General features: G+C 45.0%; 7 protein-coding genes, 2 long non-coding RNA genes and 9 other non-coding genes across 31 annotated transcripts; 12 read left to right on the forward strand and 6 right to left on the reverse strand.

The window, feature by feature from the left end:
- Positions 1-377: 377 nt before the first annotated feature.
- On the forward strand, positions 378-81,256 carry Phactr4 (phosphatase and actin regulator 4). Of its 4 annotated transcripts, none has more exons than XM_087904533.1 (14): positions 378-532; positions 10,339-10,391; positions 40,282-40,455; positions 43,001-43,081; positions 47,126-47,290; positions 51,904-52,281; positions 59,107-59,698; positions 60,545-60,732; positions 63,556-63,709; positions 69,551-69,606; positions 71,878-71,939; positions 74,712-74,849; positions 76,619-76,695; positions 78,794-81,256. In XM_087904533.1, exons 2-14 carry the CDS (start codon positions 10,376-10,378, stop codon positions 78,807-78,809), a joined length of 2,097 nt encoding a protein of 698 aa, XP_087760659.1. In that variant the 5' UTR covers positions 378-532; positions 10,339-10,375; the 3' UTR covers positions 78,810-81,256. The 4 variants fall into 4 exon arrangements, with proteins under 4 accessions (XP_087760659.1, XP_087760660.1, XP_087760658.1 ...); XM_087904534.1 differs by having other exon boundaries at positions 404-478; XM_087904532.1 differs by lacking the exons at positions 378-532; positions 10,339-10,391 and adding an exon at positions 26,040-26,295.
- LOC125400529 (U6 spliceosomal RNA) lies at positions 67,235-67,341 on the forward strand. Its single transcript, XR_007231971.2, has one exon. It is a non-coding gene; the product is annotated as a U6 spliceosomal RNA (small nuclear RNA).
- Positions 81,257-97,449: 16,193 nt separating the features above from the next.
- LOC148122674 (uncharacterized) lies at positions 97,450-99,995 on the forward strand. The gene is made up of 4 exons (XR_015737487.1): positions 97,450-97,560; positions 98,553-98,588; positions 99,075-99,103; positions 99,673-99,995. It is a non-coding gene; the product is annotated as an uncharacterized LOC148122674 (long non-coding RNA).
- On the forward strand, positions 98,262-98,465 carry LOC125400535 (small nucleolar RNA SNORA73 family). Its single transcript, XR_007231976.3, has one exon. It is a non-coding gene; the product is annotated as a small nucleolar RNA SNORA73 family (small nucleolar RNA).
- Positions 98,789-98,992, forward strand: LOC148122675 (small nucleolar RNA SNORA73 family). Its single transcript, XR_015737602.1, has one exon. It is a non-coding gene; the product is annotated as a small nucleolar RNA SNORA73 family (small nucleolar RNA).
- On the forward strand, positions 99,274-99,477 carry LOC125400533 (small nucleolar RNA SNORA73 family). The gene has a single exon (XR_007231974.3). It is a non-coding gene; the product is annotated as a small nucleolar RNA SNORA73 family (small nucleolar RNA).
- A 2,277-nt stretch (positions 99,996-102,272) lies between the features above and the next one.
- Positions 102,273-119,012, forward strand: Rcc1 (regulator of chromosome condensation 1). 4 transcript variants are annotated; one of them, XM_085686712.2, is made up of 11 exons: positions 102,273-102,394; positions 109,758-109,839; positions 110,523-110,561; positions 111,561-111,748; positions 111,887-112,066; positions 114,060-114,156; positions 114,250-114,372; positions 115,708-115,863; positions 116,059-116,178; positions 116,479-116,631; positions 117,987-119,012. In XM_085686712.2, exons 2-11 carry the CDS (start codon positions 109,767-109,769, stop codon positions 118,160-118,162), a joined length of 1,305 nt encoding a protein of 434 aa, XP_085542838.1. In that variant the 5' UTR covers positions 102,273-102,394; positions 109,758-109,766; the 3' UTR covers positions 118,163-119,012. The 4 variants fall into 4 exon arrangements, with proteins under 4 accessions (XP_085542838.1, XP_085542840.1, XP_085542837.1 ...); XM_085686711.2 differs by lacking the exon at positions 102,273-102,394 and adding an exon at positions 104,079-104,179; XM_085686714.2 differs by lacking the exon at positions 110,523-110,561 and having other exon boundaries at positions 102,275-102,394.
- A 2,121-nt stretch (positions 119,013-121,133) lies between these two features.
- Positions 121,134-138,741, forward strand: Trnau1ap (tRNA selenocysteine 1 associated protein 1). 5 transcript variants are annotated; one of them, XM_048434166.3, is made up of 9 exons: positions 121,136-121,297; positions 122,052-122,149; positions 123,569-123,668; positions 124,359-124,411; positions 130,018-130,149; positions 132,387-132,506; positions 136,540-136,702; positions 136,886-136,919; positions 138,490-138,741. In XM_048434166.3, the coding sequence occupies exons 1-9, from the start codon at positions 121,271-121,273 to the stop codon at positions 138,624-138,626; spliced, it is 864 nt and encodes a 287-aa protein (XP_048290123.2). In that variant the 5' UTR covers positions 121,136-121,270; the 3' UTR covers positions 138,627-138,741. The 5 variants fall into 5 exon arrangements, with proteins under 5 accessions (XP_085542834.1, XP_048290125.2, XP_048290123.2 ...); XM_085686710.2 differs by lacking the exons at positions 121,136-121,297; positions 122,052-122,149 and adding exons at positions 122,223-122,368; positions 124,124-124,270; XM_048434168.3 differs by lacking the exon at positions 130,018-130,149 and having other exon boundaries at positions 121,135-121,297.
- Positions 138,742-139,654: 913 nt separating this feature from the next.
- Positions 139,655-142,099, reverse strand: LOC125400291 (uncharacterized). The gene is made up of 5 exons (XR_015737488.1): positions 141,851-142,099; positions 140,846-140,909; positions 140,540-140,606; positions 140,231-140,286; positions 139,655-139,829 (listed from the first exon to the last, which is right to left on the reverse strand). It is a non-coding gene; the product is annotated as an uncharacterized LOC125400291 (long non-coding RNA).
- LOC125400557 (small nucleolar RNA SNORD99) lies at positions 139,902-139,975 on the reverse strand. Its single transcript, XR_007231995.1, has one exon. It is a non-coding gene; the product is annotated as a small nucleolar RNA SNORD99 (small nucleolar RNA).
- Positions 140,387-140,515, reverse strand: LOC125400544 (small nucleolar RNA SNORA61). The gene has a single exon (XR_007231983.1). It is a non-coding gene; the product is annotated as a small nucleolar RNA SNORA61 (small nucleolar RNA).
- Positions 140,680-140,809, reverse strand: LOC125400543 (small nucleolar RNA SNORA44). The gene has a single exon (XR_007231982.3). It is a non-coding gene; the product is annotated as a small nucleolar RNA SNORA44 (small nucleolar RNA).
- On the reverse strand, positions 141,197-141,332 carry LOC125400541 (small nucleolar RNA SNORA16B/SNORA16A family). Its single transcript, XR_007231980.3, has one exon. It is a non-coding gene; the product is annotated as a small nucleolar RNA SNORA16B/SNORA16A family (small nucleolar RNA).
- A 4,932-nt stretch (positions 142,100-147,031) lies between the features above and the next one.
- Positions 147,032-151,225, forward strand: Rab42 (RAB42, member RAS oncogene family). The gene is made up of 2 exons (XM_048434169.3): positions 147,032-147,799; positions 148,354-151,225. The coding sequence occupies exons 1-2, from the start codon at positions 147,519-147,521 to the stop codon at positions 148,772-148,774; spliced, it is 702 nt and encodes a 233-aa protein (XP_048290126.1). The 5' UTR covers positions 147,032-147,518; the 3' UTR covers positions 148,775-151,225.
- A 6,757-nt stretch (positions 151,226-157,982) lies between these two features.
- On the reverse strand, positions 157,983-173,551 carry Taf12 (TATA-box binding protein associated factor 12). 3 transcript variants are annotated; one of them, XM_087904536.1, is made up of 7 exons: positions 173,412-173,522; positions 167,571-167,655; positions 166,589-166,844; positions 164,250-164,323; positions 161,154-161,268; positions 159,402-159,490; positions 157,983-158,680 (listed from the first exon to the last, which is right to left on the reverse strand). In XM_087904536.1, the coding sequence occupies exons 2-7, from the start codon at positions 167,640-167,642 to the stop codon at positions 158,645-158,647; spliced, it is 642 nt and encodes a 213-aa protein (XP_087760662.1). In that variant the 5' UTR covers positions 167,643-167,655; positions 173,412-173,522; the 3' UTR covers positions 157,983-158,644. The 3 variants fall into 3 exon arrangements, with proteins under 3 accessions (XP_087760662.1, XP_087760663.1, XP_087760664.1); XM_087904537.1 differs by lacking the exon at positions 167,571-167,655 and having other exon boundaries at positions 173,412-173,551; XM_087904538.1 differs by lacking the exon at positions 167,571-167,655 and having other exon boundaries at positions 173,342-173,499.
- Positions 173,552-177,691: 4,140 nt separating this feature from the next.
- On the forward strand, positions 177,692-177,825 carry LOC125400552 (U11 spliceosomal RNA). The gene has a single exon (XR_007231991.3). It is a non-coding gene; the product is annotated as a U11 spliceosomal RNA (small nuclear RNA).
- Positions 177,826-187,481: 9,656 nt separating this feature from the next.
- On the forward strand, positions 187,482-227,352 carry Gmeb1 (glucocorticoid modulatory element binding protein 1). Of its 2 annotated transcripts, none has more exons than XM_087904539.1 (10): positions 187,482-187,575; positions 196,098-196,255; positions 203,886-203,968; positions 206,779-206,903; positions 210,013-210,116; positions 212,682-212,839; positions 216,299-216,430; positions 217,233-217,370; positions 222,328-222,450; positions 223,895-227,352. In XM_087904539.1, exons 2-10 carry the CDS (start codon positions 196,128-196,130, stop codon positions 224,590-224,592), a joined length of 1,689 nt encoding a protein of 562 aa, XP_087760665.1. In that variant the 5' UTR covers positions 187,482-187,575; positions 196,098-196,127; the 3' UTR covers positions 224,593-227,352. The 2 variants fall into 2 exon arrangements, with proteins under 2 accessions (XP_087760665.1, XP_087760666.1); XM_087904540.1 differs by having other exon boundaries at positions 196,101-196,255.
- Positions 227,353-239,177: 11,825 nt separating this feature from the next.
- Positions 239,178-247,040, forward strand: Ythdf2 (YTH N6-methyladenosine RNA binding protein F2). The gene is given in 5 exon segments (XM_048434177.3): positions 239,178-239,401; positions 239,859-239,883; positions 240,501-240,580; positions 245,461-247,015; positions 247,018-247,040. Coding segments are annotated over 5 exon segments (1,710 nt in total). The 5' UTR covers positions 239,178-239,374.
- The last annotated feature ends 36,344 nt before the right edge of the window (positions 247,041-283,384 follow it).

Here is a 283,384-nt window from a genome sequence, read left to right on the forward strand (position 1 = left end):
GTCTGTGCATAATGGTCTGGGTTTCTTATTTTCGCACAACACAGAGGGTAAATTGTAACTTTTTGACACTTTAAATTGACTCTCGATAGTTGGAGACACAGACTGTAGAACACCGCACATCCATCAGCTCCTTTCTTGGGCATCGCCGGGCGTCTGTTACTGAACGTGTCCTCCCAAGTCAGAGACCTTCGCTTTGCTCAGAACTAGGCAAGCTGCCCAAATCCATTTATGTTCAGTGCACCGGCCGCGGGCGGCGCATGCCCAGACGGGCAGAGTGGGGGGCCAGGCCCCGCGGGGCGGAGGGCTGGCAGTTCCCGCCATTTTGTCCCGATCGCCACTCAGCTGGCCACGGCTGGCGACTACAAGTCCCGTGAGCCTCCGCGGCGGCACTTCCTACCCTCACTGTCCAGCCTGCTCCCTCCGCCCCCCCTCCCCGGGGGCCGAAGGCTCCGGCTAGAGCCAGGCGGCTAGAGACCAGGTAGGATTTCCGGGAGAAAGTGCTGTGGAGCCCGCGGAGGCAGCGGCGACCTGGGTGAGTTCTCCAAACTCAGGAAAGTGAGCGACTCGCGCGCTCCGCAGCCGCGGTCTCGGCTGAGCGGAGGGTCGCGGGCCGGGTCGGGGTCGGGGGTAACGGCGCGGGCGGCGGTCAGTGCAGCCAGGGCGTGGCGGGCCGTAGCCTCCTCCCTCGGCCCTCCCACAACGGTCCCGCTGCGGTGTCCCCGCCTGTGGCCGGGCTGGCGCAGACTCGCGCTCTCCGCCCCCCAGCACCGCGGGGCCCTTTTGTCTGCGCCGCTTTTTCCCCCTTTGTGACTGACTGTGCCTGGAGTCTCGGTCTCCGGGGGAGCCCGCACGTCCTGCCGGGGACCGCTCCCTGGGGATCCGGTTACTGTAACTGGATCGGGTCAAAGTCCATCTTTCAAAAGTGACCTCCCTCAGCCCTCTGCTTCCCGGCCGAGCAGAACGGACGGAGGCTTTGGAGCCTGGCGTAGTTTCTGTGGAAACCTCGAGGTTATTGTCCAGTTCCTAAGTGTCAGCCTCCGGCAGCTAGGGATCAAAGATCTAAGAAAAAGAAGTGAGACTTGGAGCCCCAACCCCGGAAACTGAGGAAGAGTGGAATTTACTGCGATACGCGTGGCAGCTCTGTGTGTGTGTGTGTGTGTGTGTGTGTGTGTGTGTGTATGTGTGTATGTGTGTGTGTGTATGGGGCGGGCAAACAACTCAAGCGAATCATTGCTTTAGAAACCTGAAAATCGGAGCGGAGAGATTTCTAGGACATCATTCATTTCCTGCAAATAGTCTTTTGGCACTTTCATTCGCCCACGCACCTCCTCGATTCCCTAGAAAAGCTCCAAAGAAAAAGTCCGCTCATTGAAGAACCTGCTTTGTAGAAAACTCAGTATATTCTAGAAAGCAGGTTTGGTTTGTTTTTACCAGATGAAAAGAATGAAAGCGGTTTAGGGGAAGAGTGATAAAATGTATTCTTTCTGGCCACCACTGGATTCGTGGATCTGATCCAATTTGGTTAGATCTCGGTAGCTGCACGTCCCGTCAAAGACCCCATCGCGAGACTTAGCGTAGGGCTGACGCTTCATAGAGGCAAAGGTAGAAACCCCTTTGAAAACTGATTAGTATTTCAAATTCCTGAGGGAGGGCAACTGGGACTTCTTTACATGAATCAGGAAAGGTGTTTTGAGGCTAAATTCCCACCCTAGCCATGCAGGCAAATAAAGTCTTCATTATTCTGCCTGGCATTTTGTAATGGAAATGACTTTGAGACGCTTAGATTGTGTTAATGTTGTATGGAGATGAAAGGTCCTTAACACAGGCTCATACCTTGATACTGGTTGTATCTTTCCTAGCAAGTTGTGGTGGCACATCTCTCTAATCCCGATACTTATGTGGCTAGGGAAGATCATGGGTTCAAGACGAGCCAGAACCTTGTCTCAAGGGGAAAGAAATGTTTTCTTAAATGTGTGTGGGAGAGAGGGGAGTGGAGTCCGTGCAGGTGTGACATTAGAGACCGACTCTGTGGAGTTGGTTTTCTCCTGCTTCACTTGGTTTCCTGGACAGGCTTGCGCAGGAAGAGCCTTTACCATCTGGACCATCTTGCTAGCTCACATTATTTTTTCTTTTTTGTTGTGCTAGGACTGGAATCCAATACCCGCTCTGCTGTGGTGCTTACACCTTTGGCCCCAGCTATTCTTCAATTATTGGACATAGAGATTTATTTATTTGAGATTGGGTCTACAATTATCTAGTCTGGTCTTGAACTCTCCTATCCTGCCATTGTCTCTCCAAGTGCACCAGCACACCTAGCTCTGAAATTCTGAATTTATAGCAGGCTTGCTACTTTCTGGCTTGTTTCCTCAAACATGATAGTGCTATTCATGTTATTTTTTGACAACTTGTATACATTGTATAAGTTGCGGTAACATACGTTGTATATCCTCACCACTTGTATATCCTCACCACGGTTCTGTGAGGTATTGGTTCTCACTTTGCAGCTGATGCAACCTTGCCTAATTTGTAAAGTGACTAGCCCAAAGCCAGACACTTAGCCCAGGAAGGAAAGCTGAACCAAATATAAAGAGCAAGCCTAGCACTTTCTGTTACCTCAGATTAAATGTAGCTGCTAGTCATATTTCCACAAACTGCTTTCATTTGCTTAGATCTGAATATTAGAGAAAAATTATGGAATTATTTTCCAGCCCAAACAAATTCCTCAGGAACTGCAGTGTATAGGACCATGATGTCTTTTCCATCAGCTGTTCTGAAGCTCGCTGCTTCCCTCCAGTGTGCTTACCCTGTCTGTAGGCAGAATGGCAGTTTTATAGGGCCTTGGAGACACAAGGGTGATGAGTTACTAAGTTGTGGTTTTAATCATTTATTAAAAGGTGATTATGTGTGGGGCTAGTCTGGTCTTCATAACAAGTTTCAGGTCAACCAAAGCTGCCCATTAAGACCATGTTTCAGGGGAAAAAAAAGTCTGTCTGAGCCGAGCGGTGGTGGTACATGCCTTTAATCCCAACACAGAGGTAGGTGGATCTTTGTGAGTTCGAGGCCTGCCTGGTCCACAAGCGCTAGTTCCAGGACAGGCTCCAAAGCTACAGCGAAACCCTGTCTCAAAAAACAAAAAAACAAAACAAAAAAAAGTCTGTAAGAGAAGATGGGTAAGGCTGCTTTGGCTCCTGAAGCCTAACATTGAAGACAGAACTCAAATGCATGTACTTTTTTTTTTTTTAAGAGCATTAAGACTTAGGGAAATGCTTTCTTAATTTTTTTTGCTTAGTAAAAAAGTAAAAAAGTTTTGATCAGACTAAACCTGCAGTTTAGTCTTGGTTTTCTGTCAGTACATGCCATGAATGTGACATCAGAATAGCAACCTACTTCAACTCTCGTACTTAAATTGTTAAGTGAAATGCATAGCATTCCAGTGGAATTCAGTCAGTGTAATTAGTTCAGGTTCTTTGTCTTATTTTCTTATTCTTATTCTTCTTTTTTTTTTTTTTTTTTTTTTTTTTTTGGTTTTTCGAGACAGGGTTTCGCTGTGACTTTGGATCTTGTCCTGGAACTAGCTCTTGTAGACCAGGCTGGCCTCAAACTCACAGAGATCCACCTGCCTCTGCCTCCCAAGTGCTGGGATTAAAGGTCTGCGCCACCGCCCGACCTATTTTCTTCTTTTTAAGATATATTGCTATGTAGCCTAGGCTAGCCTCAGATTTTCATTGCTGCCTCAGTCTCAGTGCTGGATTACAGACTAATTTAGCCTTTTAAAGTAATTGATGCCTGCTTTGTTTTGATGCTGTAGTGAGAATGATTCTCTCTCTCTCTCTCTCTCTCACTTATTAATGATGGTGTACTTTATTTCCAAATCCATCCTTTTACTCATTCAGCCTTGAATGAAAGTTAAGGCTCTAGGTCCTGAGGACAAAGCAGTGACAGTGTTTTCTCCTCTTTGCAGACTGGTACCGATTAGGGGAGGAAAAAAGACAGACAGTCAGCAGGCAGTGGTGGCGCATGCCTTTAATCCTAGTACTCGGCAGGCAGAGGCAGGTGGATCTCTGTGAGTTTCAGGCCAGCCTGGTCTACAGAGGGAGTGCCAGGACAGGCTCCAAAGCTACACAGAGAAACCCTGTCTCGAAAAACAAATAAACAAAAAAAGACAGACAGTGACTACACAGTAAATAAAGGTCTCAATCATTATACAGCCAGCTCAGATAATGTCTTTTATTTTTAAAATGAACTTGTTTTGTTAGAGACAGGGTCTTACTATATATGACAGCCCACACTGGTCTGAAGCTCACTCTGAACCTGAAATGATCCTCCTGCCTCAGTTTTAGAAGTACTAAGATTAGGCCTGTGCCACATGACAAGGTTATGTCTTTCATCTTGAACATAGGGATAATGGCATCTTGCTTTATCTAATGGAGTGTTTCCAGGCAAGTGACCTGAGTATCTTTTGTTGTAAGCTGCAGATGCTGCTGCTGCTAGAAAAGGAAAGGGAGCGAGTGGACACTGAGCCAAGAATCTGTCTCATTGTGAAACTTGGAGGTCTTTTTTTGGGGGAGATGGAGGAGGCTGCCATGCCAGGCCTATATATGATGGGCAAATTCTGTATTCCCACTCCTTCTCTGTATCTTTTGTTTGTGTTTGTCTTGAGACAGGGTTTCTCCGTGTATTCCTGGCCATCCTGGAACTCATGCTGTAGAGTAGGCTGGAAGTCATTCTGTAGACCAGGCTGATCTCTAACTCACAGAGATCCACCTGCCTCTGCTTCCCGAGTCCTAGGATTAAAGGCATGCACCACCACTATGTTTCTTAATAGGAACTACCTTCCCCCCCACAAAGTATTCTCCATTAAAGAAAGTTTTTATATTCTTTTATAATTTATTTTTATTTTATTATATTGGTGTTTTGTCTGCATGTATGTCTGTGTGAGGGTCAGATCCTCTGGAACTTGTTGCAAAAGGAGTGGTGGGCTGTGTTCCTGCCGGGATCCCGGCTACCCGGCTAGTTTACACTCGAAATAATTACACGGAAACTGTATTCATTTAAACACTGCCTGGCCCATTAGTTCTAGCCTCTTATTATCTTGACTAACCCATATCTAATAATCTGTATGCCACCACGAGGTCATGGCTTACCGGCATGAGTCTAGCCAGCGTCCATCTCGGGAAGGGGAATCATGGCGACTGCCTGAATCTGTTTTTTTCTCCCAGCATTCTGTTCAGTCTACTCCACCTATCTGAATTCTGCCCTATCAAAAAGCCAAGGCAATCTCTTTATTAACCAGTGAAAGTAACACATAGACAGAAGCCCCACCTACTCCAGGAACTGAAGTTACTGACAGTTTTGAGTTGCCATGTACATGCTGGGAATTGTACCTGTGTCCTCTGGAAGAGCTATCAATGCTCTTAACTGCTGAGCTAACTTTCCAGCCCCCTGGTTTTTACATTTTTACAGTTAATTATGACAGTTATGACTACCTCTGGGCTACATCTTCAGCACAGAATAAAGCCTTAATCTTTATGTGAATTGCTTAGCACACAGTTCTTGGTGTTTCTTCTCTTATTTAAGATTTATTTTTTAATTTTATATGTGTGTACTTGAGTGTACACACATATGCGTCATGTGCATACAAGAGCTGTGGAAAAGGCACTGGATCCCCTGGATCTGGAGTGATAGGCAGCTGTGAGCCACCTGATGAGGGTGCTGGGAATCAAACCTGAGTCCTCTGGAAGAGTAGCCAATGCTCTTACCACTGAGTCTGCTTTCCAGTCCCAGCTCTGGGTGTTTCATTGGAATGCTGTCCACTCATTGCTCAGCGACTGAATGAATAAAAGTGGGCAGGTACAGTTTTAGAGAGTGTCAGAACCAAAATGGATATTTTATCCAGCAGATACTTTTGTTTTCTGTTGTATGCTTTTTTTTGTTTGTTTTGTTTTGTTTTGTTTTTCGAGACAGGGTTTCTCTGTCGCTTTGGAGCCTGTCCTGGAACTAGCTCTTGTAGACCAGGCTGGCCTCGAACTCATAGAGATCTGCCTGCTGGGATTAAAGGCATGCGCCACCACTGCCCAGCTGAGGCTGCATGTTTTATGAGCATAGTGATGCAATGGTATATAGGCCTGTCTCCAAAAACTTAAGGTATTACAAAATTGTAACAGTGTAATGGTGCTAAATGTGCTGGATGGAGATATGGCTCAGTGGTTAAGAGCCCTGCTTGCTCTTGCAAAGATCCTGAATTCAATTCCCAGCAACCACATGGTGGCTCACAACCATCTATAATGCGATCTGGTGCCCTTTTGAGGAAGAGACCTGGTCAGTCTTCCTCATCAACAGACCATGAAACCTAATATGGACAAGTTCAACAGAACCACCATATACGGGCTGCCCGTGCGTACTTCAGTATTGCCAGGGCATAAATTTTTATTTTCATTTTTTCAATGGTGCTAAATAGAGATACATTTAAAGAATAGAAGGTACCAAGTCAGATTAAACCTGAGTTTAATCACTGGAACCCAGATAGTAGAAGAAGAGAATCAACTTTCGTATGCTGACCTCCATATGCATGCTATGGGAAAGTGGGGAGGAGAGAGACAGAGACAGAGAGACAGACACACACAGACATGAATAAATACATTGGAGTTGTAGCGATAGCCTAACAGGAGCACTGTGTGTGTTTTTGCATAGGATCCAGGTTTGGTTCCTATCACCCACATGGTAGCTCACAACCATCTGTAGATCTAGGGGATCAAATGACCTCTTCTGGCCTCTAAGGGTCCCAAGCTCACATGTGGTGCACATGCATAATTTTTATTTTATTTTATTGGTGTTTTAGCCTATATGTATATCTGTGTGAGGGTCCTGGATCTTGGAGTTACAGACAGTTGTAAACTGCCATGTGGGTGCTGGGAATTGAACCTGGGTCCTCTAGAAGAGCAATCAGTGCTCTTAACCACTGAGCTATCTCTCCAGCCCTACACAAAATTTTTAAATGAAAATAAAATTTAGATAGGGACTAAATGATTTTGTTTTGTTTGAGACTAGGGTCTTGCTTTGTAGCCCTTGTGAGCCTGGAAGTCACTGTGTAGATCAGACCTGGCCTTGAAAGTTCAGTGATCCTCCTGAGTCCTGGGATTAAAAGCCAGCACCAATATGTCTGGTTTAAGATGCTGTTTTGGGCTCAGCAGTGGTGACTCATTCGTTTAATCCCAGTGCCGGGGAGGCAAAGGCAGACAGATCTCTGAGTTAGAGACCAGCATGGTCTATAGAGTGAGTTCCAGGACAGCCAGAGCTGCACAGAAAAACTCTGTCTCAAAAAACAAAGCAAAAATTCTGTTTTGGTAAACAGTGCAGGAAGGCATTACAGAAGGTGCGGTTTTAGGGCAAGCAGGAATTCAGGCGGACTTGTCGCTCCAAGTTCTCTGCTTCCTCTTCCACCTCCATTTAAGGTGTGTGCACACGAGTGAGTGCATGACCACATGTGGAGGCTAGAGACCAATCTTGGATTTCCTTCCTCGGTTGTGCATACTGGTTTTGGGATGGGGAGGGGGTCTTCTGTTTTAGCTTGTACCAGGCCTTTTTTTTTTTTTTTTTTTTTTTAAATATAAGTAAACTTGTCTTTTCTGGTGATCAGACTCAGACAGCACCTTTTAGACTGATCTGTCTCCCCAGCTCTAAGGTTACTCTAGGCAGAGGGAGTAGTTCTGAGCTCAAGAATGGAGTGAGTATAAAATGTTAGCTCTATGTCTAGGGGAGATGAGTGATCTGGAATGCTGAGAGTGTGTCACACTTGGGTGTTAACGTTGTGATTCAGACAGCCCTTCTAGATAGCTTGAACAAAGCTATGGTCCACCATAGATGACTGTGCATAGCAAACGTACACGTGGACTATCAGTCCCTTAGAGACTACTGCACTGGTGTGGCGGCTCACACTTGTGATCCTGGCATCAGGAGGCTAATTGCAGGAGGCTTGCTGTGAGTTTGAGGCCATACTGAGGCACAAAGTTCTAGGCCAATCTGGGCTACAGAATAAGACCATGTTATTGAAAAACAAGCAAAAAATAATAATAATAAAAAAGAAAAAGAACATTTATTAGTTAGACATAATTTTTTTTTTAGCTTTTTTGTGATGTCAGAGACCAAATCCTGTGCAGTGAGCTTCCCGTTGAGCTCCTTGTAGCCCTTCTTTGATTCTTTGCAAGTATATTTTGATAGTGTATTTCGAATCTTTTAAGTTTTACAGTTAGAATTTCTTGATTCAGCTTTTATTTCCTTTGGTTTTTTGAGACAGGGTTTCTTTGTGTATTCTTGTCTGTCATAGAACTAGCTCTGTAGTCTAGGCTGGCCTCGAACTCACAGAGATCTGCCTGCCTTTGTCTCCAGAGTACTGGGATCAAAGGTGTCCCCCTTTAAAACAAAACAAAACAAAACAGCATTTTACCAGGTAGCCCTGGCTGTCCTGGAACTTGCTATGTAGATCAGGCTGGCCTCTAACTCCCAGAGTTCAGATTGCCTCTGCCTTCTGACTGCTGGGATTAAAGCACCTGGCCCAGTTCAGTTTTCTTGGCTGCTTTTCTCCCACCTGATTACAAGCCATACTTTCTTATTTATTTGTTTTTCTTTCTCAATTTTTAAAATCCCCCCCCTTTTTTGGTTTTATGTATATAGTGTATGTGTGGAAAATAAAAGAAAAGGGGGGTTAAAAAATCGAGAAAGAGACAGCAGATAAATAGTGTGCAAGGATATGTGTATTGAACATGCTATAATGTGGCAGCCCTGAAAATAAACTTCTCTTTTCTTTGTTTGGTGACTCTCCTGGACTAAACCTGTAAATGTAAAGTGTGTGTGTGTTATTTGTTCTATGTACCCACTGTAGTCTGCACGTGTTTGCTTAGTGACTAACTAATGATTAGACAGAGATTTTTGTATGTGCTGTGGACCAGTAAGTTTTCCAGCTTTTCTGAAGGCTTCTCATGAGGACCTTACTACAGTGGCGGGGAGGGGGAAAAGGTCAGGCTCAGGCCTTCATAATAGCGTCCCTCTCATAAACTTGACAGTTCCTTCAAGTTCCCTGAGTCCCCTTCATTAGGCCCTACATCTTAAAGGTTCCGTTTCCGGTACCAGCAACCTGGGGACAAGGTTCCTAACACATCTGAAGCATAGCAGGCATCAACTCTGCTGTCTTTATTCCACACGCCAACATCTCATTCTTTCCTCCTCTGGGCCCTTCTGTTGGTACACCATAGTATGCTGTAGTATATTGTGCCATAGTTTCTGGGGTGAACTACCCACCTTTAGAGCTGGGTGCCTTGATGATCGACTTGTAGGAGTTTGTTTGTTTGATTTTTGTTTTCAGTAATTTATTTAACTTTATTTTAGTGCATTGTTGTGAAGGTATCAGATTCCCTGGAACTGGAGCTACAGACAGTTGTGAGCTGTCATGTGGGTGCTGGGAATTGAACCCAGATCCTCTGGAAGAGCAGCCAATGCTCTTAACCACTGATCGTCTCTCCAGCCTCTTGTTTTTGTTTGTCTGAGACAGGGTTTCTCTGTGTAGCCCTGACTGACCTGGAACTCACTCTGTAGACCAGGCTGGCCTCAAACTTAGAGATCCACCACCTGCCTCTGCCTCCCAAATGCTGGTTTTAAAGGCGTGTGGAGCCGGGTGGTGGTGGTACATGCCTTTAATCCCAACATTTAGGAGGCAGAGGCAGAGGCAGAGGCAGAGGCAGAGGCAGAGGCAGAGGCAGAGGCAGAGGCAGAGGCAGAGGCAGAGGCAGAGGCAGAGGCAGACTGATCTCTGTGAGTTTGAGGCCAGCCTGGTCTATAGAGCAAGTTCTAGGACAGGCTCCAAAGTTACACAGAGAAACCCTATTTCAAAAAACCAAAATGAAGGAAGGCAGGCAGGCAGGCAGGCAGGCAGGCATGCATTTGGAACTACTGCCTGGCCTTCCTTCCACCTTGTTGAAGAATAGTCTCTTTTGTTTCTGCTGTGCTATGTACTCCAGGAGAGCTGGCCCAGGAGTGCCCAGGTGAGTCTCTGTCTCCCATTTCACCTTAGGAATGCAGAGGTTATAGATGCATGCCTCTGCCTCTGCCATTTTCCCTGGGTTCTAGGAGTGGAGCTCAGGTCATCAAGCTTGTACAGTAGATGCTTTCATTTGCTGAACCTTCTCACCAGCCTCCAGATAGCAATGTTCTCATTTAATAAGTTGTATTTTTCAATAATGTTTAAGCTATAATAAGTGTTAGTGAATAGAGCTTATTTAAAAGACACAAGCAAGATGATAAATTTGACATTTTCAATATCACATGCATGTACCTTTTCTTTTTTAGACACTGTTCCCCGCCTCCCTACTCTGGTTATAGTGGCATGGAAGATCCATTTGGTGAGTACAGCCTGCGTTCTTATTGGTGCTTGTGCTTTGCCCTTACCCGTTACAGCTTTGAGTGAATTATCTCCTGCTTAATATGCTGATGTCAAACAGTGGCTCTCAGACTTCTCACTCTCAGTATCCATTTATACTCTTATTAGTTTATTTTGTTTGTTTGCTTTTGAGACAGGGTATCTCTACACAATGCTAGCTGTCCTGGATCTCATGTAGACCAGGCTGCCTCGCTCCCAGAGATCCTCCTGTCTCTGTCACTATCCCCAGCCCTAATGTTTTTGTTGTTGTTGTTTTGTTTTGTTTTTTTGAGACAGGGTTTCTCTGTAGCTTTGGAGCCTGTCCTGACACCCAATCTGTAGACCAGACTGGTCTCAAACTCACAGAAATCCACCTGCCTCTGCCTCCTGAGTGCTGGGATTAAAGGCGTGCGCCACCCCCATCTGTTTGTTGTTTGAGACTAGGTCTCCCTGTGGAGCTCCAGCCAGCCTGGAACTCACTATGTAGACCAAGTTAATCTTGAACTCCCAGAGCTCCTCTGCTTGTCTTCTGGTTGTAATATAATACTGGTCTCCATTCCTACTCTTAATGTAATTGAAGGTCCTAAAAAGCTTTTATTTGTTGACATTTTCTGTATTATAAATTAGACCTGAGAGGCTGGAAAGATGATTGATTCAGCATCTAAGAAAAGCAGATACCTAATTATATATATGAAGGAATTGTGACCTTACCACAAGCTCTGTCCTCAGGCTTAGGAAGTATATTTGAGATGTTCATTTAGTTTATTTTCTTCTGTCTTGCCCAGTTGCCATTGATGTAACTGAGCCAAGCTGTCTGCATTCCCTGACCTGATAACCGTCATCGGGAAGTTGAGGTTGCAGTTTTTGCCTCATGTTGAGGAGATTTTTGTTTAAGATCTTGCAAGATGAGCATTTTTTCCCCCTAATTTTAATGAGGCTAGGTGTGAGCTCCTTGGAGTTTTTATGAAGTATAGCTAGTTCATTGGGAGATCTTTAGTTTGAACACTAGAGGGCAGTCAGCACCTGTTAATAGGCCTAGTTTTGTCATCAAGTAAAATTATTTGTGAGGATTTGGGAAACTGAACTTATTTTCATAGCACAGTGACTGTTCCTAAATATGGGTCCGTATAATAAAAAAGTGGGGTGTGATAACACTAGCCTGTACTCCTTGCATTGGGGGTGTAGTCTGGAAGTCGTCCTCCAGCACCTATGAGAACATTCCTAAGCTACATGAGATCCTTCGGAAGACAAGGAAAGGAAGAAAAGCAGTCACAGGGAGACAAATGAAGCAGTGACTGCAAACTGGGCTGGTTGGTGTGTGATGTTGTTGAAGATTTTACTGAACTTAAGTTTTTTTTCAGACTGATTTCCTTACTTAGCTCTACTATAGTTAGGATTTAGGTTTAAATGTCCCTGATCTAAAATCTGTACTGGGGGTGCTGAGAGACAGCTCAGAGGTTCAGAGTACTGGCTGCTCCTCCAGAGGACCTCAGTTTGATTCCCAGTCAGTTACAACCCTCTGTAAGTCTAGGTCCAGAGGATCTGGCACCCTCTTCTGGTCTTTGAGAGCATTGTACAATGTTATGCATAGCTTACAAGTAGGAAAACACCGATATACATAAAATAAAATCTGTAAATCATACAAAGCCTGAAAATTTTTAATGCTACTGTAATTGGAAAATTGTACTTGACTGAGTGAGAATGGAATGGGTCACAATCCCAAAGCAAATACAAAAATGTATAAAATTACCTTTAGCAGGTATATAGGATATGTAAATGAATTTCATGTTTAACTTAATTTTTAAAAATTTATTATAATTATTTTTATGTATGCATGTTCAACACAGCAGTGGAGAGGTCACAGGACAACTCTCAAGAGTCAGTTCTTCCACCATGTGTGGTCTGGAGACCAAACTCTGATAGTCATGCTTGGCATCCAGAGTCTACCCACTGAACTATCTAGATCCAAATCCCCCAACTCCTTTCTGGGATAGGATCTCACTGTGTATCCCTGGATAGCCTGGAACTCACTATGTAGACCAGGATGGCCTAGAATACTATTATGTCTGGCTTGGTGGCCCTTTAAAAATAGTTTTTGGGACAGGATCACCTGCACCTGAGGCTGGCTGGCCTTAAACTCACTATAAAGTGAGTTCAGATGAGTTTGGGGATTGCAGGTGTGTGCCACATTGGGTTTTATACAATGCTGGGGATTGAGCCCACATCCTTGTGCATGTTAGGCAAACACCCCCTGACCTGAGCTACATCCTTTTGTGTCTTTTTTGAAGTGCTAGAGATTGAATTCATGGCTTGGCATATGTTAAGCAAGCCCTTCACCACTGAACCACTTCCCTAATCCCATATGCCAGTGTGTGTTGTTGTTGTTGCTGTTTGTTTTTTGAAACAAGGGCTCACTTTGTAGCTCTGACTGTCCTAGAACTCACTGGCCTTAAATTCACAGAGATCTGCCTGCTTTGGCCTCCCAAGTGCTGGGATTAAAGACATGCGCTACTATGGCTGGCTTGTGTTTTCTTTTTTGAGGTAGAGTTTTATGTGGACCAGGCATTAGCCAAAGCTGCCCAAGAATTTCTTTTCCTCTTTCCTGCATTTGATATATATATGTGACTTTTGACAGGAAGACCCTTCTATATATCCTTCAATATACACACAATACAATTTTCAGGAACTTTGTTATAATCAAGATCGCTAACTTTGGTGGCAGGGGGGAAAGGTAGGGTTTTGCTGTGTTACCAAGACTGCTTCCAACTCTTGGTGGTACCTATATTCATTCCCTGATTGTTGGATTAGAAGTGTATGCCACCATACCACACTGTGATATCAATAATTATGAAAGCGTCTTTAGGAACAATTATTTGTAGTGTTCTGAAATGAAGAGCAGTGAGAGTTAGCAATTGTTTTTGTTTGTTTTGCTGTGCTAAGACTCATACCCAGGGTTTTGTGCATCCTAGGCAGCATTCTGTCACTGAACTATCTTTGTTCCTGTTGAGAGACGTTTGCTCTCTAACTCCTATGGGGAAGACCTAAAGCTCCAAGCTCCTACATAGATGTCTGTGCAGTATGTGTGCAGTGCCTATGGAGGCCAGAAGAGGGCACCGGATCTCCTGGAACTGGAGTTTAGAGTTAGTTGTGAGCTACCATGTAGGTACTGGGACTTGAATTCTGGTCTTCTAGAAGTGCAATAAATATTCTTAACTTCTAAGCCACCTCTGAAGCCCCATTATTTAAAAATTATGCTATTAAGGCCAGGTGTGGTGAAACATCTCTTTAAACCCAGTACTCAGGAGGCAGAGGCAACTGTATGAGTTGGAAGCAAGATTAGCCTACTTATCAAGTTCTAGACCAACCAAGGCTATCTAGTGAGACCCTGTCTCAAAAAACTAAAAGCCAAAGCCAAACAAAACAACAAAAGTCATTAGTATTACTATTGGTCTCTGATGAAAATTAACAAAAAAACATGTATTAAAGGCTTGAGAATTATGAAAAGCAATAGTCCATTATTATTGTTGTTGCGTGGTGATGTGTGGGTTTACATGGTATGGCACACCTGTGGAGATCCAAGGACAACTTTCAAAAGTTGGTTCTCTCTACCATGGGTTCCTGGGATCACACCTTTATCTGCTGAATGAACCACCTTGAGAGCCAAAAACTAATACTTCTAAAAAGTTCTTTTTCATTATTTGATGGTTTCATAATTTATATAATGGATTTTAATAATTTTCATCTCTTCCCCCCAAACTAATAATTTTTTTGTTTGTTTTTCGAGAAAGGGTTTCTCTGTAGCTTTAGAGCCTGTCCTGGGACTAGCTCTTATAGCCCAGGCTGGCCTCGAACTCACAGAGATCCACCTGCCTCTGCCTCCCAAGTGCTGGGATTAGAGGCGTGCGCCACCACTGCCTGGCCCCAAACTAATAATTTTTACAGCTTCATAAGGACATCAGTTAAACTTGCCATTGCTCTTGCACTGTTATTGTAAGTGTGAGCACAGTGAAAATAGGCACGGTGGCTGCTAGTGCAGTCTCAGCGTTCTAGAGGCCACAGGCAGGTAGGCCATCATGAATTCAAGGCTAGCCTGGAATACGGAGTTAAAACTCTGCCACAGATATGGTCATACATCTCATAAATGTGCCTTGGTCAGTGACAGACCACATATACAGAGATGGCCCTATAAGATTATATTAGCTAGAGGTGGGCTTGGTGACCCATGCCTGTAAACCCACCACTCTTCTGAGGCCAGCCTAGACTATGAGAGTTGCAGGCCAACCCAGGCTACTATATTGAGATTCTGTCTGAAAGAAAAGTAAACAAATTACCTAGAGACATTGTAGCCTTCTTAGTCATTATCTTCATATTTGTCCAATAAAGAAATTACCTAGCCTATATCTGAGAATATGTCCCATCATTAAACAATTTGATCTGAAAAGGGATGATTCTCCTTGTTCTAGTCCTCTGCCTTCATCCACTTGCACAGGGACTTGGAGATAATACATTGCAGGTGTCACTTGCCAGCTTGTGTGGTGTGCAGTTACAAAGAGCAGAAATGGCTGCAGGGTAAGTGGAGTGCTGGGTGAAGACAGTAGAGAGAGTGCACATACACAGCTATGCTTGTGGACCTTCACACTCCAGTCCTTTTAAAATGACTCCTACTTCTATTTCATTCTTCTCCATTCTCTGTGAATTAATCCCAGACTCCCTACAGAATATCAGAACTGAAAACTTATTGAAATTGGAACTTTATTAGTTGTTAAAATGTACTGAATTGTAAGGACTGGTGATGTAGCTCAGTTGGTAAAGTACTTGCCTAACATGTATGAGGGAGGTCCTATAAGCTGGGTGTGGTTGCACGTGGCTTTAATCCCTGCACTTGGAAGACAGAGTCAGGAGGGTCAAGGATTCCAGGGTCATCCTTAACTACCTAATGAGTTTCAGGTCAGCCTGGGATACATGAGATTCCCCCTGTCTCCCCATAAAACTGCTGAGTTGTCACTTCCAAAGATTTGAGAGCTCTAAAATTTATATAATTGCCTTTCTCAGATATTTTGTTTATTTGTTTATTGGAAACAGGGTTTCTCTGTGAAACAGTTCTGTGTTGGTGGAAGCTGCTTATTCATTTCCCAGCCTCCCAGACCCAAAATAATTACACAAACAATATTATTTGCAATACTATTTGGCCAATAACTTAAGCATATTTCTAGCTAGCTCTTATAGCTTAAATTAACCCATTTCTATTATTTTATAATTTACCATGAGGCTTGTGGTTTACTGGCAAGGTTCTAGCATGTCTGTCTCCTATAGCAACTATATGGCTTCTCCCTGACTCCACCTTCTTTTTCCCAGCATTCAGTTTAATTTTCCTGCCTAGCTCTATTCTGCCCTGTAATAGGCCCAAGCAGCTTCTTTATTAGCCAGTGGCATTCACAGCATGCAGAGGGGAATCCCACATCAGTTCTGGCTGTCCTAAAACTTGCCCTGAGACCAGCCTGGCCTCAAACTCACAGTGATACTCCTGCTTCTGCCTCCTGAGCACTGGGATTGAATGTGTATGCTGCTGTGCCTGGCTTTTCTTATATCTGAATTTATAAGCACCTACTAGGTTGCAAGGGTTTGGTGTTTGCTATTTTCTTTCCTCTATTTCAGTGGTTCTCAACCTGTGGGTCTTGACCGCTTTCCTTTGGGGTGAGGGAGTCAAGGACCTTTTTACATGTGTCCCATATCAGATATCCTGAATATCAAATATTTACATTATGATTTATAACAGTAGCAAAATTATAGGTTTGAAGTAACAATGAAAATAATTTTATGGTCGGGGGTCACTGCAGCATGAGGAACTGCATTAACGGGTCACAGCATTAGGAAGGTTGAGAACCTTTGTTCTATCTGGTCAAGAATATTTATTAACTAGCCATGCTCCTAGCAAGTGTGCCTTATTTCAGAGTTAATGTGAAATTTTTCATCATGTTATCTTAACATTGGAAACTAAAAGGGTGTCAACAACATAGCCCTTCCCTTCTATTAAAAAGGAGGAGGAAACCTTAACTCTAATTAGTTGCAATCCTTCAGGCGTAGGAGATAAATTCCTTTAAGATTAAATGTAATGTTACTTCATCTTTCTTTTGTAGTAAAGGTCTCTCTCTCTCTCTCTCTCTCTCTCTCTCCCCCTCCCTCCCTCCCTCCCTTCCTCCCCTTTCTTCCTCCCTCCCTTCTCCCTCTCTTTCTTTCTTATTGTTTGTTTGATTTTGGTTTGAGACAAAGTATCTCAAGTTGACTGCAAACACACAGCATCCCTCCTCCTCAGTCCCCCAGTTCTGGATGAGGACTAAAGGCGTTCTGTAGTTTATCTAGAAATGTAATATGGCACCTTTACAAATATCTAGTAAGCATTGTCTGCTATCTTTTTCCCTGATAAGAGCATAAACAGAGAGGATGGGAGTTTTTTTATTTTTATATTCCACTGCTTGGAAGTGAACATGAATTTTTTTCTTTTTTTTGTATATATTTCTTCAGGGAGATTTAATTTCTCTTTGTGAAATTAAATGTGGTGGCCATACAAGCCAGAAGTGGTCAAGAATACCTAGAATACTGACCTCTGGAGACAAAGGCAGAAGGATCAAGAATTCAAGGCTAGGCAAACATTGTGCCATTGAGTTTATAACCCTGGTCCTCTAGAAGACATTTTTAATCTTTTTTTAAAAACTCGATTTTTGTTTCTTGTGTATAAGTGCTTGTCTGCATGTAAGTATGTGTACTATATGCATGCAATGCCCTCAGAGGCCAGAAGAGTGTGTTAGATTCCCTAGAACTGGAGTTATGGATGATTGTGAGCCACCATGTGAGTGCTGGAATCTGTATCTGTGTCCTCTAGAAGAGCAGTCGGGGCTTTTAACAACTGAGCCATCTCTCCAGGCCCAATCTACTAGTTTTATTTTTTGAGACAAAATCTACTGTGGCTTGGGTTAATCTGAAACCCTATTTCTAAAAAAGAAAACTTGAAAACTAAGTACTGAAATCATAAGCTTTAAGAACAGTGTCTGCCTGGCCTGGTGGCTCACACCTGTAATCCCAGCATTCTGGAGACTGAGGCAGGAGGAGTACCACTAGTTTGATGTCAGCTTGAGATAAATAATGGATTCCTGTACATCCTAGGCTACAGATTGGTTCTCCATTTCAAAAAACAAGATGGGTGGGTAGGTGGATGATGGATGGATGAATGGATTGGTAGGTAAGGTAGGATTGCGGGATGGTTTAGTGGGTAAAGCATTCCTGGAACCTGTTTGAAAATCCTGGGCATAGTGATGAGTGTGTGTTTTCCCAGTGCTGGGAAGGCAGAGACAGGATGATCCTTGGGGATTCCCTGGCTAGCCAGTCTAGCCTAATTGATGAGCTGTAAGTCAGTGAGAGACCCTGTGTTCAGTATGATGTCCTTGGGTCTTCACACCAATCTGCACAAACATGCACCCATGGAGGCATGCACACCTAGACACAAATGCACAGAGTAGTGATGAGAAACTATGCTAATAAAGAATGTATTAATGTAAAAAAAAAGTAAAGCTTTTTTGTTGTTTGGGTTTTGGAGGGTTTGTTTTAGTTTGGGGGCTAAGGATTTATTTTATGTGTATAGCTGTTTTGTCTGCATGTGTGTGTCTACACCACATGCATGGATGGTGCTTTCAAAGGCCAGAAGGGAGTGTCAGAGCCCCCAGGACTGGAGTTACAGATGGTTGTGAGCTGCCATATGGGTGCTGGGAATTTAATTCCAGCCCTCTGTGAGAACACCCAGTGCTCTTAACTGCTGAGCCATCATCTCTCTAGCCCTGAAGATTTATTCTTAAAAAGATAAGTGGTTTGCTGGGCGGTGGTGGTGCACACCTTTAATCCCAGCACTTGGGAGGGAGGCAGAGGCAGGCAGATCTCTGTGAGTTCAAGGTCAGCCTAGTCTACAAGAGCTAGTTTCATGACAGGCTCCAAAGCTACAGAGAAACCCGGTCTCGGGGCCAGGGAGTAGGGAGATGTTTGACTTAGTATAGAACATACAAAGGTATGTGCCACAAGCTGCTTATAATTTCATTATGCTTCCACAGTGTGTGCTTTAATAACATTGCAATGAAAGCTAGTTAGTTTCCTAACCTCAATCAAAAGATAATGGTGGGTTGATGCTTAGCTGACAGGATTTATTAATTCTTTCAACAAATTTCAGTTGGCACTCTGCCCTAGCTGCCATGAAGGGAAACAGGAAAAGAACAGGGTAGTGTTTCAGTGCCTGGGAATGACTCAGTGGGCAGAGTGCTCGCTCTGCAAGTGGAAGGGCATGAGTTCACATTTCCACACCATCTAAAAGCCGAGTTCAGTGGCCTGTGTAATCCCGGTGCTGACCAGATGGAGACAGGCTGGTCTCCTGGGCTTGCTAGCTAGTCAGTACAGCTGACTCATCGAGTTCCAGCTTCAGTGAGAGACCCTGCCTTGAAAGATAAATTGCACATTTGTCTACATGCACTTGGATGCAGAATGCATTCACAGAAAGAAAAGATAAAATTTAAGGTCTTAAGAGATTTGGATCTTTTTTTTTTAAATTTGAAATGGGGTTTCTTGGTATAGCCTTGGCTATCCTGGAACTCACTCTGTAGAGTAGGCTGGCCTCTGAAGTCACAGAGATCCACCTGCCTCTACCTCCTGAGTGTGCTACCTCTGCCTGGCTAAAGTGAGTTTTTTATATAAATAAACATAGTTTTGAAGCTAGGGAGTTTGCTCAGTTGGTAAAGAATTGAGTTCACCCCCTGAATCCATGCAAGAATGTTAGGTGTCATGGCTTGTGGTTCTGACCCTGGGGAGGTAGGGCCAGGCAGATCCCTGGGGCTCTCTGTCCAGCCAGCCTAGCTTCATTGGGGAGCTCCAGGTCTTGGTGAGAGACCTGTCTCAAAACACAAGGTGGAGAGAGAGTAATGACAGAATGCACGCAGCATCAGCCCCTGGCTTCCACATACCTGCAAGCAGATGCACACACACAAATCAGTTGCCTTGAGCCTCTGTGAAAGCTAATTTATAATAATGTATACTTATGGGGGCTGGAGAGATGGCTCAGAGGTTAAGAGCATTGCCTGTTCTTCCAAAGGTCCTGAGTTCAATTCCCAGCAACCACATGGTGGCTCACAACCATCTGTAATGGAGTCTGGTGCCCTCTTCTGGCCACCAGGCATACACACAGACAGAATATTGTATACATAATAAATAAAATAAATATTTAAAAAAAATAATGTATACTTATGGAAACTAATTTATAATAACATGTTTCATGTGGAAGCTAGTTTATAACATTTAATCCACACATAGCAATATAATCTCAATTATGCCTTTTTTCATGTCTTTTTGTAGCAACTGATCTGTGATTTATTATGTATTCATAGCTTCTAGGCCTGTTCCCATTTCAAAACTAACTCAGAGGAGCCTGGCGCTGATTCTCTCCTTTTCATGTGGGTCCTGGGGATCAAAGTCCTGTCCTTAGGCTTCTGAAGCAAGCCCTTTACCCACTAAGCCATCTCATAGCCCCCAAGTGGTTCTCGCATGCTCTATTGTGCTGTGTACTGTGCTATTTTTTAAGACTCTCAAGACAATTTCTACTTTTTTTTTTGTCTCAAAAAATGAGGTGGGTGTGGTCAAGGAAGACACTGAGCATCCAGCTCTGACCTCCACATGCCTGCGTGCTCAGTGTCTCACACTACAGCCTCGGCTGCTCTTGAGCAGACAGCCGTCTTCCTGTCTCCACTTGGACTTAAACAGGACCCACCACTCCCAGCCACACTCTCTACTGTCAAGGAAGTGGTGAATAAATAGATGATCACTGCAAAGGCTGCGTCTACTGTAGGTAGAGGTTTGTTCAGGATAACTGATTACATAAGATGAGTGGCCAGTGCCGACTCAGGGATGAGAGGCTTCAAGGAATTCAACTTGAGGAAGTCACGTGTGAACTGGATATTGAAGAGTGTCCGTGGCAGACTTAGGAAGGAAAGATGGAGAGAACAACGTATGGCAAGTGAGTTAGACCAGGGAGAACAGGTGTCATAGCTTAGGAGTCCCAAGAGTCAACAGGTCTAAAGATGAGGGTAGATGTGGGAGAGTTGTGAGAGTAGGTACAAGGTCAGAGCCTCTGGGCATGAACACTTGATGGTCCTGCCTCAGCCTCCCAAGTGCCTGGGTTATACGCACGTGCTGCCAGGACTGCGTACTTGGAGTCTAAGGGTCACCGTGACCTATGTTAAAGATAAGTAAAAAGATCTGAACCCTGTGAAAGAGTTGTTTAACTCTCCCCACCCCACCCCACTTGCTAAAAGGGGTCAAGACCCAGAGGTTGAGAAGCGCTGGACTAGGCAATGGTCTTGATGTATGCACCACCCTGAATTGTATTATTAATAAACCTCACTGGTCACCAATTTTTTTCTACTCTATTATTTTTCATGAGCAGAATGTAGTTGTTTTTTATAGTTACAATAAATAAAGAAGATCAAAAAGCCTTAGTCTTCTAATGAAGAAGAGCACCCTATAAAGCCAAATAGACTGCCAGCTAAGCTCTGTTAAGGAACCAAGGCATCAATGAGGCAAAGGAACAGGCGGACAGAAGTCAGGCCACTGTAGGGTCTGAAATGTGCTCAGCGCTTCCTAGCAAGTAGCATTTGCTGCTGTGACTCAGAGATGACGACTAACACAGCTGCTCCGTCCTCCCCCTCTCTTTCATGACTCCTTACGACTCAGCACGCTCACAAACTGCCTCTGAGTAAAGGAGACAGGACTGGGCAGAATCAGCCCTCAGTCTCGTATCTGTGGGAGTGCAGTAACTGTTTGAGGCTAGCCATGGCACCTGAAAGTTATTCAGGAACTTCTAGCAAGGATTCAGGTTAAGGGGCATTCCTTTCTGGCTCATGTACAGAAGAATCCAGCCTTTATCCTCTCCTAAATAAAAAGTCTGAGTAATAAACACCTGGTGCCACCGTGAGTCAATAGGAATTCCTGCAAAATAACTAAGGATGACTATGTAAATGTTGTTTCTATCAAACTCACTCCAGCTAGTAATTAAAATGCACTTTCATGTTTTCACCCTTCAATTTTTTAGAACCACAGGAAGTATGGGGGGGCGTAAATAATTTTTTTCACAGTACATTTTGTTTTGTTTTTGTTTTGTTTTGTTTTGTTTTTCAAGACAGGGTTTCTTTGTATAACAGCCCTGGCTGTCCTGAAACTCACTTTGAAGACCAAGCTGGCCTCCTGCCTCTGCCTCCTGAGTGTGGGACCACTGCCCAGCCTTTTCATAGAACTTTTATGTTTTGCATCACATATACCTTTGCTTCTAAATTCAGTTTAAAACCAGAGCCAAATGTACTGGTGTCTTAGGAAAACAGTCTAGTGAGATGAGAGGAAGTCGTCCAACTCGCACTTAGGCTTCTCCGTCTAGGCTAAAGCAGCCAGGGCTGGCAGTACTACCTTTCTAAAAGCTTTACAAGTATTTTAAATAAAATGTGTCCTGAAAACAGAACCTTCCAAAAAATAAGCTTGGTGATTGTCATTTCAACTAAGAGCTGTTTCTGCTCATGAAGAAGCCTTAAGAGAATCGTGATCCCACAGGGGTGCTAACTTAAGCTGTAAATCCTTGCATTTGGAGGCTGAGACAAGAGACTGACTACTTTGAGTCTGAAGCTAGCGGAAGCCACAGAGTGAGGCTGTCTCAAAATTAATAAAGATAAGAACACTCACACCCCCTATTCCCTGGCTTAGGCACCAAGACCTTCAAGAGTACTCTAGAATCTGAAGAAAGAGTCCTGTAATGTCTAATCTTCACTGTGAACTTGACTAGACAGTGAAGCACCATGGAAACCCACCTCAGGCTTTACTTAGAAGGGTATTTCCAGAAAGGTTTAACTAAGGCAGGTAAAATGGCTTGCCATGCAAACCTAGAGACCCGATTTTGACCCCTGGAATTCACATAAAAGTGTAGAAGAAAAACCAACTCCACAAAATTGTCCCCTGACCTCCACATGGGTGCTGTGACATGCATTTCCACACTATCCTAAGTTAATAAATAAGTAAGTTTATTACAAAGAAAGTTTACCTTAGGAGGGAAGACTTACCCTCCACATGGGCAGCATCCTCCCATGGGCTAGCGTGACTGAATGGACTGAATGAAAAGAAGAAAGTGGACTGCTGAGACGGCTCAGCTGGTAAAGGCTTTGCTGCTAAGCCTGGAACCTGCATTCTTGTTAATTGAGAAGTAATCTCCTACTGACCCCGAAGGGTCCCCCTTTCAGCTATGCTGGCTGGTTGGTGAGCTGTAGGCGTTTCTCTTGATGTAATCCTCATAACTTTATGAGTAATTATGTCCATTCACTGTATGCCTTCTTTCTATTTTTTCTTATTTAATTGTGAAACAAAGTGATCCCTGATTGATTCCTCACTACTGTCACATGAAGGGCTTGACATTTATATTCTTTTACTTTTTACAGTTCTCTTGTGCAAAATAATGGGACATGGACTATATGGAAATATATATATATATATTTCCATATAAATAATGGAAATGTATATATATTTCCTCTACCTCCAACCGCCAGATAGGATTTTTTTGTTTTTGACATAGGATCTCTCTATGTAACTCTGGCTGTCCTGGAACTCACTATGTATATCAGGATGGCCTCAAATTTGCAGAAATTTGCCTGCCTCTGCCTCCTGAGTGCTGAGATTTTAATTGTACACCATCATGCCTGACTAGGATTAAAATTTCAAAATTCATTATGAACATAACATTTTTTTCCCCACCAAAGTGAGTTTCTTAAAAACTTATGTGATCATTTGGAATGATAGAATCCTCTGTGGTCTGCACATTTTTCCCTTGTCTCCATTGCTTATGCTCTTTGCCCTGATGGCCTTGTTTCATTAGAAACGGTCTTGTATAATGCTGCTGCCTTTAATTTCTCATTCCTCCCACACCAACATCCTGAATGTTTGAGTTTCAGGCATGTACATTTTCCTTTGCTTCTGGGTTCCATAAGCAAAGCTTCAGATTAATTCTGTTTCTTGTGGGAGCTGTAGCTCAATGCTTACCTAGCATGCATGAAGCATGTTTGTGTGGTGGGAGGTTCAAGTTGTTAAAGACTTGCTACATGCACACTGTGCACCAGGCTGCTTATGTCAAGCATTGGTAGTTTAAGGATAAAAACATCATTGTCCTGACCATGAGGAGCTGCTAGAGTGTCAGGGAAGTGTGAAGATTATTGCAGTTCAAGGTGTTGCATACATCAAGACCATTGCCTAGTTCAGAGCTTCTCAACCTGTGGGTCTTGACCCCTTTTGGAAGGTGGGGTGGGGTGGGGTGGGGAGAGTTGAACGACTCTTTCACGGGGTTCACTTAAGATCATCTGAAAACACAGATATTTACATTATAGTTCATAACAGTAGCATAATTAAAATTATGATGTAGCAATGAAAATGATATTATGGTTGGGGATCACCACAACACAAGGAACTATATTAAAGGGTCACAGAATTAGGAAAGTTGAGAACCATTGGTTTTGTCCATTCTTTTTGTTTGATTGTTTTCTTTGAGTTTTTTGAGATAGTTTTACCACGTAGTTCAAGTTAGCCTGGAACTTCTGCCTCTACTTCCAAGTGCTGGTTTGTACCAGTGTCGCAGACAATCAGTTCTTTGTCTTTTCAATAACTGTCTCTTGATACTTGTTCATTTTTCTCACCTTGATTGTACATTCTCTGGCTTCCTCTAGACACACACACCCACACATGCATACACACACACTCATGTATATATTTGCATGTTGCCTATGTGCTCATTATATTCCGTTGTAGTTCCTATTACTATAAGCACTTAGGGAAAAACCTTTTTTTGATGCCAACACAGTGTTAGGCACATAATCAGTATTTAGTAAATTTTTATTAGAATTCTGTTAATGTGGCTAAGAAAAGACTTTGGTGAAGGAAGGAACGTTTGAGCCTGTTCTTAAAGGGTGGGCAGATCCTCCCCACTTGGTTTTGAAAAAGAAATTCCAGGCTAAAGGAACAGTTTACACAAATGAAAAACACAGTGAAGAATATGCACCAATGAGTAGAAAAGCCTTCTACCAGGGGTGTGAGATAGTCACTAACAGGTGCCACTACTACAGTTATCTCAAGCCTGGCAACCAGACTGTTACTGTATTATATTGCCTGAGTGTTTCTTTGTTTTTTCTTTATACTTACCCCTTAGCATTTTAGTTATTTTCTTGTTATTATTGTGATTTTTCTGTTGTTTATTTCCTATATCAAAACTGATAATAAGACCCTGGGGAGATGGTTCAGTGCTTGCTCTCATGCCCAGAGATTGTTGATGCTACTGAGAAAGACAGACCAATATCAATCAACCTCTGGTTCCATTCGAGTCTCTGCATACATGCACACATGCACATATTTACACCATGCAAGCACGTGTGTGTGTGTGTGCGTACACACACACAAAGTAGATAATAGGGTTAGGGGACCAGTGAGATGGCTCAGCAGGGAAAGATGCTGGCCACCAAGCCTTTTAACCTGAGTTCCATCTCCAGGATCCACATGGTGAAAAATGTCTTTTCTGACGTCTACAGGTATATGCATGTGCAGCACACACACAAATAAATGTCATTAAAATGTTTTAAAATAGGAACTTGGAATGTAGCTTAGTTGCTGGACTAGTGCCTAGACTACACAAAAGCTCTGACTCCATCCCAGCATCGTATAACTACATATAGTAGCACGAGCCTGCAGTGCCACCCTAAATCCCAGCATTTGGGAAATGGAGGCAGGGGGATCAGTGCAAGACTACTTAGTCCAAATTGAGACCAGCCTAGACTACATGAAGCTGTCTCAAAAAGTGGGGAAGGTGCTAAATAATCATACATTTTTACTTCAGAGATTCCAAAGAATTTAGGATATATATGTATATATGCTTTTGAGGGCTTATTTTATGTACATTTTGCCTGCATGTATGTATCTGGTCCATGTACCTGGTGCCTACAGGGGTCAAAAGAGGGTGTTAGATCCCTTGAAACTGGAATTATGTGTGGTGGGTGGTGGTGGTAAGCTGCCATGTATGTGCTAGGAATGGAACCCAGGTTCTCTATAAGAGCAACAAATGCTCTTAGCTGCTGAACCATCCCTTCAGCCCCAACACACACACACACACACACACACACACACACACACACACACACACACACAGGAAAGGTGTTCTACAGTGTGGGTGGATGGGGAGGTAACAAATAATCAGTCCATATACAACACAGAAATTCTAGAATAACTGGATGATTTATAAATAAGCTCATATCTAAAATATGCCTCTGAAACTCACATGAGACAGTTATTTGAGCCCTGCTGACGATGTGGGATGTCTTGTTGTGATTAAATGTCTAGGGTCTCTGCTGTACTTTGGGGCAGGCTCCCTATCTTCTGTGTCTAGTGGCTTCCAACCAAGCTCAAAGTCAGGAAGAGGAGGTGTGGGCTTTTGGGCTGTGCCGCCCGGCAGCCCGATTGTGGTTGGCTGTCTCCTCCCCTTCCGCACCGGAGCTCTACACACTGTGCACTCTGGAATGACAGGCATTCCTGTGTGAAGAAAGTCGGTGTGAAGACATTTGTGAGAGCCGCGAGTGGCCGGGAGCCCAGGAGACAGGAAAGCAGAAACTCCAGCTCTCATGCCGTTTCCTGGCCGTTGGCAGTAACACAGGATTGCTGGTCCCTGTGTGGATTTGTCTTTTAAGAGAAGTTTGCTTTTGTCCGGGATAGTTTGCTGTCGTGGGATACATCTAAGACAATTATAATCATGGGGCAAGCTGATGTCTCCAGACCGGTAAATCCAGATGCAGTTGGTGAGTAATACGAACAGAGAAATAGACATCTTGGCAGGAACGAGTCAGGTTTACAGCCGAAGTCGCTGTCTCTTAGAAATTGGAATGCAAGACTTTGGCACATTTCTAAAAGTTTGGGAGAAATGAATGAAACCTTTTAAGTTGTTTCCACTCAAGTTTGTTTGCCCCTCACAGTCTTGTTTACCTGCTCTCTGGAGCCCTGTGTTTTAGATTATATTGTTAAGAGTTTCCATACTTGTTGATTCCCTGTCTATGTAGAAAATAAAAGTTACAGGAGCTGTTCCGTAGAGGTCAGAGGTACCTGCTGATATTTTGCAGGTTCGGGCAGTTGTTAAGTGTGTGATCTAGAAATAAAACTGCCAAATTATAAAAGCAAGAGCGTTTTAATACTGAGTTTGAGTTTTAGACTTGTTATATCTTTCCCAAGCCAGTCATAGGCTTTTTCTATTGTATCAGAGTTGCTCCTCAGAAGGCACTGTGCTGTGTGAACTACTGAAGTGTTACTGTCTGGGGCTAGCTCAGACCGGGCAGCTGGGATCTGTGAGTAGTGTGAGGTGCTGAGCTTGACCGTCATCCTGGCGGCACATTCTGCTACCTTTGTAGGGCTTTGTATTTGATGACGAGAGTAAATGGTTTAACAAAGAAGATTGGAAAAAGTCGAGTGGGAGAAAGCATTTAGGTTATTTCTGGACAAATGTGCTGTTTAGGAAAACAGGTTTATAGGTTAACTGGTTTAGGAAGCATCAGGAAGCCTCTTTAATCTGTTTTTCTGTTTTGGTTTGGTATTGGCTTTATTTTGTTTTCTCTTTGCTAAGAAATAAAAAGTCTAAGATGGACATGATGCATACTTTTAATCCCTGTATCAAGAAGGCAGAGGCAGATGATCTGTACAGTGAGTTCCAGGCTAGCCAGGGCTACTCAGTTGAGACCCTGTCTCAAGAACAAAACAAAATAAAACAAAACAAAATCTCAATAACATAAAGTGAAATGTGGCGGGGACTAAAGAAAAGCGTAGCAGTCTGGGGAAGCAGGTGCTGCTTCTCCCTTGTTGCAATTTAGTTTCTGATTTCCAGGGAAAGTTTTTCAGGGTTTCCTGAACCTGTGCACACGGATGACAAAGCGCGTACCCAGTCACAGACTGGAGTACTCCAGTTAGCTGATCCAGTTTCTTGCTTTATTTTGACCACTAGGCTGAGTCTTTATCAGTTCAGTACTTTATTGTTTAAGAAAGTGAAAGGCTTTATAGAAAAGGGTATACAGAAAAATGTAAGAAACCCTCTAGAACTACTTTGCAGCTTGGGAAAATAAGTTAAAACATAGGGGCTGCTGGATGGGGTATACGTTAGTAACCCCAGTACTTGGAGGCAGAAGCCAGAGGATCAGGAGCTCAAGTTTTAGGCCAGCCTAGGTTTTAAGAAACCCTGTCTCCCACACACAAAAATTTAATTAAGTAATTCTTAAAAATCAAAAAAACAAAGTAGAGATACCCTGTCTTAGAGTTTCCTCTTGCTATGAAGAGACGCCATGATCAGGGCAGCTCATGAGGAAATCATTCATTGGGGGTGTCAGCTTACTCTTTCAGAAGTGTAGTCCATTATCAGCATGACGGGGATCATGGCGGTGTGCAGGCAGACGTGGTGCTGAAACCGAGAATGCTACTACATCTCGCAGGCAACAGGAATTGGACTGATTGTCAGATTGAGGGAAGCTTGAGCAAAGGAGCCCTCAGAGCTCACCCCCACAGTGACACATTTCTTCCAACAAGGCCACACCTCCTAGTAGTGCCATTCCCTTTGGGGGCCATATTTTTTCAAACCACAACCCCTGCCTCCTTACCCTTCCAATGTTGCTTTTTTGCTCCTAGAATCAACCTTCTCCTATATGTGATAATTACCCACTTTTGCAGGGTCCACTTTTCCTATGATTGCTGCTCCATTGTTCTTCTCTAACAAATATAGTATGGTCTCAAGTAATGGCAGGCTTTTATCTATACTATGGAAGTGGAAAAAAGGGGGGGAACTGAGTTCTACCCAAGGTGCTCAAGAGCATACTCTAGATGGAGGGTGTTCATCTTAGCTGCACAAAACTCTGGGTTCAATCCCCAGCACCACATAAACTTGGGTGCAGCACACAGCTGTAATCCTAACATTCTGATGGAAGCAGGAGGATCAGGTCAAGGCTATTCTTAGCTACATACTGAGTGCCAGGCTTACCTGGGCAGCCTGAAACACTGTCTCAGGAACAAGAAGAAATCAGTTTTGCCACTATAACAAAAACAAAAAAATTTGGGGAGAATGGAAATGTAGTTTGGCATAAAGTACTTTCTAGTATGCATGAAACCCTGGATTAGATTTGATACTAATCGTGGCAAAAAAATTATTACATGGGGCTGGAGAGATGGCTCAGCAGTTAAGAGCACTGTTCTTTCTTCCCGAGGTCCTGAGTTCAATTCCCAGAACCACATGGTGGCTCACAACCATATGTAATGAGATCTGGTGCCCTCTTCTGGCCTGCAGGCAGACATACAGACATAATAAATAAATCTTTAAAAATATTACATATATAATAATAATCATAAATAAAATGTTTTAATTAAAAAATTAGCCAGGTGGTAGTGGCACATGCCTTTAATACCAGAAGAGACAGGCAGATCTCTGAGAGTTCGAGGCCAGCCTGGTCTACAGAGTAAGTTCCAGGATAGTTAGGGCTATGTAGATAGACTCTATCTGAAAACCAAACAAACAGAAATTTAAATTTTACTTGTATGGGTGTTTTGCCCTGCATGTCTATGCACCACATGTGCTTGGTGTCCACTGGGGCCAGAAGAGAGCACTGGGTCTCCCAAATCTGGAGATGCAGGTAGGTGGGAGCAGGAGTCAGACTTAGTCTTAGCTGCTGAGCTATCTCTCCAGTGTTTAGGAAATGTTTCAGTAGGCAACTGTTTAGAAGGCCACGCAAGATTCTTTAGAAGGATAAATATACTAAGATATGTAGACTGGTCTCAAACTCACAGAGATCCTCCTGCCTTTGCCTCCCAGTTGCTGAGATTAAAAGCATGCGCTACTACCGCCTGGATTTCTTTTTTCTTTAAAAAAGAAGCTCTGTGTGTGTGTGTGTGTGTGTGGTGTTGTGCATATGCATATATTCATGAATGCATGCTGGTGAGGCCTGAGGTAAATGTCGCTTACCTTCTCAGTCACTCTTCTGTTTTCATGTGTGTACATATATGTGTGTGTGTACATGTGTAGGCCATGTACTTTTGTGGAAGTCTGAGGACAACCCACCAGAGTCTGTTCTTTACTTCTACCCTGTGCCACCCATGAAGTAGACCTTCTACTTTGGTGACTAGAGTCTGAGCCCCACCCCACCCATTTTCCTTTTTTTTTTTTTTAAGAAAAGGTTTTATGTTGGGGTCTTAGTGGTACATGCTTTAAAACCTAGTAGTTAAGAGGCTGAAACAGGCAGATTTCTGTGAGTTCCATATCATAGGATCTGCATACTATTGGAGGCCAGTCAGAGGAACACAGTGACACTGTGGTGATTTGAATATTAATGACCCTTGTTGACTCATGTGTTTGAATACTTGCTCCTTAGGGACTGGCACTATTAAGAGGTGTGGTCTTGTTGGAGTAAGTGTGCCTTTCTTGGAGGAAGTATGTCACTAGGGGTGTGTTTGAGGTCTCAGAAGCTCAAGCCAGGCCTGGTGAGTCCCAGTCTCTTTATCCTGCCTTCTGATCTGGATATAGAACTCTCAACTACCTCTCCAGCACCATGTCTGCCTGTGTGCCACCACGCTTCCTACCATGATGACAGTGGACTATACCTCTGAACTGTAAGCCAGCCCAATTAAATGTTTTCCTTTATAAGAGCTGTCATGGTAGCCAGGCAGTGGTGGCACACACCTTTATCCCAGCCCCAGTGCTCAGGAAGCAGAGGCAGGTGAATCTCTGTGAGTTCAAGGCCAACCTGGCCTACAGACTGAGTTCCAAGACAGTCAAGGCTACACAGAGAAACCTGTCTCAACCAGAAAAACAAACAAACAGAGTTGCCATGCTCTTCTCAGCAATAGAAACTCTAAGTCAGAGAGACACCTTGTCTCAAAACAGACAAAAGACAAGGTCTCACTTTTGTAGCCCTGACTGGCTTTGAAATCCCAGCCTGACCTCAGAAAGCAGATGCCATCATACTGGTCTCCCCTGTACCCTTTAATAAAACATGTTTGAAAATGTGAGCTTGTGTATGTTTGTGTTTTGTGTGAATGCGATACATGCATGCCACAGTGCATGTGTGGTCAGAGGACAACTTTCAGGAGTCATTTCTTTTGCACTGAGGGTTCTGGGGGTTGAACTCAGGTTATTATGGCTGTCTGACAAATGCTTTTACATTATGAGCAGTTTCGCTGGCTATTCTATCTTATTTATTGAGACGGGATCTCTTCCTGAACCTGAGTAGACTATCTGGCTAATGGGCTCCAGGGTCCTATTGACTCCACCCCTGTTCCCTCAGTGCTGGGTTATAGATACAAGTTACCATGCTGTCTTTTACATGGGTGCTGGGAATCCAAACACAAACAGCCCCGCGCCCCCCCCCCCCCCCGTCAGCAGTCAGATGCCATTAAGTCTACTTGTCATGTTGCTGAGCTGTGACACAGTTGTCATTTTCTGTTTGGTGTGGGGCTTGTACCAGGCTAAGCAAGCACTCTGCCACTCAGCTGCACCCCAGCCTGCATCCTTCTTGCTGCAGTTGTGACTGAAAATACATTTTCCTGAGGCAGACTCAGGTCTGCCTGTACTTAAAAATGCAGAGACCTTATCTGTCTGTCCCTCCGTCCAGTGCATTCTAATTCCCGTGGGTCAAGGCTGTGTGAGATCTCCAGAAGTTGAAGACTTTCTCTGCACAAAGGCTACTTTGTTCATTAGTGAAACATTTTGTTTTCTCTAATTTTGTTGCACTTTTCTGAACTACTCCGTAAATCCCAAAATAAGCCTCTTTTACAGAACAAAAAATGTGTTAAGTACTGTGCAAAGTAACATAAATTATGCTGTTTACAAAGTTCTGAAGGCTGAGACAGGAGGATCATATTAAATTTCAGGCCAATCAGGGCTGGGGAGTGAGGCCCTATCTTAAAAAAAATAAAATAAAACAAAAAATCCAAAAAGGACCAAAAACATTGCCAAGCTAGCAAAGGTACTTGTTGCCCAAATCTGATGACCTGAGTTTGATCCTGGAACTCACTGGTAAGAGAGAACAAGCCAGCACTGGTGGCATACGCCTTTAATTCCAACATTCAGGAGGCAGAGGTAGGCGTATCTCTGTGAGTTCAGGGCCAGCCTGGTCTACAAAGTGAGTTCCAGGACTGCCAGAAGCCCTATTTTAGAAAACCAAAAAGTAAAAAAAAAATAAAAGTAGTAAAAAAAAGGCAGAGAGCAAACTCTTTCAGGTTTTCCTCTGACCTCCACACACGCCCTGGCATGTGCACATGCACGTAAGTTCATATCCAGTGAGTGTGGGGGGATGGATGACACGATCACTTACAACAAAAATACCCAAAAATTAACAATTAATAATTTTTGAAATTGATAAGGTACAAATGATAGACGTGAAATTAAAATAAACCCGGTAATTAGTTACTTATTACAAATCTAGTGAAGGAGTGTCGGAGACTTGCGTTCTGTTTTTTTCTGTTGCCTGACTATATTTAGCCTCCGTCATAGGTGAGTTAGAGCTGGTTGTAGGCCAGGTGTGATGCTACACATCTGTAAGACCAGGTACTTTGGAAGCTGAGATGAGAGTGAGCTCGAGGCCAGTCTGGGCAAGTGAAGCCTCTTCTCAAAATAAATGGAAAGAACGCTAGGGGTAGAGTTTACTGGTAGAGTGCTTCCCTGCCATGCAGGGGGCCTTGGTTTCAATCACTGGTACTACCAAATAGAAATATATAAAATTATACAGTCTTTGATCTAGGGTGTATTGTTTAATCCTATTATTTTCTTTATTTAGTTATGCATAGGTATAACTTACAAATAGTTAATGAATACCTGTAGATATAAAGTTTTAAAATGTATGGCTTGGTTTTGTTGTTTTGAGACAAGGTTTCTGCTATGAAGTCCAGGCTAGCCTTGGACTATGTACCTTAGGCTATTCCTCAAAGATACAGCTAACGGTGGACAGAAGTTTCTATCCTACCCAGTTCTGCAGCCGTTCAGTCCCAAAGAAACACACAGAGGCTTATATTAATTATAAACTGTTTGACCTATTGCTCAGGCTTTTTACTAACTAGCTCTTACAACTTAAATTAACCCATAATTCTTATCTGTGTTTAGCCTCGTGGCTTGGTACCTTTTCTCACTAAGGCACTCTTACCTTTCTTCTTCTGTGTCTGGCTTGTGACTGACTCTCTGCCCTTCTTCCCAGAATTCTTAGTCTGGTTGTCCCACCTATACTTCCTACCTGGCTACTGGTCAATCATCATTTTATTAAATCAATATGAGTGACAAATCTTTACAGTGTACAAGAGCATTATCCCACAGCAGCTAACCTCCTTCTTCAGTCTTTGAAGTGTTTGAATTATAAGCATGTATCATCATGGCCAACTTCTATTGTGTGGGTTTTTTTTTAAATTATTTTATGTGCATTTATGCCATGGGTGTCGAGTCCCCTGGAACTGGAATTGCAGATAGTTGTGAGCTGCCATGTGGTTGCTGGGAATTGAACCTGGGTCCTCTGGAAGAGCAACTAGTGCTCTTAACTGATAACCCAGCTCTTCAGCCCCTCTAGTGTTTTTTTTATTTAATTTATTACTTTATTTTAGGTATTTAGTTATTTTGGGGCAGGGAGCATCCTTTATGCCATGGCATGTGTGTGGAGGTCAGTTTGAAGGAGTAGGCTCTCTTCCCACCACAGGTTCCGAGAATGAATTCATCCCTTAAGGCTTGCACAGCCAATTCCTTCTTCTGCTGACTATCCTGACAGCCTGTCTTTGCTTAAAAATAAATGTGTGTATGTGTGTGTGCTCACACATGCGAATGCACACCTTCAGTCCCTGCACTCAGGAAGCAGAGGCAGGTTGATCTCTGAGTTGAGTTCAAGGCCTGCCTGGTCTACAAAGCAAGTTTTAGGACAGCCAAGAGCTACACAGAGAAATCCTGTCTTCCAAAACAAAACAAATAAACAAACAAACAAACAAACAAAAAACACCGCTGGTCATTGGTGGCACATACTTTTAATCCCAGCACTTGGGAGGCAGAGGCAGATGAATCTCTGTGAGTTCCAGACCAACCTGCTCTACATAGCAAGTTCCAGGGCAGGTAGGGCTGCATGTGTGACCTTGTCTACAGGAAAAAAGAAAAGAAAAGGGACCAGAGAAATGGTTAAGGGCACTTGCTGCTCTTCCTGAGGACCCAGGTTTGATTCCCAGCACCCATATTGTAGCTACTAGTCATCTATGAGTCTAGTTCCAGGAGAATCCAATGCCGTCTTTTGGCTTCTTCAGGTACAGAGCATGCATATCATGTACAGATAAATATACAGGCAAAACATTCATACACATCAACTAAAATAAAAGTAATAAAAAAGGGGGCTGGAGAGATGGCTCAGAGGTTAAGAGCATTGCCTGCTCTTCCGAAGGTTCTGAGTTCAATTCCCAGCAACCACATGGTGGCTCACAACCATCTGTAATGGAGTCTGGTGCCCTCTTCTGGCCTGCAGGCATACATGTAGACAGAATATTGTATACATAATAAATAAATAAATAAAATTTTTTTAAGAAAGTAAAAAATAAAGTGAATGGCTTCTGGGCAATGATTCTCCGGCCTCCATGCATACCTACATAAACAAATAACAAAATAAACCTTCTTTAGATACATGAATAAAGACATGTTAAAGTATCACTGGCCATTTGAATGACTTATAACTGGATGACAAATTAGTTTGTAAAAAGAATTTAATTTGAATCTAACTTCATAATTTAGACCTTTTAAATTGAAAATTTAATTTAGACCTTTTAAATTAAAAACTTATTTATTTATGTGTGTCTATGTGCACATGTACATTGTGCCTGTGACGGTCAGAAGACAACTTACCGAAGTCTATGATCTCCTACCATGTGGGTCTCAGGGATCAAACTCAGGTCGTCAGCCTTATCAGCAAGTGCCTATACCTGCTAAACAATCTTTTCCTCCCCTTTATAAAATTTGATATTATATAGAACTTGAGATTAATAACCTATGTAGGTAGTTGTGAAAACAAGAATTATATAATGTTATATATATTACATTTTGGTGTGTGTTTTGTTGTTGCTGTTTAGTTTTTGTTTTTTGAGATATGGTTTCATATACCCCAGGTGACCTTGGATGTTTGGTCTTACTTTGGCCTCTCAAATGCTGGGATTACAGATGTGTATTACCTTGCCCTCTGTCAACTGTATGCTGCAAGCCTTTGTTATTAAATGAAACAGATGTAAGAAGTTATAATAAGATACAATAAGATTACAGATTTAAAATTAAAATAAAAAGTAGATCTGGGGGAGAGGGAGGAACTGGGAGGAATGGAGGAAGGCAAAACTGCAGTTAGCATGTAATGTTTGTGAAAAGAATAAATATAAAAAATGAAAATAAAAAGCAGCATGATCAAAAAAAGGGCCACAGACTTTGAAGTTAGAGAGATTTCAATGTATATCCCCATTTTGTCACAAATTAGAATTTTTTAATTTTTATATGTATGGGTGTTTCTGTTTTGTTTTAAAGATTTATTTATTTCTTACGTATCCCTGCTGGCCAGAAGAGGGCGCCAGATCATGGTTGTGAGCCATCATGTGGTTGCTGGGAATTGAAATCAGGACCTCTGGAAGAGCACACAGTACTCTTAACCCCTGAGCCATCTCTCTAGTCCATGTATGGTTGTTTTGTCTGCATGTACCTTGTGTGTGTCTGGTACCCAAGCCAAGGAGAGGGCATCAGAGCCCCTGGGACTAGAGATACAGAGAGTTGTGAGCCACCATGTGGGTGCTGGGAATCAAACCTGGGTCCTCTGGAGGAACAGCCAGTGCTCTTAACCTCTGAGCCAACTCTCTAGCCCTGTCACACATTTGTAAAATGCTAAAATTAAACAAAGTAAGGCATAGGTGTAGCTTAGTGATAGGCCACTTAACTAGCAAGCTCAGAGCCCTAGGTTTATTCAATACAACAGAAGAAAAAAGAAAGAACTAAAAGGTAGTATATGCCTGTAATCCTGCTACTTGGAAGGTTGAGGCAAAAGATTCAGGAGTTCAAGGTCAATATCAGCCACTTGAGACCCTGTCTCCAAAAGCCATTTGAATGAAAAAACAAAACCAAAAACGTACAACTGAAAATATCTTCAGAAACAAATTTCTCCTTGATGAAAACAGAATTGCAGAAAGAAAGAGTTCATAAATGATATATAGAAAATACAACAGTATTGTTTGTTAAAACAATAAAATATTTTCTATGGTTTATTGTTACTTGTATTTAGAAGTGAAATATGTGACACTAGCCCAGAAGTTAAAGTTAAATAAGAGTCTTTCATTGTTCAGGAAGCAATAAAGGTCTAAATCCACGTAGATTAATAAGTCAGGGATGTAGAAGACAAGACAAATACAAACAACAGAAATAAAGCCATACTGACAGTGGAAATCTCAAATGTAGGTGGACTAAGTACTCCAGCTAGAGACGGCTGACTAGGTATGGCACTGTGCCCCTGTGATACCAGTGCTTGAGAAGTTGAGCAGAGGAACACGAGTTTGAAGCCAGCCTAGACCTTGTTTTGAGGGAGCAAAAAGTCAGTTATCAAATGAAATAGGAAACTAAAATTGAGGTAAAAGTATTTCTACAATGTATAGGAATTTTCTTCTTAATAAAAATGGGTCCATTCAGGAGGAAATCATCTCGGCTAGAGAGATGGCTTCATGTTAAGTAAGTGCACTGCTCTGCAGAAGATCCAAATTTGGTTCTAAGCATTCACAGGGAGTGGCTCACAACCTCCTATTACTCCAGCTCCAGGGGATCTGATACCTTCCTCTGGGCTCTACAGGTACCTACATAAGCACATATGCACACACACATACACATAATTTTTATTTATTTATTTATTTATTTATTATGTATACAGTGTTCTGTCTAAGTGCTTGCTGGCCAGAAGAGGGCACCAGATCTCATTACAGATGGCTGTGAGCCACCATGTGGTTGCTGGGAATTGAACTCAGGACCTCTGGAAGAGCAGCCAGTGCTCTTAACCTCTGAGCCATCTCTCCAGCCCCACATACACATAATTTTAAAATCTATTAAAGGGGTGAAAAATAGCTCAGTGGTAAAGAGGACCAGGATTAGATCCCAGCTCCCACACAAGAGCTCACAACTGTTGCCACTTCAGTCACCTGGGAGCCAACTCTTTCTAGGCCCCCCAGGCACCAGGCAAACCATGATGCAAACATTTACGAAGACAAAATACCCTTCCATTCCTTTAAATCTAAGGTAATATTAATTTCTTTAAAACATTTGTTTTTTGAGACACCTTTAATCCCAGCACTTGGAAGTAGAGGCAGGTGGATCTCTATGAGTTCAAAGCCAGCCTGGGTTACAGGAGTTCCAGGACAGCCAGAACTGTTACACAGAAACCCTGTCTCAAAAAACCAAAAAGAAAAAAACATTAAAGAAGAAAACATAACTAAATTTACAATTATCCAACGGACCTTGTCACACAGAAAAGCAACCAATTAATTTCATAGCTGAAGATGTCACAGTGCCTCTCCCAACAGTTGTTGGAAAAAGCAGACAGCACACCAGTCAGGGTGTTAATGATTGTGTAACACAGTGAACCAACTTGACCTGATTGGCATATTTGGAACACTGCACTACACCCAACCACGTCACAATGTACATCGTTCTAGGTTTGTCTGTTTTGAGACAAGGCTTGCATATACATAGCCCATGCTGTCCTTAAATTTGTAATCCTCTAGCCTCAATCCCCATAGTGACAGTACTGGGATCATAAGTGTGAGCCACTGGGTCCTGCTCATGATGCACTTGTTTATCACTTTAATTTTTTTAATATTTATTTATTTATTATGTATACAATATTCTGTCTACATGTATGCCTGCAGGCCAGAAGAGGGTACCCGACCTCATTACAGATGGTTGTGAGCCACCATGTAGTTGCTGGGAATTGAACTCAGGACCTTTGGAAAAGCAGGCAATGCTCTTAACCGCTGAGCCATCTCTCTCGCTGCTTATTACTTGGTTTATTGTTAAGTGTGCGGTATATTTTGGGAGGCAGTTAGTCCGTTCTCTCTTCTGTGAGAGAACTCAGGTCATCAGGCTTGCTCAGTAGGCTTTTACCCATAGAACCATCTCTCTGGCTTTTTTACTTTTGAGTTAGGATCTCACTATAGTTCTGTGTCCTGGAGCTCACTCTGTGGCCCAGGCTGGTCTTGAACTTCAAGTAATCCTCCTGTCCAAACCTCCCAAATGCTGAGGTTGCAGGTATGCACCAAGTGTTTGGTATAGTAATATATACTGCTGTGTATCTGAAACGTAGTGTAAGTGTGGTTAGAAGCAGCAGAAGCAGGCAGATCTCTGAGTTTCAGATAAGCTTGATCTACGTCAGTGGTTCTCAACCTTCCTAATGCTTTGGTCCTTTAGTACAGTTCCTCCTGTTGTGGTGACCCCGGCTATAAAATTATTTCTGTTGTTACTTCATGGCTGTAATTTTGGTACTGTTATGAATTGTAATGGAGATACCAGTGTTTTCCAATAGTCTTAGATGGACCCTGTGCAAGAGTTGTTTGACCAACCCCTCTAAAGGGATTGAGACCCATAGGTTGAGAACCACTGGTTCACATAGGTCCTCAACTACAGGGCAATCAGCCCTACACAGAGAGACCCTGTTTCAAAAAACAAGCAAAACCGCCAAACGAACAAGCCTATGCTTCCTTTTGATTTGAACTGTATGTGAGTGAGATGGGACACAGAGGCAGGGGGATCTCACTACCCCACGGGACAGGCTTGGTGAGCAGAGCACTGTGACATGGGATCTTCAGCTTCCTCAACAAAGGCGTCAAGTTTGAGTCAGAACATGTCTGCCTCTGTCTCTTATAACATATGTGAGATTTCCAGATAAGAATCTGGGGCTGGGGTAACAAACTGGGTGGACCTGAGACCCCTGAATATTTGCAGTTTTTCTTTTCTCAGCTGTATGCAGGGCCTAGGGCCAGTGCCACACTCACCTAAGAGCTTGAGACAGCCCTGCCCTTGTTTTTGAGACAGCCCTGCTCATTGAGCTGTCCTGGAACTTTTGATCCTCCTGCTTTTGCCTCTTGGGTGCTAAGATTATAGGCGGATACCATCACACCTAGCTGGAGAGTTTTTGAAAGGATTTATGGTGCCACTTCCTGGGGATCCTGTATATTATAAAAGCAGTTGGACTGATTCTAAATATTTGGACAGATGTGAGTCACTGAAATAATATGCAGTTTGTCACTGAGAGTAGGGAGGGGAGAGGGGAAGAGGAAGAATAGAAATAGGAGGGAAGCCGGGTGTGGCTTGCACCTGTAATCCTGCATTTGAAGGGAAGACCATGGAGGACCAGTTCATGATCATCCTTAGCTACAAATGAATTCAAAGCCAGCCTGGGTAACTTAAGACCCTGTCACATAAAACAAGCAAAAATAAGAATACAAAGATAGACAGATGAGTAGGTAAATATTAATATGGATGAATTGGAAAACTTAAAGTGCAGGAATGGGTGTGACCTTGCCCACTGTATGAAGCAAGGTTCTGGTCTCCTAAAACATTTGACAAAACTCGGTACATATGAAGAGAAAAGCAAAGAAAACACTTTCTACTGGGCGGTGGTGGCGCAGAAGCAGGTGGATCTCTGTGAGTTAAAGACCAGCCTGGTCTACAGAGTGAATTCCAGGGCAGTCAGGACTACACAGAGAAACCCTGTCTTGGGGAGGGAAGGTGGGTGTAATTGAAAAATAACAATAACACAAACATTCACTGTTAAAAAGGAGATCATTTTTTTCTAGTAAATGTGTTAAACTCTTCCTGCCCCCAAACATTGTTTGCTTCCAATATGAAATATTTTACAAATGTGTGGATTGATGCATTCTGTGAAGTAGCGACTGCACCTTAATCCCAGGAGTGAGTCCACAGAGCTTTTTCTTTCCTCTAGACTTCTCCCGAGAACTCTGGGACAGGAGGTGGAGTGCAAGGCTGCATTGTGTTGCTTTCCTGCTTTTTCTGTTGCCTTCCTGCCCCGCCCCTTGGCTGCTACTCTCTTTACCATTAAAGCCCTGCATGTGTTGTCATCACGAGGCCCTCAGGACCTTTGATCTCAGTCCTGAACTTGTAGCGTGTTTTCTGTGTTTTGTGTCAATGCCTTTAATATCAGGACTTTCTCTAAATAATAAGATGATGGCAGAGCAGAATCTCCCCTCTACTCTCCTCTAATTCCCTCCATTTCAAAGCATCTTCTCTCTATTGTCCCTTCCCCACCTCAGTCTCCACCCAGTCTTCCAGTTATTCAGAGCCCTTTTTGTGAGGGGAGAAAATCTGATAAACAGATCCAAGGTGTCAATTCTTGATGAAGTGCCCTTCCCCGAACTGCTTAAATCCTGAAAACTGCTGGGAGGGGGTAATAAATTATTTAACAGTGACTCGTTAGTAGTGGAATTCCCTGCTTCAGGAACACAGAACTCAGAGGATGACTGCATTGTGTGTGCTAAAGATGTAGACCTAGGGGTCCTCATCATCATACTGAATTTTTCTCTTAAATGAAAAATGATTTCTATGGGGATCTAAGTTTTGAGTTTGGGCTTTTGCTGTCCATGTGGTGTCCAGAGTGTGGACTGTCTGCATGATTGTTTATCATTGCTCCATCCTTTCCAATGGGCACAGGAAGAGAGGGGACATTTTTAGAGGTTATACAGGAATAATAAATTGGTTCTTTCTTCCCGTCCTCCTCCATGTACAGAAGAAGCAGAGCAGCCCTCTGGAGACCCAGACATGGTCATGGGCAATGTGGAAGCAGGAGACACAACACCTCCCACCAAAAGAAAAAGCAAGTTCTCAGGTTTTGGCAAGATCTTCAAGCCATGGAAATGGAGGAAAAAAAAAAGTAGTGATAAATTTAAAGAGACGTCAGAAGGTGAGTGCTAAGATTTAGATGTGTGTTCTAACGAGTGAGGGCGGAGTTCTTGCCTGGGCTCTTCTCTGTTAGTACAGAGGACCTGATGTACTTTTGTTCTCCTGAAGTCCCTGCAGAGGAGAGGATCAGAAATCCAAGGACCAGAGCCCAAGGTCATTCTTAGTCATAAACTGAATTTCAGGCCAACTTTGGCACTAACCATGGTTTCAAGACCTTGTCTCAAAAAATAAAAATAAATATGACTTCTAACTTAAGAGTTCCCTGTTTGTACTGAGGATGTAACTGAGCAAGTAAAGAAAACGCTTGATGCAAACATGAGGGCCTGAGTTAGATAAAGCCAGATTCATCACACATGCTATTGTAAGCCAGTGCTTCTGTGGGGAGATGAAAGGCCGAGACAGAGAGTTGCCAGGAACCCGAGGCCAGCTGGCATGCAGTGGGAAAAGAGCAAGCAAACCCAAGAGGCCATCTCAGTCAACCAAAGTAGTGAGAACTGATGCTGGAGGTTGACCTCTGACATTCACACGCATATCATGTCATGCTTATGCCCAAGTGTGCTTGCACACATATATATACAAATTGTACACACACATAAAAAAAGAATAATTGTCTGATTTAGCTGGGTTTGTGGTACAGGCTGTAATCCCAGCACTTGGAAGGTGGAGGCAGGAGGATCAAGAATTTAAGGTTATCCTTGGCCAGGCAGAAAATTCAAAGTCAGTCTGGGTTATCTGAGGCAAACAATTAACAACAAAAGGAGGGGAAGTTCTATTATATAATTAATAGTTGATTAATTTCGCAGACAGTCTCGTGTATCAGGGTGTCCTTGTACCCTTTATAGAGCAAGGGTTATCTTGGAATTGTGTTCTCCTGTCTCTACCTCCTGAGCACTAGGACTACAGGTATGTGCTATACATCTAATTTATAGGATGCTGGAGATGAACCCAGGGCTCTGGGCTTGAAGGCACATATGTCACCAGCTGAGTTTCCTGTTTCAGAAATACCAGGCTTTTTCATCTTTCCCTAAACTTACATAACCTCCTACTCGGAGAATTCATTCTTTTAGATTTAGACCGATGAGTGTTCCTCACTGAGCCTTTGCTTTCATTTGCATTGTGTATTGAGGATTAAATCTATGAACCTAAGGAATGGTACATACGAGACTAGGCAAGTGTGCTACACTGACCTACAACCCCAGCCATCTTTATTTTTTCTTTTTTAATGCAGGGTCTCGTCTGACCTGCTATTTTCTTTCTTGCCTAGGATGGCCTCATTTGTAGCACTCACCCTGCCTCGGCCTCCCAAGTGCTATGGTGGGCCATGGTGTCCAGTTGTTTTAGCCTTCAGTGTGTTTGTTGGGTCAGATCACAGCTCAAGGGGAGGTCTAATACAATTTGCCAAGTCTGTTCTCTCCTTCCACCCTGTGGGTTCCACGAATCAAACTCCATCCATCAGGCTTGGCAACGAGTACCTTTACCCACTGAGCCCTCTTGCCATTTTTTATTTTGATGCAGGTTCTTACTAGATTGCACAGACTGCCTTAAATTAACCATGATAATCCTCCTGCCTCAGCCTTTGGAATAACTGAAATTTACAGGTCTGTTTCATCAAGCCTGGCTTACACTTATATTCTGTAGCCTCCTTCCAAGGTTTGTATTTTGATGGGATTGATTCTGTTCAGTAAAGACAGACTTCATGTTGCACACCTGTTATCTTAGTATGTGAGAGGCAGGAACATGAGGGTTGCCATGAGTAGGGGACTAGCCTGGGCTACATAGTGAGTTCTAGGCCAGTCAGAGCTGCATTGTAAGACCCCCCAAAAAAAATAAATGTGAAAATAAAAGGGCCGGATGGGAATATGCAGACTGGCGCACCTGTACTGTAGCAGATCTAAGGTGCTTCTTTCGCTTAGCGCGTGTCTCAGCAGCATGACTTATCTGTAAACCTTATTATTGAAGCCCTGATTAAGCCAAAGACATGTGAATATGACTTCTTTGGAGAATGACACTGTCCCAGTGCAAATAATAAATAAATTTAGATGCTTTGTTGTTTGGTTTTGTATCTAGTTCTAAGTGTGGAACCCAGGGCCTTGAACATGCTAGGCAATCACTGCTTTTGCTCTCTCAACCCTGCAATTTTGCTTTGTTTTGGTCAGAATCTTGCCATGTCCTAGCTGGCCAAGTACTGTGTAGCATAGACTGGCCTCAAACTCAGCAGTATTCATCATCATGTTCCTCTCAAGTGATGATTTTTGTTTTGTTTGAAGCAGTCTTGTGTAGCCCATGCTAGTCTAGAACTTGCTATGTATCTGAGGCTATCCTAGAACTGATCCTCCTGCTCCCACCTCCCAAGTGCTAGGATTACAGACATATGGTACCATTCTCAGCTACGTTTTTTTAATGTAAAGGTAGTTTTCCTGTCCTCTTTTCCCTTAAGAATACAAAGAAATGTGAACCACTTTATTCTTTTATACTTATAATGCTAAGAGTTATGTTGACCTTCCAACTGCCACATTTCTGAGTTGTGTTTTCCAATTTAATGTTAGTTTTAGAGCGAAAAATATCTATGCGAAAACCAAGAGAAGAGCTGGTTAAAAGAGGGGTTCTGTTGGAAGACCCTGAGCAGGGTGAGTTCCAGACAATCAGCATATGCCTGTCTCTGTACATGTGGTCTTTGGCTGGGTCTCACTAGGGATTGGAATTCTCTGCTTTGCTTTATTCTTTCTGTAGATATGGTGGAGGAACACTTGAAAAAATGATTGCCTATTTCTTCCCAGGTGTCTGCTTCACTCTTAAGCTGAGACATAGGATGATTGGTGAAGGGTCCTGGGAGCAAAAATTCCATGTGTCTTCCTCCAACTTGTCACCTACCATGGTGACAATTACTTCAGATTGCCTGTTGGTGTTTTGACCAAATTGCTTCCAAGCTCATCTTACGGTGATCACTCACTGAGGTTTCCATGCCCACTGCTCGTTAGTGATGCTGAGGCGGTCTTGTATGGCTGTTCTGCAGCAATGGATTATAAATAGTACTGTACCTTGATTTATTCAATTTCTCTTCAGTTTCATATGCGGAACAATCACTACTTTTGCAGAATTCCCATCTTGCTCCCTTCCTCTCTTAAAAATAAGGAAATGGCTCAGTGGTTAAGAGTACTTGCTGCTCTTACAGAGGACCTGGGTTCAATTCTAAGCACCCACATAGTATCTCACAGCCATCCGTAACTCCAGTTCCAGGTGATCTAGCACCCTCTTCTGGCTTCCCCTGGCACCAGGCAAGCATGTGGTGCATATACATGCATATATACAAACAAAACACTAGTACACATAAAAACCAAAAACAAAAGATTTTTAAAAAATTAGCTAGACAGTTGTGGAGCACGCCTTTAATTCCAGCAGAGTAGGTGAAGGCAGAGGCAGGTGGATCTCTGAGTTTGAGGCCAGCCTGGTCTACAGAGTGAGTTCCAGGATATCTAGGGCTACACAGAGAAACTCTGTCTCAAAAAACAAAACAAAAATTTTAAATAATAAAATTAAAAATACATTGCTAGAGAGATGGCTCAGCAAGTAAAGGTACCTACAGAGAACTGTTGTCTTCTGATCTCAGAATGTGTTCTGTGACATATGATCCATGACACATATATGCACATGCATACACCCATAAAAGAATGTAATAATTTTTAAAAATAAATAAAAAGCCAAACATGGTGGCTCACACCTTTAGTCCCAGCACGTGGAAGTCAGAAGCAGGCAGATCTCTGTGGGTTCCAGACTAGCCTGATCTAAGAGTGACTAGACCAACCAGGAATACACAGTGATACCTTGTCTCAAAAAACAAAAGGAAATAAAAACTAAAGTCTACAACTGTACATAGTGATACATACCTATAATCTCAGGAGATGGAGAAAGGAGGATTACTAAATTAAAAGCCAGCCTGGTATTTAGAGAGAACTCTAGGCCAGCCACAGACTCTTTCTGGAAAAGCTAGTTTAATAATTAACCAATTAATTAATTTAATAAAAGTAGACCAAAGTGTGGTATGTCACACCTATAATCCAACACTAGGAGACAGAACCAGCTTGATCCAGTTCAAGGCTAGTCTAGGCTGAGTATGAGCCCTTGCATCAAAACAAATAAGTAGGTAAAAATGCTTTATGATTTCTCTACTTATTGTCTTTTCTTCAATGCTTCTAGTCTAAACTCCACTGCTTACTGGGCACGCTTGAAGGCCGCTGTCTAATCTCTTAGTGGAGGTGATGCATTGGGTGAGAGGAGCTGTGAGAGGTCTGTGAGAACTTACTGGACTAATGCTAAAGATATCAAGAGATGAGCATACATGTGTGTGCACACACAAAAATAAAGCAGATTTTAAATGATGTTACTCTAAGCATTACTGTGGAAGCAAGAAAGGACACTAATACCACCCTGTGACCTGTCTGTCTGTCTTCCTCCCTCCCTCCCTCCCTCCCTCCCTCCCTCCCTCCCTCCCTCCCTCCCTCCCTCCTTCTTTCTTTCTTTCTTTCTTTCTTTCTTTCTTTCTTTCTTTCTTTCTTTCTTTCTTTCTGCCTGTCTTCCTTTCTTTCTGTCTCCTTCCTTCCTTCCTTCCTTCCTTCCTTCCTTCCTTCCTTCCTTTTTCTCTCTTTCTTTTCAATACAGATATATCTATTTACTTATTTACTCATTTATTATACAGTGTTCTGCCTGTATGTATGCCTACATGCCAAAAAAGGGTACTGGATCTCATTAATAGAGGGTTGTGAGCCACTGTGTGGTTGCTGGAAATTGAACTCAGAACCTCTGGAAGAACAGACAGTGTTCTTAACTTCTGAGCAATCTCTCCACCCCTGAGCCATCTCTCCAGCCTCCTCCTCCCTTTTTAAATATAGTTATATTTTTTTGTATATGGGTGTTTTGTTTAATTGTATGTCTGTGCCCTTGGATAACAGAGAAGTACATTGGATCACCTGCAGCTGGAGTAACAGATAGCTGTGAGCTGCCAAGTGGGTGCTTGGTATTGAACTCAGGCCCTCTGGAAGAGCAGCAAGTGTTCTTAACCACTGAGCCAGCTCTCCAGCCCCCGACCTCACTATTTTCAGCTTTGTCTTGTAAATAAGTCTAGGAAAATTTGGGGAGCTGAGGATGTTTGTCTAATTGCTCCTTGAGAGAATTTCACTTTCCTGTAGCAGTGTGTGATAATTGCAGGGCTTCTCGCCACCTCCAGGCTAGTGGCCTTCCTTGGAGTTTAGTGTGTAGGGAATCACTGTGTGTATTGTGTTGTCACGCCCTCAGGCTCCCACTACTACTGCCCTCAGTCACCCCTGCTATTTTTTCATGTGCATCAAAGCAATAGTTTCTCTTGCTCTTCCTGTTCAGTCACTGCCTGTCTATAACCCTCCTAACAGCTTTCAGAGCCAGCCTTCCACAAGGTAATCAACATTATACCTCCCTGGTCCTTCTAGTCCTTGGGCTTTTGGTTTCATCCAGGATTTATTTCTAGCTCCTTTTTGTGTCTTAAATAGTCTTTATAGCCTGGCTCCTAGCTGTCTTTACAGTCCTACCGGTAACCATTACAGTCTACTCATAACTGTGTATACCAAGTCACTACCGTACTGCACTCATTGCCAGTCCCTGATCATAATTTTACCCTTTATATATACTTTATATATACTAGTGCTATTTTTTTGAAGCTTTTTTTTTTTTTTTTTTTTTGGTTTTTCAAAACAGAGTTTCACTGTGTAACAGCCCTGGCTGTTCTGGAACTCACTCTGTAGACCAGACTGGCCTTGAACACACAGAGATCCGCCTGCTTCTGCCTCCCAAGTACTGGGATTAAAGACCTGCACCACCATGACTCAACTAAAATACTTATTTTTTAAATTACATATCTGTGTTTGGTGTATCTGTGTTGTGGAGTGTGCATATAGGAGTGTATAGGTCAGAAGCAAAAGATCCTGGAGCGGAACTGGACAGATGGCTCAGAGGTTAAGAGCACTGGCTGCTCTTCCAGAGGTCCTGAGTTCAATTCCCAGCAACCACATGGTGGCTCACAACTGTCTATCATAGGATCTGGTGTTCTCTTCTGGCCTGCAGGCATACTTGGAGGCAGAATGTTGTATACATAATAAATAAATCTTTCAAAAAAAAAAGTCCACTGGAGCTGTAGTTCCGGGTTGTTGTGAACTGCCTGGCATGGATGCTGGGACCTGAACTGAGGTCCTCTGCTAGAACAGAATGTGCTCTTTAACCACTGAGCCATTTTTCCAACTACCCCTCCCCCATTTTCTTAATTTAAACAGACTATCTTTCATCCACCTGGTAGACTTCTGGAGCCTTTCTATCACAGTGTGCTTTTCTTCCTCAGTGCTGGTGTCAGTCACAGGGCTTTACATATGCTAGGCGAGTATTCTGCCACTGAGCTGTGCCCCCACCTTAACATCGTGATATGTACATATGATAGACTATTTATGTAGCAAGTTACTTGATGTACTTGGTAATAAGTTACCTTTTGGAAGAAGAACTCTATTTCTGTTAATACTGCGAGGCTCCAGATAACAGACTTCACAAGAAGCCTATCTATTAGAGAGTGAGGTAAGAGAGATTAGAAACCACCAGCTCTTCCCATCTGACCATGCCAGGTTTATCATGTAGTGTTTTTCTCATTCTTCCTGCAGGTTATGAGGATGCAGGAAAACTGAGCCATGCCACATTAAAGAATGGCCACACCACCCCCATAGGGAGTGCCAGGTCATCTAGCCCAGTCCTAGTGGAGGAAGAGCCAGTGAGAGCATCAAGTCTTTGGAATCTTACTCCAGAAGAGGATTCAAAGAAGAGACTAGGTAAGAGTGGGTTTTTGAGTCTGAAAGCCATAGAATGTTCTCATTTACCTCAGAGGACTGTGGGAGAGAGAAGTCAGATAGGGGAGAGGGATTCATGTTCTTGAGAAACTGCAGTTTTCTGCCCTTGTGAATGCCCAGCCATTCCCCCAAATTCCTAAATTTGTGATTCTTTCCCTGTCCCCCCCCCCTTTTTTTTTCTCTACTTGTTTGTTTCAAGACAGTGTGTCTATGTGTGGACCAGGCTGGCCTTGAACTCACAGAGATCTTCCTGCCTCTGCCTCCCAAGTGCCAGGATTAAGGTTGTGTGCCACCGTGCCCACCTCTCCACCTTCATTCTTTAACACAGAGTCTCACTCTGTAGCTCAAGTTGGTCTCCATCTCATGGTGGTCTCGCTGTCTTAGCCTCCCAGACGCTGGGTTTCGGATGGGAGCCATCACTCTTAGCCTTTCTGTAGGATTTTGTCAAGTTCCACATATGTGTTCTTCCCAAGGAATTTTGCGTGTGCACTTTTATGTGCAGGTCTATACACATGTGGGCACTAGAAGTTGGCATTGTTATTTGCTCTTCACCTTTTTTGGGGGGGGCAGCTAAAATTTAGTTTTATTTGTTGTTTTGTTTTTTTTTTAATTTTGGTTTTCGTTGCGGGGCGCCATCCTGTCCAGCAGGAATGAACCCCACCAAAAACGAGAATTCCTTCTCTGGTCACATCTTTATTTGGAGCATTCCCTTGAGGAAAATTGGGGGAAGGGACGATAGAGCAGGGACGAGAGAAAGCTTAGAGAGAGAGCGTTGGGCCCCGAGGCAGCTGCTTTTAAACGGTGGAGCGGCTTGAACGCTGTCCTGATTGGTTAATGCCATTCTGCTGTTCTGAGCATGTGCAGGCAAGGGTGCAGGCAGGGTTGCTCAGCCCCACGTGGCTACCTCCAAACTGCAGGACCACCTGTGCCTCCAGGTGGCTCCCAACATCTCCCCCTAATTATTGTCTTTAAGAGCAATAAGGCAAAACTATTCTTCAATCTGGTCCCCACCTCACTTGGGCTAGCAGGTAGCACACCAATCAAAGACATACAGCACTTCCACCTAGACACAGCATGCCAAGAATCTTTGCTCCCACCCATTCCTAAGGAGGGAGAAAGGCAGAGTAGAGTCAGTCAGAAAATTGTTAAGAGATAAGAGGTTGCACAGGGTGTTGCTCAAGGCGATAACGTGAGACAGCTGCTCTTGGCACCGCCCAGAAGGTCATCTCTGCTGTCTCCGTACGAATCTTCCACAGCAGGACATTCAGCATCCATTGGGTCATCTTCTTTATCTCTCTGGTCGGTCTCGCTGGCATCCAGATGTATGTCAGCATTCCTAGAAAAACATAAACAAAACTCTCCTCCCAAATTAACATTTAAGAGTATTAAAAACTCTCAGTGTAAAAATTCAGCACAATCAGTACTGGAAGTAGGCTGGTTTTGAACTTAGAGACTTGCATGTCTCCGTTTCAAAGAGCAAATCTTGTTTGCCTGTACCAGCAAAATTTTGAATTAAAATTAAGTGTAAAGAATGCAAGAGAAATCCTTTCTCTGGGGGAAGCTGTCACTGGTAATGTAGTCCCCCTCTATTGTTTAAAAACCAAAGCAGTTGTCACTGGGAATTGAACTTAGGACCTTTGGAAGAGCAGTCAGTGCTCCTAACCTCTGAGCCATCTCTCCAGCTCCCCTATTCAGATGAAAAAACCTCTAGGTAACATTGTTTATTTCATCCGTTGCCAGGGGCAATAGGTAATGATAACCAGGTTGACGCGCCTTTATTATGATAATTAGGACCAGTTCTTTGAGGGAGAATGGACGTCGATCATCTGGCTACTTCCTGCTGACAAAGGGACGTTGTTTAGGGGATAAATGTTTTTATCTGACTAAATTTTTGGCGACAAATGTTTTTATCTGACTAAATTCTTGGCGACCTTGGCTGAGGGCGGCGGCAGCAGCGGACAGCGGCGGCTGCCACAGCTCCGCCTCTGAAGCCCATAATGGCGCGCTCCGCATGGCCCAAAGGCATGGCTCCGCCCCGGGCCGTGGGCGGGCTCGCCGGTTATCCCGTAACTGCGAACTGTACCTCAGCCTCACCTCAGGCATTGAATTCGCACCGCCAAGCTCCGGCGAGGGGGGGCATCCGCCCACCCGTGGGGGGGCTTCTCCTGCCCGGTCCGCCTGCGCGCAGAGCCCCGTTCTCTGGGAACTCACCTCCCCGCTCGCCCATGTTGCTATGGAAACACAGTTTTTCCGCAGAGCCGATTCAGCTCCTCTCTGCTTTCTATGGCGCCGCTGCTCACCACGCAGCTTCCGCCTCAGTCAGGCGAGTCCGCTCAGGTGCTGAAAAAGTCCTCCAAAAACCATAGCCCCGCCAGAAGGCCTCTGATGTCACACGGACTTTAGCCCGCCCGCGACCTGGCTATTCGCAGGCCTCTGCGGACTCCAGCAAATTTCCCGCCAGCAACTGGTTAGCATGGCCACGCCTCCCGAACGAGCTAGCACTGGAGAGTGCAATTTTGCGTCTCCCTCCTGAGTAGCTGGGATTACAGGTGTGCACCACCGTGCCTGGCCCACTTCCGTGTTTCTAATCAGGCATTACCGCTCAAAGGCGGGCCGGCTGCCGCCAGCACTCTCAGCACGATCAAGCAGCTTGTCTTTCTCAGTCAAAAATTAAAGTTTTTTGTACGTGAGAGCCAGAGACTGAGCTCTCTTAACAAAATTAGGCGAAAATCACCTCCAAAAGCTCTGTGGCTCTTTAAGAACAGGGAAGGCAGTGATCAAGTTTGCCTCCCTACGAGACTGTTGCCTCCAGTCTCTATCAGCGAGTACGCAGGTGGACGGAGAGGGAGCGGAAGCCGCGGTCTCCCGTACCCCATCGTCCTCAAAGTCCCGCCTTAGTTACCTCGCCTTTTTTGCTGCTGTTTACATTCCTCCTGCACTGAACTTAAGGGATTTTTCTTCCCCGTTGCTTTCTGTACCTTCTTTCAGATACCTTAACTTTGATTTTTTTTTTTTTTTTTTTTGTATTTTCTTTTCTATTTAGGCCTATCCTTTGAAATTCCTTTTTACATTTCTTTTCCTCCCCTTTCTGGGGATTTCAACCGACGTCACTCACCGCTCCATGTTCTCAGAGTTCTGAAATTCAAGGCTCTCTGTGCTGGTGTCTGATCTTGGCTTTTTCTCCCGGGCTTTCTCAGGGTCCCCCGGCGTAGTTGTCAGGGTCCCTCAGCGTCCGGAGTTTCGAGCACCAGTTGCGGGGCGCCATCCTGTCCAGCAGGAATGAACCCCACCAAAAACGAGAATTCCTTCTCTGGTCACATCTTTATTTGGAGCATTCCCTTGAGGAAAATTGGGGGAAGGGACGATAGAGCAGGGACGAGAGAAAGCTTAGAGAGAGAGCGTTGGGCCCCGAGGCAGCTGCTTTTAAACGGTGGAGCGGCTTGAACGCTGTCCTGATTGGTTAATGCCATTCTGCTGTTCTGAGCATGTGCAGGCAAGGGTGCAGGCAGGGTTGCTCAGCCCCACGTGGCTACCTCCAAACTGCAGGACCACCTGTGCCTCCAGGTGGCTCCCAACATTTCAAGACAGGGTTTTTCTGTTTAACTGTTGTGGGCTGTCCTGAAACTCACTGTATAGAGCACACTGGTCTCAAACTCACAGAGATCTGCCCGCCTCTGCTTCCCGAGTGCTGGGGCTTTTGCCACCACCACGCAGTTTATTTATTTATTTTGAGACAGCATCTCTTACTGAACCCAGAGCTCACTGCTTGGCTAGAATGGATGGCCAGTAAACTCCAGTGGTCTTGTCTCTAACTCCACCTCCAGCACAGCACTAGGGTTAGAGCCTAGCTTTTATGTAAATGTGATTATCTAATTATTCTTTATTAGTAAGAATTCTGGGTAAGAACCTGCATGATTAGAGAAGCATTGGAGAAGCAACCAGTGACTTCCTATCTTTTTTTTTTTTAAAGATTTATTTATTTATTATGTATACAACATTCCTTCCATGTATGCTTGCATGACAGAAGAGGGCGCCAGATCTCATTATAGATGGCTGTGAGCCACCATGTGGTTGCTGGAATTGAACTCAGGACCTCTGGAAGAGCAGTCAGTGCTCTTAACCTCTGAGCCATCTCTTCAGCCCGACTTCCTATCTTTTTCGTTCCTCCATCCAAAAGGGCTGAGACCCTCTCCAAGCCCTGCCTACTACTTTCTGTGTCTATCTTTCCTCCATCCTCTAAAACCTCTATGGTTAAATTTGGTCAGCCCCGCCCTCTAATTCAAAACAAACTTTATTGTCAATCTTGGGAGTGTCAGAATGCAATCAAGGCATCACACAGTAGTGGAGATCTGAACTCCGTCCTCATGCTTGCATGGCAGGCACTTAGCTGAGATGTCTTTGGTAGGAGGCTCTTTAGTGATGTATGAAGCATCACTACCCTTACTGACCTCTCTTATGGACACTCCCTAAGCATGTTGAAGGCATCTGGAACGTGATCTATACACTAATCTGTAAATTCATTGATGACGTTGGTTGTAAATGTGTTCACATTTTCAGTCTCTCTTCCTTTTTAAATCATGTCTTTTGTTACATAGGCTCAACCGGAAGCCAGCCCAACTCTGAAGCCGAGTCTGCCCCTGAGCATGCACCTAAGCAGCCTTTGGTCCCTCCAAGCAGATCCTCGTCCTCTTCTTCCGAAGCAAGTGAAGGGCAAGCAAAGGATGCCATGTCTGGCAGTGCAGCGAGGTCCCTGTCCTCCATTTCTGGCTCTACCACCACCACACCTGCTGTCACCACTGCTGCCACAAACGTGACAAAGACTGCTAATTCCTTTGTCACCCCTACCCCAGCCCCCAGGACTCTGCCTGCTGCTCCTGCCAGCATTAACACTACTGTCACTCATACAGCCCCTGCCAAGCAACCCCCCATCCCACCCCCTAAACCAGCTCACAGAAACAGCAACCCTGTCATTGGTAAGTCTTCAGATTTTGTGTTTGGTTTAGTTTTGAACAGTTATTTTATTGAATAACTACTAGATTCTGATTTGATCTGTGGAAGAGTTTTCTTTTTTTTTTTTTTTTTTTTTTTAAAGATTTATTTATTTATTATGTATACCATGTTCTGTCTGCATGTATGCCCGCACGCCAGAGGAGGGCACCAGATCTCATTACAGATGGTTGTGAGCCACTATATGGTTGCTGGGAATTGAACTCAGGACCTCTGAAAAAGCAGCCAGTGCTCTTAACCACTGAGCCATCTCTCCAGCCCTGTGGAAGAGTTTTCTAATTCATCTCTTTGAATATTCTCAATATAGAAAAGTTTTAGAGCCAGGTGGTGGTGGTGCACACCTTTAATCTTAGCACTTGGGAGGCAAATCTGTGAGTTTGAGGTCAGCCTGGACTACAAAATGAGTTCCAGGACAGCCAGGGCTACACAGAGAAAACCTGTCTCAAGAAGAGAGGAAGAGAGAGAGAAAAGTTTGTTTTGTTTTGTTTTTTAATTTCAAATATATTGTTTTGCCTGCATATGTGTCTATCTGAATATGGGGGTTTATTATATAAGTATTACAAAACTAACTTAAGCACTGCTTGTTCTCTTTACTTGATCATTACAATTTTGAAAATTTAAGAAGAATATCCCCTAGAACTGGGCATTGGGGACACTTGGGAAGTATTCATCTTTGGATATGTGAGTTTGAGGCTAGCCTGGGCCACATGAAACTATCTCAACTCCTCTCTTTCTGATAAAAACAAAAACAGCAATAATGAAAATACATTAAATATAGTAGATGTACTGGATATTGAAGGCAAAACCAAACTTGACCACCATGGAATTGCTTTTGGTTTCACTGAGAAAATGAGAACAGTGGCACAGTGTACAAAGGGCAAGGCAAATGTCTCATCTACTTTAAACTATCAATACTACCTTTAAACATAAGTCTGGTAGCTAAAATGATGGTTTTGTCAGTGTCTTGACTTGTGATTCAGTGTTCAGCATAGTATCTTCATGGGAACTACAGAGGTATTTAAGTTGTACGGATAACATCGTATTTTATCTTGGACAGAGTTAAAGTGCTGCTCTTGCTGGGTGCGGCGGCACACTGTAAACTTGAGCACTCAGGAAGTGGAGACAGGGGAGTTTGCCAAAATTGAGGTTGTCCTGGTCTGCATAGCAAGTTCCAGCTTGGGGGCTGTAGATCCTGCCTCAAAAATAGATGGACAGACAGACAGACTGATAGGTTGATAGATTGATACATTGATTGACTTTTTTTAAAAAATGGTGATAAAGGAAGCCAGACCTGCTAGAACATGCCTATGATCTCAGCTACTCAGGATTGCAAATTCAAGGCCTTCATGGCCAGTCTTGAACTTAGTGAGACCCTATCTTAAAATGTTAAAGAACAGTGAGGGCTAAGGATACAACTGGTGTGCACGCGTGTATCCGTGCGTCCAATGTGTAGTGCTGGACTATCACATGATAGGCCTGGCTTCGCTACTCAGGAGCACTACAAAACGAAAGCAGGGAAGTGTACAGTGCGTGTTTATAGGCTTAGGAAATTACTTTGACTTTTCCTAAAGTCTTGTTTTGGTCTATTTTCCTATCATAATTGCACTTTGTACAAGAATTTTCCAGAAAGGGAGGAAAAAGGAAAAAGCTGTCATTGATAAGAATTTCAGAGATAATGAAATGGTAATTTTTCAGGAAAAATAATATTAGGTTTAACCTGCTTAAAGTTCTTGTTAATGATTTCCCAACTAATGAATAAAAAGTATACTCATTAAGACTCCGATGTCACTCAGCTGGGTGGAGTGACTAGAACCTTAATGAGGCTTCAGGATCGACAGGTTGGTGTAGGAAGAGGATGAAACTCATTGTGATATTGTGGCCTCAATGGACGTTGTCCTGACTTAGCTCTGAGGAGCCTGAGGAGCAGCTTTCACATGGACTCTCAAACCCTCCATGGGTTGCGGTGAACGATGGTGTCCCTTTGCAGAGGCAGTGAGGAGTGCGGACGATGTGACTCACGAGGTGGGACAGAAGCCCACCTCTGATCACCACGCTGTTGGTTGAGTTCACCCTGAAGGATGTGGGGTGGATGAGGGGGCATTGATTCCAGAGGCTGTGATGTCAGCAAGCCCAGCCTAGGGCCTGTGAGCATGTATTTCTGATAGATTCGCAGGGGCTGCTAGTCCAGCATGTTACACACTGCTACTCAGTTATGGCAGCACAAAGAATCACTAGCTGGCTGTGGTACTGCACACCTATCATCTCAGCACTGGGGAAGGAGGAGTTTAGGGTCATCCTCAGCTACATAGTAAGTTCGAGAATTGATAGCCCGGAGCAGTAGGCCCTAAGAATCAACATTGTTCTATGACATGTCTTCACAGAAGAAAAATGGTTAAGTCACAGAGTTTTTATTAAAATTAAATAGGTATGACTTAAAGGTTAGACTTTATTCTAAAATTAGTGACCTTCCTAATGCTTTGATCCTAAAATACCATTTTTGTCACAAAAGGATTATGATCGCAGATGGTTTATTATCAGCTGTTACTTGGAAATCCTTAGGAATGATAGGTTGGGTTGGGGGTGTCTTGGAGAGATGACTCAGCAGTTAAGGTCACCTCCTCTTCTTTGAGACTAGTTGGTTTGATGTCCTGTAATTTTAGCTCCCAGGCATTCAATGCCCTTTCCTGGCCTCTGTAGGCACCCACACATAAACATACATAAAAATAAAATAAAGTTCTAAAAGTAGAAAAAGAAAGATCACTTAGGGCCCAGGAAAGGGCTCAGTCTGTAAAGCACAGCCTGTGTAATCATAAGGACCCGTGTTCGACCCCTAGAATACACATTTTAAAAAAAGTGTGTGTGGTGGTGCACTGTGAGTGCTAGGGAAACAGAGGCAGGTGGATTCTCGGGGTCATAGGTCAGTCAGGCAAGTCTCAGATCTCAGTGAAAGAATATCTTAAAAATCAAGATTAAGACCATGCCAACCTGGTCTACATAGTGAGTTTAGGTCAACCTAGAAGCTACTTAGTGAGACTCTCTTTCAAGAAAAATAAAGCGGGGCTGGAAAGATGGCTCAGTAGTTAAGAGCATTGCCAGCTCTTCCAAAGGTCCTGAGTTCAATTCCTTGACAACCACATGGTGGCTCACAACCATCTGTAATGAGGTCTGGTGCCCTCTTCTGGCTTGTAGGCATACACACAGACAGAATATTGTATACATAATAAATAAATAAATATTTAAAAAAAATAAAGCAATTTACTTCATCAATTAAAAATCAAAATGGTCCGGGTGATGGTGGCGCACGCCTTTAATCCTAGCACTCAGGAGGCAGAGGCGGGCAGATCTCTGTGAGTTCGAGGCCAGCCTGGTCTACAAGAGCCAACTCCAGCATAGGCCTCAAAACTACAGAGAAACCCCATCTCGGGAAAAATAAATTAAAAGTTAAAATTTTCGCCTGGGTGGTGGTGGTGCACACCTTTGATCCCACCTCTCAAGAGGCAGAGGCAGGCAGATCTCTGTGAGTTCAAAGCTAGTTTGGTCTACAGAGCAAGTTGCAGGACAGCCAGAACTGTCATTACAAAGAGAAACTCTGTCTCCAAAAACAAAATCAAAGTGCTCAAATATGGTTCTTGTTGTGATGGTGGACACCTTTAATCCCAGCACTCGGGAGGCAGAGACCAGTGGATCTCTGTGAGTTCGAGGCCAGCCTGATCAACAGAGTAAGTTCCAACACAGCCAGGGCTACACAGAGAAGCCCTATTTTGAAGTCTGTCTAGAGACAGTTTTATTGTAGATGGAGCAGCTAACTGCTGTTCTTACCTTTGCATATCAGGTGCAGTGTTTTCCTAAGCTGTTCTTTTTATTTATTTGTTTGGGGTGAGGTTTATTTGTTAGTTTCTTAATTGATTTTATTTTGTTTTTCTGACTTGGTCTCATCTGTAGTCCAGTCCTTGAGATCACTTTGTAGCAAGGATGATCTTGAACTTCTCATGCTCCTCTCGCTGCTGAGATTGTAGCACGTACTACAGTGCCAACATAAAATGCCCTCTGTGAAGACTGGTTAGGATAAGTGATATGGCAGCCAAGACCAGCTCACTCTTTGAATTTATACATGGAATGAAATTAAGGGCAAATAACATTTTATTTGGGGAAATTTATAGATTTTTTTAAAAAAATATTTATTTATTTATTATATATACAATATTCTGTCTGTGTGTATGCCTGCAGGCCAGAAGAGGGCACCAGACCTCATTACAGATGGTTGGGAGCCACCATGTGGTTGCTGGGAATTGAACTCAGGACCTTTGAAAGAGCAGGCAATGCTCTTAACCACTGAGCCATCTCTTCAGCCCAAATTTAAAGATTCTTTGAGAACATTGGAGAAACAAAAATAAAAGATTCAGATAGATGATTAGAGGTTGCTCATCAAAAGAACGCCTCTTTAATTGGTTCACAGGTTAGCTTCCATATGATGTGCTTCTTACATAGATTAATGCCTGAGTCATGTGGGCTCTGGGAAGATCAATAGGGATATATGCCATCATGCTATGGAGTAAGAACGTCTCATAAACATATATTGAGAGCACCTATGTGTATCCCTGTGAACATGCTACGGATGGAGGCAAGAGTTGTTCTGCCATCAAACCCAGAGTGCAACGCAAAGTGAACATGGTGCACAAAGCATTAAGAGGTGTGCTCACTAATCAGGGTTAGTAGGAAACGGAGGAGCCACAGTCTAACAACATGGGTACCCTGGGTATCAGCTAAAGGCCATGCTTGTTTGTAGTGTGATCTTAGGCAAGCTATCTAGTGTTTAACTTCTAGTTTTCTTTCTGGAAGAAGAAAAAATAAGATGAGACCTTGTTTTCCCTAGTCACCTCAGGTGGTGCTGGTGAGGAAGGCATGGAGATAGGTCTGCTGAAGTGGCCCAGTGTTAAAGGTCCTTATCACCAAGCTTGACAACTCAGTTTGATCCTCATGATTTACTTGGCATAAAAAAAGAACCAGTTACCCCCAAGTTGCTTGGGTTTTTTTTTTTTTTTTTTAGATAGGTTTTTTTTGGTAGCCTTGGCTGTCCTAAAACAAGCTCTGTAGACCAGGCTGACCTCAAACTCACAATGATCTGCCTACCTCTGCCTCCTGAGTGCTGGGATTAAAGGTGTGCGTCACCACTGCCCAGCAGTTTTTTAAAAAAAACATTAAAAAAAAAGTTTAACCAGGCGGTGGGTGGCGCACGCCTTTAATCCCAGCACTCGGGAGGCAGAGGCAGGTGGATCTCTGTGAGTTCGAGGCCAGCCTGATCTACAAGAGCTAGTTCCCGGACAGGCTCCAAAGCCACAGAGAAACCCTGTCTCGAAAAACCAAAAAAAAAAAAAAAAAAAAAAAAAAAAATTTAGTTTCTTTGAAGGGATTTGTATTTGCCATATAAGTCAAGACTTACTAAATAACTTTGTTGAATTTTATTGAACAATATATAATACAAAGCTGAGATATTAAGGTCTCATCATTTAACAGGATAATGTAAGAATGCCCAAGAAATTGGGGTGCTTTTGGTTTTATTTAATTATTAGGGTGTGTGTATACATGCTATGTGTGAGTGTCAATACACACACACCACAGTGTACTGTGAAGGTCAAAAGACAGCTTTCAGGAATTGCTTCTCACCTTCCACTGTGAGTTAAGGATCAAACTCAGGTCATCAGGCTTGGAGGTATGTGCCCTTACCTACTGAGCCATCCTGTCCCACCCAGGTTGGGTTTTTAAGATCAAATTTTGTTAAGCGTTGTTCTACCCTCCCCATCCCCAGCTCCACAGAGAAGACAGTCTTGCCATTTAGCCCTGATTGACCTGGAGCTATGTGTGCAGAGAAGTCTGGTCATGACCTTGTGCTGCTGTTCCTGAGTGCTGGGGTCACGGCGCTGGAGAGATGACACAGCAGTTAAGAGCACTGACTGCTCTTCCAGGGCCTACATTCGGTTCCCAGCACCCGCGTGGCAGCTCACAACTGTCTGTTACTCTAGTTTCAGGGGATCCACTGCCCTCTCTCTGGCCTCTGGAGGCACTGGTCCAGATACATTATGAGGGGCACAGACATACATGTAGGCACAACACTCATACACATAAAATAAAAAAATAAAAAAAGACATTTTTTTTTAGACATGGTTTTTCTATGTAGGCCTGGCTGTCTCTGTAAACCAGGCTAGCCTTGAACTCACAGAGATTCAACTGTTTCTGCTTCCTGGGCACTGGGATCAAAGGCATTTATTACCAATGCCCAGTTACAAACAACTTTTTAGTAAGTTTTTTTTTCTGGATCTATTCTGTTTATTCTTTCAGCTCAGAGAGTTGTCATATGTATCATCATAGTAATTAAATGTTAGTCATCAGATTAACATTCTTACAGCTCTACTACTCATTAGATCTCCTACCTGGATAAATACCAAGTTTCTTTCAGGTATTTAAGAAATTATAAATTTCGGGGCTGGAGAGATGCCTCAGTGATTAAGAGCATTGCCTGCTCTTCCAAAGGTCCTGAGTTCAATTCCCAGCAACCACATGGTGACTCACAACCATCTGTAATGAGATCTGGTGCCCTCTTCTGGCCTGCAGGCATACATGCAGGCAGAATATTGTATACGTAATAAATAAATATTTTTAAAAAATAAATTATAAATTTCAAAGCCATGAAATTATATAATTTGCCTGAAAGCTTAGTTCTGACCTCAACTCTGACCTGGGTGTTCTGTGCCTTGTAAGGCTGTATTAACAATGTGTTGCTCTCTTCTTCCCAGCTGAACTGTCCCAAGCAATAAGCAGTGGTACACTGTTGCCGAAACCGTCCCCACCCTTACCACCCAAAAGAGGCATTCCGTCAGCCTTGGGATCCACCTCAGAGCCTGCTGCTTCACCCACAACAAAAACAGCAAGTGATCAAAGAGAAAAAACTGTCTCTGTGTGGGAACCACCGCTGATGATCCCGCCGTCCTCCCCATCGCCCCCGCTGCCTACCCACATACCTCCAGAGCCACCACGCTCCCCATCGTTCCCTGCTAAGACTTTTCAAATTGTGCCAGAAGTTGAGTTTTCCCCTCCTTTAGATCTATCCCAGGACCTCTCCCAGCAGGAAGATCAGAAAAAGGAAGTCCCCAAGAAGATACAGGACCAGAGTTTTGGGGAGCCCCATATACCCTCCAGGCTGCCCCCACTCCCACTGCATATCCGAATTCAGCAGGCCCTTACTAGCCCCCTTCCCATGACTCCTCCCTTGGAAGGCGCTCACAGAGCTCATTCCCTGCTGTTTGAGAGCAGTGACAGCTTCTCTGAGGACAGTGGTACCCTGGGGCGGACCAGGTCACTTCCCATCACGATTGAAATGCTTAAAGTGTGAGTGTTCATTGCCTGCCTCCTGTTCCTGTGCTTAGTGTACATAGCCTCACATGGGAAACAGCCTCAGAAAATGTGGGCAAATTAAAGTTCAAGAAATGCTCTGCCAGGAGTGTCAGTTCTAGAAACGGCTTTTTTTTACCCTGCTGACTTCTCTCAACTTGTGTTTTTGTAAATGGATTTTTATGATGATTTCTGTGTCAACACCAAAAGTGCCTGTTTGTAGATGTGAATATTAACACTATAAGTTTTACTTGATAGACATGTAATACATGGTGCTTCAAACTTTTGCTGATAATGAAGAAGCCCTGGGTTATCACATCTCTCCAAATCCTAGCTTGTCACTCAGCCTCTCTCTTGTTTAGTATCTCAAACCTAAATAAGGGGAATGTCTACTCTAAAGACTTCTGTGAATGAAATTAGGCAAATTCTGAAATGTATCAGTATCTACTAAGAAACAGCGAAGGATTTGAACCCAGTGCTTTTTAGATTCATGAATACTAAAAAGCTTCTGGGGAAGAATGTTAATGTTTTGTTTGTTTGGTTTTTTTATAACTACTTTTATTTGTATCCTTTAATGTGTATGGGTATTTTGTCTGAGGGCATCCATTACCTATTACAGATGGTTGTGAGCCACCATGTGGTTGCTGGGAATTGAACTCAGGACCTCTGGAAGAGCAGCCAGTGCTCTTAACCTCTGAGTCATTCCTCTAGCCCCGAAGAGTTTTAATGTTAAAACAGGGATTTATGTGTCTTCTACTAATGGACTTTTCGTATATGTTTCTGTCCTTTTGAAAAGCCTCATTGTTTCTGAAAAGGCAAAACCATATTATGTTCATTTGTTAGTCCAGATGATGATGAAGAAGAGCAGACCTGCCCATTGGCATTTGCTGAAGATATGACACCTACCTCGGGCACTCCTAAACTACCACCGTGTCTGCAAGAGGAAGGGAAGGAGAGTGACTCCGATTCAGAGGGCCCCATTCAGTATCGAGACGAAGAAGATGAAGATGATGAAGATGAAAGCCATCAGAGTAAGAAACGGAGGGAAAGTGTGAAAGTTCTTTTGTTTGTCATGCTGGGGGCTGGGCACCACACATGCCAGGCAAACTCTCTGTCCATGAGCTGGATCCCCAGCAAGTGTGGAAAACAGGTATCCTGTTCCGTGGAGTCCTCTGGCTGTTGGAGGCTGGTTGTGAAGGACTCTGTCTCCCTTTTAGCGTGCCTCTGTTGAAGGAAGCCATGAGAGGGAGCCACATTGACAGAATCATTTGGATTTATTTTATTTAATTTGAGATAAACTGTGTAGCCTGGAATTCACTGTATAGACCAGGGTGGCCTTGAACTCACAGACATCTATCTGCCTCTACCTCCTTAGTGCTAGGACTAAAGGTGTGTGCCATCATCATTCAGATTCTTGGTTTATATTTTAGATCTGCTTCCTCAGAGACCAGTGGTATAGTTTAGTTGTGAAGCTTGTGCTAAGCACAGAGCCTGGATTCAGTGCTCAGTACTAAAGCTAAGAATAATAGAGAAAAACTGGAACAGAGATTACACTGAAGAGTGAGGTAAGATGCTGGAGAACAACGGGCTCAGCAGTTAAGAATGGATACTACTCTTGCAGAGGACCTGGGTTTGCTTCCCAACACCCATGTTGGGTAGCTCACAACCACCTGTAACTCCCAACTCGAGGGGATCCAATACCTCTGGCCTCTGAAGGAACCTACACTCAATGTGCACATACCTCCACACAGATATAAACATACATACGTCATTAAAAAAATCTTAAAGGAAAGACTTAAATAAAAGAGATAAATGATGATTTTTCTTATTATAATGAACTTTTTGATAAACTAAACTAAAAAGTGTGTTTTCCTGGATGTGGTAGCTCATACCTATAACCATAGCATTTGAGAGTCTAAAGCAAAAGGATTACATTAGTTGGAGCATAGCCCAAACTGCCAAATTAGCTCAGAAACCAAAAATGGGTTCTGGAGAAATGGGGGCAGGGAAGGGGAGTGTGGGAGTGCCAGCTACATAAAACCCGTCTCCAAACAGCAAAGAAAGCAAGAGTAGGAGGAAAATGACAACCACATTGAACCTGATAGAATAGAAAATGGGAAGTAGTCTACAAGGCATAGGCACAGGAGAGCACTTCCTAGGTAGAGCCCTAGTAGCACAGACAATAAGAGCAACAATGAATAAGTGGGACCTCCTGAAACTGAGAAGCTTCTGTAAAGCAAAGGACACAGTCATTAAGACCAAAAGGCAACCTACTGATTGGGAGAAGATCTTCACCAACCCCTCATCAGACAAAGATCTGATCTCCAAAATATACAAAGAACTCAAGAAACTAGACACTAAAACTCTAATTAACCCAATTAAAAATTGGGGTACTGAATTGAACAGAGAATTCTCAACAGAAGAACTTCGAATGGCCAAAAGACACTTAAGGTCATGCTCAACCTCCTTAGCGATCAGGAAAATGCAAATCAAAACAACTTTGAGATACCATCTTACACCTGTCAGAATAGCTAAACTCAAAAATACCAATGATAGCCTATGCTGGAGAGGATGTGGAGTGAGGGGAACACTCGTCCGTTGGTGGGAATGCAAACTTGTGCAGCCACTGTGGAAATCAGTGTGGCAGTTTCTCAGGAAACTGGGAGTCAACCTACCTCAGGACCCAGCAATTCCACTCTTGGGAATATACCCAAGAGATGCCCTATCATACCACAATAGCATTTGTTCAACTATGTTCATAGCAGCACTATTTGTAATAGCCAGAACCTGGAAACAACCTAGGTGCCCCTCAATAGAAGAATGGTTAAAGAATGTGTGGAACATATACACATTGGAGTTTTACTCAGCAGTAAAAAACAATGACATCTTGAATTTTGCATCCAGTCCACTTTCTAAGGGGCAGCGGTAAGAGATTAAGTGACCCCGGGAGTTTGAGAGCAGCCTGGCAACATAGCAAGACTCTCTCAAAACAGTGATGAAGAGATGACAAGATCTACTAATATAAAAGCTTTCGTGTTTTAAGTCAGAGGACTGTCCCAGAGCAGACTAGATTCCGTCTTTAGAAACTCTCACTGTCAGGGCGGTGATGCACACACCTTTATTTCCAGCATTCAGGATGCAGAGACAGGAAGATCTCTGTAAGTTCAAGACCAGCCTGGTGTAGAATGCAAGTTCCAGGACAGTCAGGACTGTTACACAGAGAAACCCTGTCTTGAAAAACAAACAAAATAAAATAAAATAAAACAAAATAATAAGGGAACTAGAAAAATGGCTCAGTTAAGAGTACTGGCTGCTCTTACAGAGGACCCGGGTTCGTTTCCCAGCACCTACCTGGCAGCTCACAACTGTCTGTAACTCTAGTTCCAGAGAATCTGATACCCTGACTAATGTGCACATAAAATAAAAAAATAAATAAAACTGGGCAGTCATGGTGCACACTTTTAATCTCAGCACTCAGAAGGCAGAGGCAGGTGGATCTCTGTGAGTTCGAGGCCAGTCTGGTCTACAATAGCTAGTTCCAGGACAGGCTCCAAAGCTTCAGAGAAACCCTGTCTCTAGAAACAAGCAAACAAACAAATAAATAAATAAAAATTAAAATAAAAAATTAATTCTCACTAAATGAGGAAAGTGTAGAGTGATTTATATCCTTTATCTGACTCATTCTATTTTGCTGAAAATTATCTTTAAATGCCTTACTGTCTTATGTTGTTCTTTCCTCTGAGTTTGGCTGGATCATTTGAAGCCAGCTGGGCGAATGGGAGTTGTGTTCTCATGCTCTTGCCTGGTTCACATGAGCCTTTGTGCCTTAGCATTTTTTTTTTTCCTGTGTAAAGGTGCTCTGGCCAACAGAGTGAAGAGGAAAGACACGCTGGCAATGAAGCTGAGCAGCAGACCCAGTGAACCAGAGTTGAACCTGAATTCCTGGCCTCGTAAAAGCAAGGAGGAGTGGAATGAAATACGGCACCAGATTGGGAACACGCTGATCCGGTACGCCTTTGCATTTGGGTTTGTGTGTGTCAGACCCTTGGACGTGAAGCATTCATCTGTCTTTTAAAAGAATAATTTTTAACAGTGTGTGTTTGACAGGTGGAGTTACTCTAAGCTTTAGGAGATGGGGAACATCAGAGATGGCACTGGGAGCTTTCAGCCATCACATAACACAGGAGGCTTAGTAAGGGTTGCTAAAGGAGTCAGTCTGGTTTCTAGGACGTGTGACTTATCCAATTGCTGAACCATGAAATGCCAATCTAACTCATCATACCTGTATTTTTTTTAATAAGTACCATGTAGCTGCTTCTTTTCAAAAAGTTAGTATATTTTTTCAAGTCACCTGGAGTCAAAAAGGAGGGAAGTGGAATGCAGGCCAACCTCTTGTTTATGCAGTGAGCATATTTGTGTATGGACAGATGTTTGCATGGCATAGATACTTCTCCTGTCTAAACGGGATAAAAGGAAGAAAAAGCTCTTGGCCTTCTCCCTACAAGAAAAGTTAACTGAGGGCGTCCATCAATTAAGGCCCAGCCTTCTTTCCTACCATAGACATCTAGTTTTTCTTTCTTTCTTTTTTTTTTTTTAATTTAAATTTATTTTATGTGTGTTGGTGTAAAGGTGTCAAATCCCCTGGAACTGGGGTTACAGTTGTGAGCTGCCATGAGGGTGCTGGGAATGGAACCCAAGTCCTCTGGAAGAGCAGCCATCTCTCCAGCTCCACTTTCCTTGTACACAGACTGTGTATTCATTCTGCATCTAGAAACAAGGCAGGCCCTTTGTATACTCTGGCATTTGGGGTACTGAAGCCATTATCTCATACTGTGTTTCAGTTACTTTAGAGGGGGATAGACCCATTTCAAACAAAAAAAAAGTTGTGAGAAAATACACCATTTACCTAGATGTATTAGTGTGCACTGTGCCTTACTGACTATTGTGTACAGTGCCGGTATGCACGCACTTTGGGTTTTTGGGTTTGTTTGTTTCCCCGAGACAGGGTTTCTCTGTGTAGCTCTGGCTGTCCTGGAACTTGCTCTGTAGACCAAGCTGGCCTCAAACTCACAGAGATCCACCTACCTCTATCTCTCAAGTGCTGGGATTAAAGGTGTACACTACCACCTCCTGGCCTAACCCATAATATTTTTAATAGCAGGGTTTTGTGTTCTAAAGTCTAAGTTCCAGTCTGAGCTAATACGTGAAATCTAGTTGCCCTGTCTCTTTGGTTTGCTTTAATCTGAAAGTTATTTTTCGCCATTTTATTCTAAAGGTTTAATAATTGTGTGTGCATGTGTGTGTATATGTTTGTATACATGCATGTGCTTGCATGAGTGAAATGCCCTCAGAGACTAGAAGGGTATAGGATCCCCTGGAACTGGAGTTACAGTTGTGAGCCGCTTTATGTGTGTTTTGAAAATCAGACTTGGGTCCCCTAGAAGAGTATTGTGCTTTTAACCGCTGAGTCATCTCTCTAGGCTCCCCGCCTTGTCATCTCCCCCCCCACCCAAGAACATATTCACCATCAAGAGGCAGAAGTAGTCAGATCTCAGTGAGTTCAAGGCCATCCTGGTTTACATAGTAAGATCAGGACAGCCAAGGCTGCGTAGAAGGAGGCAGTCTTAACAGCAACAAACAAAAAAGAACATGGTTACTTATTTTGTAGAATGCAACTAAATTTGAATTTGTCTGGTTTTCTCATGATGAAATTTCGGTTACTCATCATCTGTTTTTCTTTTCTACTTGTGTCTTAGTGTGCATAGTAGTGTGTGTGCAGTTAGTGTACATAGTGTGTGTGCACACATGAGCATACATCTGGGTATATGCAGAGTGTTTGGATATGTGTGTGTACATCTTTGCATGCATCTGTGTATATACAGAGTGTTTGAATATATGTGTGCACAATTTGTATGAGAAACAATGTGTGTATGTGTTTGTGGCAGAGAGTATGTATGCAGGAAAGTGGAAGGGGAGAAGTGTGCTTCACTCATGTGTGCACATAGAGAGGCCAAAGAGAAGTCATTCAGTGTCTTCCTCTGTCATTCTCAACCTTATAATTTGAGGCAGAGTCTCTCATTGAGCGTGCCAATTTGACTAATGGCTGACCAGAGAGCCTCCAGACCCACCTCTCTCCTTCTCTCAGTGAAGGGCTCGCAGCCCCTTGCTAGCATACCCATGGGTACTAGACTTAGGTCCTTACGCTTACATCGCAAGCACTTTACCCACTGAGTCAGCCTCCTGGCTCTGCCTCCCAAGTGTTAGGATTAAAGGTGTGTGCCACTAGGGCATTATTTTTTGAGTCAGGGACTCACTATGTAGCCCCGGTTGACCTGAAACTTGTTATGTAGATCAAGCTAGCTTTGAACTCACAGACATCCACTTGCCTTTGTATTCCTAATGCTAGGATTAAAGACATGTGCCACCATGACTGACTCAACTGTCTATCAAATTATGATTTGCAAAGATTTTTTTCTCTCCCTATAGTATAAAAATAAGCACGTGTTTATTATAGTCATAATTAGAAAATTACAGGAAAAAGAAAACCTAAGGGCTAACAAGATGGTTTAGTGTGTAAAAGTGCTTGCCACCAAACTCTGCAACTTGAATTAATTCCTGGCACCCATGTAAGAGAAGGAGAGAATCCATTCCCATGAGTTTTCAATGACCCCACCTATATGTTCTGGTTACAGATGTTCCTCCTTCCTCCTAGCACACGTCCAGATGCACAAACACACACAAAAATAAATGTGATTAACATTTTAAAAGAAAAAGCCTGGTACACACCTTTAACCCCCGCTCAGAAGGCAGAGGCAGGTGGACATCTACAGTCCCAGCCAGGGCTACGCAGAGAAACCCCATCTCAAAAGAAAGAAAGAAGAGAAAAAAGAAGAAAATGTTAATTGCTCATAATCTTATGCCTTATAAAATAGGCTTGACAAACTTCTCTAAAGGACTGAAAACAAGTATTTCAGTTGGGTGTGGTAGCACCTGCCATCCCAGAAACAGTGAGATAGCGTTCCAGACCACCTGCAGGCACATAATGAGTTTGAGGGTAATCTAGGACTACCTGAGGCCCCTCTTCCAAAAAATGAGAGAAAACTTTTATGATTTCAAGCCACATACATTCTCTTTTCTGAATTTTGGTTTATAGTTTGTTGGCTTTTTGAGATCAGGTTTCATGGCACTGAGGATGAGGTTACAGGTACATGGCACCATGCCTGGCTACAGGCCCTTTGCCTATATGTATGTATGTATGTATGTATGGTGCTGGAGATAGAGCACAGGTCCTCATGCAGCTAGGCGAATGCCCCATCACTGAACTGTATTGTTTTATATATGTATCTCTGTGTGTGTGTGTATTAAACAATTTTTTTTTAAATCTCAGATGTGCTCTTTCACATCTTTCTTGAATTTGGTCCTCAGCATCCACATCAGGCAGTTTACAGCTGCCTGTAACTCCCACTCCAAGGGACTTAACACCGCTGGTCCCCAGAACACGCACACACACACACAATTAAAAATAATAAAATCGTGCTCGCTTCGGCAGCACATATACTAAAATTGGAATGATACAGAGAAGATTAGCATGGCCCCTGCGCAAGGATGACACGCAAATTCGTGAAGCGTTCCATATTAAAAAATAAAATTTAAAAAAAAATAGAAAAAAATAAAAATAATAAAATCTTTTTTTTTCCCCTTTGGTTATTTGTGTAGCCCTGGCTATTATGGAACTCCTCTGTAGACCAGGCTGGCCTTGAACTCAGAGATCTACTTGCCTCTGCCTCTGTTTTGAAGTAGAGTCTTACTATGTAGCCCTGGCTCTCCTGGAACTTGCTGTGTAGACCAGGCTGACCTCAAACTTTCAGGAGTCCACTTGCCTCTGCTTCCCCAGTGCTAGGATGAAAGACTCAGACAACCACCAGCGACCAAATATATAGTCTTTGTCCTTGTTTCCAATGTGTGTCACTCCACTGAACTGATATAATTAATTGAGTCAGAGCCCTGTTGGTTAGTGTTTACTTCTGATTTTTTTGTTCCTCTAATTAATTCTAGTCAGTGGTTCTCATACTTAAGCATTCATTTGGCAGACTTAACCTACCTGGCAGGCTTGTTTAAAAGCAAATTGTTGAGTTCCACCCAGAGTTTTTGCTTCAGGGCGGTGCCTGGTTTGTATTTCTTGTTTGTTCATACTACTGATCCTGGGGCCACTTTGAAAGTCAGGATTCTATGAGTTCCCACCAGTGCTCACTCACTGCAAAAGTTTTGAGGTTATAGTGTAAACTCTTTTGTGGTTGTTTTGTGAAAGTCTCATGCTGTGGCCTAAGCTGCCCTGAAACTCACTCTGTAGCTGAAGCTGGCCTTGCACTTATGGCAACCTTTCTGCCTCAGCCTCCCATGTGCTGGGACTTGAAATCTTAGTGACTCTGCTCAGCAATGCAGATCCTTCCTAACCTCTGCCTCTGCTCTTGTCAATACATGTAAAATAGCTGGGTGGTGGTGGTACATGCCTTTCATCCCAGCACTCGGGAGGCAGAGGCAGGCAGATCTCTGTGAGTTTGAGGCCAGTGTGGTCTATAAGAGCTAGTTCCAGGACAGGCTCCAAAGCTATAGAGAAACCATGTCTCGAAACCCCCCCACCAAAAAAAATTTTTTTAAATAAATAAATAAAGGTAAGAGCTAGTTAGTAATAAGCCTGAGCTCTTCGGCCAAGCATTTTATAATTAATATTAACCTCTGAGTGATCATTTAGTAGCAACTGTGAGATGGGTCAGAGCAGAGAAACCACGTTTACAAATTAGTGTGTTCATAGTCACAGATGTAACCTTTCCTCTTAAATAACTGCCCTTCCTGAGAGAGTCATCTCTCCCTGTGTCTGTTCATGTAAAGGACATTATTGTTGCCTTACTCTTAATGTTGCAACCAGATGGGATAATGAGTACCTGGAATCCCAACACTCAGGAGACTGATGCAAGAATATTACTTCAAGTTTCAGACCACCTTGATTTACAGTGGGAAACCCTGTTTCCAAAAAGTAAAATAACATATATATATGGCCATCAGGCATATTTTAAAGCACTCAGCATAACCAGGTGTGTGCACCTTTAATCCTATTACTTGGAAGGCAGAGGCAGGTGAATCTTTAAGTTTGATACTATCCTGGTCTACACAGTAAATTCTAGGTCAGTCAGGGCTACACAGTCTCAAAACAAAATATGTTCAGCATCACTAAACCAGAGACATCTTTTCACACAAGATTTATGAGATAGTGAACACCTGTTTTTGAGACAGAGTTTCTCTGTGTTGCCCTGGCTGTCCTGGAAACTCACTATGAAGACCAGACTGGGGTTAAAGGTGTGCACCACCATCACGTCCTGTAAGGGTTCTTTTTGTTAATTGTTTTAAATGTGTGTGAGTGTTCTGACTGTGTGTGTGCAGTGCCCTGGAACTAGAGTTCTAGTTGGTTTTGAGCTGCTACTTGGGTGCTTGGAACCAAAGCCAGGTTCTCTGGTAGAACAACGAGTGCTCTTAACTGCCAAGCTACCTCCACACTTAACTACCTTTCTGTTCTGAAGCAGGATCTTTTACATCTCTCAAGTGCTGGCCTCACACATTCAGCATAATATTTTGTGTGTATGTGTTAGCACTTTCAGTATCAAATTGGTTTCATAATAAAAAAAAATCAGCTACTGAAGTATATGTTAGAAATTTTACTGATTTCTTTGTATTTTATAGGTCAATATAAATCTTTGCCAAAGCAAACAAAAAAGCAAACAAACCCAAAATCCTTAGAAACAGTGGTTGGAGGTTTGCTGTGGACAGTTAAATACCTGTCTCTCTCTCTTGTAGGCGACTGAGTCAAAGACCGACCGCAGAGGAGCTGGAACAACGGAACATACTACAGCGTAAGCCCAGCCTTTGTGCACCATGAGTGTAATATCAGTAGGACAGAAGTATTTGCTGAAAGGACCAAGGAGAGTTAGTTCCTGCTCAGGAAGCCCAGCTTCCCAGGAAGCTGTCACCATGGTCTTGTTTAGTGTACTGTGATAATGTTTCCATAGCTCCTGGGTCTGTGGTGACGTTTGTGACAGTATGTGCAGGCTTGGGCCATGCGTTCTTTGTTCAGGAATCTCAGGTTGTGCTGAGCTGATGTACAGAACATTCCTCTTTCTGGTGGATTCTAAGGATAAGGCCCAGAATATTCCTTCTGCTTTTATTGCTTGACTTGTATTTCTGTAGCCACCAAAGAGGAATGTGTATCTAACTTCCCGCCCATGTGCATAGTTAACTCCCCAGAACAATGTTCTGATCTAAGACTGACTTTGTTTTACCAGTGTTTTGACGTAGAACCTGTGCTCTGTAGCTCCTCCCCTTCCCCTCCCGGGATCTGTAGCTCCTGAGGACAGGTGGCAGTCCTGCCTCCCACTCCATCTCATCGCTGCTTGTCTCCATCCCAGTTACAACCACTAGAAATAGTCCCAGCCAGGTCTTTCCACTGCAGCTCCCTTCGGTCTTCTCACCCCAAGCCATGTTAGTTCCTTCTCACAGCAGGGATTCTCACCCTTTACTCTCAGCACACCCCTGAACTCTGGAGATTAAGCTCTTCCCTTAAGGTCTCTCTGTCTTTGTGCCTTGGAAGTACCCACCTCAGTGAGGAACCTGAGCTGAGCCCCTAGGACAAGGACCAGTCGTATTCTGGAATACCCTGTGTCCTTGTGTCCCAAGTCCCATCCCTCTGGCTGCACCTGCAGTCCTGTTTGCCCCCTCAGAGAGTGATCTCTTCTAGACAGCTTTTATTTATTTCATCCCTGTGGACATGGATGCAGAGGGAAACAGGAGTGAGGAGGAAAGGAAACAAAAGGAAAAGGGGGTAAAGAGATGAAGGATGGGGGTGCCTGTGATAGAGTGGAAAGACCTAGGTTCTCTTGAGAGCCTGTAGGATGAATGAAAGTGTTAATAGCAGAGAAATGGGAGGATCTCCTAGAGCTGCTTCCGAGCATGCTGTCTGACCGTTCCATCGCCTGTTTTCTCGGTGCTTTCTGGATCTACATTCCCAGCCTAGGTACACAGTGAATCTATAATTGAGAACTTTATAGGTGCTACCCTCGACAGGACGCGGTGTCAGTCGCCTATTTTTAGGGATTACTCTGGAAACTTTTTCTTCCCTTTGTTAAGAAAGATTTATGTATTTCATTTGTATATATTTGTGAACATGCATATGAGTGCAGGGGCCCACTGTGACCAGAGGCATCAGATCCCCCCAGAGCCAGAGTCACAGGCACTTGTGTGCCACCCAGTACGGGTGCAGGGAGCTAAACTTGGGTCTTCTGCAAGAGCAGTATGCATTCTTTTTTATGTGTAATTTATTATTTTATTTGTATGTGTTTTGCTTGCATGTATGTCTGTGCAGTACATGAAGAGGGGGCATCAGATCCTCTGGAACTGGAGTTACTCTTCAGCCCCTAGAAACTTTTTTCCCCCAAGAAAAGTTTGTGTTTATTCTACTCATGTGTGTATGTGTGTGTTGTGAGTGTGTGCCATATTTGAGGTGGGGTGATGGTAGGCCAGAAGAGGTAGTGAAATTCCCACACTCAGCTGGAGTTATAGGCAGTCGTGAGCCTCCACTATGGTTTCTAGGAATTGGACTCAGGTCCTCTAGTACAGCAAGTACACTGAACTATCCCCTGCAAATGTCTTCTTCAAGAGCACTGTAGTCAATATTAACAATATGTCCAGCTCTGTAAATCTTTAAACACAGGGAAACCTTTAAGTGCTTCTAAGGTGTTTAAAAATGTGAAAAACTGCTGGGTGGTGGTGGTGGACACCTTTAATCCCAGCACTCAGGAGACAGAGGCAGGCGGATCTCTGTGAGTTTGAGGCCGCCTGGTCTACAGAGCTAGTTCTAGGACTGTTACGCAGAGAAAGCATGTCCCAAATAAAGTGAAAAACATCCTTGGCTCAAGCCTGATGCAATGTCCTGTCTTGCTCTTAAGTATTTTGACTATACAGTGGACAGGAAGGCTGTCCTGCTAGGAAAAGCTTCTTGATTAGCCATGCATAAGTGCAGTATTTCATTCTAGCTTTGACCACTAAGAAGTGTATGTATTGTAAGTACCTAAATGTTTGCTGTGTAAATTGTCATTTGAAGTAATATCCTTTGTTTCTGTCAATTGAAGCTAAAAATGAAGCTGATCGGCAAGCAGAGAAGCGGGAGATTAAGCGTCGGCTCACTAGAAAGGTACGGTGTCCTTGTGTCTGGATGGCCTGTGTGATTAGAATGAAGGAGATGGCTTGTGCCTTAGGTCAGTATGAAAATAGCACGTATACATAGAAAACCGCACCACATTAGCAGGAGTGGCATCTGTTGGTTTATTTTTAATATTTGAGAGGTTGGCACATTTAAACCAAAAGCTTTGAACATGGTGAGATTGTTTGCTTGGTTGTTTTGTGAGACTAGAGAGCAAAAAAAGGTCTTTGTGCATTCTAAACAAGTGTTCTGCTAGTGAGCCCTCTTAGACTAAAATTTTTATTTATATGTAAGTATATATAAATAAATATATATATGAGCAATAATAGGAGAATTTGTAGCATTCCGTTTTGCAAGGCAAACTGGTTGTTTTCAAATCAAGAAAACAATTGAAATAATCCTGAGTCCTAAAAAAATAAGAAAAGACATAATTTTCTCGATCAGTCAGGATAGAACCTTTTCTACACAGGGTCCATGTTGGCGCTGGAGTCGTCTCTTCTCTCTTCCATTGTCCACGACTTCTGTGATGGCTTCCTGCAGATTCAGATGTGCTCTTAGCTCTCTAGATACTTCTTAAAAATCGTCAGAATTGCCGGGCAGTAGTGGCACACACCTTTGATCCCAGCACTCAAGAGGGATTTCTGAGAGGCAGGCGGATCTCTGTGAGTTCGAAGCCAGCCTGATCTACAGAACGAGTTCCAGGACAGGCTCCAAAACTACACAGAGAAGCCCTGTCTTAGGAAAAAAAAAATCATAAGAATTGCCACATCACCCTTACTCACAGCACTGAGGAGGCAGAGGCAGGTGGATCTTTCAGTTCCAGACCAAACTGATCTACACAGGGAGTTCCAGGACAGCCAGAGCTACACAGACAAATCCTATCTTGAAAAACAAAATGAGGGGCTGGAGAGATGGCTCAGAGGTTAAGAGCATTGCCTGTTCTTCCAGAGGTCCTGAGTTCAATTCCCAGCAACCACTTGATGGTTTTGATGGTGGTTTTGATGGTGGCTCAAACCATCTGTAAAGGGGTCTGGTGCCCTCTTCTGGCCTGCAGGCATACACACAGGCAGAATATTGTACACATAATAAAGAAAGAAAGAAAGGAAGGAAGGAAGGAAGGAAGGAAGGAAGGAAGGAAGGATGGAAGGAAGGAAGGAAAGAAAAGAAAAGAAAAGAAAAGAAAAGAAAAGAAAAGAAAGAAAAGAAAAAACAAAATGAGACCAAAAAAATTCCAGTGCAAGTGTGGATATTCTTCCTGGAATTTTTCTATTCCTCTCTAGGAATGGAGGAATTATCCTTGCTTAGTAGAGACTGATTAGTGGTCCTATTGCCTTTTAACATTTAAGGTTACCTAATTGTATAACCTTAAATCTAATTTCTCAGAGCTGGAGAGATGGCTCATAGGTTAAGAGTACTGGCTGCTCCCTCAGAGGTCCTGAGTTCAAACCGAGCAACCACATGATGGTTCACAACCATCTATAATGGGATCTGATGATGTCCTCTTCTGGTGTGCAGGCATACGTGCAGATAAAACACTGAATATATAATAAATAAATAAATAAGTCTTTAGGGAAAAAATCATACTACTTCACAGAATCTGCTATTTTGGTAATATTGACCACGTATTTCCTAGGACATCTCAGAGCTATGTAACTTCAGGTTCTATTCTAGATCCATTTATAATCAGAATCTGTTTTTTCTTAGGGCAGGGCAGTGGGAGGGGGCCAGTGTAGTGGGTGGACTAAGGGTGTCACAGATGCTAACCTGGTGCTTTGCACTGAGTTCTGTCATCAGACAGCATCTACATTGTAACCAGGTCTTCAGGCACTAAGGGTACATATTAAAGTTTGAAGAACATAGGGCATGGCTACGATTCTATACAGAAAACCAAACTCTCACAATTTTTCATACATTTTTATTTATTTTGTGTGAATGGAGTGTTGCATGTTATGGTATGCATGGTGAGGTCAGAGGACAACTTGTGGGTGTCGGCTCTCTCCCCACTGAGTTCCAGGGATTAATTGCAGTTCATTAGTCTTGGTGACAAGTGCTCTTCCCCTCTAAACCACCTTGCCAGCCCAAAAGGAAATTCCCGATACCCCAAGTCCTTGGGGAGCTTTGGGGAGGATGTGACCCAGGGTGGTATAGTTAAAGCTTCTCAGGTTCTCTGGAGGTGGCAGTTCATGCCTGTAATTCTGGCATGCAGGCGACTGAATCAGCAGGAAGATTACCTGCAAGTTTCAGGCTAGCCTGAGCTACAGTGTAAGGCCCTATCTGAAAAGAAAAAGTGTCAATGGTGGTGGCGCACCTTTAATCCCAGCACTTGGGAGGCAAAGGCAGACAGATCTCTGTGAGTTCAAGGCCAACCTGATCTACAGAGTGAGTTCCAGGATGGCCAGAGCTACACAGAGAAACCCTGTCTCAAGAAAATCAAATAAATAAATAAATGAATAATTGGATAGATAGACAGACAGACAGACAAGAGAGGGCTGGAGAGATGACTTAGAGATTAAGAGCACTGGCTGCTCTTCCAGAGGTTCTGAGTTCAATTTCCAACAACTACATGGTGGCTCCCAACCATCTAGAATGAGATTTGGTGCCCTCTTCTGGCATGCAGGCAGGACATGGTATATATAATAAATAAATAAATCTTCAAAATAAATAAATAAATAAATAACAAAAGAAAGAAAGCTTCCCATGTAACTCCATTGTTCAATGAATGATAAAGGCAACTTAATGCATGCTTGGCTCTGTGTGTTTCAGCTCAGTCAAAGACCGACTGTGGCTGAACTACTCGCCAGGAAGATCCTGCGGTTTAATGAGTATGTGGAGGTTACAGATGCTCAAGATTATGACCGGCGAGCAGATAAGCCATGGACCAAACTGACTCCTGCTGATAAGGTAACTCTGAGGATCTCCCTCTTCTCTTCTCTTTCTGTTATTATTGTGAAGCACACTTAGGGTTTATTAAGAGCACTTTGAAACATAGATTTTAAGCATAGAGGTAACAGAAAGGGAGGCATTTGGCAAAGTACAGCCACAGCCCAGTGGAGGGTCTTCAGAATCCGTGTTCTGTTCTTCTTTCTCTGAAGGACACGGTACTGATGAGAAGAGTAAGCCGGCAGCAGAGCTTCTAGTTTTGATAGGATGTTACATTTCAAAGCAAGATACAAAATGCCAAGATGTAAACCGAAGTTTTCTATTAAACATTAAGAAAACAGCTGTTTTGCCAGGCAGTAATAGCACACACCTTTAGTGTTATTTTACTTATGTATTATTAATAAATAAAGCTTTCCTAAAGATCAGAAGCAAAGCTAAGCCACTAGAGGGCAGGCAGTGGTAGCACACACTTTTAATCCCAGGATTTGGAAAACCAAGCCTGAAGGATCTTTGTGAGTTCAAGGCTACCTTGCAAGATCGCTGCAGAAACAGCTGCAGGTGGTGGTGGCTCACACCTTGAATCCCGGTACTAGGAAGTCACATGCCTTTACTCCCAGCACTAGAGAGAATACAAAATGGGAGGAGAGAGAGGCTTAGTCTACTTCCTCTGTGGTCGCCCAGCCTTGGAAAAGGTAAGACTTCTCTAGTGGCTTGGCTGCTTTGCTTTTCTGGTTTTCAGGTTGAACCCCAATATCTGTTTCCGGGTTTTTATTATTTTTGCTACTCACACTTTTAATCCTAACACTAGGGAGGCAGAGGCAGACAGATCGCTAAGTTCGAGGCCAGCTTGGTCTACAGAGTGAGTTCCAGGACAGCCAGGGCTGTTACACAGAGAAACCCTGTCTCAGAAAAAGGGAAAAACAAAAAAGAAGAGGAAGGAAGGGAAGGAGGAAGGGAACAGCTGCATAAGGGTGAGGAAGAAAAAAATAAGCTGTATCATAGAACAAAAATTTGAGATTAAAATTAAATACCCTTCTTTTTTTCTAATTTATGTTTATGGATGCTTTTCTGGCATATATGTCTATTCAGAGAGTCCAGAAGAGGGCATCAAATCCCTTGGAACTGAGTTACAGACAGTTGTGGGCCACTATGTGGTTGCTGGGAATTGAACCCGGGTCACCTGGAAGAGCAGCCAGTGCTCTTAACTACGACCAAGCTATCTCTCCAGTCCCAATAAAACAGATTTTGGGGACTGAAGAGATGGCTCAGTGGTTAAGAGCTGCTGTTCTAAGTACCCAGATTCAATCAATTCACAGCACCCACATGGTGGCTCACAGCTGTCTGTAACTCCAGTTCCAGAGGATCTGGCACCCCCACAGAGATATACATGCAGGCAAAAAAAAAAAAATTGCACATAAAATAAATAAATCTTAAAAAAAAAATCCCCACTTTTTTACCAGCAGCAATTGGAAAAGATTTGGTACTGTGTCTGAGTAATTTTCTCACTTCTATGCCCTGCTTAATGTGCTGTGGAGACGACAAAGGCTATCTTTTTAACGCTTTGATTTAAATAGAGACTTTCGGGTTTACATGAAACTTAGTAGTATCAAGGAGAGTACTCTGTGTCTGGCTCAGCTTGGCTGGATCTCTTAGCCTGACTTTTCTTCCCTCTGGGCTGCACCCAAGATGTGTGGTTCCTCCTAATGATAAGCCCATTAGAGATACATGGCAAGTCACAAGGCTGCCCTTCAAGAGAGAAAAGATGCTTAAATCTTATTTCTATCTTACAGGCTGCCATAAGAAAAGAATTAAATGAATTTAAAAGCTCAGAGATGGAGGTTCATGAAGACAGCAAACATTTTACACGGTAAGACCCAAAGATCCAAATATTTGTAGCTGAGTAAAGTTTCCCCAGCAAACAAACATAACAAAGTCGTTCAGATAGGAGGAACTCTACTGATCTAGAAAGCCAGGCATGGTGCTATAAATCTGTAATTGTAGTCTTGGAAGGTGGGGGCAGAAAGATCAGGAGTTCAAGGCCTACCTAGACTCTACAAGACCTTGTATCAAAAAACAAAGCCAGTGGGGCCGGGGTGATTGCTCTGTGGATGAGTACTGCTGGGGACTGTATAGATGAGTGTGGATCTCAGCACCATGGAAAACAGGGGCAGCTGTGAGTGTCTGACATCCCAGTGCACATGGTGAGATGGAAGGCAGAGATGGGCCAGTCCTCAGCTAGCCTGGTGTCTGTCCACAGCGGTGAACAAGAGACCTTCACTCAAACAAGTGGAAGACAGATACTGACACCCTAAGATGTCATCTGACTCCCGCGTGTCCATTGTAATGTATGTGGGCCTGCACTCACATGCTACACACATATTACAAATGGCATAATACACCAGGCAGTGGTGGAGCACGCCTTTAAACCCAGTACTCAGGAGGCAGAGACAGGCGGATCTCTGAGTTCAAGGCCAACCTGGTCTATAGAGTGAGTTCCAGGACAGTTAGGGCTACACAGGGAAACCCTGCCTTAAGAAACCAACACACCCCCCCCCCGCAAGAAAAGAAAAGGATAATAAATAAATAGGACTGAGGATGTAGCTCAGTTGGTAGAGTGTGTGTCTTGCATGCCCAAAGCCCTGGGTGCCATCCCCGGCACTGCATAACTGCGTGTGGTGGTGTATGCCTGTCATCCCAGCACAGGGAGATCAGGAGTTCAGGATCATCTTCTGCTACATAACAAGTTCCGGAGCCACCTCAGGTAAATCAAACCCATACCAAAGCAACATCAGCAACAGAAGAGAATGAGAACTAAGCCATTCTGAGTTTTGCCATTTTGTGTAGCCCAGACCTAGAATTTATATATAACCAGGGCTGACCTGAAACTCACAGCTGTCTAGCCTCTACCCTTTAAGTATTGGGATTACAGACTTGAGCTATTAAACTCCCAGCTACTACTTCTGATGTTGGTGATTTTGAGACAGGGTCTTGCTGTGTAGTTGTGGCTGTACTGGCTGGATTTTGGCCTGTGCCATCACGCCCAGCTTAGCCTGGGGTTCTTGATAGTCCTATCAGCCTCCTAAGAGCAGAGACTACAGGTGGGAGCCCCACACCTGAGTTCGTCTAATGACGTTTGTGAGGTCTATGAGAGCATAGGCTATAGAGACAGCTTCGTTTAGTTAACAAGTATCTACTGAGCACCTACAACAAGTACATACAATTCTGGGTCTTTAGGTTGCAACAGGGAATCAGGCAGAGCCTCGGGTTTCTGCAAACTCTGTTCTACAGCTGACGGGTGACTGGGAAATGAAGTGCAGCTATTTTAAGACTGACAGCACCTGTGGCATACTGAGGTGGAGCTGCTGGAGTCTCGAGAACAAGCATCCTCAGTCTCGGGCTCTCCTCCTCAGCCTACAATGGAACTGCCACCACGTCAACACCAGATAGTAGATCCTTCAGGGGAAAGCCCATGTTTACTGTTCTGTTTTGATTTGTTTTTGTTCTAGGAGACAAAATCAGGGGATCTTGTTCTTGTTTACTTGGTTTCTAACAAACAGCTGTTTTGCTGCTTGTCTGGAGTGACAAGCACACAGGTCTGACCCATTCCTCCTTTGGGGAGCTTGTCGCCCCCCACTTTGTGTGTTTGTGTGTTTTGAGATAGGATCTCACAGTGTAGCTCAAGCTAGCCTGGAACTCAAAGCAGTCCTCCTGCCTCAAACTCCCAAGTGCTGGAAGTACCGCCCCTCCAACTACAACATAATAGTACTGATACAGCAAAGCCAGACCTGGAATTTACTTACCTTAGTGGCAGAGCATGCACAAGGCCTGGGTTCAGCCCTCAGTACCACTTGAAGTGTATATATTTCTGTAATCAATAAAAGTCCTTTTGACTTTCTGAAACAAATTTCAAGAATAGGAAAGCAGTCTCCATTGTCTAGTAACTTGTCTCTTTCCGACCCTTCTAGCTACCATCGCCCGTGATGCTGATGTGAGAAAGGGACTAAAGGACCATGGGAAAGCAGAGCTGGTGTGTTGCTTATCTCCAGAGCAACCATAGCACTTCCCACAGCACAGCCAGAGCTGCTCTGGGGTCTGGTTCAGAGGTGAACAGCACTTCTGTGAATGTAGCCTTCCACTGTAACGGATTCTCCTGGGCTGCCGATGGAGAGAAATGAGACACCTGACACTTTTGAACCTCCTCACAACACTGCAGCGGGCTTGAGGGCTTTCCTCTCGCCAGCCACCTGAGCTCGGGCACTTGAAGGCTCCAAGTTTTACTGGCGGCAGCACACCCTGTCCCAAGACAACTGCCTGTGCCGAGGCAGTTTGTGCCATTAGCCTTAACCGCCTCCTCATTTGTGTGACCCACTCATGTAGGCGTTAATCCTCTTGTCAGAACAGCCCTGGAGGCTCGACCGTTCTAGCAAAGGGGCCCGCACTCCGGAATGCTTAGACCTCCCTGGCATGGCAGTCGAAAGATCGCGCTGTTTCTCCTGGATGCTTGGCATCTGAGCTGCCCCTGCTTTGACACCTGTCGTCCCAGCTCCTTCCCTTGTTTAGAGGCAAGATCTGAAACCGGCTCAGGCTAGCCTGTACCTTGCTGTGTAGGCCAGACTGACCTCAAACACTGTCTCAGCCTCCCAAGTGATGGGATTACAAGCATGAACCGTGATGCTTGTCTTTCATCCTGGTCCTTATTTTAAAGTTATCTTAATGATGGAAATCTATTCATTAAACAGTCTGAACTGTAATCAGGCTGTTCAATGAGAGTGTCAAGTATAGTTTCCATACAAACCAAGAAAAAGGCCTTAATATTAATGCCGGTTTGGCAGAGCCTGACTCATGTTAGACTCCTTAGACTAATTATACATTCCTTGTACCAAATGATATTGTAAGTCACTTGAGCCAGCGGATGGGGGCACTGTGTGCTGTTGGCCCTCCGTAGCCTGCTGCTTCTCTCCGGCAGCCTTCACCTCACTTGCCTTTTTGAGTCCATGCTGTAGCCAGTGTGGTTAGTGCCTCAGTTTTTAGATCAGGCCTCCCCGTTTGTATTTGTGACGTAAATGTGATTTCCCAAAGCAAATCTGGTCTGTGCCTCAGTTTTCTCTTGAAGCCCATACAGCCTCACTGCTCCCTCCCAATTGCTCTCATGTCCTAGATGGAAAAGAAATACATCCCAGTTTTTCTTTTTTCTTCTTCTTTTAGTCTGCAACTCAGTTTGTAGCTCAGCCAGCCTTTGACTTGAGGTCTCCCTCCCGGCTTCTCGCCTGGGATCGTTGGATCGTAGGCGTCCACAAGCAGCGCCGGCTCCTACTTACCCACCATTTAGTAAATTGTGAGTTTCGAGTGCTTCCTCTCCGTTCCTCGGTCCTGTTTGTGTTCCTTCAGCAGTGTTCTCCTTAACACCACACTTGCGGAAGATTTAGAATATAGGACAAACAAAAAAGCTAAAGTGACCTTAAAATAGGACTTCCTTCTCTGCGGAGGAAAAGGGGGTTTTGTTTTTCCTGTTACTACCAGGTAGTTTCTGGTTATGGAAACAGGACTGTCTCCCCACTTCCCCACCTCCCCACCACCTCACCCTCCACCTCCTCACCACCTCCCCAGCTCCCCTCCTCCCTACTTCTCTACCTTCCCATTTCCCCTCCTCCCCACCTTCTCAAAGCTTGTTAACACTTGGGTTAAGGAAGAGACCAACGACGTTGTTGGAAATCTGGACACAAGGCTGCCGTAATTGCTGACCTGATCGTTCAGCATCCTCTGTTGTGATTGTGTTTTCTTCAGTGTGCTCAGGATGGAATCCAAGTTCTCACAAGCTAGGCCAGTTCTCTCTGCCACTGAGCTGTCCCCAGCCCTGACCCCAACCACATTTGCTTTCTTGTTGGTTTTAGAGACTGCGTATGCCTTCACTGTCTGTGGCTGAGGTGATATTTTCTCTTCTGTTTTATTAGCTATGGTCTCATGTAGCCCAGGCTGGCCTCAAACTCATTATATAGCCAAAGAAGACCTCAACCTTCTGATGGTCCTGCCTCTGCCTCCCAAGTACAGGGATTACACCATGCCCCACCATGCCTGTCAGCAAAACAACCTTTCAGTCGTCTTCCACCACTGCTCCCCCTCACTGTGCCAAGCCTGAGCTACCACCCGTCTGCTCCTGTGCTACCAGGGCTCGGATTCACTCTTCATCTCGGAAACACGTTAGGGCAGTATCTAGTCAGTGGTTCTGTTTCAGTGTATATAAGAGCTGACTTTGTGTTTTCTCTCTGTAATTTGAAGTCACAGTCGTAACGTAAAGGAGCAAAAGCCTAGCATATTGTACGTCAGAATGTCCCCTAATGTACAGAATCATGTAAAATAAATAATTACATTGTATATCAGTCTTCCCACCAGTCTTAATTATTAAAGTATTTTAGAATATCGAAAAAAAACTGGATTTGTTTATTCTTATTTTTTTTTTAGTACTGGAGATTGAGTCTCATTACTCAACCACTAAGCCGAATCCCTGATTTGTGTTTTGTTTTACTTGTTCGTTTGTTTATTGTTTTTGTTTTTCAAGACAGGGTTTCTCTGTGTAGCCCTGGCTATCCTAGAACTCACTCTGTAGACCAGGCTGGCCTCGAACTCACAGAGATTCACCTGCCTCTGCCACCCGAGTGCTAGAATTAAAGGCGTTCGCCACTACCACCCAGTCTTTTTATTTTTATTTTTATTGGTGTTTTACCTGTATGTATGTCTTTGTGAGGGGTGTTGGATCCTGGAGTTACAAACAGTTTTGAGCTGACAGGTGGGTGCTAGGATTTGAACCTGGGTCCTCTTGAGTCAGTCAGTGCTCTTAACTGCTGCACCATCTCTCCAGCCCCTGTTTTGTTTTACTTTATTTGAGAAAATTAAACATCTTAAAAATGATACCCAGATCCCAGCACTTGGAAGGCAGAGGCAGGTAGATCTCTGAGTTCGAGGACAGCCTGGTCTATAAAGTGAGTTCCAGAACAGCCAGAGATATACAGAGAAATCTTGTCTGAGAAAAGAGAGAGAGAGAGAGAAATGATACCCAAAATATTGCTAATGACTCCAAATGAAAAAGAAGATAAATGATTATGTTAAATGTAGCCAGAAGTGAGAATCTGTTATGTTTGTATATTTCTCTGCATAAACAAAAGTCACAGGACTGGGATATAGCTCAGTTGGTAGAGTGCTTGCGTCATGTGCACCAACCCCTGAGTTCAGTCCCACATCATAAAGTAAGGCACACTATATCCCAGAACCTCTGAGGCTGAGACAGAAGGATGAGAAGTTAAAGGTCATCCTGAGTGTAAGCCACTTGAGTCACACAAGTGGCCAGGTCCTTCCCTGATGACCTCTAATGCCAGGCTCCACCCACAGAACACACACTCTTAACTGCCCTAACAGCTAGGCCCCCAGCCTACAGAGTAAAAAGCTGAGTCTCTGGACTTGGAATTCCACCAATCTCCAACCTAAGAAGTTGAAACCTTCACCCTAAGAAGTTCATCCCCCTCCCCAAAAAACTATCTAAGCCCTGCCTTCTGCTCAGTTCTCCACTGTTTCTTGCCCAAGCAGAGGCAGCCACCCTCCTGGTTTTGTTCCTTCCCAGTAAGTCTCTTTTGTGAGGCTTGTTGTGAGGTGTAACTTTGTGGTATTTCTTGGCTCCCTACTGCCTGGATACATTTCCATCCAAATTATAACACTTACATTTATGTCAGAACCCAGGATAGGCTCTCTCCCTGTGCCTGCGGTTCCCCTCGGGTGCCTAAGGTGCACAGACCCTATCCCTTCCTCCCATGCCCTTGCCACAGACTCGCCTTCCTCTCAGCAATCACTCTGCCCCATCCTTCTGCAGCAGTTAGCTAAGTTTTCTCTTTGGTCAGTGTCAACGTTTCCCTGAGTCTGACAAAGTGACCACTGAGTGTCCAGCACCCCTCTGGTACTCTTGGAGGCAGAGGTACCCTCAGCCATGGTCTTTAAGGCCACAGACAGCTGGCCCTTTTGACCTGACCCCATCACCCCACCCTTACAGTTGCAATTCTGCAGTTTCCTTAGGCTGCTGCGTCCCTTGCTGTCCCCTTCTCCGTGGAGTTACCTGTAACCCCACAGCTCCTCTAGGCCCTCATGGCTTTCGTGACCCCATTCCCGACCCTTTCCTGTGGAAGAGAACTTCCTGCTAGAGCTTGGTTTCCTCTCACCTCTCACCTCTACAGAAGCCCTGGTACAGGCACTGAGACTCTCCTCTGGCTTATGACGACCCACTGAATGGCTTGGTCCTTGTTGGTCCTCCCTGAGTCCTAGGTTTGCCCAGGACTACGGGCTACAGTGACATTTTCCTTCCCCTCTCGACCATGGGAACGTGTCTTCCACACCCTCTCATTCCCCCTTGGGATGCCTCTTAGAAAACCTCCAGCTTCTCCACCTGACACCCAACTGAAGGGCTCAAATTTATTCACTTTTGCAATCAAATTTGGCCTCAATACCCCTTAGATAATCAATCCAAAGAATCACCTAAGAGTGCCCTAGATCCTAATATTACTCAGGACCTTTACAAATACTGTGAGCGATCAGGGAAATGGAAAGATTCTCCATTCCCTATTTCTCTTTTCTCTGCTCCAAGCCCTGTTTATTTTTATCTAGTCACACACACACATACACACACGTGTGCGCACACGCACAAAGTATAAATGTCCTGTCTTTTAAGTTACCATAAATAGACCTGTAGAGTGAAAAGGGCCAAGAATAAACACCCTGACCCTGACTTGGGTACACGGATTGAAATCCCACCAATCTCTGAAGTCCCTAAGCACGGTATCTCACTAATCCCAAGTCAACCTGGAAAACTCAACCCACCCCACCACCACCAAGGAACCTTTTATATAAGATCTGTACCCTGTTCAGTTTGCTGCCACCCTACCCTGAAGGTAGTTACCTTCCTGGATTCTTTCCTTTTTTTTTTTTTTTTTTCTTCTTTATTTTTTCTTTTTTTTTTTTTTTTTTTTGGTTTTTTTCTTTTCTTTTATTTTTGGTTTTTCGAGACAGGGTTTCCCTGTGTAACAGTCCAAACTGTCCTGGAACTAGCTCTTGTAGACCAGGCTGGCCTCAAACTCACAGGGATTCACCTGCCTCTGCCTCCTGAGTGCTGGAATTAAAGGCTTACGCCACCACAGCCCGGCCCCCAATAAATTTCTTGAGTGAGGTTTATTGTAGGGTGTGACATTTTCACCAGAGTGAAGCCCAGCTGTAACAATTTTCCCGAGATCAGAGCTCAGCAGAACTATAACATTTTCAAGAGGGAAACCGGCTAGTCCTCTATCCGAGAAGAGTTGTTACACTCTGGGGTATCTGAGCAGAGCTGTAACACTTTTGCTGGGGAATCTTTTCCTTAAGAGGAGCAGAGTTATAACAACTTTGCTGGGGAAGCCCTCCCCTGCCAAAGCAGAATTGTTACACTGGGGAAATCTTTCCCCAGATCACAGTTATAAGCTGCTACACTTACAGTGACTTTGTGGTGTTCCTTGGCTCCAGACTGTGAGGATACCTTTCCATCAGAGTTACAATGCTTGCAGGATCTGTAGGTTTGTTACAAAGTGGGAGCCAGAAGTGAAACCTAGCAGAAGGGGGAGAAAGCAAAGGAGTAGGTCAGTCACAATAGCTGCTCTGTGCACACACCCTGCACACACTCTTCACAACCTGGTGCTTCTCTCAGCTCCCTCCTGCAGCGCCCTCTGTCTATACCCAAGACTCAAAAATTTCCTTTCTCTAAGCCTTTTTTGTTCTCATCCTTTTTTAAAAAAATATTTATTTATTTACTTATTATGTATACAATATTCTGTCTGCAGACCAAAAGAGGACACCAGACCTCATTACAGATGGTTGTGAGCCACCATGTGGTTGCCAGGAATTGAACTCAGGACCTTTGGAAGAGCAGGCAATGCTCTTAACCATCTCTCCAGCCATCTCTTAGCCATCTCTCCAGCCCTTTTGTTCTCATCTTGCTAGATTTAGTATGACAGGGATTCCGATGTCTTTTAGCAGTGAGGGGCTTGAGACTGCTGTTTTATGCTGTTCCACTTGAATTAAAATCTGACTCTGGAATTGGGGTATGGCTCCTTCTCCGCCAGACCCAAGCATGTTTGTTTAAAGGTTTCTTCCAAAATCTCTGTTCCATACCAGGTGATCCACCTGACTATGTGACAGAGAAAAGAGAGTGAAACAAAATTAATGGACAGACCATTCCCAATAGGGACTATTGCTGTTCATCTCATACTATTTTGACTTTGGTTTAAAAACAAAAACAAAAAGCAACTTTTGCTAAGGTATACATCTTCTCTCAAGATTTGTAAAACTATTGTGTAAACTTCCATTACCTCGAGATCTGTATGCATATTGGTTCTGAGTAAAACCCTGTGAAATCTGCGACTGCTGCAGAACAGCCTTTGTAGACTGTAAAGATGTATCACTCTCAGTGTTAATAAAGAGCTGATGGGCAGGAGGCTGGGCAGGGTAAGGTTAGGCAGGAGAAGCAGACTAAGAAAATACTGGGAGGAAGGAGGAGTCTGAGAAGAGACACAGAGCGAGCAGGATCAGAAGTGCGTATATGAGGTAAACAAGCCTCAGGGCAGCACATAGGTTAATAGAAATGGGTTAGTTTAAGTTATAATAGCTAGCTAAAAACAAGTGTAAGTTATTGGCCAAGTATTTATAATTAAGACTTTGTGTGATTATTTGGTTGGACAGAAAAATCTACCTATAAATGGTATTCTAGTATGGGGCCCAAATTTCCACATAAGGCCTGATAAAGCTGAAAAAAAAAGGTAAACAAAAAAGTTAAATTCAAAGATCTCTTTCTAAAGGAAGAAACGGGGAGGGATATGGAGCCTGGAGAGATGGCTAAGAGGTTAAGAGCACTGACTGCCCTTCCAGAGGTCCTGAGTTCAATTCCCAGCAACCACATGGTGGCTCACAACCATCTGTAATGAGATCTGGTGCCCTCTTTTGGCCTGCAGGCATACAGACAGAATATTGTATACATAATAAATAAATAAATCTTTAGAAAAAAAGAAAAATAAATAAATAAAAATGTAATGCATAATTAAGAAATATAGGTGAATATTTAGTCATCTATAATAATCAAACTTGTAGTCATATTAGGTATATTTTCAAGGTTAAACATATATACTTACATAAATAGATGATCTTCAAATACTTCAAAGACTATAGAATTTGGCATTTAGTATGTTTAACAACCTAAGACTTTTCATGATGGTGAGACACGTCTGCTCCTGACAGCACCAATTTACTTCAAAAGATGATGGGCATCAAAGAAACTCTGTGTGGAGATGGAGTTTATTTCTTTCTTTTCTTTCTTTCTTTTTTTGTTTTATTTTGTTTTTGTTTTTCGAGACAGGGTTTCTCTGTGTAACCTGTCCTGGAACTCGCTCTGTAGACCAGGCTGGCCTTGAGCTCACAGTGATCCACCTGCCTCTGCTTCCCCAAGTGCTGGGATTAAAGGTGTGAGTCACCAACATGCCGCGGAATTACATGTAACAAAAGGGCTAATTTAAAACTCATGACACAAGAATTAAAAATCTAAAGCTGGGCAGTGGTGGCCACTCCCAGTCCCCACCACCAAAGACAGAATCCTGTCTTTCCTAGGGATGGCCGGCTTCCTAGCCTCTTGGATTCCTTCTTTCCCTCTCCTTGCCTGTCTGCTGTTTGTGCAGTCTTGGCCAGTCACATGAACCACTTCTTGTACCCATTACTAAGCCATTCATAAGCTTCAACAGGCCCTCCTCCAGCCTCTGGCTCTCTATTTTCTAGATTTAACTCACCCCTTCTTTCTCCAGGTTACAGGAAAGGGGGGGATCTGCCCTCGGGTTCCTGGATCACCGGGGCCTTCCTTTGCACCCCTTGCATATATATATATAAAAAAATCAGAACCTATGGTCCGAGGATGGGCGCCTTGCCTGTGTGCTCTGAGTGCAGCTGAACTTCTGACATTCGAATAAAAAAGGTTAACCTTTGGGTCATCCACCACTGTCTTCTCTTTTCAGCACCTGTCCCATCTCCTAATATACAAGGGTCCCCAAACATTACCGCTTTCCAGAGTTCTCTCTCTTCAGGAAGGAGCTACACTTACCTCTCAGCCACGCCTAGAACTCCACATTTCACACGGACTCAAGCTGCTGGTCTGACTCTCCTAAGCTTTGTACGGATGGATCATTTGCTTCTGCTGCCTTTCACCACCCACCTAACCTGACTCCAGAGTCCGCACTGCTGGCTGCTGCTTCTCTCCACCTTAGCTAACCATCCATCCCTCCTCACTTACTCAGGAAGTGTTCTCTCTCCCTACTACGCCCAAGGGCCGTCTGCCATGGGCATCTCCTTACTGTGACCCTTGGACTGCCTGCCACATGGGCATCCTCCCTGCCATCCCCTTCAGGGCCCCACCACATGGGCATCCTCCCTACCACCGCCTTCAGGGCCCCACCACATGTGCGACTCTACTTTCTAAGACACTTGGGCTTCTCCAGCTGCTTTCTCTTGTGCCCGCTCTAACCCCACCTCTCCCTGTCTACTGGGTAAGTATCACTATGGAGCTCCCTGCTTGGTTACTTTTACACAAAAGCCACCAAGCTGGTGTGCCAGGAAGTTTCCTCTCACCCATCTTATGGAAGGGGCACCTCTGCTCTGTGATTTGGGACATTTCAACCTGACAAGTCTTTCGATCCTCTCGGGGATGGCCTGGATTGAAATTCCTTTTACCACAACACTTAACCCCACCGCTCACCCCCTTGCTCTTATTTCTCCTCTCATCTCCTTCCAGAACTTCCTCACAAGCTCCAGGTTCTGCGATCTTTCCTTGCACCCTTTCCTTAAGAGCTACCTGTCTCTCCTAGAGCCCTCCTGGGCCTCTGTGTTGCGACTTTCCTTGCCTCTCCAAAGGAGCAGCCTGCCGAGTCCTTCTGGGCCTCCGTGACCTTGTCCCTCCGTGACCTTGTCCCTCCTGTCTCTCCGCTCCCTCCTGGAAGTCTGGCAGCTTCTCCATGCCCGTCTGCTTCTCAGCTCACACTTGGAACTTATAGAAACTTTCTCTTCAGAGTTCACTTTGCGACCCTTTCTCCAATCCTCCACTGTCTTGGATCTTATTAAAGCCTCACCCTGCTACAAACAGCTTGTCCTCAGTACACCTCGATGGCCTAAATTGGCATGCTCGATTTTCAGTGGTGCCAACTTCTGCCACTGCACAAACGACCTAAAACTCTTTTATAGCTAAACTTGCTTTCTCCTCCTCTATTTCTTTCTAGTTACACCTGTGCAGGGTAGCTCTTCCATATGGAGACCCACCACCTCTGACCAATAGCCCATAATAGTAGAGTAGGGAGTGCTCTATATCAGGCTGACAACAGCTGGGTCAGTTCCCAGTCACTCACTCCCTTAACCATCTCTCCTCACTGGGGCTTACCCCATGTCCGTTTTCTCTATTTTTCTATGATAATTCCCATCCTGAAATTTAAGATCATAAAAACAGGGTTTATGATAAGATTTTAAAAAGCAATGCTGTCATTAGTGTTTTTGATCTTGGCCATTCTTACCGGTGTAAGATGGCATCTCAGAGTTGTTTCAATTTGAATTTCTCTGATGGCTAAGAATGTTGCGCATTTCCTTAAGCCTTAATGTCTTTCAGCCATTTGAGATTTGTCTGTTGAGAGTTCTCCGTTTAGGTCTGTACCCCATTTTTTTTGTTGGATTATTTGTTCTTTTGATGCCAAGTTTCTTGAATTCTTTGTATGCTTTGGAGATTAGTCCTCTGTCCGATGTGAAGCTCTTTTCCCAATCTGTAGATTGTAGGCTGTCATTTTCTCTTTCAGGAGGTCTTTTCTTTTTTCTTTTTCCTTTTCTTCTTTTTCTTTCTTTCTTTTTTTCCAAGACAAGGTTTCTCTGTAGCTTTGGAGCCTGTCCTAGAACTAGCTCTTGTAAACCAGGCTGGCTTCAGACTCACAGAGATCCTCCTGCCTCTGCCTCCCGAGTGCTGGGATTAAAAGTGTGCACACCACCGCCCAGTTTGAGGTTCCATTTATTAATTGCTGCTCTCAGTGTCTGTGCTACTGTTGCTATATTTAGGAAGTGTCTCCTGTGCCAATGCATTCAAGTGTACTTCCCATTTTCTCTTCTATATAATAAGAAATTTACTCATAAGTGGCTTTTAGACATAATGCAAAGAAAAACCAGCCTACAGGCCACAACCCCAGAGAACCTAGACAACAAAGAAGACCCTAAGAGAGACAGACATGGATCTACATAGGAAGGTGAAAAAGACAAGATCTCCTGAGTGAGTAAATTGGGAGTGTGGGGGTCATGGGAGAGGGTAGAAAGAGAGAGGGGAGGAAGGAAGGGAAGTGCAGAAAAATGTATAGCTCAATAAAAGCAAAAAAGTAACAAAATTAAAAAAAAAATGCTTGCTCAGTAAGGTATTAAAGCTGAGCCTCCACGCATTCATACAAGAATGGACCTCATGCTGGTAGCCAAATTTTGTAATGTCAGGGTCACCTGGGTGGTATGAGTTTTAAAAGGACATGAAGGGGTCATGGAGAGAAACTGAGACTGGGCACTGTGTGGCAGGACTGAGAGACTACAGCGAGCCCAGGGGAGGCCATTGGAAAGCTTCAGTACGTTCTGAGGGCCTGAGAAAGTGTATAAAGGTCTGAGGATACGAAAGCTTATGAACGTTCTGAAGGTATAAGAAAGTTAGCGGGTGGGGGGGGGGGGAGCTGGAGAGATGGCTCAGCGGTTAAGAGCACTGCCTGCTCTTCCAAAGGTCCTGAGTTCAATTCCCAGCAACCACGTGGTGGCTCACAACTATCTGTAATGAGATCTGGTGCCCTCTTCTGGCCTGCAGGCATACATGCAGACAGAATACTGAGAATACTGTACATATAATAAATAAATAAATCTTTAAAAAATATAAAAAAAAGAAAAGAAAAAGAAAGTTAGCCAGGTGGTGGTGACACTAGCATTTAATCTCAGCACTCAGGAGGCAGAGGCAGTTGGATCTCTGTGAGTTTGAGGCCAGCTTAGTCTACAGAGCAAGTTCTAGGACAGCCAGGGTTACACAGAAAAACCCTGCCTGGTAAAAACAACAAAAACAAAACAAAAAACAAAAATGGAAGGAGGAAAAAGAGAGAGAGGGAGATTTAAGATGATGAAAATATTCAGATTTTTTTCCCTCTCTATGTTATTGTTATATTAAGATTTCAAAGTTTCGGGAAACCTATGTTTAATGGTTCTACCCGACCCCTGCCACGGTTGGGTCTAGAGACTGCTCACCAGCATGTTGCCAAGCAGAGATAATTCTCTATATCACCTAAATTGACTTCTAAAACACCTGTCCATGATGCTTGCTTTCTCTGTGATCAAACTAGAGATTACTGGGGGCTGGAGAGATGACTCAGCAGTTAAGAGCACTGGCTATTCCTCCAGAGGTCCTGAGTTCATGTCCCAGGAACCATATGATGGCTCATAACCATCTGTGGTGGGCTCTGATGCCCTCTTCTGGCAACGTCATGCATGCAGTCAGAGTACTTGAATACATAATTAATAATAATAAAAAACCTAGAGATTACTGTCAACATTGGCCAGAGACTTATGGAGGCTGTCCTTATTGGTCCTGTAGGAGACATGATTGCCTATTCAGGATGGCATTCTACCTTTTTATACAAAATGAACCATTTGTATATTCGAATTAAAGACCCATAGCACTTAATCCCAGCACTTGGGAGGCAGAGGCAAGTGGATCTCCGTGAGTTCGAGACCAGCCTGGGCTACAAGAGCTAGTTCCAGGACAGGCTCCAAAGCTACAAAGAAACCCTGTCTCGAAGAGAAAAAAAAAAAAGCAAAAAAACAAAAAACAAACAAACAAACAAAAAAGAGCTGAATGGCCAATAGCAAGGCAAGAGAAAGGAAAGGTGGGGCTGGCAGGCAAAAAGAATAAATGGGAAGAGAACTCTGGGAAGAAAGGATCAACAAGCAAAGAGGAGGAGGAGAAGACTCCAGGGGTCAACCACACAGCCAGACACGGAATAAGAAGGAAAGAAAAGATATACAGAAGTAAAGAAAGGTAAAAGCCCAGAGACAAAAGGTAGATGGGAGGTTGGAGAGATGGCTCAGTAGTTAAAAACACCAAAAGCTTTTCCAGAGGTCCTGAGTTCAATTCCCAGCACCCACATGGTGACTCACAACCATCCATACCTGTAGTCTCGTGGAATCCAATGCCCTCTTCTGATGTGCAGGTGTATGAATAGTAGAAACATTCATATACATAAGACACATAAATAAATAAGTAAATAAATAAATAAATAAATCTTTAAAAAAGAAAGGTAGATGGGATAATTTAAGAAAAACTGACTAGAACTAAGCCAACCTGAGGCCAGGCATTCATAAGTAAGAATAAGTCTCTGTGTGTATATTTACTTGGGAGCTGGGTGGCAGGACCCCCAAAAGAGTAAAGAGCAAAGAGAAAAAAAACAAAACAACCAACAACAGAATACTGGTTGTATGTCCCTCCTGGGTCAAACTCATGTTGCCTTTGCGATCGTACCCACTGTGTTACTAGACTCTCTCACCATGCCTCTCTGTAACATGAGGGGCCGGCTTGTTGGGGTTTCTGTCCCGCCCAGTACCCCAACAGCCGGCAAGCCCAAAGAAAATCACGCACAGGACTCCTTAAGGTTATAAACTGATTGGCCCATTAGGTCAGGCTTCTTGTTAACTCTTATAACTTATGTTACCCCATTATCTTTATCTACATTAGCCACATTGGCTCCGTACCTTTCTCAGCTGGGCAAGTTACATGCTGCCTCTTCGGTGGTCTGTGCAGGAGTGCTGAGGGAGCTCTGCTTCCAGAATACTCCCAGTCTCTTTGCTCCACCCCTACTTCCTGTCTGGCTTTCCCGCCTATACTGCCTGCCTGGCCAATCAGCGTTTTATTAAAATGATTGACAGAATACAGACAATTCTCCCGTATCACCTCTCGTTAGTTGCTCTAAACCCAATATTACTACCATCTCTTCTCCTTTCCACATCTCTCTCTCCTGTATCGTAGACTGCTTTAACTCCAACATGCTTTGTGGGCACACCGGATTCTGAGAATTGCAATACCTTCACCCTTAGTACCACCATCCAGTCCCTGTGCCCAAACATTCCCAATGTCTCCTTTCTCTGTGGCACTCAAGTTTATCACTGCCTACCTGCTGGGTGGTTCGGTCCATGTACCCTGGTGTTCTCTTTCCAAAACTAGGGGCTGGTACCTAGTGAGGAGCCCTTGTGGACGCTCATCATAAGGTTTAGAGCATTCCGGCATGACAAAGGAGCAGCTCGGGTCACACCCTCTCTAGTCAGGCCTGGTGGAACTACTTCCCTAGCTATTTTAGGTTTTCCTCTCAGTTCCTCCAGGATCTCCAATGGGTGCCTCAGACCATCCTTACCTCAAGGGAAATAGACTCGCTGAGTGACTTAAGTGCTACAAGATCATCAAGGATTAACTAACAGCAGAAAGAGGTGGCCTTTGTCAACTAAGTCTGTCCCATCACCTCCCCCCAAGTCCCTCCTCCCAACCCCGTGCCTGGGCTGAGAATGGATTCCATGCTTCATAAAGTCAATTCATGCATTAGAGTTAGATCCTGGTCCCATTGTTAGTGGCCCCATATACTGCCCAAGTCACACTATTGTCACCTGTATTCAGTTCGTTCCTACGCAGGTTCCCCAGGTATCAGTCTGAAGTCAGTGATCCCTCCTTAGTTTGGGTTGGCTACCTTTCTTAACTACTTAGGTTAAGATATTACCCTTCTTAACCCACTTTCTCCTACTGGTTGCACCCTGCCTTGTAAGCTTCTTGCCTACATTTCTTCAACAATAGAGTCAAAAGATTTCTAAGCAGGCTTTTAATCAGTGGTTATTACAGGGTTACCAGCCCCTAGCTTCAGAGCCAGAGGCCAAAGGATACCATGATTCAGCAGGAAGTAGTCTAAGGATAACATCACCCCCGTTCCTGTGACCTGATTGTTTAGTAATAATCTAAAGGGGGGAATGTAAGCCCCTCGAGCCATACAAGTGGTTAGGCCCCTCCCCTGAGGACCTCCAACTGCCAGGTTCCCTGCACAGAACACTCTGACTGCCCTAGCAAGTGGATCCTGCCCCCACCCTACAGAGTAAAAAGCCCAGTCTCTGGACTCCACCAATCTCCACCCCGAAAAGTTCCATCTCCTTCCCCAAGAAACTCTATATAAGCCCCACCTTCTGCTCAGTTCTCTGCTATTTCTCCCCTGAGCAGAGGCAACGACCCTCCTGGTTTTTCCCTCCAATAAATCTCTTGCGTGAGGTTTGTTGTGTGGTGTGACTTTATTTCTTGGCTCCCAACTGCTAGGATACCTTTCCATCCAAACTATAATGCTTACATTGAGTAACATAGCAAATTCAAGGCTAGCCTGGGATAGCCTGGGGTATATGATCCCTCTATTTCAATTTTTTTTTTTCATTTTAGAAATTTTGCAGGTTCTGGAGAGATGGCTAAGAGCACACTGACTGTTCTTCCAGAGATCCTGAGTTCAATTCCCACAACCATATGGTGGCTAACAGCCATCTATAATGAGATCTGATGCCCTCCTCTGGCTTGCAGGCGTACATGCAGACAGAAAGCTGTATTCATACTAGTAAATAAATCTTTAAAAAAAAAAAAGAAAGAAAGAAAAGGAAAGAAAATTTGTAGAGAAAGTATTCGGAGACTCTATGTGCCAAGGACGTCACTAGGTGCCTGTCCTTCCTAACCACCCTTCCCCCGAGTTTGGAAGATGAGATTATACAGGTCAGGTTTTTGCGAGGTCAAAACAAACACCATTTTCGCATTTGCTTGAGCACAAACAAGAACTTGGAGCCCACTCAGTGTCCCTTACAAGGATTTACTGGACATGGACCACGGCTAACTGAACCTCAGCCTGATGTCACACAGAGCAGCTGATGCGGCTCTGCTTTCTGGCAAGCAGCCCAGTTTCAGCCCCGAGCACCCCAGCAATGACTCACCTTCTGCTAATCTCTTAGCACATTACCCTAAGAAGGAAGAGAAACCATGAGTCAGAACTCTCTGCGTGTTTCTTTGTTCCCAGATTGCTGTGGCCCAAATTATCAGGTTTCCAGCTGTAACTACAGCTTTGGGGTTATGTCTCCAGAGGTTGCTCTGTGGTTACTCAGGGCCCAGTATTTCCTAAATGGTGGATGGAACTTGGTTCTTTGTGGATGGAGAATGAGGTCTGGAAGACCAAATCACAAAGGCCAGGGCCAGGGCCAGCAAGATGGCTCAGGGGTATAAATGCATGCCACCAAGCCAAGAGAACAGAGTTAGATCCCAGAAATCTACATAAAGATAGACAGAGGGAGAGAACCACATCCACGCCAGGCAGTGGTGGTGCACGCCTTTAATTCCAGCACTCGGGAGGCAGAGGCAGGCAGATCTCTGTGAGTTCAAGACCAGCCTGGGCTACAAGAGCTAGTTCTAGGACAGGCTCCAAAGCTACAGAGAAACTCTGTCTCGAAAAGCAAGCAAACAAACAAACAAAAAGAACCACATCCACAAAGTTTCCCTCACACCTCACACCTCCAACACTGTAGCAGGAGCATTCCCACATATACCTCACACACATGTTCAATAATAATAATGAAAGCAAATCTCATGGATGCTGAATGGACTGGATGTCTTATAAAAGATGAGAATGTACCAAAAAAAGAAAAAAGAAAAAGATAAAAAGAAAAAAACCTAGCTTAGAAGCCACTACTGCTGATACCTAGATTTTAAGATGTGCAAATGAAAGGAAAAGTATTCATAATCCTTATGCTTTGCCCTTTTGTGAGTTGCTTTTTGTTGCTTTTTTCTTTTCTTTTCTTTCTTTTTTTCTTTTCTGTTGTTTTTCTTTTTGTTTTGTTTTGTTTTTTGAGACAGGGTTTCTCTGTAGCTTTGGAGCCTGTCCTGGAACTCGCGCTTGTAGCCCAGGCTGGTCTTGAGCTCACAGAGATCCACCTGCCTCTGCCTCCCAAGTGCTGGGATTAAAGGCGTGCACCACCGTGCCCAGTATCCTTTTGTGTTCTTAACATCTCTCTACACAGACAGCATAAAAGTAAACATGCCAAACCTCTGGTGTCTTAGCATAATTCCCGAGTGGACAGACCATCAGCAGACTGAACTAGAGGTCAAGGTTCAACTCCATTCCTTCGCTGGGAAGCGTGAAGGGGAAGCAAGCCTAGGTCGGTTGGCAACCTGGGCATTTTGTGTCACCGGTTGCTGCATGCTAATTTCTCTTCCCAAGATCTTTGTTTCCCTCTCTCTACCCCTGTGGACATGCTTTCCCTCCCTCTTTGTCTATTTACTATCTATCTATTCCTTCTGTCCCCCAAATACTTTCTTTTGTTTTTTTTTCAATATCTTATTTTTGGTTTTGTTTATTTGTTTGTTGTGTTTATGACAAGGTTTGATGTAGCCTAGGCTTGCAAATTCTCCTTGTTGCCAAGGCTGGCCTTGAACTCTTCCAAATCCTCCTCCTTCCAGTCCCCAAGAGTAAGATTCCATCTCAAAACAAACAAACAACAATACAGGGCTGTGGAGATGGATGAAGGCCTTTGACACACAGACCTGTTGATGAAATTCAGTCCCTGGAACTCATTTAAAAGGTGCAAGGAAAAAACTGACTCTGCAGGGTTGTTCTTTGGGCTCCGCAGGAGTCCCATGGCATGTGACTGCCCCCCCCCAATAATAATGTTTAAATGAAAGAGATCTTTTCAATTCTATCCTTTGGTTTGAGTATGTGAAGGAAATCCAGTCTCCTGCAGAAATATAGTTAGAATATCCAGAATCGTCAGGGCTAAAGAGAGAAACCCTGTCTCAAAAAACCAAAAAAAGTCATGGTGGTGCATGCCTTTAGTCCCAGCACTCAGGAGGCACGTGGTCTCTGTGAATTTGAGGTCAGTCTGGCTACAGAGCGATTTCCAGGACAGCCTGGGCTACAAAGAGAAAATCTGTCTTGAAAAACCAAAAGAAGGAGGAGGAGAAGAAGAAGAGGAAGAAAGAGGAGGAGCTGGGCAGTGGTGACACACATCTTTAATCCTACCACTTGGGAGGCAGAGGCAGGCAGATCTCAGTGAGTTTGAGCCCAGCTTGGTCTTCAAAGCGAGTTTCAGGACAGCCAGTACTGTTACACAGAGAAACCCTGTCTTGAAAAATAAAATAAAGAAAGTGAAGAAGAGAGAATAAATAAATACATTCATCATTCTTTTTAAGAGACAGGATCTCTCCATGTAGCCCTAGTTGTCTGGGAATTTACTATGTAGAAATGGCTGGTTTCCAATTCACAGAGATCTGTCTGCCTTTGCAGGCCTCCCAAGTGCTGGGATTGAAGACTTGTATCAGAATGCCCAGTCGTTTTTTCAAATAAATCTTTCACAACAAAATTTGTGTGGCTTAGTTTCACATCTTAAAATCTAGGAAATATGGCTGAGTGGTGGTGACGCACGCCTTTAATCCCAGCGCTCAGGAGGCAGAGGCAGGTGAATCTCTGTGAGTTTGAGGCCAGCCTGGTCTACAAGAACTAGCTCCAGGATAGGCTCCAAAGATACAGAGAAACGTTGTTTTGAAAAACCAAAAATCAAAAATCTGGGAAATATGCCAGGCAGTGGTGGCACCTGCTTTAATCCCAGCCCTCGGGAGGCAGAGGCAACTCTGCGAATCTCTGAGTTCGAGGCCAGCCTGGTCTACAGAGCAAATGTTTGTAAAGTACTTGGCACACAATTTAATATATGAGGAACATGGTCATTGTTTCTGCTCAGGCCAGCCTTGATCTTATGATGATGCTATTTTATTCATCTGACTCTATACTGTATTATTATTGTTTGTCTATGTATTATGGTGGGGGGCATTGAACATGTGCAGTATCTCGTGGTATTTGTGTGCAGTGCTGGGGTTTGGGATAGCTTACATCCAGGGAAAAATATCTTGATCATTAACGTCTTTGGTCTGTTTGTGTGTAAAGTGCATTTACACATAACATTTAACAGCTTTTTAACCAGGTGCAGAATAGAACCTCAAATTCTGGGCAGATGTCTTCCCACTGAGAATGCATAAGAGCTTTTTGTTTTTGTGTGTTTTACTGTGTTTTATCTGTATGTGCGTGTGTTTGTGAGTTATGTGCACCACGTGTCTGCAAATGACAGCTCAGTTGTGAGCTGCGAGCTATCACATAGGTACTGGGAATTGGACCCAGGTACTCTGGAAGGCAGCCAGTGAAGCCATCTCTCCAGTCCCCCTATTCCCTCCAACCCCCGGGACGTTTTTAATTGTAATCAATCCTTGTATTCGCACCCCTTTTCTGTATCAAATGTTTCTTCCATATACAAAGTAGACTTCAACTCTGGAGTCTAGGAAGCATTCCTCTAGACTGATGTCTTTGCCCATTTTGCATATGCCAGTATATCCAGGCACTGAGGACAAACTGCACAAACTCAACAAGACAGTGCCTGGACGCAATAGATCCCACGTCTCTAGCCGCATTTCCAATGGTCCTCCGTGCGCATGTCCCTGCGCAGACGCAGTCTGCGGTGCCCGACTTCCGGAGATTCATGTATAAATATGGCTGCCTCGGCGCTACTCGTTCTTTCAAGAGTGTCGGAGTAGTGTTGTTGTTCGTTGTTGGTGAGTTACCTTACGCTCCTTTTTCTGCTGCTGTGGGTTTACCGACGGGGTTTGGCTCCCAGGTTGGAGGTTGGACAGAAGTAGTTGCGGCTGCGCACGCCCCGCGGGGAGGCCGGGGTTCATTCGGCGTAGCGTGGCCTCCTTGGCGGACACGTGCCGCTCTTCCCCGCCCGGAGCGGGCATTTCTTAGCCTCATTTTCCCGGGCTAGGTTCCCGGTAGTCTTCGATTTCCATTAAAGTTAGTGCTGCTCGGGCGGCTGTGGTGCACGCCTTTAATCCCAACATTCGGGAGGCACAGGGGATGGATCTGAGTTTGAGGCCAGCTTGGTCTACAGAAAGAGTTCCCCAGGTCAGCCAGCGCTACACAGAGAAAGCCTGTTTCCAAAAGGAAAAGAGAAAGACGTAAATATGCCACGTGATTATCGTAGTTCGTGGGCAGTGTTTTTACATTGCTCCTAGGTTCTCAGTTGCGTGTCGTAGACAAACTTCTACGCTTTTGGCGGTAATCTGTCACTCTTAATTCAGAGAGATCATTCTTTACGCAAATAATGACAATTTGGCAGGGGGTGTTTCGTTCTATTTATATCAAAAAAGTCGGAGGGTAGCTCTGTCTCATACTTGAAGTGCCAGCACTCTGGAATCGAGCCGGAGGTCTGGCAAGAATATACGATCAGTTAAAAGACGGTCTTCACCGTGTACTTCCAACGTGGATACCCCGGGAGGTCACTCTCCCCGGGCTCTGTCCTAGTGGCGTAGGGGAGCATAGGGCACTGCCCCAGGATGTAAAATCCCGTTCCACGACGTTGGAGATGAAGCTGGGCTTCTAGTCTGCGCCTGCATATTCCTACGGCTTCTCAGAGTCCTCTGGACCGTGACTGGGGAGACAAACCATGCAGGAAACAGTCTTAAATCGGGAGATCTGGGAGTGAGACTGCGTGATTGAGAAACTGGATTAGAATTTATTTATGAAGTAAAAATGCCCTCTTTTTCAGAATTCATCGGTGATTACAAGTTCTTTTTTGGTTGAGGTAAGTCCATTCTGAATTGAATGCTAGTGTCTTCTACGTGATTTGTTGTTGTTCCAATTGGAAACTTAAGTTTACATATTAGCCATTTTCTGTATGTTATTAGTGGATACCTGTGACTCATAAGGTCATTAGAGACTAGTTTGTTTTGGAGATTTGAGTATTGGTTGGGGTTGACAAAACATTGGGTACTACCACACGTTCCAACGTGGATACCCCGGGAGGTCACTCTCCCCGGGCTCTGTCCTAGTGGCGTGGGGGAGCATAGGGCCCTGCCCCGTGATGTAAAGTCCCGTTCCACGACGTTGGAGATGAAGCTGGGCTTCGAGTCTGCGCCTGCATATTCCTACGGCTTCTCAGAGTCCTCTGGACCGTGACTGGGGAGACAAACCATGCAGGAAACAGTCTTAAATCCCGAAATCTACAAGGGAGTCTGCGTGATTGGGAAATAGCATTAGAATTTTACTCACAAAATGCATTCTTTTACAGTACTCATCAGTGATTACAAGTTAATTGAGGTAAGCTCTACCTTAATTGTATTTGTCACGTGATCCTTTTTCTATTTAGTAACTGAATCTGTATTAGCAACTTATCTATTATAAGTGCATCCCTGTGACTCTTTAGGGCATCAGGCTACTGTGTTTTGGGGGCTTGGTGTTGACAAATCATTGGGTACTAGCCAGACGTTCCAACGTGGATACCCCGGGAGGTCACTCTCCCCGGGCTCTGTCCTAGTGGCGTGGGGGAGCATAGGGCCCTGCCCCGTGATGTAAAGTCCCGTTCCACGACGTTGGAGATGAAGCTGGGCCTCGAGTCTGCGCCTGCATATTCCTACGGCTTCTCAGAGTCCTCTGGACCATGACTGGGGAGACAAACCATGCAGGAAACAAGTCTGATGTGCAACGTTGGTGGTCCACACCTTTAATCCCAGAAGTTGGGAGGCAAAGGCAGGCGGTCTGTTTTACGCAAAGTTTCAGGGCAGGCTCCAAAGCTACAGGAAAACCCCAGGGGTCTTTAAAAACTTAAAGTGAGGTGCTAAGGGTTTCCGTGTGCCATTTTGAGAATCTGATCTTTGCTTGTTTTTCAGGAAAGAAGAGGATCTGCACAGCTAGCTCCCTGCTGAAGGTTAACTTGGTGTTTGGAGTATTGTAATTAGATAAATTTGGCATTAGCACTGAACATTGTCAGTGCTAAGCATGCACTTTTTTCCCTAGCTATTCTTGGTTTGGTAAATGTACATTGATGTCTAGGTTTGAACTTATAGCATATATGTGGTCCATTTCCTGGTAGGATGTACGCTGAATGCCCTAAGACCATAGAGAGCACAAGTGGTACCGAATGGGCTACCGTCATATATGCCTGACAACTAATGTTAACTTTGTATAAATTAAAGGAAGAATTTTGACTGTATGTTTTGTTTTCTTTTTGGATTAATGAATGCGTCGGTACATGTATGCAGAACACATTGGATGGTTTCTAGTTGGTCATGTAAACCAACTAGTGTATGATGCATCCATGGATTGGGAATGAACTTGGACTTTTGGTAATACTGTTGCAATAAGTCTGGTCCAATGAGTGCAGTGTGTGGTGGGTTCACCTTAACCAAAGGTTGGCCTTGTGATGTGTGCTAGGGTTGGTGGCTAGGTCATAATGGGAAGTCCTGATTTCCTGTGCTGGCTGCTTTCACCTTGGGAAAGTCAAGACCCTGAATGATGGAATAGGGAGAAGGTATGCCTTGAAGATGGTGGGAGTTGGGTGTCAAGTGGGAATGAGGGTTGTGAGGGTGGGAGGGAATGGCCTGAGTTGGCATGGGACTGAGGTGTGACAGGCCTTGGCTAAAAGGTAATATGCCTAAGTGTAGCTATGGGTTCCAGAAGAAACCGTCTTCTCAATCGAAATGGCCCATCTCAAGACTAAGGTGTCTCGCCCCACAGTCCTTAGTATACCAACATAAGCCAACATCCGCTTCTGTGGGCAAAAATCTGTACCTCCAAGTTCAATTAGTCTGCCCTTAAGCATTTGTCTTAGGTTTGCTTATGTATACAGTGTTTTGCCTACCTGTGGGCCGGAACAGGGCACCAGATCTCATTTAAATTTGGATCATTGCTCCTGTGCAGGGGGGGTGAACACATAACCTAGGCAAGTACTCTAAATCATGAAGTTGCTAACCTTCCAGAGGACATGAACCCCTAGATACAGTTGATGCTCACTGCAGAAGTGGATGAATTATTTAAGATGCTCTAAATGATGTTTAACTGTATTAAGGCATAGCCTTAAGAGAGTTAAAGCCATCCAGGGCTACACAGTAATAAAGACTCAAGAGATCTTGCTAAGAGTTGTTGTATATACCTATAAACTGGAAGTACCACCTGAAGTACATATCAAGACCCTTTTCGAAAGAATACTTAGGTGTTAGTGGAGATTTCTTGGGGTTGATGGCAGAACCAGTCCACTGGTTCCTGAATTCCGGGCCACCCTGTTTTACATGGATTATGTCCTTTAAAAGAGATGGGGGGGGCCTGGAGAAATAAATAGTTGAGCAGTTAGACTCAGCCATGATATATGGGTGCAGAGCTCCCATGTAACATCCTAGGCATCATGAACACATGTATTAAACCTGGTGGCCACCGGTGTGTGAGGTCCTGGGTTCAACTTTCAACAATGAAATCGGCTCAATCCTGAATAGAAGTCAGGCTCCAACCGTCACCATGATGACTGACAACTTGGTTGATCCTCCCCCACTCCCTTTTTTTCTAAATTGATTTATTAGGTTTTTAATAAATTCATTAGGTTTTTTAAAAGAAGTCTTTTTTAATATGCATTGGTGTTCAGCCTCAATGTACATCTGAGGGTGTTGGGTTCCCTGGGATTAGAGTTACCATGTAGGTAGTGCTCAGAATTGAACCTGGTCCAAGGAAGAGCAGCTAGTGCTTTACAGCCCCTTACTTCACGTGTATTTACGTTGTTCATGTACCGTGTGTGTATAAGATGTTTATGAGCTACCTTGTGGGTGCTGGGATTTTTAACCTGGGTCTCTGCAAGAGCAACAATTTTAATCTCATTTTCTACCTCAAGTTTTTGTGAAAAACAAATGGGTTAATGCACATAGGAAGGTTGGTTTTACATCTAAATGGGAGGTGTTTCAGTGGCTAAGGGTTATATTGCTCTTCCAGAATGCTGGAGTTTGGTTCTTGGCACCCACATCCAGCAACTGCCTGTAACTCTTAACTCCAGAGGTCCCAGTGCCCTCTTGCAATCTGCACACACTGCACTCAACATGCACAAACCCACAACACACAGACATAATTCAAAATAAATGATTTGGGGGCTGGAGAGATGGGTCAGCTGTAAGAGCATTGGCTGTTCTTGTAGAAGTCCTGAGTTCAGTTCCCAGCAACCACATGATACCTGACAACCATCTATAATGGGATTTGATGCCCTCTTCTGGCGTACAGGCATAGGTGCAGATAAAACTCACATACATAAAATGCTTAAAGAAATTTTTAAAAATAAATGAGTTTGAGGGACAGGGGCTTGGTGACTGACACACCCCTACAATCCTAGCACTGGAAGGCTGAAGCAGGAGGATTAGGCATTTGGTGACAGCCTAGGTACATGAGTCTTTCCCCCCCTCTAAAATTTTTTTGTAAGATAAGTGATGATCATATTTCTGTAATTACATTAAGCTATGTGAATGGGTAAGATCTTGGAGAAAGACAGCAGAGTCTCCAGTGTGAAGCTTGGAGAAACTTCACAGTTTATCATCCAAGAGAGGAGGTCATGATGGAGGCAGAGGTAACCCTGAAAAGGTAAGACAAAACTAGGGGGCCGATCTGGGGCTGGCACTACATAGTAATCGTCAAGAAATGGCTCAGTTGGTAAAGGTGCCTGCTGTCAAATCTGAGGACTGAAGTTTGCTCTCTGGGACCCACATGATGAGTGGACAGAGAGAACTTAATTTTGAAAATTGTCCTGTCCCCACAAGCACTGAAAGTAGCAAGGTAGGTTGAGAGGCTGATCTTGTTTGTTTTTTGTTTTTTTAAAGACAGGGTTTCTCTCTAACTTTTGAGCCTATCCTAGAACTAGCTCTTGTAGACCAGGCCGGCCTCGAACTCACAGAGATCCGCACCTCTGCCTCCCGAGTGGGATTAAAGGCGTGCTGATCTTGTTCTTTAATGAAGATACCACTTTTTTTTAAAGATTTATTTATTTATTATGTATACAGTGTTCAGCCTCCATGTATGCTTGCAGGCCAGAAGAGGGCACCAGATCTCATTACAGATGGTTGTGAGCCACCATGTGGTTGCTGGGAATTGAACTCAGGACCTCTGGAAGAGCAGCCAGTGCTCTTAACCTCTGAGCCATCTCTCCAGCCCCACGAAGGTACCATTTTAAAAATAAATAACTGGGCATGGTCTGGTCGTGAACACCTGCTCTAGTGAGGCAGAGGCAGGCAAGATAGAACTCTTAACCTCTGAGCCATCTCTCCAGCCCTGAAAGTCCATCTTTAAAGTCCTAATAGTCTGTGATCAGAACCCTCCCATAGTAACTCACTGTCTCCGTAGACACACTAGACCCTCACCCTCTACTCCGGGGTGCATGGCAGTTTCACACAACTTCCCCTCTGTCGTTGCAAATGTTACCCTTCTAGGACTGGAGAGACGGCTCAGTGGTTAAGAGCGCTAGTTGCTCTAGTGAAATTGGGAATTCCAAGGACCTACATGGCAGGTCACAACCATCTGTAACGCCTCTGTAACTCCAATTCTAGGGCATCAGGCGCCCTCTTTCGAGCCATTTCAAGCATGCCATGGCAAACATGGTACACAAACATACATGTAATAAATAAGCAAATGTTACCCCTCCTGAATACTTTTGCCACTTAGATTTAAATTAGAAAGTCTTATTTATTTTTTCTTGCTTTTTTTTGTTTGTTTGTTTGTTTTTCGAGACAGGGTTTCTCTCTGGTTTAGGAGCCTGTCCTGGCACTAGCTCTTGTAGACCAGGCTGGCCTCGAACTCACAGAGATCCGCCTGCCTCTGCTTCCCCAGTGCTGGGATTAAAGGCGTGCACCACCACCGCTCGGCATATCTTGGCACTCAGGAGGCAGAGGCAGGCGGATCTCTGTGAGTTCCAGGACAGTCTGTTCTACAGAGCGAGTTCCAGGGCTACACAGAGAAACCCTGTCTTAAAAAGACAAATCTGTTCCTGAGCCCTACCTACCTAGGCTGAAATCAGATGGCCCTGTATAGGTAACAGTTGAATTTTTCAGCCCTCAGATGAACACTTTGAGAACTAGAACTATCAACCTTGTTTTGCTCCGTACAGATCTCACGCACCAGATTTTCCCAAACAAACCAGGATTGCAGTAGTCTCTTGCTGGTTGTCCCATTTTGAGGTCTGAAAAAAAAAGCACTGTAGTGGGTAGAAACTGGGAGCACCCGGTCGCACTTCCCGCGCTGGCCGCCAGGGGCCGCCCGGTTCTTTGTTTTCCTTTCTAGCCAGGGTCGCGGCCGGAGGCCCGCAGAGCGCATGCTCGGGGCAGTTCGCCGCCGGCCGCCGAGCGCCGGAGTTGCTTGTGGCAGTCCCGCACCGAGGTAGGTCGCGGGGATCCCCGGGGACCGGAAGCTGGGAGGGACGCGGGGCCGCGTTGGGCCGAGGTCGCCATCCGCGTGGTGTAGCGCGGGGCGGGCTGCACGTGAAGCCGGCAGCGCTGTGGGCGCGCGAGCCTCGGCCCGCGTGGGCCCCGCCTTGCCCGCGCACGGGCCGCACAGCCCCTTAGCCGCCGCTCTCCGGGCGCGCGCTCCGCCAGGCGGCGGGAGATTCAAACGGCTGGTGCGCGGCGGCCGGGGACGCGCGGGAGGCCACCAGCAGGGAAGGAGCGGCAGTGTCCACAGACGATCGTCTACCCTTAACCCCCATCAACCAACCCTGTGTCACCCTGTCGCTTGCTGCCTGTCGGTGCCGCGCTGCTCCTGAGCCAGTGGGGAACAATGGTGACAATGGCGGGCCTCCATGTTCTTTGCGGAGCGCCGGGGCTCCCTGGCGAGACTTGCATCGTTCCACAGTTAGGGTCTTCTGGGATCAGCAAAGTATACCCGTGGAACTCGAGCGTTGCTGCTGCCAAGTCTTTGGTCCATCAGAAATTAAGTCCACCGACCACGTGTGGCCTGGCAGAAGTTGAGGGTATGAAATTCCAAAGCGGAAGCCTTCACCGGGCCGTGGAGGGTGGGGATAGCTTTCCAGAGGACCCGATGGGGTTGACTTTGGGTGGTGAGATTGTAATATGTTTTGGATAACAGGGTCAGGTTAGTCTTGACATGGGTCACAGATGTCAGTGGTGGAACTTCTGGGGGAGGGTTGGAATGGGCGTGGAAGACACAGAGAAGGCTGCTTCGCCCGAGAAGAGCATCCCAGTGGAGCTTGGGAAGATGAGTTAGACGTGATTCGCCAAGGTCTGGTTGCAGAGACAGCTAAGAACAGGAGTCCTGTTTGGGTCCCACTAGATCCTCTTAAGCCTTCGTTTCCTTACCTATAAAATGAATGTAATATGTCCTAAAGCCAGTGGCTCTAAGATCTGCTAGAAGCTGTGGCTCCTCTCTCTAAGGAAAAATGAGATAGCCCTAGACAGTACCATACTTGCTGGACCTGGTCAGGAACTTCCTGGTGTGAAGTGTACTTAGGCCAGTTCCCAGCAGCACACAGCAGCAGCCTGCATAAACATTGCCTTCTCTCCTGGTAGCATGTCCCAAACGAAGACATTCTGCAGCCTCTAAGTCTAGCCCCTAGTCTGATGGGGTGGGGGGGGGGGCTGGGGTTGCCAGATACTCCAGAAGTGGGGTTGTGGTGAGCTCACAGGGTCACAGAACCCCTGACTTCTGGTAGATTGTTTAACCTAGTATACCTACCCCATTTAACTTGGCAGGTGAGGAAACAGGCTTGGAGCAGCTCCAGCTCAGGGGGACTGTCTCCTGGGGCTTCATCTCAGCCATGAATGTCCAGCACACCTATTCCTGCCATGGGGACAAGTCTCAGCTCTTAGAGGGTCCCGCACTGTAACTTAATGGAAGTCGGCTCCTTTCTGGTTTTTATTTCTGAGTCTTGCTCGTCCTTCTGGTTTTTAAACCCCTTGAAGATGGATCCTGGGGTGTAAGTGGGAATGCAAGGATGGCGACAGAAGACAGATGTTTGGGTTTTGTTTTTTATGTGTATGCGTGCATGTATGTCTGTGTACCACATGCATGCAGTGGCCCACGGGGGCCAGAAGAGGACATTGAATCCCCTGGAAATGGAGTTAAAGATGGTTGTGAGCAGCCTTGTGGGTTCTGGGCACCAAACCTGGGTCCTCTAGAAGAGCAGCAACCAGTGCTGAGCCATCTCTCCAGCCCGGGCTATGCGTTAAAACAGTATAGGTCTCATTTTGTAGACCAAGCTGGCCTTGAATTTGTGAAAATCAGAAATCCTGCCTCTACCCACCGTGCCCAGCTAGGCTGCCCTTCCCCCGCCTTGCTTCTGGGTTTGTGCACACTGCCAAGTGCAGCAGGTAGGCCTCCTGCAGTGCCGATGGAGGATATGGGGCACCTCAGAATCTCTTCCTCAGCAGTGGCTCCTCGAATTTGTTCAAACTTATTGGGAATCCTGAAAGACTTGCTACCCGGGTTATTGTGTTCATGTAGCTGATATTTCTGTGTGGTGATGGTGAGACAGGGTCTTGCTGTGTAGCCTGGGTTGGTCTCTGTCAGCTTCCTAGGTTCTGGGATTATTAAAAAAAAGTGAAGGCTGGGTGGTGGTACAAACCTTTAATGTCAGTACTCAGGAGGCAGAGGCAGGTGGGTCTCTGAGTTCGAGGCCAGCCTGGTCTGTAGAGTGTGTGCCAGGACAGCCAGAGAAACCCTGTCTGGGTCCTTTTGCTGTCTGAACATGGGCGAGTAAACTTCCAGTTCTAAGCGTCAACTCTCTCAGTCATGGTAGAGGGGCGACACTGTCTTCAGCTTTTCTGAGTTGGGTTGAGTTTGTTGTGTGTCATGTGCACGTGTTCATGTGAATGTGCATGAGGGCCTGACTGTGTGTGCGTGTGGAGGGCAGAGGTTGTCTTCCTGATTGTGTTGTGCCTTACTTTTGGAGATGGCATCTCACTGAACCAGGAGTTCACCCATTAGGGTCCACTGGCTAGCCAGCGAGCTTCAGGGATCTGTGTACCCCGCCACATCCTGCCTTCTCTGCACTAGGATTGTGGGAGTGTGCTATGCCTAGCTTTGTGTGAGTTCTGAGGTTTAGAACTCAGGTTCACATGCTTGCCCGGCAATCGCTTTACTGATCCAGTCTTTTTGAGACAGGCTGTCCTCAGGCTGGCTGTGTGGCCGGGGGGGTGGGGGGGGGGGCGGGGGGGGGGAGGTGTGATCTTTGTCTCACAAATGTTAGGATGACAGGCATTTGCGCCATGCCTGACTTCAGCTTGTTTTGAAAAGTAAAAGTTTTTGTACAGCAAAAATTCATGAGTTGTTTTCTAGTTTCTTTGGGAGGGAATGGTGGGTTATTAGGGGAACAAAGGGGTGGCTTTGGTAATGATCTTACTTTCTTACTAGAATGGAAGCTCCGTGTGGACAGGAAGCAGGTTAGCTTCTATCTTTGCATCTTAACCCAGCCCCGGGGCAATCCTGAATACTTGGGAGATGAGTATATTGGTGTCACTGTTTGACTGTCTACTGTGTGTTAGGGGCCTCCAGTCCCTGCCTGCTCTGTGCTAGGGACATCCAGTCCCAGCTTCTGTCCATCCTGAGAGGTAGCAGATAGCCCTGGAAGATGAATTGAGTTCCAGCAACCCCAAAGAGCAGGCATTTAAGTGTGAGGAGAGGGGTCTCAAAGACGCAACTAGAAAGGGAGGGGATACCATTGCTGGGAGAATAGAAATTGTGCAAAGTTCAGAATTGCCACTTCATGACAGAACTGGGCCAGCCACAACCCACACAGGCTCTGCAGGATCCTGACCTGTTTTTTGGTCTCCTCCCTCTGAGTCAGAAGTCTCTGGCCTTGTGTTCACACCTTCTGAGTGGAGAGCTGGGAAGCCTGAGGCTTTTGGACCTTACAGAAGGAGGCCCAGGGGTGGTGCTGACTAGACCCTGAGAAGGGTCTGGGCTGTTCTAACACTTGCTGCCTTGAGCAGTTTTCATTCCTGTGAAGGACTGGTGAGCCTGCTTAGACTCCAGTAGGTTTATGTCTCAGTGTTATCTGGGGAAGGCCCTGAAACACCACTGTCCCACCAGAATTAACTTATTGAGCAAGCTCTTACTCTTTGGCCATTTTTATTTATTTGTTGTTGTTATTATTAATTTAGCATTGGCTTTCTTTTTGGTTTCTTGTTTGTTTGTTTTTTTTAGAGACAGGGTTTCTCTGTAACTTTTGAGCCTGTCCTGGGACTCCCTCTGTAGACCAGGCTGGCTTCAAACTCACAGAGGTCCACTTGCCTCTGCCCCGTAGCACTGAGAGCAAGGTGTGCGCCATCACTGACCGGCCATGTTTGTTTTTAAGATTGGGTTTTTCTATACAGCCTTGCCCGTTCTGGAGCTCACTGTGTAGACCAGGCTGGCTAGTCTGCCTGCCTCTGCCACCTGAGTGCTGCGATTAAGACCCACCACTCCCAGCTCTATCTGTTTGTCTATTTATTTTGTTTTTTCGGGACAGGGTTCTTTTTAGGGGGGGAGGAGGGGTCTGACATTCCTGCAACTCATTACGGAGATCATACTGGCCTCAAACTCATACCTACCTGCCTGACTGCCTCCTGAATGCTGGGACTAAAGGTGTGCACCCAGCCCAGCTAAATTTTAAATTAATTTAATTTTAATTAAAACTGGTGTGAAATCCAGAGCCTCAGAAACGATAAAAGAGCACTTTGTCAGTAAGCCACACCCCAGCAGTGTGCTGTCCTTTAAACCTGAGCAGCAGCCACTCCTGGAAGCACAGGCCCAGAAACTCAGCCCAGGTGTGGGCCGGAAGGAGAGGAGCTCAAGGCCATCGGAAGCTGCACTGTGTCCTGTTTCAAAGTAATAGTTAATAACAACCAGATTGGTGGTGCTCGCCTTTAATTCCAGCACTCAGCACTCGGGAGGCAGAAGCAGGCAGATCTCTGTGAGTTCGAGGCCAACCTGGTCTACAGATCAAGTTACAGGACAGCCAGGGCTACACGAAGAAATCCTGTCTCGAAAAACAAAACAACCCCCTCCCAAAACAAACAAACAAAAAAAATTAGTTAATACCAAGCTAAAATGAAGACCAGGCAGCTCTTCAGTTTGGGTGTGGGGTATTGATTTTGTTTGATGTGGTTTGTTGTTTCACTTTATTTGGAGATTCAGTCTCCCTGTGTAGCCCTGGCTGGTCCGGAATTAACTGTATAGATGAGAGATCCGCCTGCCTCTGCCTTCTGATTGAGCGCTAGGGTTAAGAGCATGAAGCACTTGTTTTCATGTGTTTGAGACTGGCTGGCCTGGGAGTTGGATGCTGCAATGCTGGGGTGATGTGTGGGCACCACACCTGGCTTTTGTCTGCTCTTCTTTGTTACAAGGAGCACCTTTCTGTTCAATAGATTTGTCTCTAAAATGTCACTTTTGATGGCTTTCTACCATCCATCGTGTATATTCTACCTGTATAGCTAGTCGACTCCTCCCGACCGCACATTCCTGGTGCTGAGAGTACAGACGTGTCCCACCAGGCCCAATTTATGTAGTGCTGGGATTTGAACCAGGATCAGACATGAAGTTTAGGCTTTCTCACCAGGCTGGGTATATCCTCATAGTCCACTACTATTAATCAAATGGTTTGCTCACTACCCCCAACCCCCACCCTCCATGTTATCAGCAGTAGAGAATATTTGTAGGCTCAGTTATGGGGTAGATGCTGGGAGGTGTTAACTTCTGGGTGACTCCTTACTTTTTAGGATTTTGGGGGTTTGTTTTGGTTTTTTGAGACAGGGTTTCTCTGAAACCATCCTGGCTTTCCTGGAACTCACTCTGTAGACCAGGCTGGCCTCGAACCTACAGAGATCCACTTGCCTCTGCTTCCTGAGTGCTGGGATTAAAGGCATGCGCCACCACCACCTGGCACTGTTTAGAGTTTTTGATAAATATTACACAGAAAGATGTTTTGTGATTCTGACATGTAGTATTTGGCTGGGTTTTTCAGGACAGGAAGATGCCACCTAAGCGCATAGCTAAGAGAAGGTCACCCCCAGAAGATGCCATCCCCAAAAGCAAGAAGGTGAAAGGTAAGCTAGCCTTGGTCCCTTCCTGGCTCTGAGAGGTCTCAGAACAGTGAACTCTCTGGGTCCATGCTCCTTCCTCCCTGGCTGGAAGCTCTGAGGGGCTTAGATGTCTAGGGACCCCTGCTCAGCGGAGGTCCTCGTGCATCTCTCCCAGTCCGACCCTGTAGCGGTCAGCAGAGAGGCCTGAGCCGAGGCCTGTCAGAGAGCGCTTGGAGCAGTGCTGTCAGAAAAAGAGAACCCCAGTTCCTAGGACTTGACCCCAGGAAAATGCATTATGGTTGTTCTGTCCACAATACTTTGATTTCCTCCCCCTGTTAGTGGGGAATGTCCTTGGCCTTAGGACCATTTGCTCTAAACTCGACAGCTTGAAAGCCTGAGGCTCTTGGATCTACTGGGCTTTCAGAGTTGGTTCAGGTCCTAGCTCTGCCACTTCTCCTGTGTGACCACAGGCATGTCACTTAATCTGGCTGAGGGTGAGTTTCCCTCGGAGGATGGAGATGAGACTCCACCAGCCTGTCTGAGTCGTTGAGGATTAGATAAGGTAATGTCCCAGTTTCGTTTGAGGGACCTGTCCTGTAATTTTTCTCTCATACAACCCCAGAGTGTGGCAAAGACAAGAGAAATTGACCCCTAGCATGGGAGGGAGGAGCGTAGACACATGCTCAGACAGTGTCTGTTTTTTGCAGACCCTCGTAACCGCGGTCCTGCTGCCCGCTCCTGCCAAGGTGCCTGTGGGCCAAACCCAACTGACCAGAAAACCCAACCAGATGGTTCCCTGCCTGGTGCAGCCTCTGCAGACGCAGTGGCCCTGGCAGCGGAGGCCACACCCCTGGGGAAGGGACTGGATGCCATTGACTGAAGGGCTGTGGCAGGTGTCCATTGGCTGCCAGAAGGCTTTGCACTACCCACTGGTTGGCCCACATCTCTCTGCAAATGCACCTGTGGGTTCTTACTGTGCCTTCCTGTTCCTCTGAAGCTGTCATGTGCTGCTCATGCTGGCAAAAGGGGTAGTCTCCTTTCCTCCTGTGTTTGGGAATTAGAAATCTGGTCTGGGGGTGGAGGGCCATTCAGATAGAGGCTGTTAAGTGCTGTAACCCAGGAAGTTGCCCTGTGTTCATTGCAAGCTCTGCTTCTTAACTTTATGAGCCTGAGTAGGCTCTGATCCATGTCCTGTAAAAAAACAGTATCTTCTACTTTTGATGTTTGCTTGAGACAGAATAGTCCTGGCTGTCCTGGAACTCACTATGTAACCCAGGCTGGCCTTGAACTCCCAGAGATTTTTGCTGCCTCTGCCTTCAAGGGCTGGGATTAAAGGCTTGTGCCACCGCTGGCAACAACTAGGGGTCTTCTAAATATGGGAAGTCTGCAGAGCCAGCTAATGTTGGCAGAGCAAGCAGTCAGTGAAAGGTTGACACTATGGGTCCACATCTGTGGCATGGTCTCGGCAGGAGACTATCTCGTAGCCTCACTGCCCGTGTGCCCTGCCCACCGACATCCATTTCACTGCGAGAGAATGTCTGCTTGGGTTTTAATCCTCACAAACCCTATGAGACAGATCCGATTGTCATCCTTGTTCTCAGATGAGGACACTTGGGTTTTTCTTATCTGTAGCCTGTTGGCAGAGCAAGGGCTTGAACTCCAGGTCCTCACAATCCCAGAACCCATGCTGTGCCTTCTGCTGCCTTCATCCTGCACACTCAGGGGCCATCTTCTCCACCCTTCAGTCTCACACAGGTCCCACAACACAGAACCAGGCTTGGTGCTGACACTGGGCCAGGGCGACGTGGGCCAGCTGGGGCTGGGTGAGAGTGTGCTGGAGAGGAAGAAGCCGGCCTTGGTACCCCTTCTACAAGATGTTGTGCAGGCTGAGGCTGGGGGCATGCACACTGTGTGTCTGAGCCAAAGTGGCCAGGTAGGTCAGAGGGTTGGGACTGGTTGGATAGGGCCTGGGTATAAGGATGTGGGGCAGGACCTGGCTGTAGAAGCAAGGAGGCCTAAATGAGTAGGCCACAGAAGCAGACTTTGTGCTAATGCGACACCCTGGGCACAGGTTTTCTCCTTCGGCTGCAATGATGAGGGTGCCCTGGGAAGGGACACATCGGTCGAGGGCTCAGAGATGGTCCCTGGAAAAGTGGAACTGCAGGAGAAGGTGGTCCAGGTGTCAGCAGGAGACAGTCACACAGCAGCCCTTACCGAAGATGGCCGTGTCTTTCTCTGGGGCTCTTTCCGGGTAAGGCTGGGTCTGGAGAATTGTGGGGGGACTAGCAGGCAAAATTAACACAGGATGCCCAGTGGTCCACTCTCCTGTCCCCATTGTGCTTGCTTACTGGTGGGAATGGAAGGTAAGGGCCACATGTAGGTGGGGTCCAGGTTTAAATCCCTGCTATCTTCTCTGGGACTGTCCACACCACTGGCTATCTGCTTGAATGTGATGTAATATGCGTGTTTGGGAAGGGGTGGGTCAAGGCTGCCTCTGAGCTGCAGCTGATCCTGGAAGCTGCTGTGTCTTTTCATCCCTTCCCCTTCTCAGCCCTGTTCTCAAGGCTTTGAGGGAAAGATGTGGGGATGGGAGTATCACTTCTTGGTGTTGTAAGGCAGGGAAGTGTAGTCTTTATTTTGGTTTTTGTGGGTTCTTTCTCCTAAGATGGGGTCTCATGTATCATAGGTTACCTATCTCCATGCTGGCTGTGTAGCAGAGGATGACTTTGAATTGATCCTCCCGCACCCATCTCCTGGATGCTGGAATTAGGGCTCCCATTCTTATGCACTGTCAGAGATCAAACCCAGGGCTTTGTGTACGCTAGGCAAGCACAGTGTCAAGAGAGCTACAATCCCAGCACAGGGAAATGTAGTTTCAGTGTTGTATCTGGAAAGATGCCTGGGGGTTAAGACCATATACTTCTCTTGCAGAGGACTTGGGTCCAGTTTCCAACACTCACATAGCAACTCATAACTCCGGAAGATCCAGTGTCTTCTTTTAGCCCTTTTGGGCACTAGGCACACATAATGCATAGACATATATGCTTGCAAAACATCCATACACATTAAAAGTAAATTAAAAAACAAATTGGAGCCTGGCAGTGGTAACACACGCCCTTAATCCCAGCACTCAGGAGGCTGAGACAGGCAGCCTGGTCTACAGAGCAATTTCCAGGACAGGCTCCAAAGCTATACAGAGAAACCCTGTCTCGAAAAACAAAGAGTTGGGCAATGGTGGCACACGCCTTTAATCCCAGCACTCTGTAGGGTAGAGGCAGGAATTTGAGGCTAGCCTGGTCTATAAGAGCTAGTTCCAGGACAGAAACCCTGTCTCAAACTCCACCCCCACCCCCCAAAAAAATAAAAAAAAGAAGGAATAAAGATTTATTTATTTATTATGTGTACAGCATTCCTTCCATGTGTGCCCGCATGCCAGAAGGGGGCACCGAGTCTCATAGATGGCTGTCAGCCACATGTGGTTGCCGGGAATTGAACTCAGGACCTCTGGAAGAGCAGTCAGTGCTCTTAACCACTGAGCCATCTCTCTAGCCCCCTTTACTTTTGTTTTTTGAGGCAGCATTTCTCTCTATGTAGTTCTGGCTATCCTGGAGCTTGCTTTGTAGACCAGTTCTGGCCTTGAACTTATAGAGATCCTCCCGCCTCCAAAATTAAAAGTGTCTGCCCCATGCCAGGCCTTCTCACTTATTTTTCTGAGACAAGGTCTTGCTGCGTATCCCTGACTGGTTTGGAACTTACATTTATTTGTTTGTTTGTTCACGATGGCTTCTTTGTATAGCCCTGGCTATACAAAGTAGAGCAGGTTGGCCTCAAACTCAAGGAGATCTGCCTGTCTCTGCCTCCCACAATGCTAGGATTAAAGGCTTGTGCCCTGCCTCCTTATTCTAAGCATTTTTATAGAGAACTTTTCAACACAGAAATATTCAAAATAGTGTATTGCACCTCTATCTTCTTGCCCTGCTGCTTCAACAATTAATTGGCTTTAGGCAGATTTATTTGCCTCTACTCACGCTTTTATCCTCGCTTGCTTTAGCACAGTTCCCAGACTGGGGATCCTGTCATTCTTCAGGATTTCCATATGTGGCCGGGAGCCTGCCTGTCCCACTGTCCACATCTGCTGCCACTCACCGTCTTTACCAGGCAACTGTCATGGCCTCAACAAGCCTGGGTTTGGCTGTTACAGAGCAACAGGACTGACTGCCTCAGTCTCTGTCCCTCCTTTGTAGGACAATAATGGTGTGATTGGGTTGTTGGAGCCCATGAAGAAAAGCATGGTGCCTGTTCAAGTGCAGCTGGACGCACCTGTGGTGAAGGTAGCCTCAGGTGAGTGTTGGGCGCACTGGACTGGAGCGAGGCCAGCGAGGCCTTGGTTCTTACAGACAAGCCCTTCATCTTCCGCCTTCTTCTCGTCTTCAGGGAACGACCACTTGGTGATGCTGACAACTGATGGAGACCTCTATACCTTGGGTTGTGGGGAGCAGGGTCAGCTGGGGCGTGTTCCTGAGTTATTTGCCAACCGAGGTGGCCGCCAGGGCCTTGGTAAGTGGCTTTGGTGCCTCCAGTGGAATGATTTGGTAAACCATCCCCCAGCAGAAGAAAAAAGTGGGAATGAAGCTGGAGATTCTAATCTTGCCTAGTCTCCCAGTTGATTTTAAAATAACCACCCAGAGGCTTACTAGTAATTACATACTGTTTGGCCTGTTAGCGCAGGCTTATTATGAACTAGCTCTTACATCTTAGATTAACCCATTTCTATTAGTTTATGTTTGACCACGAGGCTCGTGGCTTGTTATCTCACGTCTTGCTTCTATGATGTCTGCTGTCGTCCCCTTCAACTCTGCCTTTTTCCCCGTATTCAGTTTGACTTTTCCCGCCTAAATGTATTCTGAAAGCAGCTTCTTTATTAACCATTGGTAATAAAACATTGACAGCATACAGAGGGGCATCCCACATTCCAGGAGGGATTCTGTTGAGGGTTATATCCTGTGCACTTGCAGTGTTCCTTAAGAACTCAGACTGGGCAGTGGTGGCACACGCCTTTAATCCTAGCACTTGAGAGGCAGAGGTAGACCTGTGAGTTCAAGGCTTGCCTGGTCTACAGAGAAAGTTCCAGGAGAGCCAGGGCTACACAGAAACACTACCTCAAAATTTTAAAAAAAAAAAAAGCAAAAAGGCTTTAAGGTAGAATGGTGGCAAATACCTTCAATCCCAGCAGTCAGCAAGCTGAGGAATGTGGGTCTATGTGAGTTTGAGCCTGGTATACGTAGTTCGAGGCCAGTCAGTAAATAATGAGACCCTCTCAAAAAGGGTGGGGGCACTGGAGAGAGAGCTCAGTGAATAAGAGCACTGACTGTTCTTCCGGAGGACCCGGGTTCAATTCTCAGCACCCACATGGCAGCTCACAACTGTCTGTAACTCCAGTTCTAGGGGAATTTGACACCTTCACACCAGTGCACATAAAATAAATTTAAATTATTTTACACAGGGGGATGTCAGATCCCTTAGACTTTGGAGGCTATCTCCTTAGCTCTACCCCCCTACCGCACTCCCATTGGCTACTGTGAAGAGAGAACTGACTTAATCAGGAAGATGCCTGGCACTTAAGTTCCACCTAAGCTTTTCTTCTCGTGACTGCCAAAAATGTGAACCGGCAGCTGGGCGGTGGTGGCACATGCCTTTAGGGCCGGGGCTATTACACAGAGAAACTCTGTCTCGAAAAAACAAAAAGAAAAAGAACATTGACCCTCCGTTTGCACTCCATTGGCCTAAGTTATCTCTTCTGTAACAAGAATGGCCGTGCTTGACTTCTCGGACTTTCATGGAAGATAAAACCCCCAGGTCTATCATTGATCCTGGCTTCCTCTTTTCTTACAGAGCGACTCCTGGTCCCCAAGTGTGTGCTGCTGAAATCCAGGGGAAGTCGGGGCCGTGTGCGCTTCCAGGATGCCTTCTGTGGTGCCTATTTCACTTTTGCCATCTCCCGTGAGGGCCATGTCTACGGCTTTGGCCTCTCCAACTATCACCAGCTTGGTGAGTACTGCCATAGCATCAGGCTGCACTCAATCTTGGTTCCAGCTCTAGCTTTTGAACTTTGCTTTTGCTTTGTGGGGCACCTGATCCCTTAGAGCTATGGTGTAAGGTGGCATTTCTGGGGAAGGGTGGGTGTGGCCTTTCTGAGGATGACAGTGATGGAAGCTTCTGGAACACTTTTACCCTTGCCAACAGGAACTCCAGGCACTGGATCTTGCTTCATTCCTCAGAACTTGACATCCTTCAAGAATTCCACCAAGTCCTGGGTGGGCTTCTCAGGTGGCCAGCACCATACAGTCTGCATGGATTCAGAAGGTAGGTCGCCCAAGTCCTTCTGCGTGGGACACAGTAGTCTCTGATACAGCCAGCGCCCTAGGATTATGATTTGGGCCAGACGTAGATTGCATCTGTGAGGGTTATCCTGGTACTTCAGAGTGGGAGCACCCTGGGGGGTTGTGTAGAGCATCTTCTAGCTCCCACCCCCAGATGGAGAAAAGGCCCTGAGACCTCACCACCTGAGAGCAGATCTGACCCTCAAAAGCATGGGGACTCAGTCAGTGTGCTGTCTGTTTTACTTGGAATATGCTGATACTCACCTTTCTCCTTGTCCCACAGGAAAAGCATACAGCCTGGGCAGAGCTGAGTATGGGCGGCTAGGCCTTGGGGAGGGTGCTGAGGAGAAGAGTATACCCACCCTCATTTCCCGGCTGCCTGTCGTCTCCTCAGTGGCCTGTGGGGCTTCTGTGGGCTATGCTGTGTCCAAAGATGGTGAGTAAGGCTCCTCAGGTCTGGTATGGTTGGAGCCTGGGGGCACGATTCCTAGCGTATTCTTCAGGTTGTTTGGAGATGACTCTGCTTTGCCACTGACTCTCAGGAACCCTGGAGTATTTTTGCTATTTTATTTTGGCATTTCGATTTTGAGATGGGGTTTCTCTCACCATGTAGACCAGACTGGCCTGGAACTCAGAGATTCGCCTGTCCCTATCTCTGCCTTGAGTGGAATGGGTGTTGAGATCATAGGCATGTGCCATCATGCTGGACTTAATGTAATGAGTTTTTTTCTGCCCTGCCAGCCAGTTCTCAAATAATGACACAGAGACTTTTTATTAATTACAAAAGCTTGGCCTATAGCTTAGGCTTGTATCTAACTAGCTGTTCTAACTTAAATTTACCCATTAATAGTCTGTATTATATCACATGGTGTGACATCTCTTTTTTTCTTGTACCTCCTATTTTCTCTCTGTTTATCCTGGCTCCCTTCCACACCTAGATTCTTCCTCTTCCTTTCTCTCCCTGGAAATCCTGCCTGTACCTCCTGACTAGCTATTGGCTGTTCAGCTTTTTATTATGCTAATCACCACCATGCATCTTCACTTAGTGTATCCCACAACACATTTTTTTGTTCCTGTTGTTTTGTCTCATATCTGTATATGTACTGTGTATGTGCTTGGTGCCTGCAGAAGCCAGGAGTGGGCATCAGATCCCCTGGGACTGGAATTACTGACGGTTGTGAGCTACCATGTGGGTCCTGGCTAGTCCAGCAGAAAAGGATGTAGGCATATAGCAGCCAAAGCACAGGAAGAGGTGCACAGCCGGGGATCCTCCAGAGTTCAGACTGGCAGCAGTGCTTGTCCTTACCTGGGAGGACTTCCTCAAGAAGCGGGTTCGCACTGCAGCATTCCGTCCTGAACAGAGGTTCAGTCCTTCGTGAAAACCAGAGGATTGGCCAGGTGTGGTGGCACACACTTCAGTCCCAGCACTCAGGAGGCAGAGGCAAGCACATCACTGAGTTTGAGGTTAGCCTTGTCTACATAGTGAGACCTTATCTAAAAAAAAAAAAAAAAATTAAAACACCACCCAGAGGGTGGCATATCAAACCCAGGAGCATCTTAGTCTTAAAAGGTTCAAGGAACAGGGACTTAGGATGTAGCCTCCTATGGTGCTATGCTCTGGAGTAGGGAGAATGCAGTGGGGGAGCAATCTCCTCAGCTCTTCCAAGCTTCTTTGAACTCTGGGGCTAGGGCCTCGCCAGACTGCTATTGGTCAAGGCCACATATCTCTTGGTACAGCAAGGCAGGCCTGGGGACCTCAAAGACAGCTGCCTCTTTTTCTATCCCTTCTAGGTCGTGTTTTTGCCTGGGGCATGGGCACCAACTACCAGCTGGGAACTGGGCAAGATGAAGATGCCTGGAGTCCTGTGGAAATGACTGGCAAACAGCTAGAGAACCGTGTGGTCTTAAGTGTGTCCAGCGGGGGCCAGCACACAGTCTTATTAGTTAAGGACAAGGAACAGAGCTGATGAAGTCTTTGTGGGCCTGGCTTCTGGCCCCCAACCCAGCTTCACAGAACCGGAAAGCAGCCAGCTACAGATTCCAGAAGGCCCCTCCCCAGCCCCAAGCAGCTGTCATCTCCTGTCTTTTCCCATCACCACAGCAGAGCCCTTTTCTTCTGTTTTGTCCTCTTTTCTAGAATCATCCTGGGACTTGCAGGATGAGGGAGGATGGGAAGGGGGTCTCGGAAGGAACTTTGCTTACCCTAGACTTACATCATTAGACCTTTCCCTTCACTGCCCTGCCTCCTGTGGTCATCGTAGGCCCATTGCCTGCAGAGCCCAAAACTTCCTGCCCACACTCTGAAAAGTTGGGAACTCCATCAAGCCCCCCTTCCCCTGTGCCACTTTTTATTCCTGACACTGGCTTACAAGGAGACGGGGCACAGTCGTCAGATGCCTGGGGAGATCTGGACAAAGGCTTTACAAGGCTGGGGGTGACCCTAAGCCAAAGATTTGCCTCTAAACAGGTGTCCATGGGCAAAAAGAGTGACCTATTTGAAAAAAATCCAACTAGCTCTCCCAAAAGCACAAAGCACCCACAGTGTCTTGGGCATTGCCTGTGCATTCCCCAGCCAGCCAGCCTTTCTGTCACAAAGGACTGGAAAGCCACGCTGGGGGCTCTGCTAGGCAATCAAGGCAGGGTATTGGGCAGGGGGTGGGGTTGGAGGCCAAGGCTTGGAGGGGCAGAGGCTGGTCCTATGAAAAGGAGGTAACAGTGGCTGAGAAGATAGTTTTGATTTTTTTTTTAATTATAAAATATTTTGGAGGGGAGAGTGAAATCTTTTAACACTTTGAATAAATTTAGAGTTTTATAAAAGTGGGCTCTTTGTTGTATTCAGGTTCCCCGGGGTTGTTTTGTTGGCCTAAAAGGAAAACCTGCCATGTGCCAGGCATGATGGAGAGGGCAGGGTAGCATGCCTGTGGACCAGTTGTCAGCTGTGGCCACCACAGCTGTTCTAGGTCTGGAAAGCCAAGAGGTGATTAGTTATGCAATAAGAACTGCTACAGTTTCTTCATGATGATGATGCATAAGAGAGATGGGATAGGGTTTTTGTTATTAATGTGTTCTCACTGTAGCCCAGGATGACCTACTGAACCTCCTGTCCTTGGTCTCCTGAGTGCTGAGATGGAACTTTTTTTAAACTCGTTTATTTTATGTGCATTTATTTTATGTGTTTTGCCTTCATGTCTGCCTGTGGGAGGATGTCAGTTCCCCTGGAACTGGAGTCACAGACCGCTGTGAGCTTCCATGTGCTTGCTGGGAATTGACCCCGGGTCCTCTGGAGAAACCATTGAGCCATCTCTTCAGCCCCTGGGATGGGAAAGTATTTTTGTTTTGGTTTTGGCAGGAATTTACTGTGTCCCTGGCTGGTCTGGAACTTACTAGCCTTGAACTCACAAAGATCTGCCTGCCTCTACCTCCCCAAGTGCAGGGATTAAAGGTGTGCCACCAGGCTCCAGATTTACTGGACTGCTTGCATTTTCGACAGCTGGTGTCTTTGCTTAAAACTTGGGTGCTCTGTGGTAAATTTCCTGGGAAATGCTATACACACGTGTCCATGTACCCAAACAGGGAGCCTAGAACAGACTGAATTAGAAACCACCAAAATCTGTCCAGACCAATAGCAGAAGGGAACATGAAATTTGGAGACTCATAGTTGGCCTCTGGTTTTCAGACGAATTCTTGGCTTGGGGATGGAAGGGCCTTAGGACTCCTTCAGCACTCAGGGTGGCTTCATTGTCAGAACTGATCGCAAGGCACAGGGGCTTCCCATTTCTTCATTTTTTGTTTTTCGAGACAGTTTGTATAGCCCCGTCTTTCCTGAAACTCTGTAGACCAGACTGGCCTCAAAACGATCCATCCACCTGCCTCTGCCTACCGAGTGCTGGGATCAAAGGCACGCGCTACCACCCAGGTTCACCTGAACTGGGTACCAACCTTATGTTGATACCTGGGGGAGCTCTCAAAAACCAAATCTTCTAAACCCTGCAGTGGTTGCGCACACCTTTAATCCCAGTACTGGGGAGGCAAAGGCAGGTGATCTCTGTGAGTCTGAGGCCAGCCTGGTCTACATGAGCTAATTCCAGGACAGCCTCCAAAGCTATAGAGAAACCCTGCCTCGGGGGGGGGGGGGGGGGGGGGGGGGGAGGGGGGGCTACTAAAGGTTTTCTATGGGTAGGTTTGTGCTCTGAGGTAAAGCCTTGGCATTATGGAGTAGAAAGTAGGAGGAACCAGGAGTGGTGTCTCCCACTTGTAAACCTAGAAGACTAAAGTAGGATTGTCAAAAATTACTGAAGCCAGCCTAGATCATACAGTGTGTACCAGGACGGCTTGAGCAACATAATGAGGCCTTGCCTTAAGGCAAAAATGTAAAAATTAAAGCGGTAAAACGGGCTGGAGACGTGGCTCGGGCGTTAAAGAGAATAAAGACAAAAGCATAAACACTAGGCACTTTTGGGCCGGCCAGGACTACATAAAGACGGTGCCCCCGCCCCAAATGATGGGTGAGAGGACTTTGATTGGATTATCAAGTGAGCCGTTCTTTAGTCCTCTCCGCCACGGGTCTTTATGAGAATGAAGAATCTGAAAAACAAAACAAAAAACCCTCGCGTTTATTCGGGCTGGAATGCAGAGCCAGAGGACAGCTATGCAGGCAGCGGCTCGTCCAAGCCCCCAGAGAGGTTCCGTCACTAATTTAACTTGTTGCTTATGCTCGGAATTTCCTATAGAGTGCGAGCCTTACCTCTTTTAATTATAGAAGTATTTACGTGGTATTACTAAGTAGCGGAGTAGTTTGTGTTGAGGGACCGCCGCCAGGCAGGCTTCCCGCGCTCCTACCGAAGCCACGCCCCTACCCGCCCCGGAGCCACGCCTCCACTCGCTTCGGAACACGCCCTCTACTAGCCGGAAGCTGCTGACAGAAGTGAGGAAAACCCGGATCGGCGCGTCTAGCCGCCGCGAGTGCGTGTGCGCAGGAGGCGTCGCAGGCGCACTCTGCCAACTCCGGCGGTCTCCGCAGCGCAGGCGGGCGCGGGCGCGGGCGCAGGCCCGCACGGTCCCCGCCCGAGTGCGGGATGGCGGCCAGCCTGTGGATGGGAGACGTGAGTGAGAGCCACGCCTGCTCCGAGAGGACTAGAGGGTCTCGAGTCCTAGAGGAGGGCGGGGCTGAGGGCTAGGGCCCTTCCGATCCCTGGACGGTGTAGGTGAACAGGACGGGTTCTGGGGACAAGGAAAAGCCAGGCCTGTAGTGCCGATTGAGACGCGTGCCTTCATCCCTGCACTTGCGACAGAGGCAGGAGGCCGGCCACAAATTCGAGGCCCCGTAGCGAGTTCTAGGCTAGTTGGGGGTTCGCAGCGAGGCCCTTTCTCACTCCTACCGTGATAGGACAGGGAGGCTGGGCATCAGAAAGAAGAGTCATCAGGTCAGAATCTTCGGGTTACAGGTTTTGGGGTCCCCTTTTCCAATATGACAAAGAAAAGGGGATATTGGGGGTGGAATGGGAGGACCCCCCAAGAATTGAGGGGTCTTTTGTTCCTAGGGCCGAAGGCACGGAGAGTTCCAAAAAGGGGAGCGATTTTTGTTATTTTTGTTTTGAGATGGGGGCTCACATAGTTCTGACTGTCCTGGAACTCACTATGTAGACCAGCCTGGCATCGAACTCACAGAGAGATACGCCTGCCCCAGCTCCCGAGTGCTAGGACTAAACGTGTGAGCCACAGGGCCCGCATTTGAAGTAAAGAAGTGGCTTAGAACCACAGCACCCTTCTGTGGAGAGTGTCCCGGACCAAGAGGGAGGGGCTGGACCCCTTAGGGAGCTCCTGGAACTGAGCCTCACTGTTGCGGTTTTCATGCAGCTGGAACCCTACATGGATGAGAACTTCATCTCTAGAGCCTTTGCCACCATGGGGGAGACCGTGATGAGCGTCAAAATTATCCGAAACCGCCTCACAGGGTACATCTCCCTTTCACCTCTCCAGTCCTCAGTAGAGCCTGCCCTTCCAGAGGACAAACATCGCTGGAACCCGGGCTTCTCGCCTGGTCGTGGTCCTCATCACACAGTACTGCAAAAGGAACATGGGGTTGGGGTGGATGCTTACTGAGCAGAAACAGCTTTCAGGTTTCAGTATCCCAGTGTTTCAGGGCAGGATGCTGGAACCTGTGTTTGAAAACTGTAAGTCACTTGTTTGCTTTGTATATCTTTGTTTTATTTTGAAACTTTTTCGAGATAGGGTTTCTCTGTGTAGCCCTGACTAACCTGGAACTCGCTGTATAAACCAGGCTGGCCTCTAACTCAGCAGTGCAGAACTCAGCTCCCCTTTATTTAATTTTGAGCATGTGCCATCTCTCCTGCCCACATACCCCTCCCTTGTTTGTTTGTTTGTTTGTTTTTCTGTTTCAAGAAATCAGGAGAGTTCAGAAGTACAAGGCTGGGGGAGGACAGTGAGGTGGCTCAGCACCTCATAAACTTGTTAATCTGAGTTGGAGATCCTGGACCTATGATACATTGTATAGACTTTTCAAATAACTAAACTGGGGTAGGACACAGGCCTGTAATCCCAGCACTTGGAAGACCAGAATATCCCGAGCTGTATAGAGATACCCTTTCTCAAAAAACCACAAATAATTCTCAGATAATTAATTAATACAAATATTAAAGAATGCCCATCTGTGCCACCTCAGGCTCTCTGTCATTGGACAGGAGGGAAATAATTTCAGGTTACCTCAACTGGTTTTAAGGATGCTGTCCTCCCGGAGTATTCTAAGACTCCCACAGAGACCCAAACCCCTATGTTTGTCCTTCTGTATACTGACAGTGTCTCTAGACTACGATACTAACACAGTGTACAGATAAAACTATCATCTAGACCAGTGGTTCTCAGCCTTCCTAATGCTCCAACCATTTAATACAGTTCTTCGTATTGTGGTGACCCCAACCATAAAATTATTTTGCTACTTCATAATTGTAATTTTTCTACTGTTATGAATCATATATGAATCTGATATACAAGATATCTGACCTATGACCCCTGTGGATGGTTAGTAAATAGTTCACGGACTGTCCACATTCACTGTCCTTGAATTAAATTTGCAAGTTGTTTCTCATCTGGAATATGGGGTGTAATAATAATCGAGGCTCTGTTTGTGGTGTAGCACATGCCTGTAACCCCAGCACGTGAGAGGCAGTGGCAGACCGATCTATATGACTTTGAGACCAGCCTGGTCTACAGAGTGAGTTCCAGGACAGCCAAAGCTACATAGTGAGAGCTTGTCTTAACAAAAAGGAAAAGAGAAAAAAAAAAACATTTTCCTCTCTTCAGGCCAAGATGTACCTGGACATCTTTATCATTCTGTTTCTCTGCTTTCTTTCCAGAATCCCAGCTGGCTACTGCTTTGTGGAATTTGCAGATTTGGCCACAGCTGAGAAGTGTTTGCATAAAATTAATGGGAAGCCCCTGCCAGGAGCCACACCTGTAAGAACATTTGGATGATGATGACCCTGCCATTATTATTGTCCTTAATTACCAACACATATTGAATTGGTACTGGATAGTTATGTCATTTTATACAATAGGTAGTGTTATCGTTCTCAACCAGGAAACTGAAGCAGGGAGATACAATGATTTGCTGAAGGCAATACAGGTAGTTAGTAACGGAGCCAAGATTCAGGCAGAAGATTGATTGTCTACAAAACCCTGGCCCTTTCCACTCTGCAGTACTGCCTGCTATGACAGAAGACTTGAAAATTGGGCTGGGGGTTGTAGCTCAGTGGTAGAGTACTCACCTAGCATGCTCAAAACCCTGGGCTCAATCCCCAGCTAAAAATAAAGACTTGAAACTCTAGGTCTTTTGCCTGATTGAAAATCTAGAACAGGCTGGTAGCAGCAAGAACACATCTCAAGAGAGTTACATTCTGCTCTTCCCACAGTTACTTAGCTTACAGCTGTACCAGCTGGCACACCTGGGCTCATAGAACCATGGAGCTGGCAGTGCCTTTAACGGTCAACCGTGCAACCCCTTCATTTTATACAGGAGAAAAACTGAGGCTTAGAGAGGGGGAGATGTTTTGGCCAAGGTAATTTATTTCAGTTTTTTTCAAATATTGTTTGACTTTTGAAGACCCTTCTCTGTTTTAGTTTGTTCATGTGTTTTTAAATTTCTAGGCAAAACGTTTTAAACTGAATTATGCCACTTACGGGAAACAGCCAGACAATAGGTAAGTAAGGAGCTGCGTGAGTGTAGCTCAGGCTCCAGTGTGTGTTTGATGTCGTGGTGCCAGTTACTGCCAAAAGGAGGGTAGAGCATTGAATCGCCTACTCCCTGGCCCCCATCGTGTCAGGGCTATGTCTTTCCTTCTTTGAATGTCTCTTTTTTTGTGGGTAGACATATATCTCAGACTGGTCTCAAGCTCCCTGTGTAGTCGAGGATGACCTTAAAATTCTTCTCCTCTAGCCCCCAAGTGCTGTGATGAATAAGTGCGTGCTCCGCCCCTACGTGTTTGAATGTTCGAGACACACCATGCTGGTGATGGAGCCCAGAACTTTGGGCATGGAAGGTGTCTTTAGTCACTGTTGTGCCGTGAAGAGAAAACATTTAACTGGGTGCTTATTTGTCTATTCTCGTCATGGTGGGGAGCATGGCAGAGGGCATTGCAGGCATAGTGCTAGAGAAGTAAATGAGAGAGACTGGGTATGGCGTGGGCTTTTGAAACCTTAAAGCCCACCCCCAGTGGCATACCTCCTCCGACAAGGCCACACCTTCTAATCCTTTTAATCCTTTCTAAGCATTCAAATATATGAGCCTATCGGGACCATTGTTATTCCGGCCCCCTTATTCAAACATACAACAGAAGGCAAGAACTCTTATCTTGAGCTCTGACTATTTATTTGTTGTTTTATTGAAACAAGTTCTCATTCTGTAGCCCACACTTACCTAGAATTCACTAGATTGCCAAGGTTGGCCTCAACTCACTATGCCTCATGGTGCCTAAGATTATAGGTGTGTGCTACCATGCCTAGCGAGGCAATGTAAGATTACAGGTGTGGGGCTGGAGAGATGGCTCGAGGTTAAGAGCATTGATTGCTCTTCCAGAGGACCTGAGTTCAATTCTCAGCAACCACATGGTGCCTCACAACCACCTATAATTAGGTTTGGTGCCCTTTTCTGACATGCAGACAGACATGCCAGCAGAACACTGTACATAATAAATAAATCTTTAAAAAAATATATAGGTGTGTGCCACCATGCCTGATGAGGCCCTGTTCGTTCTCCCCTCCCCCAACCTTCTACCATGTTAATTTTCCAGGTTTTGAAGTTTTATTCAGTAAGGATCTTCTTACTATAACAATGTGAATCCAGGAGGTGGTGGTGAATGCCTTCAATCCCAGCACTCAGGAGGCACAGGCAGATGAATCTCTGATTTGAGGCCACACTGGTCTACAAGAGCTAGTTCTAGTATAGGTGCCAAGCTACAGAGAAACGCTATCTCAAGGAAAGGAAGGAAGGAAGAAAAATGTGAATTGATTATCATTTTCATTGACTGTCTAGAAATATTTGGCTGCTATGTTAAGGATTTAACAGTCCGGGCTAGAATAGACAAACTCCAGTTTTGCATTTCCACATTGGAAGCAATCCTGCCTGTTTCACAGAGTTTCTAATTTGCAATGGTTCTTCAGCTCCATCTCAGACTATAAAGACAGCGCTGTGGTCGGGTCTGGTAGCACCCTGTCATCCCAGCTCTCAGCACTCAGGAGGTAGAAATAGGAGGAACGTGGCAAGTTGGAAGTCATCCTGGTCTGCATACTGAGTTCTCAAATAGCCAGGGCTACACAATGAGATGCCTACTCCAACAAAAAACTTGAGTTGCTCTGCTTAGTCCTCAGTGGTTTTTGAAAGTTTTAGGACAGTGTCTTAGAAGCTTTCCAAGCTTGTTATCTCGTGACCCTGTACTTCCATTCTCCAGAATTTATTCATGGATATGTGCGAGGTGCAATCTCCTAAATGCTCATCAAAGTGTGCCTCATAATACAGAAATGGCTTGGCTATACTATGTTCATTTGTTAGAATCCTCACAAGACATGTTGCAGAGTCCTGATGTCATGGTGTTGGCAATATGGCTGTGTTGCTTAGACTTACCTCAGACTCCTGCTATAGCCTCTTGAATAGCTGAGATTTACTGGTGAGCATCACTGCACCCAGTTTGGCAATATATGAGAACCTAAGATTGCAGAAGTAAAACATAGTGGGTCACACTGAAGTTTTGTAGGTGAAATGACAGGGACATAGCTCATTAGACACAGTGTCTGTGCAGGGAGCCTTGGGCTTAATCCTCAGCACCAAATAAAATGTCATAGCGACTTGTCTGTGATCCTGGCACATGGGAGGTAGAAGCAGGTAATTCAGAAGTGTAGAAGGAAGTTTTTGTCTCACCTGGTCCTGCAGCCATTCAGTCCCAAAGAAACACACAGGGGCTTATATTTATAAACTGTTTGGCCTATTGCTCAAGCTTATTATTAACTAACTCCTACACATAAATTAACCCATAATTTGTATCTATGTTTGGCCATATGGCTTGGTACCTTTTCTCAGTGAGGCATTCTCATCTTGCTTCTTCTGTGTCTTGCTGGCGACTGATTGACTGCCTTTGCTCTTCCTAGAAATCTCTTAGTCTGTTTGCCCTGCCTATACTTCCTAGCCAAACAGCATTTTATTAAACTAATATGAGTGAGAAATCTTTACAGTGTACAAGAACATTATCCCACAGCATTTCCCCCCTTTTTAAAAAAGATTTATTTATTTATTATGTGTACAACATTCTGTCTCCATGTATGCCTACAAACCAGAAGAAGGCACCAGATCTCATTGTAGATGGCTGTGAGCCACCATGTAGTTGCTGGGAATTGAACTCAGGACCTCTGGAAAAGCAGCCAGTGCTCTTAACCTCTGAACCATCTCTCCAGTCCCTTTTTTCCTCTTTTAAAGACAAGAACTCTGAATCTGATCTCCGTTGTTTAGCTTTTTTCCTGACCATTTTCCATAACAGCTTATAACCTACACACTAAGCAAAGATAAATATCCATAATCCATTTATTTATTTATTTATTGTGAATGTGGGCATAGTTTTCTAGGCTACTTCCTGCTGATTGGGGGCACTGATAATCTTTTGGGGAACCAAAGAAAATTTAGGATTATAGTCAAGTCCTGACTGGAAAGAATATTCTGTGAGACTGGATCATCTCAGCCAGTGGTCTTGAAGCTGTTCTGAATATAGAACTCAGAGGAAACTGCAGTAGAGGTGCTCTAAAATGTTGGATCATCTCAGCCATTCATTCCCATTTGAGAATTTTCCGAGGGTCTTGCTTGATCAAACCTTATTTTTCTTCACCCAGAATGAATCCACAGTCTCTCATTTCCTGTGGAAACAAAAGCAAAACCTCTTCTCCAAAGTAATATATCTTTTGACGTAAATTTTGAAGTTAAGGCATTTTCAAAATATATAGATTGGATTAATCCAGCAGCATTTATAATCACATGTCTTTTAGCAGCTGTTGCTCCTTCCTCAGCAGTCAAACAATTCAAAGACAACACATTAACATATAGTATCCAGACTTTGTATATTTTCCATCTTTACATACCTTTTTTTTAACTTTATTTCTTTTATTTTTATTTTTTAATTTTTGGTTTTTTTTTTAATTTATTATGTATACGGTGTTCTGTCTGTCTGTATGCTTGCTGGCCAGAAGAGGGCACCAGATCTCATTACAGATGGCTGTGAGCCACCATGTGATTGCTGGGTTTTGAACTGAGGACCTCTCAAAGAGCAGTCAGTGCTCTTAACCTCTGAACCATCTCTCCAGCCCTAATTTTTGGTTTTTTGAGACAAGGTTTCTCTGTGTATCTTTGGCTGTCCTGGAACTCACTCTGTAGACTAGACTGGCCTCAAGCTCACAGAGATCTGCCTGCTTCTGCCTTCCAAGTGCTGGGATTAAAGGCATGTGCCACTATACCCAAATACTCTTTCTTTTTTTAAGGACTTTCTCTGTCCTTTTTCTTTTCTCTCCCAAGCCTATGTATATTTTTAAATACATTGTAAAGTGTTTTGAGGTTTTTTTTTTTTTCATCTGAATCTGTCCTTACCATATATCTCTATCTTGTTCTGAGCACATGAGTCTTTATAGTCTGCTAAACAGCATGCCTAGGATTAAAGCTGCAACTTTGGCGGCTGGCTCCCTCCCAGTCCTTGGCTTTCTGAGAGTCTAGCTTCATGGCAGAGGTATTGGCAGCAACCACATTTATTGCCACATCTCTGTAGTTTCTAGGTCCATGCCGTCACCAGGAAGCCTGATGCCAGTTGATCATAGACAGCACTCAAGTGTTTAATGGCAGAGGCTCCTGAAAGAGCTGCAAGGGTTTTACTGTTAGCGCTGAGTCAGGAAATCTTTAGCGTATACAAGAGCATTATCCCACAGCACAGAATTTCAAGGTCATTTTAAGTAAAATGTGGAGTTTGAGGCTAGCTTGAGCTACATGAGACTTTTTTAAAAACCAAACAATGGGCTTTAGACATGGTTAGCATTGAAGAGAGAGTATTATTCTTGCAGAGGACCAGAGTTTGTTTCCATCATGTATATAGGTATTGAGACGCGGTCTCATATAGCCCAGACCAACTTTGAACTTGCTATATAACTGAAACTAACCTTGAACTTGTGAATCTTCCTGTTTCTCCCTGGGCCTGGCAAACTATACCAACAATATGTATCTTGCTTGAAATGCTTAAATAAGACCTAGCATGGTGGCACAAAAAAACAAAAACTGAATCTGAATCTCTAAATACATTTGTAAACATTTCTACAAAAGGTTTGATGACTTGTTCCAAAAGAGTTTGAGAATTTCTTAACTAGATTTTAGGTCTTTAGGAGATAAGGGTCTTATTTTATTTATTTATTATATATACAGTGTTCTACCTCTGTGCATGCCTGCACGCCAGAAGAGGAAACCAGAGCTAATTGTAGATGGTTGTGAGCCACCATGTGGTTTCTGGGAATTGAACTCAGGACCTCTGGAAGAGTAGTCATTGCTCTTAACCCTCTTAGCCATCTCTCCAGCTTCCTGTCTAGTTTCTTAAAACAAAACCAAACATAAAAACTCCTGGCCAGACATTGTGGCGTGTGCCTTTAATCCTAACACTCAAAAGGCATAAGCAGGTGGATCTCTCTGAGTTTGAGGCCAACCTGGTCTAAACAGTGAGTTCCAGGACAGCTAGGATTGTTACACAGAGAAACCCTGTCTCAAAAAACAAAACAAAAACCTCCTTGGAGATACCTCTTATCTAGCCCCTCACCTGTTCAGTCTCGCCTGTTTTCTCCCTCTCTCTATATTTTTTGAGGCAAGATTTCAGTGTGTATCCTTGGCTGGCCTGAAACTTACTAGGTAGACTAGTCTAGCCTGGAACTCGTAGAGAGACCTACCTCTGCCTTCTAACTGCTGCAATTAAAGGAGTGCTTCATCTGCATCCTTACCCTCCCCAAGATAAGGTTTCTCTGTGTAGCCTTGGCTGTCCTGGAACTTGCTCTGCAGAATAGGCTGTCCTTGAACTCAGAGATCATCTGCCTCTGCTTCTGCCTCCTGAGTGCATCCATGCCCCACCACACCCAGCCCTGTACTCTCTTGATGCTTAAAGTCAGATAGGTTTTGTGTAGTATCTGCTGACCTCAGAGCAGGGAGCTATTTCCGTAATCTTTTGAAGAAGTATAATGAACTATAGTTCCAGAAACTGACAGCAGGTTTTTGATATTTTTCTTGCTGACTCTTCTCTCCTCTCAGCCCTGAGTACTCCCTCTTTGTCGGGGACCTGACCCCAGACGTGGATGATGGCATGCTGTATGAGTTCTTTGTCAAAGTCTACCCCTCCTGTCGGGGAGGCAAGGTGGTTTTGGACCAGACAGGCGTGTCTAAGTAAGGCCTTACCTGCTACTTATGTTTACTTTGTTCAGCATTCTTACCTCCTGGGGGGACGGATCAGAGACACCAAGGAGGGTGGTGGCCCAGAGTGCAAGCTTTCGAGCCAGACAGCCTAGTTCGAGCTCAGCTTCATCAGTGACAAGGGATGTGCACTAGACAAGTTACAGATACTTGCTGTTTCCTAATCTATAAATTGAAGCAATATTATATAATTGGCATAAGGATTAGAAGGAACTATGAATAACTGGTATTTATTTCTGTGAATAAGGCTTTCTGTGTAGTTAAAAATACTATTCTTTAGCCTGGAGTGGCACTGCACACCTATATTCCCAGAACTGGGCAGTGGATGTAGGAGGATCAGAAAATCAAGGCCATTCATCTTTTATGAATATATAGTGAGTTCAAGGCTAGCCTGGGCTACATAAGGGTCTCTCTTTGTTTTTGTTTTTCAAGACAGGGTTTCTCTGTGTAGCCCTGACTGTCCTTGAACTCTTTCTGTAGACCAGGTTGGCCTCTAACTCAGAGATCCACCTGTGTCTGCCTCCCGAGTGCTGAGATTAATGGCGTGCACCACCACTGCCTGGCTGAGACTTTTTCTTAATGCTCACCCACCCACCCCCACAAAAGTAAAGAAAAAGGAGGGTTAAGTTTTCCATTTTAAAATGGAGAGACCTGTCAACACTTGAAAGGCGAAAGCTAAGGATTTTGAACTCAAGCCAGCCTGAGCTACACAGCAAGACCCTACCTCGAACAAAACAAGAAAGATGAAGCTAGGCTTGTTGGCACAGGTCTATAATCCCAACTGCCCAGCTGAGGCAGCAAGATTGCAAATTCAGGGTCTTTGTGTGCTGTGCAGTGAATTTACGACCAGTGTAGGCAATTTAGCAAAACCCTGCCTCAAATAAACAAGCAAACAAACAAACAAACAAATAAATAAAAGACATGGTGTAAGTTCCAAGAGAGATGCAGGGCTACACAGAGTAACCCTGCCTTTAAAAAAAAAAAAACAAAAAACAAAAACAGACAAACAAACAAGAGGGCTAGGGATATGGCTCAGTAGTTAACAGCACTGGTCATTTTTCCAGAGGACCCAGGTTCAATTCTCAGTCCCCCATGACAGCTCACAAGTATCTGTGACTCCAGTTCTAGGGGATCTGACACCTTCATACAGGCGCAGGCAAAATCATCAATGTTCCTGAAATAAAAATAATTAAAAAATGAAAATAGATACAACCAAATGCTAGGATGTAGCTCAGTATTGGAGAGTTTGCTTAGCATGCACAAGGCTCCGAGCTTGATTTCCCCACTCAAAAGAAAAGAAGGTACTTTTTTTTTTTTTTAATTCTTTGCTGTGCATGGGATTGAACCCAGCCATATTCCACCATTCCAAGAAAGGCTTGTTCTTTTTGTATTTGTACTAGATTTTACACCCAGGTACTTAGTGTACTAAGCTAATGCCCTAAAACAGCCATTTCCTCAGTCCTGACTCTCCCCCCGCTTTTTTCCCCATATGGTCGTAGCTGGCTTCAAACTCACAATTCTCCACGCTCAGCTTCCCTAGTACCAGAATCACCAGCTGCAGCTTATTCTTCATCAGTTAAGTCATTTTACTCAGGCTTTGGGAGTGTGACATAGAGTTAAGTCTGCTTCTGTTGTGCGTGACTCTGGGCTAGTTATCAATCCTCTCTGAACTTTGGCTGCTCGTTAGTGCTGTGTAGTACTCCATGTGATGGGGTAACCTTGAAAGTGTCCTCAGCACCTTGTCCAGCAGATAGGACGCACTATTAATTGTAGGTATCATGAGCAGTCTGTAAGTTGTTTGACCTCAAGGAACAGAAACCAGGTCTGTCTGTAACTGCTTCCCGGCATGCCTGATACATCCCTGCAGGAGTCTGAAAGGTCTGCAGGACAAACTTCACCTGTCCCCACAACTACACAGTGCTAATAATGTTGCCTTCCCCTCGTTTGGGAGGGAAGCTCCTGTTTGGGAAGCAGCCCCTGGATGAAGGGGTGAGGAGAATGGGGGCTGAACTGAAAGGAGGAGTGCCCACAAGTGTCAGGATCACACTGTGTGATCGTCCTGCCCTCTGTGTTTGGCTCACTCTCCCTTTCTGGCCTTTTCCCTCTGTGCTCCAGCCCACCTCTTTTTCCACCCCCTTTTCCATGTTTCCTCCTGTAGACTTCATCACTATTGTGATCTAAGTTGCATGTTGGTTTTTTTCTCCCTCCAGGGGCTATGGTTTTGTGAAATTCACAGATGAATTGGAACAGAAGCGAGCCTTGACGGAGTGCCAGGGAGCAGTGGGACTGGGGTCTAAACCTGTGCGGCTGAGTGTGGCCATCCCTAAAGCGTGAGTTCCGCAGAGAGCATAGTCCTGGACTAGCTAGCCTACCCTGGGCCCTCTTTGGCTGTTTGCTGAGTCAGGACATCCATATGTGGAACACAAGTCTGCAGAGAGGCAGATGTCACAGATACTGTGTGCTTTGGCCAGGCTTGGTGTGGGGGATGAACTAGCATAGCCACACACCCCTGGAAGCTAATAGCCGAGGGGCCAGACATTGAGGGCAGCAGCAGGGAAAGCTGTTTTGTTCCATATCTTTGCTCTTTGGCCAGCTGCTGCTGTTGGGAAATTATCTATAGAGTTTGCTAGAATTAAAAAAAATAATGATAATAATTCTAACCAGTGTCTGAAATACTGTGTATCTCAGGGCTAAGCTGTCATGCTAGCTAGGCTTTGTTTTTTTGTTTTTTGTTTTTAAGCATGGTTTGTTTTATCTTGTTTTGTTTTGATAGACAGGGTCTCTATGGTTATACCTAGCTTTGTTGTTTTGTTCTTTGTTCTTTGTTGTTTTGTCTCACAGAGACCCATCTGCCTCTGCCTTCAAGTGCTAGCATTAAAGGTGTATGCCATCACTCCTGGTCCAAGTGACATTTCTTATCCTTCAGCCAATGCAGTATTTCTCAGCAGGTAGAGATTTCACTCACTAGGAGGCATTGGTGGCATCTGGATATATTTTGTGGTATTACAACGTACTAGTGGCATCCAGTAGGTTATAACGAGGGGTGCTGCTCCAGATGCTGCAGTGTACAAGGCAGCCCTCCAGCTAGGAATTAGGAATTCTACCAACTGGCAGAAGTAACAGGGCCAGCCAGGCGGTGGTGGTGCACGCCTTTTATCCTAGCACTCAGGAGGCAGAGGCAGGCGAATCTCCATGAGTTTGGGGCCAGCCTGGTCTACAGAGGGAGTACCAAGACAGGTTCCAAAGCTACAGAGGAACCCTGTCTCGAAAAACCAAACAAACAGAAGTAACAGGGTCCGAGATATCTTGACCACAAAGTACAAGGGCAGCCAGACTTCAGGAGACACCTTCCCAATGGTCATTTGGAAACAACAGAGACTTGAATGTTTGACAGGATTTCACTATGTAGCCCTGGCTGGTTTAGAACTTGTTGAGCAGAACAAGCTGGCCTCAAACACAGAGATCTGCTTGCCTCTGCCTCCCAAGTGATTGATGGGATTAAAGCAAAGAAAGATTGTTTTGGGTTTTTATGTTTGTTTGTTTTTGAGTTAGGGTTTCTCTGTGTAATCCTGGCTGCCCTGGAATTCGCTCTTGTAGACCAGACTGACCTCAGACTCACAGAGATCTTCCTGCCTCTGCCTCCTGAGTGCTAGGAATAAAGGTGTGCACCACCACTGCCCAGCAGAAAGATTGTTTTTAAAGGAAGTAACAGGTCTGGAGAGATGGCTTACTGACTGATAGCCCTTTCTGCTCCTCCAGAGGACCTGAGTTCAGCTTCCAACACCCACTTTAGGCAGCTCACAGCCACCTATGACTTTAGCTCTTGGGGTCTGATATCCCCATACAGAAACATACACATAAATAAAAACCTTTAAAAATCATAATTTCATTATTCTGAATTGGCTGTAGTACCGTGAGTAGTGCCACACACCTGCAATTGCAGGACTCAGGCAATTGAGACAGGATCAGAATTCCAGGTCAGCTTTGCAAAACCATGTAGTGAAAACAAGCAAACTAAAATTGTCAAAAGCAATTTTCATATCTCAAGTCCCTTGTTCATATACTATAAATTGAGTCAATTTACATGTGGTAGGATTTATTTTTTTTCTAATTATGGGATTTAAATCCAGAGTCTTGCACTCTGTTTTGAATTTCATAAGTAATATTTATTTTCCCCCTCAGTTTATTCCATATACTTGCTTTTCCATGTAGCTGCACAGTTGTATGTGTGTGGTTTTGGTTACCTTTTGGTGGGAGTGGGGCGTTGAGACTTCACAAATGCTAAGCACAGTCTCTACGACTGATGTATGGTCCTGTCTGGTTTTATTTTAGAGTATACTACAGCATATTCTTTTATATATAAGTTCTGTTCAACAATTCCTCTGTTGTTGATCATTTTGACTGTTTCTGGTGTATTCCTGTTTGTTTGATAATTAGACTGTGGCAATATAGCTGTAAGCAGAAACCAAGGCCCATCTGCAAACTTCTGATTTGTTCTGTCTATTCCACACTGAACACAGTTGTTAGTAATCAGTGCCCACCCCTGAGGAGGTGCTCTCAGACCCTTGGGATAAGGAGACCATCACTGTAATGCATAGATGTCTGAAGGAAACACAACCAACCCAGTCCAGGAAGATGAACCTCAGTTACTGTCAACAGAGTAATGGATATCCATAGATTCATTAAGGAGGGATCAAAGAGGTGAATATTGGGGGTATGCTCAGCCCAGCATTTGGCAAGTAGGACCATCTGCCTATAGCCTTCAGCGAAGCATCCTGGGCTAGAGCCGGGTGCTTCAGTATTTAGCAGTTGGATTTGCTTAGCACTAATTGAGTCCCTTTCACTAAGCAAGAGCTTGAAAGCGCTCAGTCAAGTGTTGCAGCCTTTGCAGTGCCTGGTATTCTCAGCTCCTGCTAACAGCTTGGTTTCTTGTCTGGGTTGATAAGCATAGCAATGGAATATACCAGTCATGAGGACAGAGGTCACTCTTCTCTTGAGTCCGCCAACTGCATGGTGGAGTCAGCCTCGGGCTCTTGCATGTTTTTGGTGTCATAGGACATTCTTAGCTCAAATTCATGAGTGGAAACCCCTTGTCATGTGCTTGAGCTTCTCCACACATGGTTTTTGTGTCTTGGAAAGCAGTGAAGCCTTTGTGGATTTGGCAGTCTATCTTTGGTTGGAGTGGTGGTGGTTACAGTATGGTTAAAAGGAAGCTTCCCTCCAGCCCTGGTGGATTCTTCAGAATGTGAAAGTTGAATCTAGGCCTGGCCTAGTGACTTGTCTTTGCTTTTCGTGTTTTGTTTTGTTTACTCCAGACAGGGTTTCTCTGTTTAGCTTTGGTGCCTGTCTTGGAACTAGCTTTTGTAGACCAGGCGGGCATTGAACTCAAAGGGATCCACCTGCCTCTGCCTCCCAAGTGCTGGGATTAAAGGCATGCACCACCACTGCCCAGCTTAAAATTTTTTTTCAAGATTGATTTATTTCTGTATACAATGTTCTGCCTGCATGTATAACTTCATGCCAGAAGAGGACACCAGATCTCATTATAGATGGTTATGAGCTACCATGTGATTGCTGGGAATTGATCTCAGAACCTCTGGAAGAGCAGACAGTGCTCTTAACCTCTGAGCCATCTCTACAACCACCAGATATTTTATTTTTTTATTTTACATGCATTGGTGTTTTGCCTACCTGCATGTATGTATGTATGTGTGTGTGAGGATGTCATAGCACCTGGAATTGGAGTTACAGACAGTTGTGAGCTGCCATGTGGATGCTGAAAATTGAACCAGAATCCTCTGGAAGAACAGTGCTCTAACTGCTGAGCAATCTCTCCAGCCCCATAAAACCCGATATCTTGTTATGTTTTCCTGAGCTTTTGCAACTGTCAGAGAACAGAGCCTCCCAAGATCCTGAGAAAGGGGCTGGAGAGATGGCTCAGAGGTTAAGAGCATTGAGCTGCTCTTCAGAGGTCCTGAGTTCAATTCTGAGCACCCTCCTGGAGGCTCACAACCATCTATAATGAGATCTAATGCCTCTTCTGGTATGCACACATGCATGCAAACAAAACACCCATATACATAAACAAATCTTTAAAAAAAAGTTGGGGGGGGGGTCTTGAAGGCAGACAACCTGAGCCAAGAAAGGCTTGTATCCTAAGAGCGTGGGTTCTGCAGGCAAACTGTCTGGGTTTATGTTTGTGCCTTAGTCTTGTGACCCTGGACCAGACACTTACTTAAATGCTCTATCCTAGCCTTCATCCTACAGCAGGGATGGGGATACAGAGTGTGGAGGGCAGCTGGAGCACTTAGTGCAGTCCTTGGTCAAGAGAAATCCTCTACATCTGATTTTGTTCCCCATAAGGAGCCGTGTAAAGCCAGTTGAGTACAGCCAGATGTACAGTTACAGCTACAACCAGTATTACCAGCAGTACCAGAACTACTATGCCCAGTGGGGCTACGACCAGAACACAGGCAGCTACAGCTACAGCTACCCTCAGTATGGCTACACACAGAGCACCATGCAGGTAACCGCATTCGGCAACTCTTGGGTCTCATTTGCCCTCCAGGGACCATCATTTTCTAAAGTGAAGTTGGTAGCGGGTTGGGGTTTTGAAAAAGTGGGGAAGGCTAGAGAGACCTAGCTCTGTTTGTCAAAAATCAGTCAGAATTTTCTCAGGCTCCTCATCAGTCCTCTCCTCTCTTGACAGACATATGAAGAGGTTGGGGATGATGCCCTGGAAGGTAAGAGTCTCTTCAAGCTCCTGGTAGTTGTTTCAAGTGCCAGCTGTGGGCCCTCAACTAGGTGTAACTTTGGAGTTGGAGCCTGTCCTGGAACTCACTCTGTAGACCAGACTGGATTCGAACTCAAGAGATTCACCTGTCTCTGCCTCCTGAGTGCTGGGACTAAGGGCGTGCACCAACACAGCCTGGCGAGAATGTGTGTGCTTTCTAATAGGTGTGGACACACCCATGATTGCCAGGTTCTGCCTGTTATAATGAAATGAGTGCTGCTCGCAGGGAGCCTATTACTTCCAAGCTGTGAGGCACTCTGCCCCACCCAGTGACTCTGTAACATTGATAGTTATTTTATATTTGTTGGTTTTTTTATTGGTTTTATTTCATGTGCATTGGTGTTTTGCCTGCATTTACCCTCTGTATGAGGGTCCCCTATCCCCTAGAACTAGAGTTACAGTTGTAAACTGTCCTTTGTAAGAGCAGCCAGTGCTCTTAACACTGAGCTATCTCTCTAGAACCTACTTTTTGTTTACCAGTTTGTAATTTTGTGTTGAAATTTCCTTCTGTTTTGGTTTGAGCTATAAGGTCAGGCTGACCTTCAGTGTGCTATGAATGACCTTGAATTTCTGTTCCTCCTGCTTTGCCTCCAGATGCTGGGATTACAGGCCTATGCCACCACACCCAGCCACAATAGTTTTCCGAAGTACAAGCTGAATTTTTAAAGGACAGGAGATTGAGACTAGACCGATTCCTTTCCATTCATGGCTAGGTTGGGTCATGTAGTGAGCCTTTGGATCAAAAGAAATAGCAGGTGTGATGGTGCAGCCTTTAAATTTAACCTTAGGGGCATCTCTATGAGTTTGAGGCTAGCCTAGTCTACATAGTGCCTGGAAAACTTAAGAGAGAAGAGGGAAAAGACTAACTTGGCTTGGCGTAGTAGTGCAGGGCTTTAGTCTCAGCATTGGGTTCTAGACCAGACAGCGCTACACAGTGAGCCTCCTGGAGAGATACTTTACTGTGGGCTTCTCTTTGTGAGCATCTTTCATGTTCAACATGGTAAAGCACTTCTGTAGTCCCCTGGCTGGGGCACAATGGGTTTGAGATTCACCTGGAACCGCAGACCGTCTCAACACCCGGAATCTGTTACGGTCTTTAAAGACATTCTCAGTATTTCAGTGTAGGCGAAGTTACTCATGATCCATCTGCCTCCACTTCCCAAGAGTGAGGCTATAGGGATGCCACCACACCTTCAAAATGTAAGTTTGTGATTTCTCAAAGAGACAGAACTAGGTCCCCAATTCATGTGACCAGGCATTTCATCAGACATTGGTTTAGTTTTTGGATTCATTCAAACTTAAATGTTTTCTAAACCCACATTTTAAATCTGAGCAGAACAGAAAATCTAAGACAGATGTAGCTTTGTAAACTGGAAGGAGAAACTGGCTGCTGTCACATGGTCCAAATTACAATGATTTCGATCTTCGATACCCACTCTAAGATGCCCGGAGGCAGGAGCCTGAGTGCTCCTTCCCGGTGGTTCTTTCAGACTGCTTGACCTTGTCCTTTCCTTCTGCAGACCCAGCACCACAGCTGGATGTGACTGAGGCCAACAAGGAGTTCATGGAGCAAAGTGAGGAACTGTATGATGCACTAATGGACTGTCACTGGCAGCCCCTAGACACTGTGTCTTCAGAGATCCCTGCCGTGTTGTAGCCAGGACATAAGGATGGACTGTCATCAGGGCTTTTTTTTTTTTTCTTGTGAAGCTTTTATCTTTTTAAAAATGGTTTATAAGATTTTAATAATTTACTGTTTTCTGAGATTGTGAGCCACTTCTCCACTTGTTATTTGTTATGATTAAGCCGTGAAAGATATGGAAGGGAATTGTTCTAACAGGAACTTAGATCACGTGACATTTACAAAAACCTTAGCTGGAGTCCTAGAAAAGTGGCTTAGTGGCCAAGGACACTTATGAGGACCAAGTTGTTTCCATGCCAGGCAGCTCTCCTACCCTGCATGAGACTCCAACTGAAAAGAACCCAAACATCCACTTCCGTACTCAGAAGCATTTAGAGATCACCCAGATTATGACACAGGCTCGATGCTTCTGATTGCCCACCAGTTTTCCCAGTAAAACAGGTAATTGTAGTGTAAACCTGCAATCTCAACCATGAATTGGCAGAATCAAGACTAAAGCCAACAGTCCAAAGCCTCATTTTAGAGGATTTTCTGATTCTGGAATATTTGTAAACATGTATTATTTTTCAGACTGTTACTGTGTATCCCTGCCTCTCTTGTAACTAGCTCTCCACAACCATGAATTGTTAAGCAACTGACAGTAATTGAGAATGGCTCCCACAGGTTGTTTTAATTGGCTCAGAGCCATCACTGCCTGTTCCCATGCATCTCCTCTGCTCACAGTATGGCATAGCACCTTGGCATTAAGTTGGTAAGCCCCAGGCAGTGCCTTTTCTTGGGACCTCTACAATTATGACTAGCAACCATGGTACATTACTCAGAGAGGAAGGGCTTTTTCCTTTATGCGTTTTCCCTGACTCCTAGTGAGCTTGACTGTCCAAATAAGCAGTTTGGCTGGGAGACATGTAAATCAAGCTCTGCAGTCCCAGAAAGCAGTCCATAGGAAATCACCTCCCAACTAATAAGTTGAAGATTTCATTTCAGTTACTGTCCTGGGTTCAGTGGGCACTGAATTTTGTTTAATCATTTTAAATTACAGAAGATACTTTCAGAAGTCTTTATTGAACCAATTACATGTTAAATACCAAAGCATTTCACTTTTTTCAAGACAGATCTTTGTAGCCTTTATTGTCTCAGTGTGGGCCATCACTGCTGGCTAATCAGAAAGTTTTAGTAAAAAAAAGCTTCTGCTTGCTTCCAGGGAAGTCCTCTTTTTTTCTGAAAAGGAAGTGTAAGTCTGTGTTAGTTCTGACCTCAGGCTTACTCCCCAGACCTCAGCCTTTTCCTAAGAACTGGTCTCAGTCCCATATCCGCATTTCTCATCCATAGATGTCCACTCAGATTAGGTTTCATCCTAGACCAGTGTTTGAGCTCCCTGCATACTTCCTCACAATCTATCTGATTGCAGGGGTAGTGGATACAAGGGCATGGCTGCTTAGCAGAATGCACTCATGGCCTTCAGTGGGCAAATAGCAGTCACAAGACAAGCAGCTTTGTCCATAAATGTGAGTAGCTAATGCAGCACACAGGCCAGACATTACTAAAATGCTGAATTTTACACACTTGAGCAGTTTCCTGCTATAATACTTAGGGACAGAGTGCATAACAGCCCTAACTTACCAACAAACTGTAGACTGAGATCATAAATGATCGCCCCGTCACTGGTCACATGGCTCTAAAAAAATAAATAAGTCATTAGAGACACCCAAGCACAACGCACCAACTGCCCAGAGGCATATGTAATTCTCAGGCTATCCCATTTTACAAGAGCCAAGGCATGTATGAATCTGACCCAATGCTCTATAGCAGACTATATTGCCATGAGGCCAGTTTCGGTCTGCTCTTCCTCCTTTACGACCACCAAGACCAGCGTCAAGATCCGATGGGAAAGGGAACCGGAGGGTAAGGCTGTCAGACAGCACCTTTACCTTAGTGACTGAGCAGAGGCAGGTTGGAAGACAGGTTGACTTCCCCAACTTGAGCCTTGAGAAGAACCTGCAGAAGGGAAAGCTTTGTTGTGAATATCCACGGACACAACACTGTCCAGGGTGGCAACACCAGGAACAACATATATAGGAAAGTCGAGTGGCAGCTGCAGGCACTGTGCTGGCCAGGGCTGTCAAAGTCTCTCCAGTTACTCTGGCATGCAGTTGGAGACCCCATGGCTACCACAAGCCACAGCCCTTGGAAACATGCTGCACTTCTCAGATCGCAGCTAACACTGCCATACTTACCAGGGCCTAGTGCTGCACAGCGTCATTGTCACATCTGTCTTCACGGAACCCCCATCCGGAACAGCTATGATGAAAGGCAACACAATTATCCATTTATCCTACAGTGTCCTGCACCTGGTCACCAACTGGCCTTCTCTTACAGGGAATGTGACCCATGGCGTGGCCATGTACCAGAATGTTTGACAGGTGAACATTTAAGTCCCCTTGTATGTTCTTATGTTCAGCAAACTACTTCCAAAAGTCCCATTCTACTAACTCCACACATCGAAGAGAACATTCTTGTTAGCTTGTAGCATAGTTATGCTGATGCTCATGAAGATTTCTAGATACTTCTGAGAAATCACAAGGTGGAGCTGTCTTTTCCCAAAATGTTGCAGATCAGTTACTGTAAACAGAACCGCGACCGTCAAGGAAAACTTTTTCTCTGGGCCTCCTTTTTGACCACAGCAGCTATGTAGAAGCGGCTGCAGCTTCGATAAGGGCCACGGGAAGTGATGGGGGTTACAATACCTCACACCCACAAACCACCTGGTTCACAAAATCTTAAATTACAGCTTTGACTACTAGACATTAGGTTCTTGATTTTAACGCAGCCTACATAGAACTCTTTAACTCCCTGTCCCCAGCCTACCCCCACACACACACAAGTTATTCTTACGTAATGTTTCAGTTATCAGGGTAAGTTTAAAATGGCCGCTTATGCAATCAGCGACAAAGTGGAGGTTTTAAACTCCTCCCGAAAAATATTTCTTAAAGGCTTGAGATCTATGGATGATATAGTTCAACTAGCACGTGCCGGGATCCAAAGTTTCGGCCGCAACACCCGTTAACCACTAGGGTAACTCCAGTAAACAGGAGACAGGTTAAGTCTCCAAAGATGACTCAGAAGCAACCGTCAGAGTCTCTTTATTTGGCGTCATCACAATAACGTCACCGCACGCAAGCACTTATCCCCTCGTCCCGCAAATGCTGTTACCAACATGCCGATGGCCTAAGTCACTCACCCGTCAAAGGGTGCAGTGTGCAGGCCGCGAACTTCCATTACGCGAGCCGCCATCGTGGCCTCCACCGTCGAGACGGAGAAGGCCGGTTTCTCCGCGGCAGGTTCTGCATCCCGCAGTCTTGGGCGCAGCAACCGGAGAATGCGTCCCGGGGACAGCGAGTTGTGGAGGTGAAAAAAACGAAGTACAAGACAACATCACAAAGACAACGCGGCTGCCGCAGGAAGAAAGGACGAAATGTGGCCCGCAGCCATCTTATATATGCTCGCGCCCACGGTCGCGCTTGCGCGCTCTGCCTGCCGCAGGGCGCTCTGGGAAGTGTAGTCCACGCACACTACAGCTCCTGTCCTGAGCCCGCCGAGATTGGCTGCAGCCAATGCAGATTAAGTCTCAGGGCAATTTTGAATTATCACGGATTTTAGAAAAGGTTCTCCGCATCAGGTGGTGGTGTAGCACGCATTTACTCCCAGCACTTGGGAGGCAGAGGCAGGCGGAGTGAGTTCCAGGACAACCAGGGCGACACAGAGAAACCCTGTTTCGAAAAACCAAAACCAAAAAAAAAAAAAAAAAAAGGTTCTTAGTTCTGAAAGTCTTGGGATGCCCCAGTGGGAAAAAAGTTTCTTGAGGGAGGATATCTAGGATCCAGATGGATTCATTATTTGTTCAAAACAAGTATATAGGGGCTGGAGAAATGGCTCAGCGGTTAAAAGCACTGACTGCTCTTCCAGAGGACCCGGGTTCAATTCCCAGCACCCACATGGTAGCTCACAACTGTCTGAAAAATCCAGTTCCGGGGGAATCTGACAGCTTCACACCAATGCACACAAAACAAAGATAAATAAATTATAAAAAGTTAAAAAAAAACCAAGTATATAAATACTGTTTTCTGAGCATCTGCTCTTTATGCTGGGCTGATTATTCCATCTCATTTTCATACAAAACTGTGTCCTGGCTTCTTGATTTGCCCTTTGTACAGGAAATTGAAGAATGGATCACAGCTAGCAAGCAAAGTAGAATAGACTCTGAGAATGGCTCAGACACTCTAAGTCACGACCGACCATGTGTTGTCTTTTGCTCATGGGATGAATGAATGAATGAATGAGCCCCAACCTAAGAACATAAATGCACTAGGGTGGTAAAGGGCATGAAATCCTGGGTTTAATCCCTCATGCCTCAGATCCTAGTCTGTAATCCCAGAACTGGGGAGGTAATTTAAGGAGGATTAAATGGGTAATGTAAGGTTTGGTTGGTTGATTTTTTTTTTTTTGTTTGCTTGTTTTTGTTTTTGAGTTAGGGTTTTCTACTATGTAGCTCTGCCTGTCCTGAAATTTACTACTAACCGTGGACCAGACTGGCCTTGAACTCACAAAGATCCACCTGCCTCTCCCTCTCAGTGCTGGAATTGGTTAAGATAAGTTCTGAGGCCAGTCAGGGCTTCCTGAGGCCGTGTCTCAAAGGGAAAAAAATACACACAGAAGCAGGGGAATCTCTGAGTTCCAGGCCAGCCTGGTCTACAGAGGAAGTTCCAGGACAGGCTCCAAAGCTACACAGACAAACCTTGTTTCAAAAAAGAAGGAGGGGGGAGGGGAAGGGAGGAAGATGGGGGGAAGGAAGAAGAAAAGAAGAAAAGTAAAAAATTGTTGCCAAGAATTAAGTAACTATTGGGTGGCGCAGTTACTTTGTAAATGTGTGTCCCTCCAGTTATTTATCTATTTATTCATTCTGTGAGGGGAAAGTAGTGTATTTAGTTTATGCTCCCAGGCTACTGTCATCACAGTGCGCGACAGTCCCAGCGGCAGGGGTTCAGAGCTGCTCGCATCACATCCACAGTAGATTGGTGACTTTTTCTTGGTTGGATTTTTGCTTTTGCTTTTACACAGCATCTCACTGGTTTGCCCAGGCAGGCCTTAGTCTCCCAAGTAGCTAGGATGACAAGCCTATCACCAGGCCCACTTTTTCCCCCTCCCTAATATCAGGGAGCACAACATTGACCTTACTATATACTGTCTTAAGCTTCATCCTTCAGCTCCTGTATCCACCTGAAGAAACAGCTTTCAGGCTGGGGAGATGCCTCAGCGGTTAAGAGTGTTTGCTGTGAAAGTGTGAGGACCACGGTGTGGATCCTAGCACCCACATAGCAAGCTCGGAGTGGTAGCTTGTGGGGATGTTTGTTTGTTTTAAAATTTATTTATTGTGAATATAGTGTTCTGTCTGCATTTTGCCCGTACACCAGAAGGGGCATCAGATCTCATCACAGATGGTTATGAGCCGCCATGTGGTCACTGGAAATTGAACTCAGGACCTCTAGAAGAACAGTTAGGGTTCTTCACCTCTGAGTCATCTCACCAGCCCCTGTTTGTTTTTTGAGATAGGATCTTACTATTTAGTCCTGGTTGACCTGGGATTTGACATGTAGGCCAGGATGGGCTCAAACTCACAGAGATCCATCTGCCTCTGCCTCCCGAGTGCTGGGATTAAAGGCGTGTGCCACCACTGCCCGTTTCCAAGTGTTGAGATTAAAAACCTGCATTAAAATGGGCCGGTGGCCAGGCCATGGTGGCGCACACCTTTAATCCCAGCACTTGGGAGGCAGAAGCAGGTGAATCCTTGTGAGTTTGAGGCCAGCCTGGTCTACAAGAGCTAGTTCCAGGACAGACTCCAAAGCTACAGAGAAACTTTGTCTTAAAAAAAAAAAAAAAAACAGGCAGGTGGCACACGCCTTTAATCCCAGCACTCGGGAGGCAGAGGCAGATGCAGGTGGATCTCTGTGAGTTTGAAGCCAACCTTGCCTACAGATGTAGTTGCAGGACAGGCTCCAAAGCTACAGAGAAACCCTGTCTTTTTATTTATTTATTTATTTAAAATTATTTGTTGGTTGTATACAATGTTCTGTCTGCATGTAACCCTGCCCACCAGAGAGGGCACCAGATCTCATTACAGATGGTTGTGAGACACCATGTGGTTGCTGGGAATTTAATTTAGGACTTCTGGAAGAGCAACCAGTGCTCTTAACCTCTGAGCCATCTCTCCAACCCCAAGAAACCCTGTCTATGAGGCTGGAGAGATGGCTCAGTGGTTAAGAGCACTCACTGCTCTTCCAGAGGTCCTGAGGTCATTTCCCAGCACTCACATGGCGGCTCACAACTCTCTGAAGCTGTCTTCTGGGTGCAGATGTACATGCAAACAAAGTATACATAAATAAAGTAAATCTTCCAAAAAAAAACCCTGTTTTGAAAAACAAAAAAAATAAAATAATGTAAGATTTTAGACAATTCTGAAGCCATTTCTAACAATTCCAAACCCTCCCAGCATCTGTGCCTCAGTGCTTCCCCTCCTCACCTGGGAACCAAGGACCTAACAGCTACACATGCACGTACTCAGTTCCTGAACAATTACCCATACACATATGTTTTGACTCAGTCCCCTGGGAAACGGGGTCAAAATGACCTCTTACCTCATCTGATCTGACAATAGTTTTCCAGTCAATTATTGGTATTAGCCCTTTTCGAATAAGACAATCATAAAAGGTCAAGGAACAACCCCTCTTGTTTCTATGGGGCCTTCTCCTTTAAAAGTAGACTGTACCAGCTAGTCAGGGTCTCTCAGCTTCCCGAATGCTGGGGGACCCTGTCATGACAGAATTAATAAAATCCTCATGCTTTTGCATTGGCTGTGGTATATGAGGTAGTCTCTGGGGGTGACTCCTTCTCGGTTTGGACACTAGAGCCCAACAATAAGAGCCTGCACTGTGACACACTACCTTGTTTTTTTTAAGACAGGGTCTCTCATTGACTCACAACGTGCCAGGTACAGTTGGAGAGTGCCCCAGATATCTTCCTATCCTCCTCCCAGGACTGGGTTTACAAGTCCTGGGGATGGAGTGTAGGTCCTTAGGTTTGGATGGCAAGCACTTTACCAGCTGAGCTCTTACTCCAGCCCATGTATGTGTTTTTCTGCCTTCCTCCTTAGAATGCGAGCTCCCCAAGAGCAAGAACTTTGCCTCGGTCTTCTCCGTGCTGTATGTGTGCTGAAATATAAAAGATAGAATGGGGGCTGGAGAGATGGCTCAAAGGTTAAGAGCGCTGACTGCTCTCCCAGAGGTCCTGAGTTCAATTCCCAGCACCCACATGGTGGCTCACAACCATCTATAATGAAAATATATGTGCCAAAAGGTAGGAGCTCAGCAGTGCACTTCTGAGACCTGAGTTCAATGGCCAGAAATCACATAAAGAGAGAAATGACCGCAAAATTGTCCACTAACCTGTGCTTGGGGTGTGTGTATGTGGGTGCACATGGTCAGGGCACATATGGAGGTCAGGACATTAAAATATACTAGAAATCAGCATCATCACCCAGTGATGATTATTGCATAACTGCTCAATGACCTTTGAACCACACCGGAATCTCCCCGAGAGACATGTTCAGAGCCATAGCTGCTGGGGTATACAGTTCTGTGTGAGCTGCCTCATGTGCATTTGCCATAGCAGATGAGGAAGCAGAACACAGGGAAAGGAAATGGCTTGTTCCTTGGGTTACACAGCCTTATCTATGGCGTGGGTCAGCTGACATGCGGATTCTGGTGCCAGGTGCAATCAGAGGCAAACACATGACCGACCACAGCCCTAGTCAGCCCTAGTGGGAACCTCCGACAGAGGAAGTTCAAAGACTCTGCTGCTGACACTGCACAGCCCACGAGGGCCAACCGGGGTGCTGCACAGCCCACAAGGGCTGACCTGGGTGCTGCACAGCCTGCCCTTAGGAGGGCTCATTTCCCACTGTTTCATCCCCCTCTAGACTTGCCAACTACACTGGCTATTATTATTTAGAGGTGTGATATAAATGGTTTTTTGTTTCTTCGTTTAGAGTCAGTGAGACAAGGGCCATCAAGATGACTTATTGGGTAACGGCACTTGCTGGCAAGCCTGACAACCTGAATTCAATCCCTGGGTACCTAAAAGGTAGAAACTACACACACACACACACACACACACACACACACACACACACAAATAGGTACAAGTACACATAAAAAAGGGAAAGGAATGGGAAGAATCCTGGGTTGGTCCAGATCCCAGATCTTTGTGGTGAGAAAATGAAAGAATAAACAAAACTTTGTCAGCAAAGCAAGTTCCAGGAGAGCCAAGGCTATTACACAGAGAAACCCTGACACTACAGGAAAGGGGAACCCGAACAAGGAAGGTGTGTCTGGGAGCCAGTCACTGCCTAGAGTGATGCGAACAACGTCCTCCTGCAGAGGTGCCCGGCCGGGCGGTGGTAGCCTTTAATCCCAGCGCTCAGAAGGCAGAGGCAAACGAGTCTCTGTGATTTCAAAGTCAGCCTGGTCTACAAAGCGAGTTTCAGGACAGCCATAGCTACACACAGAGCAACCCTGTCTCAAAAACCAAAAAGAAGAAAAGAAAAGAAAAGAAAAGAAAAGAAAAGAAGAAAAGAAAAGAAAAGAAAAGAAAAGGTGTATGCCGCTGTGCCCAGCTATTTTAATTTCTTTATCCTGTGAAGCAGAGGTTGTCACTGTCCCCATTTTACAGAGGTAGTGACCTGACCGACCAACTATACTAAGGATTGGTCTTAAGGATCGTGATCCTTCCTCGAGGTTGTGCCAGGACCAGGAACCCGGAGGAGGAAGAGGAGGAGATGGAGGAGGAGGGCCCCACATGAGAGGCGGGGCAGCACAAAACTGTCCGAGGTCTGCCTGGAGTCCAGATCCCATGGAGGTAGCGGGCTGCAGCTACCAGTTCCGGATCGCTCTGCTCGGGGACGCCGCGGTGGGCAAGACGTCACTGCTGCGGCGCTACGTGGCGGGCGCTCGGGGTGCGGTGGAGCCGGAGCCTGAGCCCACTGTGGGCGTGGAGTTCTACAGTCGCGCGCTGCAGCTGCCCGCCGGGCTGCGGGTCAAGCTGCAGCTCTGGGACACCGCGGGTCACGAGCGCTTCAGGTGCGGCGGGAAGGGGAATCAATACCACTCACCTGGGGACACCCACGCCTGCAGGTGCCAACCGCAGGGACTCTAGCAGGGATCTGTGGACCCTCCCCTCCCCACTCTCCATACTCAGTCATGCCTCCTACAAACTCCGCGGGAGGTGCCAAGCCCCTCAACCCCAGCAAGTGCTGTCACTGAGACACACCCACCCACCCCCTACCCCTGCCTTCCCAAAGCCCTTACCCAACCCTAAAGGAAATGTCAGCTTAAGGAATTTGCTCTGAAACATTGATGAATGACCTGGTTGCAAAGACAGTTCAAGGGAATGGAGAGGAAGACTGGTGTGGAGCCATGGGTGGGAGTTGCCAGCCAAGGAATCAGAAACAGAACAGGTAGGAAGAGGGGACTGTACCCTTTCTGCAGTCTCTGCAACTGGGAGGAGTGAAGGCAGGAGATCAGGGAGAGATGTTGATTGAAATGTGTTGGAATGGAGCGGGAAGCCTGAGGATCTTGGGGGCCTCTGAGGTCGTCTTAAAGGCATATTTACCCTAATTTACCTCCACCCCCAGGTCCATCACCCGATCCTTCTACCGGAACATGGTGGGCGTTCTGTTAGTTTTTGATGTGACCAACAGAGAGTCCTTTGAACACATCCAAGCCTGGCACCAGGAGGTCTTAGCCTCTCAGTGCCCTGACAAGGTGATCTTCTTACTGATTGGCCACAAGTGCGACCTGAGCACCCGAAGTGTCTCCACCCAGGAGGCAGAGGAACTGGCTGCCTCGCTGGGCATGGCCTTCATGGAGACCTCGGCCAAAAGTAACTGCAATGTGGACCTGGCATTTGACACTGTCGCCCGTGCCATCGAACAGGCCCTGCAACTGGGGGACATCAAGCTGGAAGAGGACTGGGCAGGCGTCCGGCTCCTCCACAGAGCCCCAAACCCCAGATCCCCCAGCAGAAAGCAGGACTCAGGCCCATGCCAGTGTTGACTCTGGGAGAGAAAGGGGTTACAGTGGTGCCAGCCTCAGTCTCCCCAGGGAGACTGGAGGGCAAATGACAAGATGGCTGCCTCCTGACCTGTTCCTGTTGTTCTTGCCTTCTAATTCTTGGCCTTTTTTTTTTTTTTTTTTTTTTTTTTTTTTGGTCAAGATTGAACACAGGGCTTGGCCAGCTACAGACGTCCTCAGCACTTTTTTCTCTTATGTTTTCAGAATGGATCTTGCTCAGTCCTTGAACCTCAGCCTCTTGAGTGATTGAGATTACAGAAGTGTTCCACTAGGCCCGGCCTTCTTGTGGGTTTTTAGTTCACAGCACAACCCCTTTCTCGGGAGAAATCGAAGCTCAGGTACGCAAGTTAAAGTCATTTAGCCCAAGTTTCCTTATCCATCGGTGTGATGTGGCAGTCCACAAACGCCCACAATTCCCAAACTCGGAGCAGGATCAGTTCAGAGACTCCTCAGCTTCAGAGAGTTCAAGGTCAGCCTGGGCTACAGTAGATTAGTGGAAAAACAAGAATCACAACATTTAAAACCTTTTCTTAATTCCACTGCACGGGGAGGTTGAGGCTGCATAAGGGACAGGCTTGCTCACACAGAGCCTGCCTCACTGGCAGCTGATAACAAGCTTCTGGCTTCCTTTCTTGGCTTCAACATGGTCATTTCTGGCAGCATTCCTGGCCTGGAAGACAGCTTCCCAGCAACTGTTCGCTGCTTTGCTGGTGAGGTAATGTGGGGAATTCCAGTGCAAGCTTGGCTTAGTGCTTCCCCAGCCCTTAGCATGGGTCTGGCTTTATCAAGTGTTGCTTCTCACGGTTCCCACCCCAAGCTCAGTGACTACAGTTGACTTTGGGGGTTGACCATGAAGGAGCTGCAGATTTGTGAGACACATGAGAGACAACATGGAGAGCCACCAGGGTGCTGGATAATGGACCTCCGCTTACTACACTGCCTGGAACCTGGCCATCCTTAGACACACATCCATAGACACACATCTCGTCTATGAGGATGGTACTAAAGAACTGCCTTCTTTAAAAAGTTAATTTATTGGCGGAAAGTGGTGGTACACACCTTTAATCCCAGGACTCAGTGGAGCTCTGTGAGTTCGAGGCCAGCCTAGTCTCAAAAAAAAAAAAAAAAAAAAAAAAAAGAAAAGAAAAGAATGCCTTCTTCCAGAGACAAGCAAATCTCTGATCTGTGAGTTTGAGGTCAGCCTGGTCTACAGAGTGAGTTCCAGGACAGCTAGCTAGGGCTACACAGAGAAACCCTGTCTCAAAAGCAAACAAAAACAAAACAAAAAAAGATTGCCTTCTTCAAGGCATAGAAGCCCACGCCTTTAATCTCAGCACTGAGGAGGCAAAGGTAGATGGATCTCTATGAGTTCAAGGCTAGTCTGATCTAAGCTACACAGAGAGACACTATCAAAACAAAACAAACAACAATAAAAACAGGACAGGGCAGGGGCTAGAGAGAGGCTTCAGGAGCTCAGAGCACTTGCCACCACTGTGGAGTAATAATGCAATTCTCAGCATCCATGTGGTGGGTCACAACAATGCACAACTCCAGTTCCAGGGGATCTGGTAACATTGTCTATCCTCCAAGGACACCAGGCATGTATGCGGCACACAGACACACGTTGGCAACACATTCACACGGGACTGGAGAGAATGGCCAGGCTGAGAGCACTGGCTGCACTTCCAGTAGACCAGGTCCAATCCTAGCTCCCACATGGCAGATCACAACTGTCTAAGTCCAGTCCCAGGGCATTCAATGCCCTTTCTGGCTTCTGAAGGCGCGGAAAGGGTAGTGGTACACAGACATACATGCAGCCAAAACACCCATACATATATACGGGTTTTTTGAGACAGGTTTCACTTTGTAGCCCTGGGCATCCTGGAATTCTCTCTGTAGACCAGGGTAGCCTCAAAATCACAGAGTTTGTCTGCCTCTGCCTCCTGAATGCTGTGCACCACTACTTCCCAGCTACCTATTCATATACAAATAAATTCATTTTTTTATACTTTGTTTATTTATGTAGCTTTTACAGTCCTAGAGCTAGCTCTGTAAACCAGGTTGGCCTCCAATTCATAGAGATCGGCCTACCTCTGTCTCCCAAGGGCTGGGAATAAAGGTATGTGCCCCCACTGACCAGCAATAAATTAATTTTTTAAGAAAAGAAGCTACCACACCTTATAATATTAAAAAACACATAAAATCAATTAAACTTAAGTTTATAAAAAAAAACAACCTTGCTTTATAAAAATAGGCACAGCAGCACGTAACTTCATACATGAATATCAAAGCACACAGGCAGAGGCTGGAGGATCAGAAATTCAAGGTAAACTTTATTTGGCTGAACCCTATCCAGTGCCCTCATGTTTGTCATTGGTAAATGGATTTACTTATTTCTTTCGTTGTGTGATTATAAACATTGATAAAATCTTGTGCAATGTTTGTTTTTTAATTTTTATTAATTTTATGTGCATTGGTGTTTTGCCTGCATTTATTTCTCTTTTTTTTAAATATTTATTTATTTATTTATTATGTATACAATAATCTGTCTGTGTGTGTATGCCTGAAAGCCAGAAGAGGGCACCAGACCTCATTAGAGATGGTTGTGAGCCACCATGTGGTTGCTGGGAATTGAACTCAGGACCTTTGGAAGAGCAGGCAAACCTCTTAACCGCTGAGCCATCTCTCCAGTCCCCGCCTGCATTTATTTCTAAGTGAGGATATTAGATCTTGAAGTTACAGACAGTTGTGAGCTGCCACATGGGTCCTAGGAACTAAACCTGGGTCCTCTGGAAGAGCAGCCAGTGCTTTTGACCACTGAGCCATCTCTCCAGCCCTGTTTGTTTCTGAGACAGGGTTTCATGCAGCATAGACTGGCCTCTGACTATGTAACCAAGCAAGCAGGGTGACCTGGAACTCCTGATTCTCCTGCCTCCAACTCCCTAAGTGCTAGGATTACAGGCATGTACCACCAGGCCTAGTTGCCTCTTCCACACGGGGACAGATCACTCAAGGTGACTTGAATTAGTTGTCCCTTGTCATAGACATTCAGAAGTTGAGACAGGAATATCATGAGTTCTGGGCCAACCTGGGCTACATAGTGAGAAGGATCTCAAAACAAACAAGCAAACAAACAAATGTCTAGTTAGGGTTGGGAGAAGTCTGGAAATCCCTGTCACCCAGACCTGGCCCACTCAGAGAAAAAAGATGATGTCATTGTGCCTAGTGCTGTCCTGCAGTGTTCACTGGGCTAAAATCATGCCTGTCCCTCAGCCCAGCATCCAGCTGTAAAACGGGACTATTAAGTTTTTGTCACACATGCCACCATACTTAGCTATTGAGGCCTTGTCTTTCTTAACTCCATGAAGACCCTATCTCTATGTGGGAAGTAGAAAATAGAAAAAGACAGATCTCCTGAGTAAATTGGGAGCATGGGGACTTTGGGGGAGGATTGAAGGGGGGAGGGGAGAGGCAGGGAGGGAAGCAGAGAAAAATGTAGAGCTCAATAAATATCAATTAAGAAAAAGAGATAGGGGCTGGAGAGATGGCTCAGTGGTTAAGAGCATTGCTTGCTCTTCCAAAGGTCCTGAGTTCAATTCCCAGCAACCACATGGTGGCTCACAACCATCTGTAATGAAGTCTGGTGCCCTCTTCTGGCCTGCAGGCATACACGCAGACAGAATATTGTATACATAATAAATAAACATTTAAAAAAGAAAAAAGAAAAAAGAGATGGGGGAGAATGTGGGTGGATACAGAGGTGTGGAGCAGGATGCTGATTTGGATTAGACTCTGAGTTACCCAGAGACAATAATCTCTAATGGCTCTAAAAAAAAAAAAAACCTTATTTCAGTTTTTTATTTCGGTTTTTCCCTCCTTTTCCTGCCCCACCCCATACAGGCACAAGAAGCCTCTTCATAATGGCTTCTTAGTCCTAGGTGGTCCCTTCTTCTTCAGCTCTTATCCTGTTGTAATAGCCAGCCATGGAGACACACACACATACACACACACACACATACACACACACACAGATTTTTGGTAGATTTTTCCTCAGAAGAGTCCTTCAAGGTTTTATCTTTGGTCCAAACCACTACTGGCAACATCCCAGTGAGCATTTTCCTGCTTCCAACTCCAGTCTTCAGCCCAGCACAGCAGGCACTGCTTTGGAATCAGCACACGCACACCAGCCCTCACCTGAAGCTTCACTGGCCTCCGGCTGTCTGGGCAGCAGGTCTAGAGTCCTGCTTAGCATGTGAATCTTTTTGTTTTGTTCTTCTGGATTTGAGACAGGGTCTCTCTATACAGGACTGGATATCCTGGAATTCACTATGTAGACCAGGAACTCTCTGAACTCAGAGATCCACTGGGCTTTGCCTCCCGAGTGTTAGGATTAATGGTGTGCGCCACCACCACCCGGCTCTCATGCCAATCTTTTAAAAAATTATTATTATTATTTCCTTCAAAGACAGGGTTTCTCTGTGTATCCCTGGCTGAACTTGACCTCGCTTTGTAGACCAGGCTGGCCTCGAGCTCACAGAGAACCACTTTTCTCTATCTTATCTTCCCCAGTGCTGGGATTAAAGGCACCCAACAACATACCTGGCTTTTTATTTACTTAGTTTGATTAACCTTGAGTTTGCTATGTAGAACAGGCTTTTTGTTTGTTTGTTTTTGGTTATTGTTGTTTGCTGGTTTGGTTTTCAAGACAGGATTTCTCTGTGTGACAGCCCTGGCTGTCTGGGAACTCACTTTGTTTACCAGGCTGGCCTCTAACTCTCACAAAGATCTGCCTGCATCTTCCTCCCATGCTTCGCCAAGCCCAGCATCCAGGCTGGCCTTGAAACTCACAGAGGTCCCATCTGCCTCTGCCTCCTGAGCACTAGGATTAAGTACATACCCACCATGTCCCTCTATTTATGTGTATGTGTGAATGCCTGCTTGTCTATCTGTGTACCATGAGCATGCAGTCACTACCAAGGGGTCAGGAGACGGCATCAGACTGGAGTTGCAAGCAACCATGTGGGAGCTGGGAGTCAAGCCAGGGTCCTCTTGTCACTTTTCCAGTCCCTGTATACAATCTTGAATAACAGAATCTCTCTGGGTTTATTTTTTTGGGGGTGAGGGTGGGGGTCCAAGTTTTATCCAGCAACTCCAACAAACAGGCAGGTTTGGTGATATATATTTGTAATCTCAGCTGTTCAGGAGGCTGAGGCAGGAAGATTGTGAGTTTGAGGCCAGCCTGGGCTACAGAGGGAGACTCTTTCTCCCAAGACCAATGTGTGGGATGGATCTTAGTGGCACAGCACCCACCTAGCATGAGCAAAGAGTTTGATTTCTAGTACTGCAAATAAATAAATAGGGGCTGGAGAGTTGGCTCAGTGGTTAAGAGCACTAACTGCCCTTCCATAGGATCCGGGTTCAATTCCCAGCACCCACATGACAGCTCATAACTGTTTGTAAGTCCGGTTCCACTCTCATACAGATATACATACAGGCAAAACATCAATGCACATAAAACAAAATTAAATAAAAGCTTAAAAGATGCTATTTGAGCCTTTGGCAGGCCCAAACATCACAAAATAATAATAATAAATCTAAAATAAAGCAACAGAAATCTAACAAGAAATCTTAAAATATCCTAGATCAAATTCCTCAACTTGGTTCATCTTTAAATACCAGCTATGAACAAGTAACCGGTCCCACAGTGGACTCTTCAATAATATAGGTGATTCTTCAAGTATTTTTGGCAAGATATTTCAAATACCTTTTAAATTTTATTTATTATGCCAAGCATCTTGGTGCATGTCTTAAATACCAGAATTTAGGAGTCAGAGGCTGATGGAATCTCTGTGAATTCAAGGGTAGCCTGGTCTATATAGTGAGTTCCAGGACAGCCAGGGCTGCATAATAAGATGCTGTCTTAATAAAACAAAAACAAAATTATTTATCTGGGGCTGGAGAGACAAACACGCTCTTCTAGAGGACTCAAATTCAATTCCTAGTCCCCATATAGCAGCTCACAGCAATCTCTGACTATAGTTCCAGAGGATCTGACACCCTCTTCTGTCCTCCAAGAACCCTGCATGCCCTGGTACAAAGACTCATACATTACAGTTTTAAAACTATTTACTTATATTCTGGTCTGCCCTCTTCTCTCCCTCCACCTTTACATGAGTTCTATGGCTGAACTTAGGTTGGCAGGCTTGCATGGCAAACAATGAGCCATCCAGCCAGGCTTCTATACCTTTTGGGAAACACCTCGCTCCTGTGGATGGCTACCACTGTTCTACTGAGACACCCAGCTTCCAGTTCACGTCAACTTTCATTTTTAATTTTTATTTATTTATTATGTGTACAACATTCTGCCTCCATGTATGCCTGCAGGCCAAAAGAGGGTGCCAGATCTCTTTACAGATGGTTGTGAGTCACCATGTGGTTGCTGGGAATTGAACTCAGGACCTCTGGTAGAGCAGCCAGTGCTCTTAACCACTAAGCCATCTCTCTAGCTCTCATGTCAACCTTTTTGGAGAAATGACTGATGCTGACATCCTCCAACTCCACTCTGCATAGCTGAGGGTGCCTTTCCCACTTCCCTTCAGTGTGTGACTGTGATTTTTCCTGATGTCAGTTCACTCTAGGCAGAGCACCAAGGACAGAACAATTCCACCCAAGTCTCTATTGGTGAACGAATGAGTTTATTGGACTTACGTACAGGAGCATGGGTGACCCCCAAACAGCTGTATCACTGAAAAGTCCCACCCCATCATGATGACAGCCTCCCCAAAGCAACAGGGATGGGGTTCCCTCTGAAGTTGGCTGTCCACACTTTGTATTCTCCAGCAGCCCCCAAGACCACACGTAGCTGGGGCAGGGTTACGTGCAGCTTGCCGGGCAGCAGGTTAGAGGCCTAGATGAAGGCCCATTAGCACTCCTCACCCCTTCCTTCCGAGGGAACATTAACAGACATGATCTTAGGAGAGGTTCTTGCAGATAGCCACCGCTGCTCTAAGTGAGGTGGTGACAGACAGCCTGCAAGGCTAGCAGTGCACACCTCCAACACCAGCACTTGGGAGGGGGAGGCAGTTGGATCCTTAGTCCTGTAATGAGTTTAGTCATCAGCCTGGGCTACAGGAGCTCCTGTCTCAGAAGACGAAACAAGGCTGGGAGTCGGCTAGTTATCGCCAGCCTGCTGCTGTCGCGGTGTAGTCAATAAACCTAAACAATCAAGACGGCAACCAGGGCTGGGGAGATAGCTAGGTGCTTGTCTGGAAGGCATGGGGACCTGAGTTTGATGCCCAGAATCTATATAAAACGCTGGACATTGTGGTACATACTTGAAATTCCAGTGCTTGGGAGAGGGAGACGGCAGATTTCCTGGGGCTCATTGGTGAAGACAGTCTAGCCTAACTGGTAAGTTCAAGTCCAAGGAGAGACCCACTCTCAAAGTGGGGAGATGACATTCCTGAGGATGACACCTGAGGTTTTCCTTTGGCCTCCACACACACAGGTGTGTGTATGTTCACGTGTGAGCACACACACATATACACAAATATGCATACATACACAAATGTATCAACCATATTCTACTTAGAAGACTATGTTCTACAATGCCCCTCCAATACCTTTTTCCATTGCAATAGTATCAGAGAGGCAGAATGGGCTCTATTGTCTCGTCTGATGCAATCCTTCCCAAGTCTCAACAGGTAAAAAAGACACTGATCAAGTGAATATTGTAGGAAGCCAAGAACGGCCTGCTGCCAACACAGTTCACTGGAGCAAGGACTCTAAATGCCTGAGATGCCAGGATGAAGCCACATGCTGGGTCTGAGGACTGTCCACCCCATGCCCCCTTTCTTCTCTCTGTATTTTCTTCCAACCCTGCACCTTGTGAGTCCCATCTTGACACTTTTTTAAAAAAATGTTTTTAATTTCTGAGATTGAAACCAGAACCTTACTATATTAGGCATGGGCTCTACCACTGAACTACATCCCTAGCTCCAGGTACACTGCCTTCTATAGACCCCGGGGTCTTCACACATTCTATTACTGTACAAAATGCTTTAATGGCTCCTGTTACTTCTGGACAAAGACCACTCATTGCTGGAACCCGAGACTACAACTTCCCATTCCCTCCTCTTCTTCCGGATGTGACCCTAGTCTCTGTCGTATTTGTCTTTCTCTGATGGCAGCACACCTGGGTTGTTTTAATTCACTATTGTGGCTCTTGCCTAGTAGCGGCACGGACACAGCGTACAGGGATGTGAACAGCCACTAATGCGCTGACAGGACAGTAAGACCAGAACAGAGGAAGCCACCTACCTGTCACACAGCTGATCACAAACTGACATCTGTGAGGACCTCACTTCTGTCCACTGTACTTCCCCAATCCTTGTCCCTTTCTGTCCTCGACACAGGTCCTTCAAGCTTCCTTCTTGGCTGCTGAGTCAGGGCCTTGTCCCTGTCACAGCGCAGTGTGAGCCTTCTGTTGTCTGTCGTCACTGACAGAGCATCCTTTGAGAGCATCTCCCAGTGGCGGCAGGCTCTGGGAAGGTCAAATCCTCCAACATCCTCCTCCTGGTGCTAGGCCACAGGCCGAGCTCAGTGTCCGGTGTGACCAGTGAAGAAGCTGGCCGTCCTTTCGCAGGTGAAACCTCAGCCAACAACAGCGACATCTGAATGGCTTTGAGCTGCTCACCCAAGAGATCTAGAAACTGTGTCCCATCTTAGACCAAGCCTCAGGAGGAAGATGACCGAAGCAGAGACCAAGAGAGTAGATGTGCCTGTCCTGAGGTCCCTAGGTCCTCAGAGCCCCTGGACTCCTCACAATCCACGGACTGTGCTGGGCAGGGGTCAGGCTGGTGCCTTGGGGAGGACATCCTGTGGTCTAGACAGGGCCTGCTTTCCTCTGATGACAGAATCTCAACAACAGGACTTTACCCAAAGCTATTCACATTCTCCTTCAAGATCTTCCATGGAGTTCCAGCCACAGTCGAAAAGAGCTCTTAAAAGCTGGGTGTGAGGATGCACCCATAATCTCAGCACACCGAGAGGTAGAGGCAGGAGGGAGAGATCAAGGATAGATTCAGCAGTACATCAAGTATGGCACGAGCCTGGGTTACATGAGAGCTTGCCTCAAAACACCACCACCAAACAAACAAACAAAAAGAAAAAAGTCCCAGGGACACTGACATTACCAGAACTAGAATGCTTGTTTATTTCAGGACTAGTTTACCCTGTCTGGTGGCAGAGAAACTGGATTCCAACTCCTGCTAGTTTGTTCCTTCAGAGTAAAACTGAAAAACTCTGTTTCTTAAATGTACGGATGGGTGCGGTGCCTCTGCTGCCACCTGCTGACGGCAGCGCTCCAGCCTCGCTGGGCCTGACTGACATTTCAGAGGCTCTCAGCTGTGCACCGTGTCTTCAATTAGTAAGTTCTTTATTCTGGAAAAGCAAATCAAGTTCATATTCATATAAACACTGACATTACAAAGTACAGGGACTATGGGAAGGAGCAGACAAACCCGCTACAACCTTGCTAACACTGTCTCACCTAACATGACTGTATATACTGCTCTGCCTACAGTCAATCATTTATAAGACAAACCAGGCCAAGTCTTCTCCCGAAGATACACTGCTTCTCTTTGAGACGGCAGGGAAAAGGGACCAGAAGTTGGGGTAGGAGGCTTTATTCTTTTGGCAGATCTTCTCAGTCATTATAGATATTGCTGCACTGTTAATAAAAAATATATGCTTCTCTGTAAAGCATTTAAAAAAAAATCCAAGGATGAGATGGCTGAGGCTCAGCTCAAGTGTCTCCAAACGCGTGTCATCCACTCATGGACTGTCCCTGTGTTATTTCTTCGTCGTTTTCCGGATCAATGCCATTCTCTGAAAGAGGAGAGAAATGAAGAGGGCTCTGAGTCAGAAGCTTTATGGGATATCCAGAGGCCGTTAGCAAGTAGCATGGTCGACATCGTAGGAGCAGCATGCAGGGTTGAGAGATGGTCACAGGTCACTGGGCCCATTTCACAGACTGAGAGACTGGCACTGACCAGCTGTGCCTGCCATATTCACATGAAGTTCCCTTTCCCCATCAGGGCAGCCATTTAGATTACAACAGAGAGATGCCAGACTTGTCAAGAGAAGGCCAGTACCCCTACTGGACTAAAGACAGGGATAACTGGTTCTCTATCAGACATGATGTTCTCACACTGTCAAGAAGGGCAGAGAACAGCAGCTACATGAGACATGACCCAGAATATCGGGCAGACCAGCCTGGGTACCTCTCGGCACAAGCCCAGCATACTGCTTTCTCTGCCCTGGGTGGTGTATGTTATGTCAACTGGCTTTTACTAAGGTGTGGGAGCAGGTGGGAATGCCCACAGATGCTCTGGAATCAAGAGCTTTAAGTGAAACTCACGAGGGCTGAGAGGAAAACTGAAAGCTCCCGGGCAGCAGCATGGCACCAGGGAGGCGGTCACTGTGCTGCATCTGACCTCCGAACAGGGAAGCTGGCTGTACAGGGGCCTGACACTCCTGGAAGACAGCTGGTGTACCCCCTCCAAGGTGCAGTTCTAGGGACCAACCCTGGCTGTCCCAGGCTCCTCACCTGTTTGTGAGCTTCTGTGGTGCAAGCTTTTTTGTAGGGTCGGATTTCCTCGGAGCCAAATCCTGGGATCCACATGTTCCACTGGCGCTCTGCAATGAAGCAGGGGCAGAGCTGAGGTTCCAGCCAGAAGAGCAATGCAGCTGGGGGCAAGCAGCGCAGGCAGACCTGGGCACCCACTGTACAGCACATGGCTTCTCCAAGGCTCCTCACTGGGCTTAGTGCACACAAGGCAAATACTCTACCATTGAGCTTTATATCCCAAGTCCTTAATGTCGGGGGCTGTGGACCCCCAGACCTTGAATTTCCTGTAAACAACTTGTTTTCCTGTGTTTGCAGCTGCTCTGAGCATGAGGCCCTCAGGAGTTCCTGATGGCAGGGGAGTGGTTTCTGGTGGGTTTGGTTGGGGTGTGGCTATCAGTTAAGGATCCATATATAAGCTGCCCTGGAACACAATAAAGGAAGCATCCTTGTTTCAAGGATGACCCATGTCTCTGTCTCTCTGTGTGTCAATCTCCAAGCCCTAGCCCAGCTCATAAACTATCCCATAGCTACAGGCATAGTACAGTAGTACACGTAGTACAGGTGCTACAGGACCGTAGTACACATAGTAGCACAGATGCTACACTTTAAATGCCCCTCATTTGTTTTTGGTTTTCTGAGATAGGGTTTCTCTATAGCTTTGGAGCCAATCCTCGAACTCACACTGTAGACCAGGCTGGCCTCAAACTCAGAGATCCACCTGTCTTTGACTCCTGAGTGCTGGAATTAAAACCATGCACCACCACTGCCCAGCAACATAGAAGTGCTTGAGTTTTCTTTTTTGTTGTTTGTTTTTTGTTTGTTTGTTTTTCGAGACAGGGTTTCTCTATGCAGCCCTAGCTGTCCTGGAAATTACTCTGTAGACCAAGCTAGCCTCGAACTCACAGAGATTCACCTGCCTCTGCCTCCTGAGTCCGAGTGCTAGAATTAAAGGCATGCACCACCACTAACTGGCTATAAAATTTATTTTATGTTGGACAGACCAACTACTTAAAACAAATAGAAACTGTGTGTAATACGTATCTATGTGTGTACACAGGTATATATGCCCCTGTGGATCTGGGCCAGAAGACACTTGGTGTCCTCCTCTATAACTTCACTTTCTTCCAGGGCAGGATCTGTCACAGAACATGGGACACTGCCTTCCAGTTAGGCTGGTTGTCAGCAAACCCTAGTCATCCTCTTGTTTAATCTGTCCTAGAACTGAGATTACAGGCGTGCACAACCATAATTTTTTTGGTTTCTTTTTTCGAGACAGGGTTTCACTGTAGCTTTGGAGCCTGTCCTGGAACCAGCTCTTGTAGACCAGACTGGCCTCGAACTCCTGCCTCTGCCTTCTGAGTGCTGGGATTAAAAGTGTGTGCCACCATTGCCCAGTTACTTTAGTGACTTTATCATGTTACAGCTAATGTACATAAATGTTATGTGACTAACTCATGTTTAGTTGTAGAATGTGCTATTTTTTCCAGTTTATGAACATACTTCTCATAGTTTCCTTCAAGTATCCTCACTTTATGAAAAGAGAGACAGACTCTCAGAAATCAAGCAGAAAGGATAAGGTGGTCCAAGAGGCATTCCATACCACAAAGCTTTCTCTCCTCTATTCCAATGGTAAAGGTCTGGTTGCGGCCTGAGGGTTTCTCTGACCTTTGCCCTGACAGTCCTCATGGACAACTCAGGGAGATACTTCAGGGGAGAAATGAGACCACATACCTAGATGCAGCTGGACATCTTTAACCTCTAGGGTGCTGGACTTGCGATGCCGAGCAAGCTGGCAGGCCGCTGTCACTACACTCTCGATGAAATCATCAGCGATCTGCAGCAGCATCTGTAGAGGGGAAATGGCGGAGAGTAACCATGACACTGGCAGGGCAGGCTCCTGTTTTGAGGACAACTGTGTGCTTCCTGAACCACATATTTAGTCAGGCTTGCTTGCTTTCTCTTTCCCTCTATCGCTCTCTCTCCTTCCTTTTTAATAATTAACTTTATTTTATGTGTACTGGTGTGAAGGTGTCAGATCCCAGGGAACTGGAGTTACAGACAGTCGTAAGCTGCCATGTGGGTGCTGGGTATTGAACTTGGGTCCAATGCTCTTAACCGTTGAGCCATCTCTCCAGCCCCTAGCCAGGTTTCTATTACTAGGCCTGGAATGAGGAACTAGGCTACTGTGGATGATGGAAGACAAAAATATCACTCAGGTCAAGTACAGCTCATACCTTTCTAAGGATGTCCTTTCTCCTCAGTGGAGACCGACTGAAACAGTCACTACTCTTACGTTTCTTCTTAATCTTCCTTTCCTTTTCTCTCACTCTCTGTTTTTTGTTTTTTTTTAAAATGGTTTTTTGCAACAGGGTTTCTCTGCATAGCTTTGGAGTCTGTCCTGGAACTCACTCTATAGTCCAGGCTGGCCTTGAACTCAACAGAGATCTGCCTGCTGAGAGTTGGGATTAAAGGCACACGCCACCATCGCCCGGTGCTTTTTCCTAATTTAATTGTGAAATAAAGTGATCCTGAAGCCGGGCAGTGGTAGCATACACCTTTGTACAGAGGAAACCCTGTCTCAACTTCACCTCCCTCCCCTGAAAAAAAATTTGATGCCTGATTCTTAGACTTGGTATTTCTATTCTTTTGTTTGTTTTTCTGAGACAGGGTTTCTCCGTAGCTTTGGAGCCTGTCCTGGAACTCACTATTTAGGCCAGACTGGCCTAGAACTCATGGAGATTCACCTGCCTCTGCCTCTCAAGTGCTGGGATTAAAGGTGCATGTCACCACTGCCCAGCTTGTTTATTTTCGAGACAGGGTTTCTCTGTAGCTTTAGAGCCTGTCCTGGAAGAGATTTGCTTGTTTCTGTCTCCCAACGGTTGGGATTAAAGGCCAGTGCACCATGCCTGGCTATTTGTGTTTTTGAGATAGGGTATCACTATGTAACCACTACTCGCCTGGATCTTGTGTAGACTAGGCTGGTTCTGAAATCACTATAGGCTTGCCTCTGCTTCCCAAGCGCTGGGATAAAGGCATGTGCTGCCACACATTTATGTATGTGTTCCTAGGAGAACAGAAGAGAATGTCAGATCCTCTGGAATTAGGAGTTACCAGTGTGTGTCAGTTGGCTGACATGAATGTTGAGAACCAAACTTGGATCCTCTATAAGAACTGCAAGTGCTCTTAACTGTTAACCCATTTCGCCAGAGCCTCAATCATTAAAAACAATTGTGTATGTGTGTGTGCCCGCGCGTGCACCTGGACAAACATCAAGCACTCTATCTCAGTCTGCTCTGGAAGGCAGTGTACCTGGACTTAGCCTTTCTCAGCAAACTCTAGCAGTCCACATTTCTCTGCTTCTTGTAGGGTTACAGGCCCAAGTGTGATGCCCAGCTTCTTACACTGCTGCTGGGATCTGATTGCTAGTCTTCATGCTTGTGCAGGAAGTACTCCTAACAGCCAGTCATCACCTCCCCAGGCCTTTGTCCCCAGCCTTTAAAGGAAGATGCTGAGACTAAGACCAACCTACTCATGGCTGTGTAATAAATAAGATAGCAGGAGATGGGACTCAGCCTTCAAGGTCAAGTTCTAATCCTGAAGCCTTTTTATTTTTATCTATTATTTAAATAATGCTCTCTCTCTCTTTCTGTAATATGTATGGATGTTTTGCTTGCACGTACATCTGGGGCTGGTGCCTGTGAAAGCTAGAAGGCATGAGATCTCAAGCTAGACTCAAAAAGCTGCCATGTGGGTGCTGGAAACTGAACTTAGGTCTTTTGGAAGAGCAGTCAGTGCTCTTAACTGCGGAGCTATCTATCAAGCCCCTCCTTTCATATTTTTAAATGTGATGTATATTAGTGTTTTGCCTGCATATAAGGCTGTGACCACATACTATGACTACATGGGAGACAAAGAAAGGCACTAGGTTCCCTGGAACTTGAGTTATGGATGGTGGTGCTGGAAACCAAACCTGGGGCCCTGTAGGAAAATACTCTTGGCTCGCTGGTGTTGGCACACGCCTTTAATCCCTGCACTCGGGTGGCAGAGTCAGGCAGATCTGTGAGTTCGAGGCCAGCCTGGTCTACAGAGCAAGTTCTAGGACAGGCTCCAAAGCTACAGAGAAACTCTATCTCAAAAAAATCAAAAAGAAAAAAAAAAGAAAAAGATTAAAATTCATATTTGTCAACACTAAATCTCTGCCCCCTTTAAAAAGCTATTTATTTATTTATTTATTTGGCTTCTCAAAACACTGTTTCTCTGCGTAGCCCTGGCTGTTCTAAAATTCACTCTGTAGATCAGGCTGGCCTCGGACTCAGAGATTCCCGTTCCTGCCTCCCTAGTAATGCGATTAAAGGCATGCATCACCACCAGTCCCTATATAAAATATATTTTTATTTAAAAAAACTTTTATGTTTACAAATATTTTGTCTGCACATACATATATGAACCATGCGTGTGCATGTACCTGTATAAGTCAGAAGAAAGCATCAGAATCCTTGGAACTGGACTTGCGGATTAATGTGAGGTACTATATGGTTGCTGGGAATTGAAACTGTGTCTTAACTGCTCTTAACTACGGAACCATCTCCAGGCCCATTTTTTTATTTTTTATTTGTGTTTTCTCTGCATGTATGTCCACATTAGAGTGTTGGATCCCCTGGAACTGGAGTTACAGTTGTGAGAAATCATGGGCGTGCTGGAACTGAACCTAGGCCCTCTGGAAGAGCAGCCAGTGCTCTTAACCAGTGAGCCATCACCCCATCTCCCCCAAGTCTCCACTCTTAACTACCATGCTGTTATCATCTTTGGTACCCAGATGCAACTTACCTCCTCCACATCTTCATCCAACTGCTCATTAGGATCCACCTCTCTGACTAAGTCTTGTAATTTCTTCTTGGTTAGTACCTAAAGTGAATTGGGGGAATTTTCGTAAGCATCAAGGACACAAACTTTATTACCTTCTAAAGACAGGATGTCATGTTGTTTGGTTCTAGCTCCCAGACAGCCCTCCCTGGTGGTACAGCTGCAAAAGTACACTCAAGGGCAAGAGGCAAGAGTGGTTTGGATGGGAAGAGGGAACAGCAGTTTGGAGGTGAGGTCAGCACCTGATTGTCAGGCAGTTTATTCAACTTTATCTTTCTCACTATTCTTCCCTGCTCTACACAGAGCAGTCTGCAATTCTTGGATCACCGGATCACCGTACACTGTGCCCTTTATCAGTTGTCTTTAGACATGTTCTTTCTTCCTACACGCTCAGGCTATGGTTCTCTTTTCTGAGGCATCTCCTAGCCCACCCAGGTAAAAAGACCCACACCCCCTTCAGCACGTCTGAACTCTGCATCCTTCTGTCACTCTGAAGCTTTGCACATCAGTCCACATCTGATTTAGAAGGCTAAGGGTTTGAGCCAGGTGTGATAGCTTACACCTTTAGTCCCAGCTCTTGGGAGACACAGGCAGGCAGATAGATTCTGAGTTCAAGTCAAGTCTTGTCTACAGAATGAGTTACAGGACAGCCAGGGCTAGACAGAGGAACACTTCCACCCAAGAAAATAAAAGGCTAACAGTTCTGAGAATGACCAAAAGGTGGACATCTCTGTACACCTAAATAATAGTAAGTAGCTGAAGGTATCACCCCTCTTTTCTAAAGAAAGCCATGTCACATCTAGATAACATTAAAACATGATGGGGGAACTGAAGATTCAGTTTGGTTGTAGATGCTTGCCTAGCTTGAAGTCCAGCTATGGATCCCTAGAATCACAGATAGAAAAAAAACACAAAATCTAACCATTTAAGTGAAACAAATATCTGGGCTTTTGTGTCCTCCTACCCTTACTACCTATATCACTATGTAGACCAGGCTGAATCTGCCTCCCAAGTCCTGGGATTAAAGGCTTCTCTTTACAGTTATTTAGTGGTGCATGCGTGTGCACGCATGCACACGAACAACAGTGCACATATGTGGAAGAGGTTAACTTGAGGAATTAGAATCTCTTCTTCCACTATCTAGATTTGGGGACTAAACTCAGATTATCAAGATTGGTAGCAAGGGCCTTTACTGAGTCTTCTTGCTAGCCCTCAAGTTTTCTGAGGCAGGGTCCATAACTCGTTTTGGAGCAGAGGATGAGGAATCCTGATGGAAGGTGTGAGCCATCTTGCTCTTTTTTAGTGACCTCCATAGTCAACACAGGCTGGTCTCTATTCAGCCAACCCTTCCACATGCAATTCAGTTAGTCCTCCTATCCACTCCCTTGGATGTCTCCTCATCTGTTGTATTCATCCTACAAGATCCAAGGCTTTGTCTTTCTTTTGGTTTTCCAAGACAGGGTCTCTCTATGTGATATCCGTGGCTATCCTGGAGCTCACTCTGTAGACCAGGCTGGCCTTGAACTCACAGAGATCTGCCCGCCTCTGCCTCCTAGCTTTATACTTTTCTTGTTACTCTCTCTGGAAGGTGGAATCAGAGTCAGAGGTACAAAGAGGGGAACAGATTTCAGGATCACTGCAGAAATGAATGGCAGCAGTAAGACAAAGCATTAGAAGAAACAACTGAACACTTATTTGAAGACTAGGGAGCCCATGTATTATATAGATAACTCATAAAATAACTGCCATTGCCGAGTGTGGTAGCTCACTCCTGTAATCCCAACCCTGAGGAGGATGAGGCAGGAAGATTGCCCATGACTTTGATGCTGCTCACATCTTTTGAGTTCTAGTCACTCTAGGCTATACTAAAACCCAGCCACCTGCTCTTTGAAAGTTTATTACATGTGTCTACATGGATACACACATAGTCATATATAACAGAGTAAAAACTGATACTCATAGACAATTCAATAAAAATGCTATCCCAGAGGGCAAAACCCTTTTTCTTTATTTTATTCTATATTTTGTTTGTTTGTTTGTTTGTTTGTTGTTTTTCGAGACAGGGTTTCTCTGTAGCTTTGGAAGTTGTCCTGGAACTAGCTCTTGTAGACCGGGCTGGCCTCGAACTCACAGAGATCCACCTGCCTCTGCCTCCTGAGTGCTGGGATTAAATTTTTGGGCCACCACCACCCAGTTTGGGAAAGACCTTTTTCAGCAGAGAGCAAGAGCACCTGTTATGTCCACCTTTGTGCCTCACGGATGTAATGTCACATAGAGGGGTCACAAAGAAGGAGAGCTAAGAGGTACCTGATTGTTTTCAGGGCTAAGACGACCGCCTGTCCCAGGAGTGCCTGGTATCTTTACCACTGTGGTGCTATTGGCCATGGAGCCTTGTGGAGGGGTGCTGGCGGGCTCTGGTTTTATAGATGAGAAATTGGAGAGGTTGATTAGGGCTGAGGGGCCAAACTGGTTCATAATCTGCCGAGCTTTGGACTTCAGCTCATAGAGCTTATCAAGATCCTGTTTCTTTTTGGAGCTGTGAGGACCAAGGCCAATCAACTGGAGAAGGAAAACAGACAGCAGAATTACTCTAGAGACACCTGCAGTAATGCGTGCATTTTGAAAGTAACATGAGATCTGTCAAACTTGAGTCTTCTGTGTGTTCAGGAGGGTGACTGCTTGACATTGACATTAAAATGGAGAGGATGAAGAATGTTCACTGCTCTCACCTGGTTTTGGAAACCATCTTGTCTCCAAAATCGAAATGAAATAGTTCACAAAATTAAGTAAAGAAAAAAGTAAATGAAATGAGAAATCTTATTTATAAATATAATCTAGAATAAGCAAGACATTTTTGAGGAATTCATACAAGTAGACAGACAGAATACTAGGTTAAGTACTTACATGCATGCTTTTTTTTTAAGTAGAAAATAATGTTAAATTCAAATAAACAGCACAATCACACACTTAAAACTCAGTCACAAAGCTTAAGAAAACGATTAGCTCATTATCAAAACATGAAGCATTTCAAAACATGCTTAAGTCCAAGGCAGGGGTCTGTCCAATAAAGACCACTTTTAGCAACTGTAAAAGCTCTGCTTTACTATAAAGAACTTTTTTCCCTTTGTGTTTTAGCAATCTTCAACACATGCTGGGGCCATCGCCTAGAGCAGCTGCAAACCCTAAAGCTTAGAGCCACATGGCTGACTCTGTGAACACTGGCTGCGGTGTCGACCAGAAGCACATTCACCCAGTTCTGCCCACAGTGGCCTCAGGTTTACTTACTGCTATCTGAGTGTCTAGATCTTTAATTACATCAGCAACAGCTGTAAGCCCGGTGTAATGAGAGGCAGCCATTTTCAAAAGCTACCTGCAAACAAATAACTAGCATCAAGTACCACCCCTGCCACGGAAATATACCAGTTGTGTGGCATGGTGCAACTTCACCAACCAGGATTTAGCTGAAGATGGAAGTCGATGGAGAGCTTGTCTAGTATATGTGAGGCCCTGGGCTTCAGAACTCCATCAAGACAGGATTGTAAAGTCAGGTGTGGCAAGCTGGGCGGTGGTGGTCCCCATCTTTAATTCCAGCACTTGGGAGGCAGAGGTAAGGTGATCTCTGTGAGTTCAAGTCCAGCCTGGTCTACAAAGGGAGTTCCAGGACAGCCAGGGTTACATAGAGAAACCCTGTCTCGAAAAAGCAAAAATCTACCCCTCCTCTCCCGTTCTCTGCCTCTACTCATCACACGAACAGACACACAAAACATGTCTGCTGCTGGGAGGCCCGGGAACTCGCTCCATGGAGCAGGCTGGCCTGGAACTCACAGATCCACTTGCCTCTGCCTCCTAAGTGCTGGGATTAAAGGTGTGTTCCATCACTTCCAGTAGCAAAAATCAGTATATTAAAAAGGTCTGCCCATCTTGGCATTAATTCAATACACTACCCAATGTATCATGACCATTCTTTTTCGTTTTATTTCTTATTTTTGTTCTTGTTTGTTTTTAGAAAGAGTCTCACTCTGCACTCCACGTAGCTCTGGAATTTACTACGGGACAACTAAACTCATGGACAATCTTCCTGCTTTAGCCTCTCAAATGTTGGTATTACAGGCCAGCACCATCAGACCCAGCTCTTTTCTGAGACAGTCTTTACAGACTCCTGGCTCATTTGGTACTTGCTGGTAGTCTCAATTGGTTTTGAATCTGGGGTGATGCTCCTGTCTCACCCCTCCTCATTCCAATTACTGAGGTTACAGATGTGGATCACCATGCCTGACTTCTGTAATCATTTTTATAACTAAAGATTTTTTTCTATTCTATGTACTTCTTCTTTTATGTTGGGAAAGGGACAGACATGTGTCACAGTGAATATAGAGGTCAGAGGACAACTTGGAGGAGTTGGTTCTCTCATTTCACCATGTTGGTTAAGACTGGCAGCAAGCACTTTTATCCTCTGAGTTATCCCACTGGCCCTAATGACTGGAGTTTTTTTTTTTTTTAATATTTATTTATTTATTATGTATACAATATTCTGTCTGTGCGTATGCCCGCAGGCCAGAAGAGGGCACCAGACCCCATTACAGATGGAAGTGAGCCACCATGTGGTTGCTGGGAATTGAACTCAGGACCTTTGGAAGAGCAGGCAATGCTCTTAACCTCTGAGCCACCTCTCCAGCCCGACTGGAGTTGTTTTTGAGGGTTTTTTGTTGTGTTGTTTTAGGGAAGAGACTGGATATTTAAATCAGGGTAGGATACTTTGCCCGGCATGTATGAGGTTATGGGTTTTATCTTCTGCACAGGGAGGGACAGAGGGAGGAAGATGCCTGCAATCCCAGCTACTTGAAAAACCAAGCAGGAAATCACTTGGGTCCTACTGTTCAAGGGTAGTCTGGGCTACAAAGTTAAGATTCATCTCAAAGAATAAAAATAAACACCTGAGCCAGGCGGTGGTGGCCAGCCTGGTCTACAAGAGCTAGTTCCAGTACAGGCTCTAAAACTACAGCGAAACCCTGCCTCAAAAAAACAAATATAAATAAATAACAAAAAAAAAACCCCACATCTGGGCATGGTGGTAAATGCCTATAATACCAGCACTTTTGAGGTGGAGGCAAGAAGTTCAAGGTAGTCTCTCTCTTTTTTTTTTTTTCAGATACAGGGTTTTTCTGTGCAACAGCCCTAACTGTCCTGCAACTAGCTCTGTAAACCAGGCTGGCCTTGAACTCACAGAGATCCTCCCGTCTCTGCCGCTGGAGTGCTGGGATTAAAGGCGTGCTCCATCACTGCCTGGCGTAGTTTAAGATAGTCTTGAGTCAGGTCAAGGCTAGCTTGGGCTACAGGAGACAGTGTGAAAAAGAGTTCAAGGACAGCCAGAACTGTTACACAGAAAAATCCTGTCTCAGAAAAAATAAGGGGGGGGGGATCTGAAGAAAAGAGCAATGGGAAAGGCAAATAGTCTGCAGGTGTCTTGTAGAAGGCGCTGTGGAAAACGCAAGTCAAGTGAGCTAGGTGCTGTCTTTGACCCTAGTTCTATGTCTCTTAGCAGCTGAATCAGTGCAAATTCTCAAGTCCCTTCAAGCATCAACAATTAAGTTCATATGTGAATATTTCAAAATGTATTATCTCTAATATACCTGTTTGACAGTATAGAACACAAATTGCTGATGTTGAGTTAGGGATGTAGCTGTTGGTAGAGAGCCTGCCTAGCATACGTGAGGCCCTGGGTTGGACACCCAGTGCCACATGCCACATAAACTTGGATCTCGGAGCTAGAAGCTAGCCTGGTCTACACAGAGTTCCAGGAAAGCCTGGACTTGAAAATACCCTGTCTCAATGCCCCCTCCCAATAATGAATATATATACATATATGTGTGTGTATGTATATATATGAAGCTTTGGCTTCCCAAATCCTTCCTCAGCTTTGTGAACCTTTCTCTGTGTGCCTGCTGTGTGTCTCCTGTTAGTGAAAGCCTTAAAAAACACCAGCTAAGCTACTGAGAAAATAATTCTTTCAAGTATGTTAATCTTTCTTTATCTTGAAAAACAAAACAAAACAAAAAAATAAGCCCACCACTCAGTGGTGGCCCATGACATTAGTCACAGCACCCGGGAGACAGAGGCAAATGGAACTCTGTGAGATTGAGGCCACCTTGGTCTACAGAGTGAGTTCCAGGACAGCTTGTAGCACTATTAATAAAAAACCCACAGACAGATTAATATTGGGGTTCAACCTGAAGACCAGAAAATCAAAGCAGCTAGTCACTGGTTCTTACCTCTACCTCTGTACAAAAAACGGTGATCCTGCCTCCAGGAATCCTCAGAATGAGACTGAAACCTGTCTCCTCCCATTTTATAATCTTCTCCTGTGCTGGGATTAAAGGCGTGCACCACTACCACCCGGTTTCTATGGTCAACTAGTGTGGCTACTGGGATTAAAGGTGTGTGCCACCATTGCCTGGTCTGTATGGCTGATCAGTGCAGCTGTTTTACTCTCTGAATTTCAGGCAAACTTTATTTATTAAAATACAAATTAAATATCACTACACAGAGAAACTCTGTCTTGAAAAACTAACCAAGCTCAGTGGTGGTGGCACACACCTTTAGTCCCAGCACTCGGGAAGCAGAGACAGGCGGATCTCTGAGTTCGAGGCCAGCTTGGTCTACATAGTAAGTACCAGGACAGGCTCCAAAGCTACACTGAAATCCTGTCTCGAAAAACAAAAACAAACAAACAAAAAACAAAAGAAAAACCAACCACCCAACCAAAAAAAAAAACCCAAACCTTTTTTTTCCTTTATTTATTTAGTGTGTCTGTGCACAAGTGGTAGGAGGGTTATTTGGGGAATTGGTTCTCTCCTTCCACCTTGGAGGCCTCAGGATCATCAGCCCTGGTGGCAATCACCTTTACCAGAACAGTCTCATGTTGACATGGAACCCCTGATCTTCCTGCCTCCACCTCTAAACTAATGGGATTGCAGACAAGCACCAAGACACCTGGCTATATCAATCTGAGTCCACAACATCTAGTGCGTGCAAGAAAGTTAATTTGATGTAGCCCTAATTTTCAAGAAATCAAGTACATCGTACTCTATTGTAAGGAAAGTCTATAAATGTTCCTTTTCCTTTTTCTACCTTGAATGTCTATGCTTCCGTGAAAGTACAGGAATTAGGTTTCACATAGGTCACTACATAAGTATCCTGAAAGTATTTATTGACATTAAAATGAATTAAGGAGATGAGGAAGCTAGGTGTGGTAGTGCAGCCTTTAATCCCAGCACTCTAGAGTCTACATATCAATTTCCAGGCTATGGGGAGCTAAATGGTTGGGGAAGGAGAGGCAGGGCAAAGGAGAAAGGAGTGCTTTCATTCAGTGGCAGGCTTTGTATAACTATTCTATTTTGTTGACTTGGAGGGGAATCCACTTAGAAAAGTTCAATAAAGTTTTAAAGGTACATCTGGGGCTAAATCACTCACTACTATGCCATTTAAGGCAAAGTTCTCAACCTCTTTGGACATATTTACATGTACCATGTACAATGGTGCTAACAATACTTAACTGTGATAATGAATTGATGGAATACTTGAAAGTGCTTTAAATTGCTGGGTGCAGTGGTGCACACCTTTAATGCCAGCACTTGGAAGGCAGAAGCAGGTGGATCTCTAAATTCGAGGCCACCCCTGTCTAGAGCTCAAGTTCCAGGACAGCCAGAGTTACAAAGAGAAACCATGTCTCAAATTCAAAACAAAACAGAAAGTGCTCAGGTTGTGCCTGATTCATCTCCGTAGGTTTCGGTCATGGATATATATAAAGGGAAATGGCTGGCTCCAAGTCACTATTCTTGAAGCAGTCCCTAGCAAAGGTTCCTGCTAAAAATATAGACCACACGTATTTAAAAATATATAAAATGTATTTCACTCAAAGGCTCACTTCCTCACTTGTGACATTTACTGTATCTTAGGTCGGTGCCATAGTAGTAACCAAAGTATTAGAATCTGTAAAAATGATTCTTTTGAGTTTGAGGGTAGAGACTCCAAAAGTCTTTATTCAAGTAATCTGAACCAAACATCTCATGTTGCTGCACAGAGAAGAGTACTGAATAACCTAAGAATTGGCTCACCATGACCCTAATCCTTCTTTGGAGCCTCCTTTCCTTAAATGTCAAAGAATTCAAAGTGATCTTTTGCTGTCCTTCCATCTATGACAGTTGGATTGTGGTAGAGAGGTCTGTGCTCAGTAGGGCTGAATGGAATGGGGCTTAAGGCACTTCTCAAGTACATAACTGAGTTCAAACTGCTTCCAACTTCACATCCGATTTACAACAATGAAGGGGAGAAACGAAGACATTCATGTTGGTTTTCTAGATTGAGTATCTAACACAAGAAAAGCCTCACTGCAAAGAGCCAAGTAGGCAGCGCAAAGAAGTCCTTCCCCGAACGTATCTTTTAATCCCTCTGGGTTCAGAGAACAGATCGCTAAATCTTTTCAAACCTCTGTCCCTTAAAGGTTGATCTCCCAGCCACGACCCCTTAGACCCTCCACTTTTAAGAGCTCGGGTCCTCACAGTCCTGTCCCTTCAGAAACTCTGAGTCCGAAAGCCCCAATCCCGTCCCAAAAGTAGACCCAGTCCTCACTGCCCGTTTCCATTCCCTCCCAAAGTCAAGTCTTCGCTGCTCGCTTCTGCCTCTCCGGTCCCTAAGTCTTTGCTGCCCTGTTTCTGAATCTTCAGGAGCTGGGACTTTGCTGTCCCGCTACTGTCTCTTAGGAGCCCGAGTCCTCTAGCTGCTCCACTTTTACCTCTCTGGAGCCCGTGTCTTCACGCCCCGTTTCGTTCCTACCCTCGTCTCCTAAAAAGTACGGGTCCTCACCATCCTGTCCCTCTCAGGCGGCTTTCCCTCAGATGCTGCAGAACTCAAATACGTTCTCGATCCCTAAGTCTCGTTCGGAGCCCGAGTCCCCAACAGCCGCTGCTTCTGCGAGCCCGAACCCCTCAAGTCCCATCCCAAGAGCCTGGCTCCTCACAGCCCCGTCTCTTCCACAACCTAGTTCTTCCAGCACTGACCCGTTGTGGGTCTGGGTCCTGACGCCCTCCTCCCGCTCTTCGTCCTCAACTGCCAGGGCCCAAGACTCACAGGCAGCAGCGTCTATCTCCCCATGATATGCGGAGACTGCCCCAGTGAAGCTTTCGTCTCAGCAGCCGGTCCGACTGCGCGGCCCTCCCCAAGCACTTCCGGCACCGCTCCCCGCCTCCAACCCGGAAACGCGCGGCTCTTCCGGCCGCCGGGCGCGCGCCTGCCTCGCGCAGGCGCAGACTTGGGTTCAACACGTGGTTGATCTGTGAGGCTGGCGCCCGGCTCAGCTAGCTGGTAGTGCTTTTTGCTGCGTGCGGCTGGTGGTTGGCGTGGGCGAGCGCTGCGTCTTCTACCTCGGTGTGAATCCCTGCCCTAGATGTTTCTTTCCGACTCCTATGTTTTCACTAGCGTGACCGGTAACTGACGGCCTCGGATGGCTTCCAAGTCGCCATTTTTGGTTTGGTGCCTTTGTCGTGCTGAGGATGGGACCGCCGTTCTGTATAAATACCAACTATGCGGCTCCCTACAGGGGAGTTGATGGCATGAGAACTTGGGGACTAGAAAGGCTAGTTGGGTCCGTTACATTGTTACAGTTGAGCGAGCGCTCTCTGTGGAACTGGTTAAGCACTCCCACTTTGCAGTAGGTCATGTGATCGAGGAGAAATCCTGTGTGCAATTTACCAAGATTCTACCTAAGAGATGCAGGGTCTCAAACTTAAAATTCTCAGTCCAAAGCCTGGGCTGGACCTGTAATCGTTAAGCTCTGAGCTTTGAGGTTCTTTTTAGTCCTTTAAATGCTTGGTGACAACTATTTTTTTTTAACCCTATTCCAAGTATGCTAGGCCATGTAAGCAACACGCGGTTTCAGCATCTGGCAGGGTTCTCAGTAAGCTGGAGTCTCCAGAAACCAATGTATAGAAATCTTTGACATCTCTGAGCTATCAATGTCCTCCTTCGCAGGAATCAGGAAGAGGTTCCCAGATCGGTTCTTTATCTTTCCATCCTCATTCTGTCAGTCTTGTCCAAAGTGCTGGGTGCAAGGGCTTAGCTACCATTAAGCGCCAAACTGTCCATCTGTCCATAGCTGCTGCTGCTGCTTCTGCTTCTGCTTCTGCTTCTGCTTCTGCTTCTTCTTCTTCTTCTTCTTCTTCTTCTTCTTCTTCTTCTTCTTCTTCCTCTTCTTCCTCTTCCTCTTCTTCCTCCTCCTCCTCCTCCTTCTTCTTCAACTTATTTTCTGTGTAAGAGTGTTTTGTTTGCCTGCCTGGTGCACAGAGGTCAGAAGAGGGTAGAGGGTATCTGAAGCCTTGGAATTGAAGTTAGAGATGGTTGTGAGCCACCATGTGGCTGCTGACATTAGTCCTCTGCAAGAGCAAGTGCTCCAAGCCATCGAGCCGTTTCTCCAGCTCCTAACCTTATTTTTCTAATACGGTCTTTAGAGTTTGGCATATCAGTTTTTGTCGTTAAGTTTCTCCATTTACTAAACCTTTTTTTTTTTTTTTTGCTGTGTGCTGGGTTCATACTGTTGGGTAAGACAGGCAGTCTTAAGAGTTTACAGGCAGTGCACAAAAGGTGAGAATATCAATAAATTAAGACTGATCTGAGTGATGGCGGCTCCTAAGCCAATGCTCTGTGTGTTAAGAGAGCTTACAGACAAAGAGCCAACGTGGCTCAAGTTTGATCGGTGACAGTGAGAGACAGGTGGAAGAGGTTGGAGGATTCATTTTAGGCCACAGCTTATACAGTATGGTAGAGATTTGGGCTTTTATTCAGTGTGCAGTGGAAACTGAGGAGGGAGAGCGTAATTTGTGTTTATGGAAACACTTGTGGGGTGTGTTATCTCATGCCTTTGATCCCAGCACTCTGGAAGCAGACGTAAGTGAATCTGAGTTTGGGGCCAGCCTGGTCTACTTACAGAGAGGCTAGCCAGAGGTACACAGTAAGACCATGTGTCAAATAATGTTGAATTATAAAGGATCCTTTGATGGACACTTGATAGCAGCCACCTGCCTTCCCACGAGTTTCAAATACCTCTTCCTTTTGCAGTGTAAAGCTGTTTATATATCTCTTTTCGTTTGTAGATTCCACTTCATAAAGGGCAGGAAACTCTATACGTTATTAAAATATATTAAAGTATAATGTCCAAAAGTCTATCTTTTTTTTTCTTCTTCTTCTTTTTTTTTTTTTTTTGAGACAAGGTTTCTCTGTAGCTTGGGAGAACTAGCTCTTATAGACCAGGCTGACCTTGAACTCATAGAGATCCGCCTGCCTCTGCCTCTCTAGTGCTGGAATTAAAGACGTGCACCACCACTGCCTGATGAGGTTTTTTTTTTTTTTTTTTTTTTTGGTTTCCGAAATGCATATGCCATTGTGCCTGGCTTCTATACACATTAATGTAAAAGCAGTAAGGAGTGGAGAGATGGCTCACTAAGTGGGTAAAGTCCTTGAGGTGCAAACATAGGAACCTGCGTTCCAATTCCAGCATCTTCAGAAAAAGCTGGGCCAAACTGGTACCCATATGTTGTGAGGAGGTGAAAACAGAAGAATTCCTGGGGCTTGTTGGCCAATCTGCATGAACTGAAGATGGTTAGGTGAGAGACCCTGTTTCAAGACATAAAGTGGTTGAGGGAAAACATCAGACTTTGACCTCTTGCCTACACAAACAGTAAACTAAGCATTGTTGGGACATTCCAGTAATCCTATCACTTAAGAGGCTGGATTCAGAGTTAGAAGGCAGTTTAGACATGCAAAATAGTGACAGTCCCCCCCACCCCCCACTTCCTTAAAAAGCTCTTTGGAGGCTGCCACTCAAGTTCAATCCTGGTTTACTTGATGAGACACTTCCAAAATTCCTTCCCTAGAGGAGACATAACTCTACCCTTCTTCCCAGAGTCCCAACTGAGGTTCGCACCAGCCAATTAGTTTATGGGCTTATTTACAGAGTAGGTGAGAGGTTAGCAACAGGGGTATGGACACTTTGTCCCCCAGAAGTCATACCTTAAAATGTTTACTCAGCAGGGATAATGGCTCTCCTACTGTGCATAGATGAGCCCCCTCCCCTAGTGTTCCTTGGGCTATATACTATATATAACCTTTGCTGGACACTACATGCAATTAAGGAAGAACATGACAGGTGGTTCTTTCTAGAGTGGCTGGATACACAGGTGAATTTTATGACAACCCAACCCCCCCCTCCCTTGAGGGAATGTCAACTGGTATGATCTTTTGCAAGTGGGCTCAGCTGAACACCCCAAGATGGTGACTATTGGGCTTGGGGGCTAGTCTTGAGCAACACCCTGTCTGAAATAAGTAGGTTAAAATCCGTCAGTCATTTGTCGGGTGCTTTTTGTCTTTGATACAGATTCCCCATGTAACCTAGGCTTACCTGGAACTGCTGCAGCCTCCCATGCCAGGATTGCATGCACCACTCAGCCCAGTGGTTTGGAACTCAACATCTACTCCAGCCTAGCCAGAATTCCCTGTAGTGCTCCTGTTTCTGCCTCCTGAGTGCAGGAATTACAGGAATAAGTCACCAGACCGCACTTCTATCTGAACCGGGCGTGGTGGCATTCAGGAGGCAGAGGCAGGTGGATCTCTGTGAGTTCGAGGTCACTCTGGTATACAAAGCAAGTTCCAGGACAGCTAAGGCTACACAGAGAAACCCTGTCCCGACAAACCAAGTGGGGTATATATATATATATATATATATATATATATATATATATATACACACACACACACAAATATATATTATAACACACACAAACATACATCTGCTTTCATCAAAGTACAGTGTAAAGTGTCTTGTCATTTAGGCACAGGGTGCTAGCTGGCTTTGCTTTTCCCTCCCCATTACCTAGAATCTAGGTTCTAGACATCCCAGTTGCTCCGTTGGTTTGCTTTTACAGTCATTGGCTCCTCCTGTGTGTCTCTGTCAGGCTGGATCAGGATGGACGGCTACGAGTGGCACTAGACTTCGTATTTCAGTTTTGATTAAGTTAGGGCTTGGTGCTCCCAGACCTTGTCTTCCGCGGGCGGTTCTTCCCACTGCGAGTTGGAAGCAGTGGTTGGCGGCAGCGCCGCCTACCTTTCCCTCCACGCCCTCCAGCGCCTTCCCGACAAGCACTGCTCTGATTTGCATATTGACTCACGACCTTCCCTTTACGTCTATACAAAAATCGGAAAACATTCTCTTTGTGAAAGCTTCCCTCAGCCTCAGAAGACTCTATGTTCCCTCCCGAGAGTCGGCAATATAGAATTGAAAGTTGGGTAGACTTCATTTTCACCTTCACCTTAAGATGGGTGATCCGACATTGCCACCCTGCTCCTGGGTTTGCTTAGGCAAAAAGGGCTTCTGTCGTGAGTGGCACATGTAGGGCAACTCGATTGCTCTGCGTGCGGAATCGACATCAAGAGATTTCGGAAGCATAATTTTTAGGCTCTTGGGCAGCTGGTGATCGTTGGTCCCGGCGCCTGCAACTGCTGTGCAAAAGTTAGAGCATCTTTGCTTGTTGAGATTAGCAATTGTAGCACGAGTTCTTTGGGAGCATTTCTTGTCGTTGCTGTCTGGGACCAGTTAATCGCTTTCTGGAGGTCTGTTCGAGAAACGGTGTGCGTTTTTTCGGGTGTTATATTTTATCCAAAAACCATCGTTTCGTTTCATTCTGTTCTGTCTATGGCGTGTTAGGGAGTTGAACTCCCCAAATGCTGAGATTAAACTCGTGTCCTGCTACACTCAGATTCTATTGGCTTTAGAAAAGAATATGGGATTAGAGAGTTGGCTCAGCAGTTAAGAGCGCAACAATTATTGAGTTTCCAAAGTTCAACACTCCACCTCTTCTGGCCTCCTTGGCAATAGGCACAAATGAAGTGTATGTATATACACGTAGGCTAACATTAGCCATCCATACACATAAAATAAAGATAAATTAAATCATTTTTAAAATATACAATCTAGGTGTGACGGTACATATGTGTAATCCTGGCACTCAAGAGGCAGAGACAGGCAAGATCTCCGAGTTCCAGGTCAGCCAGGGCTGTATAGTGAGACTGTCTCCGGGAAGAAAGGAGTGAAAGAATGAAGAGGGCTGGAGAGATGGCTCAGAGGTTACTGCTGCTCTTCTGGAGGTCCTGAGTTCAATTCCCAGCAACCACATGGTGGCTCACAACCATCTGTAATGAGAGCTGGTGCCCTCTTCTGGCCTGCAGGCAGACACACAGACAGAATATTGTATACATAATAAATAAATAAATATTTAAAAAAAAAAAGAATGAAGAAAAAGGAGAGATGGTTCAGAGGACAGTTAAGAGGACCCGAGTTCAATTCCCAGCATCCACATGGCTGCTAACAACTATCTTTGACTCCCAAGATCCAACACTCACACAGACATACATGCAGGCAAAACATCGATGCATATAAAATAAAAATAAAGAATTTAAAATAGTAATGTTTACTTTAAAAGAAGGAAGAAAGTAAAAAGAAAATGAGAAGAAAAAGGATTTGGAGTTCCTATGGGTTTTGATGCCTCTGCACTGGACTTGAAGATGGTCACAGGCTCAAAGATCTTATACGCCAGTGGACAAAGCTGCACATGTGGCACCAGCTCATGTAATACCTGCTATGGAAGAAACTCTGGTCTTAACTAAGGTCCCATGGGTAGCTGAGGCAGCACTGCCTGGGCACTAGCACTGTAGGTGGGTAGGTAGGTGGTAAGTGCCAATGGAATATTAATAGCAATGCCATCTGGAATCTCTTTTTAGTTGGGGGTGCTTTTGTTTTTTGAGACAAAGGTTCACTATGTAAACAGACTGGCCTAGAACTCACAGAGATCTGCTGGGATTAAAGATTTGCGCTAACGTGCCCAGTTCTAATAGGCATTTCTTGAGTGCTCACTACATTCTGGACATGTTCTAAGATCTTTTTGCATATGTACAGTACCTCATTTTCTCTTCACAACCCCTGCCCCATCACATACACCTATGTCTGAAGTGCTTTTTCCAGCCCCTCACTGCCCCCCCCCCTTTTTTTGGACAGGGTCTCTCTACTGTCCTGGAACTTACTATGTCGACTGGGCTGGCCTCCTCCTGCTGGGACTGAAGGTGTGGGTTATCACTCCAACCTCCATTTCCCTTTCATTTGTAAGGATACTGACGTGGAAGCAGAGTCTCAGGAGCACAGCACCAGCCAACCTTGACTCTTTTCTTTTTTTTCTTTTTCTTTTCTTTTCTTTCTTTTTTTTTTTTTCTTGCTCTTTTTTAGTTCTTCAGACCTTGACTCTTACCCTGACTCCTAACTGGAAGTCAGCCTTTTTCTCCGGTCCTGACACTAGAGTGCAGATGGGGCAGGGGTGGGGAGGGTGGGTGAGGCAGTGACTCACCTGTCTCCATCTACATTAGTCTCAGGTTTTTTTCTTTTCTTTTTTTTTTTTTTCATCAACTGGCAGAGCTTCCTCTCTTTCTGATGCTGTCTCTTCTTCTGATTCACTCCCCATCTGTTACTAGTTTCTGGTTTCTGAGAGTGTGGAAGAGAGAGACAAGCAGTGGGAGGTGGGGAGGTGGGAACAAAAGTGCCGTAGTCTTTAAGCAACAAATTATTTTGAGCATCCTGTGTACCAGACTGTCCTCTGTAACTAATGTAACCTGTCCTGTCGTTGCCCTCAAGCACAGGACATGTATTATGGAGAGGGCACAAGTACAGGCAGGAGGGAGCTCTGTCAGGTGTGGTAAAGACATTAAGACAGCTGTGGCAGAGAGTAGCTATGAGGACCAGAAAAGGCCTCAGCCTGGGAAGGAAGCAGCTGAAGATCTGGAGAGTGTCCCAGGCTTGGGGAAACTGCATACCCTCAAAGGCCATGGAATTCCTGGGTTGGATGAGGGCCAGTGTGGGTCTTGGGGTGTGGTTCAGTGGTAAGTGGGGGAAAAGAAGCCACTGTAAGGCAGCAGATGGACAGAAAGAAAACAAGTCAAGGTCAGGTAGACTGATGAGAAGTCCGATTTTGTTCTAAGGACGAGGGGCACATTAGAAGACTGAGTCCCTAAGGCAGCAGGGCAGGAAGTGAGACGGCGGGGTGGGGGCTCTCTGACCGCTAGGGAACTATGTGAAGAAGTCAAGACCAAGTCGGGGTACAGAGAAGAGGGATGGTTTTTAGTTTTTTGGATTTTTTGTTTTTGTTTTTGTTTTTTGCTTGCTTTTTGAGTTAGTATTTCACGAGTTGGATTAGAATTCACTATGCAGCCCAGGCTAGTCTTAGCCTACCTAGATGTTGGGCGGGGGGATATATGATATTTTTATGTATAGTTGCATTTAAAGTGTATTTATATGGACTGGAGAAGATCCTATGTCAAAATAAAAATCAGAGAGTATTCCTACAACATTCATGTCTCAATCTTCCCTCCAAAGATACTGCCTGGGTTCATCTGGGGAGTATGTGTCCACAGTCTCCCCAACAGGTTCCCCATGCAGCCAGGGACAGTAGCAGAGGCTCTGCAGGTCACCTGCTTACCTTCAGATCTCACACCTGGGAACCTGAGGAAGCTGTTTCACCACTTCTCATCCCAAAATCAGTGACAGACCCACCCTTTGTGGTTGGGTCTGTCCAGTGTTTAGGGCAGGCAGGGCCTTGAACCTAGCAAGCTGGAAGCAATTCTGGGCAGAAACCCTCATGGCCATACTGTTGACAAACTGGCTTGTAGCCATGGAGAGCCCATGTCCAGTTTATAGCTATAATCTCCCTAAGGGGGCCTGGGATGTGTTTACTATCCCATTGTTCAACCTCCTTTTTTCACTCAGATAAACAGAATCATTTCCTAAATAAAATCAGCTATCAGAGTCCAGAAATGCTGGCGGATAGGATTACCAGATATGGTGTCAATTCCCCTTCTTCCTTTGTGTTGTGTGTTTGATGAGGGTTCCTAGAGGGACCCCTTTCTACTTTTTTTTTCTTATTCTTTTTTTTTGGGGGGGGTGTCTTTTTCGAGACAGGGTTTTTCTGTGTGTAGTCTCTGCGGTTCTGGAACTCACTCTGTAGGCCAGACTAGCCACAAACTCAGAGATCCATCTGCTTCTGCTTCCCCAACACTGGGATTAAGGCCTATGACTCCACCACTACCTGTTTTCTACTTCTTGTTTTCAAACACAGTTTTCTAAGTTACTCAAACTGGCCTTGAACTCACTGTGCAATTCAGGCCAACATTGAACTTGTGATCTTTATTGCCTCAACCTCCCCAGTAGTAGAGATTGCAGGTCTGAGCTACCAGGCTGGGTCCAAGCTTCTTTCATATTGTAAAGAAACAAGAAGGCTGGTAGTATAGATCAATGGTGAGGCACTTTCTTAGCATGCACCAGGCACTGGGTTTGACCCCAGCACTGCAAAAATCAAATCAAAACTAAAATACACTAACACCTCTTCAATGGTAAGAAACAGCATTGCCGGGTGGTGGTAGCACATGCCTTTAATCCCAATACTCAGAAGGCAGGTAGATCTCTGTGAGTTCGAGGCCAGCCTGGGCTCCAAACCTACACAGAGAAACCCTGTCTCAAAACACCAAAAAAGGAAGAAAAAAGAAAAAAAAAGAAGAAATAGCATTTAATGAATTAAGAAGAAGTGTGCTTCAGAATTAAGTATTTATAATAAATCATGAAGGTAAACAAGGAAAATTAATAGAAAAAATGTTGGAAGGAGACCCATGCATTATAAATAGAAGTCCACTCTGTTTTTCCATGCTCTGCACGCTGCAGTGTTCCAGTGAACATTCAGTTACAGGAAGAATGATTAAGTGTTGGGGGGGGGGCTTTCACATCCCTTTCCTCTTAAAGTTAAAACAGTCATCTTAATACTTTGTTTTATTGTTCCCTTCCTTCCAGCAAAATAAATATGAACACAGTTAAAGCTGTCTCTACTTGGAGTTTTCTGCATGTGCTCCATTTCCTGCCATCTAGTCTCCTTCCCTGCCAGCAGGGTCAGCTCTCAGATGCTCAACCCAATGGCTGTTCCTTTTCCCTTCCAGAGTTCTCTGCAGTTCTGGTATTGTTGGCATATCTCCTAGAAACTTCCAGTCTGCTAGGCAGCATCCTTTTCTCCTTCTGCCCAGGGAACTTTTCAACCACGCTGGCTGGCTGAGGGTTCCTTACGGCTCAGTGTTCTCTAAATTTGGGCTCCTGGCTTCACCCTCTTTCTGTATGCTCATTCTTTCTGGGTGATCCCATCCATTTGGACTTCGGTGGACTGATTGCTCATCTGTATAGCAGACTGAATATCTTACACACTAAATAAATCTTAAAAATAAACAAACAAAAGACTTGAGGCTGGTGATGTAGCTCAGTTAGCAAAATGCTTGACTAGCATTTACAAAGCCTTGGGTTCTAGTCCCAGACCTCAGGATCTGGGCTTGGTGGTGTTGGTTTGTAACTGAAGCACACTTGGGAGGCAGAGGCAAGGAGAAACAGGAGTTCAATGTCATCGCTACAGAGTGCTGATCTCACAAACGCTAATGTAGCACTGAGTCTTGTTATTGGGCCCTGGGGACAGTCCTGGGTGCAGTGGGACAACCAACTCTTTTATAGGTGAAGACAGCAAGGTTAAGGGAGGTGTGACTTGGCCACGACCCCAGAGCCCCTAACACCAATCCTGGAATTCTGGTTGTTTCACCTCCTTCCTCCAAACCTGTTTATACTGTTAAATTCCTGTCCTTGGGGGACAGGGAGCTTAAATTTTTATTTCCTATTTTTAACTGTGTCCATTTTTCCATTTGAATGCAGTGTCACTGGAGACCACAATAGAGGTTGGACCCCCTGGAGATAGAGTTATAGGTGACAATGAGCCAGCCCACATGAGTGCTGGGAACCCAACTCAGGTTCCCAGCAAAAACAGTATATACTTTAACTGCCGAGCCTCCTCCCAGTCCCAGCAATTCCTATCCTTTTCTGCTTACTCTTAAATAAAAAACCCTGTTAAAAGCCTCTCACATGCTGTATTAGTCAGGGTTCTCTAAAGTCATAGAATTTACAGAATCAATCTCTCTCTCTCGTGTGTGTGTGTGTGTGTGTGTGTGTGTGTGTGTGTGTGTGTGTGAGCTGACTGGAATGACTTCCAGGCTGCAGTCCAACAAAGGCTAGTTGTGAATGTGTGAATGGAAAGTCTGAGAATCTAGTAGTTGCTCAGTCCCATGAGGCTGGGTGTCTCCGCTGGCCTTCTGGCTGTGCTGGGGTCCTGAAGACGCAGGCTCCAGTGAAGAAATGGGTGTGCTGACAAGGCGAGGGCCAGCAAGTGAAGAACGAACAACCCTTCCTTCTTCCCTTGTCCAGCAGATGTGACTCAGATTAAAAGTGTGCCTTCCCGGGAACCTCAGGATCTGGATTACAGGCCTGTGTCATCCTGTCTCAAGATCCTGATCAAAAGGGTATGTCTAGTTGAGCAGTGGTAGTGCATGCCTTTAATCCCAGCACTGGGCACTCGGGAGGCAGAGGCAGGCAGATCTCTGTGAGCCAGCCTGGTCTAAAGAGAGTTCCAGGATAGCCAAGGCAACACAGAGAAACCCTGTCTCAAAAACAAAACAAAAAAGGAGTGCATCTATCAAACAAAAAAGTGTGTGTGTGTGTGTGGGGACTGGAGAGATGACTCAGAGGTTAAGAGCACTGGCTGCTCTTCCTGAGGATCTGGGTTCAATTCCCAGCAACCACATAACCACATGGCAGCTCACAACTGTGTAATTCCAGTTCTGCGGATACATGTATGCAGGTACAACACCAATTAACATCAAATAACACACACACACACACACACACACACACACACACACACAATGAGTCTTCCTGTTTCAATACCCAGATCACATGTCACACATGTGCCCGCCATTTCTGGACGGCAGTCCATTCCAGATATAGTCAAGTTGACAACCAAGAATAACCATCACGCATATATCTTTTTAAAAACTTACATTTATTTAGTCTTTCTGCACACCAACTTCCCCATGCCTGTACACGTCTCCTCTAATAAACTAAGCAGGTTTGTTGCATGTTTCATGCTTCCTTCTCACTCACAGCACGTAATTTCAGAGACTTTTAGAGTTTGGAACTATTATATTCCTGCACTTGTGCTGCCAACGCATCCCCTGCCATCTTCAGGCTGCTGTGGGACTTGGAGAGGCCAAAGTGCTGCCTCGCCTTTGCCCCTGCAAGTGATGGTGCTGTGGTCGCCTATCTGCAGCCTCTGTTGCCGCTCAGTGGGTGGGAAGAATAGAGTATGGCCTGTGTCCCAGCAACGGCCTGGGTTGCCTCTGAGGGTGTGGCAGTCTACGCATGCGTGCTGTAGCCAGCTACGTCCGACCCACACTGTGCAGTGGAGCCAGGAAAGGCAGGAGACAAAAATGTTTAGAAGGCTCTATCTCCCACAGTCAGTGCCCAGAGTCGTCAAAGGAAATGCCTAGAGGCTATTTGGCCCATTAACCAAGAGACCTACCTATAATGGATAAATCTATGACTTTTAACAGAGGATTCAGAAAGTGTGTAATTTTGTGATTACAAGATTTAAAATAAAAAAGCAAGGATAGTAAGAATAGGTGTGGCTATACCTGCCTAAGCTTGTGGTCTCTCGTGGCAGTCTCAAAGCTGCTGCAATGGCAGATACCCGAGAACCTGAGCTAAATTTGTCAGCCACCTCTAATATTGGTCTGAGGCAGGACCACTGAAAATGGCCTGTGCCCAGGCACAGCAAGCAATGAGGGCCAGGCCTCCTGGTCCCAAGTCCCCAGTGGGACACTGCCAAGTGGAGAGCATGACTTGTGCCCTGCCATGCAGCCCAGTTTCGACTGCAAGCCAAGTTCCTGGGTTCTGGCCTGACAGCCAAGTAGCAAAATAGTAGCCTCAGGGAACTGCAGCTTGGGGGCAGTCAAGAGTCTGTGAAAGTGTCCAGGAGCAAGTTAAGCCTGTCAGCTAAGCAGACTCGCAACCCAGACTAGAAAGACAGCTTACAAACTTTTCATAAAACATCCAATGGTGACCAGCTGCCAAACCAGAGATGTATATGAGTATGTTAATTTATATAGTATATGTGTCTATAAATACTGCTTTGTAGATATGTGTGTGTTTGATATGTACAGGTGCTTCTGACATGCCCATGTAAGTGCAGGCTCATGTGTATGTATGTGTATACACACATGTGTGCATGTGAAGGTCAGAGGATTATTGTGGGTGCTGTTCCTCCTTAGGCACCATCCACATGGTTTTCTGAGATGATCGGAGGCCCACCTGTTTACCTAGTCTGACTGGCTAGTGAACCCCAGGATGTGTGAGGAGTCTTTCCTTCCTCAGAATTGGGATTAAAAGTATGTGTTACTTTGCCTATATTTTTATGTAGTTACTGGGGACTGAACTCAGTTCCTCATGCTTGCCCACGCCCTTTATCAACCAGTTATCTCCATCGCTCTCTCTATACATATTTCCACAGGAAGGGACGCTAGCCACTCCAGCAGTCAGGCCTTACCCTTCTCCCCATCTCCTCTGCCTTTCTAAAAACCCTGAGATTACATTCCTAGAGCTAGCTCCCAAAGTCTAGTCCTTAATTTAGCCAATCCTTGAAGCTGACTACCAAGGTTCAGCTATCAAAGTACTGGAGTCCAGCAATCAAAAGCCCCCTTTGCACCTAATTAACATATCCAACTAAAATAAACACCTCATCTTAACACAGGGTTTTCAATTGTACCTTTATAAACTGCCATTTTCCTACGCACCACATCTGTCTCCCCTGTAACCAGAGGCAGTCCCGCCACCGTGAATACCTCTGCCCCTTTCGCTTGTTCTTTTCCTCTTCTCCCTCTATCTTCCTTATCTCTTCCCTCTGTCCCTCTTGGGTAAATAAATCTCCTTTGTGCTAAGAACTTAGTCTTGGGCATTAAAAAGAAAAGGAAAAAAATTACATTTATTTAATGCGTGTGTGTACTGCATCTCCTTCCACTATGTGGGTTCAAGAGAGATCAGGTGGAACTCAGGTTTTCAGGAACCAGTACTGGATGTTTTTTTTTTTTTTTCTTAAAGGAAAGAAGACAGATACAATGTATAGGAAGCAAGATGGAGAAACAATTCTTCCTCTCCAAAAAAAACTTTACTGCCTGAAGGAACCCAGGTCTTCGTCATGTATTCTGCCACTTGGCTACTTCCCTCTTACATCCCTCATCTGTTCTTTTCGCTTTTTTTTTTTTTTTTGGTTTTTCTCTGTAGCTTTGGGAGTCTGTCCTGGAACTAGGTCTTGTAGACCAGGCTGGCCTCGAACTCACAGAGATCCGCCTGCCTCTGCCTCCAGAGTGTTGGGATTAAAAGCGTGTGCCACCACCACCCAGCTTGCTTGCTTTTTTTAAAACAGGGGCCCACTATGTAGCATTGGCTGGCCTAGAACTCACTATGTAGACTAGGTTGGCCACGAACTCTGCTTACTTTGGTCTCGGAGTGCTGGGATCAAAGGTGGGTACCGTCAAGCACAGATGCTTATGTTTAATATTTAAAACGAGATTGAAAGGTAGCAAGTAGGGTCGCTGTGAGGATTATAAACCTAAAGCATCTTCCCCAACGTCTGACCACACTGCCTTAATGCTTGTCAGTTAATATTGCCGGCCTCAAGAACTTTAATAAGTACTGTTCAAGCATCATTTCATTGAACATGCGCGGTATATGCCTTTTGGGAAATTAAGAGGCTTAGAGTTGTCAACTCATTTTACAGTTCTACACGTTGCAAATAAATCCATACTTGAACCCAGAACCCGCACAACCAGGAAAGCCTGGGCCAAGAGCCATGGTTCAAATGCAGGAAGGAGTGACTGATCTATGTTCCGCCACATCTTTTGATTCCGTACTGGTAACCTGAAAGAAACCCTGATAAAATGTAAACAGGATTTGGGGAGAGAAAAAACCCTATCCCTCCACAAGAGTCAAGACGAGTTGACCTTTGCGTCTAGGCCTTAGTCCCAAGGATCTCCGCTATCTCTCCAATACTGCCTTTCAACAGCCGAAGGCGTCAGCTCACGAACCACCCAAAACGCTCGGCTGAGGCATGCTTCCCCCGAGCGGCCGCAATAGGGACGCGTTCCCTTTAAGGCGCCAGCTCAGCTGCGGCGGCGGCCGGAAGTGTTGGAGCCCGGCTTGGCGGCGGCGGTGGCGGCGGCAGCCGTGGCGGCTTGTGCGCATGCTCCGTCGCCCGCCCGCCCTGGCCGCTCGCCGCCCGCCCGCCCGACGGAGACGGTGAGGAGGGGGAGGGGTGGGCGCGCGGCGCGGGCGCGGCGAGGGTTGGGGGCGGGGGGGGGCGGGCGCGGGGGCCGCGCGGCGGCCGGCGAGGGCGGGCGGGCGCGCAGGGGGCGGGGGGCTGCTGCCTCCGCGGGCGCCTCCCCACGCCCTGTGCGTGCCGCCGCCGCCGCCGGGGAGCGAGCGGACGTCGCGGCGCCGCGGGGGGGTGGGGGGACGCTGCCGCTGGGTCCGCCCGAGCAGCCGGGCCGCCCCCAGCGTGGCCGGCAGGGCCTTGGGCTCCCGGCCCTTCGAGGCGCGTGCCGGGCGGGGTGGGGGTGGGGTTGGGGGGAGACTCCGCGCCCCCGGACCGAGGAGCCCGGAAGTCCTCGCGGAGGGGCCTGGGGGAGCCGGGGTACCCCCCCAAAGGCGGGGTCTGCGAGCTCGGGCCTTGCGCGGATGAGCTGGGTCAGGCCTGGGTCGTGCCCGGGGGAGGGGGCGGCGTGCTGGGGCGGGGGTGTGGGTGGGCTGAGTGTGGGGATTAGGGGCCAGCCTTCGCCGGAGGAAAGAGGCCTCGGCCCCCGGACCTAGGGAGAAGGAGCCAGGTCCTTCTCGAGCGCCCTTCCCAAGATGAGGGTCAGTGAGAAGGAGAGGGGTCCGCCCGAGGGCTGCAGACTGTAGTATCTCCGGTGGCTAGGTCGAGAGCAGGGTGGTCCTCTGCTCCAGGAGACGAGGGAAACCTATGGTTAGGCGGGTGGGGAGGAGGTAATTACTGGGAAGAGGGTACCCCTTGCTTTCAAAAATGACAGGGGAATTGGCCAGGTGTCCTTTAATTGAGGGAACAGAAATGAGGGTAGAATCTTACCCGAGGGTCTTGACCTAGGAATCAGAGGGAGGAAGGCTTGGCTGTCTAAGAAGCAGGGGGAACCCTGAATTCTCAAAAGGAGACCTATCAGGGTGTCAAATAGAACCAGGAAGTAGGGGTTTCCTCTGTGTCTGGAGACTTCCCATCTGCCCAGCCCCCTTGCCTTGGTTTGTATTATGGAACGTTTTCTTAAGGGCTTGGGCCTGCTCTTAATTTTTCAGTCCAATAATAACTTGTTTTCAATGTGCACGTGATCAAGTCCATTGATTAGCCATGCTCCCCTAGACTTCATTGGGTTAGGTTGGACCCTATTTTTGATTCCTTAGACTCTTGAGTGATGATTTTAAAAAACTTATCTATTGATTCCTCCAAACACCTACATAGAAGTCTCCAGTCTGGTTTATATAAAGCTTTATTTCCTCTGGGTACTTCCTGCATGGTGGTTCTGTGTAATCAATCCCCTTGTATTCATTGTATCCGAGGTCATGCTGGCTCAACTATTACGTGCATAACAAAGGAGTGGATTTAATGAATTTTTTCCTTAAGTAATAAAGTTGGATCTTGGGAGATTTCTTTTTGTTTGTTTGTTTTGGGGTTCTTTTGTTTGTTTTCATACAGCAGTGTTGGTCACACCTTTAATCTCAGCACCAGAAGACATAGCAGGCGGATATGTGGGTTTTGCTTTTTTGTTTTTCTCTAGACAGGGTTTCTCTGTGTATATCTGGGTTACATAGCAAGTTCCAGACAAACCAGGGTTACAAGGTGAGATGCCAAGGAAGAAAAAAAAAAAAAAAAGACAGGCACATAAACCTTGTAGGATCTCATGCCTATGATTCAAGGAGTATCTGAGACAGTACTGCCTAAAATCAAGGCCAGACTGGGCTGCCAAGTGAGTGCAAAGCTAAGGTGAGATACAGTGAGCCCCAGTTTCAAAAAGCATACACAACAGCCTAGCGTTGTCTGGAAGGCAGAGGCAGGTAGATTTCTGGGAGTTGGAGGCCAGCCAGGACTATGTAATGTCCTATCTCAAAAAATAAAAGCCAGGTGGTGGTGGCTCATGCTTTTAATTTCAGCAATTGAGCGGCAAAGGCAGGCAAATACCTGAGTTCGAGGCCACCCTGGTCTACACAGATTTCAGGATAGTTAGAACTATCTTGTGTCATTGTGTCAAAAATCAAAACAATTCCAGGCCAACCCGCTCTACATAGTAAGTTTCAAGACTGCCAGAGCTACAATAGTGAGCCCCTGTCTCAAAAAAAAATTATATGTATGTGTATATGACAGTAGGTATGTGCCATGCTGTACTTGTGGAAGTCAGAGGACAACACAGGATTTTATTCTGTCCTTCCACTATGTGTACCCTGAGGATGAAACTCAGATTTTCAGGTTTGGCAACAATCATCTTTACCTGCTGAGCCACCTCACCAGACATCCCTCCTCTTTTTTTTGGGGGGGGGGCGGAACCAAAAGTTTCATATAACCTCAACCTCCTTACATAACTGAGGGTGACCTTGAATCCCTGACCATTCTGCTTCCAAAGTGCTGGTTTACAGACTTGTGCCACAATGCCTGGCTTCATGCTCGCTTTCAAATTTTTAAATTTATTACTGTGCATAATGTTGGGAGGAGGTACGTGTGTGTGTGTGTGTGTGTGTGTGTGTGTGTGTGAGAGAGAGAGAGAGAGAGAGAGAGAGAACAGACGTCAGGATTTTATGCAGTTGGCTCTCTTACATGAATGAGATCTAGAGATATAGCTCCATAGATAATGACAGGGCAAGGACTTTTCAAGAGTCTTTTTTTTTTTTTTTTTCTCTTGAAAATAGCAACAGAGCAGCAGCCCATTAGCGCCTGTCTGTAAACCCAGCTCTCTGTAGGCTGGGCCTAGAGGATTGAAAATTTAAGCCCAGTCTTCCAGTCTTGAGTATCTAGTGAGACTCTTGATGCAAACAAAAACCTCCAAGTAACTGAGTGTGAGGGTTCCTGAGCGTGGTAGGTGGAATCTGGGGAGGATTGGTAGCTCTCGGCCATCCTCTGCTACACAGTGAGTTGGAGGCCAACCTTGGGTGCATAAAACCCAAACCCCAAACCAAGCCCAGCAGTGGTGGCGCACACCTTTGATCCCAGCACTCGGGAGGCAGAGGCAGGTGAATCTCTGTGAGTTCCCCAGTCTGGTCTCCAGAGTGAGTTCCAGGACAGGCTTCAAAGATACAGAGAAACCCTGTCTCAAAACCCCCTCCAAACCAAAACCAAAGCAAGGGCAACAAAGAAAACTACAGAGAAACTTTGCTGCAGGTTGAACCCATATTTACACCAAGCCTCTGTCCTGAGCTGTACTCGCGCCTCGCAATACTTCTTTCCGCATAAATTGACTAAAGGTGAACAAAATTTTTTCATGTTTTTGTATGTTCTTCTAGAATTACAGAGCACACACTTAGATCTCATGAGGGATAGTGATTGCAAGGCCTCTTCTGTGAAACACCCGTGGGATTAGCTTCCTCACCTTGTCTCAGGAGTCTGTGCTGTTATAAACAAGGAAAGGCTTTCTGTTTACACAGCTTACAGAGATGACCTTGCAGTTAACCCTGTAGTGGTAGTGTGCTGTTGGTTTGGGGTTATTCACTAGGAATGTAATAACTTGAGGTAATGAGAGATATTGAACCTAAACTTCATTTACTAAAAAACTACGAATCACTATGTTGGTGTGGACTCTCTTCTCTGCTACTAAAAGTATGTTTTTTGTTTGTTTGATTAATTTTTTCCCCCAAGATTTACCTTCTTAGGCCTGTGTGACGGTACATGCATTTAGTCCTAGCACTAAGGAGGCAGAGGCAGGTGGATCTCTGAGTTTGAAGCCAGCTTGGTCTACGCAGGACCTCTCCCACAATGTGGCCTCACCCATGTGTGGGGAGATGTGGGGGAATGGGAGTGATTTACTTTAGTTTGCACCACTTGATCTAGTGAGTTTCAGACTTGCTAGAGCTACATAGTGAGACTCTGTCTCAAAAAACCAAGACAAAAAAAAAAAAAAGATTTGGTTTGTTTATTTAGGTTTATTTATTTATTTTATTATTATTATCACTATTTATTCCTGGAGGGACAGCCATGGGTGCTGGGAACCAAACTCTTATATTTTTGGTTGTGAGCCTAGCCTTTAACGGCTGAGCCATCCCCCCAGGCCTATTTAGGTTTTTTTGAGACAGGATTTTCTCTATGTAGCTTTGGAGCCTGTCCTGGAACTAGCTCTTATAGAGCAAACTGGCCTCAAGCTCACAGATATCCACCTGCCTCTGCCTCTGCTGGGATTAAAGGCGTGCACCACCACTGCCCAGCTAGACATAGTGATTTTTCAAGGCCACCCCAACTCCCCAAAATTAGTAACCTATAATTCCAACCACTGTGGAGGCTGTGGCAGGAGATCCTTTTGACCCACGATTTAAGAGGCCAGCCTGGTCAACACAGCAGAACCATACCTGTGGGAACAAAACAGCCTTCACTTATATAAGCAGAAGAGCCTTCACCTTAATCCTCAGCACCCCCCTCCATGCAAAAAATGCATGATGGGAAAGGAGCATAAGCTCCAACCTAGTAATGGGATTCACTGGAAGACCTTTCCAAGGAAGTGATGCTTCAGAGTCTAGCCCAAGGGAAGGAAAAGAATCCTGGGGACAGAAAGCAAATTCAAAGGCTCGGTCCGGGAATGCTGCACGTTTAAGAACTGGAGAACAGTGACAGCTCCAGTGTGCCAGCTGTGGGGAGGGGCCTGATTTGGAAGCTTTTCTAGGCCATATTAAGGAGCTCACACTTTATTTCACAGCAGCAGGGATACATTAAAACATTTTTAAGTGGGAAAGTGGCCCATGGCCTTTAATAGGATCACTTTGGTTGCTATGTGGGAATGAATTTTAGGAATCCAAGACCAAAGGTTAGGCTATGGTAAAGGAGCCGGGAAAACCCAGGTAACAGTGTGGCAGCCCAGATATAGTGTTGACAGCACAGATGGAGTATGGGAGGAGCACACACACTGTAGACTGGATAAGGTTGTGGCTGATTGGGTTTAGAAGGAGGAGGCAAAAATAACTCCTGAGTTCCCTCGTTTTGAAAATGAGCGGAGGATAACATCACTTAGAGAAATAGGAAATCTTGGAGTGGGTTTGAGAAAATATGGTTCAGTTTAATGTAGTAGAGCCTGATAAATACAGGGACATAGAATTCATTAAAAAATTAAATGGGATTAAAAGCCAGATAGGAAGAAATTTGATTAGGTCATATATACATGCAAAAGTGACGGAATAAACCTATCTACCAGTGTCAAAGCTGAGGAGAGTGACGGGGGCACAGAGATGCTTAGATAAACAGTGCCTAAGCACTGAGACTGATGGCATACCCCTGGTAGTCAGAGGCCAAAATTTGAGGCTAGCCTGAGCTACATGACAAGACTGTCTTGAGAAACCAAGAACAATCTGAGTGTTGTGCATGCCTTTATTTGCATTACTTGGGAGTCAGAGGCAGGGCGAATCTCTTAAATTCTGTTTTACAGATTGAATTACAGGACAGCAGGGCTACACAGAGAGACCCTGTTTCAAAAAACCAAGAAAGGAACTCAGAGCTGTGGATTATAGTTCAGTTGTGAAACACTTGGTCACATGACGATGGACCCCTGCAGAACAAGATAAGCAAGAAGGAACAATAGTTGTGGCTGTCAAGGTCTGCATGGGCAACTGCAGTGAAGAACAGTGTCTAAAACCAGGAGGGGGAGTGACAGACCACATTTGGGGGGAAATTCTGGAAAGAAAGTTTGATGATGAGGCTGGAGAGATGGCTCAGTGGTTAAGAGCACTGGCTGCTCTTCCAGAGGTCCTGAGTTCAATTCCCAGCAACCACATGGTGGCTCACAACCATCTGTAATGAGATCTGGTGCCCTCTTCTGGCCTGCAGGTGTACATGCCAGAATAATGTATACATAATTAATAAATAAATTTTAAAAAGAAAAAGAAAAGTGAGGTGATGCTTCCTGGAGTAGTGAACAGAACATTAGGGACAAAGATGCTTAGAACTTATATCGAGAGTAGAAAACCTTAGCGCCCTGGCGCATGCTAGTATGTGTTAAGAGTACCGTGAGTGACTGACACGGTCGGAGAGTAGAGGTGTAGATAAAACTGGAGTATGCCGTGACCAGTGAGGTCCACTCTGGGCACCACATTACGTATGTCTATTTTCAAGGCTGGCAGAGCTGAGGAGTGACTTGAGACTCAGGCTGCCAGCTACACATTCCAGTGTGCATCTACAGTCAACATGGCTGTCTCCTGTTTGCCTTCACATGTTTACCTATATTCATTTAGTAAATTCTGTGTTTTTTCTTGTACACTCTATAGTGACTTTTTGTTTTGTTTTGTTTTTTTTTGAGACAGGGTTTCTCTGTGTAGCTTTGGAGCCTGTTCTGGAACTCTGTAGACCAGGCTGGCCTTGAACTCAACAGAGATTCTCCTGCCTCTGCCTCCTGAGTGCTGGGTTTAGAGGCATATGCCACTACCACCTGGCAAGTGACTTTTTTTTCTTTAAGACAGGCTGGCCTTTAGTTTATGTGGCTCCAGCTGAATTCAAATGCCCTATAATTCCCTGCTTCAGCCTTTCAAGTGTTGGGTTATTGTGTGAGCCATGGCTCCTGGCTCCTTCTTTTCAACTGGATAGTGTAAAGGATTGCACACACAGCTCCGGGTAAGCTCACGTGTTAGAGCGCTTACCACCATACACAGGCTTTGAGTTGGATCCCTAGCGCTGAAAAAAATCAATTTTGGGGGGCTGGAGAGATGGCTAAGTGGTTAAGAGCACTGCCTGCTCTTCCAGAGGTCCTGAGTTCAATTCCCAGCAACCACATGGTGATTCACAACCATCTGTAAAGAGATCTGGCTTCCTCTTCAGACAGAACACTATATACATAATAAATAAATCTTTAAAAAAAAATCAATTTTCCTGAACTCTAAAGACTAACAGGTGCAGGCTGTCCTGAGACCCTCTGTGTTTTCATAAGGAGTGGGATAGTGGGGACAGCAAGATAGCAAAATCGGTAAAAGTGCTTGCCACGCATGCCTGATGATCTGATGTTGTTACCCGAATCCCATGGTGGAAGGAGAGAGCTGACTCCTGGAAGTTGTCCTCCCACTGATGTCTACGTGTATGCCTTGGCATGTGCATATGCATACAAACAACAATAACAATAATTAAAAAAGATTGGGTTAGTATTTTAAATTGAAGGAGCACATGGCACTTGGTTATGGTTTCCTCAGTAGCTCTGTAAGGAGCTGTCAGACAAGGTCATCTCCATTCACTCTGAAGAGCTGAGATGTTCCTGGGACCCTTGTGGGTATACACTAAGGTATACACCTTAGTCCCATTATTCCTGGTAGAACCAGAAAGATCAGAAGTTCAGGGTCATTCTGAGCTCCAGAGCAGGTTCCAAGTCAGCCATTTGAGACTCCATCTCTAAAAATAAAACAAGAACATAAAGTTCTTAGAGCCAGACTTGGTGACTCACACCCTATAATTTCAACTCACTGAAGCTGAGGCAGAAGGATTGCTTTGAGTTTGAGACTAGGCTGGGCATCAGAAAAAACAAAAGTTCTTGGCCTCTTGGTGATGGTCCATGTCTTTAATCCCAGCAGTAGGATCTCTGAGTTTGAGCCCAGTACGTTCCAGGACAGGCAGGACTACAAAACAACAACAACAAAAAACCCAAACCAAAAAAAAAAAAACCTGGAAAGAAAGGGGTGGAGGAAGGAAGGAAGGAAGGAAAGAAGGGTCTTAGAGATTGTACAGTGAATTCAGCATTTATTAACAGCTATGCAGCTGAACTCAGATATGAATATTTATAAAGACTAGAGCATTGTATGTAATACATAGTTGATATGTAACTGCTACTTGCACCTAAAATAGGTACGATTCCTACTTTCTAGGGCCTGTTCTTTGGGATGCAACCAGTCTATATTGTAAATCAGTCTACAGAAAAAACAAGCCAGGTGTGGTGCATGCTTGTAATGCCAGCAGTTGGGAGGCAGGGGTGGAGGATCAGCAAGTTGAAGCCAGCCTGAACTATTTATTGATATTCCCTTCTCAAAAATAAAACAAGCCAGGAGTGGGGGAGGGGTGGCGCATGCCTTTAATCCCAGCACTCAGCAGGCTACAGAGGGAGCAGGTCTACAGAGGGAGTTCCAGGACAGCCAGGGCTGTTACACAGAGAAATCCTGTCTTGAAAAACCAAAAGTATAACAACAAAGGCCTTTGACCCCAGAAGCAAGAGACAGAGGCAGGCTCATCTTTGAGTTTGAGGCCAGTCTGGTATACATACTGAGTTCCAGGTCAGACAGCATTTCATAGTGAGACTATGTCTCAAAAACAAAACAAAGAAGACCCCAAACAACAAAACCTTAGTGCTCTTAATTTCAGTGCTGTATGTAATCCCAGTGCTGCAATCCCAAGGCCTGAGAGCTGTGAGAGTTGGCTCTGGCTAACGACTGGGTGAGTCACATGGACCACGAAGCATGCTAAGAGCCTGTGCCAGCTCCTGTCAGCTCCCTCTCAGGATGATGAGTCCAGGGTGCTCAGAGCTGTTTGTTGTCTCGGCACTCCCTTCCTGCAGTTGTGCCTTTCAAGATAAGTTACTCATGCTTCTTGTTTCTCACAGCAGCCTCAGCTAGCTGACTTCATGTGAAAGATGGCTAATGCGGAAGTGAGTGTCCCAGTGGGAGATGTGGTTGTGGTACCCACTGAAGGAAATGAAGGGGAGAACCCTGAAGACACTAAAACCCAAGTGATCTTGCAGTTACAGCCTGTGCAGCAAGGGTAAGTGGAGAGAGGTTTGGACATTCTGAAAATGTATTATCGAGAGAATAAAGAATGGGAAGTAAGAGCTGTGCAGGTTTGTAGTACGCCATGAACACTCAGCATCAGTCAGAGCTGGTGATAAGATCCCTCCGTCATCTTAGGGCTTTTTGTTTTATTTACTCATTTTTATTTTTGTAATTTTCGAGACAGTCTCATGTAGCCCAGGCTTGCCTCAAACTTACTATGTTGCAAGGGTAGCCTTGAATACCTGATCTTCCTGCCTTTTCTTCCCAATTACCAGGATTACAGATGTGCACAGCCATGTCAAGCTGCCATTCACTACTTACTACAGCAGCGGTTTCCTAGTGTCCCTCTCTGTCTTTACAGTGGGAGCTCTCTGGGTGTGAGTTCCATGGCTCCTTCATCTTCTCTGTCCACATTGTTTAGCCAAGGGCCCATGTGCATATTTCTCAAATGCAGTGTTGACTGAGAGACAAAGCAAGGCACCTCCAAAACCATTTCTACCATAAACTCTAAAACTTGCATGGATCGGCAAACGCTCAAGCTTAGTCTGTACCAAGTATCTATTCTCCACTACCATGATGATGCATTACAGCAGCATTAGAAGAAATAAAACACAAGGTCCTCACCAGCACGAAGCTTGAGGTCTAGCTGTAAAATAAAAGTGCATGTAAGTATGGAACCTTACGTTGTGAAGACTGGGCAGGGTTGAGTGGCCTGTAAGTTCAGAGTTCACAATCAACTAGAAAGGAATGTTGACTAAAATGCTTCCGCAGTGTCCAGAATCAGAGCTGGGGCCTCTCTCATGCACAGGTCATCTACCACTGAGCTATGCTGTAGGTTAGCCCTAAAAGATAAAATTTAAGTTTTTCTTTCAAACTGGGCAGTGGTGTCGCGTCTCTGTGTCTTTAATTCCAGCACTTGGGAGGCAGAGGCAGGCCGATCTCTTGGGTTCCAGGGCAGCCTGGTCCACAGAGTGAGTTTTAGGACAGCCAGGGATACACAGAGAAACTCTGTTTTGGGTGGGGGAAAAAAGTGTGTCCATCTGGTTTTCTTTCCTTTTTAAAACAAGGTCTTGTTATATAGCCCAGGTTGGACTTGAGTTTATTCTTCTCCCTCAGCCTTCTCAGTGCTTCTCGTGTGCTGCCATTCCTGACTTTAAAGGGCAATCTTTCTTTTAAAATATATACAAAATAAAATAAAAACTTAGGTCAGGCAGTGGTGCCTTTACACCTTTATTCTCAGCACTTGGGAGGCAGAGGCAGGTGGATCTCTGATTCCAGAGCAGCCTGGTCTGCAGAGTGAGTTCCAGGATAGCCTGGGCTGTGGAGAGAAATCCTGTCTTTAAAAACAAAACAAGAGGCTAGACAGATGGCTCAGTGTTTGAAAGCACTGATTGCTCTTCCAGAGGTCCTGAGTTCAAGTCTCAGCAGCACACCACTACTATTTGTCTTTAAAAAAGACTTTTAAAAAAGATTGACTTGTGCCGGGCGGTGGTGGGAGGCAGAGACAGGAGGATCTCTGTGAGTTCGAGGCCAGACTGGTCTACAGATTGTGTTCCAGAACACCCAGGGCTGTTATACAGAGAAACCCTGTCTCCAAATGTTGGACTCTAATGTCCAAACTGAGAAGGAGTCGCCCCCAGAGACCACCTCATATACCACAGCCGATGCAAAAGCATGAGGATTTTATTAATTCTGTCATGACAGGGTCCCCCAGCATTCGGGAAGCCGAGAGACCCCGACTAGCTGGTACAGTCTACTTTTAAAGGAGAAGGCCCCATAGAAACAAGAGGGGTTGTTCCTTGACCTTTTATGATTAGCTTATTCGAAAAGGGCTAATACCAATAATTGACTGGAGAACTATTGTCAGATCAGATGAGGTAAGAGGTCATTTTGACCCCGTTTCCCAGGAGACTGAGTCAAAACATACGTATGTGGGTAATTGTTCAGGAACTGAGTACGTGCATGTGTAGCTGTTAGGTCCTTGGTTCCCAGGGGAGGAGGGGAAGCACTGAGGCACAGAGGCTGAGAGGGTTTGGAATTACAGAAATGGCTTCAGAATTGTCTAAAATCTTACACAAACACACACACACACATACGCACACACACAAAAATCATGAAAACAAAGAAAAGCTGAGGTGTACCTGGAACAAGAAAAAGAAAGAAAAAGAGAATTTTGGTTTGAGGACCAAGGCTGGTTTAATACATTTTTGTCTGTTTCTTTTGAAACAGTCTCGCTGGGCTGCAGAGATTTACCTTGTGTTCCCTACCCTCTGCCTCTCCCTCTCCAGTGCTGGTATTGGAGTATGCAAGACTGCCTTCAACTTTCTGTTTGTCTAATCTTTTATTAATTTTTAAAATTTTGAGTGTACTTTTGCAAGGGAATGTGCACATGAGTGCAGGTGCACATGGGGACCAAAAGAGGGGGTCAGATCTGAAGCTGGAGTTAAAGGAAGTTGTGAGTCACTGGATGTGGGTAGGTCCTTTGGAAGATCACAGTGTTCTTTTTGTTTTTTTTTTTTTGAGACAGGGTTTCTCTGTGTAGCCCTCACTGTCCTGGGACTCACTCTGTAGACCAGGTTGGCCTTGAATTTGAGATCCACCTGCCTCTGCCTCCTGAGTGCTGGGATTAAAGACACTACTGTCTGGCCAAAATACAGTCTTTTTAACATCATCATGAAGACCTTCAACTACAAACCCTCCTGTCTCAGCTTCCCAAGTGTTGGAATTTCAGGCATGGAGCACTAAACTTATTCATATTTTACTTTTTCAGATATTCATTATGTACATGTTTGCAGGAATGCATTAGGCAGTAAAAGCAGATTGGAACAGTCTTCCCATGTGTGCACAGAGACACTGTCCTGGAACTCATTTTGTACACCAGGCTGATCTTGAACTCACAGCCCTGCTTTTTTTTTGTTAGTTTTGTTTGGTTTGTTTTGGTTTAGATACTTTTATACGTATATAGTGAATTTGAGACCAGCCTGAACTACATGAAACACAATCTCAAAACAAACAAAAGTCCAGTGAAAAGACCCAGTAACTACAAGAATCTTCTGGAAATGTCACCCAGTGGTGACCCAGTGGTGGAAGTGTCACCCAAAATTTCTTTGTATGCAGAAGGCCCTGAGTTGCATCTCTAGCATCTCAAATAAAATAAAGCCATTGCTAAATGCTTTCTAATTTTTCAAATAAGTCTCTTTTATAACATTGCAGTGATAACAAATTAAAGTTGCCTGAATATCAGAGTGCAGAGCTATGACACTTAAAAACCAGGCGGTATTGGCTCACACCTTTAGTCCCAGTACTTAGGAGTCACACACCTTTAATTCCAGCTCTAAAGAGGTGGAGACAGGAAGGAATATGGCTGGGCGGAGAGAGGGAAGTAAGGCAGGAGGAGACCAAAGCTGTGCAGTCTGGAGATGAAGTTAGAGGATGCAGTCTGAGGACAGGATCGCCCCTTTGGTCTGAGCATTGGTAGAGGTAAAAGGTCTCTAGTGGCTGGCTGCTCTGCTTCTCTTATTTCTCAGCTTTTACCTCCTAATACCTGACTCTGGGTTTTTATTAAGAATAATTAGAGCTGGGATGTGGTGGTGCACGCCTTTAATCCCAATGTTCAGGAGACAGAGACAGGCAGATCTCTGTGAGTTCAAGGCGAAAAGCTATCACAAAAAAACCAAAAAAAAAAAAAAAAAGATTAGAATTCGTGCTATATAATATTTATTTATTTGTTTATTTTGTTTTTCGAGACAGGGTTTCCCTGTCTAGAGAAGGGGAAGGACCACTTCCACTCCTGTTTAACCCTGTCCTTTATCAGTGTCAGTAATTGTGACTGGTGTCTGGGTTATCTGTGAATTGTTGATTAAGACTTGCCTTTGATCCCAGCTCTCCTGGGCAGAAGCTGGTGGACCCGGGAGAGTTCAAGGCCATCCTGGCCCAAAAAGTGAGTTCCAAGACAGGTTCCAAAGCTATACAGAGAAACCTTGTTTCAAGAAAACAAAACAAAAAATAAACAAGCAAAAAGACAGGTGGAGAGTGGGGGTGGAGTTGTATCTCAGTTGATTCAGTGCTGCCTAGGAGCATGAGGGTCTGAGTTTTATCTCTAACCCAGTGCAAAAAATTAAAAAAAAACAAAACAAAAAACCTAACAACTAAAGCTGGGAATGATGGCAATGCCTGCAATTTCAATACTGGAATCTGAGGCAGATTCCAGACCAACCTAAGCAATTTACTATGACCTTGTCTCAAAATAAAAAGTAAAAAATAAGTGGGGTGGTAGTGGTGCACACCTTTACTTCCAGCTAAGGTAGGCAGATCTGAGTTCAAGGACAGCCTGTATATCTTCTCTATCTGTCTGTCTGTCTATCTATCTATATATCATGTATCTACCTTTCTAGATATAGATATATCTCAGGCATAGACCCCTGGATTCTGAGTTCAGTCCCTAGAACTGCCAGAACAAAGAAACACAAATTTTAAATGTTTTAAAGAAGAGAATCACATGATTACTCTGGTAGAAGTTACAGGATTAATGAGATGGGGTGGGCAAGCTGTTCTAGGCTGGACATAATGACATCTGAGTCAAGGTGGTAGCCATGACATTAGAGGCAGAGAGGACCACTGGTGTTAAAGAGGTCTGTCTGACAAGATTTGACAGCTGTGTAGGAACTGAGGGGAAAAGGAGAAATCCAACCAAGGGGCTGGGTATGTGGCTTTGTCACGGAGTGCCTAGCTAGCATGCGGAAGGGTCTAGGTTTCATCTCCACTAGTCTAAAAGAAACAGTCAAGACAGGGAAAGGAATAAAAGCAATTGCCACCAGGTCCCATCCTGTGTGCCAGGTGACACCAGTGACAAGGATGGAAGTATGGGGATCAAGAGTTGACTTTTTTTTTTAAAGATAGATTTATTTATTTATTTATTATGTATACAATGTTCTGTCTGCACGTATGTCTTCAGTTCAGAAGAGAGCACGTATGTCTTCAGTTCAGAAGATAGATAATGAGATCTATCATTACAGATGGTTGTGAGCCACCATGTGGTTGCTGGGAATTGAACTCAGAACCTCTTGGAAAAACAGCCAGTGCTCTTAACCTCTGAGCCATTTCTCCGGCCCCAAGAGTTGACTTTTTGTTGTTATTTTTTTGTTTTGTTTTGTTTTGTTTTTCGAGACAGGGTTTCTGTGTAGCTTTAGAGCCTGTCCTGGAACTAGCTCTTGTAGACCATGCTGGCCTCTAACTTACAGAGATCCACCTGTCCCTGCCTCCCTAGTGCTAGGATAAAAGGTGTGTGCCATTCCATCACTGCCCAGCATGGCTTGTTTACTTAGCAGTTAGTGGCATTGTGGCGTGAAATTCACAGGGAGGTCGGCACTAGAGCAGTCACCATGGAGGTGGATCAGCGTTTGTGCAAAGAGGAATGTACAGATTGGCTTTCAAGTAAGAAGGTGTGAGAATTAACCCGTTAGGCTAATTACAGAAATGAATGATACAGGAGGGTAACACATTAGGTTATCTGAGTATGTCTGTAGAGACATTGAGGAAGATCTGTTTTACCCAGCCTACCCTGTCAAAGTCCCAAATAGGCCCAGCTCTGGTTAGCTTCTAAGGGCGGATGACGTTGGGTGTGTCCACAGTGCTGTGGCCTCAGGCAGATTGCACAGCCTCCTGCTTGGTGGCGCTTTCAAGACTGCTGCTTCACTGGGGCTGTTGCACGTTTTTGTTTCTGTGTACTTGGTTTATGCAGATAATTTAGTTCTCATGCCCTGAAAGGCTTAAAACACCAAAAAAAATGGAACAATGCTAAAATGTCTAGATTTCAGCAAGGGTCATCGTTTCTGAGTCATTGTATTGCTTCTTGTCTTGTGCTGTCTGCTGGTTCTACTTTTTGTCAAGTAAATTTTATGAAAAGACCTTTTTTTTTTTTTTTTTTTTGGTTTCTTAAGACAGGGTTTTTCTGTAGCTTTGGAGTCTGTCCTAGAACTTGTTCTGTAGACCAGGCTGGCCTCGAACTCACAGAGATCTGCCTGTCTCTGTCTCCCCAGTGCTGGGATTAAAGGTGTGCCACCACTGCCCAGTGAAAAGGCCTATCTTGTGCTTGAAGCAACACTCTTGAGCATTTAAAGCAGTGGTTCTCAACCTGTGGGGTCATGACCCCTTTCAGAGTTGAATGACCCTTTCATAAGAGTCACCCAAGAGCATCAGAAAACACAGATGTTACAATTACAATTCATAACAGTAGCAAAAATAGATTATGAAGTAAGTAGCAATGAAAATAATTTTATGTTTGGGGTCACCACAACATGAGCAACATGAGGAACTACATTGTTGGTTTGTTTGTTTGTTTGTTCAAGACAGGGTTTCTCTGTATAGCTGAGATTCCTGGCTGTCCTGGAACTTGTTCTGTAGACCAGGCTGGCCTCTAACTCACTGAGATCTGCCTGATTCTGCCTTCCAAGTGTCAGAATTAAAGGTGTGTGCCACCACCATCCTGTTCTTCTAGGCACATACACACATGCACTTATACACAAGTGTGTGTGTGTGTGTATATATACAAGCAATCACATGGTTTTATACACATAGTAACATAAATCCTTAAAGTTATTAAAGCCAGACGGTGGTGGTGCATGTCTTTAATCTCAGCACTCAGGGAAGCAGAGGGAGGTGGATCTTGTTTGGGTTGGGGCTTCACCCCAGCCATCCGTGTATCCAAGGAGTTTGGATTGTTTGGTGGAAAATTCCATTCTAAGCCCCTTTCTCTGGGAGTTGCCTCAGTCCAGACTCCACCTCAGAATAATCCCCACCAAACTGTGACCCCCTCCCCAGAGAGGCTCAAGACCACTCCCATGGGGTATTTAAATTATTCCCCAGAGATTGAACACGTGGTTTTCCGGTCTTCCCCGCCCCCAACACACACCCTGGGAGCACTGGTAGCCATTAAACCTGGGTTTTTTCTAATTCGGTTTAATTTGGTATGATTTGGGTTATTGCATTGGCGGAGAGATTTATCAGGGTATAAAAACTTTTCAGATTCCTGTGAGTTTGAGGCCAGCCTGGTATACAGAGTGAGTTCCGGGACATCCAGAGATACACAGAGAAAACCCTGTCTCAAAAAACAAAAAATAAAAAATAAAAAAAATAAATAAAAAGAGAGAGATGGGTCAGCGTTAAGAGCAGTGGCCGCTCTTTAAGAGGACCCAGGTTCAAGTCCCAGCTCACAACTGTCTGTAACTCCTGTTACAGGGGATCCAACACCCTCATACAAATATACATGCAAGCAAAACACCAATGTACAGAAAATACAAATAAATAAATTATTAAAAGTGTTTTGTATTAAATTAGCAAGGAAAAAGTCAGTGTGATACAGTAGCAAAGGGTGTACACATAGCAAATATTAATGTACTTGGGGTGAGGTGAATTGTTTCATTTTCCTGGCATTAAGCTTTTCTGGACCTTTTGGAGTTTAAGTACAGTGGAAAACTTGTCAAAGTCCTAAGGTGGTGTGATAGAATACGTTTACTTTACTCCTTTTGGGGTAGATGACAAACAAGTGTCTAAACTCTGTGCTGTGAATATTAATTTTTTCACGATTTATGTAGTTTGTTTACCGATGGACTCTTTTACAACAGGATTTATGATGCTGGGTCGGAGAACAACGCAGCAGTTGTAGCCGTTGAAGCGCACACGATACACAAAATTGAAGAAGGAATTGGTAAGTCTTTCTGCCATTCTATCCAGTGCTTTGACTTCAGCATGCTGATTGAGAGGTTCTGTATGTTTTTGTTTTTACATTTCTGGGAATGGAACTTGGAATCTTGTTCAGGCAACGCTGTTGCTCCACTACTGAGCATATGATTTTTGCCTTTTTGTGGCTTATTTTCTGTCCCTACCACTGCAGTGTGCCTACTGATACTTTTTGTTAAGATGGCCGATTTACCAGGCATGGTGGCACACCTTTAATCCCAGCACACAAGAGACAGAGGCTGACCATTCTCTGAGTTCCAGGTTCCTGTATAGCCAGCACTACATAGAAAAACTGTCTCAAAACAACAACAACAACAACAAAAACAACCAATCAAAAAAATGGTAGACCTGTCACTTGATCACTTACTATCAATATGTTTCAGTAACCAAAAAAAAAGTTTTTATCTATAAAAATCGTACCAAGAGAGGTGGGATAAAATGTTTAGCTTGAGTCTCAATGTGGGATCTCTGAGCACCATTTGGGGGGGTTAAAATTAAAATAAAACAAAAACCCATGATGTGAATCTGTAAATCTAGCTACTTGGGAAGCTGAAGCAAAAGAATCACAGGTGTGGGGCCTAGATGCACTCCAGAGCAAGTCCAAGGCCAGAAGATTAGAGGCGTAAACTCAGTGGTAAAAGGCTTGCCTGACCTGTGCAAAGACTTAGAATCCTTAGTCATCCATCCTCCCCACCTCCACCCCCTCCTCACTGTGCATGGTGAAGCAGGCATGCCTGTAATCCCAACAGTTGGGGGGCTGAGACAGGAAGATTATGTTTGAGGTTGGGCTCTATTGCAAGACCATGCCTTAAAAAAATAAACCCAAAGAAACAGGAGCTTTTAGATTGATACCTGTCATTAGGTGACCCTTGTAGGTGAAGACTAAAGAGGTAATGTATTGACTGGGAAACTGTCAGTGAACGAAAATTTAGAAACTAAGCTAATCTTTTCACTCTGTGTTCTTGGGAACTTTTGTTTTGTTTGTTTGTTTTTGTTTTTTTTAATATTTATTTATTTATTATACAATATTCTGTCTGTGTATATGCCTGCAGACCAGAAGAGGGCACCAGACCTCATTACAGATGGTTGTGAGCCACCATGTGGTTGCTGGGAATTGAACTCAGGACCTTTGGAGGAGCAGGCAATGCTCTTAACCACTGAGCCATCTCTCCAGCCCTTGTTTGGTTTTTTGAGACAGGGTTTCAGAGCCTGCCCTGGAACTCACTTTATAGACAGGGCTGACTTTTTTTTCCCTCCCGAATGAATACTGGGATTAAAGGCGTGTGTCACTACTCCCTGGCTCTCACTTATCTTTTGAAGCCCATATATTTATATGTAAAACATAGGAAGTAATTACCATCTCACAAGATAGTTAGAACTAAAACACTGGGTGTGTTGTCTTGTGCCTGTAATCCTGGCACTTTGGAAATAGTGGCAGCAAGATCAGGAGTTCGGGGGCTGGAGAGATGGTTCAGTGGTTAAGAGCACTGGCTGCTCTTTTTTAGGACCCAGGTTCAATGACAGCTCTGTCTGTAATTCCAGTCCTAGAAAATCTGACACCCTCACACAGACATACCTGCAGGCAAAATACCAATGCACATAAAATGCATTTTAAAAGGAAGATCAGGAGTTCAAGGCCATCCTTGACTACATAAAAAGTTCATGGCAGTTTGAAACTGTTTCAAAAAGCAAGCAAAAGCAATATTGTATTAGCACATGTGAAGACTGATGGTAGGGCTGGCCATATACTCAGTGGTGCAACACTTAACTGGCACATATAATGTCCTGGGTTTGATCCTTGAAAACCTGCAAAACAAAAGACTGTGAGGGGAACATGGTTTAGCAAATGAAATTACTTGCTATGTAAGCAGGCAAGCCTGCAGCATTTCAGTCCCCAGAACCTACATAAAGGTGGAAGAAGAAAAAGGAAACACCCTACAGAGCTGTCCTCTGATCTCCAGAGCATGCCCTCACCAATAAGAATAAATAATATTTTTAAATTAACAAAAAGAAAGAGAGAATATGCCATTAGTGTCTTAACACATCGGTAGCTTGGTAAGACACAGCTATTAAGTCAAACATCCATCCCTGGGGCTGGAGAGATCACTAAGTAGTTAAGAGTATTTGCTTGCTATAAGAACCTGGCTTAGAGTCCCAGCACTCACTGGAGAGCCCACAACCATCATGAACGACTCCAGTTGCAAGGGACCCAGTGCTCTCTACTCCAGGCATCAGGCAAACAATTGGTGTGCAGACTTGCATGCAGGTAAAACGCCCGTACACATAAAATAAGAATTTTTAAAATTTTTTATCTTTATTTATTATTATTATTATTTTTTTAAAGATTTATTTATTTATTATGTATACAACATTCCTTCCATGTATGCTTGCATGCCAGAAGAGGGCACCAGATCTCATTATAGATGGCTGTGAGCCACCATGTGGTTGCTGGTAATTGAACTCAGGACCTCTGGAAGAGCAGTCAGTGCTCTTAACCTCTGAGCCATCTCTCCAGCCCCTTATTATTATTATTTTAAAGAGTGCCCTGTTAGTGATGGGAATATAGCTCAGTTGGTAGAGTGCAAGAATCAGTAATCTGAGGTCATCATTACTGTATACTGAGTTTAAGGCCAGCCTGAGCTACATGAGATCATATCCTAAACAAACAAACAAACAAATAAAAATATGGCTTAAGCGGGACCTGAAAACTGTACATTTGGAATTTAAGTTTAGGAAAGAAGTATTCAGTAAATAGTGGGTTGCTTTTTCCATTTTCAGATGCAAGCAGCATAGAAGCAAACGAGGATATGGAAATTGCTTACCCTATAACCTGTGGAGAGAGTAAAGCCATCCTCCTCTGGAAGAAGTTTGTGTGTCCAGGAATAAATGTGAAGTGTGTCAAGGTAACTGTCTCGGCCTGGAGGTTTTGCCTCAGCCCTTGTCTCTCTCTCTCACCAGATCAGCTTTGATCCAGGGTCTGGAACATGGGGGCAGGTGCCCCGCTTCTGAGCTGTCCTTCCAGCTTCAGTCAGCAGCTTTTTGTTTTGTGGTTGTTTTCATCTTTAATTTTGTTTTTTTGTTTGTTTGTTTGCTTTTTGGTTTTTAGAGACAGGGTTTCTCTGTGGTTTTGGAGCCTGTCCGGGAACTAGCTCTTGTAGACCAGGCTGGCCTCTAACTCACAGAGATCCTCCTGCCTCTACCTTCTGAGTGCTGGGATTAAAGGCGTGTGCTACCACTGCTCAGCTCATCTTTATTTTTTTTTTAACATTTATTTAGTTATTTTGCGTGACACCCATGCCAACGGCAAAGGGAGCTTGCAGCAGTCTGTTCTCTCCTTTCACCATGCAGATTCATCTGTGATTGAACTCTGCTTATCAGGCTTGGCAGCTGCCTCTCCTACATGACTTGGGTTAGAACCCTGGGGGCTTCGAGGGAGTGAAGAAAGGATAGCCACATGTACAGTAAAGCTGGGGTCTGGTGCAGTTCTTTAACTGCTACCTGGAACCTTAGCATATTTTACATACGGCAGAGAGCAAGGTTAGGGACTCTTGGTAGTAGGTCTCTGTAGGTGTGCACATCCAGGAGGAGGAAGCTGCACTTGCTCATCTGTGCTCACACTGATCAATTATTTATAAGCACTTGGACTTGTGATCCTGGGCCATATGGGTAAAGGTTTTGCCAACTGTGCCATGGTCTGAGGACTGAGCTTTCTTGGCATGGCTGTGCCCATGTCAAATACACATCCCCAGCCAGCTAAAGTGGTGAGTACCTTTAATCTCAGGACTTGAGAGGCAGAGGCAAGAGCAGCCTGGTCTACAGAGGGAGTTCCAGGATAGCCAGGACTACACGGAGAAACCCTGTCTTGAAACAGCAACAAGAAAGATGCACATTCCCTCGCGACTTCACTCCCTACGGGCTTGCCACTTCCTACAAGCACCTTTATTCTAGGCCATCTTCCTGTCCCCACAGTTTTTCTCTTATGCTGTCACAGTAGAAACATAAGGATTTTGAAATAAAATGGTCCTGGCTCTAGTTCCACTGGAACATGAGTCTTGTGCAGCACAGAACATTATCCGTATTCACCAAAATAAACCTAGTACATAATATCATGCCTTGCTGATGGTGGCAGAACCTTGTGCGTGACAAGGACTGGCTGTGGTGCCTGCTATACAACAGTGTTCCTTAAGTACTTGTTCAACAAGTAAATGAATAATTGGCCAGAACGCTTCTCTATCTCTGCCTAGCCATGTGATTTTGAGCAAGTTATTTAACAATTAAAATTTCAGAGCCTTGGGGCTGGAGAGATGGCTCAGAGGTTAAGAGCATTGCCTGCTCTTCCAAAGGTCCTGAGTTCAATTCCCAGCAACCACATGGTGGCTCACAACCATCTGTAATGAGGTCTGGTGCCCTCTTCTGGCCTGCAGGCATACACACAGACAGAATATTGTATACATAATAAATAAATAAATAAATATTTAAAAAAAAATTTCAGAGCCTTGCTGGGCATTGTGGTGTATACCTTTAATCCCAGCACTTGGGAGGTAGAGTTTTTCTCCCACCCTCCAGTTCCCGAATAACTACTCCGAGGTTTAATATTAGTTACAAAGTGTTTGACCTATCATCTCAGGCTTATTATTAACTAGCTCTTACAACTTAAATTTATCCATTTCTGTTAATCTGTGTATTGCCATGAACACCTATGACTTACTGGTAATGTTTTGGCATCTTATGCCTTCAGTGACTCCTGGTGTCTCCCAGACTCCACCTTCTTTTTCCCTGTATCTTTACTTGGATTTCCCACCTGGCTCTCTTCTGCCTGGCCATCGGCCAAATCAGCTTCTTTATTAACTAATGGTAATGAAACATATTCATAGAATACAGAAGGGCATCCCACATCAGGCAGTTCTCTGAGTTTGAGACCTGCCTGGTCTATGAAGTGAGTTCCAGAACAGCTGGAGCTACACAAAGAAACTTGTCTCAGAGACATGCCTTGAACTGGTATGCATCATAATAGACCTTATTCAGAACTGTTGATAAGAATAAGTAGTAGTAGGTCATGCCTGTAACCCTCTCTTGGAGACAGTAGAATTGATTTAAGTTTGAGATCAAGAGGTGATGGAGTGTCTCAAAAAACCCAAAAGGTATGGTGGTGCATGCCTTTAATGACAGCACTTGGAGGCAGAGGCAGGTGGATCTCTATGAGATAGGGGACTGGAGAAATGGTACAGTGGTTAAAATGACTGGCTGCTCTTCCAGAGGACCTGAGTTTAGTTCCCAGCACCTATATGGCTGCTCAGAACCAGTCTGTAACTCCAGTTCCAGGGGAATCTGTTGCCTCCTTCAGGCCTCTGTGGGCATTGTTTATGTGTGATACAGACACATATGCAGGCAAAACACCCATATGCATATGAAAAAAATAAACCTTCTAAAGGATCTTACGTGTGTGTGTGTGTGTGTGTGTGTGTGTGTGTGTATGTGTGTGTATGTGTGCGCACGGATTCCAGGCTAACCAGTCTTCCATCTTCCCGGGGAGTCTTCTGACTTCCATCTCGCAGTAAGAGTGCTGGAACTACAGATGCAATTCACAGCCTCCACTTTTTAAGTGATTTCTGGGATGGAAGTCAGTCTGTAGTCTTGCACAAATAGCACTTTTACAGACGAGTCATCTCCCTGGCCCACCCATCTTTAGCACTACTTAGATTTCTTCAGTGACTTGACCAGCCTCTCGAGCACTAGGCCCAGCCCCCTGCTTCAGAGTCTAGGTGGATTTGTAGATACTATTCAGCACGTTTCTTTCTCATCCTCATCCGCTGTAACTTTATCCTAGGAAAGGGGAGGTACTCAGAGAAGGATAATGTTTGGTCCCATGGGACGGGAGGCTGAGCGACACTGATATGGCTTATGAAATTGTCCGGGGCTTTTGTGTGTAGCAAGTGGCATTATTTCATTCTTTCCTTGTTGACCTATCTGAATTGACACTGGACCACTTTGGATTTTTCTTTTTTCCTTTAGTTCAATGATCAATTGATCAGCCCCAAGCATTTTGTCCATCTGGCTGGCAAGTCCACTCTGAAGGACTGGAAGAGAGCCATTCGTCTAGGTGGCATCATGCTCAGGTGAGTGCTGGTGACAGCCACGTGTGATGCACTTAGTCAGGGTAGAACCTTCTACACCATTTGACTTTCGTCAACTTGTCCATAATCTTTTGGTTTTTAACTTTGTGACACTAGGGATGGAATCCAGGGCCTTGTGCATGCCACGCAAGCACTCTACCACTGAATTATACCCCCTGTGACCTCTAACTATTAACTCAAACTTGTTACCTCTGCCTAGCATTTGCATTAGGTTTTTCATTCTTTCTTTTTAGTTTTTGAGTCTCATTTAGTTCTAGCCCAGAACTTGCCGTGTAACAGAGACTGACACCAGCATGCCTGACTTAGGGTGCTGATGTCAGGAGGTTGAACAGGATCCTTTCTTGGCAGGGGAGCTCCGAGGAGCTAATAATCCTCCCTGTCATCCTCACGTAGAGACAACAAAGCTAGCTGCTGAGTAAGTGCGACAGCCGTGACTGACGGGCCCTGGGATACCCTGTTAAGGAAGACGACCACTGCATGATGTTCGTCATCTTTGCCGTCACTGTCTAAGAAACAGATGTCAACTATGGAATAGCTCTTATCCCACCCTTACTTTTACTCCAACAAGTTTACCGTTTTAGTTTTCCACATTGAATACTTTAATTAGTATGCCTTGAATGTTCACCTACTGATAGAAAAAAATTTAAATGTAAAACCTAGAACTGGAGAGATGAGCTATGGCTGCCCTACTAGAGGTTCTGGGTTCAGTTCCCAGCACCCACATGGCAGCTCTCAGTCTTCTGTAACTCTAGTTCCGAAGGAATCCAACACCCCTTCTAACCTTCATGGAAACCAGGTGTGCGCACAGTGCACAGACATACATGCAGGCAAAGCACCCATATGCAAAGAATTATAAAAACAAAAACACAAAACCTTTTTTAAAATTTATTTTTATTTTGTGTGCATTGGTGTTTTGCCATGGGTGTCACAGATGGTTGTGAGCTGCCATGTGGGTACTGGGATTTGAACCCAGCTCCCCTGGAAGAACAGCCAGTGCTCTTACTCTGAGCCACCTCTCTAGCCCCCCCCCCCAAAAAAAAAAACAAAAATTTTAAGGTCAAGAATTAAAAATGTCCAGCCAGGTGTGGTGGCACCTTTAATTTCAGCACATGGAGGCAGAGGCAGGAGGATCTCAAGTTTAAGTTCAAGCTGGATGACATAACCAATCTGGTCTCTTCCCTGTGTGGAAGCCAAACAGACAAGGGGCTGCTTCCATCGGGACAGTTTCTCAGTGGTGGAATGTGTCAGTCGCTGACACATTCGCTGCAGACCCCAGGCCCTGGGTTCGTTACAGGTGAGGAATTTGAGAGGATTGCCTTTCCTTTCTGTTTTCTTCTTGTTTCATCTGCCCAGGAATTCAAGCATGCGCCAGTTTCCCCACTAATGCTTAAAGGACTGGGACTGCAGCCGGGCAGTAGTGGCGCATGCTTTTAATCCCAGCACTCAGGAGGCAGAGGCAGGCGGATCTCTGTGAGTTCGAGGTCAGCCTGGTCTACAAGAGCTAGTTCCAGGACAGGCCCCAAAGCTACAGAGAAACCCTGTCTCAACAAACCAACCAAACAAACAAACAAAAGACTGAGACTGCCAAGAGATCTGTTAGAGAAAGCCAAGTGACAGGGTGACATAGAGTTGTACTAGAATTAAAATGCTTCCTGGTTTTGCTCATGGTCTGTAATAGTAGGGCCTCATTGCTCTTGTTACAAGAATATTTTCCAGAAAGGGTTTGTTATCATCAGTGGGTTTTTTTGTTTTGTTTTGTTTTTTAAGATTTATTTATTTATTGTGTATGCAACATTCTGCCTCCATGTATGCCCACACACCAGAAGAGGGCACCAGATCTCATTACAGATGGTTACGAGCCACCATGTGGTTGCTGGGAATTAAACTCACGACCTCTGGAAGAGCAACCAGTGCTCTTAACCACTGAGTCATCTCTCCAACCCTATCATCAGTGTTGTACAACACTTCTAGGAGACTTAATTTTGTAAATTTTATTTTATTATTTTTGTTTGTTTTGTTTTTTAGAGACAGGGTTTCTCTGTATAGTCTTGGCTGTTCTGGAACTTGCTCTGTAGACCAGATTGGCCTCGAACTCAAGAGATCTGCCTGCCTCTGCTTCCTGAGTGTTGGAAATAAAGGCGTGTACCACCACTGCTGGGCTTGTGATTGTTTTATTTTTGTTACAGGGTTTCACTATATAGCTCAGGATAGCCTGGAACTTGACTGTGTAGACCAGGTTGATCTTGAACGCACAGGGTCTCTGCCTCCCAAGTGTTGGGACTTTCAGTTTTGGGTTTTAATGACTTTCTTGACATTCTTAGTTAATCTAAGGCTTGTTGAGGAAGCTCAGAAGAGAAGTAGTAGTCAATGTGGGCAGGACCAATGAACATTTGATAATTCCAATTAGAATTTTCACAGTTTGATGACTTCAGATATTGGGCTCCTCTAATCTCCACCATGAACTCAGCAGATTGTCCCCGTCAGCCCTCAGTCCTCATAGCTCTCGTAGGTGAAATGTGGGCTGAACTGCTTCTTGTCTCTCTGCAGGAAAATGATGGACTCTGGGCAGATCGATTTTTACCAGCATGACAAAGTTTGCTCCAATACCTGCAGGAGTACCAAGTTTGACCTTCTGATCAGCAGTGCGAGGGCGCCAGTGCCAGGCCAGCAGACAAGTGTGGTGCAGACCCCCACCTCGGCCGATGGTAGGGGGTAGGAAACCGCCTGGGCAGCCACTGTGTTCACCAGCTCTTCCCTTCTCATCGCTTTTCTCCCTTGTGCTTTTGTTGTTTGGTTTGCTTTTGAGACCATTTTACCATGTAGCCCAGGCTTGACGTGAAGTTACTGTGATTTTCTTGTTTCTGCCTCCCAAGTGCTTGGATCATAAACATAAACCACTGTGCCTGGTGTTCCTGGTTTCCAGTTCTTGTCAGCATTGATGTGCTTTTGTGCTGTATTGTAAGATACTGCAGCAATTTGGCTGGGACTCTAAGCCCTGTATTCCCTTTTTCCTCTTAAAAAACTCATGTTTGATTTGAGACTAGGTTTCTGTTGCCCAGACTGGCTAGGAACTCACTGTGTAACCCAGGCTGACTTTAAATTCATGGCTGTTCTCTTCTAAAGTTCTAGAATCTTGGGATACAGGCTTGAAATCACCCATGCCTGGTTGCTCTCTTTCTCTTTTTGGGGGGTGTTTTTCAAGACATTGTTTCTCTGTGTCCCTGTGATCCTTTTGTTTCTGCTGCCTGAGTGTTGGGATTGAAGGCATGTGCCACTATGCCCAGCATGCCTGTCTATCTTAATTGATTCTTTTATTTTTTGTTTATTTATTTATTGTGTACAGAGTTCTGCCTGCTTGTATGCCTGCAGGCCAGAAGAGGGCACCAGATCTCAAACGGATGGTTGTAAACCAAGTGCTGGGAATTGAACTTAGGACCTTTGAAAGAGCCACCAGTGCTCTTAACCGCCAGAGCTCCAGCCCTTCTTAACTGATTCTTATTGGTCAAGTCCTACTGTGTTTTTCTTTTATTTTTTCATTATCATTATCATTAGTACTGTCTGTGCTTCTGTCTCTACCTTCTATTTTTCAGCATTCTTTGTTTGTTTGTTTGTTCTTGTTTTTGAGACAGGGTTTCTCTGTTGACACAGTTCCTGGCTGTCCTGGAACTTGCTTTGTAGACCAGACTGCCGTCAAACTGAGAGATCCACTTGCCTCTGCCTCTTCAGTGTTGGGATTAAGGCATGAGCCACTACCATCTGCCTTATTTCCAGCATTCTTATGTCTTTTTTTTTGTTTTTTCGAGACAGGGTTTCTCTGTGCAACATCCCTAGCTGTCCTGGAACTCACTTAGCAGACCAGGCTGGCCTCGAACTCACTGAGTTCTGTCTGCCTCTGCCTCCCAAATGCTGGGATTAAAGGTGTACACCACCACCGCCTGGCACATTCTTATTTCTTGTACCAAGTATTAGAAAGATGTCCTGTACTTATAGGGCTTACTCGGGACTCTCACTTTGCTGCCACTTTCCAGGCATGCCGAGGTTGAGTGGAGACAGATAAGGTTAGAAAGGTACATTAGAGTGGCTAACGGCTTCAAATGTTGTGAGGCCGGACTTCAGTGGCTGGGCTGAGCCTGAATTAGGAAGTTCACGAGCCCCAGTTTATGAACCTAGAATTTCTTGCAGATGGGTAAGGTGGGTGCACAGGCCCTCAGGGTCTTCCTGGAGAGCCCAGGCTGGCCTGGAATTTGCTATGTTGACCAGCTCAAACATAGGGCCTACCTTCTGTTTTTTGTTGTTGCTGTTGTTTTGTTTGTTTTGATATGTAGTCTGATTGTGTAGTCCAAGCTGACCTAGGACGCCCCTGAATCTGCTCCTGAGAGTTCTGGGTTTCAGGCCTGTGATACCATGTTCAGCTGACCTTTGGTGCTTTTGAATTTTGGCCTGGGTTGTCCTCTTATCATCTAGGGGAGAGGAGGAGAGGGAAAATATGAATATGAATTCTGACGGATTAGTCACAGCTTCTGGAGACATCACAGTGGCATAAAAAGCGTTTCAGGGGCTGGAGAAATGGCTCAGAGGTTAAGAGCTCTGACTGCTCTTCCAGAGGACCCGGGTTCAATTCCCAACATCCACATGGCAGCTCACAACTGTCTGAAAATCCAGTTCAAGGGTATCTGACACCTTCACACCAATGCATATAAAATAAAGATAAATCATAAAAAATTTTTAAAAAAAGCTTTTCAGCTGCTGTTAGAAATCTTTGGGATGAGGGCACCCAGGCTGGCCTCCAACTCACGACCTTTCTGCCTCAGCCTCTCAAATGCTGGAATATAGTCCTCACCCACCTCACATGGCTTTGTAGGGTTGGATTTGGTTTGGTTTTTGGTGAACTCTCATATTCTGGGAGTAATCAGTAGGTGAGTTAAAAACCAAATCTCTTAGAGCCTAAAGGCCCTTTCAGGAAAGTATCTGACAGAGAATTTTCATGTATTTAATTCTTTTACTTAGAAAATGAAGACTATTCCAAAATGATTTCCTTTCTTTTTATTTGTCAGAACTTTGCTTGATTGCCCATGTTGTGCTGTTTCTTTAGTTTCCGCTGTCCTCCGGCGTATAGAGCTCTCACGGGTCTGAGCCACTTTGGCTTTTCTCAGTTTTTGTTTAGTTTTTTAGAGACAGTTGAAAGGTAAAGTATGTTAAAAGATTTTGAATTGTGTGGATATGTGCTTGTGTATGCATATGTGTCTGTCTGTCTGTTTGTGTGGGTACATGCATATGTATGTGGGTACCCATGGAAGCCAGTAGGGTTGGATGCCCTTGGAGCTGGAGTTACAGTTGTGACCTGCCTGACATGGGTCCTGGGAACTGAACACTTGTTCTGGAAGAGCAACATGTGCTCTTAACCACTGAGCCATCTTTCCAGTTCCATGTCTGTTCTATTATTCATGTGTCTCCTGTCTGACTTTTCTTTTTTTCTTCCTTCCTTCCTTCCTTCCTTCCTTCCTTCTTTCTTTCTTTCTTTCTTTTGTGTGTGTCTCTATTTCTCTTGCTTTCTCAACCCAGGTTGATTCATTAGCTGTGACAGCTTCAGATATTCTAAAGATATAGATGCTTATTACCAAACACATATATAGTAGGACTCATGACTAGTATATTTCCTTTAAATGAATGATTCTAGGTCTTTCCCATCCTCAGTAAGTCTGGAGCGGGTGGTCTGGCAGGCACACCTACCCCCAGTCACTTTCAAAAACATCTGTTTGGGAAACAGACTGCCCTTGGAAGATTTTTTTGTTTTTGTTTTTTGTTTTTCAAGACAGGATTTCTCTGTAGCTTTGGGGCCTGTCCTGGAACTAGCTCTTGTTGACCAGGCTGGCCTCGAACTCACAGAGATCCGCCTGCCTCTGCCTCCCAAATGCTGGAATTAAAGGCGTGCGCCACCACTGCCCAGCGAATTTTTTTAAAACTTTTTCTTAGCAAGGCAAGTTTCCTTTAGAAAACTCAGTGTCTATCTTGGCTTACCTAGAGATCTGTATTTTAAACTATGGACACATAGACAAGAGGCATCATGTTAGAATCACAAGGTCTTTCTACTGTGAGTCTGAGAGAGGATAACTATGAATTTCTTCATAAAATTGACTGTCTTTCTTTCTAATGGTCTCTGCTAGGTAACATCACACAGATTGCCATCTCAGAGGAGAGCATGGAAGAAGCTGGACTGGAGTGGAACTCGGCACTCACTGCTGCTGTCACCATGGCCACAGATGAGGGCATAAAAAAGGACTCTGAAGAAATTTCAGGTACTTTCCTGTGTAGCTCATGTATTCCTTGTGTAGCTCGCGCCTTCCTGTGGGTTTATGACCTTGTTTATGCACAGAGCAGCCATCTTCGTGACTTCTGGGCTTCCTCATAAACATGAATACTAACTAGAGCTGGAATCAGCTCCATTTAACCTGAGCAATCATCCAGACAGTTGTGAGCTGCCATGTGGGTGCTGGGAATTGAACCCTCCAGGTCCTTTGGAAGAGCAGCCAGTGCTCTTAACCACTGAGCATCTCTCCAGTGCTCCACTTTCTCCTTTTGATCATTCATTTAATAAATATTTGTTGCCTATTTGATTCTGTTGCTATTTGCTGTATACATACATGAAGAGACTTAGTCTTCACCCTAGGGAAACTTACAGACCCTCCCACCCAGCTGTTTGGTTTAGTGTAGAACTAGAGAAAATATATTTAATTAATATTTAGTTTAATATCTTTATTAGTTAACATTTATAAAATTAAATCTTAGCTAATTGAAAGCAAAATTAAAATTGAATTTAATCAAGTAATACTTAATCTTAATTATTGAATGCCTACTTAATATTTGACTGAATATTTTTATTGAACTAAGATGTCTGTTTTTATAGCCAGAATTATAACAAGTCAAGGGCAATTATCCCAAGCCCCTACTGTCTGAAGGGGCTAATAATTAGGTACCAACTCATGGACACAGCTAGTCTTTTATGTTTTAGCATAAAATCCTTTCTAATTGAAATTAGCATTATAGACGTGCTGAGGTATCTGGTAATGTCTACCTTCTGTCTTATCCCTCCTGTGCCAGAGGACACTTTGATGTTCTGGAAAGGAATAGCTGATGTAGGGTTGATGGAGGAGGTCGTCTGTAATATTCAGAAGGAGATAGAGGAACTTCTCAGGGGCGTTCAGCAGCGGCTCCTGCAGGCTCCCTTCCAGGTCACAGGTAAGTGCACTGAGCCTGGTACTAGCCTTCCTTTCTTTGAGCGTTCACAACTGTGCTCAGGTTCCTGTTCACCCCACGACTCTAAGGCAGAGGAACCATTCTCTTCATTTTACAGATAAGGAAAGTAAAGTTTGTAAAAATTAAGTAATTGTTTTTCATGGCTCATGACTGTGTTTTGTTCATTTATGTGGTCCTGGAGGTTTAACTTGGCCCCAGCATACCAGGCAAGCACTCTTCTACTGAGGTAGAGCCTCAGCCTTCTTTTACTTTAGCATTGACTGGGTTTTACTTGTTCATTTATTTATTGGTTGGTTGGTTGGTTGGTTGATTGATTGGTTTTTCGAGACAGGGTTTCTCTGTGAAACAGTCCTGGCTGTTCTGGAACTCACTTTGTAGACCAGGCTGGCTTCAAACTCACAGAGATTCACCTGCCTCTGCCTCCCAGGTCCTGGGATTAAAGGTGTGCACCACCACCACCTGACATTAACTGGGTTTTAAACTTTGGGTTGGTATGTTTAGCTACTTGGCTCTGTACTTTTTCCTCAGTAAGGCATTCTCTCCCTTTTTTTCTTTTTCTTTCTTTCTTTTTTTTTTTTTGTTTTTCGAGTCAAGGTTTCTCTGTAGCTTTGGAGCCTATCTTGGAACTAGCTCTTGTAGACCAGGCTGGCCTCGAACTCACAGAGACCCACCTGCCTCTCCCTCCTGAGTGTTGGGATTAAAGGTGTGTGCCACCACTGCCTGCCAGAATCCTTATCTTGCTTCCTCTGTGTCTGCCTTTCTTCTTCCCAGATTTTTCCTAGTCTGGTTGTCCTACCTATACTTCCTGCCTGGCTACTGGCCAATCAGCATTTTATTAAACCAATATGAGGGACAAATCTTTACAGTGTATAGGAGCATTATTCCACAGCAATATCTTATTGTTTTAAAGATTTTATTTTTATTTTTCAATTATGTTGTTTTAAAAGTTTCTATTACTGTGGTAAAACAACATAGCAAAAGCAGCTTGGGTATGTGTCAGGGAAGGGTTGACTTTATTGTATGTTTCCAGGTCACACTATCACCGAGGGAAGTCAGGGCAAGAACTGAAGCAGAGGCCATGGAGGGGTTTTGCTTTCTGGCCTGTTCCCATGGTTTGCTCAACCTGCTTTTTTTTTTCTTTTAAAGATTTATTCATTTATTATGTATAGTGTTCTGCCTGCATGTCTGCCTGCAGGCCAGAAGAGGGCGCCAGATCTCACTAAATGACTGTGAGCCACCTTATGGTTGCTGGGAATTGAACGCAGGTCCTCTGGAAGAGCAGCCAGTGCTCTTAATCACAGAGCCATCTCCCCAGCCCCTCAGCCTACCTTTTTATAGCACCCAGGACCACCAGCCCAGGGGTGACACTGCCCACAGTGAGCTGGAAACTCTCACATCAATCTTCAATCAAGAAATCATCAATTGTGGACTAGATATCTTGTTCATACTAATAGGGTTATGATGAGGCCTCACAGTTTGTATGTTCACTGAATTCTTGTTGTTGTTGTTGTTTGTTTTGTTTTGTTTTGTCTTTCTTTGTAGCTTTGGAGCCTATCCTGGAACTCATTCTGTAGACCATGCTGGCTTCGAACTCACAGAGATCTGCCTGTTTCTGTCTCTCCTGAGTGCTGGGATTAAAGTTGTGCACCACCACTGCCCGCCTGTCTGTTCACTGAATTTTCTTTTTTAAAGATTTATTTATTTATTACGTATACAGTGTTTTTGCCTGCCTGTATGCCTGTACACCAGAAAAGGGCACCAGATCTTATTACAGATGATTGTATGTCACCATGTGGTTGCTGGGAATTGAACTCAGGACCTCTGGAAGAGCAGCCAGTGCTCTTAACCACTGAGCCATTTCTCCAAAACCTGCTCACTGAATTTTTTTTTTTTTTTGAGACAGGGTTTCTCTGTAGCTTTGAAGCCTGTCCTGGAACTGTCCAGGCTAGCCTCAAACTCACAGAGATCCGCCTGCCTCTGCCTTCCGAGTGCTGGGATTAAAGGCGTGTGCCACCATTGCCCAGCTTCACTGAATTCTTAAACTTGTTAGTTTTTTTTTTTTTTTAGATTTATTTGTTTGTTTGTTTTTTGGTTTTTTTTTTTTTTTGAAACAGGGTTTCTCTGTGTGACAGCTCTGGCTGTCCTGGAATTCACAGAGATCTGCCTGCTTCTGCCTCCTAAATGCTGGGATTAAAGTTGTAAAGCACCATACCCAGCTTTAATATGTATTTTTTGTGACAGGGTCCCATGTATCCCAAGCTATCCTCAAACTTTATATAGCCAAGGTTGACCTTGAATTCCTCCCGCTTCCCCGTGCTTAGTGCTGTGTTTAGAGGCCTGAACCATGAAATCCAGCTTTACTTACATTTATTTATTTATTTATTTATTTATTTATTTATTTATTTACTTGTTGTGCATGCATGGGGGGGGTAATGTAATCCATGCCATAGTTCATATGTGGAGGCCAGAGGACAACTTGCAATTGTTTTATTCTATCCTATAGGTCCCAAGAGTCAAACTCAGATCACTGGAGTTGGCAGCAAACCCCCTTCCTTACCTGCTGAGCCATCTCCTTGGCTCTGTTTATTTATTGTTTTCAGCCCTGGAGATGAAACAAAGGGCTTTGCATGTGTCAAGGAAGTGTTCTATCAGAACAAACTCCCACCTTAGTTTAAATTAATCTGTGCTTGGAATGAAGCCCAAGCAGATAATGCAGAAAACTGTGGTACTTGTTTTCATAGTAGAAAAAAAGGCCTTTGATGCCAGGCGGTGAGCTTAGAACAGAAACCTGCATTTTGGAAGTTAGGCATATAATGAGCCAGGAGAAAGAAACAGGCAGAAAGAACAAAGGTCTTGGAGAGACAGTATCTGGTGAGTACAAAGAACTATAGGAACCTGGGTGGTGGTGGCACACACATTTGTTTGTTTGTTTGTTTGTTTTTAATGCTTTTTCAGACAGGGTTTCTCCGTCACTTTGGAGCCTGTCCTGGAACTAGCTCTTGTAGACCAGACTGGGTGGCACACACCTTTATTCCCAGTACTTCGAATACAAAGACAAGAGGATCTCTGTGAGTTCGAGGCTAGCCTGGTCAACAAAGTCTACAAATTTAGTTCCAAGACAGCTAGAAATCCTGTCTTGAAAAACAAACAAACAAACAAAAAAGAATTCTAGGAAAACCCAGAATAACTGTTGCGGTGGGTGAGACTGAGGGTGCAGATAAGTACGGTGTGTTTGTTGTTGTTGTTGTTGCTGTTGTTGTTTGAGAGAGGGTCTCTCTGCATAGCCTTGACTGTCCTAGAACTCACTCTGTGGACCAGGCTAGCCTCACTGCTGTCTCTCCCTCCTGAGTTCTAGAAAAGGTATGTGCCACCACACCCAGCCATTTAGTGGGTTTTTTTTGAGATGTGGTTTTTTAATCTATAACCCAGGTTGGCCTTCAGTTCAAGGCAGTGATCTCACCTCAGCCTCACCAAATGCTAGGATTACAGGTGAGCCGTCATACCTGACCTATTGTGTATTTGGAAATGGAATCTCATCATATTGCCCAGGCTGATCTTGAGCTCCTAGGATCAAATTATCCTGCTTCAGCCTCCAGAATAGATACAGCTAGAGTTTTCCGCCACCACATCTGGCTTTTACCATCCTGTTTTCCAAACCATGGGTCAGAATTTATAACTAAATGCAAGGTTTAGTCTTTGTTGTTCTTTTTTTGTTTGTTAGTTTTGAGATGGGGTTTTACTATTTAACTTTAGCTGTCCTAGAATTTGCTGTGTTGACCTGCTGGCCTCAAACTCACAGAGATCTGTCTGCCTCTGCCTTTCAAGTGCTGAGATTAAAAGCATGCACCACTATGCGTGTATTTTTTTAATTATTTATTTTGGACTGTAAATATGGTTCAGAGGTTAAGAGCACTGGCTACTCTTCCAGGGGTCCGAAGTTCAATTCCCAGCAACTACATGGTGGCTAACAACCATCTATTATAAGATTTGGTGCCCTCTTCTGGCTTACACACATACATGAAGGTAGAATAAATAAATCTTTTTTAAAGAAAGAAAAGATTTCCCCAGGTGATGGTGGTACATGCTTGTAATCCCAGCACTTGGGAGGCAGAGTCAGGCAGATTTCAGTGAGTTCAAGGCTAGCCTGGTCTACAAAATGAGTTCCAGGACAACCAGGGCTGTTACACAGAGAAACACTGTCTCGGGGCAGGGGGAGATTTATTTATTTCACCTTTTTATGTATTTTTGCTTTTTGTCTTTGTAATGGTAGGGATTGGACCAGCATGCTAAGCAAGCACCCCACCGCTTGTAGGAAGATCTTCAAATATATTCTAAAATCAAAATTAAATAAATGTGGTAAATTTGGGCTAAAAAGCTTGCTAGTCAAGCAGTGGTGTACGCCTTTAATCCCCAGCACTGGGAGGCAGAGGCAGAAGGATCTCTACGAGTTCAAGGCCAGCCTGGTCTACAGAGCAAGTTCCAGGATAGCCAAAGTGGTTACACAGAGAAAACCCTGTTTCAAAAAGCAAACCAACAAATATTAAAATTGCCAGGCATGGTGGTGAGTACTTGTTGACCCAGAACTAAAGATGTGAATGTAGGATTCAAGGCTATTCTTGGCCAATTTGAGACCAGCCTGGGCATGAAGATCCTTTCTCAAAACCAGCACCACCACAGCAATTATTGAACTGTGTTTAAGAGAATTCTATAGTTTCTTCATTTTTTTTCTTGTTGTGGGTAAGGGGAGGTGTGATTGTATAGGTCAGCATGGCCTAGAACTCACTCTGTAGCTTAAGCTAGCCTTGAACTCCTGATTGTACTGCCTCCATCTCCCAAGCATACAGCTCCACTCTGGGCTTCTGGTTCTTTCAGGTCTTTAACTAGCACAACAGAGCAGGGGCTGTTTGGGTTCTACAGGCCTGTGCTTTGTTTCCAATAGATGCTGCTGTTTTGAACAATGTGGCACATACATTTGGCCTAATGGACACAGTCAAGAGAGTTTTGGACAACAGACGGAAGCAAGTGGAACAGGGCGAGGGGCAGTTTCTCTACACCCTGGCAGGTACGTGAACTCACCTCTCTTCTGAGACACGTGCTCTTTGGAGGGTTGATGTGTCACTAGGTTATTCTGATAATCTAGGAATGTATGTGGCGGGAGACACGACTCAGCTTTCCTTTTTATTACATTATTAATGTGGCTATTTTTGCTAACTATGGATTTTGTACATTTTCCATTGTCATAATCATAAATTATGACTGGGGAGATGACTGACTGAACTGGTAAAATCTTGGCTCTATATACATGAGGACTTGCACTGTAGTCCAGGCTGTCCTGGAACTCACAGAGATCCACCTGCCTCTATTGGGATCAAAGGTGTGCACCACCATCACCTGGCTGGTTTAAATGTTCTTTTTTTTTTTTTAAGGTTTATTTAATGTATATGGTGATCTATGCCAGAAGAGGGCATCAGATCCCATTGTAGGTGACTGTAAGCCATCTTGTGGTTGCTGGGAATTGAACTCTGAAAGAACAGCCAATACTCAACCTCTGAGCCATCTCTCCAGCCCCGGTTTAAATGTTCTTAAATGATAGATCTGATTGATGAAGTTAGCCAGTGAGCCAGCCAGTCTAGCTTAATTGGTAAGTTGCAGGCCAGTGAGATACTGTGTCTTAAAGGAGATAAACACTTAGTCCTCTTGTCTGCACATGCATCTACATATACGTGCTCATACATGTACACTTACACACATGAGCAAACCACAAAAGGTAAAACAAAAATGTTATACCATGCCTCTTAATTGTGTACAATTTAAAATATATATAGGTGTGGCTAGAAAGACAGCTCAGCATTATTTTAAGAATATACTTCCTCCTTCCAGAGAGTCCTAGTTCTGTTCCCAACACCTGCATCAGGTGGCTCACAACCACCTGTAACTCCAGCTCTGGCTTATCTGATGCCTTCTCTGGCCTCCACAGAGGCCAGGGTGTGTTCTCTTACATGTATATGCACACATGCATGCACACACAAGACAAATAATTAAAAATAAAAATTTAATTAAAAAATATATATTTGTGTCTGTGTATGTTGGGAGGTGTAGCTCAGTGCTAAAGCATGTTCTTAAAATGCTCCTGCCCTGCATGTAAATCACCTGCTTGTGAAAGGGGGAAAGACCATGGAAGGCTTCTTTGATTTGTATTTTGTCAAGAGGTGAAAACATGCAGAGGAGTATGTGGGGTTGAGTAAAGTAAGACCACAGTTTTGATAGACTCGGAACTGTTGCCTCACTCATGATCACACCGTTAAGTGCAGTTACTAAAAGGTTAAAAATAAAAATCATCTCCATAAGTTATTTGAGAAACATTGGTGTGACTTGCCTGAGACTACACAGTGTAAAGCCATGACAGGATCCTGTGTCTTCCGACCCCTTGGTTAATGTTCCCTAGATGACATTTTTTCCCACTAAGTCTAGCTGTTTGGATGTTGTTTTGTTTTTTCCCCTCATAGACTTGGAACGGCAGTTGGAAGAGCAAAAAAAGCAAGCCCAAGATCCTAGACTGAAATCTCAGACGGTTCAAAATGTGGTACTGATGCCTGTGAGCACCCCAAAGCCTCCAAAAAGACCCCGGCTCCAGCGGCCAGCCTCCACCACCGTCCTGAGCCCTTCTCCTGTGCAGCAGCCTCAGTTCACTGTTATCTCACCCATCACCATCACCCCCGTGGGGCAGTCCTTCTCCATGGGCAATATTCCAGTGGCCACTCTGAGCCAGGGCTCCAGTCCTGTGACTGTCCACACGCTGCCTTCTGGCCCGCAGCTCTTCCGCTATGCCACAGTGGTTTCCTCTGCCAAGAACAGCTCATCAGACACAGTGACCATCCACCCTTCATCGAGCTTGGCACTGCTAAGCTCTACCACTATGCAGGATGGCAGTACCCTGGGCAATATGGCCACGATGGTGAGCCCTGTGGAGCTGGTGGCCATGGAGTCTGGCCTGACTTCAGCAATCCAGGCAGTTGAAAGCTCCTCAGAGGATGGGCAGACCATCATTGAAATTGACCCAGCCCCAGATCCTGAGGCTGAAGACAATGAGGGCAAAGCAGTCATCTTGGAGACAGAGCTGAGGACTGAGGAGAAAGTGGTGGCTGAGATGGAAGAACACCAGCATCAAGTCCACAATGTGGAGATTGTGGTCTTGGAGGACTAATTGGGGATGGGGTCAAGAACTTTGTTTTGGTTTGAAATTTTAATTATGTTTATTTTTATCATTGTCCCATTCATTTCCACATAGAACCTTTTTTTTTTAAAAAAAAAAACAAACTACAAAAATCTCGTTGTAACTGACAATGTTGGGTTCCTTCTACCCCCTCACTGACAAATGGACAGAACAAGCTACCTTTCCTGAAGTTAGGAACAGGTCATCCGGTGTCCTAATCGTCTTACCCCAAGGAAGGTATTGCTTTTAGGGGAGGTGTCAAAATAACCAGGAACCCTTTCCAGAATAGTCTGTCTGTATACACATGCATGGGTTCACTCTTGTAAAGATGTGTTGACCACTCTTGTAAAGATGTGTTGACCAAACTCTGGAGCACAGACCTGACACTGGAAGACGGCCAGCTCTGCCTATCCTGGATATGGCCTCAGAGGCCAGTGCAAAATGCTCAAACAAAAGGAAGTTGAACTCTGCCTAGAGTGGGAAGTAGCATGCCATCAGCAGCTTACTTGGGGAAGTTCTTTGGCAAGGAGGGGGCAAGGAATGATCTTCCAGAGGTGCATCTGATGCCCCCTCGAGCTCTTTGAGGGATAGGTACGATTTTGAGAAGAGGCCAGTGATATGCAGAATGGCACACAGCAAACAGTGATTGTCACAGCTGTGCTTTTGGGATAGCTCACCTTGCCCCCAGTCTTGTCAAAGCCCTCACCCTCTTCACCGAGGATTATTAGTCCATTCCTTTGCAGACTGTGATGTGGCATAAATTGCTCTAGACCTTGGACTGTGGCTGTCATGAGATGGGGCTCCAAGGCCATCATTTTTCTTTCTTGACTCCAGGAATGGAAGAGTTCCTCATGCAGACCAGCTGCTATTTTCGGGAGCCCTGCATGCAAGTGTGTGTGGTGTGTGTGTGGTGTGGTGTGGTGTGTGTGGGGTGGGGTGGTGGTGGTGTGTGTATACCTATTTTGGCTTTGGAACCAAAAGCAGTCACTCACTTGGTGCTTCCCCTTCTCTTCATCCTTCAGTCTCCCGGATCCCACGTTCTGCAGCTTTTTGGCTGATGTGAGAGCAGTGACAGGTGCCTGCCTGCCTTCATTGCTTTTGAGAGTCACTTCTTCTGTTTATGCCACAGATGCGTCTGGGAGATACTGAGCTCATAAAAAGACTTAGGCTTGGCAGGGAAGACTGGAAACACCTCCAGCCTTTCCTGAGGCATGGACTAGACGTCTCCTGAGTGAGCTGAAGTCCCTGGGAAAGAAATGTTTTCTGTGACAGTAGTGTCTGGGGGTGGGGGCTGTTTGTCTGCTTAGACCTGGGTCACCTTCCATGCTGCGGTCCCTTCACTTTGACCCTCTTCAGTGTTTGGGAAGAGGGAACAGTTTGAATTCTTTAATTACCCGTTTCTGATTTCTTTAATTAATTATATTGTTCACTGTGCTAGGGAAAATATAGACACCCTACAGATGACTTAAATAGGCTAGAAAAGCACACAGTTTAGGAGTTGGAGCATTTATTATTAGTAGTATTATTATTAAAAGTAAAATTTTGACCTTAGTTTCTATTAAAAAAAAAGGAAAATGCCTGCCTAAACCTGTCTTCCTACCTGCAGGTTTTGGAAACTATAAAGCAACTGAGAACTGTGTCCTCCCATCTCTTCGATGGCCATATATAGCCAGAAAACCCTCAGGTCTCTGAAGACCCTAAGAGTGGGGTTTCTGAACTCTATTCAGATGCATTTTAGCTTCAAACTGGACTTTTCAGAATATTTAATTGGGCTGGGGACAGAGCTCGGTGGGTAAAGTGCTCACCTAGCACACATGCAACTCTGGCTTCAGTCTCCACCATGAATAAAGTAGGCATGGGGGCACATGCCTTTGATCCTTGGGGAGTAGAGACGAGATAGAAGGCTCAGAAATTCAAGGTCATTCTCAGCCCTGTAGCAAGTTCAAGACTAACCTGGAATACACAAAATGCTGTCTCAAAAAAATCCGTTTTGAACAAGCTTTTGGTCCTTTATACATTTTTAGTGAAGAAACTGGAATTTATTTCTGGCTTCCATAGGTTTTCTGTTAATACATAAGAATTTTTATTACACTTATTTATCCGAGAGAGTGTGTGTGTAGTGGAGAGCTTGCTCTGGTGTCTGTGGAGGTCAGAGAACAACCTACAGGAGCCAGTTCTCTCCTTCCACTGTGTGTGCCTGGGGATTGAACTCAGGTTGCCAGGCATGGTGGCAAGCAACCTCATCCACTGAGCCATCTTGCCAGCCCTAAAGGTTTCAGGCTAAGTCTGAAACTATTACTTGAACCTAGAAAGCCACATGTCACTCCTGTTGTACTCTGTAGGTCATTTCTCTCTCCCAAAGATGAGAGAACCCATTCAGGACCCAGGAGGAGCCTTGGAGTCTAGGGACAGTCTCACTCAGGTTCATTCCTTTGCTGTCACAACTATAGCATAAAAGTTCATGTGGGCTTCGTGCTTCCAAAGTCAGATGTCCTCTTGGGACAGAGCCTGTTTACTTTCAACATTCTGGCAGGTGGGTTACATGAGCTTGGCTGTTTTCCTGGTCTTCCAATTGCTGTCATTGCTAGCTGCTGTGGTACTCGTGAGGATGAGATCTCTCCCAGCCTGGTCTAGATCATTTCAGATGGGGTGAGACACCTGCAAGTTATTGCAATGAAATTACTCCTCAGGCTGACTTGATGGTAGCTATCTTTTCTCTAGCCATTCATTAAATAAACATTTATAAGTCCAGTCTATGTATAAGTACTGCACGCTAACCAACTGCGCCACCGGAGCCCCAGTAAGAACCATGAAGATTCAGGTTTTGTGCTAGACACTGACCATGCAGACAATCCCTGTTCTCAAGGAGTTCATACCCAGACCTCTTCTGCACTTTACCGCATGTCAGCGTCTTTGATTTCTTCCGGAACCTTGTTTTATCTGAAGCATTGAGAAGCTTTCGAAGACTTTAGTTCCGAGGTTTTGACAGGCTGGCAAAGTTACAGAGGTGAAGCGACCCCTAGCTAGATACTACATCAAATCATTGTGTTGGGAGGAGTGTAGCTGTGGACTGTTAGCCTGGGGTTAAGGACAGAGGATTAAGCACCTGTCTCAGCTTGGAGTATGAATTGAGATTCAGCAAATCTTCTTGGAGAAAGTATGCACAAGCTTATTTTCAAATACTTGGTCTACGTATACAAGAGTAACTCTCTAGTCCCGCCTGCTGCTTCTGCTGGAAGACCCAGGCCCTAGTCAGTGACAGTGTCTATTGGAAGCACCTACTGGAGAAAGTGGGGTCAATCCTGAGCTGGTAACTATCAGATGGGGCCTGGGGCTTCATCTACGGCGTGGCTGGGGGTTCTTTGGTAGAGGTGAATTTCTTGACTTTCCTGCCAAGTGTTTTTCAAAAAGCCCTTACAGTGTGCTTTGTCTAGCACATCTTCCTGCTTGACCCCTGCCCTGTTGCCTTGTTCTTGCCCCTTCTTTCTGTGTCTCTGTCTCTTTCTTTCTGGGCAGGGTCTCTGTGTAGCTCTGGCTGTTCTAGAACTCACTCTGTAGATCAACCTGGCCTTGAATTTAGAGATCTACCTGCCTCTGCCTCTCAAATGCTGGGTTTAAAGCATTTGCCACACAACACATAGCTCTTGTTACTCTATTTCTAGGCTTTCAAGGAGTTGTGTTGCATGCCAATCTATAATCCCAGCACTAGGGGCAGTTGCAGGATAACCTCAAGACCTTGCCTCACAAAACAAAACATTTAGGCTAACACATCACAAAACAAAAAGTTACCCTGCTTTTTGTCCCCTCCCACCATGGACAATAGACATTTAAGATTCAAAGCCACCACTTCAGTGTGTACTTCCCCTTGCTTCCTGCCGTAGTAGGAGGGGGAATCAAATATTAATCAAGTATTAATCAAAATATCTTGCTGGGTGGTGGTGGCACATGTCTTTAATCCCAGCACTCAGGAGGCAGAGGCAGGCAGATCTCTGTGAGTTTGAGGCCAGCCTGGTCTACAAGAGCTAGTTCCAGGACAGGCCCTCAAAACTATAGAGAAACCCTGTCTCGAAAAACCAAAAGAAAAAAGAAAAAATCTTGGAAATTAATATCCAGGATCCAGGTGCTTCTTTTTTTATTTTAAATATTTATTTATTTATTATGTATACAATATTCTGTGTATGTCTGAAGGCCAGAAGAGGGCACCAGACCTCATTACAGATGGTTGTGAGCCACCATATGGTTGCTGGGAATTGAACTCAGGACCTTTGGAAGAACAAGCAATGCTCTTAACCACTGAGCCATCTCTCCAGCCCCAGGTGCTTCTTTTAATGTTGGTGATTTATCTCATTTCATGAAAGACATCGGAGGTGAATGGGTATGGAGAGTACTGGTTTTATTTACTAAAAGTTTACATCGTGTGTCTGTGTGTGTGTGTGTGTGTCATGCCAGGGTACAAAGTGTCTTGGTCAAAGGACAGCTTTCAGGAGTCAATGCTCTGCTTCCACCATGTGGGTACCAGAAATCAAATGCAGTTCACCAGGCTTGGCAAGCAAGCACTTTTACTCACTGAGTCATCTTGCTGGCCAAGATATAGCTTTGTTTTAATTTTTTTTTAAAAAAAATTATGTCTATAAATGTTTTTGTTGGAAGTGTGTATGTACACCACATGTATGCCTGCTCTCTGAGAAAGTCAGAAGAGGGTTTCAGATCCCCTGGAACTAGAGTTAGGGATGGTTGTCAGTCACCTTGTGGGTGCTGGAAATCAACCCAGGTTCTCTGGAAGAGCAAATGTTCTTAACCACTGAGCCATCTCTTCAGTTCAATGTAAGTAGCAAAAGTGCATTGTGAAATACTGAGTCACTGAGTCAAACTGGTCCAGAATGGAGGACTATCTAGGAGGCAGATAAGGCACTTCCCCCCAAAAAAAGATTGAATTCTGAAAATAGCAATGAAGTAGTGGTTTGTTTTGGTCAGTACTTACTGAGGATAAAGTCGGTGAGGGGAAGTTAGACTCAGGCTACCCCTGCACTTCCAGAAGACTTCCTAGTACAGGTATCACTTGGAGGTGAGGCAGATTCCTTCCATCTAGAATCAGTCTTCCCTGGGAAATCCTGCTGTAGTGGTGGGGTGTGAATCAACACCCCTTGACTGGCAGGCCAAGGCCCCAAGCTGAGAAAATTCTAGTATAGTCTGTAATGTATGAATGAACAGCCAAGGTAGACCAAGGTGTGGTGGGGCCTACCTGAAACCCTTCAGACGGAGGCCAGAAGAGCCCGAGTTTGAGATCAGCCTGGGTTTTGCAGGAAAATCCTGTTTCAAACAAGCAAACACCAAGAACCAACTTTGTCAGTGACTCCAGGGGATTCTTTTTACCACCTCTTCCTCCGCAACGTCTGTTCTCCACTCTGAGTCCTTTGACAGGCCCCCCTCAGCCCTGAAACACTTCCCCAGCTTGATTTAACACAGTTGGAGAATTTACTTCCAAATCCCACAAGCCACACTGCTACATCATCCTTCCTCTTCAGCTCTTACTTTTAGGGGCCATACTTTGGTTCCTATGCTCTGTCATGTTAGTAACTCTGCCTGCATGCCCATGTTTGTTCAGTAGTATATTTTAAGATTCATTTATTTATATAGTTTATGTATATAGGTGTTTTTATCTGCATGCACATCTGCACATCAGAGGAAAACTTATCCCATGGAATTGGAGCTTACAGTTATGGGTGGTTGTGGCCGCTGCCAGGTGGGTACAGAGCAAGTTCCAGTACAGACTCCAAAGCTACAGAGAAACCCTGTCTCAAAAATAAATAACCAAATAAACAAGCAGACACATAGATAAATGCATTTTAAAACATTTCTGTTATTTTATAGCTGGGTGAAGTGGCATATGCCTTTAATCCCAGCACTTCAGAGGCATAAGTAGATGGATCTCTGTTGAGTTTGAGGCCAGACTGGTTTACAGAGTGAGTTTCAGGAATGTTTTGAATGTTTGTCTGCATGTATGTACTCTGTGCATGCCTGGCACCCTCAGAGGCCCAGAAAGGGGGGGGCATTAGGGCCCCTGGAACTCTAGTTATAGACAGTTGTGAGCCATCATGTAGGTGCTAGGAATTGAACTTGGGGCCTCTGAAAGAGTAGCCAATGTTCTTAACCACTGAGCCATCTCTCCAGCTTATATATTTGATACTTTGAAACGGTCTTTTTTCTAAACACAAGGCATTGTCAGGACTAGAAAATGTAAACATACATTCACACAATACCAGCCAGCTTCACTGGCTGAAAAAGCCAGTTTAACACCACTGGTCACTGAACTCAGTAAATTTATTATTATCTATCATTATCAGTATTACTACAGGGCTTTTTGGGGCGGGGTTTCTCTGTGTAGCCTGACCCCCCCCCTTTGTGTGTTTGTGCATGTGTAGGAGGATACATGTGCACTGCACACATTTAGAGAACAATTTATGAAGGTCTGTTCTCTCCATCCACAATGCGTTCTAAGAATTGAAATCAGGTCATTATGGTTGAGAAGACCCATCTTACTGGCTCCAGACCTCTTGTTTGTTTCTTTTTTCGAAACAGGGTTTCTCTGTAACCCTGGCTGTCCTGAAACTCTACCAGGCTGGCTTTGAACTCTCAGAGATTGACCTGCCTCTGCCACTGGAGTGCTGGGATTAAATGCTTGCACCACCACAGCCCAGCTTCCACACCTCTTTTGAGAGAGCATCTTACCTTGAGACCCAGACTGACCTTGAATTTACTTTCCCAACCTCTAAGAAAGAGGTCAGGACCAGCCGGCACCAGGCCGGTTTTGAAACACCTTTCGTCCTGTGCTGTGTACACACAGAAAGATTCCCAGGACAAACAGACTGTAAAACTGTATCTGGGGCTGGGGAGGCGGCTCCCGGGGTAAGAGCGCCTTCTGTGCAACCTTGAGGACTTCAGTTGGAATTCCAGTGCCAGTGCCAAAAGCTTGAAGTGGCATCGAGCCCGCGTTTATCCTCACTGCTGTGTGGGAGGAACCAGGAGTGGGGGTGGGGCTGGCAGGTCGTGAGCCGAGCTCCAGGTTCAGAGAAAGATTGTCTCAAGGAAATAAGGTCTCAAGAGTGTAATCGAGCAGAACACCTGACTTATTCCTCGCGTATGCATATATGTGTACATGTGTGTGTACCAGTATAATCACACACACACACACACACCCTAAAGCCCATCTTACACCTGTTTTATTTTCTGCCTCCTCAGGTGTGCCCACATGCATACACATGTACACGTGCATGTACCAGTATAATATCACACACACACACACACACACACACACACACACACACACACACACACACACCCTAAAGCCTATCTTTTACACCTGCTTCATTCTCTACTCAGGATCCTGAGCTGTGTTAGACACACCTCAATTTCTGGATAAATAACTTCTGCTGTATAGAATTCCTCCTACTTCACAATTACCTGAAATTTCTCTTGTGTCTCGTAAGCTGCTCAACCGTAACTGAACTCTGCCTCATAAAATTGCCCCTGGGTTCTCACGCATCTCCGTTTTTCTGACACTACAGCTTAGAACGTGCTCTCTATGGGTCTGTCGCTAGTGTGAGAACAAGGAGGAACAATGTGTTTGGATATATAAACTAGTAGAGGTCGCTGGCCACGGGGGGCCCACACCTGTAATCGCAAACATCCGTTCCCGGAAATCCAAGCTAACAGGCAGGTATGTTGCCTGCTTGTCAACCCAGCACAGCCCAGGTCCAGGGAGGACCTGAACCTCAGACAGAGTTGGAAACTAGCCTGGTTTAGGTGAAGCCCCACTTCAAAAACAAAAACAAAACAAAACCAACCACCACCAGAAGCTCTGATAACAGTGTTTCCTTGTAAAGCCCTTGAGACTTAGCTTATTTGAGGCCTGGCTCTGTCATAGGTCTTACCAACACCCTGTGACAAACCAATAGCTCCTTATTTTGGCAGCATTTTGTGTTCCTTCTGCAGTCCCTTAGGTCAGTCACCCCACAGATAAATGCTAGGCCCGTGTCCTCACTTCTTTCAAGTTACTGTTCACATATGACCTTGTCAAGGGGGGTTTCCTCACCCCCACCCAAGGAAAATGGCGGCTTCCTCCTGCCCTTATTCTGTACTTCCTCTTTTCTTTTGTTCTACTTTACTTTTTTTGCTTTTTGTTGTTGTTTTTTTAAATTTATTTGTATTTTATGTACATTGGTGTTTGGCTGCATGTATTTGTCTTGTGTGAGGGTGTTAGACTTCCTGGAACAGGAGTTATAGACAGCTGTGAGCTGCCATGTGGGTGCTGGGAATTGAACGCAGGTCCTCTGGAAGAGCAGCCAGTGCTCTTAACCCCCCCCCCCATCTCTCCAGCCCCTGTTGTTTTGTTTTGAGATGTGGTCTCTCTAGGTAACTCTGACTGTCCAGGAATTTGCTATATAGACCAGGCTGGCCTTGAATTCAGAGATCTGTCTGTCCCTGCCTCCAGAGTGCTGGGATTAAAGGTGTGTCTCACCACTGCCCTGCTATTATTAGTTATTTTACTTCCCCAAATGAAGTTTCTCTTCCCTCCTCTCCTCCCAGTCCCTACCCCACATTCACTTCTCAGCTTCTCTTCAGAAAAGAATAGGACTTCCATAGACACACATCAGCCAAACATGGCATGGCAGGTTCTAGGACGACTAGGCACATCCATCGTATTAAGGCTGCACTAAGGGGGCTGGAGAGATGGCTCAGTGGTTAAGAGCATTGCCTGCTCTTCCAAAGGTCCTGAGTTCAATTCCCAGCAACCACATGGTGGCTCACAACCATCTGTAACGAGGTCTGGTGCCCTCTTCTGGCCTACAGACATACACACAGACAGAATATTGTATACAGACATACACACAGACAGAATATTGTATACATAATAAATAAATATTAAAAAAACATAAAAAAAGGCTGCACTAAGCAACCCAGTATGAGGAAAGGGGTCCCAAAAGCAGGGAAAAGAGTCAGAGACAACTGCCACAAGAAACTCCACAGGAGCAGCAAGTGCTCTTAATGGTTGACCCAGTTATGCCAGCACCACTTGTTAAATATGATTTCTTTTTTCTATTTGATATTTTTTGCTTCTTTATCAAATATCCGGTGTTCAAAGATGTGTGGATTGATATCTGGGTCTTCTATTCGGTTCCATTGGTCCTTCTGTCTGTTTTTATGCCAATACCAGGCTGTTTTCAGTACTGTAGCTCTGTAGTAGAGTTTGAAGTCAGGGATTGTGATGCCTCCAGAAGTTCTTTTATTGTACAGGATTGTTTTGGCCATCCTGGGTTTTCTGCTTTTCCAAATGAAGTTGAGTACCGTTCTTTCGAGGTCTGTGAAGAATTTTGCTGGGCATTGCGTTGAATCTGTAGATTGCTTTCAGTAAGATTGCAAAAATATCAAATGGAAAAAAGAAAGCATATTTAACAAGTGGTGCTGGCATAACTGGATGTCAACATGTAGAAGAATGAAAATAGACCCATGTCTATCACCATGCACAAAACTCAAGTCCAAATGGATCAAAGACTTCAACATAAAGCCAGCCACACTGAACTTTATAGAAGAGAAAGTGGGAAGTACACTTGAACGCATTGGCACAGGGAACCACTTCCTAAATATAACCCCAGCAGCACAGACACTGAGAGAAACAATTAATAAATGGGACCTCCTGAAACTGAAAAGCTTCTGTAAAGCAAAGGACACAGTCAACAAGACAAAATGACAGCCTACGCAATGGGAAAAGATCTTCACTAACCCCACATCAGACAGAGGTCTGATCTCCAAAATAAACAAAGAACTCAAGAAATTGGACACCAAAAGATCATATAATCCCATAAAAAAAATGGAGTACAGACCTAAACAGAGAACTCTCAACAGAGAAATCTAAAATGGCTGAAAGACACGTAAGGAAATGTTCAACATTCTTAGTCATCAGAGAAATGCAAATCAAAACAACTCTGAGAATCCATCTTACACCTGTAAGAATGGCCAAGATAAAAAACACCAATGACAACTTATGCTGGAGAGGTTGTGGGGAAAAGGGAGCACTTCTGTATTGCTGGTGGGAATGCAAGCAGGTGCAACCCCTTTGGATGTCAGTGTGGTGATTTCTCAAAAAAATTAGGAAACAACCTTTCTTAAGACCCAATAATACCGCCTGCCTCTGCCTCCTGAGTACCTGGATTAAAGGCATGCGCCAACACCGCCTGGCCATTATTTATTTAATTTTGGATTTTTGAGATAGGATTTCTCTTGTGTAGCCCTGGCTGTTCAGGAACTTGCTCTGTAGACCAGGCTGGCCTCAAACTCTTTGAGATCTTCTTGCCTCTGCCTCCCAAGTGATGGGATTAAGGGCATGTGCCACCACCGCTTGGCTAGTTTTAGAGAGAGTGCCCTGTAGGCAGACTGGTCTTGAAGTTCTGATCTTCCTGCTTCTGCCCCCTATGTACTGGTATGGCTCACCATGCAGGTTAGATTTCTGTATGTTTACAAGTTTGTCTATAGCACCACTGAATTTGCTGCCATTTTTTTTTGACTAGATTTAATGTAATGATTTTCCTTATTCCTAATCTCTCTTTCCCACAACGCACTGGGATTTACACTCTTAACCCTTTATTGGCCTATCAAAATGTGTAGCCAAAGAGTAAAGTCCTTGGCTGGGCGGTGGTGGCACACACCTTTAATCCCAGTACTTGGGAGGCAGAAGTAGGTGGATCTCTGTGAGTTCGAGGCCAGCCTGGTCTACTAGAGCTAGTTCCAGGACAGGTTCCAAAGCTACAGAGAAACCTCGTTTTGAGAAACACACATACACACACACACACACACATACAAAAGAGTGAGGTCCTTAACTGGGCGGTGGTGGCACACTTCTCCCAGCACTTGGGAGGCAGAGGTAGTCATATATCTGTGAGTTCGAGCCCAGCCTGATCTACAGAGCTAGTTCCAGGACAGCCAGGACTACACAGAGAAAACTCTTTTAAAAATCCAAAATTAAATAAATAAATAAAATCAATTTGCCAGGTGTGGTGGCATTATCACCATATCCTTAATCCCAGCACTCCTGAAGTAGAGACAGAGAGAGTTCCAGGACAGCCAAGACTACACAAAGAAACCCTGTCTTGAAAAAAAACCAAAAGACCAAAAACCAACCAAACAAACAAAAAAGAATGAAGTCCTTATGTCTTTTCTACTTAATTCTCCAGTCTCATCTGGTCCTTCCTTCTCTCTCGCTATTTGCCAGTCATGGGAACCTATCAGTCTTTACCAGTGCCAGCCTCTTCCTCCTTTAGGGTCTTTGCACGTACTGTCCCCTGGCTAGCTTCCTTCCTTGTCTGGTCCCCAGTGAGAGCCGCTGTGCTCTTCGGAAGAGGTCATTTGCTTGCACTTCCTCACTGTACTTTGCACAGCTACCACTGAGTCCTTTTGAATAACTATTTGCATGGTCTCCATTTCCTTAACTAGCCTATAAACTCCCAGGGAAAGTGAACTGGGAGCCTTTCTCTAGTACACTGCCTGGCCCTCCAGATGCTGTTAAAAAGCTCCGTGGAAGAGCTGAAACTAGAACCTAAACCACGTAGAGTTCCTCTCTCCAAGCCCTGAAAGACTACCGCCCACTACAGACTCCCCGTGATTGGACCGTGTCAGTTTGGAATGTTCTGTTTATTCAGGAGCCTGTGAAAGCCTATCTGGTAAACTAACCCAAGGTTAGCATTACCTTACCCCTCCCACAAGGAGATTTTAGCCTTTAACTGGGGACTCTTGCAAAAACACAATCTTACAGGAGCTAATCAAAACTTCCGGTACCATGAAGACACTGTTAGAAGCCCTGCCCCATCTCTTAATGAGATCTCCTGAAAGGAACCTACAGGGGACCAGACATTTTCTAATGCTTGCAGTTTTTCTTTACCTTTACTTTTGTGACAGAGTTGTTGGGCAGGTGGTATTAGTCTCTGTCTTAGGGAAGGGAGGCTGAGACAGGTGTACTAACTTCACAGCATTGTACATGGGCCAGGGAGACCAATATTTAGACTCTCTTGCTCTCAGGATATGCCTCCTGCTGTAATTCCTTTTACAAAACCATGCTGCCTCCAAGTATAGACAACTGCTGATACAGCTTATATATAAACCTGGGCCGTGGGGTTAACTGGCTGATTTTCTTTAATAAAAAGCCCCATTAGGCTTCTTGCATTCCCTTCCTGTGCTCTCCATTCTGAGACTTGCCATTTTACTAAAAGTCCTTCACCTTTGGTACCTGATCTTAGTTTATTTGTTGTTTTTCTTCCTGTCTTTCCTTTTATATACCAATCCCAGTTTATTTAATTTTTTTCGAGACGGGGTTTCTCTGTGTAGCAGTCCTAGCTGTCCTGGAACCCACTTTACAGACCAGGCTGGGCCTCAAACTCAGAGATCCGCCAGCCTCTGCCTCTCAAGAGCTGATATAAAGGCTGCGCCACCATGGCTCGGCCTTGGTATCTGATCTTATTCACTTTAAGCCTAATGTGAGAATAGAAGGAAAAGAAATGCTCTGTACTTTGAGCAGTTTTATGAAGTAGAATCCAAGATTTTGGGGGGGTTTTGGGTTCCTCTGTGTAACAGCCTGCCTGTCCTGAAACTTGCTTTGTACAGAGATCTGCCTGCCGCTGCCCCCAGAGTGCTGGGATTAAAGCACATGCCACCTTGCCTGTCAGGATTCTTTGATTTTACTCACTCAGGAGTCCATCAAAGCCTATCTATTGAGCAAGCATTTGGTATTAATTTGATAATACTGTATAGCTCAGCAGGGTGGTGGTTCCACACGCCTTTAATCCCAGCACTCTGTAGGCAGAGGCAGGCAGATCTCTGTGAATTCGAGGCCAGCCTGGTCTACAAGAACTAGTTCCAGGACAGGCTCCAAGGCTACAGAGAAATCCTGTCTCAAATAACCAAAAAACCAACCCCCCCCGCCAAAAAAAAAACAACCCTGTATTGCTCCTATGTTTAATGTTTGCAACAACAAAGGCTATTATTAAAAATCCCTGCATAGAATGAGTTTTTTTTTTTTTTTTGATTAAAAATGTCTTTACCAGCTGGGCATGGTGGTGTATGCTGTTGATAACCAACATTCAGTAGGGAGAGGCAAGCAGATTTATGAATTCAAGGCCAGTCTGGCCTCCCTAGTGAATTCCACAACAGCTAGAGACTCTGTGTGTGTGTGTGTGTGTGTGTGTGTGTGTCCAGGCAGAGGTTTCTCTGTAGTTTTGGAGCCTGTTCTGGTACTAGCTCTTGTAGACCAGGCTGGCCTCGAACTCACAGAGATTCGCCTGCCTCTGCCTCTGCCTCCTAAGTGCTGGAATTCACCGCCTGGCTCAGCTAGGGACTTTGTAGAAGCAGCCTGTCTGAAACAACCCCAAACAAACACACAACCCCAATAAAACAAATAACAACAAAATGTCTTTGCGCATTCTTTGGATCTCCTCCAGATCTTGGATCCTGAATACATGATTTCTTTTTGAGCAGTTGAAGGATGATATTATGTTCTTCTTTGTGTCAAAAGTAGGGCTCTATTTAATAGCTTGGCAACTCTGGGCAGAATAGTTAATCTTGGTTTTCCCAGTTGTAACAGGGCCGACTGCGAACCACTCTGAACTTGTTGAAAAGGCTCTAAGTCTTATGTGTTGGAAAGCACTCAATGACAAAGCCCCGCACACAGCAGGTCCTGGAATAAAGTTCATTTTCCTGTCGTGGGATCGAGGCTATTTCCTCTTAAAGCCCGGCAGGATATTTATAGTGCATCATACTCTGTGGAAGTATGTGCGACATCGTGTGCACACGCGTGAGGTGTCTTTTTCTTGGAAATAAAGCCCAGAGTTTACTGGATTATTTTAGGGTTAGTGAGGTCTCTGCAAAGTGAGTGTATATTTTTCTCCCTCAAAAGTCAAAGGGGTGAGTGTCTTTTGTGGAGGGCAATGGGGGCCGTGGCTTTTTAATACTTAGTAGATGTACTGCTCCTGGGCGCTCTTTGCAAGTCCATGATGAAGGACAATGACAGTACTCCTAGGGAAGGTGTCTCCTAGGTCGACCTCCAGGAAGTCGTCCCCCCCCCCCCCTCCGTGAACTCTCAGGACCTCTCATGAGGTTCGTTTTCAAGTTGGGGAAGAGTTGTCAGATGCAGTTCCGAACTAGGGTTCAAGTCTTGCATGCACAGACTCCTGTGCATCATTAAGAACCAAGACTTTTGCATGTTTTTTTAAGACGTAGCCATGTCTCTCTAGGCGTTTGCCAAAATCTCCAGTCGCGACCCTGGCCACCTGGCAGCTCCTAGGCCCAAAGCCGCGGCGGTGGGGGCGGGGAGGCCGCGCGCGCCGCTTCCGCTCCTCCAGGCCGCCAGAGGGCGCCACGGGCACAGCTCCGCCTTCCCGAGGTGCTCCGCGCCGGCTCCCTTCCGCGTGGGTGAGTGAATGTGAGAGTCAGCGCTCGCGCCGCGCGCGCCGCTCGTCTCTGCTGCTCGGCGCCCATAGTCCGGCTGCGAGGGGCGGGCGCGCGCGTAAAAGCATAGAGACGGGCGTTGAGCTGCCCGCCTAGAGCGTCGCCGAGTCGGAGCCGGAGCCCGAGCCGCGCGCTGTGTCTCCGCTGCGTCCGCCGAGGCTCCGAGTGTCAGGGACAAAAGCCGCCGCCGCACCCTCTGCTCCCGCCGCCGGGGCTCATCCGCCGCTGCCGCCGTCCTGAGGAGGAGTCCGCCGCCGTCGTCCCCAGTGAGGATCCGAGAGCCATGTCGGCCAGCAGCCTCTTGGAGCAGGTACAGGCCCAGCCCGCATGTCTCGGCCATTGTGTGAGTCGAGACGGAGCCCGACTAGGCCCGGGCCCGCCGCTCCGGGCCGGGCCGCGGCGGCGTCTCTCGCGGCTTGGGATTCCGGCCTGAAGCCGGCCGCGCCCTGCGCCTCCCGGTCTGGCCCGCTCTTCCCGCTCCTCCCCGGACCTCGGCGGCCGGGTGGCCGCGCCGCGCCGCTCCGCGCTCCCTCCCTTCAGCGGCCCGGGGCTTCCCTTCCTCGTTTCCTCCTTCTTCCCTCGTGTCGCTGGTGGCCCGGCCTGGGTGACCCGGCGGCCTAGCGCTTTTCCCCGCCTCCCCCTCACCACGCGTCCCCTCAGGCCTGCTCCTTTCTTCCCCGCTCGGTCCCTGCTCTCATTAGTCTTTTTCCCCTTTCCGTTTTCTTCTCGGACGACTTGCTGCTCGGCTACGTCCCCTCCTCCCGCAGAGACCAAAAGGTCAAGGAAACAAAGGTAAGCTGGGTTCCGCCGGTGGCCGCCGGCCGGGCGTGGGGGGGGCACGCCGGACAGTGGGGGCGGGGTCTCGGGGACGCGCCCCGGGGAAAGGACCTTTCCGAAGCCACTCGGTTCGCAGGTGCCTCGCGCGGGGCGCTCGACCCTCTTGGTGTGCTCCTGCAGCTGGCGAGCAGCTTTTTCGTTAACAACGAGTAATTCATGAGCGGGTGGGGGTGGGAGGCGGTTTGCAAAGCTCCAGGTCCTTCGTTTCCCGTAGGTCTTAGGAGGCCTTTGTTTTCCCTCCTCGCCGATCACTTTCTGGAAGTAACTTATATGTGGCGGGGCGTGGGGCGGGGAGCCGGAGGGAATTGAAATTCGGAGGCGCCAATAAACCGACCTTTTAAAAAGAACAGCTTGCTCTGGGGTGGTGAGAGTCGGTTTTTTTTTTGTTTTTGTTTTTTTTCTACTTCCCCCATTGGGGAATCTCGCTTCAGCCTTGGCGCTCACCGTTATCCCTGAGAGGTTGGTTGGTGGCTCTGTGCACTAGTGTGATTTCTTCCTGGTGAGGATGTAATTGATGAACTTGGGGGAGCTTGTCGGACCAGGACATTGCTAATCTGACTTTTTCCCTCTAGTACAAAATGGATCTGTGCATCAAAAGGATGGACTGAACGACGATGATTTCGAACCTTACTTGAGTCCACAGGCAAGACCTGTGAGTAGCTGATCATTTTACATTATGTTAGACTTTCTGCCCTATCAGTTGGTCTCACTTTTGTGTAGGAGGGGGTTTACTTTTAATACTTACTAACTTGTTATAAAACGTTTATTGCAAACGTTATAAGCTGTGTGGTCCACAAAGCATGTGCTCTGAGACCATATACTGATAACAGGTCGCTGTGTAAGTGCAGTAATACTGACCTGAGTAATTAATTGTCCCTCATTTAACAGGAGTATATCAGCGCAAGAATTAGGAATATTGGCTGGTGTTTAATGTTCTGACTGCGCTGAAGGAAACATAACCTTGTCTTTTAGGAAAATTGGGTTACCAGTGTAGTGAGGAGATTCTAGTGTGAAATTCAGCGATAATCGCTGGTCTCTAGTGAACTCTTCATGTAATAAAACTATTTTGAAGTGAGACAAAGTGTGATGCTTGTTCTTTGATTTGCACTAATTTAGTGTCTCTAGAGAACATCTTTGTATACCTCTTGTGGCTGATTTATTTATCTTTAGCACAGTTGACGGAGTGTGTTCTGGAACTAGCTCTTGTAGACCAGGCTGGCCTTGAACTCAGAGATCCACCTGCCTCTGCCTCCCCAGTATTGGGATTAAAGAAATGCACCACCACTGCCCACCCAGCCTTACATAAGAGTTTTGAGATAGCCTATCTAAACGTTTTCACAGTGAGAGTACAAAGTCCATATAGGGTAGTGGTTCTCAACCTTACTTTAATACAGTTCCTCATATTTTGGACCTCCCCATAAAATTATTTTTCTTGCTGCTTCATAACTAATTTTGCTGCTGTTGTGAATTGTAAATATCTGATAAGCAGTAGATAATGGGACCTCCCCCAAAGGGTCGAGACTCACAGATTGAGAACTGCTGATGTAGGAAGTGATTGGAAAAGTTTCCACAGAGGACAACCAGCTAATCAGGAAAGTCAGGGAAGGAAGTAGAGGAATGAACTATTAATTGCTACTGTTAATAAAGTAGTTTGCTTTCCTAATAACTGTAACAGAGAATGGGAACATTTAGAATCAATATATGTATGTACATATATATGCATGCATTTGTGGGGGCGGGTTGTGGTTTCGAGACAGTTTCTCTTCTCTGTCCAGGCTGTCCTGGAACTCACTCTGAGAGACCAGGCTGGCTTCGAACTCACTGAAACCCATCTGCCTCTGCCTCCCTAGTGCTGGGATTAAGAGCGTGCACCAACACTGCCTGGCTAGAATCAGTTCTAGGTAGTGCTTGTAAAGTATTGTGTAATTCAGAATTTTGAGCTCTATGGCATGTGGGGACTTGACATTACAGGTATAGACTTTCACCTGTCTTGGCATAATCCATGCTAGTAAGAGCATTTTCTTTCTTTGAGAAGTAAGCTGGAAGCTTAAGTAGTGGCTTTTTTTCTTTTAACCAAAAATTGAGCTATAGTTATATACCTTGAAGAAGGGTGGCTTTTTTTCTTTGTGGTCGATAATCAAGAGTAATTCATTGAACTGGACATGATCTCCTCTTGCCTATTTAATTCCAGGACTAGGGAGACAGAGGCAAGTGAATCTCTGAGTTTGAGGCCAGCCTGATCTACATAGAGAGCAGTAGGGCAGCCAGGACTATTACACAGAGGTTTAAACCCTGTCTCAGTCTCAAAAAAAAAAAATAAACAAAAGAATTCTATGCTAGTCATGACTACATGCATAGTAATACTGTCTCAAAAAAAAAGTAATTTATGGGTTTTGTTAATGTTGTTTTTTAATGTGTGTGGTGTGCTTAACACAGGACCTTATACACACTAATTCATGTAATTTCTCTCCCACCCCCCGCCAGTGTTTCTCTGTGTAGCTCTGGCTGTTCTGGAACTCTCCAAAGACCAGGTTGGCCTTGAACTCTCAGATCCACCTGCTTTTGCCTCCTGAGGGCTGGAATTATAGACTTGAGCCACCACTGTCTGTCTAATTCATGTAATTTTTAGTTGTTTGCTTGTTTCTCCCTCTCTCCCTTCCCTTCCTCTCTCCCTTTCTCTTTTCCTCCATCCCTCTCTTTTTTTGGTAGTCTACTTGTGTAGTTTTGAGTAGTTTCACACTCACTGAGAGCTGTCTGCCTCTTGTCTTCTGAGTACGGGGATTAAAGGTATAAGGCACCATGCCTGACCTTATCAAACTCCATTAGCTGAAAATTTTATTATGTAGATGTGTTTAGAGGCTAGAGAATACTGTTTATGCTGTTTCTGGCCTTGGCAATACAAGTTTAAGTCTTGAGGTACTTGCTGTTTTCCAAGTCTCTTCAGGATAGCTACCTATTGGTACCTAATGAACTGGTAAATAATGAGTGCCTTATTAGAACTCTTACAACTAAGGCAGACTATATGAATTGAACTATGTATTTATGGAGATCAATTTCATGTACCTCTTTCTTTTCACTTGAGGTTATTCTGTGTGCCATAGGGTTCATTTAGTTTAATTTTGAGGTAAGTTCTTATAGTGTTGCCCTGTCTGACCTGGAATTATGTATATATTGACCAGGTTGGCTTCCAGTTGACAGAAATTCTGCCTCTGCCTCCCCAGTGCTGGGATGAAAGATGTACATCACCATGCCCAGCAGTGCTGTAGGTTTTTTATGCAAGAATCACAAACTAAGATGAAGACTTGCACAATACCATCTATTTCCTTGATTTAAAGAGTAATTGTGCATGATTTCATATTTCTGATTATTTAAGGTTATAGACTTATGTCATATTTTTCAACTTCTAATGCTAAAGGTATAGTACTAAGTTCAAATGATTGCCATTCGTTTGGCAGGTGAAATGAAACAGGAAATACTCCCTCCACTCCCCACCCTTCCATATTTAAGTTCTTTGGAGACCACTGTTTCCACTCCAGGTTATTATAAAGTTTATATAGTAAACATTGTTAGTTTATGAGGGAAGAATGCTTGGACGGACAATTGGAATAGAACTTGAAATTTGTAAGTTTGTCTTTTTTTTAACCCCCTTCCAAAATTTTCTTACACACCCACACTCTCACTAAATAGTTGGACATGTATGTGCTACTATACAGATGTGGAGGGCAGAGAACAATTTTTGAGTTGATTCTCTGTCCTCCATGTGGATATCAGGGACCTACCTCAGGTTCTTGACCTGATTACCGATTACTCACTGAGCCATCTTACCATGTTTTGTTTTCTTTCTTTTTTTATTTTTTATCATTTATTTATGTGGGTGTGGGCCTACATGGTGTGTATTTGGAGGTCAGAGGGGAACTCGACAGTGTCAGTTGTCAGTTCGCATCAACTTATGGTGCTGGTGATTAAACTCAGGTCATCAAGCATGGTGGCAAACAGCATTACCCCTTGTGTCATCTTTTGGCCCTCTTAGGATTTATTAATTTTATGTTATGTTTTGAGGTGTTTTTTTTTTTTTTTTTTTTTTTTTTTGGTTTTTCGAGACAGGGTTTCTCTGTAACTTTGGAGCCTGTCCTGGAACTAGCTCTTGTAGACCAGATTGGCCTTGAACTCACAGAGATCGCCTGCCTCTGCCTCCCGAGTGCTGGGGTTAAAGGCATGCATACTACTGTCTGGCTTGGCCTGTGTTTTGTTCTGTGTGTATTGTATGGTATGTACAGTGAGTTTGTGCCTGGTGCCTTAGAAGAGGACATCAGATTCCCCGAGTTACAGATGGTTGTGAGCCACTCCATGGGTGCTAGGAACTGAACCCAAGTGCTTTTAGCCACTGAGCCATCTTTCCAGTCCCTTCTTCTTCTTTTTTTTTTCTTATTGGACATAGAATCTGTTTTTGTTAGGTCTCAAACTCACTTTATAGCTAAGTTCTTGATTTTTACCTTCATAAACCTCATACTCACTGCTTGCTAGACTTACAAGAGTGCGCCACGAAGTCTGGCTCTTTTGCTGGGAAGCTCTTGAACACTGATCCTCCATAATTCCCAATTTTCAAATCTAAAATGAATTAATTTTAATAAAGGCATCATCTCCTCTGGGCCTGAATTGGTAGGAGTTAGAAGTAAGACTAACGCACATAGTTCCACACCTCTCTGGGATATAGAGCACAAGACCCTTTAATTCTAGCTCTTGGGAGACAGAGGCAGGGGGATCTGTGGGAGTTCAAGACTAACTTGGTTTAAGCCAGCCAGAACTACATAGTGAGAGCCTGTCTAAAAGTAACAACGGCCATGTATGATGAGGCGTGCCTTTTTTTGAGGGGATGGGAGTATGTATGGGTGATTTGCCTGCATGTATGTTATGTTCCACATGTGTGCTTTGTTCACAGATGTTGGCATCAGATCTCTTGGGCCTGAGTAACAGATGGCTGTTAGCTGCCATGTGTGTGCTGGGAACCAAACCTGAATCTTATGGAAGTGCTGCAAATGCTTTTAACTGTCCAAGCCTAGTGGTACACACCTTTAAATCTCAGCACACTGAATTCTAGGCCAGCCTGGTCTACATAGCAAGTTCTAAGACAGCCACAGCTACACAGTAAGACTCTGTCTCCAAAACAATAACAAAAATCTATATTTACTATATTTATCAGCTTAGCTTTACATGTTTACATAGGACCTTTAGGTGTGGTGTGACATGCCTTTAGCCCCAACACTTAGAATCTGAGGCAGGAAGGTTGCCTTAAGTTTGAGGCCAGCTGGGCTATAGCACATAAAAGCCAGCAACCAAAAAAGATTTAAGCAATTATCACATCAAAATTTCATATTGTTCAAAAATGCCAGGAAGTTTACAGAAAGGTGAATGGACTATTCCCTTTTGTGGTGATGGCTCAAATACTTGAGTTGTGATTGTGGAAGGAAATGTCCTGTTATTTATATTATTTATATATATGTTGTTTTGATGTATTTGCCTTTTCTTCCACAGAATAATGCATATACTGCCATGTCAGACTCCTACTTACCCAGTTACTACAGCCCTTCCATTGGCTTTTCCTATTCTTTGGGTGAAGCTGCTTGGTCTACTGGAGGTGACACAGCCATGCCCTATCTAACTTCTTATGGACAACTGAGCAACGGAGAGCCCCACTTCCTACCAGATGCAATGTTTGGGCAACCAGGAGCCCTAGGTAGCACTCCATTTCTTGGTCAGCATGGTTTTAATTTTTTTCCCAGTGGGATCGACTTCTCAGCATGGGGAAATAACAGTTCTCAGGGACAGTCTACTCAAAGCTCTGGATATAGTAACAATTATGCTTATGCACCCAGCTCCTTAGGTGGAGCCATGATTGATGGACAGTCAGCTTTTGCCAATGAGACCCTCAATAAAGCTCCTGGCATGAATACTATAGACCAAGGAATGGCAGCACTGAAACTGGGTAGCACAGAAGTTGCAAGTAGTGTTCCAAAAGTTGTAGGCTCTGCTGTTGGTAGTGGGTCCATCACTAGTAACATCGTGGCTTCTAGCAGTTTGCCTCCAGCTACTATTGCTCCTCCAAAACCAGCATCTTGGGCTGATATTGCTAGCAAGCCTGCAAAACAACAACCTAAACTGAAGACCAAGAATGGAATTGCAGGATCAAGTCTTCCACCACCCCCAATAAAGCATAACATGGATATTGGAACTTGGGATAACAAGGGTCCTGTGACAAAAGCTCCCTCACAGGCTTTGGTTCAAAATATAGGTCAGCCAACCCAGGGGTCTCCTCAGCCTGTAGGACAGCAGGCCAATAATAGCCCACCAGTGGCTCAGACATCAGTAGGGCAACAGACGCAGCCATTGCCTCCGCCTCCACCACAGCCTGCCCAGCTCTCAGTCCAACAACAGGCAGCTCAGCCAACCCGCTGGGTAGCACCTCGGAACCGTGGCAGTGGGTTCGGTCATAATGGGGTGGATGGTAATGGAGTAGGACAGTCTCAGGCAGGTTCTGGATCTACTCCTTCAGAGCCTCACCCAGTATTGGAGAAGCTTCGGTCCATCAATAACTATAACCCTAAAGATTTCGACTGGAATCTGAAACATGGCCGGGTTTTCATCATTAAGAGCTACTCTGAGGACGATATCCACCGTTCCATTAAGTATAATATCTGGTGCAGCACAGAGCACGGTAACAAGAGACTGGATGCTGCTTATCGTTCCATGAACGGGAAAGGTCCCGTTTACTTACTTTTCAGTGTCAACGGCAGTGGACACTTCTGTGGAGTTGCAGAGATGAAATCTGCTGTGGACTACAACACATGTGCAGGTGTGTGGTCCCAGGACAAATGGAAGGGTCGTTTTGATGTCAGATGGATTTTTGTGAAGGACGTTCCCAATAGCCAACTGCGACACATTCGTCTAGAGAACAACGAGAATAAACCAGTGACCAACTCTAGGGACACTCAGGAAGTGCCTCTGGAAAAAGCTAAGCAGGTGTTGAAAATCATAGCTAGCTACAAGCACACCACTTCCATTTTTGATGACTTCTCACACTATGAGAAACGCCAAGAGGAAGAAGAAAGTGTTAAAAAGGTAACCATCTTATTCAGACTATGGGGAAGGAGAAGGCCTTAGAGAGGATAAGAAAGGTATTGCAGTGAGTGAATGGTTAATAAAAGCTCTGTAAATAATGGTGTCATTTAGCAGCCTAAGGCTTTATGGGAGGATAATTGGTCTTTTGAACCCTAGTGTGAAGGAATGTGAGCTTTAGTGGAGAGCAGAAACAGTACAGTTTGAACTGAACTGGTATAGACAGATAATTGTAAAGCTGCAAGAGGGAAAACTGAAGTGAAAGGAAGAGGGTGGTGGGTATAATGTACGGGAGAAAGTATTAATGCTCTTTGAAGTTAGTCTTTTGATAGTTTTGTGTTAGTTTGATAGTTGGTGTGTTACCGCCCTGAAATCTGTCTGCTTCTGACAGTCGATTTTGTTTGTTAGAACTTTGCTTTACTCTTTGTAGTGTCCACTTTATTATTTTTTTCTTTTCAGTGATGAGAATTGAAACTAGGATATGCTAGGCAAGCCCTTTGTTCATTGTGCCACATGCCCAGCCATAGAAAAGTTATCATATGTAATACTTTATTATATGAAACTTTAAAACAGCAGTAAAAGGTTGGAAAAGCAACTGGTTGCTGTTCTTTTTTTCTTTTGGTTTTTCTTTTTTTTTTTTTTTTTGATTTTTCGAGACAGGGTTTCTCTGTAGTTTTTGGTGCCTGTCCTGGAACTAGCTCTTGTAGACCAGGCTGGCCTCAAACTCACAGGGATTCGCCTGCTTCTGCCTCCCGAGTGCTGGGATTAAAGGCGTGCGCCACCACCGCCCGGCTTCTTTTGGTTTTTCAAGACAGGGTTTCTCTGTGTAATAGCCCTAGCTGTCCTAAAACTAACTCTTGTTGACCAGGTTGGTCTTGAACTCGAGATCTACCTGCCACTGCTGGGTGCACCACCGCCACCCAGCTGCAGTTGCTGTTCTTGCAGAGGACGTGGGTACAATCCTATTACCCACAGGGTGGCTTGCAACCACGCATAACCCAGTACCAGGGGAACCAACAGACATGCAAGACCACCACATGTGTTCATGTAGAACATTCATGACCCAAAAAAACACCCAAAAACCTGAACATTAGAAAACCTCTTAGTTCTGACATTTTATTACTCAGTCACTTTCTATTGTTTTTTCTGTATCAAGTGGAAAGAGTGATAGACAAAGGATCCAAACTAGAGTGATTTGTTTGAAATAGTGTTTGCTCTGAAGGTATTAGGTATATGAAATTTTAGGATCATAGTGGGGGGGAGTGTTTGATTTTATTAAAATTTACTTTTATATTTGTTTGTATATGGGGCTGAGTATATTCATGTGCACCACTTGCTTACCTGTAGAGACCAGAAGAGGATGTTGGGTGTTCTGGAATTGGAGTTACAGGTTGTTGTAGGCCCTGCCATGTTGGTGCTAGGAATTGAACCCAGGTCATTAAGATGAACAGCTAGTGATCTTGACCACTGAACTGTCTTTCCATCTTTTTATTACTTACTCATATTTTATTAATTGTGTATAGGTGTTTTGCCTGCAGGGGTGTCAGCCATGCAGGCCTGGTACACACAGAAACCACATGAGGGTTTCAAATCCCATGAAGCTGGAGTTTCTGTTGAGTTATGCTTACTTAATTTTTGTTCTGCTAGTGATTGAATTGAACCTGGGGTGGATTTGTATTTTTATTTTTTACTTTATACCAGTGTTCTGGATGGAATGAGGTCATTGAGCATATTAGGGAAACAGTCTGAGCTAAGCCCGTGGCTCTATAATGATTAACTTTTAGTCACGGATGTATTTGGATTAAATTCATTGGAGTGATTAAATGAGTAAATGAAACTTGGAGAGAGGATCTCATAGTTTAGACCTCAAAATCATTAACTGAAGATGACTTTGAATCTCTGAAACTAATTTTTTTGTTTGACTTTGGAGTCAGATTTACAAGATAGATCAGGCTGGCCTTGAACTCACAGAGATCTGTTTGCCTCTGATGGGATTAAAAGATGTTCACCATCACTCCCAATGCTTGATGCTAATTTTTAAAAAATATTTTAGTTCTTTTTTTTAATCTTTTAGATTATGTTTTACGCTTTTGTATGTCTGGATGGTTGTGAGCTGCTGTGTGGGTGCTGGGACTTGAACCCTGATCCTCTGTAAGGACAAGTGTTCTCCCATCCAAGTACTAACCAGGCCTGACCCTGCTTAGCTTTCGAGATCAGATGAGGTCGGGCTCATTCAGGGTGGTATGGCTCCAAAGCTAAAGAGAAACCCTTTCTTAAAAAAAAAAAAAACCCAAAACAAGTGCTCTTTAACTGCTCAGTCATCTCATTGGACTCAATAAATATGTAGCCCAGACTGACCTTGAACGTAAGGTGTAAGATTCTTAGAACTGACTATTCTTTTACTGTTTTCCTAGAGTGAATGCAGTAATGAAGGTTGTCAAATAGTGTCTAGAGTTAGGAGTGTAACTCTGGTAGAATGTTTGGTGAACATGCACCAGACCTTGGGTTCTATCCTTAGAACCATCCTCCTTTAAATAAAAAGGCAGAGACAGGTGAATCTGTGAGTTTGAGGGCAGCCTGGTCTACAGAGCGAATTCCAGGACAGGCTCCAAAAGCTACAGAGAAATTGTCTTGAAAAACCATAAGTAAAAAAGTAAGTAAATAAAAAGGTTCATTTCCAAAAACCACACATAAAGATTTATATGAATGAGTATCCTAATTGTTCTTAGGCTGGTGAACAAAACATCAGATAAAAATTAAAGTCTTTTTTTTTAAAACTGATAATCAGCCTGCCGCTTGTTTTAAGACTGTTTTAATGTCTACTCTTTTTTTTTTTAGATTTATTTATTTATTTTGTATATAACATTCCTTCCATGTGTGCCTGCAGGCCAGAAGAGGGCACCAGATCTCATTATAGATGGCTGTGAGCCACCAAGTGGTTGCTGGGAATTGAACACAGGACCTCTGGAAGAGCAGCCAGTGCTCTTAACCACTGAGCCATCTCTCCAGCACAAAATTAAAGTTTTGATTATATTTGTGTCCCATTGCCTTTTAGTTAATGTTCTGTGTGGGAAGAGACTCAGGTTTCAGGAAGGCTTCATGCTTGCCCTGTTTCCTTTTCAGTCAGAATTGTCTGCCTCAATTGGTTGTTCCAACTGTCTTTGCTTAACTGACTATAATCTGTTATTAGTTTATTAGACTCCCAAGAAAGTTTTGTGAGAATGAGATTCGTAGCTCATCAAGGCACTAGGTTAGGTGTGTGTTCTTTGTGTTAGTCACAAGATGGCAGAAGACTGGGTGGCCTGTAGGGTGGTAATGCAGTAACTTGAAAGTAACTAGGAAGCACTTAAAACTTACCCTGAGGATGACATCACAGCTATTCTGAAGGTCCATGATCAGACTTGTATCTTGGCAGACCATACCGACGTAGAGATGACCATTATTGCCAACCATTATTACTGAATCATTCTGTCACCTGATGTAATTCAGTATCCTGAAACCTTCAAACATTGCATCTGTCTGGCTTGATATTTCCAGTAAATTTTAGTAATATCTTTGTGTCTTTTTAGGTGTTTCACTCCTCCTGCCTTCCTACCTCTAGCCCAGCTGGCCTTGAACTCCCGATTCTCTTGCCTCCACCTGAATGCTGGGCTTACAGGCCAGTCATGTCCTGATTTGTAACTTTTTTATATATTTATTTATTTATTTATTATGTATACACTATTCTGTCTGTGTTTATGCCTGCAGGCCAGAAGAGGGCACCAGACCTCATTACAGATGGTTGTGAGCCACCATATGGTTGCTCAGGACCTTTGGAAGAGCAGGCAATGCTCTTAACCTCTGAGCCATCTCTCCAGCCCCGATTTGTAACTTTTTTAAACTTTGTATCTAAAGTATTAATTGTGGGAGAGAGCACACACACACCCATGCATGAAAGTGGAGGTCAGGGTTGATCTCCATGTAGGTCTTTGGCTTGCTCTTACTGGCTGAGCCATCCACTGGCCTGGTTCATAACATCTCTTTAGCTCTGAATATTCATTCTCCACTTATTTGTACACCACACCAGGCACTGTGACATCATTTTAGTGGCTTTGTAATCTGTTATAAACTTGTTTTTTATTTGAGACAACCTGACTGTGTAGCACAGACTAACCTGAATTCGAAGTAGTTCTTCCTTAGCCGCCTAGGATTACAGATGTGAGCCATTGCACCTAGATTCTGTATTTTCTCACTAAGTGATTAACTTAGAAATCACCATACCTGCCTTTGCTCACAGTGCTCAGGAAGCAGAGATAAGTGAGTCTCTGGTGGGCCTGGTAGTGACTTCCAGGACAGCCAGGACTACATGGCTTATCTTAAAAAAAAAAAAAAGAAAGAAAGAAAAAGAAGGAAGGAAGAAAAGGAAAAATACTTATTGTTGGTTTCCATTTATTCCAACACTGAAAGTTACCTCCTCAGACTTTCTGAATGGACATCTATTCAGTTGTTTGTGGGTGTTTTCGTATACTCAACTGTGGGTAGAAGTCAGAAGATAACTTGTAGGAGTCAGTTCTCTATTTCCATCATCCGGAAATGTAGCTCTGTTGGTAGAATGCTTGTTCAGCACGCACAAAGTCCTGAGTTCAGCTCCAAGCACTGCATAAACTGAGTGAGTGACCTGTGATGCCTCTAATCCCAGCACTGGAAGGGTGGAGGCAGGAGGATCAGAAGTGCGATGTTACCTCTGGGGCTAAACTGGGCTACAAGGCATTCTTGATCTAAAGGGAAAAAAAGAAATGGAGGAATGTGAGTGAAAATTCTACAGGTTCAGCATCTCTGCTATTTGTTGGGTTGTTTAGGGGGGAGAAATGAGCAAAGCCTATATTTCTTTGCTGAAATATTGTAAAGGTGGCTACAACTTTTGAAACATTGTGTTGAATTCTCATGCCTTGATTCAGGGGACAGTGTGATAAAGAACTTTGCTATGGCTCTTTATTTTGTTGTCACTTATTTTTTGTGTGTTTGTATACACTGGGGGGTCTGAGCCATCTGTACATGTGTAGGTCTTCCCTGGGATCATACTTAGGTTGACAGACTTGGTTCGAGCACTTCACCTACTGAGCCATTGTTGACCTGATTATAGCTCTTGAAAGAAAAAAAAAACTAGTAAATTAAGACAAGCAAAGGTGATCTCACTCTGCTTTTCTGTATTCACTATTGACACCTAGGTTTGCAAATGAGCCAAAAGGAAGAACACTGTGTTCAAATGGTTCCATCACCAGAGGTTGATAGTTAAGTTGTTGCCGCCCCCTTTTGGACACAATTATAACTCTAAGAAAGGTAGTGCAAGCATCTGTAATACTTTCCACCCTGCTGAGTAAACAAGCTCCAGCCGACCTGGCGTGAAGGGGTAATTAGAACATGAGGTCACCTGAAATGTATAGAGCAGTGTTATGTTCCATTGCTGACACTGGGTCAGCAAGGTGGCCCCGTGAGTAAAGTGCTTGTGTGTCAGTCTGACAGCTTGACTTCAGTCCCTAGATCCATGTTTTTATTTTCTTTTTCTAAAGATGGGACATTGTTTTTCTAGAGATGGTCCAGCAGTTAAGAGCACATACTGCTCTTGGCAGAGGATCTGAGTTCAGTCCCAGCAGCCCTTCATCCTGGGTAGCTAACAAATACCTGTAACTTCAGCACCAGGGAGGTCGGTGCCTTCCATGTCTGAGGGTACCTGAACTCACTTGCATAGACATATGTAGTTAAAAATTACAAGGCTGGAGAGATGGCTCAGTGGTTAAGAGCACTGCCTGCTCTTCCAAAGGTCCTGATTTCAATTCCCAGCAACCACATGGTGACTCACAACCATCTGTAATGAGATCTGATGCCCTCTTCTGGCCTGCAGGCAGACACACAGACAGAATATTGTATACATAATAAATAAATAAATATTTAATAAAATAAAAATTACAAAAACTTTTAATAAAAAGAGATGGAGTTTGATAGAGAAAGATGTCAACCTCTGACACAGACAACCACACCTATAACACACTCAGCTGCACACTGCATAAAACACATTTAGAGAAGATAGACTCATATAAGATTTGGCTTTATTTTTTTTTGGAAATAGGGTTTGTCTATGTAGCCCTGATGTCCCAGATCAGGCCGCCTTTAAGTTAAACTCACAGGGACCACCTGCCTCTGTCTCCTGAGTGCTGGAGTTAAAGGCCTGCACTATGGCACACTACATGAGTTTTACAGAAAATAGGTCTGGCTGGGCATTGGTGGCACACGCCTTTAATGCCAGCACTTGGGAGGCAGAGGCAGGTGGATCTTTGAGTTCAAGGCCAGCCTTGTCTACAGAGTGAGTTCCAGAACAGGATAGTTCTAGAACTGTTTTCACAGAGAAACCCTCTCTCGGAAAGCTAAAGAAAAGAAAATGAAAAATATTTATGTAACTGGAAAGATGGCTCAAGCGACTTAAGAACACTTGTTGCAGATGACCTGGGTTCAGTTCTCAGCAACCACAACATGGCTTATAGTCATCTTTAACTCTAGTTCCAGGGGACGTCACACATACGCGCACAAAGTATGTATTTTTATGTCTGTGCGAGCCTGAGTGCATCACGTGCAGGAACCTGAGGAGGTCAGTTCCCCTGGAATTAGAGTCCATTTGATGAGCGTTTCAAGGGTTGCGATTTAATGATAGGCAGCATAAACAAGAATGAATACTAATGGTTCTGAGATGTCCTAAGACTGAGTGGAAGATTGTAGTCTACTTATTTTAGTTCTCGCAAAAGCTATATGTTTATATCACCTCATTGGCAGAGTTAGAGCCTAAACAAGTTCTTGGGTAATTTAGTCAAAAGCTACTTTACTTAAGGTTCATGATCCAGCAAAGGGGTAAAGAGGTGGGGCACTGGGTAGATGTGGAGAAAGTACAACAGTATAAATGCTCCCCATCCCCTGAAAACACTGATTTAAAATGTTCTTTCTTTCTTTCTCTTTCTTTCGTTCATGTTTTTTGTTATTTGACAGACTTTCGCTATAGCTTTGGAACTTGTCCTAAAACTAGCTCTGTAGAGCAGGCTGGCCTCGAACTCACAGAGATCCATCTGCTTCTGCCTCCCGAGTGCTGGGATTAAAAGAATGTGCTACCACACTGCCCAGCTCTATTTATTTGTTTAATTTTTGAGAAAACAATTTGTGTGTGTGTTTGGAATGTGCGGACAGAGAACATGTCCTCCACTTTTACATAGGTTCTAGAGATTAATTTTGATTGTCAGACTTTATTTTATTTTTGCTTTTTCTCTATGTACACAAGGGCTGAACTTAAATTCATAGAGATCTGCCTGCCTCTCTGCCTCCCAGGTGCTGGGATAAGGGTGTATATATACTGCCTTGTCCAGCAGTGTTCAAGTTTCTGAAGCAAGGCCCTTCCTTCACTTGCTGAGCCATCCCCTGAGTCCCATGGGTGTGTGTGTTTAACCCTTGTTTTTATTGTCAGTGTATGAGTGTTTTGCCTGCATTTGTGTCTGTGCAACAAGTGTGCAGGAACTGGAGCTACAGATGCTTGTGAGCTGCCATGTGTTGAACCCAGGTTCTCTAGAAGAATAGTCAGCGCTCCTGTCTACTGGCCCTATCTCTGTATCCCTTTTTTCTTTTTGAGACAGGGTCTGATGATGTAGACCTGGCTGTCCTGGAACTTTTACTATGTAGACCCAGACCTCTCAGATCATGCCTGCCTCTGCCTCCTGAGCCTGGGATTAAGGGTGTGCCTGCCATCATACCTGGCTCTTGTTTTTATTTTTCATTTTTTTTTTTTTTTTTTTTTTGGTTTTTCGAGACAGGGTTTCTCTGTAGCTTTGGTGCCTGTCCTGGAACTAGCTCTTGTAGACCAGGCTGGCCTTGAACTCACAAAGATCCGCCCGCCTCTGCCTCCCGAGTGCTGGGATTAAAGGCGAGCGCCACCACCGCCCGGCTCTTGTTTTTATTTTTGAAACAGTTTTTTGTAGCTTGTGCTGGGATTACAGGCCTAAAAATAACTTTTGTGTTATTTGAAAATGTTTTAAAGCTATATCTATACTTTCCAGAGTGATTTAAATTTTACTAGCTAAGCATTCTAGGTAGTTCTTACAGAATTGTAAATGAAGAGCCATGTGCAATGACACATATCTGTAGTTCCTGTTATTTGGATGGCTGGGATGCAGGTAAACTTGAGCTTGGGAGTTTGAGGCAAGCGGGAGAGCCAGTTGTCTGGAGCTGGAGTTACAGTTGTGAGCCACCCTGTGGGTGTTAGGAGTCAGACGTAGATCTTCTGGAAGAATAGCAAATGCTCTTAACTGCTGAGCTATCTCTCCAGTGACCTGTTCCTCTTCACCATTTGTAAGTTTTAAACTTGAAAATTGAATGCCTCTTAGATATTCTGAGTTTGCCTAGTTTGTGACTTAAGTTGGGAGGTGTCATTTGTTTGAGATGGATTTGTTCTAACTCATTCAGGCTTTTAATTTACTTTGTAGTTGGAGGGTGGCCTTCCCAACTGCTGGGATTATAGACTTGCGCCACTATGCCTTGCCTGGTAAAATTAGTTGTGAAATTGTTGCATTTTACATATAGCTCTTTGTTAGTAGACAGCCATGTAATGATTTCAAGAATAGTCGACTAGTAAAGAGGCAGCTGGATCTCTTTGAATTTGAATTCAAGGCCAACTTGGTCTACAAAGTGAGTTCCAGAACAGCCAGGACTGTTACATAGAGAAACCCTGTCTCAAGAAACAAACAAAATTTAATCTGGTCATTCTGAAAGACTCATCCATTACAACACTTTATGTGTATTCATTCACAGCACTGAAGAGTATAAATTGATTATATCCGAACTATTCAGATTTATTTTGGGAGGTATAGTCACATTTTTAACATTAATATCTGGTGCTTGTGATTGTGATTCAGTTGTGTCTTATGAACACTTAAAAGTAGAGAGAGGGCTGAGGAGTATAGATAAAGCTTGCAAGCATGTGCAAAACTTTTGAGTTCAATCTCCAATACCACAAAAAGGGAAAAATAGAGGAAGAGAGAATAAACAAATGATACATAACTGGGCAGGGTAGCATACGTTCTAGGAGGGTGGAAAGTCTCACTGTCTGTGTCACCAGCACTGTCTTTAAAAATGTACTGGGGCTGAAGAGATGGCTTAGCACTTGCTCCTTGCAGAGAACTGGAATTTGATTACTAGCACATCTGTCAGATTGCTCACAACTGGTTATAATTCCAGTTCTAGGGAATCTTCCAGTGTCCTCTTTTGAACTCCATGGGCACTTGCATGCATGTACACAGACAGACATTTAAAATAAAATGAAAACTTAACAGTGATAGGAGGAGTGATTGGAAAGATGACTCAGAGGTTAAGAGCACTAACTGCTCTTCCTAAGGACCCAAGTTCAATTCCCATTACAACCATCTGTAGTTCCAGTTCCAGGAGATATGATGCCCTCTTCTAGTCTCTGAAGGCACCAGACATGAACATAGTACACAGATATGCAGGTCAATGAAACACTCATTAAAAATAATAAGGAAAAAATGAAGAATTATTTTGTATGGGTATACATGGGTGGGTTTGGAGTGTGTACATTGTTAGGCCTCTTCCTCTGTTCTCCATCTTTGTTTTTCGAGACAGGGTTTCTCTGTGTAGTTTGGAGCTTATTCTGGAAATTACTCTGTAGACCAAGCTGGCTTTGAATTCAGAGATTCCCCCTGCTTCTGTTTCCTGAGTGCTGGGATTATTTATAAGCATGCACCACCACAACTGGACCTCCATCTTATTTTTTTGAGACTGCATTTCTCACTGAACCTGGAGCTTACTGCCTGGCCGGTGAGAACTCTGATCTGTTTGTCTCTGTCCTAACTTTCCTCTCCCTGCTCTAGAGCTATTGGGGTGTATCACTTTGACCGGCTTTGTACATGAGTCTTGAAATCTGAATTCAATTCTCCATGCTCGTATAGAAAACACTCATCTAGATTTGGAAAGAATACTTTTAGTTTTTTTTTTTCTTTTGAGACAGTTTCTTTGTGTAGTCTTGACTGTCCCGGAACTAGCTCTTGTAGACCAGGCTGGCCTCAAACTGACAGAGATCCACCTGCCTCTGCCTTGCAAGTGTTGGGATGAAAAGTGTGCGCCATCACTGCCTGGCCTGCCTCTTCCTCTTGGGATTTAAAGACTGGGATTAAAGGCATGTGCTGCCACCACCTAGCCACCCAGCTGGTATTTTTAAAGAAGAAAGGATATTAAAGTAGAGGCAGGTGTGGTGAGCCAAACCACTAACCCCAGTGTTTAGGAGGCTAAAGCAAAGGTATTTCACCCAGTTAGATTCTATAGAGTAAATACTGCCACCTTGTGGCTTTCAAGGTATTCTTGTGAGCTAATTTTTAATTTTGTAATGCTTTGTTTTGTAGTACTGGGTATTGAATTCAGGGCCTTGTGGGTGCTAGACAAGCTCTCTACCACAGCCAAATCTCCAGTTCTGTAATCAGATTGAAAGTGAGGAAGGGGGACTGAAGTGGTTTGAATAGAGGTGGATTTTACTTGTAGTTGTTTAAGCAAAAGACTAGAGGTTGAGGCTTAGAAATATTTTTTGTAGTTACTTACTTTTAAAAAATTGCCTTTAGCCAGGTTGATGGTGGGCACGCCTTTAATCCCAGCAGTTTGGAGGCAGAGACAGACAGATCTTTGTGAGTTTAAGGCCAACTTGGTCTACAGAGTGAGTTTCAGGACAGGCTTCAAAGCTATAAAGAAACCCTATCTGGAAAAAATAGAACAAAACAAAAACGAAAAAAACCCACAAAAATAGCCTTTAAATTTTAGAGAAGGGAGTTTGAGATGTTGGTAAGAGGATACATAATTATAGATAGATTAAAGGTGTGGCAAGTCTTTCTCTGTACTGCCTGCTCCCAAGTAAAGACACAGAGACTTATTAAGTACGAAAGCTTGGCCTTAGTTTAGGCTTGTCCTAACTTAAATTAACTTATTTATTTTAATGTATGTTCTGTTGCTTGGCTTGATGCCTCATCTCTCTGTACTACTCATTCATACTGCTTTTTCTAAGTGGCTCACAGCCCCACCTTCCTCTCTTAAGTCCTCTCTGTTCCCAGAGTCCTCTCTGTCCCCAGAAGTCCCTCTAACCTCTTCCTGCCCAGCTATTGGCCATTCATCTTTTTATTAAACCAATCACAGTGACACATCTTCACACAGTTGTAAAGGAATATTCTGCAGCATAAGGGGAATACATTTAAAGAGATTTATTGCATTGTGGTAATTAATAATAGTGCATTATAATGGTAATTTTGAGAAGGCAGAGTAAGTGGCATCATAAAAGATAAGCATAGGGCTGGGGAAAATAGCACAGTGGAAGGTAAAATGCTTGCCAGGCATGGATGACTGGAGGTTGGATCCCCAGAGCCCAAGTAAATGCTGGATCGGGTGTATGTAACAAGCTTTCTCAAATGTAGTAGGACTTCTTTTGTGGGCCTGCCAGCTCCCCAGTAACAACACAGAGACTTAATATTAATTATGAAAGCTTGGCCTTACCTTAGGCCTTTTTTCAACTAGCTCTTATAACTTAAATTAACCTGTTTCTTAATCTACATTTTGCCATGTTGCTCGGTTACCTCTGTTCTGTACTATATGTCCGACTTCTTTAGAAATTCAAGCACATAGATTTCTTAATCCCAACTATCCTCTCCTGCCCAGTTATTGGCCAGTCAGCTCTTTATTAAACCAATCAGAAGGCATCTTGGCATAGACACATCGGTGCATACATATTCTGCAATAGGTGTGTGTGGCAGCCCACCTGTAATCCTACAGCTCAGGGGGCAGAGATAAGATCCCTGAAGCAAGCTGGCTTGCTAGATTAGCCAGATCAGCTCTCGAGTTGAGTGTGAAATCCTGCCTCAGTCTTTAGAGTGGAAGAGTAAGAGTGGATGAGAAGATGCTTGGTGTTAATCTCTGTTTCCACACATGCAGGCTTACCTATGCATCTTACATACACACACAAATCAAACAAAGTGACTGGGGTGTACTTACAGGGACCTGATTTTAATTCCCAGAACCCACATAAATAAAAACTGCTGGTATTAAAGATAAACAAGTCCTTGAGACTCACTGGTCAGCCAGCCGTCCTGCCTAGTTGCCTTGGTGAAAGACGCTGACTTAAAAAAGTAGATTGACACCTCAGGAACAATACCCAAGACTGACCTCTGGCCTTTACTGGAGTGCGTGCATACACACACAGGATTCAGAGGTGATGACACATACTTGAAGAGAATTCCTGGGAGGTAGAGGCAGGAAGAGTAGGAGTTCAAGGTCAGCCTCTGAATTCAAGGCCAGCCTTAGGTACGTGAAACCATTCCTCAAAGATATGGAGGGTCTGAAGAGTTGGCCTACCTCTTGTTACTCTTGGGAGGCAGAAACGGGTAAATTTTTGTGACTTCGAGGTCAACCTGAGCTACAGAGCAAGTGCCAGGACAGTCTCCAAAGCTACACAAAGAAACCCTGTCTCGAGAAAACAAAACAAAAACCAAAAACAGCAACACAGTCCTGCCTCAGCCTTACAAATGCTAAGATTACAGATGTATACCAGCTGATTTTGTTGTTGTTCCTAGTGCTGGAAATTGAACCCAGAGCCCTGTACATCCAGTCAAGCATTCTACTACTGAACTTCATCCCACCTCCAAGTAAAAGATTGATAAAAAGTGCTATCGAAAGATAGATTAACTTTGGGATTATTATTATTATTACTTGTTTTTTTTCTCAAGATAGGGTTTTTCTTTGTAGCCCTGACTGTCCTGGAACTCCCTCTGTAGACCAGGATGGCCTCCAACTCAGATCCTTCTCCCTCTGCCTCCCACTTGCTGGGATTACAGGTGTTCAGCACCACCTCCTGGCCAGGATTATCTTTTTGAGACAGGGTCACATTCTAGCAGCTCAGGCTGGACCAAACTCTTGGTGTACTACTTTAGTATCTTGAATGCTGGGATTGCCGGCCTGTGCCATGGTGCCTGGCAGTTTTATTTTACTTTTTAAACCAGTTTTTCTACTGTAAAGCAATACGTCTGTCTTAGTTACTTTTCTATTGCTGTGATAAAACAAAATGACCAAGGCAACTTCTAAAAGAGTACATTTAATTTGGATTTCAGAATTTTTGATGGTAGGACAAAGGATTAGTGTCAGGAGCAGCTGAGAGTTTATATCTTGATCTAAAAATTGGAGACAGGCAGACAGACAGAGACAATGGGAATGAAACTTCAAAACCTTCCTACCAGTAACAAAGTTCCAATAAGACCTCATCTCCTTCCTTATCATTCCCGTTATCATTCCCAAACAGTTCCTGGCAGCTCAAGTATTCAAACATGAGCCTATGGAGGCCTTTCTCATTCAAACCATTACTGTGTCTGTTCTTGAAATTTTAGGGAGAGTTTAATAGAAAAATTCTAGGAACATTAAAACTTCAGTTTTTGTTGCATTGGATGGAACTTTTCTTTTTTGAATAACAGCTGATTTCCAGAGGTTTGTTGGAATATATGGGTTAGTTATAATGTTAACTACTGTGCTAAGTATAGTGTCTGCTTGTGACATTTTCATACAAGTGTATAAGGTACTTTATTACACATGTAGAGAGCCAAAGGTGACATTGGGTGTCTTTCTTGGTTGATCTCCACTTTATTTATTGAGAGAGGATCTCTGTTTTCCCACTTCTAGTCCAGCTAGCCAGCTTGCCCTGGCAGTCCCCTCTGCCTCACCCTTATGGTGATTAAAGTTGTTTAGTTTTTCTCAAAGATTGACATACTGTAGCAAGGGCATTGATACAATAGCTGATGAATACAATTGATTCATCTTGGGTAGATAGTCTTGGGCAGGTAAGTAACTTCTTTGAAGGTTAGTTTAAGATGGGAATAATGGCTTGGTGTAGTGTGCTCATCTGTAATAGCAGTACACTGAGAGCCAAGGCAGGAGGATTCCAAGTTGGGACCAACTTGGGTTGTGACTGTCTTAAAACAACAACAAAATAAGCCTCAGAATTAAAGTCCTTGGAGTGAAAATATGGAGATTATTAATAGTTAACAGCACCTAGGAAATAGAGTCCAAATGTGGGACTTTCTGTTCTTTCTGGAAGATCCATTCTAACATCAGAACCATGGTTAAAAGTTCATTGGAAACAAATACATGAGTTAGGACTGGGCACTTTTTGTTGTTGTTTTTGTTTTGACACAGAGTCTCTCTACATAGCCTAGGCTGGCCTGAAACTCACAGATCCTCCTGCCCTTTACCTCCCAAGTGCTGGGGTCCAAGTTGTGTGACACCACCGCTAACTAGTCCTTTTCCTTTTGAAAACATTGTAGTTTTGAGTTTGTTTATTATTACTTTAGGTAGATTTTAACTAACTATTTCAACTTTGTTCTTACCTCCCCAGGAACGTCAAGGTCGTGGGAAATAAAAAGCGGTTCTGCACAGACTGCAGCAATGGTTGCATCTGCTTATCCTAAGAGAACACAGTGACCTTCAAGAAAATTAGGACTTTTTTTCTTAATTTCATTGACTTCAGAGACAATTGCAAACTTGCAGTTTAAGTATTGGAATTCACAAAAAAAGAAACATAGGACTTAACTGGAAAATGGAGGAAAAAAAAGGAAAAAAAAAAAAGAAAAAACCTAAACAAAAATTCCCTCTAGGTAGTTTAGGTAAAAAATGTCCCTTTTATTTTGGCTTTGGTTGTGATTCAAAGCATAATGCTTTGGGTTTTTTGTTTTTTGGTTTTTTTTTTTTTTGTCTTTTTACTATATTTTTCGGATTTTTAAGTCCGTAAGTGCATACAATTTTCTCTAATTTTTAAACCCTTTCCTCTTCCCATTTTGACATTTGCACTTGGAGAACACTTGAGTTGCTCAGATTTTGGGTGTCCACCCCAGAAAGTGGGAATTTGTTTTTCCCTTCCGAACTGGAAGAAAATTTTTATGAAGAATTTTTGTCTAGGAGAATTTAATAACAGTGTTACCCAAGGTTGTGTCTGTGAGGGTGACTCATTTTCTCTGACCCTTTGTTACTCAAAGTAAAGTACTAGGAGTCCTAAGGAAGTGTTCTGTTCTTGTACATTATAACTGATTAAGTCAGGATTAATTTGATTTCAAAGCTAAGAACAGTGGTAAAAACTTGTTTTCAGAAATGCATTTTGGAAGAGAAAATATTGTAAAACATGTAGTGAATGTTTCTTCAGTTTCTTGTTCAGCCAATGAGGAAAGGGCATTGCCTTTCTTTTTACCATTAATCACTTCTCAATAAACGTGAGATCCTGTTGAGCATCACTTCTAGCCGCATCTAGTATCATTTGTCTGCTGTATCAAGGGAAAAAAGATTTTGGTGTGGAAGTGTTTTGAGAGGTGAAATAGTGACTCACTTTAGAAAGTTAAAGGCCCTGCATGGGGTTGCATTTCTGTACTCCCAGCACCTAGGAGGTGGGTGCAGGATGGGTAAGCTCAGAGCTTTTCCTCACCACATAGCAAGTTTGAGGTTAGTTGGACTGCATGAGTTGGACTGTCACTAAAAACAATTCTATTGAAAGCATATGGTTTTGGCTTGCTTTGTACCTAAGGACTAGAAACCCTCACTTCTGACTTCTGTAAACCAAGTGTGACAATATTCATAATGTTCTGTTCGTATAGAAAACAGCACTGCTAAACCACTCCATAGTATTTGTGTTTTAGGTGCCAGGTACTGTGCTAATTCCATAGGAACCTCATTCCTACAACAACAGGTAGCACCCAGTTTCCAAGGATGTAAGTGTCCAATATATGACTAACTTAGACAGCATTCCTCAGGGATTTGGGTCTCAAAAGTGAAATTCTGCAGGTTTGCTCTTTGTACCCTTTGACCATGATGGAATTTGTTTATTCCCTAAGGTTTAAAGGGCTTCTCTGCTTTAGAAAATTTTGCTCCAAAGATGTCCCAATTTTAGAGGAACTCCATACTAAGAGGATTTTGAAAATGTAGTTTAATACTGAGGACAATGTTGCCCTGGTATCCCTCCCTGTTCCAGGCCGCTTGGTAAAGGGAGGGAGCTCAGTAATGCTGGGATATAGCTCTGTTAGTAGAACTTTCCTAGGCCTTACGGAGGAAAGTCAGTGTTGATTTCTAGCATTGTAGCCAACACTGTCCCCCAAATTGGAGTTCTCAGTGTTTTCATTAGTTTGAATGCATACGTTTTTCATATTGTGCATTGGTTTTGGCTTGCGTGTATGTCTCTGAGGGAGTCAGATCTACTGGAATTGGAGTACAGACGGTTGTGAGCTCCTGTGTGGGTGCTGGGAATTGAATTCCAGTTCTTTAGAAGAACGCCAGTGTTGTCGGTCTCTGAGCCATCTCTCCAACTCCACGTTTAACTCAACTCCTGTGGGTTTAACAGGTTTCTCCTACGTCACTTGGTTTGGTAATTTGCCTTCAAGTGGAAAATATCCAGAGAAAAGCAGTTTTACCTGTGTTTTCCCCTACTTTATTTAAGTTGGACATGAACTTATTCAAGATGACTTTTTACAATTTAAAACATTAGCCCTTCAGTGGTTTAAAAGCTCTTGCTTCTCAATCGCTTCATAGCACATATAAAGTGTCTCTGGCTTTGGGAGCAAACTTAGAAGAGTGGGAGCCTCCCATGAAGGGGGCTCATCTACAATCTTACTGAGTATTGAGGGGCTCAAGTTTAGGACCTTGGATTTTGTCCTATTTTAAAGAATTCCACAAAACTTCATGTTGGCCTTTTTTTCTCATCTAAAATGTTAGAGTCAAGGTGGAGATGAAGCTCAGTTGGTACACTACTTGTCTAGTATGTGCAGAACTCTGGGGTTGCTTCCTAATACCACATAAAACAGTATGATGTATAGCACTGGTAATCCCAGCACTGTGGGGTGAGGGCAGGAACCCTGGGGAAGGGCTGGTGCTGCTTTCTGACTGACTGCTAAAGTGGTCAGTCTAAAAAGTAGTTCTCCCAGCCGGGTGGTGGTGGCGCATGCCTTTAATCCCAGCAGAAGCAGGTGGATCTCTGTGAGTTCGAGGCTAGTCTGGTCTACAAGAGCTAGTTCCAGAGTTACAGAGAAACCCTGTCTTGAAAAATCAAAAACAAAACAAAAACAACAAAAATCTCCCACTAGGGGCTGGAGAGATGGCTCAGAGGTAAGAGCATTGCCTGCTCTTCCAAAGGTCCTGAGTTCAATTCCCAGCAACCACATGGTGGCTCACAACCATCTGTAATGGGGTCTGGTGTCCTCTTCTGGCCTACAGGCATACACACAGAATATTGTATACATAATAAATAAATATTTTTAAAAAATCTCCCATTAAAGACAGATTTTCACTGACCATTCTCCCAGCTTGGTTGTATTTTGTTCATCTGTGTCAGTCACAGCTCTGGGTGGCTGTTTTTACTTCCCTTTGTTGAAATGAGGGGAAATAATCTTAGTGTCAGAGTTCATAGAATTTCAGAGTTTGAATATATTCCATTGTCTTTCTGTGCATCATGTCCTAACCTAAATCACTTGGTTAAAGTGATGTCTGCAGACAGTAAATTGTTTTCCCTCTGTAGTAACTTGAGGCCATGTTCTCTGACCCTAAGGTTAGTATTTATGAATTGCTACTTGATTGCAAAAAACACTGTTGGGGGTTTGGCCAGATGTTAATTCACTGCTTCCATTCCTTCATTTACTAATTATAATCAGTAAGAAGTCTGTGGCGTGACTCCCATTTGTTTGGTTACATCATTATGGATTAATATCAGTTCTGTAATCTATATTGTTGGTTAAAATGGCCCAACTGTGGGATGGAGAGATGTTCCAGCAGTTGAGAGCTCTGGCTGTTCTTCCAGAGGACTTGGGTTCTATTTCCAGCACCCACTTGGCAGCTCACAGTTGTTGCAAGGAGAGGACTGCTTGTTTATCATGGCCGCCCAGAACCAAAATAATCACACAAAAACTATATTAATTAAAACATTGTTTGACCCATTAGCTCTAACTTCTTATTGGCTAACTTACATCTTAGTTTTAACCCATTTCTATTAATCTGTATCGCCATATGGGAGCGGTTTACTGGCTAAGTTTTGGCAGCATGTCTTACTCTGGTGGTGGATCCATGGCGTCTCCCTGACTTCACCCTTCTTTCTCCCAGCATTCAGTTCTGCCTTCCCCTCTACCTAAGTTCTGCCCTATCAACAGACCAAGGCAGTTTCTTTATTAACCAAGAAAAGCAACACAGAGACAGAAGGACCTCCCCACACCATTTCCCCTGTTCTGTTTAAATAAAAAGGACAATGATGTCTAAGCAGCTTGGTTGCAGCTGCTCTGGATGCTGGCTCCGCCTCTCTATTTAAATGGTGGAAGCACCACGAGTGTTCGCTCTGGGGCCACCAGGCAGGAGCCACGCTCATCCAGCCGCCCGACATACAATTGTCTGTAACAGATCTGACACCATTATACAGACATATATGCTTGAACTCGGGGCTTCACACTACTATAGCACTCTCTCAGTGAGCCATATCCCTAACTACCTGTGTGTGTTTTTGTGATGGTGTTGATCCAACCCAAGGGTCTTGTGTGACTTTGTGAATCCCTTTCCGTTTTTTGTTGTTTGTTTTGTTTTCGAGACTGTTTTTCTGTAACAGCTCTGGCTGTCCTGAAACTTTCTCTGTACACCAGGCCGGCATTGAACTCACAGAGATCCACCTGCCTCTGCCTCCCAAGTGCTGTGATTAAAAGCTTGATCCACCACCGTGGACTATGGATCTTTTTCTTTATAGTACAAGATACTTCAGACAGTCCTTTTCCTTGACCTGGCTTCATTTTTCCAAGGATCTCTGGTTTATTGGAAACTGTTCCAACTACCCATGGTGGGTTTTTGCTTTGCCTTTTTTTTTTGTTTTTAAAGCAGTTTTTCAAATTACAATGGATTATATATACCCCCTACCCCCAAGACAGGGTTTCTCTGTGAAGCCCTGGCTGTCTGTCCTAGAACTCACTCTGTAGACCAGGCTGACCACAGGATCCTCCTGCTCCCGCCTTCCCGTGTGCTGGGATTAAAAGTGTGAGCTACCACCGGCTAGACTTTAAAAAAACAAAACAAAACAAAACAAAAAACATATTGATCTAGGTAGAGAAGTATTTAGTCTAATGGAGACACGTAAAACACTTCACTTCTCCCCTTCCTAGCTGTGAATGGGTCTGGTTTGGAGGCTACTTTTCCATTCCTTCTTGGTGCTCAGAGAGCACGCGAATACTATCATGTCCTTTGATTCTTCAAAAATGGTTAGTCAGAAATGCACTCAAGAGGAGAGTGTAGGTTCTTAGGCCTCGGATCAGACGAGTCCATTCAAAGTCGAGTATTCCCCCCCCCCCCCCGCCCCGCACTGAGAGTTGAATCGCCTCAAGCTGGGGATCCATTTGCTGTGAAACTCCTTAACCCTGAGGGGTTCGGTATAGCTGCTGGGTTTGCACGGGAAGGCTGCTGACTGCTAGAGCACGCTGGGCTTGGCTAAGGGAGGTGGGGATTCCACCGGTCTGGCTCTGAAATGACTGGAACTCCGCCGTGTTCTGGTGTACGCTTCCCTGCGGACCCTGTCTCGCGCTCCGCAGACTCCACTCTGCCGCTGCTTCTCCACCTTAAGTCTAGCCGGAGAGTTTTGTGGGGCTGTGTCCCGCGCGCTACTTCTGCACTTGCGCAGTCTCTTCCTACCCAAATGACTCACTTTGTTTGCCAGGCAAGGATAGGATGCCTTTTATCCCCTCTGTTTATTTATCTATTTCGTGTGGGTATAGGTTAATTCATGGGAGCTGGTTCTTTGCTGCCACTGTGTGAGTCCCGGGACCGCCCTGAGGCCGTCGGTTTTGGCAGATTCCTTTATCCGCTGAACAGCTAGCTCATCTTGCACCCTCAAAGATGATATTCTCAGGTGCTTTTTCAGTTTTCTCAACAATGCTGAAGGTTGGAAAGCTCCACCTGCTGGCCTTGTTGCCCTGCAAGCGATCAGCACCCTCAGAAAACTCCCAGTTTTGCTGCTTTACCTAGTTTTGCTGTCCAACTGCTTCGTTTCTTCCTGTACTGAGTCGTTCAGCCTGTATGTCGTGCACCTCTGTTGCTCCTGCTGGGCATTAGAACAAAGAAGTAAGCAGAGAGCCCGAGTTTAGAGTTCTGGGAGAGAATGCTGAGTGTTGAAAAGGAGCAGAAAACGGTACAGGTCTGGAACCCAGCTGCTCGGAAGGTGGAGGCAGGAGGATCACAAATTGAAAGGTCAGTCTGGGCAACTTAGTGATATACTAAGTCAAGTCTGGTAAAGTAAAAGTGCTCAGTGTAGAGCCTAGCACGCCAGTGCACTGCATCCCCAGTGCGGGGGTGGCGTGGGGTCTGCTCACAAGCCTGTTCACGGACTTTGCAGCGGGGCTTCTCTTTTGCCTTCCATCTTCCACAGCTTCAGGTCCTCCAGCAGCTCTCCTCCATCCTCACTATGCTAAGCGATCCCTGCAAGCCTCTGCATAAATTTCATCACTGAAGGGAAATGGTCGCTGAAAGTACTCGATTGTGATGTCTTTTATAGAGATTTAAATTAATTCTAGGGGCTGAGACCATTGCTTAGAGAATTATTTGATGTGCCCGTGTGAGGGCCTGAGTTAGTCTTTAGCACCTATAAAAAGCTGGGCTCCAGCTTTGGGGAGGTGCGGTTGGGACTTTTTAAAAACGCGTATGGAGGCCTGGAGAGATGACTTAGTGTTTATTTAAGAGCTCTGATTACTCTTCCAGAACATCTGTCTAATAATAAGTAATTCTAGGTCCATGGGATGTGGCGCCCTCTTCTGGCACCCATGGGTACTGCATATAACAAACAGGCCAAACAGGCCTTTTTAAAATTACATTTGTTTAGGTGATGGCACATCCTTTGATCCCAGCACCCTGAGGCAGAGACAGGAAGAGTTTGAGACCAGTCTGGTCTACAGAGTGAGTTCCAGGACAGCCAAGGTTTCACAGTCAAACCTCATCTTGAAAAACAAAAACAAAAAATTAAAATTACATTTATTTGTGTGTGTGGATGCAAGTGTCGTGTCAAGAAGTGGAAGTTCTTTCCTTCCACCGTGTTGGTTTCAGGGATTGAGCTCAGGTCATCCGCTTTGGTGACAAATACTTTACCCACTGAGCTATCTTTCCAACCTTTGGATTTTGTTTAACTGGGGTCTTTTTATTTTTTATTTTGTTTGTTATCGATAGTGTTCTGCCTGCATGTCTGCCTGACAGCCGGAAGAGGGCGCCAGATCTCATTCCGGAGAATGAGGTCTCGTTCGTGAGCCTCCACGTGGCTGTTGGGAATTGTGCAGAGCACGACCTTGGAGAGTTGTTTCTCTTCCTTCACTACGTGGCTCCTGGGTCTCCAACTTAGGCAGTCAGGGTTGGTGGTAAGCACCTTCACCCACTGAACCATCTCACCAGCCTGGAAGACCTTGTCTTGAAAATAAACTGTAGCTGGAACTTAGATGGTGTGCACACAATCCCATGTACTCGTTACCCACTGTGTTCCTGGCTCTTATTCCATGTCTTCTCTCCTGGTCTATGGCCCACTCAGTCTGCTCTACATCTTGTCCCAGTGAGGCTGTGCTCACCCCCAGCCGTCTGGCTTGGCCTAACAGCTGTGGATGATGTTAATGGTACTTTGGTTCTATTTTTTTCAGAATGATTTATTTATTTATTTTTACTTTATGTGCACTGATATTTTGCAAAGGTGTCAGATCTCCTGGAGGTAGAGTTACCGGCAGTTGTGAGCTGCCATGTGGATGCTGGGAATTGAACCTGGGTCCTCTGGAAGAACAGCCAGTGCTCTTAACCACAGAGCCATCTCTCCAGCCCCTGATTCCTTTTTTTAAAAAAAATAATCTATTTTATTTTTATTTTTATCTTATGAACATTGTTGTCTTGTCTGCATGTATGTCTGTGTGATGGTGCTGGATTCCTAGAACTGGAGTTATAGACAGTTGGGAGCTGCCATGTGAGTGCTGGGAATTGAACTTGGGTCCTCTGGAAGAACAGCCAGTGTTCTTAACCACTGAGCCGTCTCTCCTGCCCAGTACTTTGATTCTTAACATGCTGAAGCTTTAGCAAGCCATCTCTCTTGATATGATAGGAACCATAATCTTAGCACTTGGGAGATGGAGGTGGGTTTGGGGGGGAATCATGAATGTGAAGCCATCCTGGGCTATATAATGAAATACTGCCTCAAAAAAGAAAAAAAAAATAGAAGTAATCGATTCTGGGCAGGAGAGATGGCTCAGAGGTTAAGAACATTTGCTTTTCTTCCAGAGGTCCTGAGTTCAGTTCCCAGCAAGCAATGACATGGTGGCAAACAACAACATGGTGGCAAACAACCATCTATAATGCTGGTGTCCTCTTCTGGTCTGCAGGCATACATACAGATAGAATACTGTATACATAATATACATAATAGATAAATAAAAAAAAATAAGTAATGGATTCATGGATTCTGCTGACCTAGTATTTCTAAGGATGTGGATTGACCCTTGCTTCTGTACCCTTTACACCAAAGACTGCGTTCAGGCAAAGACCCCTGCCTGACTCAGCTATAGCCTCAGTGTGAGATGTTTGTCAATGTTGACTCCTGGCTTGACCCTCGGACTTCTGACCCAGGACACAGTACTGAAGGCGTAAGTCACAGACAATACCACACCAGTTTGGAATTATGATTAATAAAATGGTTATTTATTCAAAGGGGAAAAAACTTACAGATTACTGTCCCAGACAACAGCCCCTCCGCACGAACAGGAAAGGAGTCTAGAAGCCGGAAGCGGAGCTGGAAGCGGAGCCGGAAGCCAGAGAGAGAGAGAGAGAGAGAGAGAGAGAGAGAGAGAGAGAGAGAGAGAGAGGAGGACAACCGCTGCTTTTTTTAGAGAGAGAGACCATGCCCCAATGGGCTGGTAACTCAGTGGAGATTGGCTGAAGGAGCGGAAGGAGCTCCCGCAGCACAGTACTGACGGTTAATTGACTCCAGGAACTTAAGTGTTTTGCCACAGTGAGCCCAAACCTGGTTCTGGGACTTTCCAGTGGAACTTAGTTCTCTCCTTGCCTTCTGACCAGCTAGGTTTGACTGAGATCCCAGTTGGGGGCCATGTGGGGTCTCTCCTTGTGCTGAGCACGGTTGCTCTGGAGGAGGGTCTGGGGCTCCTGCTGTAGTCAAGGACACAGTAAGGACCCAAACGTGTGAGGAAAAAAACAAAACAAAACAGGGCAGTGGCAAGATAAGGGCACTGGCTACCCAAGTGTGACTCCGGAACCCACATATAGAAGGAGAGAACTAACTCCCAAAGGTTGCCCTTTGAACTCTAGATGCACACTGGCACACCATGTGTGCAGCACACATAAAAATAAAGATAAACCAAAACACAAAGCAATTTTCTTCAGTCTTGCATCTATCTACTTAGACAGGCCCAAGTTGTCTCCTGGATGCTGCTATTTCCCATTGCCAGCTTGATCACGCCTCCAGCTATTTTATCCATGTCTGTGGCCCAAACCCAGATCCCTCTCTGATCTACTCCACCTCATTCATAACCAATTTAGCCTTCCACTTCTGTGTTGCTTAGATTTATGTCAACCTGAAACAAGTTAGTTATCTAAGAACCTCAGAGTAGGCAAGCCTGTAGAGCATTTTCTCTTTTTTCTTTCTTTTTTTCTTCCTTCCTTCCTTTCTTTTATTTTTTCGAGACAGGGTTTCTCTGTGTAGCAGTCCTGACTGTCTTGAAACTCTCTTTGTAGACCAGCTGCCCTTGAACTCACTAAGACCTCTCTTTGTAGACCAGGCTGCCCCTGCTTCCCAAGTGCTGGGATTAAAGGCATGTACCACCACTGTGAGGCATGTAGGGCATTTTCTTAATTAGTGATCAATGGAAGAGGACCCAGCCCATTGTGGGTGGTGCCGTCCCTGGGCTGGTGGTCCTGGGTCTGTGAGAAAGCAAACTGAGCAAGCCAGTAAGCAGCACCCCTCCATGGCCTCTGCATCAGCTCCTGCCTCCAGGTTCCTGCCCTGCTTGAGTTCCTGTCCTGATTTCCTTCAATGATGAACTATGACGTGGAAGCATAAGCCAAATAAACCCTTTCTCCCAGGTTGCTTTGGTCATGGTGTTTCAGCAACTTAGCCCTGACTCTGTTTACTTCCTTAGACCACAACTTGAGGGCGTTGCTAGGCTTTTCTCCTACCCTGTATTGTGTTAGCCAGTAAATTTCCGCTGTCCACATCTGGGCATACCCACCCTCGGCCTAGTCTCTGTGTTCCCCCACCTAGGGGATTTCAGTGGCCTTTCGCTTAGTGTTCGTGGCTCTCTTGGCTTGCCACAGTCCCTCCTCCCTCCACACAGCAGCTGAAGAATCCTTTGAAGTTGGACACTATATGGGACCTTCTGGCTCCCATCTCAGGAAGGGCCAATCTTTAAATGTTGGCCCCAAACTGTAAGCTGTTTGCCTGCTTTCCAGCTCTCAGGACTGGTGAAGTGGAGGCCTGAGGGTCAGAGTTCAAAGTTATCCTCAGTTATGTTTCTTTTTCAAGGCTGATCTGGGCAACAGGAGAGAGACTTTATTTCCAAAACTCAAGAAAAGGCACTCCCCTGGTGGGGCGGGGTGGAGTAACTCTGTCAGTAAATGTCTTACTTTCCCCAACTGCTGGACCTAGCTGCCTCACAAAAGCTGGGGGCGTGGAGGGTAGGTTGGGAGGGGTATTGTGGTTCACAGTCCGTCTTGGTGGGGAGGTCGGGGTGGTGTGAACTTGAGGCAGCTGTCTGGTTACAGCAGGAAGCAGAGTGTCTACACTCTGTGGGTTTTCACCTCAATTATTCTAGGCCAGGGCGTCCCCTGTAGGCATGCCCAGAGGTCTCTAGTCGAAACAATGTTAGTTCTCAACAACTGACTTTAGTCATCATTCTGTGCTAGTGCGAGGGTTAGAATTTCAGCACCTATGTCAAAGGCCAGGCCTGGCGGAGTGTGCTTGAAGTCCATTGCTGGAGAGGCAAACACGGTGGCCCTCATGACCCTGCTGACCAGCCTAGCCAAACTGATGAGCCACCAGCCCCAGGGAGAGACTGTCTCACAAATCAAAGGGGAGCCAGCAGTTTGGCTAAAGGGGTTTGCAGCACATTGCAAGCCCGATGACCAGAGTTTAGTGTCCAGAACTCACATGAAGGGAAGGAAGGAACTTACTCCACAGAAGTTGTCTCTGACCACAATGTGTGGGTTGCAGCACTTGAGTCACCCCATCTCTCTCTCTGTCTCTGTCTTTCTAGTTCTCTCATGCACACGCAATATTAACGTAATAAAATAAAATTTAAAAAATGCTGGATAGCGCCTGAGGAATGACACTCAAGGTTGACCTCCGGTCTCCACACACATGCACACACATGTGCACATATGTGTGAATGCACCTACACATACATGCACGCGCGGGCACACACACTCAGAAGATAAAGAAAATGAAAAGATTTTGAGTTTCCTGTACTCACTCAGAAACTGTGAACGGTCATACTCCAGCACGCCAGTAGGTGGCACTAAGGTAGCATTTCTGAGCCGGTCTAGGCTTTGTTCCGTCTGAGGTGTAGTAGCTTTTTTCACACATTTATTTCATCATCATCATCATCATCATCATCATCATCATTATCATCATCATCATCAATCATCATCATTTGTTTCTCGAGACAGGGTTTCTCTGTGTAGCCCTGGCTGTCCTGGAACTTACTCTGTAGGCCAGGCTGGCCTCCAACTCACATATCCACCTGATCCTCCTGCCTCTGCCTCCCAAGTGCTGGGATTAAAGGCATATGCCACCCCTACCCGGCCATTTTTATTTTATTTATTGATATCATCGTTGTGTGTATGCTCTGTTCGTGTGAGTTCAGACATGCAACTTTCAGGTGGGTTCTCTCTTCCAGCATGGAATCCAGAATGGAATTCAGGTAGTCAAGGCTCGAGCAGGGAGTGTTTCAACCTCTGTCCCCCTTTTGAGACACAGATCGACTACGAGGTCTGTCACCCCACAGGGAGATCTCTAGAAGAGCCTGTGTGCTGTGCTGGAGAAAGGTAGGTACCACTTGGTATTTGGAGAAGGGTCACAGAGGTGACCTTTGAACTGGACTTAGAAATGGGCTGGGGGTTAGTGGTTAAAAGGGGCCTGGAAACTGGGAGGTTTTATCTGGTTGGGGGATATTCTAGGAAGAGGGAGCAGGCTCACGAGAAACTTGGGGAATTGGCAAGAATGCCTGGCTTAGCCTGAATTTGGTGGCAGATAAAAGTGGAGAAATGTCCTGCTGTGGAGAGGTTTTTATGTGTGTGTTATGCACATGTGTGTGTGTGTGTGTGTGTGTGTGTGTGTGTGTGAGTGATGTGCACACTGGTGTATGTTCAGAGACCAGAGCAGGGCACTGGGTATTCTGCTCCATCGCTCTTATTTCAGCTTATATCTCTGAGACGTGCTATCTCACTGAACTTGGTGACAGACAGTGAGTCCAGTGGTCCAAGCTGGCCCCAGTCAGGCAATCCTGGCCCAGCCGCTGAGCGCCGGGATACTACACAGTTCATTTCTGATGAAGTTCTAGACCTGACAAAAACAATCTCCACTGACAGAGGGAAGAAGGGCAGTTTCAGCCAGACACTAAGTGGGGGGTGGTGGGGCAGAGGGACTTTGCTGGGGTCTAGATCTGGGAGGACGCTTGAGCACATTGCAAAGCATGAGAAATGTTCCTACCACGTGCTTCAGGTCTCTGGTTCAATCCCTAGCATTTGGAAGAAAAAAATTCATACAAGATGCATATAATTTACTGTTTGGAAATTATGTCTAAACAAAAACAAAAAACAAACAAATGCTAGAGAAGTCTCTAGGAAGGAAAGATTTCTTCTAGCTCAAAAAAAGCAACAGGACAGACCTATAGTGGGCAAAGGAACTGAAGGGAGACATGGCGACAAAGACGCTAAAGGCAGCATTTAAACATCCTGTAATGGGGTCAGGAATTATCGGTAAATGGCTTTGGAGAGTGTTCGCTGTCTGTTTACAATGCAAGACAAAAAGCCAACAACTTTGGGGTTGCATAATTGCACAGGTCGTGCCGAGCGAGGTGATTATCAAGTGTGACATGAGGGTTCTATTTTGGGGCCTTACTGCTGGCTTTCTGGCCCTTCATCCCCTTTAGCTAATGTGATTGCGGGTTGTTTTGCTGGATCTTTTCTGTGGGAGGCGGCTGGATGGCGGGAGGCGACACCAACGGGGGAGATGTAGAGTGGAGGAATAAGTCACTCTTCTGCTGGGCTGGGCTGTCCACAGAGCACCTGGGTACGCAGTACCTTACAGGGTGGTGCTGTCGGAGCGAGGCAAGGCATCCGTCTGGGCTCCCAACTGCAACAGGGAAGAGTCCACTAGCGCACTTAGGCTAAGCATGGAGGTCGCCGCTGAGCCACCTCTCCAGCCTGAATTTTCTTTTCTCTGATACTAGGGACGAAACTTAGGGCCTCATGTATGCTAAACAAGTTCTCTACCACTGAGCCCTGCTCCCCACCCCAACTCCCCATTTTATAGTCAGGTTTGAGTATGATTAAGACTTTGTTATTTACTTTTAAAGATTCACTTGCTTATGTATAGGGTGTTTTGTCTGCGTGCACATCCATGCCCCAGAAGGAGGCATCAGATCTCATGAGACTTCAGTTATAGACGATTGTAAATTGTCATGTCAGTGCTGGGAATTGAACCCAGGACCCGTGGAAGAAGAGTCGTTGAGTCGTTGCTCTAGCCCTTGAGACTTTGCTGTCTGCCTGCCTGTCTGTCTGCATGTCTTCCTGCCTGCCCATGTGAGTATATGTACAGATGTGTTTGTGTGTGTCTGGACTCACGTAGCGTCCAGAAGAGAGTGTCAGGTGTCCTCTACCATTGCCTATTCCCGTGAGGCAGGGGCTTTCCCTGAACCTGGGGCTCAAGTTTTCCCTCCTAGTCTGGCAACCAGCAAGTCCTCTTGATCCTTCTGTTTCTGCTAAATTGAGCTGGAGCCAAAGCACACTCAGAGTGCCTAGTGTGTTTCAAGGCCTAGCGTGTTTCATACGTGTTGAAATCCAAACCCCAGGGCTCATGGTTCTGCACTTGTGTTCTTAACCTCTGAACCATTGCTAGAACACCTCCCTCCCTTTTTCTGCTTTTTAAGATGGGGTCTTGCCGTGTAGCTCAGGTGGGCTTCAAACTCATGATCTTCCTGTTTCTGCTTCCCAAGCCCTGGCATTACAGGGCCAGCCCACGTCCAAGTTTTAAGGTTGTGGCACTGGCACCATAGACCTGGAAGACGGAGTTGTTTCATCAGTCGAGGAAAGAGATTTTAAGATGGAACTGATGTGTTAGCAAAGGCGGGAAGTTGGGAGAGGTGGCCAGGGTGCAGCTAGGGAATGGGTTTGGGTGGAGGTGGGGACGTGGTTTGGGGTGGGGATGGGGGTCTTGGAGGCTCTCTTGTTAAAGAGTTTGCTTACCTGGGCAAAGATTTTGCACTTGAAACAGTGGTAGTAAGGAGGTTTTGAACACAAGAAGAACATCTTAAAATTAAACAAGGGCTGGAGAGATGGCTCAGTGGTTAAGAGCACTGACTGCTCTTCCAAAGGTCCTGAGTTCAATTCCCAGCAACAACATGGTGGCTCACAACCATCTATATTGAGATCTGGTGTTCCCTACTGGCCTGCAGGCATACATGCAGACAGAACACAGTATACATAATAAATAAATAAATATAAAAAAATAAAATTAAACTAAAATTTTAAAGATTTGCTTTTATTTCTAATAGTGTATATATGTGTGTCTGTCTTGGGGTACGTTCATATGAGTACAGGTACCCCCCTCCCCAGGCCAGCAGCTTTAAATTCACTAAAGCTGGAATTACAGATAGTTGTGAACCACCAAATGTAGGTGCTGGGAACTGAACTTGGGTCCTCTGCAAAAGCATTACACGCTCTTAACTTCTGAGCCATTTCTCCAGTCCCTAAGCTAATTTGTTTCCATTGTAATATTTTTATTGATTATTTGGGAGTTTCACATGATACATCTGAATTCACCTCCCAGTCTCACTGGAGCATGGTCAAACTCCCAGTGCCCGGCCCTTGAAAGCCACTCCACCCCCACCAGAATCCATCAACCATAAGAGCTACATTTCAGGATCCCTATTGCATTTTTTTAAAGATTTATTTATTTATTATGTATACAGTATTCTGCCTACATATATCCTATAAGCCAGTAGAGGGCACCGGATCTCATTACAGAGGGTTGTGAGCCACCATGTGGTTGCTGGGAATTGAACTCAGGACCTCTGGAAGAGCAGTCAGTGCTCTTAACCTCTGAGCCACCTCTCCAGCCCTCTTTTCTTTTCTTTTCTTTTCTTTTCTTTTCTTTTCTTTTCTTTTCCTTTCCTTTCCTTTCCTTTCCTTTCCTTTCCTTTCCTTTCTTTTCTTTTCTTTTCTCTTTCTTTCTTTCTTTCTTTCTTTCTTTCTTTTTTTTTTTTTGTTGTTGAGACAGGGTTTCTCTCTGTAGCTTTGGAGCCTGTCCTGGAACTTGCTCTGTAGACCAGGCTGGCTTCGAACTCACAGAGAGCCTCCTGTCTCTGCCCCCAGCTCACAATTTTTAAGAGTTCTTTTTGATGGCTTCCTGTCTTTTTTGGGGGCGGGGGGGTTGAGGAGAAAGAGAGGTTGTTCCAGAAGCTTTCTATGTCTCTCCTTCTCAACTAAGATTGCAATCATCAATACCACCGCAAAAGAAGCTTCCTTGCTCTTTACAGCCAGTGGCAGCTGGATCACGTACTTCTGTAGCCTCCGCACTTTTCTGTGGATACCCAGGCCCGATTCAGGCGCGCGCTTTCCTGAACTCAAGTCCATGAGAATGGACGATTGTCCTAAGGGTCCTAACAGACACATACACAAAGAGACCTGCTCACTTACCAAAGAGTAAATGGCAACTTTATTAAACTCAAGTCGGGTATTTATACCAGTGGGCAAGAGGGTTCAAAAGGGCACGGCCCCCTCCCATCAGGAGCAGTGGAATAGGATGACAAGTGCCCGGTGCCCCAGGCAGAATCAGCAGGTGGGGGGGGGGACGGCCACGACCTTGTTTACAGGTGGAATTACCATAACAAAAGAGAGTCAAATTCTTTCTAAGCTATACCCTCAAGCCAGTGCTAGTGCAGAATCTCCAGGGAGCCAGAGGTCAAATGGCCCTGTGAATCGCCAGGAAGAAGAGGGAAAAAGACCTGGGTACCTACATACTTCCACATGGTTTCCGGCAGCAGTAGAGACCGTAAACATTCACACAGTCTTCAGTGGTAACACAGACCACAAACACCAACATGGCATCCTGTGGGTGCACAGACTATGAACATCCACGTGGCTTCTGGTTTTCAGTAAGGTTCACAGGCACCATCATGGCTCTTGGTGGCCACAGGACATCAACATGGCCTCCGGCATCAACACAGCCTTGGGTGGCAGCATAGATCATGAAGACTAACATATCCCCTGACTGTAGCACAGATCACAGATACCAACATGGCCTCCGGGGGAACATGGAGGTCTTTCGAGGAATCTCAATCCAGAAAACGAACCATTCTCCATCTTGAACATCCTGTTGTTACTCAGAGCCACAGTATTGTGCCGCTGGGCAGTGTGTTTGGGGACAGAGCCTGCATGTCTCCCTGCCAACCCTACTCTGTGGCGACATATGCCCCCATCCATGACAGCTTTCATCCCCACCTGTCCCTCTCGGGTCTCTAGGTCCTCTTCTCTCCACTGTACGCCCGCCACTCTTTCCCACCTCTCCATTGTATAGTTGTTAGTTGAAGTGGTATTGTAAACTGTAGTGTGTCACACAGTATGTGTGTGTGTGTGTGTGTGTGTGTGTGTGTGTGTGTGTATCCACCCCTACTACAAACAGCTTTATGTACAAATATTCATTGCAGCCAGTCATTGGTCTGGTTCAACGTTTGTGGTTTCTGAAGTGCCATAAATACTGGATCATTGCCAGGACTCCTCTCAGATGGTCTACTGTTGCCCAGAGTCAGGGTGATCTTGGTCCAGGCCACCACGCGCCTCCCTGCCCATAGTTCCAGCTGCCCCACGGCTCACCCGGGCACTACTGTTGCGCTTGCAGCTTGTGGGCAGAGTCACAGCCCTGCACTCCCCTCCTCCCACCCCTGTAGGCGGTGGCTCTGCACTTCCAGCAGAGAGGAGGTCTGGGCCCTAATTAGGAATGAGGCGCTTCTCTGAGAGCTCCAGGCACTGACCAGGAACTCTGTAGCACAGGCTAGCCTCAAGCTTGACATTCTCTTGCCTCAGCCTCCTTAGCAATAGCATTATAGCTGTATGCCAGCCGCTGCCGCCCCCTTCTTGGGAGCTGATGCTTTTGTAACAGTGTCAGCTGCTCCTGAGAGACTGCAGAGTGGGAACAAGAAAGGACTTTGGTGGCTGGGTCATCCCCAGAGGAAGCTGTTAGCCTCCTCCTCCTCCTCCTCCTCCTCCTCCTCCTCCTTCTCCTCCTGCTGCTGCTGCTGTCCATTTGCAAGTGCTAGGGACTGCATGACTAACAAAAAACAGAGTTCCAGAGGGAGGAGACCAAGGTGTCAAGGACAAGTTCTCCCTGTTCTCTGTGGCTTGACACTGAAGCTTAGCTCTGAAGGGACATCAGATGTGAAGGAGGAAACTGGAGAGATGACGCTGTGGTGCAGAGCCCTGGCCGCTCTTCCAGAGGACCCATGTTCTGCTTCCAGAACATGGCAGCTCCCAATTGCCTGTAACTCTAGTTCCAGGGATTCCAATGCCCTTTTCTGTCCTCCGTGGGCACCAGTCATGCGTGTAGTGCATAGGCATACATACATACATGCAGGACACTCATGCACATAAAATTTTTATTTTATTTTATTTATTTTTTCAAGACAATGTTTCTCTGTGTTGTCCTGGTTGTCCTGGAACTAGCTCTGTAGACCAGGCTGGCCTCAAACTCAGAGAGCCACCTGCCTCTGCCTCCTGAGTGCTGGGAATTAAAGCTGTGTGCCACCATCTCCTTGCTAAAATGTTTTAAATAATGCTTTTAAAATGTGAAGGAGGGGCTCCAGGCAGGAAAAGGGTTGACGAGGACCTACAGCCAGTTGTTCCTTCCCTCTGGTCCACGGGTCTTCAAGATAACAACCCTGTGGGAGACACATCTCTTCTGAGGCACCAGCCCTGGTGCAGCCCCTTTGTTGGCTGGTTTACAGTACAGTGATGTGTCTATATTCTATTGCATTATGACTAAGTATTCACTGGCTGATTCAATTTTTTTTTTTTTTTGGCTTTCAATGCAAGTACCCCTACTACTGAGTGATAGTCCATTGCCCCTCCCCCTACCTCGTGGCAGACTTTAAATTCCTCAGTTGGCAACTTGAAGGAAACCATCTGATTTCAGCCTGAGCCTTGGTATCCCCTCCTGAGCCTTTCGTAGGGCTATGCTGGAATGTATGATATTTTGTTTGTGTTCTGACAAATAAAGCTTGCCTGGAGATCAGAGGGTTGAGCTAGCCACTACTTAGCTGGAGAGGCCAGGCAGTGGTGGCACACACCTTTAATCCTCAGACTGAATGGGGTGGGCGAGATCCTGTTTCCATCTCCCTAGTGCTGGGATCAAAGACTTGAGCCTCCCACATGCTGGGATCAAAAGTGTGAGCCACCACCTCCTGGCTCTGTTTCTCTTTTAGACTGGTTCAATCTCAGTGTAACCCAGGATGGCCTTGAACACCTGATCTTCCTGCTTCTTCCTCTCAAATGCTGGGATTAAACGTGTGAGGATGGTTTTGTGACCCTGTGCCTGACTCCCAAGGCACCACAGTGCTCAGGTGAGACCTCTACTATGGGAAACCACAAAGCAAAGATGCTGAACTGATCTTTTGTCCCCTTGGTCCCTGCATCTCTAGGAGACTTCCAGCTAAGCTGCAGCTAGCTCCCGAAGATCCTGTGCATACAGCTCCACCTCCCCGCTCACGGTCTTCCAGGGAGATGGTCCCAGATTGCCAGTCAGTGCCCAAAGCCTAATGCGTAAGTACCTATGGAGGCTAAATTTAGAAATTAGTAACTCGGAAAGTACCGGGGAGAAGTGCTTGCCACCTCTGGGTTCTGTCTGCCTGGCAAGCAGTCCCTCTGGCCCCAGCCCCTGCTTCGACTTCATGTTTCTGATTGGTTCACACTATGGCAGGGATGGTTCTGGGCTTGGATACGGTTTGAGTGTGTCCCTCAAGGATTCAGGAGTTGAAAATGAATCCTCAGTGTGTGGGAGTAGAAATCGAATATGAATGTGGGCTTTAGAGCTGCGGCCTTGGGAGATGAGTGGAATTATATATGGCTGTGGGGGTGGGGCCTGCAATTGACCCCGATGATCCTGATGGAGCATCCAGAACACACACACAAACATACACACATGCGCGCGTACACACACACTCCCTGTCTTCTTTTACATAAAGCCTTGCACTGCCTACAAAGCCTGCAAGTCAGTTGGGGGAGATGCCGTTTGAGTCCCTAAAACCCACGTGAATCTGGAAGCAGCATCAGGAACCGTTATTTGCAAAGTGGGGAAAGTCAAGTGTCCCAACCGGCACCTGAGGTTGTCTTCCGACTTCCATGTGAATGCTACGGCACGCGTGCAGTCCAGTGGAAGAGCGAGCACAGATATAAAGTGGATAATAACAAAGTTTGCAAGCGAGAGGGCCACCACCAGATGCAGCCTTTCAATCTCACACATTCAGAACTGCGAGGCCAAATAAACCTTTCGGCTAAAACTCACCCAGTCTGCTCTCGCATTATTGGCAATGGAAAACTGACGAAGGCAGACGGAGGAGCCCAACTTTAGAAAGCTGCCTGAAGTGGCAGGTCTTATGTAGTGTTGACTTTTAAAAAAGAAACGCCTTGGGATGAAAGGATGGCTCAGCCGTTAAGAGCATTGGCTGTTCTTCCAGAGGACATGGATTCAGTTCCCAATACCCACATGGCAGCTCACAACTGTCAGTAATCCCCGTTCCAGGGGACCCGATACCCTCACACAGACATACATGCAGACAAAACACCAGTGCAATGAAATAATAAATAGAAGAAGACAAGAAGAGGAAGGAGAACGAGGGGGAAGAAAAGAAGAGGAGGAGGAGGAGGAGGAGGAGGAGAGCCTTCTGGCATCCTCCACTGTGCAGGGAGACTGCCTCTCCTGGACCATATGCCTACCTGGACTCTGGTTGTGTAAAACAAGTGCAAGAAAGATCACTGAGAAGCAGAATTCAAGCTCTCGGTGAAAGACTCCCTCGTGGGCGTCTTCCCTCGGGAAAGACCCCGTGCCCAAAGATCAGTCGAAAACACGCAGCCGGATGCAAACAGCAGGAGGTTTATTGGTGGATACACAGGTACCTGGGCGACAAGTCTCTCGCCTGCAGGTTGGGGATGAGGGGTTTTTATAGGGGAGCAAAAGCGCGGGTACAGAAGCAGAAAAGCTTTCATTTCATTGGTCAGTTCAAATAAGGCTAAGCTGAGTGGCACATTCTTGACCTTTTACCTAAATACCAAGGAGGGGGTTGTCCTACCTGTTTTTCTTATCTCTTCCTGCCTTCCTAGCTTGGCTGGCGACTAGATGTCTGATTTGCACAGCCCCTGACTCGTGCTTTCTACGTGACTCAGGCCTCGCAATCTTCTCTTTCTTTGTTTCTATGGCCAGTTCATAAATTCCCTGTTTTGCAGCCCAATAAGGCTGTCCTTGCTCTAACCTCAGGTATCTTTGTTCAGCGGAGGCCTTTAATGGAGCCCGTTATTTGCTCAGCATTCCAGGAGGTCCTGAGTTAGTTATCTATGAACCTTTGCAGAACGGCATAACTGTGGGGGGAGACGAGTTGGGGTCCTTCATTGGCAGGCAGGGGGGCAAAGAGTGGCTGTGGATGCAGTGAGGGTGGAGTCTCAAGAACCTGACTGTGGCTGGGACTTTGTCAAAGCTGGCTGTTGTCTCCAGAAGGGAGGCTTCTCTGTCCTACCTGAACTGAGACCCAGAGTCAGGAATGATTCATGGGGTGGGGGGCAGGCCAGAGGACGGAGCCATGATCTTGCTAACTTGTCTGGCCTTGAGAGCAGGCTTAGGCAGCTCTGAGCCCGAGGATGGAGTTGGCTTTTTGGAGGGGAGGACTGGGCAGTCTGTGTTTCTCTCTCACTGTAGAAGCAGAAGGGAGAGATGAGCAATCTGTGAGTCTCCTTGGGAGTCTGCCTTTCTTTTTCAGAGAAGTCTGAAGTGAGTCATGCTTCCAAAGGCAGGAAGGATGGCCGCCCAGCCCCTCCACCATCTGCTCCTGGTGAGCAGGGACCTGCCTCTCAGTCCTTCGACAAGATGCTGCCTTGTGAAGATTTATGTATTTACTTCTTTAAAAGAGGAAAAGAACATTGTTGAATTTTCCCCCCGCTTGTTGCAAAAGATTTAGACATTTGCACAAAGTTATAAAAAATAAACAAGTGCAGCCAGACGGTGGAAGCACATGCCTTTAATCCCAGCACTTGGGAACTTGGGAGGCAGAGGCAGGAGGATCTCTGAGTTTGAGGCTAGCCTGGTCTACAGAATGAGTTCCAGGACAGCCAGGGCTACACAGAGAAACTCTGTCTCAAAAACCATAAATAAATAAATAAATGGAGGAAGAGAGGGAGGGAGGGAAGAAAGGAAGGAGGGAAGGAAGAAGCAAACAAGTCACATGCAGTTGCTTTATCTGGAAAGCGCTTGCTTGCTTGCTGCTCATTGGTGGCTTCTGACACTTCACTCTCTTAGGTCCAGGGCTTCCAGACTAGATCATGGTATTTTTCTCACATTTCTTTCTTCCTCGCTCACCCCCTCTTCCCCAAGTAGTCCTCCTGCCTTTATGTCTTATTTATATATATGTTTTGCAAATTTATTATTTTTATTTTTGTGTGTGTGCTTGGGTGTTATGTGCATGTGTGTGTCAGCTGGGTCTTATGAACGTGATGAGATTGGATATATGTGCATGTGTGTGTCAGCTGGGTTTTATGAATGTGACGACATTAGGTGTTTGTGCATGAGTGTGTCAGCTAGGTCTTTTTTAAAAAAATATTTATTTATTTATTATGTATACAATATTCTGTCTGCAGGCCAGAAGAGGGCACCAGACCTCATTACAGCTGGTTGTGAGCCACCATGTGGTTGCTGGGAATTGAACTCAGGACCTTTAGGAAGAGCAGGCAATGCTCTTAACCACTGAGCCATCTCTCCAGCCCCCAGCTGGGTCTTATGAATGTGATGAGATCTGCC

Source organism: Myodes glareolus, chromosome 3, assembly GCF_982192425.1.
Source record: "Myodes glareolus chromosome 3, mMyoGla1.1, whole genome shotgun sequence".
In the NCBI taxonomy this organism is placed as follows: Eukaryota; Metazoa; Chordata; class Mammalia; order Rodentia; family Cricetidae; genus Myodes; species Myodes glareolus.

What these genes read in the sequence shown, in the direction of transcription:
- Trnau1ap (XM_048434166.3), top strand. Translation starts at nt 121,271, where the DNA reads ATGGCGGCCAGCCTGTGGATGGGAGAC. An exon ending in CCAGCCTGTGGATGGGAGAC is followed by an intron (nt 121,298 to 122,051) that starts GTGAGTGAGAGC and finishes GTTTTCATGCAG; the next exon opens with CTGGAACCCTACATGGATGA. An exon ending in GACCAGACAGGCGTGTCTAA is followed by an intron (nt 130,150 to 132,386) that starts GTAAGGCCTTAC and finishes TTCTCCCTCCAG; the next exon opens with GGGCTATGGTTTTGTGAAAT.
- Phactr4 (XM_087904532.1), top strand. Translation starts at nt 26,250, where the DNA reads ATGGGGCAAGCTGATGTCTCCAGACCGGTAAATCCAGATGCAGTTG. An exon ending in GGATTCAAAGAAGAGACTAG is followed by an intron (nt 47,291 to 51,903) that starts GTAAGAGTGGGT and finishes TTTGTTACATAG; the next exon opens with GCTCAACCGGAAGCCAGCCC. An exon ending in TGAAGATGAAAGCCATCAGA is followed by an intron (nt 60,733 to 63,555) that starts GTAAGAAACGGA and finishes TCCTGTGTAAAG; the next exon opens with GTGCTCTGGCCAACAGAGTG.
- Taf12 (XM_087904536.1), bottom strand. Translation starts at nt 167,642, where the DNA reads ATGGCTGCCTCTCATTACACCGGGCTTACAGCTGTTGCTGATGTAATT. An exon ending in ATCTAGACACTCAGATAGCA is followed by an intron (nt 166,845 to 167,570) that starts GTAAGTAAACCT and finishes TTCCTTCTCCAG; the next exon opens with TTGATTGGCCTTGGTCCTCA. An exon ending in TGGATGAAGATGTGGAGGAG is followed by an intron (nt 161,269 to 164,249) that starts GTAAGTTGCATC and finishes TCCCCTCTACAG; the next exon opens with ATGCTGCTGCAGATCGCTGA.
- Gmeb1 (XM_087904539.1), top strand. Translation starts at nt 196,128, where the DNA reads ATGGCTAATGCGGAAGTGAGTGTCCCAGTGGGAGATGTGGTTGTGGTA. An exon ending in GACCCCCACCTCGGCCGATG is followed by an intron (nt 212,840 to 216,298) that starts GTAGGGGGTAGG and finishes GGTCTCTGCTAG; the next exon opens with GTAACATCACACAGATTGCC. An exon ending in GGACTCTGAAGAAATTTCAG is followed by an intron (nt 216,431 to 217,232) that starts GTACTTTCCTGT and finishes CTCCTGTGCCAG; the next exon opens with AGGACACTTTGATGTTCTGG.
- Rab42 (XM_048434169.3), top strand. Translation starts at nt 147,519, where the DNA reads ATGAGAGGCGGGGCAGCACAAAACTGTCCGAGGTCTGCCTGGAGTCCA. An exon ending in GCGGGTCACGAGCGCTTCAG is followed by an intron (nt 147,800 to 148,353) that starts GTGCGGCGGGAA and finishes CTCCACCCCCAG; the next exon opens with GTCCATCACCCGATCCTTCT.
- Rcc1 (XM_085686712.2), top strand. Translation starts at nt 109,767, where the DNA reads ATGCCACCTAAGCGCATAGCTAAGAGAAGGTCACCCCCAGAAGATGCC. An exon ending in TGCTGCCCGCTCCTGCCAAG is followed by an intron (nt 110,562 to 111,560) that starts GTGCCTGTGGGC and finishes TCCACCCTTCAG; the next exon opens with TCTCACACAGGTCCCACAAC. An exon ending in CTCCAACTATCACCAGCTTG is followed by an intron (nt 115,864 to 116,058) that starts GTGAGTACTGCC and finishes CCTTGCCAACAG; the next exon opens with GAACTCCAGGCACTGGATCT.